At 38.1% G+C, this 288,358-nt stretch overlaps 4 protein-coding genes, 2 long non-coding RNA genes, 1 other non-coding gene and 2 pseudogenes across 18 annotated transcripts; 5 read left to right on the top strand and 4 right to left on the bottom strand.

Moving 5' to 3' along the window:
- Positions 1 to 3,607: 3,607 nt before the first annotated feature.
- On the top strand, positions 3,608 to 37,240 carry LOC143658021 (uncharacterized). The gene is made up of 3 exons (XR_013163073.1): positions 3,608 to 3,853; positions 34,776 to 34,980; positions 37,005 to 37,240. It is a non-coding gene; the product is annotated as an uncharacterized LOC143658021 (long non-coding RNA).
- LOC143658020 (small ribosomal subunit protein bS21m pseudogene) lies at positions 14,613 to 14,876 on the bottom strand (annotated as a pseudogene).
- Positions 37,241 to 48,653: 11,413 nt separating the features above from the next.
- Positions 48,654 to 137,099, top strand: UBE2E1 (ubiquitin conjugating enzyme E2 E1). Of its 6 annotated transcripts, none has more exons than XM_077130020.1 (7): positions 48,654 to 48,761; positions 48,921 to 49,004; positions 50,141 to 50,326; positions 54,297 to 54,347; positions 132,332 to 132,464; positions 135,092 to 135,239; positions 136,298 to 137,099. In XM_077130020.1, the coding sequence occupies exons 3-7, from the start codon at positions 50,175 to 50,177 to the stop codon at positions 136,393 to 136,395; spliced, it is 582 nt and encodes a 193-aa protein (XP_076986135.1). In that variant the 5' UTR covers positions 48,654 to 48,761; positions 48,921 to 49,004; positions 50,141 to 50,174; the 3' UTR covers positions 136,396 to 137,099. The 6 variants fall into 6 exon arrangements, with proteins under 6 accessions (XP_076986135.1, XP_076986133.1, XP_076986130.1 ...); XM_077130018.1 differs by lacking the exon at positions 48,654 to 48,761 and adding an exon at positions 49,989 to 50,102 and having other exon boundaries at positions 48,900 to 49,004; positions 50,235 to 50,326; XM_077130015.1 differs by lacking the exon at positions 48,654 to 48,761 and adding an exon at positions 49,989 to 50,107 and having other exon boundaries at positions 48,900 to 49,004; positions 50,235 to 50,326.
- On the bottom strand, positions 132,333 to 193,442 carry NKIRAS1 (NFKB inhibitor interacting Ras like 1). 5 transcript variants are annotated; one of them, XM_077130012.1, is made up of 5 exons: positions 193,303 to 193,442; positions 176,475 to 176,583; positions 148,247 to 148,488; positions 137,376 to 137,404; positions 132,333 to 136,128 (listed from the first exon to the last, which is right to left on the bottom strand). In XM_077130012.1, exons 2-5 carry the CDS (start codon positions 176,566 to 176,568, stop codon positions 136,122 to 136,124), a joined length of 372 nt encoding a protein of 123 aa, XP_076986127.1. In that variant the 5' UTR covers positions 176,569 to 176,583; positions 193,303 to 193,442; the 3' UTR covers positions 132,333 to 136,121. The 5 variants fall into 5 exon arrangements, with proteins under 5 accessions (XP_076986127.1, XP_076986124.1, XP_076986125.1 ...); XM_077130009.1 differs by lacking the exons at positions 132,333 to 136,128; positions 137,376 to 137,404 and adding an exon at positions 138,330 to 138,914; XM_077130010.1 differs by lacking the exons at positions 132,333 to 136,128; positions 137,376 to 137,404; positions 193,303 to 193,442 and adding exons at positions 138,330 to 138,914; positions 193,111 to 193,296.
- LOC143658214 (U6 spliceosomal RNA) lies at positions 169,318 to 169,424 on the top strand. The gene has a single exon (XR_013163215.1). It is a non-coding gene; the product is annotated as a U6 spliceosomal RNA (small nuclear RNA).
- Positions 193,416 to 196,154, top strand: RPL15 (ribosomal protein L15). Of its 2 annotated transcripts, none has more exons than XM_077130007.1 (4): positions 193,416 to 193,543; positions 194,165 to 194,346; positions 194,821 to 194,957; positions 195,798 to 196,154. In XM_077130007.1, exons 2-4 carry the CDS (start codon positions 194,175 to 194,177, stop codon positions 196,101 to 196,103), a joined length of 615 nt encoding a protein of 204 aa, XP_076986122.1. In that variant the 5' UTR covers positions 193,416 to 193,543; positions 194,165 to 194,174; the 3' UTR covers positions 196,104 to 196,154. The 2 variants fall into 2 exon arrangements, with proteins under 2 accessions (XP_076986122.1, XP_076986123.1); XM_077130008.1 differs by lacking the exon at positions 193,416 to 193,543 and adding an exon at positions 193,642 to 193,665.
- Positions 196,155 to 221,446: 25,292 nt separating this feature from the next.
- LOC143657515 (cytochrome b5 pseudogene) lies at positions 221,447 to 222,222 on the bottom strand (annotated as a pseudogene).
- Positions 222,223 to 227,523: 5,301 nt separating this feature from the next.
- On the bottom strand, positions 227,524 to 241,348 carry LOC143657518 (uncharacterized). Of its 2 annotated transcripts, none has more exons than XR_013162884.1 (3): positions 241,160 to 241,348; positions 240,306 to 240,400; positions 227,524 to 228,598 (listed from the first exon to the last, which is right to left on the bottom strand). It is a non-coding gene; the product is annotated as an uncharacterized LOC143657518 (long non-coding RNA). The 2 variants fall into 2 exon arrangements; XR_013162883.1 differs by having other exon boundaries at positions 241,204 to 241,343.
- Positions 241,349 to 242,049: 701 nt separating this feature from the next.
- NR1D2 (nuclear receptor subfamily 1 group D member 2) lies at positions 242,050 to 280,993 on the top strand. Its single transcript, XM_077130022.1, has 8 exons — positions 242,050 to 242,341; positions 249,778 to 250,044; positions 251,075 to 251,163; positions 253,105 to 253,249; positions 256,107 to 256,726; positions 258,528 to 258,713; positions 263,710 to 263,920; positions 271,623 to 280,993. The coding sequence occupies exons 1-8, from the start codon at positions 242,326 to 242,328 to the stop codon at positions 271,817 to 271,819; spliced, it is 1,731 nt and encodes a 576-aa protein (XP_076986137.1). The 5' UTR covers positions 242,050 to 242,325; the 3' UTR covers positions 271,820 to 280,993.
- Positions 280,994 to 288,358: the final 7,365 nt, after the last annotated feature.

Genomic DNA, 288,358 nt, shown 5'->3' with positions numbered 1-288,358 from the left:
ACATCCAGCCAACAGAGCTCAGCAGGCCCGTGGAGGCGCTCACAATGCCCCAGAGTTGGGCTGGTGGCATTCGTATCTGCTTCCAGAATAAAGGGGCATTTGAAGCATCCAAAGAAATGGCGCTGGCCCAAAGAGGCGATGATTCTGAGGCCAGGTTAAGTGGCCCTGATGCGTTTGTAGCCAACCAATGGAAATAGAATTTCATTTAATGATTACTTCATAATTTTCAAAATTAATTTTTCCCCTGAAAATGAAGAGCATGCGTGATGGATTAGGAAGAAAGGAAGCTCCCAGAAAGGCCGTTTCCTAAGGGTTCTAGTGAGTCACAGTGTTGGACCAAGTCTGGGAAATGGGAAGAAATGGAAGGCAGACTCCGCCAGGAGACCTCAAAGGGGCTCCTTCAGCCGCGGCCACCAGTTGAGTCACTTTGGCAATTCACAGCTCCCCTATTGCGAGGCTTCCTTCCCACTCTGCGGCTGAAGCTGCATTTCAGAAAACTGAAAGGGATCGCATGGTGTCAGCAACGTCCTCTGCACTCTATGCGGGGTCCCCCTATGATTAGTCCTTGATTGGGGGAAAATAAATAACTTTAATTAATTTCCCTCACGTACTTTATAGGCAGCAAGCCCTCAATGATCATACCAGAAGGGAGAAAAAATGATTGTGTGAAAGAAAGAATATGAGCTTTTAAATCCTTTTGCTGGAGTGGGCAACATTCCCCTGCACTTATCTTTCATCCATCCATCTGTGTGTGTGTGTGTGTGTGTGTGTGTGCATGCATCCATTCCAAACCACAGTTCCACAAAATTCAGGCCCTCCTTTTCTAATGTGGTGCACTTTGCTTTACATTAATTGCAACATGATTTCCAAGGGAATGACTAATATGTGGCATTAATGGGAACAGCCATTACAGAGAAATTGCAGTGGAGAAGGCTGTGGACTTGTTCTGGTACTGTATTTAGGAGCCAGGTGACCTTGGGCAAGTTGTTTAGTCTCTCTAAGCTTTGATTTGTCCTCCATGATAGATGCAGCAGCAGGGCTGAGGACTTCTTGCAGCATTGCTATAAAGATTAAGAGAGAAAAATAATGAATGGGACTGCTGCTATGAATATATCATAACCACAGCCTTCCTATAATGTGACTCCAGGATTCATGCTGTATGTCCACCCCAAAATGGGAATGACTTATAAGGAGGAGTTTGGCACTTCAGTAAGTGGGGCGCAGGCTCAGGTGTAACATAGAACCCAGGATGCCACACAATTTTCTCCGAGGATCTGTGCAAGAAGAGTCTCCTCAAATGTCCCCCTTTTAAGGGAGATGATTGTGACACCAGCCCCACTACAGGGAGGCCATGTCTTGAATCATGGACTCCTCTATACATGTGCTCCCCCACCCCCAAGGCCACTAATGACTAGCACCTGACCTAAGATTAGCCCACCCCCAGGCTGGGCAGCAACCTTCTTAGGATTTTGAATTGGAAAAGCTGGAAGGACCAAGGCAGTTGCGGTAGAATCTGAATTGATCACAGAATTGAGAGAAAAGGTAAATTGGGAAGCAGTAGCCGCTAGAGGAAGGAGAATGGAGCAGACCCATTCTTCATTTCCTATCTTCAGGTCTCCTCACAATCTTACTTTCCCCTGGGGTGAGGGAAATGAGAGGAAACTCATATATTTTGCAAACCAAAACTACCAAAACATACCTGAGTGTTAGTTTCCCTTTGAGAAATTTTTGCCTACTCTAGACAAGTAGGTACCACAAACTAACATCTGCTTACTTTTCATGTTTTTGTTTTGTTTTGTTTTACTGCCACACCTAAAATAAAATAACAGAAATAGCTACCATTTATGGACCACATATTACATACCAGGGACTTTAATACACATATTATGCTTATTTTTTCTTTAATATTCACAATGCCCTAATTCCAGTGATAATGTCATTCCCATTTTAGTAAAGGTATCTGAGGTTTAGAGAAGCGAGGTGACCGAACTGGAAGCCAGACTAAGCCCCGCCGGTGTAAAAGAACGGGAACGTTCATTGTTTCTGTATCCAATGTGGCAGAGGCAGAAGAGAGGAAAGGGCTGGGACGTCGAGGGTTTAGGGAGGGGCTCACGCTGCCCCATTAGATCAGGCATGTCTGCGTGATGGAGCCAGGCTGCTGGGCTTCAAGATGGGCAGAAAGAAAGAAAGATATTCTGAATCCAGGTCCCATCACTACTTACTGGCTGAGAGCTTTTGGGTCCCCTACTTACCTTCTCTGAATCTGTTTCCTCTTGCACTAAAGGATTTACAGTGCCGCTCCTTCTCTAGTATTAGGATTAAGGTAAACAAACATTGTGTGGGACAGAAATTCAGCAATGCTTTGTCTATAAATGAGGCATATCTTCAGACCCTGAGGCCGGCGGTTCCTCGTGCAGCCCCAGGACTTTTTGGGAGACTCTTGAATTAACACCCAACCTCCAAAAACAATTTCTCTCTCCAGAATGTAGATTTCCCCTTTGTCTTTTAATCAATGCATTTAAAGTATTTTACCAAATTTATCTGATCAGAAGACCCACCTGGAGGCTTGTTAAAAATCCACCTTCCAGGGCCTCACCCTAAACTCATTGAATTAATCTCTACTGTGGTGAGCCAGGGAACCTGAATTCTTGAATAAGCAGCCCAGATAATTATTACAATTAGAAAAAGTTAGGAATCTCTGCATTACAGCTGTGCTTCTCAAACTTTGATGTGCATTCCAGTAACCTTGAGAATCTTGTTGAAATGCAGATTCAGGTTCATGCTAGGGTGGGTCTGCACGTCTACATTTCTAGCAATTTCTCAGGGATCCCAGTGCCACTGGTTGGGGGGCTGGTTCTGAGTGAAACCAATGTGAAATGAATGTAGAGGTCTTCCTTATAATCCGAAGAGTCTACCAGTGCTTTGTGGTCTTTGCAGGACTTTCACATTCATATTCTCACTTAACCATCGATCCTATGAGGTGAGCATCGATCCTCCTTTTAAATGGGAGGATCCCTGCAAAGTGGCTTTCAGGCAGAGTTCTGTAAGAGAAATTGTAGTTTCCTGTGGATGCACATCTATAAAAACAGAGTTCTCTGTCCATGCTCACTCTGCATTCAGGCAATGAATGGGTTATGCACCAATAGAGCTGCTTATGATGCCCCCAAAGGAGAAGAGAAAGGCTGGACCATGGGCTCTCTGTTTGTCTAGGGCTGGGTTTCTGGTCATAGAAGTACTTTGACAGCACTTTCAAAATGTGTCATCCCTGACAGAAACTCCCACTGTGGAATCTCCCCTTAAGCTGCCCCTGCCTGTCATTCTAACCACCTCCATTCACGTGCTTGCCTCCCCTGTCGGATGAAGTTTGGTCATAACTTCCCCACTTGGGTTTTCTCTTCCTTTTTGTGCTGGTTTGAAGCTGTTATGTACCCCCAGAAAAGCCATGTTCTTCTAATTCGGTCTTGTAGGGGCAGACCTACTGTGGGTGGGACCCCATGATTAGGTTGTTTCCATGGAGATATTACGCCACCCATTCAAGATGGGTCATAATCCCTTTACTAGAGTCCTCTACAAAGAGAATAAAAGACAGAAAGCACACAGAGAGCTGAGAGCCAACAAAGAGAACAGAGATGAGACTAAGACACAGATGTTTGGAGATGCTAAACTAAGGGATGAAACCCAAAGTTTGCCCTGGACAAGCCAAGTGAGGACCCATGGATGCTAAGAGAGAAAGCCTCTGGAATCAGAAGTTGAAGACAACAGAACTGGGAGTAAAGACAAGCAGACACCAGCCACATACCTAGCCAGCTGATGGAGGTATCCAAAATGCCTGCAGCCTTTCTTCAGAAGCAAGGTATCTTTTTCTGGATGCCTTTGTTTGGACATTTTTATAACCTTTAGAACTATAAACTTGTAACTTAATAACACCCCTTTCTAAGAGTCAGTGTATTTCAGGTATATTGCATTCTGGTAGCTTTAGCAAACTGAAATACTTATGCTACTTTTTTTTCCCTTAACTTTTTACTGTGAAATAATTACAAACTTCAAGAGGAATTGCAAGAACAGTACAAGTAGTAAAATGACACAGCCACTTTGGCAAACAATTTGACAGTTTCTTAAAGAGTTAAACATAAATTTACCATATGACAAAGCATTTCCACTCCTTAGTATCATCTAAAAGAAATGAAAACACACATCCCCATGAATGTCCATAGCAGCATTATTCATAATAGACAAAAAGGTGGAAAAAAACAAATACCCGCCAACTGGTGAGTGGATAAACAAATGTGATATATCCATACAGTGAAATATTATTCAGCGATAAAAAGGAATGAAGTACTGATACATGTTACAACACAGGCGAACTTTGGAAAACAATATAGGAAGTAAAAGAAACTGGTCACAAAAGATATCATATTATATGATTCCATTTATATGCAATGTCCAGAAAAGGCACATATATAAAGACAGAAATTAAATTAGTGGTTGCTTCAGTGGGCTGAGGTTATATATGGATACCAGGATCTTTTTGGGGTGATAGAAAGTTCTAAAACTGGATTGTGGAGATGGGTATACAATTCTGTAAATATATAAAAATCATTGAATTGTATACTTAAAATGAGTGACTTTAATGGAATATAAATTTTACCTCCATATAACAGTTTTCAAAAATAGTACTGAAAAATACTATTCTTGTATACCTTCACCCAGATTCAACAAATTTAACATTTTTTCATAATCGATTTTTCTCTCCCTTTCCCTTGCTCTCTCTCTATTTTTTAATCTTAATTTTTTCACTCTCTGATTGAAAAGGGCAATCATGTTTTGGTATAAACTGCTATTTTTGTCACTCATTCACTCATTCATTCTCCCTCAATGCAGGGAGGATAGAAAGATGTATTTAAAATAGCCCCTGCTGAGTTTGTCACCACTAGACCTGCCCTAGAACCAATGTAAAATGGAGTTCTTCAGATTGAAATAGAAGACAAGACATGAGATAGTAGATCAAAGCTGCATAAACAAAGATCGCCATTAAAGGTAACTATATGAGTAATTGTAAGGCCAGGACTATTGTATTTTTTGGTTGATAGCTTCACTTTTTACTTCTTACAGTACCTAAAATGCAAATGCATAAAAATAACAGTCTATGGTATGACTTTTTAAATATATTTTTATTGAGAAATATCCACACACATACAGTCCAACCATATTATACAATCAGTGGCTCACAATATCATCACATAGTTTTGTACTCTTCACCATGATCATTTTTTATACCATGTGCATCACTCCAGAAAAAGAAAGAAAAAAAAAAACTCATACATCCCATATCCCTTACCCCTCCCTCTCATTGACCCACCGTATTTCAATCTACCCAATTTTTACCCTTTATCTCCCCCATTATTTATTTTACTTTTTACCCCCCCCCTTTTTTTTTTTACTCATCTGTCCATATACCTGGATAAAAGGAGCATCAGACATAAGGTTTCACACTCACGCAGTCACATTGTAAAAACTATATAGACATACAGTCTTCTTCAAGAATCAAAGCTACTGGAACACAGTTCAGCAATTGCAGGTACTTCCTTCTAACCACTCCTGTACACCATAAACTAAAAAGGGATATCTATATAATACATAAGAATAACCTCCCAACTCTATTTGAAATCTCTCCGCCACTGAGACTTTATTTTGTCTCCTTTCTCTCTCCCCCCTTTTGGTTAAGAAGGCTTTCTCATTCCCATGATGCTGGGTCCCAGCTCATCCCTGGGATTCAGGTCCCACATTGCCAGGGAGATTTACACTCTCTGGGAATCATCTCACATAGGGGGAGGGCAGTGAGTTCACCTGCCAAGAGGCGTAGAAAGAGAGCAACAAAAGAGGCTCTCTGGGTGACTCGCAGGCATACTTTTCAATAGGCTTAGCCCAATCTATGGTATTGGAATCTGGTATATAAAGATGTAATTTATGACAAGAAACACATAAAGGTGGGGGAATAGAAGGGTCAAGGAAAATAGTTTGTACATTGTATTGAAGGTAAATTGGTATCAAATCAAATGAGGTTTTTATAGATACAGGATGTTAAATTTAAGCTACAGGATAACCATGAAGAAAATATCAGAACAGTATGTACAACCTGCACTGGACAAAGGCAGTGACAGCCGTTGTTTCAACCCCACCCTGGACAAAGAGCAGCGGCCGCCATTGTTTCAGCCCTCCTTGGACAGGCATAGAGGCAGTGGAAATTTAAAGATACAGTGCTTTCTCAAGGCTGTGGAGGAAAGTTAGCTGAAGGGCTGGATTTGCTGGGCAGGCCAGGAAATCTCAGTTTTGGGGAGCTCTCGGAGGAGATTTTGGCATCCTTCCTGATCCCCTCCACAGTACTTTGGAGCTGGTCTGAGCCCCCTTCATTAGTCACTTGCCCTGTTTTGTCTGAGAAAGACTGAATTGGGAAAGCCCATGTTGGGGTGACCCTTCTCCCAGAATTGCCTTCTAGGCAAAAGCATCATGAGACAACCAAAGGAGTATTTAAAAAAAAAAAAAAAAACTATAGAAGCAAACAATATGGGACAAAGGCCTGCTGGTTTCAGATACTTGAAAGAGGGAGGTTTATCCCCTGGAAAACAGAAGGTACAACCAAATTCCTGTAAGCGGTGGAATTCCAAGACAACTAACAAGTAAAAGCTCAGAACAAGCCAGAAGTTCAGTAAGACAAGGAAAACCCTGCACTGAGCATTCCCCCTTTGCAGACCTTGATAGGAGGCTGAGACTCAAGAAAATTTCTGTCTTATTCCAGATAATTAAAAAACCAGGAAACTAAAATGAATAAAATAAAATTAAAAAACAGGAAACAGACATTCCCAGGAGTAAATCACAGTGTTAACATTTTAAAACATTAAAATATACAGGGGGCAAGAAAAGAGTACAAGAAAAACAAACAGGAAATGATGGCCCATTCAGAGGAAGAGAATAAAAATACAGAAAACATCCATAAAGGGGACAATAATTTGGAAATACAGAACAAAGCTTTAAAAAAATAATCCTAAAAATTCTTAAGGAGATGACAGAAAATACAGAGAAAGAACTACAGGATAACAGGAAAACAATGAATGAACGATATGAGAGTCTAAGAAAAGAGACAGAAATTTTTAAAAGGAGCCAAACACAACTACTGGAGTTAAAGACCACAAAACTAAAATGAATAATGCCTAGGAAGATTTCAAGAGAAGAATGGTGCTGGCAGAAGAAAGAATTAATGAACTTGATTGAATATAAGACACTTGAATCTTATATTCAAGTGTCTTATATCAGATATAAGATATCTTATGTCAGGCTGAGTAGCAGAAAAAAAAAGGGGGTATTAAAAGTGAAAATAGCCTATTATTTCTACTGATAGAAGAATAAGTAGAAGATTCTCAACAAACCAATTATTAGAAAAGAGATTGACTCAGTAATAAAAAACCTCCTAACAAAGAAAGCCTAGGACCAGATAATTTCACAGAGAAATTCTAAACTTTCCGAGAAGACAATTCCAATTCTGATCAAACTCTTCCAAAACATTGAAGAGGAGGGAACACTCCCTAACTCATTCTATGAGCCGACATCACTCTCAGACCAAAACTGATAAAGATAAAACAAGAAAAGAAAACTACAGACCAATATGTCTTATGAATATAGATGCAAAACTCCTCAACAAAATACTAGCAGATTAATTCAACAGCATATTAAAAGAATTATACACCACAAATAAGTGGGGTTTATCGCTGGTGTGCAAGATAGGTTCAACATAAGAAAATCAACTAATGTAATATACCACATCAACAGAATGAAGGGAATAAAACACATGATCATCACAATTGATGCAGAAAAGGCATTTGACAAAATACAGCACCCTTTCTTGATAAAAACGCTTAGAAAACTAGGATTAGAAGGAAACTTCCTCAACACAATAAAGGGCATATATGAAAAGCCCACAGTTAACATTCTACTTAATGGTGAACAACTGAAAGCTTTCCCTCTAAGATCAGGAACAAAATAAGGATGTCCATTGTCACCACTGTTATTCAACATTGTACTGGAAGTTCTTACCAGAGCAAATAAGCAAGAAAAAGAAATAAAAGTCATCCAAATTGGAAAGGACCTCATCAAAATAAAAAAAACTTTTGTGCCTCCAAAGACTTTATCAAGGAGGTTAAAAGACAACTGGTACAATGGGAGAATATTTGGAAACCACATATCCAATAAAGGTTTAATATATAGTATATATAAAAAATAATTCAACTTAAAAACAAAAAGACAAGCAACCCACTACACAAGCAGTGAACCCTAAGTTAAACCATGGACTTTAATTAACAGTACATTATAAAAATGTGCTGTCATCAGTTGTAACAAATGTTCTATACCAGTGCAAGATGTTGGTGGTGGACTGATATATGGAAATCCTGTATTTTATGCATGATTGTTCTGTAAATCCACAACCTCTCTAATAAAGGAAATATACATATAAATGGATTAAGATGTCCAGTCTGAAACCAGAGATTAGCAGAATGGATAAACCAGCATGGCCCAATTATATTTCATTTACAAGAGATTCATCTTAAATTCAAAGATACAAGCTAGGTTGAAAGTAAAAGGATAGAAACAAATATTCCATGCCAACAGTAACCAAAAGATAGCTGAAATGGCTATACTGATTGTCTTAGTTTAACAGGGATGCTAAGACAAATACCATGCAGGGGTTAGATTAAAAAATAAGTATTTATTGACTCATGGTTTTAGATGCCAAAAGTTCCAGATCAGGGTGTCAGTAAAACCATGCCTTCTCTTGGAATCAGTAGATTGTAGCGATGGTAGTCTTCTTTCATAGGTAATGTTCTTGGTCTCCTCTTGTCTTTCTCTGACTTCTCTTTATAAGGCCTCAGTTAATACAAATTAAGGTCCACACTGATTAACTTTAACTATACAAAATTAGGACCTTAGGAGACCCTATTAATAAACAAATTCACACCTTCATTAATAAATACATCTTCAAAGGCTTCTATTTAAAAATGGGTTCACACCCACATGAAAGCAGATTAAGATTAAAGAGCATGTCTTTTGTTGGGGTACAGAACTCAATTTACTGCACTAATATCGGATGAAAAAGAATTTAAATAGAAAACTATTACAAGGGAAAAAGAAGGTCACTATATACTGATAAAGGATCAATTCATCAAGAAGATATAACAATTATAAATATAATGCACCTAACAGCTGAGCCCCAAAATGTGAAGCAAATATTGACCATTTTGAAGAAAGAAAAGGACAGCTCTACATTAATAGTAGGAGATTTCAATACACCACTTTCAATAACGAATAAAACATCTGGACAGAAGATCAATAAGGAATTGAATGTCTTGAACAATACCAAGTAGCCATAACAAACGTATAAAATACTTCACCTAACAGCAGCAGAATACATGTAATTCTCAAGTGCACAAGGATCATTCTCTAGGATAGCCCGCATCTTGGGCCACAAAACAAGACTCAATAAATTTTAAAGATTGAAATCATAAAAAGTATCTTCTCTAATCACAGTGGAATGAATCATAAATCAGTAACAGGAAGAAATAGAAAACTCAGAAATGTATGGAGATTAAACGATGTACTACTAAACAACCAATGGGTCAAAGAGAAAATAATCACAAGGGGAATTAGGAAATATCTTCAGATAATTGAAAAGGAAAACACAACATACTGAAAACTTATGGGCCTCTTCCCATAAGCGGCCTGAGATGATCTCTGGAAATAATTCACTACTCACTTGCCCAGAAACCCTACAAAATCATGCAAATCAAGAGGTTCAAATTTTTGTGTTCACTTTAAGAACACCTGAGAAATTGCTCAGGCCATCAAGGGTATGCATATTTGAAAAGCCATCAAGTATCTGAAAGATGTCACTTCATAGAAGCAATGTGCTTGTTTCAATGGTGGTGTTGGTAGGTATGCCCAGGCCAAAACTCTGGGGCTAGATGCAGGATCGGTGACCCAAAAAGAGTTCTGAATTTTTTCTGCACGTGCTTAAAAATATAGAGAATAATGCTGACCTTAAGGGTTTAAATGAAGATTCTCTGGTCATTAAGCACATCCAGGTGAACAAAGTCCCTAAGATATGCCGCAGGATTTACAGAGATCATGGTTGGATTAACCCATGTGTGAGCTCCCCTTGTCACACTGAGATAATCCTTAATGAAAAGAACAAATTGTTCCTAAACCACAAGAGGAGTTTGCACAGAAGAAAAAGATATCCCAGAAGAAACAAAAACTTATAGCTTGGGAATAAATTCATCTTAAAATAAATGCAAATTAATGTTAAAGCTGAATGTTAGCTGTCTTATTAGTTAAACAGGTTAAACATTTACCTTGTCTTTGTGTTGGTTCATAAACGTGGTGTTAAAAAAAAAAAAAAACACTTATGGGATGCAGAAGAGGCCATGCATAGAGGAGAATTTATAGGTCTAAATTTATAGATTAAAAAAGAAGAAATCTTAAATCAGGGACATTACTTCTACAAAAGGATCTATGAAAAGAAGAGCAAACTAAACCAAAGTGAGTGGAAGGAAGGAAATAAAGATTAGAGTAGAGATAAATAAAAAAGAGAATAAAAAACTATAGAGAGTATCAACAAGACAAAAAACTGATTTTTCAAAAGATCAATAAAATTGACAAACCCTTAGCTAGACTGACAAAGAAAAAAAGAGAGAAGACAAAAATAACTAAAAATTAGAAATGAAAGAGGGACCATTACTACTGGTCCCACAGAAATAAAGATTATAAGAAGATATAAGAAAAACTTCAAGGCAACAAATAGACAACCTAAATGAAATGAACAAATTACCTAAACTGGCAAGTAAAATACAAGACATCAACAGACCAACAATAAATAAAGAGATTGGATCTGTAATCAAAAGCTTCCCAACAAAGAAAAGTCCAGGACCGTATAGTGTCACTGTGGAATTTTACCAAATGTTCCAAAAATAACTAACACAAAGCCTGCTCCAACCTTTCCAAAAAATTGAAGAGGAGGGCATACCCCCTAACATCACTCTGTTACAGGATTAAGATACCATAATGAAACAAAATTACAAACCAGTATCCCTTATAAACATAGATGCAAAAATCCTTAACAAAATACTGGAAACCAAATCCAGCAGCAATTAAATAGTTATACATCACAACCAAATGTGATTTATCCAAGTTATGCAAGGGTGATTCAACAGAAAAAAAATCAATTACTGTAATACCTTACATTACATTAATAGAACACAGGATAAAAACACACAGTCATCTCAATTGATGCAGAAAAGGCATTTGAGTAAATCCAGCATCCCTACTTGATAAAAACATGTAGAAAACTAGTAATAGAAGGAAACTCCCTCAACATGATAAAAGGTATATATGAAACATCCACAGCTTACATGATACTATGGCGAAAGACTGAATAATTTCCCTCTTAGATCTGTCACTACTGTTATTCAACATTGTCCTGGAAATTCTTGCCAGAGCAATTAGACAAGAAAAAAAAATGTAATGTATCCAAATAGGAAATGAAGATGTAAAACTTTCCCTGTTTGCATATAATATGATAAACACACAGAAATATGAAGAATCTACAACAAAGCTACTGGAGGTAAAAAAAAAAAAAAAAAACAGATTCAGTAAAGTGGTGGGGTACAAGATTAACACCTTGAAATCAGTAGTGTTTCTAAACATTAGAAATGAACAATCTGAAGAAGAAATCAAGAAAAAAAGAACATAACAGCAACTAAAAGAATGAAATATTTAGGAATAAATTTATCTTAACAAAGGTGTAAAAGAATATGTTTTAGTGTCCTAGGCTGCTTAAACATATACTACTGCAAAAAGATGAGTTTAACAATGGGAATTTATTAGCTCATAGTTTTGAGGTCAAGATAAAGACCAAAAAACATATGGATTAAAAATAAATAAATAATAGGGGAAACAAATGTTAAAATAAATTTAGTAGATTGAAATGCTAGTAATCAAAGAAAGGGAGAGGTATGGGGTATGGTATGTATGAATTTTTTTCTGTTTTCATTTCTTTTTCTGAATTGATGCAAATGTTCTAAGAAATGATCATGATGATGAATACACAACTGTGATGAAAAAAAGAATGTTTATATTGTATGTTGACTGGTTTTATTAATAAAAATTTTAAAAAAGAGAGAGAAAGACCAAATCAAAGTGTCACCAAGCATCAAGGTGATGCTTTCTCTCTGAAGACTGGCATTCTGGGGTTGTCTGCTGGCAAATCTTGGTCCTTAGTATGTCATATGGCAAGGCACATGGTGATATCTCCTAGTCTCTGCCTTCTCTTCTGGGTTCCATTGATGGTCAGCTTCTGGGTGCTTCCACTGTGGTTTTATCTCTTTTCTGTCTGAATTGTGTTCTGTTTGTAAAGGACTCCAGTGTTAGTCTTATGACCCATCCTGATTGAGTTTGATGAAGTAATCTCATAAAAAGTCCTGCTTACAATGGGTTCACACCCAAGGAATGGACTAAGTTTAAGAACATGTTTTTCTGGGGTACATACAACTCACAGAGTTGTATATGGAAAACTAAGAAATCAAAGAAGACCTAAATAAATGGAAGGACATTCTGTGTTCATTGATTGGAAAACTGAATGTTGTTAAGAAGTCAATTCTATCCAAAGTGATTTACAGAGTCAGTACCATCTCAATCAAAGTTCTAATTGTCTGCTTTGCAGAAATAGAAAAGCAATCATCAAATTAAATGGACCCTGAATAGACAAAACCATCTTTAAAAAAAAAAACAAGAATGAAGTTGGAGGACTCACAATTCCTGATATTAAAACTTACTAAAAACTACAGTAATCAAAAGTGTAGTTGCATGAGGACAGACATACAGACAAATGGAATCAAATTGAGAGTTCAGAAATAGACCCTCATATCTATGGCCAACTGATTTATATATATATATATATTTTTTTTAATTTATTTATTAAAAAAATAAAGAAACAAAATAAAACAACATACATAATCAGTAATTCACAATATCATCACTTAGTTGCATATTCATCATTTCTTAGAACATTTGCATTAATTCAGAAAAAGAAATAAAAAGACAATAGAAAAAGAAATAAAACGAACACAGGAAAGAAAAAATATATATTATACCTACCATACACCTTACCCCTTGCTTTCATTGATCACTAGCATTTAAACTAAATTTATTTTAGCATTTTTTCCCCCTATTATTTATTTTTATTCCATATGTTCTACTCCTTTGTTGACAAGGTAGATAAAAGGAGCATCAGACACAAGGTTTTCACAATCACACAGTCACGTTGTGACAGCTGTATCATTATTCAATCACCCTCAAGAAACATGGTTACTAGAACACAGCTCTACATTTTCAGGCACTTCCCTCCAGCCTCTCCATTACATCTTGAATAACAAGATGATATCTACTTGATGCATAAGAATAACCTCCAGGATAACCTCTGGACTCTGTTTGGAATCTCTCAGCCATTGCCACTTTGTCTCATTTCCCTCTTCCCCCTTTTGTTCGAGAAGGTTTTCTCAATCCCTTGATTGAATGAGTCTCAGCTCATTCTAGGGTTTTTCTCAATCCCTTGATGCTGAGTCTCTGTTCATTCCAAGATCTCTGTCCCACGTTGCCAGGAAGGTCCACACCCCTGGGAGTCATGTCCCATGTAGAGAGGGGTAGGGTAGTGAGACTGCTCGTTGTGTTGGCTGGAGAGAGGGGCCACATCTGAGCAACAAAAGAGGCTCTCTTGGGGGTGACTCTTATGGCCAACTGATTTTTGAGAAGGGAGCTGAGTCCACTCAATGGAGAAACAATAATATCTTCCACAAATAGTGCTGTGAAACCTGGATATCCTTTGCAAAAGAATGAAGGAGAACTCCTGCCTCACACCATATACAAAAATGACCTCAAAGTGGATCAAAGACCTGGATATAAGAACTAAAACCAGAAAAATGCTAGAGGAAAACATAGGGAGGAATCTTCAGGACTTTGTGTTAGGCAATGATTTATTACACTTTATACCAACTGCATGAGAAACAAAAGAAAAAATAGAGGTGGGACATCATCAAAATTGATAACCTTTATTACATATTTGAATGTGGTTAAAAGGGGGATAATTTAGATTGTATATATGGTACTAGAATAAAGTTTTGTTTTTGTTTTTTGTTTTGGAAGCGAAATTTATTGCAAGTACATACATACTTCTCTTTACCTAACAGTGTACGGTGGTTCGGTAAACAATAACAGATGCTTTTCCAATAATACAGTCTTGCTTTGGGGTTCATAATAATTGGGTAGGAAATGGGAGATACATTTTACTACATTTTAGAAATTTCTTTACCTCTCCTAGACTACTTTTTGACTCTATTTCTCTTTCACGTAATAATAGAGAGGGTCCAAATTGCTGATTACTGAGATTGCCTTATATAAATAGGCAAATTTTATAGTAGAGAAAGATAAGAGAAAATTGGGTTGGAAAAAGAAAAGAGTGGCAACACAAAACTGGATGAGGATTTGCATACTGGGCCTCCTATCCACAGGCCTCAGCAACGCTGCCACGGATCCGACTGATTCTTTCCCATCAAGAAATTGATCTTATGAGCCATTTCCATGTTGTAGGTTTGCATCAGGTTTCATAGCTTTCCCGCTGTTGCAGGAGGCATGGCTTCTCATAGTTCTGTCTTCACTTAATAACCTCAAAATGAGCCCATCCAAGGTAAGGATTCTGTTTAAGGTCCTATATGTACCTTCCACATTCCTTCCTGTACCATCACAATCCTGGCAGTGAACTTCAAATGTTTTGCCATGACCTTGAATTTAAGTCTTCACTCTTCCTTTCTCAACGTTGGGTCAAAGGTCCTCACCTTTGAGGTCCAAGGGGCTTGAGGCTAGCCCTCAAGCCTCTTGGACCGAGGCAGTCACCTAAAATAAAGTTTTTACAAAAAAAATCCATTGAACTGCACAACACAGTGAGCCCAAAGTTAAATCCTGGACTATAATAGTACAATTATTAAAAATGTGCTTTCATCAATTATAACAAATGTTCCACGCCAAGGCAAGTTAATAATAGGGTGTAATATGGGAACCCTAGATTTTATATATGATTGTTCTCTAATCTACAACTTTCTGACCAAAAAGTCCTTACCAGGAAAGCAAAATTAAAAAGTCTTGTGCATCAAAGGACTTCATAATGAAAATTAAAAGACAGCCTATAAAATGAGAGAAAATATTTGGAAACCACATATCGGATAAAGGTTTAATATCCAGAATAAGTAATGAAATCCTACAATTCAACAACAAAAAGACAAGCAACCCATTCAAAAATGGGCACAAGATCTGAATAGACATTTCTCCAAAGAAAATGTACAAATGACCAAAACATATATGAGAAGAGGCCCGATATTATTAGCCATTAGGTAAACGTAAGTGAAAACCACAGTGAGATACCATTTCACACCCACTAAAATGGCTATATTTTAAAAATGAAAAATTAAACATGTTGGAGAGGATGTGAAGAAACAGGAACACTCATTCAGTGTTGGTGGAACATAAAATGGTACAGCCACTGTGGAAATCAGTTTGGCAATTCCTCAGCAAGTTAAGTATAGGACACTGGAGTTCCACTTCTAGGTGTATAACCCCAAAAATGGAAAGCAGGACAGAGTGCACCAGTGGTCCAGTGGTAGAATGCTGGCCTTCCATGTAGGTCACCTGGGTTCAATTCCTGGACCGTGCACCCCACCTAAAAAAAAAAAAAATTGAAAGCAGGAACTTGAACAGATATTTGCACAGTGCTGTCCATATTGGCACTATGCACAGTAGATAAAAATTGTAAACAACTCAAGTATCCATCAACTACTGAATGGCTAAACAAATTGTGGTATACATGTACAATGGAATGTTACTCAGCTGAATAAATGAATGAAGTTCTGATACATGCTACAGTGTGGATTAACTTTAAAGACATCAAGTTGATTGAAATAAGCCAGACGCAAAAGGACAAATACTGCATGATTTATCTTATGAAATGCTTAGAATAGGAAAATTCATGGAGACAAGGAGTAGATTACAGAGTATAGGGGTAGGGGTGGGGATGGAGAGATTAATTTGTAATGGGTACTGGGTTTTTGTTTGGAGTGATAGAGAAGTTTCTAATGGTTAGTGTTTATGGTAGCATGACATTATGATTGTAATCAACACCATTGAATTATAAACTTGAAAGTGGTTAAAATGGTGACTTTTATGTTGGATGTAGGTTACCACAGTGAAAATAATTTTTAAAAACTACCCTTGCCCTCAAAGAACTCACTACTTTTAGGGGGAGACAGGTTCCAGAGTCCCTAAATATTGTAGTACTGATTCTGTTCATTGTTAGTTTTTCCTTTTATATACTCTGTAAGCTGAACAGAAGAGAGAGCTGTATGAGATCCAAGGACAGAATATAATCATTTTGGCCACAAAAATGCAAGTGGTTGTTAAGCTTTCCCACAAACACTAGGATTAATAAATCTAGTATATTCAGTTTGATCAAGAAAAAGGCTGAAATAACAATATATAGGTGAATGACAAAGTTTTGTTGTCAAACCTGTTTCAATATTTTGTGCTTTTAAAATGATAATTGCTTTTTCTTTTAATTTAATACTTTTAATGGACTGATTTTTTTTTTGTAATTGTTAGAGAAAAACTTGAATTACAAGGAATACTGAGAGTGTAATGACAAGTAAGTACCCAACCTGGAGGTGTAAACTGCTGTTATGTGAACTACAAATGTACTTGGTTTCACTTATTCATTTTCCCTTATGTGATTAATCTGTATTGTCCCCAGTGTGAATTGTCAAAAAGAGGCAGAAAAAAGCACTTTGACAAAAATATATTGCTGTGCAACTTCCAAGTATTTATCATACTGTGTTGCTTTATTAATTTTGAGTGCTAGAAAAAATGGTAAGAATATAATGTAGAATAAAGGAACAAAGTATATAAAAAAGACAAATATCTAAAAAATAGTTCTTGCTCTATTATTTGCTTGATTTGTATAATTTCAAATTGATTTTACTATTAAAGCTAACAATAAACCTTATGTAACACAAACCAAAAAAAAAATTTATTTATTTTAATCTATCTTGAACACATAAAGGAATAAATATTAGAGGCTCAGTGTATAACCGGTTCACTGTAGCCTATATTAAGTGCGCTGGTCCAGTCACATTTTCAGTGCCTTTTCTAGAAGAGATCATGCACACAAGTCACAGCATACCTGATAAAAGCACAGGTGTTGCCCAGAGGAGAGTGGTCAATAGGTATTTTAGGTCATTGCTTTTAAATTTTAAACAGTAATTCTTATTTGTTCTTAGGCCTTGTTATATATCTAACCCCACCAGTAGTGATGAGGTTTTTAAAGCATTCATTACTTTGTGTTATCTAAGTAATGTTTTCTCACCAAAGGAGATATAAAACACAGCATATAAAAAAATTGCTCACAAATCCTGTCAAGAAATAAATATATACAAATAATTGTATATAAAAATTTTAAGGCATGTTGGGTTCCTTTTCACATGTATGAACATGTACGTATGACACACAAACACACTCATGATGTTTCAGCCAAGGGCTTCACAAGCTGCGCTGTGACAAAACTAACAATACCCATTGCAAATGTAAATCCCACCTCCATCCCCCTGGCCAAAGCTCTGTGAAGATTCCCTAAAACCCTCTGTTGTTTGGCAGCAAAGACAGCCTTTTTTATGCTTTGATTTCCCATGCTTTGTTTCCACCTTCCCTAAGCAGGACCTTCGCTCAACCTGTCCCATGGGCAAGAGGAAGGGGTGCCAGAAAGAAGCATCCACTTGCTGTTTGCTAGTTTGTGTTTTTGCCTTGCTGCATCTCAGTTCAACATGGCCACAGGGATATCTTCAAAAGTTTTTGGACAACCAAAAATGAGGCACGGGTCTATTTTTTCAGACTGCATGTTTGTGCTGAGGTGCAAAGGCTCAGAGACTCCCAAGGAAATAAAAGAAACAGTGGAACTGCCAATAAATCCTAAGACAACAGCTTCTAAGGCAAGTGTCCCACTGTGAGTGGTCACCATGTAATAGGTGCTGCTAGAGTAGCATGCTGTGTTGAGGTCCTAGGGGGCCTCCTTTCATTCATCCTATCGACAAGATAAGCACTTTCACTTTTCAAGCTAGTATATAAAGCTTAGAGAGTGTGGCAGATACTGCCATGCTCCACCCATATCCTCTTATCATTTTGGTGGACCCAGCCTGACCCCCAATGGCCCATCCCTGCTTCTTTGCAAGAGTTGCCCTTAGGCTACAGGAGTGCACTTTGCCCATGAACATAACAGGACAAAAGTGCCTGATACCACTTCTCTCTGGATGTCCTTAACATATGCCTGGCAGGTGTTGGGGTATAAACACCCTAGTTCCCTCACCCCTGGACCTCAATGATTGTGAGGTGTGTGCTTACTGCATGTTTCCTGCAGGTTTAAGCCTCCTTTGCCTGCTCATGTAGCCAACTTAATAATGCACCTTTATTGGCTTCTTTCCCTCCCCTTTCTCTGGCTGGTGTCCCTGGGTGAACTTAATTTTCATCATAGGGTTGGCTTCTGTGGGGGGGCCCAGTAAAAGAAGTAGAGTAACTTGCTGCAGAAGTAGCAGATAAGAGAGCCAAGACTGGAACTGGGAAGTCTCTCTCCAGAGCCAGTTCTCAGAATTCCTCAGATGTGTCTCCTTCCCAATTTGGGAGCTTCTGGGGATCCTGAACTTTGTGCTGGCAAGGATTCTAGGAGGTGTGGGGTAGGGAGGTAGCTGTTATCTGGTGCTGTCACGAAGACCCTGCAGCTCAGCCCATAAAACACACCGCCACCTCCACAGCTACCCCAACAAAGGAGACATTCCTTGTCAGCCCTGCCACCCACTTGTCAGACCACACATACTGTGATTTTGCCTGTCAAAGTAGGTTACCTGTACTGGCCTTTTAAACCTCACTCCACTGTATATAAGAAGTGTCAAGGGTCAGGCAGCAAGTCTGGCATGTGCTGGCCTGAAGCTCGCACCTGGACAGCTTGCCTGCTGCCTGGGAGAGGAGCAATGGCTGTCTTTGTTCCCGAGAGAGACACTGTCCCGGCCTTGGTTGGCAGAAGCCAGGGCTTTGCCCTCCTTGTGGCAGATGGGCAGAAATTTTGGGCAGTCTGCAGGGCTGGCACCCAGCCCCAGAAGGACACACAAATGTCTTTGTGGTGGACGCCAGGGCTGAACCGTGCCCCAGAGAGTCTTGTTATATCCTTTAAAAAGGATGAGGCATCTTTCCTTTCAAAGGAAAACCCATGTTTCGGAACTGCTAGGGAGTAAGTAGCCAGACTACATGAAATCATTATCCTTTGTCCCTTTGGGAGTGAGTGTGAAGTTGCAAATTTCCCATGAAAAGCCTGTGATTCCTTTCTCTAAGGAATGGATTCATTCCAGAAAAGTCCACTTTGTTCTCCTGGGGACAGGGAATTAGACTCAGTATCTTGAACACAATAAACAGAAATGACATCCCTATCATCACATAACAAAAAGAACCCAATTCTATAAGACTCAGTAAAATAGGAGAGATAATGCTACTCAGAGTTTTCCACTACAGAATGGTTTAAATATTTTCCTGTTGCTTAACATAATGTCAACTTAATCATTAAAAATCAGATTTGCTCATTCTGAAATGACGATCTGTTGCTACTGTGTTTTACATTGCTAGCTCAGTTCCTTCCCACAATCTTCATTTTAGCTTCAAATCTCCTTTAGCCCTCATCCTGAACCGACAGGTTATTATCTAAAATCGGCTGTGGCAACCCTGAGCCTGAGGTGAGCAGGAGGCAGCCCCACCTCTTTCCCAGAGGTTCAGCTGGATTTACAGGAAGGAGCCTGGTCTGTGTGCAGTGGGACACAGCCTTTCACTTAAAGGAGCGAAGGCACCTGGGCAGTTCTGTGACCAGCTGTGTTCAGGATAACCTTAGCTGAAGGATACTCAGGCCTTCCTCTTAGGAAGAGGCCACCTCTCCTTTACTTTGCCCCCAGATCCCACCAACTAAGACCACTTTCCTTTCTTCTCTACCCCCACCCCAGCACCCTCCTCTCCAGCTCTTGAGGGATTCCCTTCTCCAAGCCTTGTTTCGTCTTCTCAGTTTCCCTTTCCTTTTAAAGCCCATGAGCTCTTTTCACTGAAGGCTTTTACCAATATTTGCAGGGAGACTGACCAAGAGAAAGAAAATCAACAAATACAGGGAAGAAAACTTTTTTAAACACTCATAAAAATGCTGAATGATTATCGTGAAGATTAAAGGAGGTCATACAGAAATATCCAACCTAAGGGAATAAAAGAAAGGGAGTTGCAAAGCAAAGTTCTAAGATGGGAGGACACATTAATCTGAGCTGTCCTAGTAATAATGATGTCTCTTAATGGTCAGACACTGAGCATCTAACCCAGCCCTGTCCAACAGAAATGTAACATAGACCACATGTGTAATTTTTAAGTTTTTCGTAGCCACATTTTAAAAAGCAAAAAGAAAGAGGTAAATTTAAAGAAGTCACATATCTCATTTAACCAGATATCATTTCAACATGCCATCAGTATAAAAACTTATTAATGAGATATTTTAAGTTCTTTTTTTTTTCACTAAGTAATGGAAATGGTATGAGACCACAGCCTCATGTGGCCATACTGGTCGACACAAGTCTAACATGTCTTATTATAGTTCATCCTCTCCACAAGATGGGAACTATTACTATTCCCAATTTACAAATGGGGAAACTGAGGCTAAGAAAAGTTAAATAACTTGCCAAAGTAATCAGTAGTGAATGGTAGATTTATTAGCAAACAGAATCCACTTTGAATCCTGGTTTTGCATTTCCTACTTCAGTGACCTCTAGCAGGTTGCTTAGAGTCTCCTTGCTTGAGTCTGAGTTTCCGAGAGAGAAGAAAGATAGAATAATACTATTAGAAGAGTGGTCGCAGGGATTTGAGATCATGTTGGCCATTTTGATAGGAAGGACTTGGCAGAACTTCTTACTCAGAGTAAGTGAATAGCTGGTTCCCTGAGTCCCTGAAGCTAGAATGGGAACCTCCCCGTGGTTTCAACAATCTTTTCCCTGTGCCCAGCACCCTCATGCCCTCCCTTGGCCACCCCCAGATCCATGGTGTCCAGCCTACCAGTTCCTGCCTCCCAGGGCAGCGCCTCCTTCCTCCAGTGAGACCCAGGAATCTCTCCTGCCTCCCTGCCTTCTTCTCTATGAGACCTGCTTTCTACTGGGTGACTGGTAAACTAATGGATCATTAGCTATCTATTACTGCATAAAATGACCCTAAAACTTAGTGGCTTAAAACAACACCATTTATTTTGTTCACAAATCTGCACTTTGGGCATAAATTCAACTCCCAAATGTGTAACTACTTGGTGCCAGGCACTGTGCAGTTTCTGTAGATGTGGGTATGAATCTGATTTAGAGTCCCTACTTCTCAGGCAGCCAAGAATCTGGTGACAATCCCTCCTTCCCCCGCATTAACCATTCTGCTCCTCAGGGAGGTCATGCCTAGGGAATTCCTTGTTGGCTGGTTGGGTGGAGTTTTTAAATCCAGGCAGCATCAGTGTCTGTACTTCCAGGGTCTTGAGAACCAGTGGTGAGGCAGGGGGACTATTAGGAAAATAAGGCTTCTGGTGTGATACCCATTTGGAAATGCCTTAAAGGAGGTTTCTATTGATTCCATGTTATTCCTAAAATCAGAATTATCCTAAGTTAAAAAAAAACTTCACCGTGGTTAGGCTTCTCCATAATTGTACTTTTAAATATTTCCCTATTCTAGTTTAAGTAAAAATGGTTCAGTTTTAAAAGTTCAACATCTTTCAGGGGCTTTTAGTTTAAGTCGACTGACTAAACATATGCCTTTATATCTTTTTGCTACCTTAATCTCACCGAAGTGGCAGAAGAAATGTATAAATCATATAAGCCTGCAGTAATGTTGGGAGTTGGCTGAAATTTGTCAAGAGACATAACAGTGATGAATTCTGAGGTGAGATAAATAGTAAACTCTCATGAAGCTGAAGGACTCACCCTATGTAACTCAGAGAAAATCTGTCCCCAAAAGTGAAATTTCCCAGCAGAGCTATGAAAGACTCCCAAGAATAGAGGCAGCAGAACCTGGGAAAGGTGGTCCACCTGGATAGTTAAAAGGGCAGAAAAACTAAGCTAACTCTGGAATTTGCCCCTGAGGGTGGAAACTGTGAGAACCTGGTTAACAAAACAAGTTTCTCCTCAGGAAACTCCCTGAATGAGTATTGGGTCAACTACTCCCTGGGTAGTTTCCCAGGTAACCTTCGCTGCCACGAGGAACAGGTAGCTACACATCTAGAAGACATCGGAATGGAAGGCCACCTGGTTGCAGGCACCACCTCCCTTGTCTCCCAGCTCCTGCAGCCAAGACTTGCATTGTCTGAACATGCACAGACTGGCAGGAGTACAGGGAGAGCACCTCCAGCCACCAGGATGGTGAGGTCTAGGCCACCATCTGCAAATATGGACAGACAACCAAGCATCATCAGATACTTGAGGAAAATCAACATCATGGAAGAAAGTCATCCAAATTAATAAGGAAACAGAAGAAAGCCTGAAAGTGTATGCCATAGCTTCCTCAGAGAAAGCAAAAGTTAGAAGACCAATAGCAGAGCAGGAGAGAATATTTGCAAATTATATGTATTTAAAAGAATTACCAAACGTATAGAGTTTCTACAAATCTGTAAATGAAAGACCAGCATTCCAATAGAAACACAGGCAAAGGATAAGAATAGGCAATTCAAAACAAAAACAAACAAAAAATCTCACAGAAGACTATGAATAGAAATGCTCAGTTTCATTGGTAATCAGGGAAAAGTTTATTAAAAGAGATATATTTTGCTCCTCAGATTAGTAAATTTAAAAGACTGATATAATACAGTATTGATGAAGATATGAATAAGCAGCAGTTATCATATATTGCTGATGGCCTAGGATAGTAAAGTCCTTTTGGGAAGGCAATTTGCCAATACCTATCAAATTTTTAAATGCTCATAGTCTCTGATCTAGCAATTCTACTTCATAACTCTAGTCTACAGAAATATTTGCATGTATGCACAAAGATACATGGAGAAGAAAGTTTGTGTCGGTTTTTTTTTTTTTTTGGCGTGGGCAGGCTCTGGAAATCGAACCCAGGTCTCCAGCATCGCAGGTGAGAATTCTGCCGCAGAGCCACCATTGCATTGCCCTGTGTCTGTCTTTTTTTAAAAACATTTTTTATTGTGAAATATAACATAGAAAAGTGATAAATTTCAAAGGACAGTTTAATAAGTAATTATAGAACAAATTTCAAAGTATCAAATGGGTTACAGTTCTACAATTTCAGGTATTTCCCTCTGGCTGTTCTAATACACTAGAAACTAAAAAGATATATCTCTATAATCATTCAGTAGTCACAATCCTTTGTTAAATCCTAATATCTCTGTTACAACTCCTCTCACTTGGCAGTTCTCTCAGTCTTCAGGGATATTTAGCCAATGACCATTCTAACTTCTTGATGTTGAAAAGGAATGTTAACATTATGGGGTAGGGGGATGCAACTAGCAATGTTCTGGAAGAGACTGGGTAAATCTAAGTTTCAGGGTCTATCTAGTATAGGAACAAAACAGAGGCCTTAAGCTTTTGAAAAATAAACTTAATAAATAAAACTTTTATAGAGTCTTAGATAGAGCCCTGGGTTTTCTTTAGGGTTTTCAGGAACACTGTTTTTGAGGCTTGGCATACAGTGGCAATTTGTAATATCTGTGTCAATCTTTTCAATAGTAAAAAAAAGCAAAAAGAATTGGAAACAACCCAGATGCCGCACATAACAAGCATGATTGAACACATGCAATAAATACAGTGTGCATGTACAATGTGGTCTTTTAAAAAAGTAGTTGAGCTATACATTCTTATATTAAAAGATCTCTAGATTATATTTAGTAAAAACAAATCGAAAAAGAAAACTATGTATGGTATGATCCCATTTCTCTACTCATTCAACAAATGTATGGACCAATCACTGTGTGGTTGGTATACCCCAGGAAAGGCTGAAGATTTAGCAGTGATACTAGTAGGAGAGAGAGACAATGAACAAGTCAAGGAATAAATAATATGACAGATTGTGATGCTAAGCATTATGAAAGAATAAACTGGATGATGAGAGAGAGAGTGTTTAGGGAAGTGACTTTAGGTAGGATGGGGAGGTTTCTCTGATGGAGTGACATTTTAAAGAGATACTGAAGTGAGGAGCTGGATGACTTTCCCAGGCAGGGCAGGATTTGAAATGCAAAGGCTTAGAAGAGGGAAAGGGCTTGATATGTCCAAGGAAGAGAAAGCAGCAACAGAGTGAAATGAAGTATCGTAGGAGAGAAGGCTGGAGAGGACAGGAGTTGTTGGTCCCAGAGTAGAATATTTTAAATTGATATTTTTGACATGGTACAAATAATGGTACTGCCAAATCAAAGTTGTAAGCAGGGGAATGGGTACAGGACAGGGAGTTGGGTAGGTGGGGGCAGGTTACTGACAGGCTGATAGACTAAGATATCCTTGATATGGTTGGTGACATGACCAAGTACAAGGTTAGGAGTCAAATGAAAAGGAAGTCAGAGAGCTGGAAGAGTAAATACTCAAGGAAAAAAGTGAAATGAGAAGACACTTTGTTGTTGACTGCATGGAAAGATGCTGGAGACAGAGTGAGCTGTCAAGGCCTTCCAAAGCCGTTTAGGTCTTTCAAAAAGGAAGGAGATGGAATGGTTTGGCAATAGCTCTGGAGTGCAAAGTGACATATATTCTCTTCCTGGCCCTTATGAACATGGGCTTGGGGACTTTTTTTTTAATTATAGAAAATGGTCTGGAATGATATGCCCTAAGCCAGTAATCAAGATAGTAACTTTGGGACTGGGACTAGAATTGGGAAGGGGATTGAAGTGGATGTTCTCTTTTGACTTTCGTTTTGTTAATGGTTTTTTTGTTTTGTTTTGTTTTATTTTTAAATAATGAGCATGTATTCATGATTTGTGCATTTTTAAATCAATAAAAATGGAGGATAAAGATCTCTGAGAGAGCAGAGAATGACATAACCACGAGAAGCAGAGTCCACCAGCTAGCGAACTTTGGAGATGAAGGAGGAAAATGCCTCCCGGGGAGCTTCATGAAATAGGAAGCCAGGAGAGGAAGCTAGCAGATGACACCGTGTTCACCATGTGCCTTTTCACTTGAGAGAGGAACCCTGAACTTCATCAGCCTTCTTGAACCAAGGTATCTTTCCCTGGATGCCTTTGATTGAACATTTCTATAGACGTGTTTTAACTGGGACATTTTCTTGGCCTTAGAACTGTAAACTAGCAATTTACTAAATTCCCCTTTTTAAAAGCTGTTCCCTCTCTGGTATATTGCATTTTGGCAGCTGGCAAAGTAGAACAGATTTGAATATCAGGAGTGGGGTACTGCTTCGGTTTTCCAGATACCAAAGATGTTGAAACAGCTTTTTAAATGGATAAGAGAAAGAATCTGGAAGAGTTGTGAGAAGCCTGATAGACAAGGCCTAGAATGCTTTGAAGAGACTGTTGGTAGAAACATGGACACTTAAGGTACCTCTGACCAGCCTCTAGACAGAAATGAGGCATGTGCTATTGCAGACTGGAAGGAAGGCAATCCTTGTTTTAAAATAGCAGATAATCTGGTAAAATTGGCTAGTGGCTTTGGCTGGAAGATAGATTTTAAAAGCCATGAACTTGGGTATTTAGCAGAAAAGATTTCCAAATTAAATGTGGAAAGTCTAGCCTGGTTTCTCCTCGCAGCTGATAGTGAAATGCGACAGGAAAGAGATAAGCTGAGAACTGAACTCTTGGATACAGAGAAACCAGCAATTGAAGTTATGGAAAACTCTGGCCTCCAGGAAGGCAGACCCCAGAGAATAGTGCCCCACATGAGGTCTTGGCCAAATGTGGAACCAGTCAGCCATTTCAGAGAAAGCCAGGATTGGACATGAAATTATCCAGGAAGGATTTGTGGAAACTCCTTATGTCTGATGGGCATGAGCCAAGGCTACTGCTTAGAAAGCCAATGAGAGTGCTGTAGGACCTGTATAAACAGAGCTGCTGCCAATCTGGACTGGGGGGTTCAGAGAAGGGACACATTGGAGGAAAAATAACTTCAGAGGCAGAACCATGGAGGCTGAGGTCTGAAGTCAAGAAGCCTCGGGCCAGGAGAGCGGACCCACCCAAGCCCGTGGAGAGGGTGAGTTTGCCCCAAAGACAGAGCATGGGTCCTTCGATGTCATTGCAGTGGAAGAGTCCTGCCGCCTCAGGCCCTGGAGAGGGTGAAGCACATTCCCTGGGGTTTGGGGAGAGCCTGGCTGCCACCACATGGAGGGGTTGAGCGTGTGCCCTGGAAATGGTAGAGAGCCCGGGTGCGGCCCCGATCCTTGAAGAGGATGGAGCCGAGAAAAAGGTGGTCTCCCCAATATCCCCCAAGGTTGCATTCAGAAACAGGCAGGCCTCCTTGGAAAGGGTGTTACTGCCGCTTTCAGAAGCCCCAAAGATAAATGACTTTCACTTTGAAGGCTTAGGGCCTTTACTCTGGATTTTCGAAACTGTATAGGTCTGGTGACCCCTGTGTTCCTTCCTCCCTATGGAAATGGGTATATGTATCCTGTGAATGTTCCTCCTTCGTATGTTGGCAGCAAATAACTTGTTTTGAGTTTTTATAGGTTCAAAGCCAGGGGAGAACTTTGCCTTAGAACAGACCATGCCTATAACTAATTTTGATAGAAGTTTGTATTATTTCTAACTTTGTATTTCACTTGTATTGCTACTGAAATGGTTTAAAGATTTCTGATATTGTTATGAAATTAATGTATTTTGTATATGAGGAAAACATATCTTTTTTAGGGTTCAGAGGGTGGAATGTGCTGTTTTGAAAGGATGTATGGACCCTAGAAAAGCCAAGTTTTAATCAAAATCCCATTTCATAAAGGCAGAATAATCCCTATTCAATACTGTATGTTTGAATCTGTAGCTAGATCATCTCCCTGGAGATGTAACCCAATCAAGAGTGGTTGTTAATGAGGAAGAATAAAGGAATGTCACTAATGGAGGGTGTTGAAAAGAGATGGTAATTCATATTTTAAAACTTTAACTTATGTGTGAAACTAAAGCAAAAAATATTTGATACAAAATTTATATTTTGACTAGTGCATTTCCTAATATAACATATGTGGACAGCTTAATTGAACATCATAAGTACGTGGAACCTTGAGTAGGGCATGAGATTTTGTAGGTTTGTCCAGAGTGATGCCTCAATAAATCCCAGGATTTGAACAGTGAATAAAAAAGTATTTGCAAAGTCCCCTTGGGGGAATGGTGAGAAAGGGGGAAAATTCGACTTCCCCAAATGGAGAATTCTTGGTATTCTTATAAGCGGCGGGGACAACCAGAGCGATAGGCTGAGCCTCCAATCTTGGGGTTTGTTCATATGAAACTTAACCCCACAAAGAAGAGGCTAAGCCTACTTAAAATTAGGCCTAAGAATCACCCCCCAAGAGAACCTCTTTTGTTGCTCAAATATGGCCTCTCTCTCTCAGCCAACACGACAAACAAACTCACTACCCTCCCTCTCTCTGCGTGGGACATGACTCCCAAGGGTGTGGACCTTCCTGGCAACGTGGGACAGAAATCCTAGAATGAGCTGAGACTCAGCACCAAGGGATTGAGAAAACCTTCTCGACCGAAAAGGGGAAGAGAGGAATGAGACAAAATAAAGTGTCAATGACTAACAGATTCCAGAGTCGAGGTTATCCTGGAGGTTATTCTTACGCATTAAATAGATATCACCTTTTTAGTTAAGGCGTAACAGAGAGGCTGGAAGGAACTGCCTGAAAATGTAGCGCTGTGTTCCAGTAGCCATGTTTCTTGAAGATGATTGTATAATGATAAAGCTTTCACAGTGTGACTGTGTGATTGTGAAAACCTTGTCTCTGATGCTCCTTTTATCTATCTTATGGACAGATGACTAAAACATATGGATTAAAAATAAATAAATAATAGGGAGAGCAAATGTTAAAATTTTAGTAGATTGAAATGCTAGTGATCAATGAAAGGGAGGGGTAAGGGGTATAGTATATATGATTTTTTTTTCTGGTTTCTTCTTATTTCTTTTTCTGAATTGAAACAAATGTTCTAAGAAATGAGCATGATGATGAATATATGACCATGAGATGGAAAAAACAAAGTGGTTGTTAAGGTGGATTAGGGGAGATGTGTCTCCACCCATTTGAGTGGGTCTTGATTGATTTACTGGAAAAAGAGGAAACATTTTGGAGAATGAGAGATCTCTGAGAGAGCAGAGAATGGCATAACCATGAAAAGCAGAGTCTACCAGCCAGCGACCTTTGGAAATGAAGAAGGAAAATGCTTCCCGGGGAGCTTCCTGAAACAGGAAACCAGGAGAGAAAGCTAGCAGATGACTCCATATTCACCATGTGCCCTTCCAGCTGAGAGAGAAACCCTGACTGTGTTCGCCATGTGCCTTCTCTCTTGAGGAAGAGGAATCCTGAACTTCATCAGCCTTCTTGAACCAAGGTATCTTTCCCTAGATGCCTTTGATTGGACATTTCTACAGACTTGTTTTAACTGGGACATTTTCTCGGCCTTAGAACTGTAAACTAGCAACTAATTAAATTCCCCTTTTTAAAAGCCAAAAAAAAAAAAAAAAAATGGAGGATAGAATTAATGCATACACAAAAAGTCCAAGACCACATTGCATCTCCCTCATCATTATTAACACTAATAATTCTCACAGGTAATAACAAGTCTTGGGGTACACAGATTGACATTGCTAGGATACCCCAAATCCTATAAAATCAGCAACTAGAAACTTCTTTGACAGAGGAGTTATGCTTATCTTCCTAATCATGTTAATAATACCAGATGTGAGCAGTAAGAAACCATAATGGGTCCAGAGGAGCCATTATAATTGATTGGGTAGCACAGGATTCTTTTAAAATTCTCAAATTTTAAAAGAAGCGTCATTATCAATCTATCATTCTAACACTCGCTTTGATAAGATTAAAAGGAATATCTTTCAAAGCTGATAATTAAAAAAGGAGCACTTGTGACACATCAGATGGTTCTGAGTCCAACTCTATTAAAGTACAATAACGTTGGGTGTCTGCTTCTCTCCAACCCCCTATCTGTCCTCCTTTCTGAAAGGAGAGATTTCTGTGTTGGGTCCCGATAGAACATTCCAGGAGAAAGAATAGTCTCAGCAGCAACAAATTATTAAGGAGCCATCTCTCTGGGCAGAGCCACCTCCCTGACAGGGCTTATGGTTCAGGTTGGGTTTGGTTCTTGCCTGTAGGTGGTTTGCATTCTAGTACTGTTTCTCAGGAGGGGACTTCACCACAGACTTTTAATGCAACTCTCCAGCCCCTCCCCAAATGTACTGAATCAGAGTGGGATTCAGGAATTTACAATTTTAAGACGATTCCCCAGGTGATTCTTCTGCACAATAAAGTTTGAGAAGTGACGGAGTAGGGGCTTGACTGAGGGTGGGTAAGACCATTTCAAAGGCATAGTATAAGGACGTGTGCAGTTTATGGAGCACACTCCCTCCTTGGGCAAAAGCTCGGCAAGTGCCATTCATTATATTGTTATATACCTAATAAATATAAAGATGTAAAGAAAATTGCCAGGTCAGAGTTGTTGCATTGTCATTAAAGTTGGACAAATTTAAAGAAAAATGTAAGCCAAGCTGAAATACTGTATCTCTATGTCAAGTTCTGCATTAAATTATGGATTTCCAAATATTTTAAAAAGTCATCCCTCAAATCCCTGAACCCCTCTGTGCTCTGGCATTTAACTCTTAGATCCTCGTACACTTTCCCAATGCCCAGTGTCTAGACCTGAAATGACAATGCAAGATATTCTCCAATACACACACTTAATGACATATTTTCTCTTTAAGATAAACTGGGAAAGGCAGGCACATGAGGCAGAATCAGATCCCAGCTATTACGTAGTCTTGTTTGTGGAGGAAATGAAAAAAGCAGTAAGTGTTTTATCATACTTCAGAATCTATTAACAACTGCGTAGCCATTCTGAGTTTAAATTTTCCTTTGAAATGAAAAGGCATGTAATAAAAAATAATAGATGGGGTACAAGGGTAGTTCAGTGGTAGAATTCTTGCCTGCCATGCAGAAGACCTGGGTTTGATTCATGGCCCATGCACTCCCACCCCTGCCCACCCCACCCCAAAATTCAACAAATGGTGCTGCAATAACGGGATAGTCACGTGGAAAAAGAATGAAATGTGACCCCCACCATACAGCATACAAAATAATAATAATAATAATAGGGAGAGATGTGGTGTTAGAAGAATGGTAATGGAGCTGTAAAAAAATCAAAATAAATTATATGACAGTTTTTCTTTAAGATTCATTCAAAATTCACTTTTTCAAAAAATACTAGGATCCAGGTAACTTTCTAGGCACTCAACAATAGCAATGAATAAAGCTAAACCCATATTCTGTTCTCATGGAGCTTTGATTCTAGTTGGGGAGGAGACAAATACATACATATAATGCCATGTGGTGAGAAGATGCTAAAAGAAAAATAAGGCAGGGTTAGGGGCTGGAGAGTGACTGCTATGAGGGAGGGGAGAGACTCACCGTTTTTAACGGGCCATTTGGGGGGTAGGGGGGGTGAGCCTGTCTGCTGAAGTGATGTTAAAGTGGCAACTGGAAGGAAGCAAGGAGTGGAGCAAGCAGATAGATAGATAGCAAGGAGGGGAGAGGGTGGCAGGCAGAGCAATTAGCAAGGGCAAAGGCCCTGGGGCAGGAGAGTTCTTGGTGCATTTGAAGAACAGCTTGGAAACCAGTGTGGCTGGAGTGGTGTGAGCAAGGGGAAAAGAGATGAACTTGGAAAGGCATTAGGGAATGCCAGATCCTGTAGGACCTCATAGATTTAGATTTTGATCTCATTCAGAATAAACTGGAAAACCACTAGAAAGTTTTGAGCAGAGCAGTGATATGATCTGATGTATGATTTGAAGATAATGTGCTGTAGGAAGCCATGGGTGAAAGACAAATTAGGAGACCACTGCAGGAATCCCAGTGAAGAACAAAGACAGTTTGGGCTAGGAGGGCAGCTGTGAAAGTGGTAAGAAGTTTTGGGCCCCTCTCTTGCTTCCTCTTGTTGTCAGCTAAAGAACTGCTTTGTAGATTTCTCTACCAAGAACTGGCCTGGAGCAAACCCAAGTTTACTGAGCCATCTTTCTGTTCAGGTGTGCTCTCTGTCTTGCCTCACTCTGTTCTTCACTAGCCCGTTCAAGAGCAAAGTCTCCAAGTTGTGGGAGTCACACTCATCCCCACCCCAGATTATTCCATCCTTGCTAGGGAGTTCAATATCACTCGGCCATGGTCAGGCTCATGTGTCAGCTTAGCCAGGTGGTGGTGTCCAGTTGTCTGTTCGGGTAAGAACTGGCTTATCTGTTGCTATGAGGACATTTCATGGACTTAAATCATGACCATGTTGGTGGCATCCACAGCTGATAAGGGAAGTATCTTCTGCAATGCATGAAGCTTAATCTAATCATCAGAAGGCTTTTAAGGAGGATTCAGAAGAGGCAATCACTCTTCCTGCTTCAGCCAGCCAGCCCCTCCTGCAAGTTCATTGAGGACCTTCATTGAGAAATGAAGGCCAGCTTGTGGCTTGCCCTACAGACCTTTTACTCTACATCCCCATGGTTACATGAGACATTTTTATAAACTTTATATTTGCAGATATCTCCTGCTGATTCTGTTTCTCTAGAGAACCCTAGCTAATATATACCCCCATAGAGCTTTCATTGGAAAGATTCCTTTGACTTCTCTACTCTCAATTCCTTTGAGTTTCAAGGGCAAAATTTCCTTTCTCCTGGGGAAAACACCTTTAATGGGTACATGCTTTGTAAATCTTGAAAGGGACAGAGAACTCAGCTCAGGAAGCTGATTAACCTAGAATATTATTATATTATGCTGACCTATAGGAAAACCTTTTCCTAAAATCCCAGCATTGACATTTTGCAAAAGCTATTAACTGAAACAGATACCCCTTCCAGGCATGCTTGCTTTCAGAAATAGGGTTCCTTGAGACTGATGCAAAAAAATGTTCATATGGTTGGAACTGAGGCAGAAAGAGATGTTTGGGACCACGGTGTGGTCAGGCAAGATGTGTAATTTATATCATTAGGTCGCTGTCCACCTTCTTCTATGCATTCATTCATTCATCATTCACTTACTCATATATTGATCCTTTCCTCCAATTCATTCAGCAAAAATTTATTGGATACCTATTATGTACCAGTCATAGTTCTGAGTCCTGGGGAATAGAGATTTCAAAACAAAAAAAACTAGACAATTCATAGTTTGCAGGTGCTTACGCAGTTGGAATGACACCATTCATTCTGTGTGCCTAAGATCAAAGCTGCCAGAAGAAAGGAGCTGCAATGCTCAGAACAAATGCAGGGTGTCTGTAGGGCTGAAGAACCCCCGTGGTCTCCTGGGCCTACCGTCAGTCCCACCTACTGCAGCTATTCCTTCAAATGCAGGAAAATACTTATGCACAATTCTGATCTTAATCCTTAAATTGTAGCTGCAGGAATTAAATCTAGATGGAAGGAAGAACTTTCTGACCCAGACTTTGAGCCCTGGAAAGTAGCTTATGTATCCACTGTTTCAAAATATTTCAAAAAAGCTCATTCTGTGAACATGAAGGGAAAAACTTCACGGTGCAAAAATATACATGCAGAATCATCCCAGTTTGGCAAAAAAATCATATATTTATAAATACATATGTATGTGTAGAGAAAACACTGGAAGAAATTGCAACAAAAAGTCTCTGAGTGTATGTCAGGGTGGTAGAATGGGGGAATTTTTTATTTTTAAATTCTTTTCTTTGTTTTCAAAATTTCCTACACTGAGTGTGTATTACTTTTATTACCATTACAAAGCTACTGTTTGAAAACAAATTCTTATTATTGCTATCATTTATGCAGTTCCCTTTACTCAAACCTTAAGAAAGCCTTACAGAGATATTTGGAAAGCTGCTGCTCAGTTTCAAGCCCCTTGCACATTTTAGTGCATTCAATTCGCAATAACAATCTTGAGGCTATCTTCATTTTATGGATGAGCAACTGAGCCTCAGAAAGGTAAAAAATAGAATTTCACAGTGTCAGAAAAAGAACAAAGGCTCAGGATGGCAGTATACTTAGTGATTTGGAGTAGTGCTAGATTGTATACACTGATCAATTAGGGTAAATGCAGATTCTGACTCAGTAGGCCTCTGGCGGGGCCTGAGAGTCTACATTTCTAAGAAGCTTCCTGGTGAGGCCAATGCCACTGGTGCATGGACCACAATTCAGTAGCAAGGGTCAGACCCTTGGAGTCAGGCTACCTGTGTTAGAATCTCATCTCTGAGACATATTAGCCATAAGACTTTATCCCCTTGTCTCTCCATGTCTGTTTCCTCAGCTGTAAACCAGGGATATTAGTTTCTATCTTATAGGGTGGTTATGAAGATTAAATGGGAAGGTGATACCTGTAGAGCATTTAGCACAGTGCCTGTTCCATCCTGAGTGCTCAGTAAATGTTCAACATTTTTCACAAACCCAGTGGCCCCTCCCTGTGTTATGCCATACTGACCCCTCAATATGCGCCAGCCTTACTGGAATCTATCAATGCCTCTCTTATTCCAACTGCCCCAAGCACAGTCCCAATTCACCCACATGTAGTTGTAAATATTGTCTGAAGGGCCTCTGTTTGCAAAAAGGCCCAGGAAAATACTAGGTCTTTGCTGGAGAAATTTACTTTACTCTTTTTTTAAAAAACCAAGGATATGTGGCAGAAATGTTTGCTTGGGGGCTTAGAATTAAAATTTATGTTCCTGAACCCACTGAAACAATATTCTGTGAAAATGTGAGTTTTAAAAGTTAGTGCAAAGAACCTAGAAGGAAGAAAAGAGGAAAGTTTTTTTTATTTCACAGATACTTCAAAGGGTTTCCTCTTACACAGATGGAAGGGGAGGGTGGTGACAGGAGGAAAGGGGAGGGGAGAAGTAGAGGAGACAGGCAGAGAGGCGAACTAGCTGGCTCACTGTGTTTCTCTAAGATTCAACTGTTGGAGGAATAGGATTTCCTGGAGTTAATTGTCTAAATTGCTGGGGTAAATCCCAACCAGGAAGAGGAAGTAAATTAGGATAGGGTGTGGATCGAAGAACATTCACCCCAAGTTTTGTTTTCCCCCTTTTTTGCCCCAGTGGAAGATGAGTGGGGAGGGGAAGGGGTTGCTGCCTCTTGATGGTTGCTGGAACGTGCCCACCTATGGCTTAAGCTCAGCATTTTTCTTTGTGAGGACTATCTCAAGGGCAATTGCATGGCTTAAGTACACAATCTGGTTGTGGGCTGTCAGTCTAAACAGAGCCCTGATTGAAAAGAAGCTATGACTGAGAATGAGACAAGGAAGGGCAAGGCTATTCCAAAGGCAACTGAGGTCTTTCTGCTCAAGGTTTAGTGGAGTTGCTGACCTTCCTTGCTTCATGGGTCCAACTATAACTGCCTGTCCTCATGAAAGTCCTTCTTTTCAAACTGTGGTTTGTTTTGTTCCAGTGAGTGGCATCTGGGACCCTGGAATTCTCCCCACCCAACATCATCCATCTTGAGCAATGCATTCAGGTCCCTCAACTAAATGCACAAAGGCTACAAATGGCAGGTGGCCAATAAATGAACAATGATGACAGCATCAGAAGGCACTGTATAGTTTACAGAGCACGGCCACCTGGGAACTTATTTGATCCTTCTGGCAACCTTTGAGGTATGACTTAATAGCATCATTTTATTATATATGAGAAAACAAGGATCAGAAAGATTAAGGGACTGGACCCAATCACACAGAAAGTGAAGTGTTGAATAATATTGAGGTAATCAAGCATGAAACGTGAAGTAAATAATATAATATCTAGTACGGAATAAATGTTCCCCAACCTAATATGAAGTTTAGTGGAATTTATATTCTGGTCAGGCTGAGGCTATTTTAGGCAAACGACCAAGTATTTATGCACCTCTGTGTACTTTTCCATCTGTGGCTGGTTTTACAGCTGTTTGTTCATTCACTCATTCATTCATTTATTCATTCAACAAATATTTATTGATTGACTGTGGGGTGAAACCAGAGGGAAGGTAAAGAAGACAAACTGCCCTCTGGAGCACTGAGAGGAGGCAAAAAGGAAAGGGATGTCAGGGCGGCTGCAGACACCCTGGTGGCTGTGAGGGGCTTCCTGATGGGGGTGGGGGGGCAGAAGGAACCCCAGGGGGCAGTGAGAATCCTCTTTTGCTGCTGATGCAGGAAATGTGCGTTTGCGTCCCATTTTATAAAACTTCATTTTGCAATTCAACTTCTTACATTGAATCATTCAAAAGTTCAGCACAAGGCCTCCTGCTAAGTTTTGAATTTGTACATTCTTAGGGTCTGATTCAGTTGATGAAAATTAGAGCCCATTATTTATTGTCCATCTATGGGCAGCCAGGGGGGATTGTGCTTTGGAGTCAGACAGTCCTGGCTTGAATTCTGCCTCTGCTATCTAATCAGTTGTGTGACTCTGTTCAAGTTCTTAACTTTTCTAAATCTCAGTTTTATCACCTATGAATTGGGGATAATAAAAGCACCTACCTTAAATGGCTGTTGTGAGATTAAATTAAATAATGCAAGCAAAGTGTTTAGGACATGTAAGCAAACAATACATGTCAGCTGGTTTTAATAGTACTGTATAATCTCCCAAAAGAAGAATTTTTAGGAGCTTTAGAGTGGAAATTGACTATGTGAAATTTTCATGAGACCAGTTTTTTCTTTTTATCACCATCCAGGCATGATCAAAGATAATTATAATTTTTCAATTTGGAGACCTAGTTATCTTTCCACAGATTGCCGAGATTTGGGTTCCCACCCCCTTACTTTGGGTTGATATTTTTATATACACACACCCATATACGCATATACATATATATATTGAATCTATTTCAAAGACCTTACTGGCCTTCAAATAAATATTTGGAATAATAAATATTTCCAGGGTTAGAATTATTATAGTTCCAAACTTAAACATATTTTATTTTTGATTTGTGAAGCAGAATGGAAAGGCAGGAGGAAAAATAGTGACTTGAGTAGCCAAGATCTTTTGAAGAATGCATGTAGTTTTCCCAGCTCTCTTTACTGTGTGTGGACATAAAATGTGATGGTGCTGACTGAGGGTTGTGGGCCTCAGATGCAGTTTGTCAAGTATGATTTCACACCTTGGAGAAGACAGATGCTCATCTGAGAGGTTTAATACAGAGGACTCACTAATAGCTGTACTCCTTAACCATGGCCTTTAAAGAAGGATTTATACGGTCACTGTGTTTGGGTATAATTGACAAACTCACTCCCCTGATGACAAGTCCTGGGGCGGTGTGGGGGAGTGGGGGAGTGGGGGATGGAGAGGAGAGCATTTTTAACGGAAATAATAGAACAGATCCTTCCAGAAACCACGTGGTCCAGTGATACTGTTTTTGGACCAAGTGAAGCTATTTGGAAAGCAATATTTAAACATTTTTATGAAGTGAGCCATATGTCAAATTAAACAGGACAAAACAACTAAAATTGTGAAGAAGAAACTATAAAGTGTCAGTTTATGGTGTCACTTCATATGTCTATCTCCCTCTAGGCAAAGTTTTTTATTGTTGATGTGATTTCTTTTAGTCTGTCATTTTCCTTAAAGCAGGCTCTTCTTAAATGTGTCTGACTGTTATTTTGTGTCCATATTGCATGTCTTACTCGCAAGCACCTATTTTATTCATTTGCAGAAACGCAAGAGAAAGTCTGAAAAGTAGAAAAACCAAAACCATGAGCCAACAATTGGTATTTCTGTGTCAATATTTTCCTTTTGTATAGAGCTGAGGATGGTTTCCTGTGGCATCTCTGCTGTCAGACTGGTTGGGCTTACATCCTACTGATCTCTCTCACCAGTTCTTCAACCTGGGCCAAGTTGCTCAAAGGCTCTGGGCCTCAGTTTCCCCACGTATACAACGCAGACAATACTAGTACCTATCTTTCATGACTGTATTAAGGATTAACTCAAATAATAAATGGAAAGCTCTTGTACAGTGCAGGAGATGGTAGTTACTGTTGCTGATATAATAATAATTATTATCATTTTCTCTAGCAGTCCTTAACACAGCCCTGTAAAGTTTGAGAGACTAATATTGATATTGTTTCTCACAAGAAAACTGAGGTTTGGAGAGTTTAAAGACAATACTCAAGTTCTGGCTTCAAGTCCAGTGGTGCTTTTTAAGACAAGCGAGGAATGGTTCATGTGTCTGCTTCTTAGGAGTCATCTTTTAAGGGGCAACCAGTCATTGAGCACCTCCTGATGTGATGCAATGGAAAGTACTAGCATCACCTATGACTTGACTGTTTGGCCAAACATCTTCCACTGGAATTGATTCACAACATTCTATGAAACCTCAAATTGATACGACCCAGAGAGGATAGAAAGGTCACATTAAATGGTAGCATGATGAGAAACAACCAAGCAGATCCAGAATGTGAGACCTTCTACAATACAAGCTGGCCAGGTCTTTTCAACAAGTCAATGCCACAATTCAAAGAGAGACAGGCTCTAAGGCAACTCTGCAGGTGAACCTACTGCCCTCCCTGCTACATGGGACATGGTGTAAATCACCCTGGCAATGTGGGACATGATTCCCAAGGATGAGCCTGGCCCTGGCAATGTGGGCATGAGAAAGCTTCTTGATGAAAAGGGGAAAGAGAAATGAAACAAAATAAAGTTTCAGTGGCTGAGATATTACAAATATAGTTGTGAGGTCACTTTGGAGGTTATTCCTATGCAATATATAGATATCCTTTTTCAGTCTTTGTTGTATTGGAGTAGCTAGAGGGGAATACCTGAAACTATTGAACTGTAATCCAATAGCCTTGATTCTTGAAGACAACTGAATAACTAGAGAGCTTTTAAGGCCTGTCCCTGTGATTGTGAAAACCTTGTGACTGACACTCCTTTTATCCAGTGTAAGGACAGATGAGGAAGAAAAAAAAGACAAAAAATAAATAAATAATAGGGGGAGTTAGGAAGGATGGATGTTTTGAGTATTCTTTTTACTTTTATTTTTATTTTCTTTAAAAACAATGTACAAAGCTCCTATTTGGAACAATGGAAATGTTTTGGTAATGGATGGTGGTGATTGATGGTAGGATGACATTGTGAACATAATTATTAGCACTGAAATATATATCTGAATGCGGTTAAAGGGGAAATATTATATTGTATATATGATAATAGGATAATTTTTTTTAATCTATGAAACTGCACCATACACACAGTGAACCCTATATTAAGCCATAGACTATAGTTAATAGTACAATTATAAAAATTTGCTTTCACCAAATGTAACAAATGTACCACACCAATACAAGGTGTTAATAATAGGGTGGCATATGGGAATCTTGTATTTTATGAATGATTTTTCTGTAAACACACAATCTCCCTAATAAAAGTAATAATAATAAAAAAGAGGCAGGATGGCAGGCAGGTAGGGGATTGTCTCCATTAAAAGAGACATAACAACGACAGAGTGCATGATCTTTAATGGGATACTGACTTGAACCTAAAAGAAAAGTAGTGGATTATATATGTACAGAATATTTAGACAATAGTAGGGAACTATGGCTAGTTTTGCCAGATGTCATAATGGTATGTAGTTATTTTTTTGGAGAAGCATACTGAGGAATTTAGAAGTAAATTATCTTGATTTGTGTAATTTACTATAAAGTGATTTAGCAAATTTAGACTAGACTACCTCTCCATCTAAAGAGAGAAAATTAATGCCAGGTAATGGACACAGATCCTCCACACACACACACATGAAAGCAAATATGATAAAAATATTACTAATTCTTGAATTTAGGTGGTGAGGTACGTATACGGGGATTCTTGTACATTCTTTCCACTTTTATGAATGTTTCAAAAATTTCATAATAAAACAAACAAAACAAAATCAAAAAATCAAAACCAAAAAAAAGGCCCTTTCTAGAAGTCAGAAGCTGTGTGTTTAAGTTATTCCAGACATGGCCTAGCACAGCACCAGGTCCAAATGTCCCTTCAGTAATGTTGACACACAGCACAGGTCTGCCTTCCACATCTTTTACAATTGGGAGTGTCACGTGTATTCATAAGGAAAGGACACAAAAGTCCTATATACAAAAAAGCAAAAACACCCTATGCTCCTAAGCAAAACCTCTCTAGCCATTCCTATGAAGGACCAAAGACTAAATGATCAAGTTTGGGTGCTATGCATTTAGATGTGCAATAAATAAATGATGAAATGGCATAAAAATAATATGTATTTATAATATAGACACATTGGAATTTTAAGCCCAGTTGCTTTTTGTTTTAATAAGAGAATGGTTAATGATTTTGATAAGTATTGATCCATAGCAGGAACAAAGTTAAGAAAAGTTCATAGAATTTGTATTTCCAACTCTGGGCTCTGCTCTAAGCCACTCATTTACAAATGAGAGAGTTGGAGGAGACCAAATGTATTCACCTCCAAGCTCACTAAATCTTTGTTTCACTTTCAAGTCAAGTTCTAGGAAAATCACGCTTTTATTTCATACTCTAGCAGTTTCTAAAAACAACATCTTAAACATACCTCTTAAACCAATCCACCCCCCCACCCCCCAAGGATTTATTTTAAGCTAAGATATAACTGGAACTGAAAAAATTCTAAATACTGGAATATAAATTTCAGTGTTAGGAAGGATTTTCCAATCTACCTGCCTGGGGCATTCAAGATACCGTGGTGCCAAGGAATCACCAAGAATTGTGGATAGCTGGGTTGTTCACTGTTTGAGGGTCTCAATATAAACCTTTACGTTTTTTTTAATAATCATAGGGAAAAAATCTCTTTCAAGAACAGCTATGTCCCTCAACCCATCTATAGAGAAAAACTTAGAATTCAAAGAAAAGACAATTATTATTCCCAATTATCCAGTTCTAAATCTCCCTCCTATATTGGACATAAGAACCTGGAATAGGTAATGGTGTTAACAGAAAATGACTTTTTCACGCAAAAAGTGCTGATATTGATCATTTTATTGCTTCCAGGAATCCAGTGTGCTAATCTTATAGGTGAGAATAAGCATGTTAAGGAGCCTAAAATTTTTCTCCTCCATTTTCACACTTGCTCATCTTGTGATTGAAAAATTTCCAGAAGTTCCTTATGTTTTAAACATCTTTGAAAGTCCCAATTTTCCCACAGCTTGTTTTCTCTTAAATCTCGTGATTTAAAGCTTTTAAGAGACTGGACTACCTCCCCATCTAAAGAGAGAGAATTAATGCCAGGTAATAGACACAAATCCTCCGAAATGATCCTTCACCTGACAGTTATCCGAACAATTTAAGTAGAAGTGTCACATACTTGGGCTATTCTGACTCACTCTTTTGGAAAGAAACATTTCTGGGCAAAGCCCAGCCGTTTTCTGACTTACCTGTTTGTTCATGCTCTTTCAGAGGCTCTCACTGCTGTAGCAATCAATCAGCAGGTGGTTACTCAGCTCCTAGCCTGAGCTTGGCATTGGGCTGGAGCTAGAATAGAGCAGGGACCCTTCCCCTTCCTTTGCTTGCAATTTTTCTGGCCGACAGGAAACATCACCAAGTTGTATGTTATGAGGTTTGGCTGCATGCGCTATTCTACTTTATTATTCTGGAACAGCTAAAGAAAGCCTAAGGACCCTGAATTGAGTCCTGAAAAATAACAGGTCAGAATGTGTGCTAAACTTAACTGATGATAACTACCATTTTGTGGGGACATAGGATATGCCAGGCACTGGGCCAAGAACTTTTTAGACATCATGAAGTGAGTTTTATTATCCTATATTTACAGAAGTAGAAAAAAGATTCAGCAGGTTTAAGAACTTTCACAAGATCACACAGTGAGGATGGAAGCGCAACTCTATTCATGCTCTTAACCTCTCTAAACTATACTCCTGCCCATGATGGAGGAAAGGGGGAGAAAGAGGCCGTGGGAAAAAGGAACAAGGACACTCCCCATTCTTAGCCCTTCTCAAACTGTGGGGAGCCCCATGGTGGTACAGCTAATGTTAGCAGGAAGCTGAAGTGATCACCTCACACCACTTTCATGCTTTCTACTTTACCAACATCTAAAAGACTTCTGAAGTGGCTGTAGTCAAGGATGTAGAAGGGGACCTGGGAATCTCCACTTTTGCCTTCACGGTCATTGGGCAAATATCTGTACCTGCCTCTCACCCCGCCTCACTATGAGATTTAGGATTACTTTCAAGTAATTGAATGCAATTCAGAGAACAAGGTGCGTGTGTGTTTGAGTAATGAATCTGGGCCCAGCTCAGTGCCCACTGCTGAGAGGATATCAAAGTCTGACATAGTCCAGGAAAACAGTGCTGGGTAGAACAAGAGCATGCTTGTCCCTTACGGAGGTTATTCCTTGCCCACCACTACAAGTCTGAAGTCGAGAGATATGGATTCCACAAGTCCCCATATAATCAACAATAATTCTTCCAAGGGAAATGTTTTGTTTCTGCAGCTAATTAGTTGCCTGATCTCAGAAAAGTTATCTCCCGTCTCTGGACTTCCGTGTACTCATCTGTTAATAGAATGGGGCACCCCTGATGATCACTAGATCATTTTCCAATTTGGAATTCCGTAATTCTGATGTCAAAACTGGGATTCTGGGTGGGCCACAGTGACTCAGCAGGCAGAGTTCTTGCCTGCTAGGCCAGAGACCTGGGTTCATTTCCCTGTGCCTGCCCATGCAAAGAAACAAACTAACTAACTAACAAAACTGTGGGATTCCTTTCTATGCTGTGGAGCTGGGGATCACTTGCGGCCTCCCCACGGGGTCACCCATGCTCCTTTAGGAACAAGAGCACATAGCCGTGTTCCTTGTCAGCGGCTTGATAGTGCAATCATGCATGTGTGAACAATGGCTCAGCAGAGGAGCCAGGAAAAGGGAAAATGGTACTGCTAAAGGCATTAATTATTTATTGAGTACCTATTAAGTGCCAATCATGTTCTAAAACAGTTCTAAACAGACAAATTCTCTGTGTGGTGGGCTTTAAATTTCCAGATCCTCAGCATTAGTAATTAATTAAAATAAGCATGGAGAATTAGGAGTTAGGAGCTGCTGCCCTAAGCCGAGACTCCTCCAGCAGCTTCCCCTGTGCTTTCCTGGAACCTTTTCTCTCCTTTCTTTTCTATCAGCTATCAACGCTATCAAACTGATCTTCTTAAAATACCCCTTAGGCTAAAATGCTTCTAATGTCATTCCCTTGTACCCTTTATCCTGTAATGAAATCCAGACTGCTTAACTCACCATTGATCCCCTCCACAAGCCCCTGCTCTCTACTTTTCATCCTTCTACCCAACCCTTCACTTCTCAGAGTCCTTCAACCAAATGAGTCTATTCATGGTCTCTCCAGTCACTTGCTGAGTTTTTCTGCTTCCATATCTTTTTTTGTTCTTTAAAGAGTTAATGGTTGGATTATTAAAATTTACTAAAGAATGCACACCATTTTTTTAAGAAATGAAACAATACAGAAATATATTAGCAATCTCTCCCCCATCTGCTCCCCACCGCCACACCATTTTATTCGCTTTGCGGTAACTAATTTTTTTTTTTTGGTTCAAATTTACAGGAAAGTTGCAAAAATAACACAGAGAATATCCATATACACTTTACCCAGATTCACCATTTTAAAAAACATTTTGTTACATTTGTTTTATCATTCTGTCTCGCCACATAAACACGCACACATTGTTATTTATTCTTCTGAATTATTTGAGAATAGGTTGCAGACATCATGCGCCTTTATCCCTTAATATTTCACTGTGTATTTCCTAAGTACAAGGATATCCTCAGTAAAATTGTCCAATTCAGGAAATTTCACATTGATAACAATAATTTTATCTAGTCTAGTTTCCATAGCCTTATTTTTTTCATTTGGCCCATTTATGTCCTTTATAATTTTCTTCCCTTCCATTATAGGATGTGGTCCAGGAACACATATTGCATTTAGTTCTCATGCCTCTTTAGTCTTCTTTAAACTGAAATTTCGATTTTGTTGTCTTTCATGCCAGTGACATTTTTCTAGAATAAAGGACAGTTCCTTTCTCCTTCCCTCCCTCCCTCTCTAAATAAAATACTCATCATTTTGGATCTGTCTGATGTTTCCCCATATCTTCCCCCCACCCCCCCATGCCTGGCAGGGACAGGCACTGGGAATCAAACCCGGGTCTCTGGCATGGCAGGAGAGAAACCTGCCTGCTGAGCCACCATGGCTCACCCTCCCCACACCTTTTTAAATGTCATTTCAGTACCCAGGAATGCCTTTCCTTCCACCTAAGTTCTATGTGTCCTTCCAGGCTGTTATAGTCCTTTCTCCCCTGGCCTTTGGTGGAGGCCAGAAAGTACCTCTTAGACTTCTTTATATCTGCCACAGCTCTAAGCGCTATCTTAGGACACACAGGGCAATTAATAAATATTTGTTGATTAATTGATTTGAGGTTCAGACATGAATACCATTTGCTGCAAAGACAGAAGTCATCAGCTATGATTAGCAAGACCAGATTGGTATCATTGCTTTTGATTGCTTTTTGGGTTTGCAATTATTGAGGTAAATTTTGGGGAAAGGAACTTACTTTTTTTTTTTTTTTAATTTTTATTGATAAAACAACATACATGCACATACATTCTTAACATACAAACATTCCATAAGGAAATTACTTTATACATTCAAAATTGGGTCTCTGACTATAGATTTGCCATACCATGGAACTATGTATGGATGAGAGTTAATATTTAAAAAAAAAATGTATCACAATAGCTAAGAGCATGGAAGGAAAGTAATTTTTTCCCAATTGTTTCATGCTTCGAAATTTCAGAAAGCTGAAAAAGTTTTCTGGAAAAGCTTTCAGTGGCTAATAAACCAAACTGCTCAAGCCGCAATCCAATATATTCCAATATAGTTTGTTATCAATGTATAGAAGGTTCAGGTTTAGTTTGTTTAGAGAATAGTCCTATGGAGGTAATGCTAAATTATAAATGGAGAATAATGCTTTCATACTAACCACTATCCATTTGTGGACATCAAACATCAAACGAGCCTTTTTGCCCTTGACTGTAAAAGCATTTGACTTTTATCAAGTCTTGGTAAATTTTGAAAATCACATGGTTGTTCAATGCCTCCATGTGGCAGAAAAAAATTTAGCTCTGTCCTAGCTTCTTGCGATACTAACATTAAGAACCGATAAAGTCTGACAACACTTAAGATCCTTCAAAGAGATCAGTGTTTTTTAAAAAAGACCCCAGAAAAAATGACCCAAATCGAAGATAAAAGCCCCAGATCTCATTAGGCCTCATGGAATTGACCCTTCCTTCCATATCTTTCTGTCTGAGGAATGGATTTTCCGGCCTAAGGGGTATTATAAGATGAAACGAGTGGACTGAAATCTGCCATGAATCTCTCTTTTCAGAAAGGCTTTATAGAAATTCTTTTTTTTAATTCCAAACACAACATGCTGACGATGCTGCTGCTGCTGCTGATTTTGACAGAGAAAGGACATTTTTCCACTCAGCTGTAAGGTAGATTAAAAACAACAAACAAAACAAAATATATTGACAAATGTTAATTTGCTTTGAGAATCTTTGAAATTGACCAAAAACAACGATTGCCTTTATGAAACACTTAGAGTTGAGTATAAGCAACAGGCCAAAAAATAGGAGTGTTCAAAAGTTAGATGGGACTTTGAAGACTTCAGGTTGACTGAAATAAGCCAGACACAGAAAAACGAATGTTGTATGATCTACTTTATAGGAAATAGCTAGAATATGCAGAATGATAGAGACAGAAAGTAGATTATAGTGTCTGGGGTGGGGCCAGGGGTGGGGAATGCTGAGTTCATGCATAAAGGGCTTGAAGTTTCTGCTTGGGAGATGGAAAAGTTTTGACAGTGGATGATGGCGATGGTAGCACAACACTGTGAATAATAAGCATTATTGAACTGTGTACCTGAAATTGATTAAAATGGGATATGTTATGTTCTATATATGTTATCGCAATAAACTTTAAAAAACATCAAAACCAAACAAAACCATTACCAAAAAAGTTATATTAGGTCTCTTTCTTTTGAATCAGTTGTAACCATTTCCTCCCAAAAATGGAAATTCCTATTGCTTTCCTCCTGAAGATCAGCTTAGGTCTGTAAGCACCTTGATCTTGAAGTGCTTCTACTTAAAGGTACCTGATACTCTAAAGATGACTTGGAGAGCTGGATCATTCTGAGAATGAGGAATAAGTCCTCGTAAAAACTAGAGCCTTCTTCCTCAAAGCCCATAGATATCGCAGGACTGCAGCACTTGGGGTTCTGTGGCTGGATGCATCTTTTAAACTTAAATTGAGAATTCCTATCAAAGAACTCGGTGTATGTATACGCATTTGCTTTCACAAGTATAGACTACATCAGGAAGTACCCACAGAAAACTGCTTTCAGGGCTGGGGAATTGGGAAAAGGGCAAAAGGATATTTTCTTTGTATATCCTTTAGTATCTTTTAATACAGCACAAAAATAAATTACCTATTTAAAATATGTCCATAAATGTAAAATAAATAATGAGGAATATTCTTGGGATGGGGGCAGGAAGCTTCAATAAAGGTCATTGATTGCTTCAAGTCAATATTATAAATTCAGAGATTATTTTAGCTTGCCTCCACCTTTCTCCTTCCCAAGTATGTCTTTATGGTTAATATATTCCTGAAATTATTACCAGAGGTTTTTTTTTTTATATTGAATACGTTTTTCTCCAATGTCACTGAGCTTCTCTCCTACCCCACTGCCATTCCCCCAATCTTGCCATGACTGACAAAATCATCTATGAGCAGCATGGGCCATTGCCACAATTTTGCCACCGACTTACTACATGACCTTGGACAAGACTTTGGCTTTCTTTGCCTTCATTTCTTCATCTCTGATTTGAGGAATTTAAACTAGATGAAATTGTAGGCCCCATCAAGTAATAAAATCCTAGGATTTCTTGACTCTTTCTCCTTAGGAGTTTTTTAGATACTAGTCATTAATTATAAGTCATAAAGACCCTGTGTCAACAACATTCCTGAGAAGAAGGACCAGAGTGGAATTATAAATAATTTGTTTTGTGTTACTGTTAATAAACCACCTTCACTTGGCTGATCCTTTTAACAATTTTGTTAGGCAGCACAGTGGTGCTGTTATGCTTGACCTTTATATTTGAGGAAACTGAGGTTCAGGGAAGGCAATTCAGTTTGTTAGGCCTTGTAGTTAATAAGTAGAAGAACTGGTTGCAAATGAATTTTTATGTTTATTTTTCTGACTAGTACAACTGCATATTTAAAATCTGACCTAAAGATTAGACTTTTGAGAGGAGTGGATTCTTTTCTAAACATTTGGAGGGTTTTATTCCCCCCTCAGAGGGTCCTTCCCCCAAGCCATGAAGCATTAACCAGGGCTAGTGCGAATTAGAGATAAGAAGGAGCAGTACACAAGAGACAGCGGGTATCTTCTGAGACACGTGGTTGAGAGAACACTTCCCCATTTAGGAGGAGCCTTTAGATTATGTTTTATATCCCCAGGGACCAGCACAACCCAGGTATCAACAATGAAACACAAAATGCCATGTTCATTTTTAAAAATATATATATTATTATAGTTAGCATCCAAGTATACAATTTATGCAAATCATAATTAAAGGAAAAAAAAAATCCATCCACCATCCAGGTCACTTCAGCAAATCAAACTTCTAATTTTCCTGTGATCTCTACTAGCTTTTATCTTTATGATACATTAATGATTTTTTTACTGGTAGAAATCATAGCACAGATATGTATTTTTAAATATTTGAAATCCAAATGTTCATAACAGGGAGTCTATATTTTAATAACTGCATTTATGTTATTTTCCTTACCCAAACTGAGTTTATTTAATCTGTTTGCTGATTGTTTTCTCTTGGTTTATATCGTTTTCATTAGAAGTACAAAAAGTATACAACTTATTTTCAAGATTTTTTTGTTTGCTTTCAAATCCAAACAGCATGAATGTCATTCTTTTTTATATGCTCTACCCGGACTCCTGAAACCAAACTCTGAGAAAGGTTATCTCTGGAAAACGTTTTCAAATCTAGTATATGCCTTAGGGTGGTTAAGGGATAGCTCTGTCTGGAGTAGGAGACTGAAATGATGACCTACAAAGTCTCTTTCAGTTTCTGGACTCCTAGATTCTATGACAATTCTTGGTAGATAAAGGTTTCCTGGTAAGGATTGAGCAAGAAGCATACCTTATTGCTTTATGAATCTTGATAAAGTTGGAGTTTCAGGTTGAAGGCTAGAAGAAGTAAATTAGCTGGGTAATGAGAATGCTTGTTTTCCTGATTCCTATGCCATGGGTTTCTACATTTTGTTGTGGTGTCCTGTGGTGAGTGAAGCCACTGTTGCCATGGAAAATGATGGCAATTTGAATGAAGTAATTCAGAGTGGCCCCTGGAAAACTGGACTGGGCTGTCTACTTCATGTATAAGACCTTGCACAGCACTGTTTGTTGTTATTTAGATGGAAGACATCTCTTCAGTTCCCTTCAATTGAAATGGCAAATAGGTGAGAAACTAAACAGTAATTTGATGGTTTAATACTAAAAAAATAGTCTTGGTAAAAACGCAAAGTAAGGATTAATGCAGAAAAATTACTAAGTGATTTTTCTAAAAATATTATTATTATTTGAATAACATTTAAAGTTGAGGCTGAGGAGGTACAAGGGACCCCAGAACTTTGCATCTAATTTCCCAAAATCAAACTTTCTATCTAATGTAGGTTAACACCAAAAATTATCAATCTAGTCTAAGTACCTGGCTTATTCTCAGTGATTTCTTGCATTTGCAAACCTGTCACACTTTGGTTTTACCTGTCATGAAATCCTTTGTATCATTAAAAAAAAGTCACATTGATTTCTATTAAAAAAAAAAAAAAACTGGAAGAATCCTCAATTTTAAATATCATGTTCCTCGTGCCCTGAACAGAAAACTCCCAGTTTGGGATTTTTTTCTCAAAGGCGTGCGTGCCTAAACTCTTAGCAAGTAATTTGCCACAGGGAGAAGCAAGTGTTAGCCCAAAGGAAAACCCCTTCTATGGGGTTTTCTTTTTTCCCTTTAAGCTGATCACTTTTTAGGAGGAGTTCCCGCTGCATTCTCTAGTCCAAAGTCCTTGCCACCAGATTACCATCTTTTCCACCAATCTGCCAAAGCCTTCATTGGAAAAAACTTCCTCTCTAGTGTCCCCATATGCATTCAGTTCCAGTAGCTCCCTGCGCCCCCATTTCGGACTGGCTTTCAGGATCCAGTTCCCCAAACCACTTCAGGGAAAATTCACACCCTTAGCCCCCTTCCCGGGTGTCCGGAGGAGGCGCCGGGGTGGGAGTCGTGTGGACCGAGGGGGCCGGGATTTTCCGGGGTCCCCGGTGTCCTCCTCGTGTCCCCCACCCCGAGGTGTGCAGGGGGGAGGGGAGCGCGGGTGGGTGGGACTGGGCCGTGTGGGGGAGGGGTGAGGGCGAGGAGGAGGAGGAGTGTGTGTGCGAGCGTGTGTGGCTGGGGGAAGCCATTGCCTGTTTAATAGTTGCTGTTGCTGCACTTCCGCTTCTCTCCCAGCGAGAGAGACACGAGTGGCCAGGCCCAGCCGCAGCCGCAGCAGCAGCCGCCGCGGCGGCACGGAGGAGCCAGACACAAAGAGAGGTACGGGGATCCCCCCGCCGCCTGCCGCCCCCTGGCCGCGCCGCGGGGCCTCGGGGACACCCCTTGCCGCCTCTCCCGACCCGCGCCGCCGGGACCGCCGGGCACGGGGTTGGAGGGGGACGGCGAGGGGCCCAGGAGCCCCAGGGGTCCGGGGCCCGCCCGCGGGGGATGGGTAGGGACCCCAGGCCGCGTGGGGTGCGGGGGCAGCCCGCGTCGGGGGCGGGGGGGGGCATCGTGGCTCGAACTGTCAGCGCTGCCCCGGGAGCCCCCCACTGGCCGCCGAGGGGGCCGGGAGCGGGGGGAGGGGAGTTGGGGGAGCCCAGTTTTCCCCTGGGGTGGGGGCCCGCGGGGATTAGCCCTCCTGGGAGGGCGGACTCATTGTTATTCCTTCGCTGCGGAGGCCGAGTTTCCCCCCACCCCCACCTCCCCAGGGGTGGCGGTCGGGCGTGGGCTCGGGACCCTCAGCCGCGGCCCTGGAGCCCGACTGGGGTGGCCCAGGGGCAGGCCAGCAGGGAGGGGCGTCGGGGCGCAGCGCGTGGCGGGGGGGGGGGGCTTGGGCCTCGTCGCCCCTGCCCCCGCCGGCCTCTCCCTTCCCCCACCCGGGCACCAGCTCCCCGCCTCCGTCCCCCCGTTTCGGCTTCCTCTCTTACTCCTCCCTGCCCCTCCTCTCTTCCCGACCTCGCTAAACTCCGCTCCTGGCCGCAGCACCTCGCTCCGGCCCCCGGCCCCCCGCGACCCTCGAAAAGCCGACAAAAACAGCCCCGAGGCCGAGCGGCCGTCGGGACCTTCCCCCCTGCCCGGCCGAAGCGCCCAGTGCCCCCGCCCTGTCCTGCTCCTCCGCCTACTCGGCCTCTCCCCACCCTGCCCCGAGGGGAGCCCCGGGGGGCGAGGGAGGGGCCGCTTGCTTTACTGCAGACCGTTTTCCCACCGCGTCTCCGACTGGAGCCAAAAATAAACAAACCCGCCGTATCGGATTTGCAAAAGCCTTAATGCGGCTGGAGACTTCGAAAAGCGAGTGGAGGCCGGTGGGCGCCCGGGGGTGCACTCCTTGGCCCGTGCTCTCCTGACAGCGCCCGAGTTCCTTTATTTACACCGGCTGTATGGTTTGTTTCTGTTTTGTTTCCCTCACCCTATAGGGGCTGTTTGTGGGGTGGGGTGGGGGGGTTCGCTATGTCGGATGACGATTCGAGGGCCAGCACCAGCTCCTCCTCATCTTCGTCCTCCAACCAGCAAACCGAGAAAGAAACAAACACCCCCAAGAAGAAGGAGAGTAAAGTCAGCATGAGCAAAAACTCCAAACTCCTCTCCACCAGCGCCAAGAGGTACGGTACTCTTCCCACGCCCCCATCCCACCCCCACCCCGGAGGCTTCCTATTTTCTGAACCTTCTCGGCTTGGTTTGGTCTGCCACCCAAGTGAAGGCAATTTAAGTGTCCTTCATGGTTGTTTTATGTGTTCTTAAAATTGAGAAAAGGGCCTTAGAAGCCCTCATTACTTTCTCTCTGGCTTCTTCTTTTTCTCTTTTAATTATTGTCCATATGTAGTTTCTGTGGTTTGCCTCTCCTATATCTTATTGAGGTTTGTAAGAATCCTCATTACCTTTAACAGTGACCCCCAAATCTGATTTCATATTACTTGTCCTCTTAATCACTGATCTGTCACCCTCCCTACAGCTGTCATCCCTCTTGTTAATTACTAATACCTGCCTGGACAACTCTGTATCACAGTGAGTTCTATTACCCTCTCACTTCCTCCTCACCTGTTGCATGTATGATCTTTTTTGAATAGAGCTTTTTCCGCAAATTGCATAAGGAACAAATAACTCATATCAGTAAGGTAGAACATTTAGGAGGTGAAAATATGTTTTTAAAAAGAGTTTTCTGTTTGGAGAGTTGAGGGAAATGAGTGAATAGATGATTGTAAGATGGTTATTGTAGGTTGTTTTGCTATTTTGTTCTTGTTAACCACATTTCGGGAAGACTAAACGTTTTTTTTCATGCTGTTTGCTCTTGTGCTGCTGTAAAAGATTGCATTTTTCCCCAAGTTGAGTCTCTCATGTCTCAACTTATGTCTCCTCTTATGTCTCTGGAACTAGCTACCTTTTACCTCTGTCATCCCTCAGTAATGTCCTCTGATTCTCATGACCCTTACAATAATCTGGGAACCGCCAGACACCCTTTCATAAGTCTTCTGTTCTCAGTCGTTAAAATATAAAGTGGTAAACCAGAAAGACTTTAAGGAATCCCAAGTGGTAAGTTATATAGGGGATTTCTTTCTTAAAGGAATTTAAAATAAAATGGAACATGAAGCTTTAGATCTTTCTGCTGAGTAGTCAGCCCAGAACTTGGAGTTTGAGAGTTTGTTGTCATTCTGCCTGACTTGAAATTTGAAAAGTTGGTAAAGCACTTTGGTAATCTAACCATGGGCTGATGAAGGAAAGACTAGCTTGTTTTAATGGTGTGTATGTCTTGAGTTAAATGGTAAAAAAGATGCCTATGCAAGATTGTTCCCATTTTCAGAGGGTTGGCTTGATTGCATCTCAGCCTCCTACAAGTCTTAATGGGCCTTTATTGATTAGCGCTGTTGCTGGTTCTCTCAGAACCCCGGACATCTACCGTGCCCAGTTTGGATGGGTCTTCCTTGACCCTGGACAGCTTCTGGGCTCCCTGATCCTCTCTCAGGCTGTCTTTGGCCTGATCTGCCTGAGGCAGGAATCTTGCTTTAGGTCATTAGGTGTTTTTATATTTTGCTGGATATTTCTGTGTACATGAATATATTTGGGGTAAAGGCACAGGTACCAAATGTAAAATAATTTCCTTTATGTCAGTAAATTACAGAAAGGGAGATTTTTCACTAGACACAGTTTGTCCATTTGTATTAAGGAAGTTAAAAGCTTATTTGGAAATGGCTGGAAAAGAGGTAGGTGTAGAAAATGAAAGGTGGGAAGCCTCAAATAGTAATTTTACCCGCAAAGATAGCATTAGTGTTTTTTTTTTAACAATGATTTTATTTCTCTGGATATCTTGCTGAAAGAGTGGCTAATAATGTTAAAACAGAACCAAGGTTAGTAGTAATGGTAAAAAAATGAGCTAGGGTGAAAACTGATGTTAGTGGGACCCTGTAGAGATTGCTCTGTGAATATATTGGTTTGGAAAGTATGTGTTGCCCATAGACTCAGAAGAGGCAAGTATGCCAGGAGATAGAGTGGAAAAGAAGCCTGAATTGGCAGACAGGAGGTTATTAACTGCACATTGGAAAGTGATTTCTAGTCTTTAGGTAGAGGAAAGTCCCCATTACTTTGTGAAACATAGGTATGAATTACTCTTGAAAATCTTTGCCCATTCTCTGGAAATGATGCAAATACTTGTTTTAAAGTTGAAGTGGATAAAGCTGTCTGGTATTACACTCTTCAGGCATTAAAAAAGCAACTACCTTTTCAGTGAATAGTGTACAGGAGAAGTTGAACTGACAAGTAGAAGTGAAGTCATTATGTACTTTAATGTGTGTTGTGCTCAGAGATTTTTGCCTGTGTACGTGTGTCTTAACAGTTAAGATGCAGGTAGAGAATCAGGAAGCGAAGTTTCCAAACTTTCAGTCTAACATGTAATATTGAGTCAAACAGCAGGCACGGCAATGAATGTCTTAGAACTCAAATACTTATTGGTAATAGTAGAATTTAGTATAAGGACACAGATAAAGAGATGTCAGCAGAGATGGTGAACAAACACTTCTCTTAAGTTGACCAGATTTGTAAGGGTCTGAAAATGTCCTCAAATACGAAGGCTTTAAAGAACTTACTCAATTGCCATTATTAATTTCTCTGTACTTATAAATAGGAAAAAAAAAGCCTTTTAAAAAACCTATTTCCCCAGAGCAGCCAGCCACCCTTTCTACCCTCAGGAAACCTTTGGAAAGAGAAAAGCACCCATTGTAATTCAAATTGTGTCATGTGCGTGTGTGTTTAGTTTTTTATTTTACTGCTGCCTCTGCGAGATTTCAAGTTGTAACATAGCCTTGTAGAGCTTTGTATATTAGGAGGAGGAAAGGTTATAAAAATAGAAGGCACTGTTTAGAAGCTGGAAGAAGCTTAAAGGCCCCAAACTTTGTCGTCTGATGCTCCCTGAGCGCCTAGGTAAGCGGAAGACAAAGGCCAGAGCTTGGTGTAAACTGCCTGGTGGCTTCGGCCTAAGAGTGGGGGATGGGACGCTTTGTGAAGTCGAGGGCCGGTACTGAGAGAAACTGAGGCTCCTGGGTTCTGTGTCGAGTGTGGGATGGCGAGGGAACCATGGAGAAGGAAGCGGGGAGACGCTGGGGGAAAAAGCAGGTCCGGAAAAGTGGTTTGAGAGTCCGAGCGAGTTTGCCGGGCGGAGGCCGGGTGCACCTGTGCGGCCGGGGGGCTGGGGGCGGGCCCTTCGGGAGGGGGCGGGCGGTGGAGTTCGCGGCCGGGGCCTCGCGCGGCGTGGGGGCCAGAGGTTCCGCGGCGCCGTGGGAGGCGGGTGGGGAGATCGCGGAGCGCTCAGCCGTTGGGCACCCCTTCCCTCCCTGGCCGCAGCCTCACCCGGGCTGCCCCGCGCTCGCGCCGAGGCTCAGGGAGGCCTGGGCGGCCGCGGCCAGGGCGCGGACTGCGAGGGTTCGCCTTGCTGCCTGGGCTATGCGGCCCCAGCCACGGCGGCCAGGTCAGTCAGGGCCAGAGGGGCCGCGAGGGGAGCGGCCATGTTGACTTCGTCCCCGAGGACTGGGGAGGCCGTGGGGGGCGGGTGTCGGCGCGTCCTGGGACCCTCAGCCAGGGGGCTCCCCGCCTGGGATGGGCGTGAGGCGCCTGGGAGCGCAGCCGCAGCCCGGGGCGGACTTCGAGGGGCAGGGGTCCGGAGTCCATCCCACTCGCCCCACGGCCCTGGTGTTGTTGGTCCAGTGGAGAGGAGGTGCAGGGGAAGAGAGAATGTACCCCGATACATTCTAATATAATTCAGGCAACTAGTCCTTTAAAGTGAGAAACCTTAAGGTGATTCGCTAGGTGGAAAACACCGAGAATAGAAGTGTCTTCGTGTGTGAGGCAAGATTCGAACTCAGACGTTGTAGAAGAGGCTCCGGAAGGCAACTCGTTACCTCCATGAAGCTCGTTTTCCTCCGCGGACCTGAAGCTTTTGATCTGTAGCTTCCCTATCCCTCAGTAGAATCCAGTTGTTGTGGCGGGTGGTTGGATTTGTGGGCCAGACCTATCTAGGTGTTTCATAGGTGGGAAGCTACTAAAGCCTAAATGTCTCTTGTGTTTCTGTCCTTTCTCTGGCTCTAGAATTCAGAAGGAATTGGCAGATATCACTTTAGACCCTCCACCCAACTGCAGGTGAGCTTTCTTAAATATTTTTTTTCTTAAGATTCTAGTAACCTCTATCGTGGCCTTTCTTATTACAGATTTTTCTTTTAGTTAATGCTTGTTTGGTGCTAACATGAAGTAACAGCTGAAATTTATTAGCCCAAGTGTCATGTTTTGAGGAGCTCTAACAAGCTTGGTACTTTGTTAAAACTAAAAGAGAAATAAATGGATTTATTTGTGTGGACACTTTTACTATAAAACAGAATTGCAAAATAAAGGTGTACCTTGCCTGATTGTGAGTCTTTGACATGTCATTGAGGACGATGGAAAGCCTTTTAGATTTTGGTTTAGAAAACTGCTTTGCTATGTTAATCTCTTATTAAAACTCTACTCAGCTAATAGAGCGTAGAGGTAAATCAAACACTGGGTCTTTAAACTTATTCCAATGTGTATAAATTTGTGTTGGATATTTGGCAGGCCAATTCAGGAAATAATTTATGGCCTTGATAAAAAGATTTGTTTTAAATTATTTTATAGATTTAAATCCTTCCACCAGCGTGTTTTTCCTCTAGATTGTTTTACTCAGACCATATGCATGTGTGTGTTTCAGTTTCAAAGCAATTTGAGCCTGCTTTCAAAAAGTTTGTTGATCAGTTAATTTTATTTAGAATAGCCATTTTGCTATTGCTGAGCCAAGGTGGAAGACTTGATGACTTTACTAAATCAATAATGAAGTAAGGAAGGAGTCATTTATTTAAGGGAGATTAATTGTTCAGCTCTATAACCCTGATAGTTTAATAATTAAGTATAACATTTACCCTAGTTCTCTTAAATGATTGGCATTGGAATGGAATGTGAGAATTCAGAAATGTTTTAAACTTACAAGTAGAGGTAAAAGAAGTTATGAATAAGAAAATATTCAGTGGCCATTTGCAGAACTTAAGATGAGTATATGGAAGTGTGAAGGTTAAAGAACTAAATGAAATATTTTGCTTAACACTGAACTTTCCAAGCTGATTAGTGGATAAAATGAAAACTTTAAAATCACCATTTTGGTTATATATGTTTTTAAAGTAAATGTGTTTTACTTTAAGGATGTGGGATGCTTTTTGGTGAATCTTGCCCTGTCTTGTAAGGGAAGTTATTTTGAGTTTGAAGTGCTCTTGAACTATAGTTTGTAACTGAACCACTTAATCATTCTTGAGAATTAATTATTCTTATTTATGGCTAATAAACATAATAAACATTGTTTCAGACTGTTGAGAAAGTGGATAATTGGGTTTGATTAGGCTTAGGGTTGTGATATTTTTCTCTTTTATTTTTATAGAACAGTTGAGACTGGAAGCCTTTAACTTATAGTTCCCCTTGGTTGTTTGTATTGAATCCATGAACATTCCCCATGACAGATTGGTGCTGTTTAGTTATTGCTCCTGTTTGGAATGGTGTCTCTGTGCATTTCTTGTGAGTTCATACAGCTTTCTCTGGTGAAATTATAGAGTTTTTTAAAGCACAGTTTCAAAACTTACAACATTTATTAAAACATTTAATGGCTTTCTTGTGACTGTCGATCAGTTTAAAATTGTAAACAATTTTGAAGATTTTAATGGGTTTAACCCCTTAAAAAATCGGTTGTGAGAACTCGATTTTATGCATGATTTTTATGTAAACCCACAACTTCTCTAATAAGAAAAAATTAAAAAGGTTGACTACTTGCTATTTCAGTTTCACACCATTTTAGCTGCTTTCACATGTTAGAGATTTCTGTTGCTGAGGCCATGTAGAACTTTTCATGTTTGGAACACCCTCCTTAGTTACCCCTTCAAGCTGTAACCCTTGAACATTCTGGGGAATTACCAAACTTGATGACTGTTGAGGGGAGTGGGATGTGATGAAACTTGAATATACATAAACATTTCGAGAAAAATCTCTTCAATTTAAACAAAACAAAACACGAGACATCTGTATGTTTCAGGAGAAGGTAATTATGTTGTCTTTAAAGATTGCTTTATTTTCTGAAGGCATTTCCCAGTGGTACCATTTATGTAATATGGATTATAGCTCCTAGTTTTGGTTGGTTTATTAGTGTTATTGTCTTAATCTTATACAGTAACCCCCAAGAGTCAGCTTACTTAAATAAGTAAATTTTGGGTTGGTATCTATGGGATATGTCTATGGGATGGAGTTATTCAGTAGCTTAATGTACTTTATTGCCAGAGATGGAAATAGATAACTTAGTTTGGAGATACTTTTTGAAGTTGGCTTCTCACTGAAATGTGTGAGTTAAATGCATGAATGTTAATATTTTTATGACCTTTTTCTCTGTTACCCATAGCTTGGTTCTTTTTGGCATTATAATTTATCAACTATAAATTAGTTATAGTTGTAATCAACTATAAATTATATTTTGAATGAGTTTAATAGTTTTCAATTAATATGTCATATGCATTAACCCTTTTTAGTACTTTCTTTCATCAGTCAATATCAATATGTGTCTTTTATTTAAATACATTATTAAAATATAGCACCTGGAAAATAGTAATCTCAATAAATGGTTGGTTATTGCAAATCAGTTGGGGTATTGCTTAAAGATGTACTTTTTTGTGTTCACTAATTTAACTCTTAGAAAAAAACATTCTAATTTGAGATTACTGAACAAAACTGGGAGAGGCAGTTACTATAAATATGTTATACTCTATGAAAACAGATATAAAGTTAAATCCTTGATGTTTATTATGTTGAGTAGAATTTTTTAGAACAGAATGCAGAATATATTCAGTGATCAAGCCAAAAGTATTTTAAGTACCTTAAAATTATATTACCATATAAATTAAATTCTTAGTTTTGGTATCTGAATTATTTGGGAGGGGGTTTACAAAAGAAAGTCTCCCGATTCATTGTGCATTTGGTTAGGGTTTTTTCCCCCCCTTTCTATTTTGGCTCTATTCTTTTATGAACAGAAATATTGTATTAACTAAAGTAATCGCTCCTTAAAGCATTCCCTATCTTGGATTGTAAAATTATGGCTTTTAGATAGCTGATGAACTCTGGGCCAGGAAAGTCATTTTGTGGCCGTTATTTATAGCTTAGGGTTCAAGCTTTTCTAAATTGACTAGTTATGGCAATATAACTAGCCTGTAGACATAAATGTGTGTAGACAATATGTCTATACATAATAAATGACATATTTTGCTCAAGCCCTTTAAACTTGAGATTTTACATATTGGATACATTTGTATTAGTAAACTACTTATATAGCAACTTGAATCCAGAAACCTTGAAACCTAAGGAAAAAATTCATTGTGGTTTTTTGTTTTTGTTTTGATATATCTAATTTAGGATAAAATATATCTGAGAAATCATTAAACATTACAAGCACAAGGGAGAATAATAATTTAAAAAAATGTTTTCTTTTTATTTAATTTTATTGCATTTTGACCATTATTTTCTGTTTCTTGAATATGAAAACTCAAATATCTAAATAAATGCTTAGGTTTAAAAAATTTTTTTCAAGCTTTTTTTTTTGGAGAACTGTATTGTGTAATTAGCTACAGTTTGTTTTGTAGTTTACGGGTGAGTTGCACTTTTACAGATTGATTTAAAGGTAAAAGTGAAGAACATTTAAAAATCTTTAATGCCATTTTCTGAGAAGTTAATTTTCTCCCATTTCTTTTCCTTGTCTATTTAAAGGGCCTGAACTGTCTACCTCATTAGTGTTGTGAAGTTCAAATGTGATTAGACTATACTGTTTGAATTAGATGTGATATTATTAGAATTTTCTCACCTATTTAGCCTCCTACTAAAAGCTCATCTTTCTAACTAATGTTGTCTTTTGTCACTTGTATTTATTTTTTTGGATGCATAGTCTGGGAATGTCACTTGTATTGTAAATGTAGTTTCAACCCATTGACAGTAGAACAGAAATGCATGTTTTAAAAACATTCAAATGCAGAAGTTTGTGGCTTTTTTTGATCCTGCTCCTTGCACTTTATATTAATTCTTCCAGATAGTTTCTGTGCACTTATACACTGTTGTATTTTTCTAGCTCAGCCTCCTGAGTTGGTGGCAGTAGTAATGAGATGTTAATGTAGAAGTGGTAGGCTGTTAGCCGGTTTAGAATGAGAAGAGACCCTTTTCCTTGCGATCATAGAGTTCAGTTTGTTATGATTGCTTGTTTGCATAAAAGAAATGGATTCAATGGAACTCACCCTTAACAAAATCCTGTATCATCTTATGTGCTGTAAAATGTTCTGCCTTTAAGTCTTTTATTTGTCTGATATTTTTAAATGCACTAAAGATGTAAGTATGACTTAAGCATCTCAGGGATTGTTTTGTGTGCCTTTCATCTGGAGTGTTACTGCAGTGTGTGTGCCTTTATGTGTGTAAAAGCGATGTTGAAAAATAGAATCAGAAGGCTGAAGTGATGATACAATCAAAATAGCACCCAAACCGTCAGGATCAAGTTCTTGGAAATGAGATCATTACTTGGGGCCTTATTGAATGGGGAGGAAGGAAACCTATCCAGAAGTGAATAGATTACCATATGAGTACGAACTCTTATGGCTGTTAGGTTTTCGAAAAGACTGTGCCCTGGGTTGTAACACTATACTGTTATTAAAATATTGTTATCAGTATTTTGAGAATAATGCTTATAGCTTAGCTAGCAAGCAGCACTTCACTTTAATGATTCTTGTACAGAATGCTGGTCTTAGAATCCTGATACAAGTCTTGAGTGCCTTTGGGCATAAAAAGGCACTGCATTAAAAGAAATGTATAATCTAGTAAGGGCAGTGAGAAATAGACAACAAATTTGAATACTACTTGGAAATATAAGTATTATTTGAAAAGTAATAAATGCAAGTACTATGTTATGAAGGTTCAGAGGGAGAGATTACTTTCTTCTGGATGTGAGGGGTCATAGTTGGAGCCACTTAGTGATCTGGGAAAGCTTCATGCAGGACATGAGGAAGTGGAGTGGGGAAGAGTAGGGGGAAGAGTTTCGTGGAGGAAACTGAGCAAACACAGCAGAGGAAAGGTAAGGGACACTATTCAGCAAAAGTGAATAAATCTTTGGCTGAAGGGTAAGACAAGAGGGAGGATAAGTAGGAAGTAAAACTTGTGTTTCTCAGTGTCAGGCTAGGGCTTTGAAGAATCATTGAAACCTTTTGAGCAGGAGTTGTTTTGTAATTAGAGTTGAGTTTCTGGATAGAGACGAATTGAGGATTGATTAGAGTATGGTGGAAACCAGGAAACTTTGAGATTGCTGCAGTAGCACAGGTGGGAGGCCACGAGGGCTTGGGTGTATAGATGGTGGCCATCAAGAGTGTAGAGGTGAGAGAAGTAGAAGAATGCAGAGAACTTGGCCAATGATTTTGATATGGAGAACTTAAAAAGGAGTCAAAAGTTATTTCAGATGTTGGGTAAAATGGTGGTGCCAATACCAAAGTAGATAAAGCAGGAAGGTGAACTGGCTTGAGGGAGTCAGGTTTAGACTGCCCCCCTCCCATTAAAAGCACATCAATTATTTACTTTGTTTGTAATATACAAATGCTGAGCATATTGCTACCACTTAGTAGGCACTCTGTGAATATTTGCAGTTTGACTATATATTTGAGTTTATTAATCATTGAACCCTCAGATTTACCTAGTTTAGATTAGATTAGAAAGTACAATATAAACTTCCTAAAAGGCAAGGGCCATGACTTCTGTCTTTAATCCTGACCATAAATGTCTTTTTCCCCCCCAATTTCTTTGAAAAATACCAAACCTACAGAAGAGTTGAGAGAATAGTATAGCAAATACCCATTCTTCACCTAGAGTAACCATCTGTTCAAATATATATATCTTTTATACATTTATTTTGTTGAATGATTTGAATGTAAACCACAGACGTCATGATATTTCAGTGTTCTTAGGTTTAAACACGTTGAATTTGAGGTGGGTTGATGGGAAATCCAGGTGCTGAGGCTGAAATTGGCTTTAGGAGTCCAAATTAGATTTGAAAGTTTGGGTGGTAGGTAAAGTGCATGAGATTGTCAAGGTGAAGAGGAGGATTAAGAAGCATGAGAAAATAAAGAGGAATGTTAGAAGAAAGAAGCAGAGAAGTAGGAGGAGAGCCACAAGGTCACAGAAGTCCTAGGGAGGCTAACAGAATTTTCTCCTTGGGCTTTAAAAGTGTAAGAACTTAGGGCGGGCCACGGTGGCTCAGCAGGCAAGAATGCTCGCCTGCCATGCCAGAGGACCCGGGTTCGATTCCTGGTGCCCGCCCATGTTAAAAAAAAGTGGAAGAACTTATAAATATGCTTTGTAGGCTGAGAGTTAGAAGCAAGTAGAGAGGAAGAGAATGGAAATGCAAGAGGGGAAGATGTAATGTTTTAAAACTCTACCTTAAAGAAGGGCGTAGAAGTAGGCTTGAGGTCTTAAGTGGAGAGTATATGCTTAGAAAGATTGGTAGCTTGGAACTTTGACATAATGATAATATCCGAGAGGATTGGAAAGATTTTTGATGCTTGAGTAGCACTCCAGGAGGCTTCTTATTTATCACTAAAGAAATAACATCTGCTCCCAGAGTTACTCTGTTCTTTCTTTCCCTGTAGACTTTAAATTCCTTGAGAGCAGAGATTATGTGTTTGCACACCCCCTGTCCAAGAATGAGTAGGTAAACAATACATATTTGTTTAATTATAACATAAGCAAGAAAATCTAATTTGTATCTGTTGGTTTAATAGGACATCTTCATTACCTCCATTAGAAGATAACAGAAAGTGTGGGGGAATTTCTGTAGCATTTTACAACTGTCTGTTTCCGGCAGTCTTTCTCAGTTGGCACCCAGTTTTGGCAATTTTCACCTTCCCAGACTCTCAGAGGAACTCTGGACTTCAGTGTGATAGACATCATCTATTCTGCAGGATAGACTGAAAAGATCTATAACATAAATATAAACGCCTCTAATTTGCATGTTTTGATTTTATAAGATCACTGTTTTGCCAGCAACTAGCATGGGTCTAGTGAGGGTGTTAAATTTGGTTTCCTGGACAAGTTCTCCAAAGTCCTAACGCTGTTTCAGATAGTTATGTTAGTGATGCTGGCACCCATCTGAGACATATGACCCATTCCCCAGTGGAGAAAAACAGCATTTCATAATAAGCCCATTCTCCTATGCTGCTATAAACAAATGACCTAGTAACTGGTGTCAGAATATGCTTCTAATCCTCTGGGAAACTTCCTACTCTGTAGGCTTTGTAAGAAGCTCATCAGAATTTCTTGCTTGAAAAGCATAATCCAGCAACTGTTGTGTGTTAATGGCTCTTCTGTTGGAACATATATGTGAGTGATTATGTATTGATTTGTAGAGTCCATGATACACTGCATAGGTGATAAACCTGTAGAGGGCCAAGGTGATGTAGTAGGAAAAGTACTACGCAAAGTCAAAGATTTTCATTAAGAACAGCATAATTTAAAGTTGTCTCTGGGTTTTACTATTTGGGGCAGCATGCTATCCACAAATACTTTAATAAAGTAGTCAAAATCTGAATTCTGTCTGCTTTCTCAAGAAGTGCTGACCTGAATGTTACAGAATAAAGTGAAATGCCAGGGCAAAGTAAAGGGACTGGTATTATCCAGCTCTTCACATAGCATTCAAAAGAGAATTTGCCACAGGTGTCCCGTCTGACTTGTCTGTGGTGACCTGTGTCAGAAATAAATTTTGAATAGTAATGATCAAGACATCCCAGTAGGGTCTATCACCATTGAAATGGTGATCATTATATTTAATACCTGGACATAAGGCGTTTGTATCAACTTAAATTCAGACTGTTGATGTGGGGTGACCACCACTAAGTTTCACACAAAAAGACACCAAAGCACATTTTCGAACAGGAATAGAGCAGCTTAATATGATCTTACTTGGGGAAAAGTTTTAGATATGATGCAACTCAGGAAGTCAGGATTATGATTAGGAAGCAGTGTTGTACAAGAATGACAGCACCGTTAATAAATCAGCTCAACATTAATTTATTTAAAATATTAGTGTCTGCTGTGCCAGGCATTGCTGTGTGGATGATAAAAAAAAAAAAAAACAGACCTGGCCTCTGAACTGTGGAATTTGAATTTTAGTAGTTAATACAGACAGCAACCAAGTAACTACAAGTTGTGTTGGCTAGAAAGAAAGAAATTAGGGTGCAGTAATGGAGAATAATTTTGGGGATATGTGGGTGGGGTGGGGTAGTGGTACTTAGAGACAGCTTCCCTAATAAGACATTAAAACAAAGACCCGAAAGATGAAAAGGAAAGTATTACCTTTGTGAAAACCTTGGAAAGCATATCCCAGGGGGAAACACGGAGAACCCCCACCCCAAATGGAGGGGAGTGGGGTGATGCAGGATCATGTAAACCATGTTTGGATTTCATTCTAAGAACAGCAGGAAAGCATTCAGGGTTTTGAAGCGAGGAAGTGACACTATCTTAGTAATGATTTAAGGATTTTTCCACCTTCCCTGCTTGTGTGGGAAATAGCTAGAGTGTTAGAACACGATATTTGAAAGAAAATAAGCGTTCACCCGATTGTGGAGAAGAAAAGAATTTATTCACAATCTTGCAAGAAGGGATGTCCACCTGAAAAATGGTGGTCTGCGCCAAATAGAATGCCACAGGTATTTATATCCTAAGCCTAGCAGGCAGGACCCTCCCCTGTTTCTTTGCTGATTGAATATTCCAGAAATTACAGCCTATCCAGATTGTCTAATTTGAACTTCCTGCCAAAGGTTCCCTCTTTGTTTACACCTTACATTTCAATGACCTTGACCTTTCTTATTTAAACTTTGTTTCTACCTTTTTCATGTGTCAATTCTAGGCCTAAGTCACAGGTGCTTTCCTTACCTGCTTGCAAAACAGTTTGAGTTATTTTGCAGCCCTTTCCTGAGCCATATTATGTGAAAGCTAAACTTAATTTTCTTACATAGAGGAAGGCAAGAGTGGAAGAAAGAAGACAAAAATGAGGTATTACTCTTTTCCAGGTAACTGGGATTATGGTGTTAGAACACGTGGACCTGTTGATAGATTGTGTGTGAGAGCTGAAGGAAAGGAACAAGGATGACTCCAAGTTTCTGTAAGATGATGGTGACATTTTGTTGATATGATGAAGACTGGAATAGGACCCAGGGTATGTGTGGATGTGTTGGGCTGCAGGAAAAGACTTTTGTATATAGGTTAAGCTTGAGATAAATGCCCATGAGACATGCAAATAAAGTGTCACAAGTTAGATATGCGTAGTTGGGACTCAGGAATGTTTTGAGATCAAGAAAAATGTATATTTGGGAGTCATCACCGTATAAGGGCTCATGAGTGTCTTGGGAATGCCTCTAGCTCACCTAAAGAGAAAAGATGTTAAGTGAGAAGAGGATCCATCCTGGGTTCTACAGACCAGGGCAAGCTTGCAAAGGAGACAAAGATATGTGAGGAAAAAAAATCAACAGAGTGCAGTGTCAGAAAGCAGTGAATGCAAAGTGTTTTGAGATGGTGATCATTAACCCTAAAGTGATTCTGTAAGGTGGAAAAAGATGAGGACCAGCAAGTAGCTATTGAATTTTACAATTTGAACTTTGCTTGTGGTCTTCACAGGAGCAGAATAAATCTAGAGGTGATACAAGAAAGGTAATGATTTTCAAGAGGGAATAGGTGTGTTTATGTTATTCTTCCTTGTTAGAATGTGTCATTCTATTTATCCAGGGAAGTGATTTGGTATTATCTAATTTTTCCACGTTAGGGCATGATTTCTTAACATTGTGTATATTATTTTTTTCTGGGGAGAAGGCAGAAAGGTTAGCTTCTGCTTTACTTGGTTAAAGTCCTTCGTGGTCTTTATGGCTGTTTTGCTAAAGCTGCCGAAATGTAGTATACCAGGAATGGGTTGACTTTTATAATGGACATTTATGAGTTTACGAGTTTACAGTTCTAAGGCCATGAAGATGTCCCAGTTAAGGCATCATCAGGACTATACCTTCTTTGTCATTGCTTTCAGCTCTTCTGGGTATATACCAAGTAGTGCTATTGCTGAGTCATAGGGCAACTTGGTATTTAGTTTCCTAAGGAAACACCAGTCTTCCATAGTGGCTGCACCATTATACATTCCACCTATACCTTCTATGAAGAAAGGCCTCTGGCATCCGGAGTTCCTCTGTCAGATAGGAAGGCATGTGATGGGCATCTGCTCGTCCTTAACATGGGTTTCGTTACTTTCAGCTCCTAGTTCCAGTGGCCTCCTCTCAGTGCGTCTGTGGGTCCTCTCAGCATCTCCGGGGATAGCAATAAAATTTCACAGTACATTGTAACAAGTACTTAGATTTCAGAGTATAGATTTCAGAGTGGTATGGGTTACAATTCCACAATTTTAGGTTTTTCCTTCTAGCTGCTCTTAAGACACTGGACATTAAGAGAAATATCGATTTAATGATTTAGCCATCATACTTACTTGCTCAATCCTATCTTCTCTTATAAATCTTCCTCATTGCGTGTTTACTTTTAACATTGCATAAGTTATTTGTCATATTCAATATTTTTTATCCTTTTAAGTTGGCTTAAAAGGATTTTAAGTATTGTGTTAATATTTTTTGATGTACCTGGAATTCTTAGAGTATCATCTTGCAATCATTTATCAATCACTTAATTTAATTCAGATTATACTAGATACTCTTGTTTCTACTTGAGTAATTGAGATTGTCCCTGTTGCTAAGATTTTTTTTTTTTTTGTCGAGACACAGACTTGTAAATTACATGCATTAAGCCAGGGGGCAGTAAGATACTTAGAGTTATTGCTGAGTGCATTTAACAGTTTTAATCTAGGAGAATGTCCCATGATACGAATGTTTATTTTAGTACTTCCCATCAGAGCAGTGTGTGCGCATAGCAGTTTATGCATCAAAACACAGATACTAGATCCCTGTTCAAATGTGTAGGAGGGATTGGAGGAAATGTTGAGCAAACATCCTAAGTGATGTAGCTGGTGTCTTTTTATTTACACCGCAAGAGTTAGCAAAGTGCTACATTTTTGGTAGTCTCAAAAATGTGTATATATTTTCAAATTTATTTTATTTATTAAATGTACCAACATAGAAACACAAACATTCTTATATAATCATTCCATTCTACATATATAATCAGTAATTCACAGTATCATCACATAGTGGTATATTCATCATCATGATAATTTCTTAGAACATTTGCATCAATTCAGAAAAAGAAATAAAAAGAAAACAAAAAAACTCATACATACCATACCCCTTATCCCTTCCTTTCATTGATCAATAATATTTCAATCTCCTAAATTTATTTTAACATTTGTTTCCCCTATTTATTTTTAATCCATATGTTTTACTCCTCTGTCCAAAGAAGCATCAGACACAAGGTTTTCACAGTCACATAGTCACATTGCGAAAGCTATATCATTATACAATCATCTTCAAGAAACATGGCTACTGGAACACAGCTCTACATTTTCAGGCAATTCCCTCCAGCCTCTCTGTTACACCTTAACTAAAAAGGGAATATCTATTTAATACATAAGAATAACCTCCAGGATAACCTCTTGACTCTATGTGGAATCTCTCAGCCATTGACACTTTGTCTCAAAAGATATGGTATATTTTGTTGAAATTAACTTTGTTTAGGAGTGATTTCTTTGGATTATGGTAATTTTTCATATTTTCAAACAATAAAGAGATTATATTCCAAAATGTATGAAAGTAAATGATTGTTTGGAGAAGAAATTATTTATGGTATTTCATTCTAAATAGCTTTTGCATAATGTCTAAATTAAAATTGATTAACAAATAAGAAATTGTTTTTATTTGTGTGACATGAAACTTCAGACTTAGAATTCTGGTGCTGGATATCACTGGGTGAGATAGAGGCAGCCAGTGGATCATTTTGCTCGACTGAGTCAGTGATGCCGAGCTGTCAGGGAAAGGGAGGGGTGGCAGAGTTCTGGGAGAACTGAGGGTAGAATTAAGGAATTTTCGGGGTTGGGAGACATTTTTTTAGTTAAGAATATTGGTTGGGATCACAAAAGTGTTAGCTACTGCCGTAAGGAAGTGAATGCTGACATGTGAAACCAAAGTTTTCTTGAGCATAGGGAACTTTGCTCCTCAAATGATTAAAATTTCTCCTAGCACTACCTATAACTTTTCCTCCTCTATGGGAGTACATCTTAGCTTTTAAAGGTAATTTATATGAATTGGCTTTATAAACATTTATTTCTCTGCAGACTGGTAGCCCCCCCCCCCAAAAAAAAAAACCAACACAATTTTTCTTCTTTAGAACTTAGTATTTTGAGATGTTGTCACATTCAAAGTCTATTATATAGTAACTATTGTCAAGTGTTACATAACAGTTCTGAAATTAATCACATATCTAGGACGCAATTCTTTTTCTTTTTAGAAATATTTTTAAGAAATATCCACACATATACAGTACAGCCATATTATACAGTCATTGGTTCACAACATTGTCACATAGTTGTGTATTCTTCACCATGATCATTTTTAGAACATTTGCATCACTCCAAAAAAAGAAATAAAAAGAAGGAAAAAGAACTCATACATCCCATACCGTTTACCCCTTCCTCTCATCGACTACTAGGATTTCAGTCTACCCAATTTTTACCCTTTAATCTCCCCCTATTATTTGTTTATTTTGTTATCCTTTTTTTTTTTTTAACTCATTTGTCCATACCCTGGATAAATGGAGCATCAGACACAAGGTTTTCACAACCACACAGTCACGTTGTAAAAGCTAGTTAGTTATGCAGTCTTCTTCAAGAATCAAGGCTGTTGGAGCATAGTCCAGCAATTGTAAGTACTTCTTACTAGCCTGCCAATACACCATAAACTAAAAAGGAAATATCTGTATAATGCCTAAAAATAACCTACAGACAACCCCTCTGAAAGTTTCAGCCACTGAAACTTATTTTATTTCTCTCTTCCCCTTTCTGGTCAAGAAGGCTTTTTCATTCCCATGATGCTGGGTTCCAGCTTATCCCCTGGAGTCAGGGCCCACTTTGCCAGGGAGGTTCACACCCCTGGGAGTCATGTCCCACATAGTGGGGAGGGCAGTGAGGTCACCTATCAAGTTGGTTTAGAGAGGACACATCTGAGTAACAAAAGGTTCTCTGGGAGTGACTCTTAGGTATAATTATCAGTAGACTTAGCTGCTGCTTTGTAGGGATAAGCTTCATAGGGGCGAGCCCCAAGATTGAGGGCTCAGCCTATTGAATTGCTTGGCCCTACTGCTTGTGAGAATATCAAGAATTCCCCAGATGGGGAAGTTTGATATTTTCTCCGTTCTCCCCAGTTCCCCAAGGGGACTTTGCAAATACTTTTTGATTCTCTGTCCAGATTACTCTGGGATACATCGGGGCATCACATTAACCTGTACAAACCAATGATCTCACGCCCTATTCAAGATTGCATGTAATTATGGGGTTCAAGTAAACTGACCATACAAGTTAAATTATTTTGCACCAAATAAATCGTCTCTCCCTTTGATCTTGCACAGGGATTGAAGTTTGAAAATAAGGGTCATATCATCCTTTACCCTTATTCTGAGTTACCTTAGTCCTATCCAGATCAGCTTCATTCGTATCTCTAGACGAAGTCTGATCACTTTTTCAGCTTTTTACACAGTTACTGAATAGGGTAATGCTGACTTTCTTAGCTTGAGAGCGCTAAACGCTTGAGTCTCAGATGTCACATAACCACCCAAAGTTTCAGGGAACAAGCACGTTATATACAAATAGCTCAGTATCTCAGAATTTAAAAATAAAAATGTGTGTTACAGCTTCTAAATATATGTGACTGCTGTAAGAGCTTACAATCTAGGAACCGTTATAATAGGTCCCAATCTGATAACCCATGCTCTTGACTTCCGTTCTTTGAGTTTGTATATTATAGTTGCTCCGTATGAGTGAGGCATGATAACATTTGTCTGTTTGTGACATTTTATTCAACATACTGTCCTTAAGGTTCATTGACCTTTTGCATGCCTCACAACGTCACTCTTTTTTTTTTATTAGCAGAAAAAAAAAAAGAAATTAACACAACATTTAGAAATCATACCATTCTACATATGCAATCAGTAATTCTTAACATCATCACATAGATGCATGATCATTGTTTCTTAGTACATTTGCATCAGTTTAGAAGAACTAGCAATATAACCGAAAAAGATATAGAATGTTAATATAGAGAAAAAAAATAAAAGTAATAATAGTAAGAACAAAACAAAACAAAACAAAAACCTATAGCTCGGATGCAGCTTCATTCAGTGTTTTAACATGATTACTTTACAATTAGGTATTATTGTGCTGTCCATTTTTGAGTTTCTGTATCTAGTCCTGTTGCACAGTCTGTATCCCTTCAGCTCCAGTTACCCATTATCTTACCCTGTTTCTAACTCCTGCTGGACTCTGTTACCAATGACATATTTCAAGTTTATTCTCGAATGTCCGTTCACATCAGTGGGACCATACAGTATTTGTCCTTTAGTTTTTGGCTGGACTCACTCAGCATAATATTCTCTAGGTCCATCCATGTTATTACATGGTTCATAAGTTTATTTTGTCTTAAAGCTGCATAATATTCCATCGTATGTATATACCACAGTTTGTTTAGCCACTCTTCTGTTGATGGACATTTTGGCTGTTTCCATCTCTTTGCAATTGTAAATAACGCTGCTATAAACATTGGTGTGCAAATGTCCGTTTGTGTCTTTGCCCTTAAGTCCTTTGAGTAGATACCTAGCAATGGTATTGCTGGGTCGTATGGCAATTCTATATTCAGCTTTTTGAGGAACCGCCAAACTGCCTTCCACAGTGGTTGCACCATTTGACATTCCCACCAACAGTGGATAAGTGTGTCTCTTTCTCCGCATCCTCTCCAGCACTTGTCATTTTCTGTTTTGTTGATAATGGCCATTCTGGTGTGTGTGAGATGATATCTCATTGTGGTTTTGATTTGCATTTCTCTAATTGCCAGGCACATTGAGCATCTCTTCATGTGCCTCTTGGCCATCCGTATTTCCTCTTCTGGTAGGTGTCTGTTCAAGTCTTTTTCCCATTTTGTAATTGGGTTGGCTGTCTTTTTGTTGTTGAGTTGAACAATCTCTTTATAAATTCTGGATACTAGACCTTTATCTGATATGTCATTTCCAAATATTGTCTCCCATTGTGTAGGCTGTCTTTCTACTTTCTTGATGAAGTTCTTTGATGCACAAAAGTGTTTAATTTTGAGGAGCTCCCATTTATTTATTTCTTTCTTCAGTGCTCTTGCTTTAGGTTTAAGGTCCATAAAACCGCCTCCAGTTGTAAGATTCATAAGATATCTCCCTACATTTTCCTCTAACTGTTTTATGGTCTTAGACCTAATGTTTAGATCTTTGATCCATTTTGAGTTAACTTTTGTATAAGGTGTGAGATACGGGTCTTCTTTCATTCTTTTACATATGGATATCCAGTTCTCTAGGCACCATTTATTGAAGAGACTGTTCTGTCCCAGGTGAGTTGTCTTGACTGCCTTATCAAAGATCAAATGTCCATAGATGAGAGGGTCTATATCTGAGCATTCTATTCGATTCCATTGGTCGATATATCTATCTTTATGCCAATACCATGCTGTTTTGACCACTGTGGCTTCATAATATGCCTTAAAGTCAGGCAGCGCGAGACCTCCAGCTTCCTTTTTTTCCCTCAAGATGTTTTTAGCAATTCGGGGCACCCTGCCCTTCCAGATAAATTTGCTTATTGGTTTTTCTAATTCTGAAAAATAAGTTGTTGGGATTTTGATTGGTATTGCAGTGAATCTGTAGATCAGTTTAGGTAGGATTGACATCTTAACTATATTTAGTCTTCCAATCCATGAACACGGTATGCCCTTCCATCTATTTAGGTCTTCTGTGATTTCTTTTAGCAGTTTTTTTTTTTTTAGTGTAAAATCTAAGTATATTGAAAAATATAAAGATATATAAAAGGTTCCCATAATGCAATCATGCAGAAGTAAACTGCTTTCATTCAATTACACAAAAGTGATTCTGTACAGTTATCTACATAGCTCCACGGGAATCTTGTTCAATGAAATTAATGAATATCCTTATTTTTAATTAAATTAATCAACATGTGGGAATTTAAGCATAGAACTGACTTACTAGATCTCACAGCAATTTTCAAAAAGCACAATGATCTTAATGAGAATCAAATTATCTTGGCTTCTGATTTTCCGATAGCATGTTCAATTTTGCTTTTAATTGAAAAGCAAGTAATAAAAAAAAAGAAGACAAACAAAATAAAGCTTAGGGTTCTGGTATGTGGTCCACATCTATTAATCAACCAAAGTTGTTAACAGCAAGTACCATCTCTTCAGACAATGTTTTTTGGGTTATAGAGGCAGAGAATTTTTCCTTGAAAAGAAAAAGGACCAAACTAATCTGGCAAAGTATGAATACCTTGAAAAGAAAAAGTACCAAACTAATCTGGCAAAGTACGAATAACCCACAGCTATTTGTTACTTTGAAGATTTTTGAAGATCTGAACTCCCCCTCACCCCAAAAAAGACAATTAAAAATGTGAAGTTATTAGGTCATAATTATGTTAAAAGACCTACCAAATGCACACTTTTCCTTTAAATACAACCTAGGTGTCCAACTGGTATGGATTAACACAGATAATTTACATTATGACAAATATGCTCACTATATTCTTTTTATTTTTCATGAAGACAAATGCAATGTATTTTCAAGAAAAAAAAGAATTTGCAGAATAGTCAATTTTGCATAAAAAGGTGAAAAATGAGCACGGTTGGATGGAACTAAAAAAAATAAGGGTGAGTTGAATCAAGAATATTTTGGACTTTATAATCAAGAGTCGTTACCAAGCATGAGTTCCAACTTCTCAAATGCCTCATGAAAATCCATGAGGAAATACTCAGAAATTAACTTTGTGAAAACTTTTTTATGGTTTCCATTATAAAAAGGATACTTGGGGTGAAGATTTAGGATGAGATTTAATCAGTCCTTATAAATTAACTTTAAACCATAAGTAATTTGGACATTTTTTTTAAAACAGGAAAAAATATTGTTCTAGTTTGCTAGTTGCTGGAATGCAATATACCAGAAACGGAATGACTTTTAAAAGGGGAAATTTAATGAGTTGCTAGTTTACAGATCTAAGGCTGAGAAAATGTCCCAATTAAAACAAGTCTATAGAAATGTCCAATCAAAGGCATCTGGGGAAAGATACCTTGGTTCAAGAAGGCCGATGAAGTTCAGGGTTTCTCTCTCATCTGGAAAGGCACATGGCGAACGCAGTCAGGGCTTCTCTCTCGGCTGGAAGGGCACATGGCAGACACGGCGTCATCTGCTAGCTTACTCTCCTGGCTTCTGGTTTCATGAAGCTCCCTGGGAGGCATTTCCCTTCTTCATCTCCAAAAGTCGCTGGCTGGTGGACTCTCTGCTTTGTAGTGTTGCAGCATTCTCTGCCCTCTCTGAGTCTCTCATTCTCCAAAATGTTTCCTCTTTTATAGGACTTCAGAAACTAATCAAGACCCACTCAGATGGGTGGAGACATGTCATCCCCTAATCCAGTTTAACAACCGTTCTTAACTAAATCTCATCAACCAGGGAGATGATCCCATCACAGTCCCAAATACACAGCATTGAATAGAGACTATTCTACCTTTAAGAAATGGGATCCATATTAAAACATGGCTTTTCTTAGGGGGCACACTTCCCTTCAAACCAGCACATTCCACCCTCTGGCCCCTAAAAAAGACATGTTTTTCCCAAATACAAAATACATTAATTTCATAACAATATCAGAAATCCTTAAACCTATCAGTAGCAATACAATGAAGTAAAAAGTTAGAGACAGTATAAAATCTCATCAAGTCAGTTACAGGCATGGTCTGTCCTAAGGCAAAATTCTCTCCATTTGCTCTGAACCTTTGAAAACTCACAAGTTATTTGCTGCCAACATACAAAGGAGGAACATTCATAAGATATGTATATGCATTTCCATAGGGAGGAAGGAACACAGGGGTCACCGGACCCATACGGTTTCGAAAACCTACAGGGCAAAGTCCATTAGATTTCAAAATCTGAGAGTCATTTATCCTCAGGGCTTTAGAAAGTGGCAGTCCCACCCTATCCAAATGCCTACGCCTGCCTCTCTCTGAATGCAACCTTGGGGGATATTGGGGAGACCACCTTTCTCTCGGCTACACCCTCTCCAAGCATTGGGGCCGCACCTGGGCTCTCTGCCAGCTCCAGGGCACACACTCAACCCCTCCATGTGGTGGCAGCCAGGCTCCCCCCAAACCCCAAGGAACGTGCTTCACCTTCTCCCAGGCCTGAGGCGGCATGACTCTTCCACTGCAACGAGGTGGAAGGCCCATCCTCTGCCTTTGGGGCAAACTCACCCTCTCCACGGGCTTGGGTGGGTCTGTTCTCCTGGCCTGAGGCTTCTTGACTTCAGACCTCAGCCTCCACGGTTTTGCCTCTGAAGTTATTTTTCCTCCAATGTGTCCCTTCTCTGAACCACTCAGTCCAGACTGGCAGTGGCTCTGTTTATACAGGTCCCACAGCACTCTCGTTGGCTTTCTGTGCAGTAGCCTTGGATCATGCCCATCAGACATAAGGAGTTTCCACAAATCTTTCCTGGATAACTCCATGTCCGATCCTGACTTTCTCTGAAATGGCTGGCTGGTTCCACATTTGGTTAAATCCACACTATACTCTGTAGTTTCCCTTTCTGTAGGCCCAGAATTTTCTGGGACCTCAATTTCTGGTTTCTTTTTACTCAAGAGTTCAGTTCTCAGCTTATCTCTTTCCCGTCGCATTTCACTATAAGCTGCAAGGAGAAACCAGACTGCACTTTCGACATTTAATTTGGAGATCTCTTCTGTTAAATATCCAAGTTCATGACTTCTAAAATCTGCCTTCCAGCCAAAGCCACTAGTCAATTTTGCCAGATTATCTGCCATTTTAAAACAAGGATCACCTTCCTTCCAGTTTGCAATAACACGTGCCTCATTTCTGTCTAAGGCCTCATCAGAGGTATCTTTAGAGTCCACATTTCTACCAACAGTCTCTCCAAAGCATTCTAGGCCTTCTCTATCAAGCTTCTCACAACTCTTCCAAAATATTCCCTTTATCCATTTAAAAAGCTGTTCCAACATATTTGGTATTTGCGAACTGCAGCAGCAGCACCCCACTCGCCGGTACCAAAATCTGTTCTAGTTTGCTAGCTGCTGGAATGCAATATACCAGAAACGGAATGGCTTTTTAAAAGGGAAATTTAATGAGTTGCTAGCTACAGTTCTAAGGCCGAGAAAATGTCCCCATTACAACAAGTCTATAGTAATGTCCAATCAAAGGCATCCAGGGAAAGATACCTTGGTTCAAGAAGGCCGATGAAGTTCAGGGTTTCTCTCTCATCTGGAAAGGCACATGGTGAACACGGTCAGGGTTCCTCTCTCATCTGGAAGGGCACATGGCAAATACAGCATCATCTGCTAGCTTTCTCTCCTGGCTTCCTATTTCATGAAGCTCCCCGGGAGGCACTTTCCTTCTTCAACTCCAAAGGTTGCTGGCTCGTGGACTCTGCATTGTGGTGCTGCAGCATTCTCTGCTCTCTCCGATTCTCTCATTCTCTTTTTATAGGACTTCAGAAACTAATCAAGACCCACTCAAATGGGTGGAGACATGTCATCCCCTAATCCAGTTTAACAACCATTCTTAACTAAATCACATCAACCAGGGAGATGATCTCATTACAGTTTCAAATATACAGTATTGAATAAGGATTATTCTACCTTTTAGAAATGGGATTTATATCAAAACATGGCTTTTCTTAGGGGGCATACTTCCCTTCAAACCAGCACAAATATAAAGTCTTCAACAATGTTAGACACACACTATTTCTCCTTGCTTTTAAGATTGTCTTGACTGCAAGTAAAGGAAAACATGGAAAAACTGCATAAATCTGACATTTAATAGACACTTCTTTCAATATTTATAATCCACAAATCATCAGTTATTACTCGAAAGGCAAGAAAAGTACTCTCCTTGTTGGTTTTGAAGAAGTAGGAATTTTTTTAAAAAGTATTCAGGTCAGTGGCCTTGGCAATTACTTCAATGTGTATAATTAGAAGAAAAAGCAAGCTACTACTATATGTAAAAAAGTATTTTATCGTCTGTTCAGAATTATTTTAAGTGGCTATCCTAAACCAGAAATCAACTCCAACGCCCAGAAAAATTAAAACCAAACTTAATTTTTAAATCATTTTCTTAATTCTGAATTTTTCAAGGTAATGAACACAGCATCATGGTTTTACAGATTCCCTAGACACAATCATCAATTTGGCTGTGAATGAACTTAGCTCATATTAGGAAACCAAGAGGCCTTGTTCCTTCCTAAAATGTCTAAATAACAAATGGTTATAAAGGGGGGAGAACATTTATGAATAATGTCAGACAAAGCACACACTCAGATACACTTCTGGACTTAGATGTACCCTTAGAGAACTGAAAAGATAAGATGCTAATTATAGTACATGTAAACATCTATTCTAATTGAAAAAGGGCAAACATAAAATGGTAAGATGATGTTATTGTAACAGTCATCTCCAGACAGGATCAAGGTCTTGCTGTTGTAGTCACAAGGCTAAATTCAGGCAATGATGATCTCTCTCTGCTGTTTGGTGTAAAGAGAAGAAACGTGAGCCTCTGCCAATTTGGCACCTTTCACGACTACAAACAGTGTTTTCCTAAAGTAGTATGTATAGTACATTTCTTTATTCATACATCTTCAAATGGTCAAGTGTTCTTTCATACATCCAAAATGTAATGTGATGTTTTCTTATTCATCAAATGTTAGCTCTACTTGATTTTAGCAGTTTTTTGTAGTTTTCTTTATATAGGTTTTTTGTCTCTTTAGTTAAATTTATTCCTAGGTATTTTATTCTTTTAGTTGCAATTGTAAATGGGATTCGTTTCTTGATTTCCCCCTCAGCTTGTTCATTACTAGTGTATAGAAATGCTACAGATTTTTGAATGTTGATCTTGTAACCTGCTACTTTGCTGTACTCATTTATTAGCTCTAGTAGTTTTGTTGTGGATTTTTCCGGGTTTTCGACGTATAGTATCATATCGTCTGCAAACAGTGATAGTTTTACTTCTTCCTTTCCAATTTTGATGCCTTGTATTTCTTTTTCTTGTCTAATTGCTTTGGCTAGAACTTCCAACACAATGTTGAATAATAGTGGTGATAGTGGACATCCTTGTCTTGTTCCTGATCTTAGGGGGAAAGTTTTCAATTTTTCCCCATTGAGGATGATATTAGCTGTGGGTTTTTCATATATTCCCTCTATCATTTTAAGGAAGTTCCCTTGTATTCCTATCTTTTGAAGTGTTTTCAACAGGAAAGGATGTTGAATCTTGTCAAATGCCTTCTCTGCATCAATTGAGATGATCATGTGATTTTTCTGCTTTGATTTGTTGATATGGTGTATTACATTAATTGATTTTCTTATGTTGAACCATCCTTGCATACCTGGGATGAATCTTACTTGGTCATGATGTATAATTCTTTTAATGTGTTGTTGGATACGATTTGCTATAATTTTATTGAGGATTTTTGCATCTATATTCATTAGAGAGATTGGTCTGTAGTTTTCTTTTTTTGTAATATCTTTGCCTGGTTTTGGTATGAGGGTGATGTTGGCTTCATAGAATGAATTAGGAAGTTTTCCCTCTACTTCGATTATTTTGAAGAGTGTGAGGAGAGTTGGTACTAATTCTTTCTGGAATGTTTGACAGAATTCAGATGTGAAGCCGTCTGGTCCTGGACTTTTCTTTTTAGGGAGCTTTTGAATGACTAATTCAATCTCTTTACTTGTGATTGGTTTGTTGAGGTCATCTATTTCTTCCTGAGTCAAAGTTGGTTGTTCATGTCTTTCCAGGATCCCGTCCATTTCATCTAAATTGTTGTATTTATTAGCGTAAAGTTGTTCATAGTATCCTGTTATTACCTCCTTTATTTCTGTGAGGTCAGTAGTTATGTTTCCTCTTCCATTTCTGATCTTATTTATTTGCATCCTCTCTCTTCTTCTTTTTGTCAATCTTGCTAAGAGCCCATCAATCTTATTGATTTTCTCATAGAACCAACTTCTGGTCTTATTGATTTTCTCTATTGTTTTCATGTTTTCAATTTCATTTATTTCTGCTCTAATCTTTGTTATTTCTTTCCTTTTGCTTGCTTTGGGATTAGTTTGCTGTTCTTTCTCCAGTTCTTCCAAGTGGACAGTTAATTCCTGCATTTTTGCCTTTTCTTCTTTTCTGATAAAGGCATTTAGGGCAATAAATTTCCCTCTTAGCACTGCCTTTGCTGCGTCCCATAGGTTTTGATATGTTGTGTTTTCATTTTCATTCTCCTCGAGGTATTTACTAATTTCTCTTGCAATTTCTTCTTTGACCCACTCGTTTAAGAGTGTGTTGTTGAGCCTCCATGTATTTGTGAATTTTCTGGCACTCCGCCTATTACTGATTTCCAACTTCATTCCTTTATGATCCGAGAAAGTGTTGTGTATGATTTTAGTCTTTTTAAATTTGTTAAGACTTGTTTTGTGACCCAGCATATGGTCTGTCTTTGAGAATGATCCATGAGCACTTGAAAAAAAGGTGTATCCTGCTGTTGTGGGATGTAATGTCCTATAAATGTCTGTTAGCTCATTTATAGTAATATTCAGATTCTCTATTTCTTTATTGATCCTCTGTCTAGATGTTCTGTCCATTGATGAGAGTGGTGAATTGAAGTCTCCAACTATTATGGTATATGTGTCTATTTCCCTTTTCAGTGTTTGCAGTGTATTCCTCACGTATTTTGGGGCATTCTGGTTCGGTGCGTAAATATTTATGATTGTTATGTCTTCTTGTTGAATTGTTCCTTTTATTAGTATATAGTGTCCTTCTTTGTCTCTTTTAACTGTTTTACATTTGAAGTCTAATTTGTTGGATATTAGTATAGCCACTCCTGCTCTTTCTTTTCTGGTTGTTATTTGCATGAAATATCTTTTCCCAACCTTTCATTTTCAACCTATATTTATCTTTGGGTCTAAGATGTGTTTCCTGTAGACAGCATATAGAAGGATCCTGTTTTTTAATCCATTTTGCCAGTCTATGTCTTTTGATTGGGGAATTCAGTCCATTAACATTTAGTGTTATTACTGTTTGGATAATATTTTCCTCTACCATTTTGCCTTTTGTATTATATATATCATATCCGACTTTCCTTCTTTCTACACTCTTTTCCATACCTCTCTCTTCTGTCTTTTCGTATCTGACTCTAGTGCTCCCTTTAGTATTTCTTGCAGAGCTGGTCTCTTGGTCACAAATTCTCTCAGTGACTTTTTGTCTGAGAATGTTTTAATTTCTCCCTCATTTTTGAAGGACAATTTTGCTGGATATAGGAGTCTTGGTTGGCAGTTTTTCTCTTTTAGTAACTTAAATATATCATCTCACTGTCTTCTAGCTTCCATGGTTTCTGCTGAGAAATCTACACATAGTCTTATTGGGTTTCCCTTGTATGTGATGGATTGCTTCTCTCTCGCTGCTTTCAAGATCCTCTCTTTCTCTTTGACCTCTGACATTCTAACTAGTAAGTGTCTTGGAGAACGCCTATTTGGGTCTATTCTCTTTGGGGTGCGCTGCACTTCTTGGATCTGTAATTTTAGGTCTTTCATAAGAGTTGGGAAATTTTCAGTGATAATTTCTTTCATTAGTTTTTCTCCTCCTTTTCCCTTCTCTTCTCCTTCTGGGACACCCATAACACGTATATTTGTGCGGTTCATATTGTCCTTGAGTTCCCTGATCCCCTGTTCAAATTTTTCCATTCTTTTCCCGATAGTTTCTGTTTCTTTTTGGAATTCAGATGTTCCATCCTCCAAATCACTAATTCTATCTTCTGTCTCCTTAAATCTATCATTGTAGGTATCCATTATTTTTTCCATCTTTTCTACTTTATCCTTCACTTCCATAAGCTCTGTGATTTGTTTTTTCAGTTTTTCTATTTCTTCTTTTTGTTCAGCCCATGTCTTCTTCATGTCCTCCCTCAATTTATCGATTTCGTTTTTGAAGAGGTTTTCCATTTCTGTTCGTATATTCAGCATTAGTTGTCTCAGCTCCTGTATCTCATTTGAACTATTGGTTTGTTCCTTTGACTGGGCCATATTTTCAATTTTCTGAGCGTGATCCGTTATCTTCTGCTGGCATCTGGACATTTAGTCAGATTTCCCTGGGTGTTGGACCCCACAGGTTGAAAGACTTTTCTGAGAAATCTCTGGGTTCTGTTTTTCTTATCCTGCCCAGTAGGTGGCGCTCGTGGCACACGTTTGTCTACGGGTTCCACCAGTGAAAGTTGCTGTGGGTCCTTTAACTTTGGAAAACTCTCGCCGTAGGGGAGTTTCGGCAGCCGAAGTGTCTTGGAAGAGTGCCAGCCGGCCCGGGGGTCCGAACGCGGGGAGGGTCGCTGGCCACCGCAACATGGGAAAGCACCCGACCGAATTTCCTAGTTGGCCCGGGGCGCCAAGCGTGGCGGGAGGGCGCCAGTTGCCGCAGACCGGGGAGTCACGTGTTTGGAAGGGACCCCCCGGTCACCGTTCTCCGCAGTCTGGGGATTTCCGACCCAACTCTCTCAGTTGGTCCGGGGGACCTCGCGTGGTGGGGGCGCCAACCGCCGTGGCCCGAGGGGACCGCCTGCCCAATTCTGCCAGCTGACCTGGGAAGGAGGAAGGGAGGGACTCCGGCTGCTTGCCACCCCGCCCGGGAAAGCCCACGCCCCTCGGCGATCTCACTGGAGCTGGTTCTCCCAGACAGTCAGCCGTTCCAGGATGGGGTACGCCGTCCCTTTGATCTCCGTCGTGGCTCCGGGAGCTGCTCTGTATTGTCTCCACTCCCCCAGTAGCTGTTCTGGAGGAGGAAAGGTGAGGGTGGCAAGGCTGTCTAGGCCGGTTGTGGAGGAGCCGGTGAAGGCGGAAGAGGGCACGGTAGTGGTTGTAGAGCCGCTGGAGCAGGAGGAGAAAGGGAAGGATAAGATGGCGGATGAAGCGCCGCCGGAGCAGAAGGGGGAAGAGGGAGAGGAGGGTGGGCTGGCTGGCTGGCTGGCTGGCGGGGTGTGGGTGCCGCGCGCCGGGCCGGTAGACAAAAAGGGAGAGGAGGGTGGGCGGGCTGGCTGGCTGGCGGGGCGTGGGCGCCGCGCGCTGGGCTGGCAGACAAAGAGGGACAGGAGGGCGGGCGGGCTGGCTGGCTGGCGGGGAGTGGGCGCCGTGCACCGGGTCGGCGGACAAAAAGGGAACGTATTCTTTCTTGCAGCTGCTTAGTAGTCTGTTGAATGCATACTCCACAGTTCCCCCTTCCATTCCTCAGTCATTGTACACTTAGGTCACCTCCATCCATTGCCAGTCAGGGAATACTGCTGCCATAAACACCAGTGTGCAAATACCCATTTGAGTCCCCACTCTCAGTTCCTCCAGGTATTTACCTAGCAACGGGGTTTCAGGATCATATGGCAACCCCCATCCCAGCCTCCTGTGGAACCACCATGTTGTCCTTCAGAGGGGCTGCACTGTTTTTGCGTGAGGGAGGACAAATGAATGTCAGCATTGCAAGGTGTTGAAAGTGTTTGGTATGTAGGTAAAAGTACAGTCAGTGCAAGCTAGGATCTATATGTCAACAGTAATGTTGTATTATGCTTCCACTGAGTGTAACAAAGGTGTTACTGCCAAAACTAAATGTTGTCAGCTGATGGTGGTGGCGGGGAGGGGAGTAGGAGGTGGTATGGGAGAGGTATAGGGATTCTTTGTGGAAGAAAAGGTAATGTGTTCCTATAGATTAGGTTGGTGAAGGCATGTCTGTTTATTTAGGTTGGATTGTATGATGTATGAATAAAACTGTTTAAAAATGGACAGAGAGAAACCATTACTAGAGAAAATGTAGAGAAAGAAATATACTTATTATTCACTGTTGGTAGGGAAGCTGAGAGGTGCCTGATTCTCTAGCTCCTCCCTACCGCTTTTCTTGCTGCTAAGAGGCAGATAAACAAAGCTTGATGCTTCATTATTGCCAGATTTCTTCAGCAGCTTTCACATCAGATGGACAGTTAGGAACATAGGCAAGAAAGCTACAGAGGCAGCTAAGTTGATTTTTTGGTTCATTTTGAATGCTGTATACGTATTACAGAACATGCACGCATACACACACACCCCACAGCTATTATATCAAAACAAGGTGTTACTCTACTTACATTTACAGGGTAAGATACAAATTTTGGGCAGCATGGCTTTAATTTTGTACAACTTTATTTGTAGATGTACTAGAACTGCTACATAAAGAAATGTCAGTGAACCCATCCATAATGCCAATAATGAAATTTTCAGAGTATCTCCATAATCTGCCTTTTTATTGGAAATTTTATGTGAGATAGTTTTCAAGTAAAGGCCAACTCTGGTAGCATATCATGCCTCTACTTAAAACTCTCGCATGGCTTTCTATGCAGTTTAAGAATAAAATCTGACCCCTACCTGCCTCGTCTACTCTCACCCTCAACTCGCTATGTACAAACGCACTGACCTCCTTCACTCAGTGCCTTTTTATTTGCTGTCTTTTGGCCTAAACTGCACTTCTTATGCCTGGGCCCTTGTCATTATTCAGAGCCATTTCCCCAAAGTGTCCTGACCAGTGCCCCAACCACCCCAGTCACTCTGTATGCTATTGCCTCATTTAGTTTTCTTAATATTTTTATCTGAAATTACTTTTGTATTTATTTTATCGTCCAGCTCCCTTCCATCATATGAATGTTAGCCCATAAGAGCAGGGACAAAGTCTGTATCACTGCTGTATCTTCATAAACCAGGCACAACAATAAATGATGAGTATGTTAGAATAGATGACTGAATGTGGTGAGGAGAAGGTTATAGTTACATCCTAAGTTGAAGGGCTACAGGACCAGAAAAATCAAGAGCAGGCACGGCCTAAAGTATTGGTTGTGGTTTGTATGGCTCAGTGTGGGTCACAGTGATTGAGAAGCACAGGTGGGGCAGGTTGGAAACTGCCCAACTAACCTCATCTGGTCACTGATAACTTGGCCACAGTTATAAAATTAGTAATAAAATTTAACTGGAACAAGCAAAAATTTTTTAATGCAGAGGATTCTCATGATGCAAGTTGATGTGTGTTCAGTATAATATATATATTAAAAACTCATTCAGGAAACCTAATTAGTAATCCTACCAGACTTGGTAAATAGCTGTGGGAATGAATCATAACTTCAAAGGTTAGGCCTGTAACAATTCATGTGTATAGTGAGGGTACGCACAATCACATTGCCTTTTTGAAAAGTCATGTGTCACAGACTATCCATTTTCTGTCTCGAGTATCCAGAAGAAATTTGTGAGAAAACTTCACCTGCCTAAATGGTGATCCCTTTTTTTGTTCTTGAGGGGTAGATTGGAAGGAGTATGTATGTGAAACTCCAGTTATATTAAAAGTCTTATATTTATATTTTCTTGAAGGGACTTATAAAATGAAGTATTAATTCCAGAATCTCTTAATAAGCTGTTGCAGGAGGTTTTTAGAAAGTATATAATTTCTTATTAAAAGGTTATTTTTCTTAGCGAAGGACCAGTTTCTCAGGTTTTTTTCCCCCGAGTTACTAAGCAGCAGAGGCTTTTTTTTTCCCCCCTCACTTATCCATTATAGAAAGTTTACATGCCATTCAAAATTCTTAAGGGGGCAGAATATCAATGCAAATATTGCTCAAGGGGAAAAGTAACCTCAATAATATAAATTAACTAAATTCAGAAAAAAACACAAATAATATATATTTGACTTTGAAGTGAATTTTGGTAGTTACATTTTTAAACGATATGAATGAATGTGTTCAGTAGTCTGGGTATTTAGTTTATACAAAATAATGAACAGAGAAAGCCTGGTTTATAATAGTCTGAACAGCTCTTCAGACTTACCATGTAAATCTCAGCTCAACTTCTTTTTTCTTCATTTTTTGTGCGGTGGAAATTTGAAAAATAGAATAAAAGTGATGATAGCAGCTAAACCTTATGTAGTATGTCAGTACATTTGTTGTTCTCATTTTCCAGATGAGGAAAGAGAAGCTTAAAATGGTAAGTACCTTGCTGAAGGCCATTCATTCAGCTCTTAAGTGGTGAAGCTAGTGTTTTGGTCCTGGCCTTTGAAGTCTGTATGCCTAAAAATTATGCTCTACCCCTTGTAGTAGCTCTATGAATTGTAGACTTCACTTTGAGATATTGACAGTTAAATCTTATTCATCTGCAAAACTGTATTTAAACTTAGCACAAGGTTATTTCACAGCTTAGACACTGGCATTGTTGTCCGTCATCACCTGTTCTCCAGTGCAGGTTTGCTTATTCTGGCATTCCTGTTTAAAGATTGCAGGCCTCTGATGCTCCTAGAATTAAATTCTCAAAATCTTTCATATGCTGTACAAATCCCTTTATAACCTGATTCCAGTCCACTGTATCTTCATCTAGTTATTCCTCCCCACTATAATTTACTATATTCAATCTATATCCTAGATTATTCCCTCTTCCAACTTCTATTCTTATGCTTGAGAGCACAGATAAAAATGAGACCCCCAGCTGGCCCTCTCATCTGTGTCCCTGTGGCACTTTATATATGCCTCTTTACGTTTATTATATTCATTTACAGTTGAATTTGAGGGACATTTATATCTGTCCCTCCAAAAAACTAAGATCTTTAAACTTTGTTTTACTTTTATTTCTTGTATATACCATACATAGATGCTCAAATAGTCTAATGAATTACTGAAACAAGTTAAAATGGAATATTTGATTAATAATGTAATTTGATGTAAGTGTTAAAAGTTTGTTTCTGTGGAAGTTAACAGCAGTCACTGGGAGATATGGTCAGGTTGAAGTGATGAAATTGCTAAGTCTCTTCAGTAAAAAATCCATTTCTGCCGTTTATTATTCTTCCCTAACACTTAGTTTTTTAAAAAGTAAGCATTATGTGCCATACTTAAAAATTGAGATCAGCTTTGAAATGAGAAAATGGGATTATTTAGATATTTGCCAATGCAATTGTTAGTCAAGGCATTTGAGTTGCTGCATTACGGGCAGATAAAAGTTACTTAGGCTATAAAATGTTAGGGTAAGAGCCACCATCAGAAAAAAAAGACTTGAAAATTTTTATATAACTGAAATTACAGGCTGAGCATTAAACATGTATCTGTGTTGTGTGCATAGCACTGAAATAGATCATGTGGAGATATAAAAGTATGGTGGATGCTCTTAATATAAAGTGAACATAAAACAGCCAGTGAATAAGACACTTTATTAAAGTTCATTAGCAACCTATGATACAAATTTGTTTGCAATTTTTATCATAGTTCCTTTCCATCTAAACTTTGTCATGTGATTGTAGTGGTTTCCTTAGATATGTCTCATTCTCCAATCATTTCCCTGTCTAGGCCCACCTGAGGAGTCCAAGAAATAATGTCCATCAATAACAGTCTTACTGTGCAGTGATGAGGGTGGCATGGGGGAAAGATCAGTTAGTTTGGGGGTGGAAATAAAAGTCCTGTGGTGATTCTGATAAGCTCTAGATAGCTGGAGGGTAAGTCCTTCCCTCTTTTCTTAGAGCAGAAATTAGGGAAAGAATGCTCAAGTGGAAGGGTTTACAGATTCAGGGAGTAGGAGGGAGAGGTGAAAGAAAAAAGGAACTAAGAAAAGAAGGGGATCTAGAAGAAAGATTACTTGTTTCTTGAGGTTAGAAATAGGGTCTTACTTGTTTTTTCCCACAGGCTTGGTTTCCTACTTTGTACAAATAAGAAATGTGTGAAAGAGAAAAAGGAAAAGGAGAAAGCCTTTGGAACACCGAGCTTGTGACCATTAAGGTGGATTGGTTGATTTTGTTGGTCCAGCTGGGTTCTTGGGAAGAAGATACCATTTATTTCATTTATTTTAGAATTTCTGTAGAGGAGCCCTGAAGTTGTCAGGATATGGGCTTTGTACATGTTTCCCTTCCTCTCCCCTCCCACCACCCCCATCTTTTTTTTTTTTTAATGCAAGTTTGAGATATATTCACATACGATGCAATCCAAAGTATATAATCAGTGACTCATGGTATCATCACATAGCTGTGCATTCATCACCACAATCAATCTTAGAACATTTTTACAACCCCCAAAATAAATAGGCCCTATTCCTCTCCCTCCCATTATTGACCCCTGGTATTGGTGTGGTACATTTGTTACTATTGATAAAAGAATATTAAGATGTACCCATTGCTAATTACAGGCTATACTTTTTCCCAGGACTATAGTTTTCCCCCATGTATCACTTTTATTAACTCCTTGTAATAGTGTCGTATGTTTGTTCTAATGCATGAAAGAACTATTTCTATTTGTTTCAGTCTTCATCCACCACAAGATTCACTGTGTTATATACTCCCCAGTCTTTTTTTTTTTTTTGCAGTTTGTATCCCCGCTGTTTATAACCTAGCTAACTAGACACCTGGTATTTTGGCTCCAGAATAATTTTTAAAGCTTTCTGATGAGGAAATATCTTTGGAGAAAATCATGTATGTGTTTTAAAACAAAACAACCCCCCCCCCCCCCACCCCCGCTTCCTGGCCCTTTAGAATCCTTCATTTCTTAAATTCACGTGCTTGATCTCTGGGTGAGGCTTACTCCTGGGTCTGTAAGTCTTTCAGGATGGTGTTCAAATTTTTGCTAAGCTCTTTACATGAAGTCTTCTTAAATCCTCCTGATAAGACTATAAAGTGATCAGGGAGTAGAGTCTCAGTCGTTAGATTTAGGTTTCACGAATGCCAGTAGCCTCCATTTCTTGCCCTACTTCCACCACTCATAAAAATAAAAATCACAAATATGAAGAATTATAAAGTTGAGAATACCAGTCAGGATCTAGAATGGTTATTGGCAAGCTGAAGTCACCTGTTTGAATCTAAAAGCTTGTAAAAATTTATAGGTTTAGAAAAACATCCCCCAAAGGAGAATAATGTGACTAAATATTGGGGTAGGGACATGCTTTGGGTTTTGGTTGTTTGGAGTTCTTTATGAGAGAACAATGTGGTACTGAAGCTATTTTTCTCCCCTTTATTACCCTGCTCCGTTCACCTTGATGTGGAACCTGTCTCTGCCTGGACCCTTGCCGATGCTCTGTTGCTCTTGGATGTCAGGCAGCAGAGAATGTGCTGAGCCAGATTAGTGGTCACAGTTGGAGCATCAGCAGTAGAATTACATCCCCATGAGGGTGGTAGGAGTAGAACGACAAAAAGAGTAATAGCTAATTCCTGTTGGTGTTTACTAAGTCAAACTATGTTTCAGGGGCTTTAAATGCAGAAACTCTTAAACCATCCCTGTTTGTTTGTACTGTCATCCCGATTTTACACATGATGCAGTCAAAGCATAACCTTATATAACTGTTAAATGGAGGAGCCAGCAGAGAAACTCAGGCAGTCTAGCTCTTGGGCCCATTATCTTAACCACTCTACTTTCCAGAGAAAAGAAGTTTAAGTTTCCACTGGTTTTTACATTGCAAATTATCAGAAAGCTAATATTAACACATTTAAACACAAAGGTGACTCTATTATAGGGATGTGAGAGTATGTATCTGATAAACCCAAGTACTGAATTTTCTGGATCACGGAAATAGCAGTAGCCAAGGATTCTTTGCAACCCTTATTTCTGCTTCTCTCTGTAAAGTGTGCTTTATTTTTTTCTCACATTGTAGATTGCTTCTGGCTTCCCCACAACCTTCCTTAGAGGAACATAACCACAGATACCAGAGAGAAACTGATTATCCTTTCTGTGCCAATTAAAAAACTTCTCGGTGAAGGACTAGTTGGGCCAACTTGGTTGGTGCTTGGGACCATTTAGCAGTTTTAGTAAATAAAAGTGAACGGGTCCAAATGATACTAATATTGATAATTTAACATAGTGGAAGCTATTTTCTAAAGGGAAAATGTTTATTTAGCTTTTTTCTAAAGTTTTATTGTGGTGACACATACAAGATAACATTCCCCCCTTTTAACCACTTTTAAGTATAGAATTCAGTTGTTAATGACATTCACAAAGTTGTACTACCATTACCATAATTACCAAAACTTTCCCATCACCCCAAATAGAAATGCTATACCCATTAAGCACTAACTCCCCCAGTCCCTACTCCTACTCATTAAATTTTTTTTTGCATTTAGTTTTGATATTTTATTTATTTTAGTAAATAAAGGAGGTTCCTTATATCAACATCACTCATTTCTTTTTACACTGGCATGCAACTGCTACATAAATCCTCCCTCCCCTAAAGAAGGTTTACCAACATCCACAAAAGTTGTTTATAATTTGTTGCCTCTGAATAATACCATTTTTAAACAAAAATATTGTTGAAGTATAAATTCCGTATAGAAAAATAAACACAAGTGAATTTCATACATGAACATATCAAGGAAACCAGCACCCAGATCAAGAAATAGAATATTATTGTGTCCTCAAAAGTCTTGCTTGTGGACCCCATCTACAAGGAACCCCTTGCTGTTCCTGATTATCCTAACATTATAGATCATGCTTGTCTTCTTTTATTTGTTTATTTATTGATAAATGTTATATATCACATATCATGTAATATTATGATATATTCATATATCACGGAATCATCCAAAGAGTGCAATCAGTGGTTCACAATATCATCCTATAGCTCTACATTTATCATCACAATCAGATTTTTTTTCTTTTTTGTGAAAAATAACGTATACAAAAAAGCAGTAAATTTCAAAGTATATCACAACATTTAGTTGTAGAACAGATTTCACAGTTTGATGTGGGTTCTAGTTCCACATATTTAGATTTTTACTACTAGCTGCTCCAAGACACTGGAGATTAAAAGAAATATCAATATAATAATATCAACAGTCATACTCATTTGTTAAACCCTACCTTCTCATTATATAACTCCATGATCACGTTTGATCTTTCTCCTACTCTTTAGGGGTATTTGGGCTGCCCATTCTAATTTTTTCATGTTGGAAGGGGCTGTCAATAATGTGTGATAGGGATAGAACTAGTTGATGTTCTGGATCATTTAGTTTTTAATAATTGACCATTTCAGTTTTCTTCAGCACTCTGAGCTCCATGAGAACAGTGACTGCATCCACCACCTAGTACCATATTTGGCAAATAATAAATGCTGAAATGTTTTCTGAATGAATGAAGAAATAATAAATGAATTACCTGGAAAGAGGAAACAGGAAAATAGAATTCAGTTTTCTGGTTATAGCTGTTAGTTAACCACTGGGTTTCAGGAGCAGTTGTGTAATGTTTTAACATTTTTAGATTTTAGCTGTTAACCTGACCACTTGAGGTAATCATTGAAAGCAGCCTAAGCATTAAGTGAAAGAAATCTAGCATTAAGTGTTCATTTAATACAGTGGTTCTGAATCCTGGATGCTATCTCAGTTACATGTAGTATTTAAAAAATATATATATAGATACCTGAGCCCCACCCCACTGAATCATTATTTCCAAGGAGCAGCCCAGCCATTTACATTAGAACAAAACTCAGAAGTCAGAGGTGAGAACCAAGAAATTAAGGCATATTTTGCATATACCTTAGTATGCGAATAATAGACACATTTTATATATTAATAAATACATATTTAGTATATATTATAAATATAACATAAACACATTAAGGCATATTTTGCATATATAATATGCAAATAATAAATATGTATTTTATATATTAATTGTATCTGTATTTTACTTCAGCCCTATTTTTTAATGCTTTTATGATCTATAATCATACTATTTAAACAGAACAAAATAAAAGTCATTCAATTTTATAAACTTTCTTTATTCATTTTTCATAATGTGTAAGTAAAACCTCAGGGTAGAGATGAGTGTAGCTACATCAATACGTAGATTATTGTTTGAAGAACCCTCATGAATTGAGACTGCATTAAATTTCAGTGTGTTAATCTGGATAATATACAGAAAATCCTCGAAATAAAAGATTCATTTAAATAGACAGTAGCTTTATACTTTTAAAGACTTAGGAGAAAAAGGTGACGTGGGAAGTCAAATGTATCTCTTTCCTTTGAGTGTCTAAAATGTTTTTAGTTGCTTTTATCATCACGTTATAGCACATACAAGATATATATGTTAGGAAAGTTTTATGTTAAATGGGACTTTTGAAGCAAGACCCTTTTGGTATATAGGTAAAATACATTGAAACAGCAATAGCAAGAAGTTAAAGCATTTTAAAGTCTTGTGAATAAATCCTTAAAGCAAAATTTTTATGACTAAAATGAATGTATCTAAAATGAATGCTCAGTTAATAAAATTATCCATCCATTCATGGAATTAAGGAAATAACTGATTTAATGTTACATAAGAAATATTTTTTCTTTTGGCTTACTGCACACAAGTTTTCACCTATAATGCAATTCACTCATTGAACATCGGATGTCTCCCACATGCCACGTGATCTATTGTTGATACAGGTAAACATGACAGATTCTCTTGGATCCCAGGGGAGCAAGGGATGTTAAACAAGAAGTAAGAGGGCTCTAAATACTACTGTGAAAAGCTGCAAAATGTTTCTGTTCCAGTGATCAGTGAGGTAGCTTTTTTGGCTCTTTCACTCAAAAGAGTGAATGGTATTGGCTTTTCTTAGAAAGTTTAGAGCTGAAAGGGAACTTGATCTGGTTCAATTCTTGATTTTACAAATGAGACCATTCAGATCCAAGGAAGTCATGTGACTTTCCTAAGATGGCACAGTTGAAAACTGGTATAGTTGGGGAATAGAATGTGGGTCTGTGAATTCCTAACCATGTACTCCTTCTACCCTGCCCATAGGACTTTGTAATAGTAAGTGACCTATGACAGTTAGGATCATGTCAAGAATCATTACTCAAAATGAAAACGATAGAGCCCTTATTGTTAAGTAATTCACAGTCTAGTGAAAAAAGACAGGCAATTTGGGAGGAAAAAACCTATAAATGAGTTATTTGTTTAGCATATTGATAAAGGAGGCAGGTCTGTAGCCAGACTGACTAGGTTAAAATCTTAGCTCCCACTTAATAGCTTTGTAAATTTGGGAGAAACATTAAGTCTGTGAACCTCAGTTTCCTCATCTGTGAGATGGATGTTACCTATCTCAGGGTTTTTAGGATTTAAAAATGTATGTATGTAAACCATTTGGAATGGTGCCTGTTAAGATAGTTAGCACTCACTACATAGTAGATATTACTACAGATATATATCTTTTTTTTTTTTAAGTTAGAGTATTCTGTCATACATAGTTCTACAAATGAGAAAATTGAAGAATAGAGAGGTTAAGTAATTTGCCTACATCAGCCCTTGTGCCCATTCTTTTAATTTCTTGTCTGCCCTTACACGAGCATTGCCTGTCTTCTTAGTTTGGCCAGGTGTTTACTTGAGTGCTCTCTTCAGAATTTGGGTCTGAGCCAGAGAGTATGTTCCGAACCTACCACCAATGCTAAAAATCTCTTAAAATCACAAGCATTCCACAGTATTGGTGTCTCAAAAAGATAGTAATTTGTTAACTGTAAAATCTTTAGTGACACATTTGTTTTTTCCTGAAGAGAGGACTGACTAAATTTGGGGAATGTTGCCTGCTTCATGCAGGTCCTAAGTCCATTTATTTTCATTTTTAGTCCTTGGCTGATCCCAACTTGAAATTCAAAGTATTTGTGATATGTTACAATTACAAGTTTCTTACTGCATTTTAAAAGTGGTTTTATTGAGATAAATTCACATACCATACAATCCATCTAAAGTGTAAATTCACAGATTCGTGCATTTACCATCACAGTCAATTTCTAGAACATTTTCACTCTCAAGAGGGTTAACTATGTTAAAACAGTACCATGTTTCATCCTCTGGCTTTCCCCAATGCCACCTAAAACTTTCCCTTTTAACTGTTATTGCATCCACATATCATTAATTATGCTCACTATAATGTGCCAACATTATCTCCATCCATTTCCAAACATTTACAATCAACTTTATTACATATTCTGCACAAATTAAGCATTAGCTCCCCATTCTGTATCTTCTGGTGACTCATGGTCTAGACATTAACACTTAGATAGTGTTAATGTCAGGTTCAGGTGTCACTTTGGCCTAGTGATGATGCCCCATTGTTTTCACATCATCAGCATGTGAAATTCCTCTGTGTCTGAATGCATTTGCGTTTGGCTAAGGGGGAGTGCCTTCCACAATGAGTGGGATTTAATTTGCTGGAGGTTTTTAAAAGGCAGTGGTCAGAAGAGAACTCAACAGCTCAGCACACCTCATCTCAGCATTTGCAGCTCAGCCTAGGCATTTGGATTTGCAGAAAGGAATTGCCCCAGGGAAAGCTGTTGGAATCCAGAAGCCAGGAGAGAAGGCCAGCAGACGTGGCTGTGTGCCTTCTCATGTGACAGAGAAACTCAGATGAAACCTAACTGCCTTTCCTCTGAAGAACTATACATTTCTAACTAAATCCTGTTATTAACAGCTGATCCAGGGTGGGCTGCGGTGGCTCAGTGGCAGAGTTCTCACCTGCCATGCTGCAGACCCGGGCTCATTTTCTGGTGCCTGCCTGCCCATGAGAAAAAAAAAGCCAATCCATCTGTGGTATGTTGCATTCTGGCAGCTTTAGCAAACTAAAGCAGATATTAACACCTAGCAAGTTATATTTAGCGTGTTAGTGAGGTCATACAATGTTTTTTTTTTTTTGTTTGACAGTTTCACTCAACAAAATGTAAGATTCATGCATGTAATCACATGTATTATGACTTCATTTTTTAATAGCTGCAGAGTATTCCATCATGTGTATATACTGTAATTTGTTTATCCATTCATTAGTTGATGGACACCTGGGTTGTTTCCATCTTCTGGTAATTGTGAATAATGCTGCTGTGAACATTGGTGTGCAAAAGTCTGTTCACATCCCTGCCTTTTGTTCTTCTGAAGTATATACCTAGTAGAAGGATTGCCAAGTCATTTAGCAGTTCTATGCTTAGCTTGTGTTGTTGTTTTTTGCATATTATCATCATGATCATTTCTTAGAACATTTGCATCAATTCAGAAAAAGAAACAAAAAGATTACAGAAAAAATTCATACATACCATACCTCTTATCCTTCCCTTTCACTGACCACGAGCATTTCAATCTACTAAATTTATTCTAACATTTGTTTCCCCTGTTTATTTTTATTCCGTATGTAGGAGCATCAGACACAAGGTTTTCACAATCACACAGTCACATTGTGAAAGCTATATCATACAGTCATCTTCAAGAAACATGGCTACTGGAACACAGCTGTACGTTTTCAGGCAGTTCCCTCCAGCCTCTTCATTACATCTTGACTAACAAGGTGATATCTGTTTAATGCGTAAGCGTAACCTCCAGGATAACCTCTTGACTCTGTTTGAAATCTCTCAGCCATTGACACTTTATTTTGTCTCATTTCACTCTTCCCCATTTTGGTCAAGTAGCCTTTCTCAATCTCTTGATGCTGAGTCCCAGCTTATTCTAGGATTTCTGTCCCATGTTACTAGGAAGGTCCACACTCCTTGGAGTCATGTCTCACGTAGAGAGGGGGAACTTTTGCCCATTTTTTACTTGGGTTTGCTTTTTTTTGTGTGTGTGTGTGTCATTGAGTTATAGAATCTCTTTATAGATCCTGGATATTACACCATTATCAGATACATGGTTTGCAAATATTTTCTCCCATTGTGTAGACTACCTTTGCATTCTCTTGAAAAAGTTCTCTGAATCACCAAAGTATTCGATTTTGAGGAGGTCCCATTTATCTGTTTTTTTTCTTAGGTTGCTTGTGGTTTGGGTGTAAGGTCTAAGAAATCACCTACTGCAAGATCCTGAAGATGCTTCCCCGTGTTTTCTTCTAGGAATTTTATGAGTTCTGGCTTTTATATTTAGGTCTTTGATCCAGAGGTGTGAGATAGGGGCCCTCTTTCATTCCGTTGAATATGGGTATCCATTTCTCCCAGAACCATTTGTTGAAGGTGCTGCTCTGTCCCAGTTGGGTGCATTTAGTAAAACCTTGTCAAAAATCAATCCACCATAGATGTGAGAGTCTATTTTATTTTTTTATAGTTTTAAAAAAAATTTATTTAAAAAATTAAGAACAAACAAAAACATTAACGTATCATTCCATTCTATATATATACTCAGTAATTTTCAATATCATCACATAGTTGCATATTCATCATTTCTTAGAACATCTGCATCAATTCAGAAAAAGAAATAAAAAGACAACCAAAAAAGAAATAAAATGATAACAGAAGAAAAAAAAAGATTATACATACCATACCCCTTACCCCTCCCTTTCATTGATCACTAGCATTTCAACACTAAATTTATTTTAACATTTGTTGCCCTTATTCCTTATTTTTATTCCATATGTTCTACTCGTCTGTTGACATGGTAGATTAAAGGAGCATCTGACACAAGGTTTTCACAGTCACACTGTGAAAGCTATATCATTATTCAATCATCATCAAGAAACATGGCTACTGGAACACAGCTCTACATTTTCAGGCAGTTCCCTCCAACCTTTCCATTACATCTTGGATAACAAGGTGATCTCTACTTAATGCATAAGAATAACCTCCAGGATAACCTCTTGACTCTGTTTGGAATCTCTCAGCCACTGACAGTTTATTTTGTCTCATTTCTCTCTTCCCCCTTTTGGTCAAGATTTTCTCAGTCCCTTGATGCTGAGTCTCAGCTCATTCTAGGATTTCTGTCCCACATTGCCAGGAAGGTCCACACCCCTGGGAGTTGTGTCCCACATAGAGAGGATTCCCCTCATTTTTTTTTAACATGGGCAGGCATTGGGAATCGAACCCGGGTCCTCTGGCATTGCAGGCAAGGATTCCTGCCTGCTGAGGCACCATGACCCACCCTCCCCTCATTTTTGAAGAACAATTTTGCTGGGTATAGAATTCTTGGTTGGCAGTTTTTCTCTTTTAGAATCTTAAAGGTATCATACCACTGTCTTCTTGCCTCCATGATTTCTGCTGAGAAATCTACACATAGTCTTTTTGGGCTTCCCTTGTATGTGATGGATTGCTTTTCTCTTGCTGCTTTCAAAATTCTGTCATTCTCTCTGACATCTGACATTCTGATTAGTAAATGCCTTGGAGTATGTCTATTTGGATCTGTTGTGTTTGGGATACACTGCACTTCTTGGATCTGTAATTTTAAGTCTTTCATAAAAGTTGGGAAATTTTCAGTGATTATTTCCTCCATTAGTTTTTCTCTTCCTTTTACCTTCTCTTCTCCTTCTGGGGACACCTACAACACATATATTTGTGTGCTTCATGTTGTCATTCAGTTCCCTGAGTCCCTGCTCATATTTTTCCATTCTTTTCCCTATATTTTGTTTTGCTTGTTGAATTTCTGATGTCCTGTCCTCCAGTTCACTAATCCTATCTTCTGCCTCTTGAAATCTTAACAATGTAGGTTTCTCTTGTTTTTTTCATCTCTTCTCCTCTGCCTTTCTTTCCCGTAAGTTCTGTCATTTGGTTTTTCAGACTTTCGAGTTCTTCTTTTTGGTCATCCTTTGCCTTCTTTATATCCTCCCTCAATTCATTTTTTTTAAATTTTTGATGAGATTTTTCCTTGTCTATTCGAACATCCTGAATTAATTGTTTCAAATCCTATATCTCATTCAAATTGTTGGTTTGTTCCTTTGACTCGGCCATATCTTCAATTTCCCTAGTATGATTTATTTTTTGCTGGTGTCTAGACATTTAATATCCATACTTTTTTTCTGGAGATTGTTTTCACTTAGGATTTTCTTGCTGGATGACTTTGTTGTCTTTCTGTTCTTTGGCATTCATTTCAGCTTATTCTAGACCTCTAGGTTAGGTTTTGTTTAACAGATCAGAATTTTTCAGTTCTTGTTTCTTGCCCTCCCTGTATGATGACTTTTTTCTTTATTTCTTTCTTTTTTACCGTAGTGGGGGTCGAGATTTTCCCAGGCCAGACTGGCCTCCTCTCAGGAGGAGTCACCTGCCTCAGTTTTCCCTGAGGGTGAGACCCAGCAGATTGAAAAACTTTCCTATGAAGCCTCTAGACACTGTTTTTCCTATCCTGTGCAGTATGTGGTGCTTGCCTGCCTGTGGGTACCACCAGCATAAAGTAATGGGGTACCTTTAACTTCAGCAGACTCTCCTTGCTGGGGCATGATTGAGACAGAGGGGAGGTTGTAGGCTGGCTTTAATGCTTCTGTTTTCAGATCCTGAGGTCTCAATTCCTTGAAGAGGAGGCATTCCACCTAAGATGGAATCACTTTCCTGGGGAATGCACAGCCTCCAGGGAATTACTTCTTTCACCTGACCAGCCTTTTTGTTTCTCAGACAAGCTTAATTCTGCCCTTGCCTGGGGCATTTGGAGCCTGAGAAGATTTACACTTTTATGCAAAGAGTAGTCAAGCCTTGGAAACACAGCCACAAAGAAGAAAAGAAAAAAAAAATCCTTTTCAGAGCAGTTCCCCCTCCTCCGGTTTGCCAGTCAAGAGCTTAAATTGGTACATTACTCTGTGTAACTCTAGGTCCTTTGTGCTCCCTCCTTTCCTTCAGGGCCCAGAACTTTTCAAGTATTTCGTGCTCTACAGTCAAAAAAAAAAAAAAAACCTGTTTTTTCTTTTTCCGTCATCCCTGCCCAGTCTGTGCCAGGGCAAAAACCAGCAACCTCACCTTTTTCTGAAGGTTCAGCTGAGCTGGGCATCTATTTTTAGTAGTCAGAATTTGTTAATTCCACAATTGTAGCTTGGTTGAGCTCAGCCTCTTGCTGTTAGGAAAGTCTGTTTTCCCCTCTGGGAAGCAGCCTGTGGGGGAGGGGCACTGGCCTCTGCAGCTTGGGGTATTCTGATGGGATTGCAGCTGGTCCAGCTTGTCCAGACTGGTCTATGCTGTATGTCCGATCACTAATGTAGCCCCAGCAGTTGTTATGTATTGTTCCTGGTTATTTACTAGCTGCTCTGGAGGATGAACTAAATTCCACACCTTACTAAGCTGCCATCTTGGCTCATCCAGATTTTATATTTTTTGAGGGAATGAAGATTCTTCATTGCAGAGTACTGCATGGGAATAGATAGAACCTAGCTGTACTCTTGTGGAATAGATGCTCAGAGGCTCTGTATTTCTTTACCAGATATCTAACTGTGGGCTGCTGAACACCAAGTCTACAGCAGTCTGGCTTTAATACTGTGAGGCTATGATCTAAGTCACGTGCCTCTAAGGAGGGTAATGGCTTGTTTTATTTGAATAAAGAGCCCTTTAATAGTATGATTATACTAGTTATGGTATAACTTTATACCACAATTTGGACCATAAACTGTTATGTATTATATTATATGTACTACATATACATATATATATAAATAGTACTAGATAGTATAATTATTTAATATAAGACTGCTTCTCCGTCCGGAACATAGTTTGAGAAAAACTCTCTTCAGAGTTCCCAGAATAGTGTGTGATCCCAGAGTAGATTTTGTTGTATGGAGGGAAAGGTTGACAGAGAGGAGGCTGTTATACCCTGACTTAGTCACTGTAATTTATGAGGTTAATACTAGTCTTGTTTACCATACACTCTGTAATTCCTAGAATATAGCAGGTGTTAAATATTTACTGATTGCATTATGAACTGGGTAGGGTACTTTGCTAGTAATAAAAATTGGGCTGGAGGTGACATGAATTGGCAAATGATTCAAGATGAAGTTAAGGGCATGACCTACATTTTCTGGAATCCCCCTCATCACATGTTTCTCAGTTAGTGTCTTCAGAGATGGAAGAAAAGGAAAAGCTCCAAAGTCAGCTGCTTCCAGAAACCCATAGCAAAGCGATGACAAAGTAATTTGGTAAAGGTGATCATCTTGAGAAGATAAATGGACTCTAAAAGTGTTGTCTGAAAATCAATTCACTTGTCTGTGGGCCTCATGGGAGGAAATCACCTACCTTTGCTGAGGAAAATATTATGTTGACTCCTGAAAGGATCAAACCAACAGCATGGAGAAAGGAAGCCTTTTTTGAAGTTATTCCCTCCAACTAAGAATGGAATTTTACAGATAAATAAGGTATAAATACTTAATTTTCTAAGCATTACATTGAAACATTGCCATCTTTTATTGCCCTCTCAGCTACAAGGCATTACTCACTTTGGTTTATACGTTAGAGAGGCAAAAGAAAATGGAACAAGACAAACTGTCTCCATGCTGTGTGGGCAAAAGACTGGTGTCCTGAAGAATAGGTAAAAAAGAATCTTTGAAGGTGAGAGAAGACTGGGAAGGAAACATGCAGAAAAACAAGGAATTTCTGGAGGAAGGGATTAGGTTTGGAAAGGTCAAAACTTAGTTCACCTGGTCCAGTAAATGAAAACAAATTGAGTCCTAAAATCAGCTGAATGTTTGATGGAGAAGGAGATTAACCCCTGTAAGCTCTCCTTTTTGCAAGTGCTATACTTTTCTCGTTTAATCTTAAGACTATCCATGTGACATAGGTATAGCCATTACCATGTTATAGATGAGGGAACAGATTCAGAGATGGCAAACCTTCTGCCTCTTGTCACACAGCTAGTAAGTAGCCCACCTTTATCTTTTCCAAGGCCTATGCTTTCTACCATGCCAGGGCATCTCTATCTTCTGGGTTAGCCCAACTTTACCATTTAGCATCTTTTCTCTTTAACATTTCAAGAATTCCTTTCCTCTTCTTCTGCCTCCATTCTCCATTAACCTGACTTCGGTTAGGTAGCTATCATTTCTCTCCATTTTTATAGAAAAGAAAAGAAGGTCAATTTAGTGGCAAGAAGTGTTGTTTGCATGTTGTGCTGGTTTGAAACTGTTGTGTACTCCAGAAAAGCCATGTTCTTTAATCTTCTATATTGCTGGGTGAGATATTTTTAATTAAGTTGTTTTCCATGGAGATGTGACCCACCTAATTGTGGGTGGGACCTTTTGATTAGGTGATTTCCATGGAGATGTGTCTCCACCCATTCAAGGTGTGTGGTTGCTTATTGGAGTCCTTTGAGAGGGAACCATTTTGGGAAAAGCTTTAGAGCCCTCACAGCCAGAGACCTTTGGAGATGCAGGAAGAAAACGCCCCAGGGAAGCCATTTGAACACTTTGGTAGAGAAAGCTAACAGATGTTGCCATGTGCCTTCCCAGCTGACAGAGGTGTCCAGAAGCCAAAGACCCCAGCAAATGCCAGCTGTATGCCTCCCCAGTTGACAGAGGTATTCCAAACCCTGTCGGCCTTTCTTGAATCAAAATATCCGTCTGGCTGGCTGCCTTAGTTTGGACATTTTAATGGCCATAGAACTGTAAAGTTGCAACTTAATAAATTCCCTTTTTAAAAACCTTTACATTTCTGGTATGTTGCATTCCAACAGCTTTAGCAGACTAAAACATGTCCACACAAAAACCTGCAAGTAAATATTTATAACAGCTTTATTCATAATAGCCCAATTATTAGTGATCAGGATGCCCTTCCATACAGGAGTAGATAAACTGGCACACAAATAAAATGGAATAGTATTCAGTGATAAAAAGAATTAGCTGTCAAGCCACAAAAAAGAAAAAAAAAACATGGGAGAAAACTTAAATACATATTGCTAAGTGAAAGAATCGAGTCTGAAAGAATCTAGTCTGAAAAGGTTATGTATTGTATGATTCCAATTATGTGACACTGTGGTAATGGAAAAACTATCAAGACAGTAAAAAAATTAAGTGGTTGCCAGAAGTTCAGGGCAGTACATAACCAGTTCAACAGTTTGTCACTTTCCTCCAGCCACTCTTATACGCCGTAAACTAAAAAGGGATATCTATGTAATGCATAAGAATAACCTCCAGAAAGATCTTTTGACTTTTTAAAATCTCTCAGCCACTAAAATTTCATTTTGTCTCATTTCTCTCTTCCTCCTTTTGGTCAAGTAGGCTTTCTTAATCCCATGATGCCAGGTCCTGGCTCATCCCAGGAGTTCTGTCCCACACTGCCAGGGAGATTTACTCCCGTGGGAGTCATGTCCCAAATAGCAGGGGAAGACTGTGAGTCCACCTGCTGAGTTGGCTTAGAGAGAGAGGCTACATCTGAGCAACAGAAGAGGTTCTCTGGGGTTGATTCCTAGGCATCATTATGAGTAGGCTTTACTTCTCTTTTACAGGAATTAGTTTCATAGGGGTGAAACGCAAGATCAAGGGTTCAGCTTATTGATTTTTTTGTCCCCTCTGCCTGTGAGAATATCAGGAATTCCTTAAATGGGGAAGTTGAATATTTCCTCCTTTCTCCCAGGTTGGCAAATACTTTTTTATTCTCTTCCCAGATTATTCTGGGAATATTGGGGCACCATGCTAACCCTTACAAATGAGCAAAATCTCACACCCTATTCAAGATTCCATGTACTTATGGTGTTCAAGTAAACTGACCATACAAGCTAAATAGGTAATGCACTACACAAAATATAAATTTTGCATCAAATAAACATCTCTCCCTTGGGCTCACACAGAAGTTGAAGTTTTTAAAATATAGATCTTATTCCTTGGATATTTTAGATATTGAATCTTCATTCCAGATTTTGCAAATATCTCCTCCCCCTCAACCACTGTCTATTAATTTTATAGGGTAAATATTCTCCCCATTATAAATTAAATATAATCCTAGTCTAAATTCCAGTTGAATTTTTTGATGGAGCCCTATAAATTTAATCTAACTTTCTTAAATGTGGAGAAATAGAAATCTGTGGATAGCTAAGCTAGGTTAGGCTTAGAAAAAGAAATGTAGGGGATGGAATGTTCTATCAGATATGGAGATGTGCCCTGATACCACACTTTTATTATCTAGACTTTGTAGTCAGATAGCCAGACCAGTGAACAGACTTAAGAAGGCTCAGAGATAAAAACATGTATACATAGGATTTTTTAAGTGATTAAGGTAGCACCAGAAAAACAGTGGGAGAGAATTGACTGTTATATTTGCCTCATCATATGGAGGCAAAAAATTAGGATCCTTTCCCTACCTAATACCATACATGAAAGTAGACTCTAGATCAATTAAAATAAAGACCTGTATGTGGAAAAGTAAAATGATAAATTTAAAAAGAAGATGTAACACGTAAGCTGGGAAGGACATCAGAAGCACAAATCTTGAGGCAAAAAATAAAATTAGTTTTATCACATGTGATTATAATTTTTTGCTTAATGAACGATCGTTTTCTTTTTTACTTTTTACCTCAGGAGCTAAATTTCTAGCATTATACATTCCATGCCATTTAGGAGAGGGGAGGCTGAATTGGCTGGGCACATTTGTCTTGTTGTTGGCAAAAGAGAGGAAGCCTCTTTTTACTAAATTGCCCTGATTTTACTCAACTATGAAACAAGAAGCCTCCACATAACAATTTCCCCTTTTCCTGACCATCTGTAAGGTAATAGAGTCTAAGTCAGTGTTTTCTGAATATATCGTCTACTTTGGAATTTCTTGAGTGCTTGTTAACAATGATGGTTCTTGTTTTCGCCGTTTCTCCTACCCTCACTGTATGAAGTAGGGAGAGAATCTGCATTTAAGAAAAAAAAAAATAACCGTAGTTCAGGGATCAGCAGACTTTATTTTTCCAGATCAAATGTGTCTATTTTGTAGTGTGAGTCGATTGGTCTTTTTATGGGCCAAGCAAACTAATTAAAGGTGAATGACAACAGTTATATAACTCAGGGATTCTCTCTTTTTAAGTTTATAACTTTTTAAATTGTAGTAACATAGACAACTGAGAATTTGCCATTTTAACCAATTTCAGATGTACAATTCTGTAGCATTAATTACATACACAAGATTGGAACTGATATTCGTTACCTCAGCCTTTTCATCTCCTCAAGCAGAAACTCTGTACCTATTAAGCAATAAACTCCCCCATTTCCTATTCTCCATAACCTGTAATTCACTATCCATCTCTATGAAATTTGCTTCTTCTAGGTATTCTAGGTATTTCTTGTAGGTGAAAGCATACAATATTTGTCGTTTTGTGTCTGATTTATTTCACTCAACATGATGCCTTCCAGGTTCATTCATGTAGCATGTGTTAGAACTTAATTCCTTTTTATTGCTGAATAATATTCCATTGTGTGCCTATACAACAAGTTGTATATATGTTCAACTGTTCGAAGGACAGTAGAATTGCTTCTACCTTTTGGCTATTGTAAATGATGCTGCTGTAAACGTTGTGCACAAATATCTTTTTGAGTCTCTGTTGTTAATTATTTGGGTAATGTAGAAATGGGATTGCCAAGTTATGGTAATTCTAAACTTTCTGAAGAATGCCAACCAATTTCTGCAGCGGTTGCACCATTTTACGGTGCTACCAGTACTGTGCAAAGGGTTCCTATTTCTCCAAATCCTTGGCATCACTTACTGTTTTCTGTTCCATTGTATTGTGTTGTTTTTTGCATGGGCAGGCACTGGGAATTGAACCTCCATCTCCAGCATGGCAGGTGAGACTTCTTCCACTGAGCCGCTGTTGCACTGCCTGTTTTTTTTTTTTAGTAGCCATTCTGTTGAGAATGAAGTGGTATCTCGTTGTGGTTTTGTTTGCTTTTTGCTTTTCATTGGCCATTTGTATATTTTCTTTAGAGAAAATCAACTTAAGGCCTTTGCCCATTATTTACTTGGGTTGTGTTTTTGTTGTTCATTTGTAGCAGTTCTTTATATATTCTGGATATTAAGCATTATGGGATGTATGGTTTCCAAATGTTTTCTCTCACTCTGTAGGTGGATGTTTCACTTTCTTGATAATGTCCTTTGACATACATAAGTATTAAATTTTGATGAAGTCTATTTTATCTGTTATTTTCTTTTGTTGCTCATGATTTATATTTTCATATCAAAGAAATCAGTATCAAATCCAAAGTTTCTCCTTATTCTAGGAGTTTTATGGTTTTAGCTCTTATATTTAGGTCTTTGCTCCATTTAGAGTAAATTTCTGTATACAGTGTGACGTAGGGACTCAATGTCATTCTTTGCAAGTGATAATTCAGTTTTCCCAGCACCAATTAGTGTCCTTGGTACCGTTGTCAAAAACCAGTTGGCCACAGGGGACCTGGATTCCATTCCTGGTGCCTGCCCACGTTAAAAAAAAAAAAAAAAATCAGTTGGGCACATGCATTGGTTTATTTCTGGACTCTGAATTCTATACCATTGTTTAGTATGTCCTTTAATGCCAGTATCACACTGTTTTCATTACTGTGATTTAGCAGACTTTTCAGTAAAGGTCCATATGGTAAATACTTTAGGCCTTATGGGCCATATGGCCTTTGTTGTAGCTATTCAGCTCTACTAAATAGTTGTAAGGAAAAATGAATGAGCATGGCTGTGTTCCAATAAAACTGTATTACAGTCACTGATATTTAAATTTCATGTAATTTTCGTATGTCACAATTAGTAATATTTAAATGTTTTTGAATGTAAAAAACCAGTTTTAGAAACTGGGATGCTTAAACTATATTTATGTCGTGAAGTGTGCCATTTGAGATGGAATTGTTAGAGGTGAGAAATAGAAAAGTCCTTGTTGTATATAAAGTTAATGTAGCTGGATGTGTAGCTCTTTTTTTTTTTTTTTTTTGCCTTAATTGATTTTCCAGGTTGAATAAATAATTGCTGTTTTGAAATAGTCTTAAGGGCAGGGACCAAGTGTATGAGTGAGATCAAAATACTAATCATGTTGTTAATCTTTTTAATAAGATAATGGCCAATTCTTGAAACCTCCAAATCAGAATTTCCTATACAGAATAATCATAGTTTATTACTTGTTTGTTGATGGAGTGGTCTTCCTGAATGATGCTACAAAAAGAATAAGCTTCTTTTCCCTTTGGTTCCTCAGTAGTATAACCATATAATTATCATTAATTATCACACTGGAGAAATAGGCAAAAATGAGGATTTGCTGGGCAAACCAGGACATGCAAGTGATCCTGTTCACTATACATGTACATACTTTCAGCTATATAATTCATTGGCACATACAGGATTTTAAAAATAAAGGATAGATCAGTCTTTCAGCTTCCTAGATGAGAAGACAACATCCATTAATGTCATGCTTCAGCAAAATAGGATGTCACAGTGAAGAATTTCAAAGAAAAATGGTGGTAATAAAAATTAGTAAAATGGATATAACTGAAATGAACTTTATTTTTATCCCCAAAGGTAGAAATACCAGTGGTATTAATATGTGTATATTTTAATTTTATTGACAAACCAAAACAACATACAAACATGAACATTCTTAACATATGAACATTCCATACATGATGTACAATCAGTGGCTCACAATATCATTACATAGTAGCATATTCATTGCCATGATCATTTTTTAGAACTCTTGCATCACTCCAGAAAAAGAAATAAAAAGAAAAACTCACACATACCATACCTCTTACCCCTCCCTCTCGTTGACCACTAGTATTTCCATCTACCCAATATATTTTAACCTTTGTTCCCCCTATTTTTTTCTATACCCCTTACCATTTCCCTTTCATTGATCCCTAGTATTTCAGTTTACTCAGTTTATCTTAACATTTGTTCCCGCTTTTATTTATTTTTAATCCATATTTTTTACTCATCTCTCCATACCGTAGATAAAAGGAGCATCAGACACAAGGTTTTCACAATCACATTAATACCGGTGGTATTAATATTTAAAAAAAAACATTTTTCATATCACTTTATGTGCACACATATCATTTTTAAAGTTATTTTGGAGGTAATGAAGGCACATGTACAATTCAAACAGTACAAAGGGGGATATATAGAAAAAATAAGTTTTCCATTTCCAGTCCCAAAGGCAATTGCCATTGCCAGTTCCCTGTGCATCCTGTCAGTTTCTTTAGGTATATAAATCCATAAGAATATATACACTTACCCTACTGTCATTTTTTTTTTTAATAAGCACAGGTGGTAATATGTCATAGATAATTTTCCATTTATTTATTCACCTCAGATATCTTAGACTTTTCCCATTTCAGTTCATACAAGTTGGTTGTTTTAAAATTTTTGCTCCTATAGTGCTACAGTGTCATTATGTATACTTGTGGAAGTGTATCCATAAGATATGACCCAGAAGTGGTATTTTTGGATCAAGCAGAATACGTATTTTCATATTAGTTATTACTAAATTATATACCAGAGGATGTACAGAAATACGCTTTCACCAAAAATGTACATGTGTCTACTTTCCCCCTTACCAAGAAAACATTAACAAATTTTTGGTCTATGTCATTCTGATAGTGTGTTAGTTTAGAGCCATTATGTACCCCAGATAAGGGCCATGCTCTTTTTTTTTAATGCAATTTTATTGATATATATTTGCATGCCATGTAATCATCCAAAGTGTACAATCAGTGGTTCACAGTATCATCATATAACTGTACGTTCATCATCACAATTGACGGGTTTTTTTTATTTTTGTGAAAAATAACATATATACAAAAAGCAATACGTTTCAAAGCACATTACAGCAGTTAGTTGTAGAACAGATTTCAGAGTTTGGTATGGGTTACAGTTCTACAATTTGAGGCTTTTACTATTAGCTGCTCCAAGATACACTGGAGACTAAAAGAAATGCCAGTACAATGATTCAGCAGTCTTACTCATTTGTTAAACCCTACCTTCTATGTATAACTCCACCATCTCCTTTGATCTTTCTTCTGCTCTTTAAGGTTATTTGGGCTATGCTGATTCTAACTTTCATGTTGGAAGGGGTTGTTATTAATATGGGTGGGGGGTGGAGCTAATTGGTGTTCTGGAGAGCTGGTCCTCTGTGTTTCAGAACTTATCTGGCCTAGGAACCCATCTGGAGGTTGTAGGTTTCTGGAAAGTAATCCTAGTTTATGGAACTTTTGTAGAATCTCAGATAGAGCCCTAGGTGCTCTTTTTTTTTTTAATTTTAATTTTTTTGACTTTTACAAAGGGGGATTTATTAAGTTGCAAGTTTACAGTTCTAAGGCCATGAAAATGTCCAAATTAAGGCACCATTAAGAAGTTAACCTTTATTCAAGAAAGGCTTATGCCATCTGGAACACGTCTGTCAACTGGGAAGGCGCGTGATGATATCTGCTAGCTTTCTCTGCTGGCTCCTGCAATGGCTTCCCCAGAACCTAGGTATTCTTTAGGGTTGACAGGAATGATTTTGGTTGTGATTTGGCAAAGTATGATAGTTAGCAATGTCTAGCTGAAGTTTGCCTAAGTTACGTAGCCTCCAGAGTAGCCTCTTGACTTTTTTTGAACTCTCTGAGCCACTGGTACCTTACTTGTTACACTTCTTTTCCCTGTTTTGGTTAGGGTGGCATTGTTGATTCCATGGTGCCAGGGCCAGGTTCATCCCTGGGAGTCATTTAACCCCTTCCTGTGGGTGTAGGACTATGGTGAGTGGAACCTTTCAGTTAGGTTATTTCAATTGAGATACTACCTAAGCTGATTCAAGGTAGGTCTTAATCCTTTTACTGTAATCCTTTATGTGAGGATAAAAGAGGGAAGAATCCCAGAGAATGCTTAGAGAAAAGCCCCAGAGAAGCTGAGAGAGGACCCACAGAGGCTCAGAGAAGAACCAGAAGCTGAAAGCAATGAAACCCAGTAGCGACAGTCCAGCAGATGCCAGCCATATGCCTTCTCATGTGACAGAGGTGCCCTGGATGCCAATAGCCTGTCCAAGTATCATCATGTTCATGTCTTGCGTTGGGTATTTTCTAAGAACTGTAACTTGTAAGGTAATAAATCCCCACTGTAAAAACCAACCCATTTCTGATACATTGAATTCTGACAGCTTTAGTAAGCCAAAACAGATTAAAAGGAAAGTGTCACATTTTAGTTATAATTTGCATTTCTTTTTGGTAGGATTGAGTTTGAGCATTGAGTTTAGAGGGTTTTAGCAAATACACAGTGATAACAAAAATTAAAATCACGTGTTGGTAGAAACATGTTTAGACACTGTTGTGTGCCTGGCTCTTGTCACTTAAGCTATTGTGGACTTCATTTACTATTTTCACAACAGATTTATGTTTTACTATCTCTGTTACAAGTGAAGAAATTCAGGCTTAAAGAGTTTAAGTGACTTGCTTTAAGGTAATGTATATTAAGTATTTAGCTAGTAGGTACTTAATAATGTTAGGTCTCATCCTATTCCTGTGCTCAAATATCCTTATATTAAAGTGGTTGGAGGGAAATAATTACAACACAGCTTCAGGAAAAAATAAGACAGTATAATTAAATGCCAAAATGTGATACAATCAGTAACTGCATTGGCAGGTTAGATACAGGAGAAATCAGTGTGTTTTGTTGGAGTCTTTTTCCTTTATTTGGTGTTAACTAAGAAGTGTCAATATTCAGCCTTCTATAAGATGTACTTCTTGCTGTATTCCAGTAGCCATGTTTCTTGATGATGATTGAACAATGATATAGCTTTCACAGTGAGACTCTGTGAATGTGAAAACCTTATGTCTGATGGTCCTTTTAGCTACTATATCAACAGAAGAGTAGAACATATGGAATAAAAATAAATAATAGGGGGAACAAATGTTAAAATAAATTCAGTTTGAAATAGTGATAAATGAAAGTGAGGGGTAAGGCGTATGGTATGTGTAGTCTTTTTTTTTCTCTATTATCGTTTTATTTCTTTTTCTGTTGCCTTTATTTCTTTTTCTAAATCAATGCAAATGTACTAAGAAATGATGAATATGCAACTATGTGATATTAAGAATTACTGATTGTATATGTAGAATGGAATGATACCTAAATGTTTTGTTTGTTAATTTTTTTAATTAATAAAAAAGTTTAAAAAAAGATGCACTTGTATTCTTCATTTATATTTTTAAATTTAAATTGCACTGAATTTACACATCTTTATAATTGATATGAGGCAAGTTAATTTTTGTGATAATTTGATTTCATTATTATACCTTCATTAATGATATGGAATTTTACTGTTTCAGTTTGTACCTTTAAAGTAAGAAGATTAACTGTTGATTATTGGAAAACCAAAATGTAGCTTTGGATTTTTATGACAGTGGTTATCAGTACTCAATTAAGCAGTTGTTATTTCTATGAAAGAGTTAACGCTTGTTGCTTTCAAAATGATTCTGTGCATTTATATAGTGGCTTAGGGTTCACAAGCACTTTATGTAGTATTTTCTTCAGGTCTTGTAACAATTCAGTGGTATATAGAATATCTAGCCAAACTTTCCAGATTAGAAAAATGAGGGCTGAACTGAAATTTGTACACTGTTGTGATCTTCAAGTTCACTGTGCTGTTCGTTATCTGTTACTATTAAGTGTACTTTTTAAAGTGTTAGAAAGCAGTGAAACCCTCTTAAAACAGATTTCAGGGAAATCACTTATTTAAAACATTAAAGCCTCTCTCCCCATGTGAAATATATTTTGAAAATTGTTCCTGGTAGCCAAGGCTCAACAACTGTTAAGACTGCAAAATAAGATTTCTTACTAAATTTGTGTCCAGAACTCCTTCCTTTCTCCTCCCTTTAATGTCCAGTAAAGCCACTCTGGCCCTCGTGTATATCCAGACTCCTTCCCTGAAATAAGTTTCTCTCTTTATACCTTTTCAGTAGGAGCTACTATCAGATCTGTCCCAAGGCAAGAAATGGGCTTTGGGGGGCGGAGGTTGGGGGCATCACAGGAGAGGTGAGAATCAGAAGTAAGGGGAGAATCAGAAAATTAATATTATGATTGTCAAAGGAAGAAAGTTTTGAGGAGGTGGGGCTGGTAAGTCCTTGACAAAGGCTGATGAAGAAACTAACTAGAAAATGCTATTTAATTTAGAGAATGGAAGATCTTTGCTGACCTTTAAGAGAGTGGTTTACTATAGAATGTTGAGATAAGCAGTATTGAGTGGAGGTAGAGGGGTGTGTGTAGGTAGACGCAGCAGAAAGTTGACATCAAAGAGCAATAGAAAACTGGAGCAGTTGCTTGAAGATGTTTAGGATTATATTTTAGGCTTCCACTGATTTTCTTTTTCCTTTTCTGTCTGCATGAAGTTTGCACTTTTTGTAACCAAATGTTAGATTCATTGATAGAAAAAGTAAGAAAAAGAATTAAAGACAACTTGTTTGTCTTGGAAAGGACATACACTTCTGAAATGAAAGAGAAAAGGAGTAAAGGTAGAAAGTTTTGTGTTGGGGGAGCAAAGAATACTAGGTTAAGTGAGAATGTTTGCCTTATAAATAACACGTTCAGTACTTTATGATATTATTTCTAAAATCCAATTTTTTGTGTGTGTGTGCCAGTATTAGGATTCTCTAGAGAAATAGAATCAGCAGGAAATATCTGTAGATATAAAATTTATAAAAGTGCAACTTTTGAGGAGCGTAGAGTCCAAAGTCCGTAGGGCAGGCTGTGAAGCTGAGGACTCCGATGAAGGGTCTAGATGAACTCCACAGCAGAGGCTCGCCAGCTGAAGCAGGAAGAGAGACTGTCTCTTCTGAATCCTCCTTAAAAGGCTCCCAGTGATTGGATTAAGCATCACTTATTGCAGGGGACACGCCCCTTGGCTGATTACAAATGCAATCAGCTGTGGATATGGCCAGTGTGATCGTGATTTAATTGTATGAAATGTCCTCACAGGAACAGACAGGCCAACACTTGCCCAACCAGACAGATGGGCACCACCACCTGGCCAAGTTAACACTTGAACCTGACCATGACAGCACTAATGAACTGGAGATATGTATCTTTCAAGTAAAAATTACACTGAATTTATCTGGGAAATAGTTTGGTACTCTAGTTTCTTTTACTGTACCCACCACTTGTCTCTGTGGATGTGATGTCATCCTGGTGAGAAAGGATTAGTTGGTGATTTGGAGGCTATCTGTAGGCTTCTGTTCTCTTTGGCCTCTTTGTGGACCTTCTGTTTTGTGCTCTGGAAACTGGTTCCATTGCACGGTCCTCTCCAGAATGGCCTGAGTGATAGAGGTTCTAGTGGGCTCTGAGAGGGCAGCAGTGGCCTGGCCTCAGCTCTGGAGCAGCTGGTAGCCTCTTCAGAGTTGGAGAGGTGCTGGGCCAGGTGAGTAGCTGGGAAAAGAGTTCAATCTCTGTTCCTACTGTAGTCCTTTCTTGATCCTGTATGGGAACTATTATGGCAGATACCTGGGCTACAGAAGCTCTTAACTACAGTAGGAAATGATGGATTTCAACATAGGGGGGCTGATAAAAGGCTGCTCATTTGATTTTATCTTGCAAGGACATTGAGAAAACAAAATCACCATCTACTATATCAGCATTTTATAAAAAGGGTATTATCACAAAATAGGAAAACTTTAGAATGAAGGACAGACTTTTATATTGAATGATTAAATTTTGTGAGAAATGTAATAGTTATCATTTTTCCCTTATTCTATACCATTTGGTGAAAACTATGTGCTTGATATATGTGTAAGAATCACTGACCTACAAAGCAATGAGGCTGTTCTTTTGGGGGAAACGTGTTCCTAAATACTTGTCCTCTTTCTCCCCTCCACTCTAAAAGGAATTTCTCTTTGCTTAGCTAACCCACTTCCCATAAGTGAAAGAAAGGGAACTATTCTTATGGTTGAAAACTGGTGAGTGTGCATGCACAAGAAAGGGGAGAGGGAGAGAGAAAATTTTTATACTTGAGTTCATATTCACTCAACTTTCCTTATACTGATCCTGACATTTTACCTTACATTTTAATACATTGTCATGCCCACCCCCACCTCAAGCTGAGAGTTTTATGAGAATAGGCACTTACTATCAATGTTTTTGTGTATCTTGTAAGACTTTTGCAGTAGAAGTTGAATGAAAGTGAAACGGATTCCTAGCCTAAACCTGTTGCCACAGTTACATTAGTAAACACTCCTGGCCGAAACAGTACCTCATGCTCCTATAGCTCAGACTCTTGCCTGTGGCCATACTTTTGTTCTTGTTGGTGTGGGGAATGATGTTTAATCCTTGACCTACTTTTCATCGTTCTAGCTGGGCTGTTCACAAATAGAACCGTTTCTGCAGCTAGCTGTCTTTTCACTTGTAAATTCTTCCTTTCCTTTAAGGAAGAATGAGGCATGGAAATTTTCCTCTATACCCAGTGCTACCATTTTCTCATTGAGCACATGCCTTATATAAGTTTCTCCATTTTTCCTACCCTTATCCTTGTGACTTAAATAGCTATGTTAATGGCTCGTATCTGTCTGTGCTTACCAGGTACTTCGCTCAGATACATTACCCCAAATGAAGCTTCACTCTCCTTTGAGGAAAATAGTCAGGCATTCTGTTTGAATCCAACATCTGCTGCTTAGTAGCCAAGTGACCTTAGGTTAGATTTAATTATGTTTCTGATCTCAGTTTCCTGTAATGCAAAATAGGTATAGTTATTCTCTCTCAAACTACTTTTAAAGAACTTGCTCTGGATTTACTTTACCCAATGCAGTGAATGCAAACTTTTCTCTCTGGATTTTCGGGCCCTTCGTCATTTGACCTTAGCCTACTCATCTAGCAAGGAAAACTTCTTTTATGCTTAGCACAATATTGAGGTCTAAATTTTTTTAAATTTAATTGTACTATTATAAAATACATTGGGATTTATTTTGTTTTATACTCTCACTACTTTATGCCTAGCACTCCCAACTACCAGAGCCACTGAAATTTTACTCTACTTTTTGAGGAGGTAGTTATCTAGAACCATGTACTGTGTTTAGGTTTTGCAAACAGCAAATATGTAAGGGTCTCTTGAACCGAGAGGATGATTCTAACATTATTACTGCTGAAGGATAAAGCCATTTCTCTCCCCCAGACTGAAACTCAGAGGCTCATCCCTTCACTGACCTGCTCACAAACTTCTCCTTGGCTTCTGAGTGCTTTCACCTTGGCTGAATGAAGATCAAAATTCTGTCCCCTGATGAGATTTCTGTGGGGTTGGGGCTAGTGCTGCAGTTGCTCCTTCTGTGGTGCTGTTGACTACACCTTAGTTGCTTTGCTAAACAAATCTTTATTTTATTCTATTTATTAAACATACCAACATACAAACACAAACATTCTTACCATATGATCATTCCACTCTACATATATAATCAGTAATTCACAATATTATCACATAGTTGTATATTCATCATCATGATCATTTCTTAGAAAATTTGCATCAATTCAGAAAAAGAAATAAAAAGAAGACAAAACAATGTGAAAAGTGATCCCTTTCATTGATCACTAGCATTTCAATCTACTAAATGTATTTTAACATTTGTTCCCCCTATTATTTATTTTTAATCCATATGTTTTACTCATTTGTCCATAAGGTAGATAAAAGAAGCATCAGACACAAGGTTTTCACAATCACAAAGTCACATTGCAAAAGCCTATATCATTATATAGTCATCTTCAAGAAACATGGCTACTGGAACACAGCTCTACATTTTCAGGCAGTTCCCTCCAGCCTCTCCATTACACCTTAACTAAAAAGGTGATATCTTTTTAATGCGTAAGAATAACCTCCAGGATAACCTCTTGACTCTGTTTGGAATCTCTCAGCCATTGACACTTTATTTTGTCTCATTTCACTCTTCCTTTTGGTCAAGAAGGTTTTCTCGATCCCTTGATGCTGAGTCCCAGCTCGTTCTAGAATTTCTGTCCCATGTTGCCAGGAAGGTCCACCCTTGAGAGTCATGTCCCATGTAGAGAGGGGGACGGCAGCGAGTTTGTTTGTGTTGGCTGAGAGAGAAAGGCCACATCTGAGCAACAAAAGAGGTACTCTTGGGGTGACTCTTAGGCCTAATTTTAAGTAGACTTACCTATCCTTTGCAGGGTTAAGTTTCGTATGAACAAACCCCAGTATTGGGGACGTAGCCTATTGCTTTGTTTGTCCCCACTGCTTGTGAGAATATCAAGAATTCTCCACTTGGGGAAGTTGAATTTTCCCCCTTTCTCAGCATTCCCCCAAGGGGACTTTGCAAATACTTTTTTATTCACTGTTCAAATCCCATTTGACTGGGGCATCACTCTGGACAAACCTACAAAATGGTTCAATAGACTATTTCATATAGAGTGTTTAGGAAACGTCTCTCTGATATGATGCTTCTGAGCAGAGAACTTTGCAAAGTAAATGGGTATCTGAGGGAAGAGGTCTACCCCACATAAAAAGACCTTGAGGCAGGAGTATATTGAGTGTGTTTGAGAAACTGCAAGAAACTTACACAGAGAGCCTCTCCAGCTTTCCAAATGGGGAAGTTGAATTTTCCCCCTTTCTTCCCCTTCCCCCAAGGGGACTTTGCAAATATTTCTTTATTCACTATTCAAATCAATCACCTATCTTCCCTTCTGGTTTCATCTGTGCCCCTAGCCCTCCTCCCTTTAACAACATACAAACATTCCTAACATACAAACATTCCATACATGGTGTACAGTCATTGGCTCTTAATATCATCACATAGTTGTATATTCATCACCATGATCATTTTTGGAACATTTGCATCACTCCAGAAAAAGAAATATATATATAAAAAAGAGAAAACTCATATACCATACCCCTCACCCCTCCCACTCATTGACCACCACTATTTCCATCTACCCAACTTATTTTAACCTGTTTCCTATCTCTCAGCCAACACGGCAAGCAAACTGACTGCCCTCCTCCCCTCTATGTGGGATATGACTCCCAGGGCTGTAAACCTCCCTGGCAACGTGAGACAGAAATCCTAGAATGAGCTGGGACTCAGCATCAGCGGACTGAGAAAACCTTCTCGACTGAAAGGGGGAAGAGAAATGAGACAAAATAAAGTGTCATGGGCTGTTTCCCCTATTTGTTTATTTTTAATCCATATTTTTATTCATCTGTCCATAGCCTAGATAAAAGGAGCATCCAACACATGGTTTTCACAATCACACAGTCACATTGTAAAAGCTATATCATTATACAATCATCTTCAAGAAACAGGGCTACTGAAACATAATTCTACAGTTTCAGGTACTTCCCTCTAGTCACTCCAATACACCATAAACTGAAAAGGGAATATCTGTGTAATGTGTAAGAATAACCTCCAGGATAACCTCTTAACTGTGTTAGAGATATCTCAGCCACTGACACTTTATTTTTTCACATTTCTCTCTTCACCAATTTGGTCAAGAAGGTTTTCTTAATCCCTTGATGCCAGGTCTCGTCTCATCCCGGGATTTCTGTTGCACGTTGCCAGGGAGATTTACACCCCTGGGAGTCGTGTCCCATGTTGAGGGGGAGGGCAGTGAGTTCACTTGCTGTATCGGCTTAGAGAGAGGGGCCACACCTGAGCAACAAAAGAGGCTCTCTGGGAGTGACTCTTAGGCCTAATTATAAGTAGGCTTAGCCTGTCCTTTGTAGGAATAAGTTTCACAGGGGCGAACCCCAAGATTGAGGGCTTGGCCTTTTGATTTGATTGTCCCCACTGCTTGTGAGAATATCAGGAATTTTCCAAATGGGGAAGTTGAATATTTCCCCTTTCTCCCCATTCCCCGGAGGGGACTTTGCAAATACTTCTTTATTCACTATCCAGACACTGAGATTTATTGGGATCACACTAACCTGGACAAACCAACAAAATCTCACGCCCTGTTCAACATTCCATGTACTTATGGTGTTAACTAAACTGACCATACAAATTAAATTAGGAAATGCACTACCCAAAATATAAATTTTGCACCAAATAAACATCTCTCTGTTTAGAAGTTTTAAAATATGGACAATATCATCCTTTACCCAGTCTTCTGTTTTACCTTGGTCCTAGTGTGGTAGTTAGATTCATTTGTCAACTTGGCCAGGTGAAGGTACCTAGTTCTTTTGCTGTGGACATGAGCCAATGGTGCATGGACCTCATCTGTTGCTCATTACAACTGCAGTCGGCTAGGAGGCGTGCCTGCTGCAAGAAATGATGTTTGATTTAACTGGCTGGTGCTTAAATGAGAGAGCGTAACATAGCACAGCCCAAGCAGCTTGGCATACCTCATCTCAGCACTGGCAGCTTAGCCCAGGCCTTTGGAAATGCAGAAAGGAATCACCCCAGGGAAAGTTATTGGAACCCAGAGCTCTGGAGAGAAGGCCAACAGAGATTACCCTGAGCCTTCCCACATAAGAAAGAACCTCAGATGAAAGTTAGCTGCCTTTCCTCTGAAGAACCAATGAAATAAATCCCCTTTTATTAAAAGCCAATCCATCTCTGGTGTGTTGCATTCCGGCAGCTAACAAACTAGAACACCTAGGATCGTTGTTTTTAAAAATTCCAATATTCCAGATCCATTTCAAGAAGAAAATTAAATCCCCTGCATTGTATCCTGCAGATGTAACCATTTTAATGGTTTCTTTATATTGTATGCCTTAAAAAACAGCATTGTTTTATACACAGTTATAGAACTTGCTTTTTTTTAATTAACAGTACATTATGGATTTCTTTCAGTGTTCAGAATATAGACCTCATCTCATTTAAGAGCTGCATAATATATTATTGTATATACTATGTGCCATGATTTATTTAACCTATCTCCTATAGGGTTTATTCCAAAAGTTTTTCATCATACATAAGAGTCTTATAAATAACCTTATACTACAGCCATGTGGACATGTCCAGTTACTTCCTTAGACTGAGTTCTGAGAAGCAGAATTTCTGGATCTAAGAGTGAGGTTTTGGGGGGTATATATTACCTCATTACAGTCTAGAAAGATTCCCACCAGCAATGGAAGAGTGCTTGTTTCCACATGTAATTAACACAGAGGATTCTGCCAGTTTTTAAGACCATTGCCAGTCTCATAGGTAAAAGGTAGTTCAATGTTTAATTTGCATTTCTTGGACTATAAGTTAGATTGATAATTTGCTTATTGACCATGTGAGCTTTTGAGAAATGACTGTACTTTATTCATTGTTAGAATGTTTAAAGTTTTTATTGTCAAGATATTGACAATATTACTTTTCAGAAATAGAAAAACCAATAAGCAAATTTATCTGGAAGGGCAGGGTGCCCCGAATTGCTAAAAGTATCTTTTTTTTTTTTTTTTTTAAAGGAAAGACAGAGAGAAGGAAGGAAGGATAGAAGGAAGGAAGGAAGGAAGAAAGGGAAACATTTTTAAACATTTTCTTGTTTTATTGTATTCTGTTTCTCCGTTTTTGTTACATGGGCTGGGGCCGGGAATCGAACCGAGGTCCTCCGGCATAGCAGGCAAGCACTTTGCCCGCTGAGCCACCGCGGCCCACCCGCTAAAAGTATCTTGAGGGAAAAAAAACGAAGCTGGAGGTCTCACGCTGCCTGACTTTAAGGCATATTATGAAGCCACAGTGGTCAAAACAGCATGGTACTGGCATAAAGATAGATATATTGACCAATGGAATCGAATAGAGTGCTCAGATATAGACCCGCTCATCTGTGGACATTTGATCTTTGATAAGGCAGTTAAGCCAACTCACCTGGGACAGAACAGTCTCTTCAGTAAATGGTGCCTAAGGAACTGGATATCCATATGCAAAAGAATGAAAGAGGACCCGTATCTCACACCCTATACAAAAGTTAACTCAAAGTGGATCAAAGATCTTAACATTAGGTCTAAGACCATAAAACAGTTACAGGAAAATGTATCTTATAAATCTTATAACTGGAGGTGGTTTTATAGACCTTACACCTAAAGCAGGAGCACTGAAGAAAGAAATAAATGGGAACTCCTCAAAATTAAACACTTTTGTGCATCAGAGAACTTCATCAAGAAAGTAAAAAGACAGCCTACACAATGGGAGACAATATTTGGAAACGACATATCAGATAAAGGTCTAGTATCCAGAATTTATGAAGAGATTGTTCAACTCAACAACAAAGAGACAGCCTATCCAATTACAGAATGGGAAAAAGACTTGAACAGACACCTATCAGAAGAGGAAATACAAATGGCCAAAAGGCACATGAAGAGATGCTCAACATCCCTGGCCATTAGAGAAATGCAAATCAAAACCACAATGAGATATCATCTCACACCACCAGAATGGCCATTATCAACAGAACAGAAAATGACAAGTGCTGGAGAGGATGTGGAGAAAGAGGCACACTTATCCACTGTTGGTGGGAATGTCAAATGGTGCAACCACTCTAGAAGGCAGTTTGGCGGTTCCTCAAAAAGCTGAATATAGAATTGCCATATGACCCAGCAATTCCACTGCTAGGTATCTACTCAGAGGACTTAAGGGCAAAGACACAAATGGACACTTGCACACCAATGTTTATAGCAGCATTATTTACAATTGCAAAGAGATGGAAACAGCCAAAATGTCCATCAACAGACGAGTGGCTAAACAAACTGTGGTATATACATACGATGGAATATTATGCAGCTTTAAGACAGGATAAATTTATGAAGTATGTAACAACATGGATGGACCTTGAGAACATTATGCTGGGTGAGACTAGCCAAAAACTAAAGGACAAATACTATATGGTCTCACTGATATGAACTGACATTAGTGAATAAACTTGGAATATGTCGTTGGTAACAGAGACCATCAGGAGATAGAAATAGGGTAAGATATTGGGTAATTGGAGCTGAAGGGATACAGACTGTGTACCAACCAGGACTGGGTACAAAAACTCAGAAATGGACAGCACAGTACTACCTAACTGTAATATAATTATGTTAAAAACACTGAATGAAGCTGCATGTGAGAATGATAGAGGGAGGAGGGCTGGGGACATAAATGAAATCAGAAGGAAAGATAGATGTTAAAGATTGAGATGATATAATCTAGGAATGCCTACAGTGTATAATAATAGTGAAATGTACAATGTACAAATTTTAAAAATGTTTTTTGCATGAGGAAGAACAAAGGAATGTCATTATTGCAGGGTGCTGAAAATAGATGGTAATTAATATTTTAAAATGTCACCTTATGTGTGAGACTAAAGCAAAAAATGTTTATTTGTTACAAAATTTATATTTTGACTAGAGCATTTCCTAATACAACTTATGTAGATAGTTTGATTGAACGCCATAAGTACTTGGAATCTCAGGTAGGACATGAGATTTTGTTGGTTTGTCCAGAGTGATGCCCCGATGAATCCCAGAGTGATTTGGTCAGTGAGTGGAAAGTATTTGCAAGCCCCCTTTGGGGAATGGTGAGAGCGGGGGAAAACTCAACTTCCCCAAGTTGAATTCTTGATATTCTCACAAGCATTGTGGACAACCAAAGCTATAGGCTGAGCCCCCAGTCTTGGGGTTTGTTCATATGAAACTTAACCCCACAAAGGATAGGTAAAAAAAATATATATATTAATCATGTAATCTTTATACACGCTTTTATAAACTTTGTTTATGGTGTCTTTCTTTTAAGATTTTCAGTTTTTATGTAGTCACATCTGTTCATCTTTTCCTCTGTGGGTTTGTTTTTGTTTTTAAACTTCAGTGTAGTCTCAGTTTTGGCTGCCCCAGAAACTTTCTTTTTTTATTTTTTATTTTTTATTTTTTATTACACATACTAACAAACATTCTTACCACATGATCATTCCATTCTACATGTATAATCTCACAATATCATCACATACGTGTATATTCATCATCATGATCATTTCTTAGAACATTTGCATCAATTCAGAAGATGAAAACAAAAAAATTCAAACGTACCATACCCCTTACCTTTCCCTTTCATTGATCACTAGCATTTCAATCTACTAAATTTATTTTAACATTTGTGCCCCTTATTATTTATTTATTTTTTATTCATATGTTTTACTCATCTGTCACTAAGGTAGACAAAAGGAGCATCAGACACAAGGTAGAAACTGATTTCTTTTTTTAAATTATTTTTTAATTTTTTAAAATGATATGACAAGAGGGTGGGCCGCGGTGGCTCAGCGGGCAAAGTGCTTGCCTGCTATGCCGGAGGACCTCGGTTCGATTCCCGGCCCCAGCCCATGTAACGAAAACGGAGAAACAAAATACAATAAAACAAGAAAATGTTTAAAAGATGTTTCCCTTTCTTCCTCTCTTCCTTCCTTCTATCCTTCCTTCTCTCTGTCTTTCCTTTAAAAAAAAAAAAAAAAAAAAAAAAAAATGATATGACAAGAAAGAAACATACTCTTAACATATGATCATTCCATTCTACATATATAATCAGTAATTCACAGTATCATCACATAGTTGCATATTCATCATGATCATTTCTTAGAACATTTGCATCAATTCAGAAAAAGAAATAAAAAGACAAAAGAAAAAAAACAACAAAAAAATATTGTACATACCATACCCCTTACCCCTCCGTTTTATTGATCACTAGCATTTCAAACTAAATTTATTTTAACATTTGTTCCCCCTGTTATTTATTTTTATTCCTTATGTTCTGCTCGTCTGTTGACAAGGTAGATAAAAGGAGCATCAGACACAAGGTTTTCACAATCACACAGTCACATTGTGAAAGCTATTATCATTATTCAGTCATCATCAAGAAACATGGCTACTGGAACACAGTTCTACATTTTCAGGCAGTTACCTCCAGCCTCTCCATTACATCTTGAATATTGTGATATCTACTTAATGCTCAAAAATAACCTCCAGGATAACTTCTCAACTGTTTGGAATCTCTCAGTTGTTGACACATTGTCTCATTTCACCCTTCCCCCTTTTGGTCGAGAAGGTTTTCTCAATCCCTTGATGTTGAGTCTCAGCTTATTCTAGGATTTCTGTCCCATGTTGCCAGGAAGGTCCACACCCCTGGACAGGGAGAGGGTGGTGAGTTTGCTTGTTGTGTTGGCTGGAGAGAGAGGCCACATCTGAGCAACAAAAGAGGTTCTGTTGGGGGTGATTCTTAGGCCAAATTTTAAGTAGGCTTGACCTATATCCTTTATGGGGTTAAGTTTCATGTGAACAAACCCCGAGACTGGGGGCTCAGCCTATAGAGTATCAAGAATTCAACTTGGGGAGGTTGAATTTTCTCCCATTCTCACCATTCCCGGAAGGGGGCTTTGCAAATACTTTTTAATTCACTGATCAAATCACTCTGCGATTTATCGGGGCATTACTCTGGACAAACCAACAAAATCTCATGTCCTGCTCAAGGTTCCATGTACTTATGGTGTTCAATTAAGCTATCTACGTAAGTTATATTAGGAAATGCACTAGTCAAAATATAAATTTTGTACCAAATAAATGTTTTTTGCTTTAGTCTCACACATAAGTTGAAAATTTTAAATATTAATTACCATCTATAGAAACTGATTCTTGAGATGAGGATTCAAATACAAGTAATTTATTTAGAGGTGCAAGGAATAGGTGTAGCAGGAAAGTGGGACAGGGAAGGAAAGACAAGACAGTCAGTAACTTATTAAACCAGCTCCCACAGTCAAGAGTGCTTAAGCAAGGAAACTCTGGGATATTGAGTAAAGCATTTACCGCAGAACTATCCCACTTGGGGATAAGTTACTGCTTGGTGGCTGCCCTTGGGGAGTGTTAACAAAACACCCTAAACTGAGTGGTATAATACAACAGCCAGTTATTATTATTATAACTTCTGGTTCTGGGGGTTGGTTGGGGCTGTGCTCTATTGGGTGGTTCTTACTCTTACTCAAGCCCTCTCTTAACTGCAGTCAAAAAACTGGGACTGGAGTTACCTAAAAGCTTCCTCATTCATTTATCTGGTGCCTGGGCTGAGAACACTCATATAGCTGGGGGCTGGGGCACCTAGGGCTTTTCAGGGTTCTCTCTGTCTCTGTCTTCCCTCACTCCATATGGCGTCTGCTTCGTGTAAGCTTCAGTAAAGCACGAGTTCATGGTGATGTCAGGATTTCCGAGGTGCATGGAAAGAAAGTGAGAGGCACACATGAACCAGGGGAAGACCATCTCACATTTAAAAAGGACCTGTCTTGGGAAGTCACATTGCATCGCTTAGAGGTTTTTAAAACTCATATTCAGAGGGAGAGAAATTAGACTCCACCTCCTGGAGGAATGTCAGAGAATCTGTGGACTATGTTGTAAAACCACCACAGGGAGTAATTTACCTGCACTTCCAATCTTTTGCCGCAGGCAGAGCAGCTGTCAGGCACAGAGATGTAAATGGGGCCGCTGGAAATTTCTCGGAGCTTGCCAGAAGTGTAAGACTTAAGGGAAATGGGTGTGTGTATCGGCAGCCTATCTGCTCCAGGTTGTCAAAATAAGAATGGCTTCCCCTACTCCCAGGAATATATAAAACTGTTCAATTATATTTTCTTTGAATAACTTTTTGAGGTTTTTAGTTTTTGTTTTGTTTTTGAGTGTCTGGTATAAGTGTGAGTCTAATACTATGGTTAGTCAATAGGTGCATATGCCATTTAAAAATTATCCTCCTAGCAATTCTCAAATATTTTGGTTTCAGGATCCCATTATACTATCAAAAATTGACCCAAACTTGTTTTCTTTTAGATGGTTTATAATATGAATTTTTACTGTATTCAGAACAAAACTGGGGCATTAAAATATTTATAATTTACTTAAAATTAATTAAAATAATAAAACCTATTAATGTTAATAACATTTAAAACGAAAGATAATTTTCCAAAACTAAAAAATTTAGTGAGTTGTACTGTTTACATATTTACAAATTGCTTCAATGTCTGAAATACTAAGAAGGCAGCTTGATTTTCATATCTGCTTCTACATTTAATCTGTTGCTATATCACAGCTCATGTACACTCAGAAAAACTTCACAATACAATTATGAGAAGATGAGAGCTAAAAAGGTAAATAACATTTTGGATTTATGAAAATACTTTTGACTTTGTGGGCTCCCTGATTAAGATCTCAGGAGAGATCAAGCCTTTCCCTGATGATTTGAAATGCCAGCGTTTGCTACAGGTATCTTTATCCTCTAAATCAAGTTCCATAATGAACGTGGTATAGGTAGCTGGACCTAGGATGAGAGATCCCTTCTTGGGGGATCTTTATCCAAAGCCCTGGAAGGGAGGATGCAGTTTGAGGATGAAGAACTAGCAACTTCGGCAGAGTAGTTCTAGGCTGATTGTGCAATGCGGGAAGATGTCCTAAGATCCCCCTATAAATGCCTTAACCATGTCATGTCCATTCAGAACACTTGAGAGTGAAAGGGCATGATAAAAAAAGTTTAAATTATTATTACAAAATAAAATTAAAAATTTACTAAAATTCTCAATAGATTCTTAACCATTTATAGTGACAAAAAAAAATTCACTGCAGCAAGAGTTCAGACAGGGTACTCTATAGCAAGATACCGAACCTCTATTTCTTATTATATACAACTTGTGTTACTTCCCCTGTTTTCCACCAACCACACAAATAGCCACCTTTGCCATCCCCAGTCTGACGTCAGCCGCAGTTGCAGTGTAGAAGCTGCTTAGGAGTGAGTGAGCAAATAGGACATCTTTAGTTATAATAAATTCAATAATCAAAGATGTGTTCCAGAATATTTTCTTAGAATTAAGTAAAAGCCATGGTCAATTTCTTTTTGAGAAATTTGGTATCATGTAAATAGCCTTCCTTGTTGTGTTGGGTTCTCTAGAAAAACAGAACAAAATCTGTATGGCAGGTTGTGAGCTGGCAGCTTTGATGAAGGGTTTCAATGAACTTCATAGGAGAGGCTTGCTGACTGAAGAAGCAGTGAAAGAGTCTCTGTCCCCCCTTAAAAGCCTTCAGCTGATTGGATTATCTCATTGCGGGAGCATAGGCCTTGGTTGATCGCAGATGTAATCAGCCATGGCTATAATCAGCTGGCTGGTAATTAATCAGAGACAGAGAGAACCCTGAAAAGCCCTAGGTGCCCCAGCCCCCAGCTATATGAGTGTTCTCAGCCCAGGCACCAGATAAATGAATGAGGAAGCTTTTAGGTAACTCCAGTCCCAGTTTTTTGACTGCAGTTAAGAGAGGGCTTGAGTAAGAGTAAGAGCCACCCAACAGAGCACAGCCCCAACCAACCCCCAGAACCAGAAGTTATAATAATAATAACTGGCTGTTGTATTATACCACTCAGTTTAGGGTGTTTTGTTAACACTCCCCAAGGGCAGCCACCAAGCAGTAACTTATCCCCAAGTGGGATAGTTCTGGGGTAAATGCTTTACTCAATATCCCAGAGTTTCCTTGCTTAAGCACTCTTGACTGTGGGAGCTGGTTTAATAAGGCACCCGTTACTGACTGTCTTGTCTTTCCTTCCCTGTCCCACTTTCCTGCTACACCTATTCCTTGCACCTCTAAATAAATTACTTGTATTTGAATCCTCATCTCAAGAATCAGTTTCTATAGATGGTAATTAATATTTTAAAATTTCAACTTATGTGTGAGACTAAAGCAAAAAATTTAATCAGCTGGCCACAAAACATCCTTGCAGCAATGGTCAGGCCAGTGCTTGCCTGACCAGACAATTGGGCATAAGCATTTGGTCAAGTGATGCAAGAACCTAACCATCACATTTGTGATACCATTGCTTTTGAAGGTCAGCACTGGATGTGTGAAAGGTACAACTGTTAACAGTATATTCTCCCAGCTAAAAGTCTGAACCAGGTGGTCTCTGCCCACCCTCCCACCCCCCCACCTCTCACTTCACACTTGTACTTTGGATAAAGTACAATTATCATATGTCCCAATAGAAGAGCTGGTCGTGTTTAGTTGACCCCATGAACTGATTACTGAGAGAACTATAGAGACTAATAATTTATTTCTATTTGCTTATTTTGATAGCTGTTTTCTGTATGCTAATATAAGTGTGCAATTTTAAAAATTAGGATTCATCCTGGTTCTTGATTGGGAGTAGAGGCTTAATTAATAGCAACCTTACAATTTGATTTTGCTCTGATCCTATTTTTCTAACTTCTTGGGGGAAAAGAGCAGGTTAGAATTATTCTAAGTCAGGTTTGTGTAGTTCATGCAAAGAAGAGTTGTCTTACCCACCCTTATCTTAATACCTGCCTGTTTGACCTTGTTTAGGAAAATGCCGTCCGCCACCCCCAAACAGTTTTATTCACGCATCATACAATCTATCCTACGCGTACAACCAATGGCTCTTGGTATAATCACATTGTGCGTTCACCACTATAATCAATTTGAGAGCATTCTCATTTCTTCTGAAGGAAAAAATCCCATACCCCTTAAACTCTTTGTTACTGACATTAAGCTTTGGTATGGTGCCTTTTTTTTTTTTTTTTACAATTAATGAAAGAATATTACAATGTTACTGTTAACTATAGACCTTATAATTTGTATTTTCTGCCCATATAACACCCTTTTGTTAATACCTTGTAATAATGGCATATGTTTATTCTAGTTCATGTAAGACTTCTCTTACATTTATACAATTAACCACCATTATTGTCCACTCTGGGTTTCACTTAAGCTATATAGCCCCACTTTTTATCCTCTAGCTTTCCTTTGATGACATAGGTGATTCTGGCCTTCCTCCTTCAATCATACTCATACTTACCTTTGTTAATTACACTTACAGTATTGTGCTATTCATTTCCAAACCATCATGATGTATCTTACTGAACATTCTGTACTCCTTAATCATCAATTGTCTAGTCTCTGCCTTCTTTCTATCTCCTCGTAACCTATGCTCTCAAATTTAATTCTTAGAGTTTGCTCATTATAGTTAGTCCATATTGGTGAGAGCATACAATATTTGTCTATTTGTTTCTGACTTATTTCGCTCAACAGTGTCCTCAACGTTCATTCACCTTGGTTGCATGTCTCACGACTTCATTTCTTTCTGAAGCAGCACATATTCCATTATGTGTACAGAACACAGTTCACCCTTCTGCTCATCAATTGATGGACCTTGGGCCACCTTCATCCACTGGCAATCGTGAATAATGTTGCCATAAACATCAGTGTGCAAATGTCCATTCGTATCCATACTTCCTGTTCTTTCAACGGAGTTCCAGGATCATATGACATTCCTATACTTAGCCTATAATTGTCCAGAGGGGCTGCACAATTCTGCTTCCCTGCTTCCCTAACCAGAAGTAAATAGTTATACCTCTTTCTCCAAATCTTCTCCAGTACTTATAGTTTTCTGTTTACCTTTAAATTTTATTTACACACCATACAGTCTATCCTAAGGGTACAATCAGTGGCTCCTGGTATAATCACCACCACAATCTACATGAGAAATAGGAAAATGTCTTTTGAGACATAGGGAAGCTGATCTTTTATTTTAATTCTCCTTAATGCTTCCTATATTTTCTCCACTTCCCACCCATTCTCAGGCCCTTGATATTGTTATTTTCATTTGTTTGCTACATACTTCTACCACTATACTGCTAGGCCAGCAGTTAAATCATGATTCCTTAGTGCTGTTTACTGAAAACTCTTCACACCATTCAGCCATCCTTAGTTGAGAGAGTAATGACCTCCTGCTCCCCATATTCCCTTCTATTATAGGTTGAGTACTGGTTTATGAAGGAATGCTGAGGGTAGAAAGGATTTTTTCTTTTTAAGTAAAATTCCTCTGGATGTGCTAAGTAAAGTTCATGGAGGTGACTTTTTACCCCCCTAGAGAGAATATATGAGGATTCCTCTAGTAGAGTACTACTTTCATACTTTAAAAAATCATATTCTTGTTGAATTTCTAGCAAAAGAATAAATTGAAGAATGGATTTTGAGTACTGTGAATTTTGTCATAGGGAATATAGATTTTATTGTGGATTTCTCTCTCGTAAGCATTTCCTAAATTCTGTGTTTGATACTGATTTTTTAGTCTTAACAGAGCCAGACATTACCAGGGTTGATTTGTTATTGCAAAGATTTGCAGATAGTGGAGAAGAGAGCTAGATAATACAAATAGTAATTTAAATTTAGAAGATCAGAAAATTGAGTTGGTATTCATTGTTACTTAATATCCTCCATAGAAGATTTCTCAAGCTTTAATGTGTATAGGAATCATTTGGGGATCTTGTTAAAATGCAAATTACGTGGCTTTAGGTCTGGGATGGATCTGAGATTCTGCATTTTTAACAGGTTCCCAGGGGATGCTATGCTGGTGTTGCTTGCCAGGAACCCTACTTGGACCAGCAATAGTTTATGCAACATTTACAGTATATGCAAATCTAATTTTTAATAACAATAGCCATGTATATTGAATAGTTTTTCTTTAATAGGCACAGAGCAATAAAACAAAGATAAAGAGAGTGGGCATTGGAGACTGATAAGAAGGGTTCAAATTGAAGCTTTTTTTTTTTTTAAGTTCAACCTTGAGCAAATTACTTAATTTCTCCAAGGCAGAGTTTTTCAGTACCAGTGACATTTTAGGACAGATAATTCTTTATTGTAGGGTCTGTCTGTCCTGTGCATTGTAGAATGTTTTGGAGCGTCCCTGGCTTCTACCCACTTTCCCCAGTTGTGATGACCAAACATTCTCCAAACATTGCGCATTGTCCCCTGAGGTGGGGGAGAACAAAGTCATCCCTAGTTCAGAACCACTGCTCTAAGGCTAGTTTGAAAGGTTAGATTTTTGTGGAGTTTTATGGGTATTGGGATAAGAGTGATATAATGCTTTATATAAATAACTAATTTGCTTTATCATGACTTACTCTCAGAGAACTTCTAAAATTGCTTGTGCCATCATTTGGAAAACTTTTGTATAGTTAAAAAGATTTTATTATGGCAACATAAAAATACAACATAAAATATCCCATATTAACCATTTTCAAATATTTCAAGTAGTGTAAATTATATTTATAGTGCTACCATCACCACCATCTATTACCAAAACATTTCCAGCACCCCAAACAGAAACCCTGTACTCAGTAAGCATTAACTCCCCATTCCCTACTCACACCTGGTACCCTATAATCTACTTACTGTCTCTATGAATTTGCATGTTGTAGTTATTTCATATAAGTGAGATCATGTAATATCTGTCAGTTTGTGTTTGATTTCACTCACCGTGATGTCTTTAAGGCTCATCCATTTGTAGCATATATTAGAACTTCATTTTTTTAATGGCTAAATAGTATTCCATTATATGTATACCACATTTTGTTTATCCATTCATCTGTTGAATAGACACATGGATTGCTTCCAGCTTTTGGCTGTTGTTACTAATGCTTCTCTGAACATTGGTGTACCGATATCTACCTGAGATTCTGCTTTCAATTCTTCTGTGTGTATACCTAGAAGTAGAATTGTCAGGTCATATAGTGTAATTCTGTACTTTCTGAGAAACTGCCAAACTGTTTCTCTGTATAATTCTTTATTTGAGCAATAATCATTCCTCTAGAGAACTAAGTACAACAAGATTCAAGTCAGCTGTGACTGAAAGCCCAAAATGATTACTTGAACATACGTTACACTTAAGTTTATTTCTTATATAAATTCAGTGTTCCTTGTAGTCATTAAGAGATAAAGGTCTCTTCTGGCTCATGACTGCCACCATAGGCTATGGCCTTTGTCCTCGATGCTCCAGTAGTTCCAGAAAGAGGTAAGAAGCAAAGGGCATACTTCACTTATCTTTAGGTCACTCAGAAGCTGTGACATAATTTATGCCTAGGTTACCCAAAACTTCAAACTCATCTGGCTGAAATGGAAGCTTAAGAAATGTAATCCTTATTTGGAATGGTCAAGTTCCAAAGATTGAAGTTTCTACTAAGGAAGAGAATAGACAATTGGTGGTCAGCTGTCTTTGCCACATTTGGCTTCTTGGGGGTCATGATAAGCTTACCCCAAGTGCCAATATTTATCAGACATTAGTCATTGTACTGTGGTACCAGAGGTTGCTTAGGTAGAATTCCAGTTCAGTTGATCCTAACCCTGCCTGGTGTTTGAAACAAGCTAGCCCACTGTTGCTCTTCTGCCCCTTTATTCCTACTCATGTTGATGTTTGTGTGCCTGTTTATTAGTCTTCCTATCGTCTCAGTCTCTCATCCACATTTTCTGGGGGGTAGGATAATTTTGCCTAAAATAATACCTGAGTTAGGTCCTACATATTCATGTGCATTGGTTATTTTTCCTAATAAAGTTTCTAAAAATTGATCAGAGAGAAATATAATTTCTTTAATGATGGTTATAATTTTTACTTTGCTTCCAGGATGTTCTTTGTAAGAAGCCATTGATACCATTTGCAAACTAAAGTGCAACTTTGATTTCTGCCTGTTAAAACGAAGAACAGTAGTATGTAATAAGCCAATATGGAGGATCAGAATTGGGGAGGACTCACAAAAGCATAATTTTAAGACAAAATGAAGTTTCAATATTACTTTGTGGAGTTATACTAAGTTAAAATTAGTTATACTAATTTTACTTAATAAAATTTAAAGTTAATCCAGAGAGCATATCAAATTCTGATAAGACTGCACGGATGATAGTTTTAAAAAAATTGCTTTTGTTGGTAATTTTTCAGGATTATATCTTAAATTGACTTGTGTTGATCATATTTCACATGGCTTTGAACACATGCATTAAGCAGAAGTTACTACCAATTGATAATTTTTTGATTTGTATAATCATCAATATAGTTTTAATGAGGCATAAGAACTATGACCTGGGGCTGCCCTGTCCAGTGAGCAAAGGAGAGAAGACAGAGTTTCTAGGATTATAGGATGAGACTGTCAGAGGTGAGAGCCCTAGTCATTGAGTTTACCTAATTGAAATGGTCCCTGACAGTCCGCAGATCCTTCTGTACAGACAGAAGAATGTGTAGCTCATGACAGACTCTACTCTTAATGTTTATGTACTTGTCTGAAGTCAGAAGTCATTATAGAATTAAAATACTGTGTGTCAAAGGAAGAAAATGACCATCATGTTTCTTAAATTGTTTATCGTAGCAGTATTTATTTTGATTAGAAGGGAGAAAAATCTGAATTAAGGGCACAATTCATTTTTTGGGTGGGCACCTTGTATAAGACTTATGTATTTTCATTACAAATAAAATGTAGACATCTGTTTAAGAAAATCTGAATGGCACAGGCATGTATGTTCTTTATTTGCCTTCTAAGTCACAGTCTCATGCAGATTCTTATCATTATCATCTTCAAACAGGGATATAAATGTTTAATAAAAGAAAGGTGTGATTTATACTAGTTTCTGTAACTCCAGTAATACTTTAAATAGTTGGCTATTTAAAAAATCCTATCATGCAAAACTGAAGTAACACGGTTTAGAACACCCTGATTAAAATAAGTGCTCCATCAGTATGATAGACATACAAACTTGTGAAGATATAGTTTTTGTTCTCAACCTAACACCTTAATTTCATCCTTTCACCCCCCAATTCAGGACTTTCCATATGTATTAATCATTTGGATTAATATTTTAACTAAATTACATGCAATTCTAAAGCATGTATTTCAAATCAGCTTTTGAAATTGAAGTTGTATTTCTTATTGTGGAACCTGAAAGTATCTTCTGTTAAGGGGGGAGAAGGGGGTTTGGTAGAAGGCTGGAGTTCTAGTTTGCTAGCTGCTGGAATGCAGTATGCCAGAAATGGAATGGCGTTTTAAGAGGGAAATTTAATAAGTTAACAATTTTTAGGCCATGGAAATGTCCCAATTAAAGCAAGTCTATAGAAATGTCCGATCCAAGGCATCCAAGGGAAAATACCTTGATTCAAGAAGGCCGATGAAGTTCAGGGTTTCTTTCTGTGCTGGAAGGGCACATAGCTCACACCATCACCTGCTAGCTTCCTCTCCAGCTCCCTGGGAGGCATTTTCCTTCTTCATCTCCAAAAGTCAGTGGCTGGTGAACTCTGCTTTGTGGTTCTGCAGCATTCTCAGTTGTGACTTTCTCATGGTGGTGGTTCTTCTCTGCTCTCTCTTTTTATAGGATTCCAGTAAAGTCATCCAGACCCACCTAGAATGGGTGGAGACACAGCTTCACCCAGTCAGCTTAACAACCACTCTTGATTGAGTCACATCACCAGGGAGATGATCTAATTAAAGTTTTAAGCATGCAGTGCTGAATAGGGATTAGAAGAAAAAGCTGCCTTTACAAAGTGGAATTAGGATTAAAACTAATGGTTTTTCTAGGGTACATACATCCTTTCAAATCACAGCTGGTAAAGACATACTCTCCTGACCCGAGGCTAAACTTGGTTAGTCATTTTATAAGAAATGGTAGAGGAGTGCTTGCTTGAACGGACCTTTCCTAGAACCAAGCCCTGTTTGCACACTGGCCTGCCCTGCTGAGAGTCATACACATTTGTCCTCCCAATCCCTCTAGAACAGGTCTGTCTGTCCACTTCCTAGATCAATAGATCCTAACTTCTCCAGTAAGAACTTAAAAGCAAAAATTTTGCAGGGCCCAATATCATAATTTTCTGTTTTATTATTCTCTGATTAAGAAAGCGCGTATGACAAAAGCCTGCATCAATTCATGCAGTGGCAATTATTTTTAAATGAGTATCTAAAGGCTTTTTACTCAGGCAAAAAAATGCTTGGTCTTTCCAGTGGATTCTCAGTTCCTCACAGTAATTCCCAAGTCCTCTGGTTAAGGGCCCACAGGTTAGGGATCCTTGCTTTTGAGTCTTCTCCAGGGCTTCTGTTTTGTATTTTATCATTTCAGCTACATTTAATGTTATTTCATTTAGTATTATTTTTCTCATAACCCACTCAGGTTATTTTCTGTAATTAAAGCTTTAAAAAAGGGTAAAACATCCTTTGTTTCTCATTACATAATTACGTTTATATTGTGTGCTTGATTCCTTAACACCCAACCCCACCCTACCCCACACTTTTTTCTGAACTTTCAGAAAAGTTTACACCTGAATTGAAAGCAGATTACAAAGTGACAACTTTAATTTGGATTTCTAATTAAAGGACAAGTGACAAGCTGAAAAATGTTAAAAGCTTATGTTCCTAAGTGGTTGTCCTACTTCCAAAAACAACCTGTGTGAGTAGTTCTTAAACTTCTACCTGGGGAGCTTTTTATATGCATGGATTCTTGGGTCCCCATCTTTGAGTCTTGCATATATATAGAAGGTCTGTGGAGTGACCCAGAATCATTTTAGTCCCATAGATTGTGTTGATGAGCAGTGAAATTTGGGAACTGATTTCTATGTAATACATAAAATCTACTTGTAGATGCATATTGTTAAAGAAGCTATGTTTTTCTGTTGTCCTTTCTCTATACTAAGGGGCCAGTAAAATTGGGGCCATGCAAGTGTGTCGCATCTAGGGTTAAACTGACCTCATCTTTTTCTTTTCTGGGGAGGTTTCTTAGACATGGTGTATGGACATTTTGCTCAAATACATATGTTTGATGCAAACATGTAGGCAAACTTCAGGTGTCTAAGGACTAGTTCTAACTTCTGGAAATGAAGATCAGGGTAATAATTCCTTTCACTAGAAAGGTTACTGTGTGTTCCTGTGCTGGTTTAAAAGGATGTATGCCCCCTAGAAAAGCCATGTTTTAATCAAATTCCCATTTCATAAAGGTAGAATAATCCCTATTCAATACTGTATGTTTGAAACTGTAATCAGGTCATCTCCCTGGATGATGTGATTTAGTCAAGAGTGGTTGTTAAACTGGATTAGGTGGCGACATGTCTCCACCCATTTGGGTGGGTCTTGATTGGTTTACTGGAGTCTTATAAAAGAGGAAACATTTTGAAGAATGAGAGATTCGGGGAGAGCAGAGAATAGTAGCACCATGAAGCAGAGAGTCCATGAGTCAGCGACCTTTGGAGATGAAGAAGGAAAATGCCTCCCGGGGAGCTTCATGAAACCAGAAGCCAGGAGAGAAAGCTAGCAGATGACACTGTCTTCACCATATGCCCTTTCAGTTTAGAAGGAAGCCCTGACTGTATTTGCCATGTGCCTTCTCACTTGAGAGAAACCTTGAACTTCATTGGCCTTCTTGAACCAAGGTATCTTTCCCCGGATGCCTTACATTGGACATTTCTATAGACTTGTTTTAATTGGGACATTTTCTCGGCCTTGAAACTGTAAACTAGCAACTTATTAAATTCCCCCTTTTAAAGGCCATTCTGTTTCTGGTAATATTGCATTCCAGCAGCTAGCAAACGAGAAGAGTTCCTTAGAGGGAGAGGGCTGATTAAGAGCTCTGTGTAAAAAAGCAGGAAATCTTTTCATTTTTTTTGTAATTCAAAGATGGTCTCTGCCTGTAAGGATGACTTTGTAGTGCACACAATGTTAAAACTTTTTTCTCCCCATATATATTTAGTATCTACTTTTTGGGGGGTGGGGGGGGGGAAATCAAACGAGGTCTCCCGCATGAAAGGCAGGTATTCTAACTACTGAACTACCAGTGCACCCTGTCATATCCACATGTTTTTAAACAAGTGTCTAAAGGACCATACTTTTGAACCAACAAGAATTAATAATGGTAATCACTACTGTTTAATGAACGGCTTCTGTAAGTCTGTTGTGCTGCAGAAGGTCTCCTATTTAAATTTTCAAAACATTCCTGTGAAGTAGGTAATTATGAAGTTGGGTTTATTAGGTTGTAGTCACGTGTTCAAGTTCACACAGCTGGTAAGAGCTGGAATCAGAGCCCCCTTTTTGGCCACTTTGGGCCATAGCTTTTACTATTGGCTCCCTCTTCTTTTGTCTGGACCTCCCCCCTGCTGCTTTTTTGGGGTCACATCATGTCCCACCCCCCAACTTTAGTTTCTCTATGGTATTCTTTTAATTTCATTTCCCACACCTGCTTCTGTTGTTCCACACAGACTGAAATCAGCCCATGGTGGAGATAAGGATAGGGCCACAGGTAGAATCCTCCTCCACACCTTTTCTTTCTTTATTCTCTCTTAAATGAAGGACTTTAACCAGTTAGCAGAGGACATCTTAAAAACAAAGATTTGTCTTGTTCAGGGTCGACATCCCTGATATTTTGCACTCCACCTAGTATATGAGCATTGAATAAGTGAATAAATCCAATTTACACCATCCATTTTTTTAAAAGAGCAAATGTTTGCCTGCTCTGTAGAAGTAATTCCAACCAAATTAAGACTTTTTGTTGTTTGGGTGACATACATTATTGTTCCTGAAGCAGGTATTAATATAAGTCTCAGGGATGAAAACTTTTAAGTTAACCACTCTACACCTTTACCCATGTAAAAACCATTCTCTGAGAAGGTATTTTAAAATTAATGACCAGAGGCTTTCTGTCTTTCTCTCTTCTTAATACCAGAGTGCCACAGTTACTATTTGGGTGGTTTATAGGTTTTGAATTGGGAGGGTAAATTATTTAGAAAGTTGCTTATTAGTGTATTTGAATAAAAAGTACTAGTTGTGAGGCCACCCCAACTAATAGAGCAAATGCTTTGGAAGGCATTGTGGCCAAGTTATAATTCAGTGTAAATAACAATGATTTAATAGAAAACAGATGGAGTAACACCCCAGTTGTAATAGTTAGACAACCTGATCACAGAGTTTAATACATATATTGAAATGAAAATTGAATAACTTGAATACTTGTCATCCTTCTCCTCCCACTTAACCTGGCTTATAATAAAAAGTACTGCCATCCATTAGATTCTTTTTGGGGTGAGATAGAAGTACATTGTGGGAAGGAAGAGCCATGGTCAGTGGAGCAGGTATGATACTTTTTGTGCTTGGAATAGGTTGCCAGAAATATAGCTCCAAGCATAAACTACTCTCATTGGCACTGATGTAGGTTTTCTGTTCTAAGAAATGTTTGTTTAATACTGTTTGTATGTTTCTTACCATGTAAGTGATGTATAAAGGAGAGCTTTGAGAATTGAAGTTTCTTGCTTATTCATTGCTAAAGTAGGTTTTGAATGCTTTAAAGTTCTTTTATCATCCAATTCATTTGATGGATTTTCTAGTAGTCCTGCATCAGATTGTCTGAAAGCTACTTCTCTGTTTTTGTGAAGAGATTCCACGCATTAAACCAACAAACAAAAATATGAGGAATGACCCTCCCTTTAATGCACTATAAAAATTGGGATGGCATCTTCTTATCTGTTATTTCACAGTGCTGGTCCCAAAGGTGATAACATCTATGAATGGAGATCAACCATTCTAGGGCCTCCGGGATCTGTGTATGAGGGTGGTGTATTCTTCCTTGATATCACTTTTACACCAGAATATCCCTTCAAACCTCCAAAGGTAAGAAATTTCCTTGATTTTTGCTAAAATTTACTAATTCCCATGAGAGACGGTTGTGATTTATTTAAAGTGAGTCTTAAATCACAAATACTAGCAGATTTCTATAATGCCTCAATGAATCTAATTACATTTGAACCTATGCAAAACACTCGATTGGATTGATTTTGTCTCATTTGACAGAGACCATTTCTAAGAGTGAGTGCTTTGTTTTTTAACATTTTTATTGTGAAATATAACATATACAAAAATGCAATAAATTTCAAAGTACATTGTAAAAAGTAGTATAGAACAGATTTCAGAGTTTGGTATGGGTTACAGTTCCACAATTGTAAGTTTTTCCTTCTAACTGTTCCAAGATACTGGAGACTGAAAGAAATATCAACATGATTCAGCAGTCATACTCATTTGTTAAATCCTATTGTCTGTCTTATGATTAGTCCTACTTTGATCATTATCCCAGTCTTTAGGGTTATTTGGGCTATGTCCATTCTAACTTTCTCATGTTGGAAATGGATGCCAGTAATATGGGACAGGACGGTAGAACTAGTAGATGTTCTTGGAGAGGCTGGCCCCTCTGGGTTTCAGGAAGTATCTGACCTAAGAACCCTTCCGGAGGGGGTAGGTTTCTGAAAGTAATCTTAATATGTGAAAATTCTGTAGAATCTCAGATAAAGCCCTAGGTGTTCTTTAAAGTTGACAGTAGTGGTTTTGATGGAGTTTGGCAAGCCCTGGAAATTAGCCATATCCAGCTAAAGCTAGCTAAGAGTAGCCCCCCAGAATAGTCTCTTGACTTCGATTTGAACTCTCTTAGCCACTGATACCTTATTTTGTTACATTTCTTTTCGGCTTTTTGATCAGGAAGGCGGTGCCAGGCCCAGGCTCAGGCTCATCCCCAGGCTCATCCCTGGGAGTCATGTCCTATGTTGCCAGGGAGATTTTCATTCCTGGATATCATTCATGTCCCACATAGCAGGGAGGATAATGATTTATTTGCAGGATTGGGCTTAGAGGGAGAGAGGCCACATCTGAGCAGCAAAAGAGGGTTTTTGGAAGCTACAAAAATAGGCTTCACAAGACCAAGTCTCAAGATCAAGAGCTTGGCCTATCGAGTTGGGAGTCCCTAATGTTCGAGAAAGTATGAGGGGTTTTCCCTGGTGGTAAAAGCTGAATAGTTATTTTTTTCTTCCAGATCTCAAGGGACTTTGCAATACTTTTTAATTATCTGCTCAACATACCCTGGGATATATCTACATACTACATTAAGCTATACAAAATAACAAGCCCTAATTCCCATTCTGGGCTCCATGTGTTTGGGTTGTTTAAATGAGCTATCTGGACAAGTTGAGTTAAGACTATGTGTTACAGAACATTTAGATTTTGGACAACATCAAAACCTTTCTTTCTTTGGTCTCAATACAGTAGTAGTTCTAAAATACAGTGTCATCCTTACTCCTGTATTCTGATTTACCTTAGTCCCGGTCTGATCAGCTTCATTCTTATCTCTAATTGAAGCCTGATCTCTTTTTTGGATTCTTTAAACAGTTGTATGTAGCAGTGCTGACTTTCAGAGCTGCAGAAGAACTCCAACAGTCCCAGAGAGAAGGTGCTTTGTTTTGATGATACCTAAAATGATGTTATTCAGAGGAACATAGTAACCTAGAATTAATTCTACCCTATAGGAAAAAAGTTTGACAGTTAAAAATAGTGACAAAATAATCCTTTTATTAGACCTATTGGAGTCAGAAGATCCTACCAAAAGCCTTGGGATTCTGCTGCCTGTCATCTTGTTCAAATTCTTAACTCCTGGTTTCAGTTTTATGATACAGGATAGGTAGAGACTGCCCAAATCACCCGTATCTCATAACTCTTAAACCATCTGTGATTCTCATTCACACCTTCAGAAGGAAAGCTTCTTCTCAGGGATGGGTAGACTACTGACTATAGGTACATCTGTAGAAGCAAGAAGTAATTGAAAGCCTTATTTTTTTTAAAAAAATGGTAGGGTTTTAGGTAATTTCTACTTTGTATATTTCACAAATAAAAATTAGCACAAGCTCATGTGGATTGTCTTCCATTTATCCTTACTTATTACTGAAGACCATTATAGCAGATTCTGTGACTTAGGTAGATAGGATGGATCTGAGGTATAAAAAGCCTTTCTACAGCTTTTTGGGTGTGTAGTCAGTGTTTTTTTTTAAATACCCAATATATTGTACTTCTGTTTGAATTTGATTGTGAAGCTTACTTTGATGCAGTGTAATACTATCAGCTAACACAAGAGGTCAGTAAACAATTAGCTATTCAAACTTGGATGTGTTAGGAAAACATTAAAACCTGCTGAAGATGAATGTGAGAAGTTACCTTGCTTTTTGTTCACAGATATTACTTAAAAATAAAATTGATAATCCTTGAGATGATGTCTGTGAATAATTTCTTTTCTCAAATCTGTTAGTCTTTTGTCAGTTTTATGGTCTAAAATAAGTTAAACCACAATGTTTAGCTTTTACTTTTAAAAGCTAAATATCAGGGTTTTTTTTTTGTTAATTTAGGGCCATGCAATTGAAAAGTTAGTAAAAAGTTTCATTGTTTGTTGATTAATATTGGTTAACATTACCTTACTTTTTTAGGTTACCTTTCGGACAAGAATTTATCACTGTAATATTAACAGTCAAGGAGTTATTTGCTTGGACATATTGAAAGATAATTGGAGTCCAGCACTAACCATTTCTAAAGTCCTTCTTTCTATCTGCTCACTTCTTACAGACTGTAATCCGGGTAAGTTAGTAGTCCTTGTTTTGTTCTTCCTCACCTTAAAAATATTTGTTTTTCTAGATGAACTAAGGTCTCATTTTTCTAAGTGTGTTCAAAGGAAAAAACCTAATTAGGTTTTCAGAAAGTTTTAATCAAGAGAAAGTTCAAGCTACTATAGTTTAAAATTCAACCACTTCACCATTCATTGATAGATTCTAGAAACAAGGTGTAGTAAACTAAAAACTTTGTCTTAGATTTTTACATTTTCAATGATCCTCCCCTCATCCCGCCCCCAACTCTTCTTAATATTTCCCATACGGTTCTCTTAAACCACATATTTCTAAATGTTGAGTCATCTGACTGACCTCATCTATGCCTGAGTGCTTGCCTCATAGTTTGCCAGTTACTTTGGTGGTGAGCAATTTTGAAAATGGCATTGTTTGCTAAATATTTAGCTATAATTGTCACTTTATTGGGACTCTGTTTCCTTGAATTTTTTTTTCCTAGAGGAACCAAATATAAATTTGGTTATTCAAGATTCTATTTAAGCTTCAGAGAAATACTACACTTAATTGGAGGGCCAGGTTTTGACCTGTTTTTTTCTAAGTGAACAGTGTGAAAGATAAATAGTGTTACATTGCAGCAGCCCTGAGGACTTCATAGTATTATCATTGTATCATAATATGGTGCCACTGAGTCAAAGGTCGTATGAACACTGCTCTGGAGTCTTGAATATTCCAGGTTTTGTTGAATATATATCCTAATCTATAAAAAGCAAAGAAACTCCAGCAGGATGGTATTTTTTAGGAGCAAATAAAATGAATTAAGGAGATGAAGGCAGACCAGTACTAAAACGCCTGAGAACTCTTCTGTGGCAACTGTTTCTCCCCCATCAGTGGCATGCGTTTACAGTCTAGACAGAAAAAATGGAGACAGAAGGGAGGGGCGGTGGTATGTCAGAGATGGGTTTGATCACAAAATATTTCATTGTACATTTCTCACACACCATTAGTAATTTATTTGCTAAGGCTTAAGGTCTTCTTTTCCTTTCTAGGTAATTAATCTACATTCTTTTCTTCCAGCTGATCCCTTGGTGGGAAGTATTGCCACTCAGTATATGACCAACAGAGCAGAACATGACAGAATGGCCAGACAGTGGACCAAGAGATACGCTACATAAATTGGGTTTTCACAATTCTTACGTTATTTGTCTGTCACAGAAGAGAGCTGCTTATGATTTTGTGGGGGAGGGTGGGAGTTGGTAAAGAGTAGGGTATTTCTATAACAGATATTATTCAGTCTTATTTCCTAAGATTTTGTTGTAACTTAAGGTATCTTGCTACAAGTAGACAGATATTGGTAATAGCATCTTTTAAAACTGTCATTAGTTCTGCAATATTAGCTGAAATGTAGTACAGAAAAGAACCTACATTTAGACATTTGGATTCAGTTTCTTATAGTACATAAATTAAAAACAGCCTAATTTTGTACAGGTTACCCACATGGCCATTTATGTAAAAGTCCTTCCAAGACTACACACTTTTTTTGCTTAAAAAAAATTGGAATTTGTTTTTCCTTCTTGGGAGGGAACATTGGTATTTAATAGAGGTTTTAAAAAACAGTCATCTCATATATATAAAACGGACACATGGCTGTAAGACACCATATAGGAAATGAGTAGTTGTGTATTATTTTATATGCCAGTCTACTTTATTGTGAAAAGATTAATAAAGGTTTGAATCAGGACTTGTGAAACCTGTAGTGAAATACCTTAAGCTGTTAACTTTAAGGTGTGGAATAGGAGTTGCTCAGTGGATTGGTTATATATTGTGGACTACTTAAGTCTGCATTTGTTACTGTGCTAATAAACAATATTAAAAACAACCACTCAGTACTGCTGTTCTTAGCCATCTTTACTACTAATAAAATAACCTTTAAATAATGCAGACTAAATAAAGGATTGGTACGTTGCCTAAATTTACACGCAAAAAACATAACTTACAGATGCTGTAGTGGCAAGTACATGGGGAAATTGGTTCTATATATCCAGCTGGTGGATATATAAACTGGTATAGCCAGACTAGAGGGCAATTTGGCAGAACGTAAGTGCACATACCCCCATATCCCAATAAGTTCTCTTTCTCTTCCAGAGAAACTCACCTGAGGTTGAAGGTCCATGCAGATTTATTCTGGAATTTAAAAGGAATGTGGTTACTCTATGTACACTAACATAGTTCTAAGGCACATTGAATAGGAAAAAAGCAAAATGCAGGATGATCTGGGTATATCATTTTTTAAAAGTAAATTTTAAAAATATCCATGAAGTAAAAAGAATAGAGGCAACAACCATACTGAGTGATGACTTTTTTGGCAAAAAGTATTTGTATATTGTAGGGACAACAGGTGATTTATAAATTCCTTACCTTTTATATGCAGTAGTTCTTGGCTTGAACTCACTGAACTCAACCACCCAAATTAGATGTTTTATAATATGTTTTTTGCTGAATAGCTTTTTCATATTTTATGTTTAAATTAGATAGTTAACCGCTTTCATGGTTAACCATTAAGTAGCTTGCGCCCCCTACTTTTAAAATTAGTTATCATGCTGTCAACTTTTTAAACAGTTAGCTCAAATCCTGGCAAACTCTTCAGCAACCACATAGCACAACCTCAAGGTATTTTAACTTTTTGATTACCTGTAGCCTAATACAAGTTGGGTGGGTACCTTTTATTTCAAATGACTAGGTATCCAGAAAACTATACTAGAAACTTTACTGTCCTTAAGTTTTAGCCATTTCCAAAAGAAGGCAGAAACAACTTTGCCCTCTAGTATTTGGCTTACCAGTAAGGGGTCCAGCAGAAGGAAGAAAAAAAAAGTTAATGAGTGATGAAATTAACTTACACTACAAGAGAAAGATTAGCTTACTTGGTACCCAGATTGTTTACTGTGGTTGATCCACTATGGACACTCAGAAAAGTTTAAATAGCCTTAGTTAGTAATTAACAAACTTAAAAAAACAACTTATGTTTGCACTAAGTTGTTTAATGTGCCACATAGAATTAGGATAGCTTCTGAAACAGCTCAAAGGGAAAAAAAATTTACACATACATGCATTTGCATACTACCCAAACTTTATTTTAGTATTTTAACAAGTGCAAAAAATATAAATAACAAAGGTTATTTGTTAGTTGACAGAAAGGGACAAGTTTCAAACAATGGGAATGAGACTATATCTCATTTCATATCAGGCAATGATAAATACAGCCCATATATTTTTTGTTGTTAATTACAAGTTTTAATTTTAACCTCAAGTGTTTGAAATTACATTCTCACAGATTTTCCTAAGGACCACAGATTAGATACAAACAGCCTATTTTAAACAGTAATCTTACTCCATGGTCATGGACACTTGAAGGCAATCATTATTCAATAAGCAATTATGGAAAATTTACTGACTTTTAGTTTTCGGAGCTATTCCCTTTGTTCTTCCTCCCAGGCAAAGGAAAACTCGATTTGCTCTGGGGTTGGGAAAGTTTGCTGGCTAATAAAGTGAACGGCTCAATCAAGGTTTTCCGATCTGTAACAGTTACCTCCCACAGTCTCACTTTCTCACTTTTTGCCCACTGTTGGGCCACTTCAGCATCCACTTGTCTCTGCTCAGAAAGGTCGATTTTGTTTCCTAATACAACAATTGCTACCTGAAAGAAAAATTGATTAAAAAGGTCATACTAATACTCTGTCAAAGGCAATCCTAGGGAAACTGGAAAAATAAGTAAAGCTGTCCCACTTAAAACACTTGTTTCATCAGGACTGGCTTTCAGATGTGAACCAAACGATAAGTCCTATGTAGGCTAGCACCTCACTTCTTAAGGCATTTTTCATCAAAATGCAGATGCTTCATGGGTTGCTAACTAGAAGGTTTTTTAAAAAATAACAATGAGTTCACTCTGGTATTAATGGAAGATAAACTTGGGACATTCATGTCTAATACATGAATAATGGTGTGACAGAAATGTATTCACATTTGAGTTTGACTATGATTTATGTTTGAGAGATTGGCAATACAATACTCAGAACAAGACAACAAGCTTAGCTAGGACTTTTCTACAGTGAGAGATCTGTACCCTTCTTATACCATAAAAACAGTTTCTTTTTTTTCCGTCATATTCCCAATTCCAGAAAAGTACCTACTGTAAGGTAAGCACTCAAATATTTGTTAAATGTTTAAATCAACTGGAACAGTTTATACTAAATGCAAGTCACTCATTCATTCATCTAAACTTGAAAGTTTACTATCTCACCAGACACTTGTGAGGTGATGAGAATCACAGCAAATACAACAGTCAAAAAACCTAGGAAGGTAGGGGTGCAAGGGTAGTTCAGTTGGTAGAATTCTTGCCTGCCATGCTGGAGACCTGGGTTCAATTTCCGATCTATGCACTTCCCCAAAAAAACAAACAAGCAAAACAGACATATTCAACAGAGGTGCTGTAATAATGGGACACATGAAAAAAGAATGAAATGTGACTCTGCCACTACAGCACACAAACAAAACAGGGAGGAGGTAGAGGGGAGAGATACCCAGAGTTTCAGAAAGTGACTTTAAAGGTGATACAACACAGGATGGTGTGACTGGAAGAAGGGCAGCAAAACCGCCAAGAGATGGCACCTCAGGAGCAGCACTGAGCTAAAGACTTCTGAACCATAGCTGTGTGCCTGCCTTTAAGTTAAATAACCTGTGCTCTAGGGGAAGGCCATGCCATTTGCCATTTCTCTTGGCAAGTTATACTTCACCATCCTTCAGCAGGTGCTATCCATTCAAGCTTTCCCATCATTTTTTTAATGCAATTTTATTAAGATATTTTCACATAGCCCATAATCATCCAAAGTGTACAGTGATTCACAGTATCATCATATAGTTGTGTACTCGTCACAATTTTTGAACATTCTCAGTACTCAAAAAATATATACATAATAGAAGTAGAAATGAAAAAGAACTCCCAAAACATTTCATAACAGTTATCCTCCCCCATCATTTATTTTTGTCCTTATTTTTTTACTCATTTGTCCACACTGGTTAAAGGGAGTGTCAGCCACAAGGTTTTCACAATCACACAGTCACACTGTAAAAGCTAGTTATACAATTGTCTCCAAGAAGGCTACTTGAATACAGTTTAACAGGTATTTCCTTCTAGTTATTCTAATACACTGGAAACTAAAAACGGTTATCTATATAATGTATAAGAATAACCTCCAGGATGACCTCTCGACTCTATTTGAAATCTCTCATCCACCAAAACTTCATTTTTCATTTCTCTTCCCCCTTTTGGTCAAGAAGGCTTTCTCAATCCCATGATGCCGGGGCTAGGTTCATCCCTGGGAGTCATGTCCCACACGTTGCCAGGGAGATTTCACCCCTCCGACTCATGTCCCATACAGGGAGGAAGGCCGTGGGTTTAACACCTGCCAAGCTGGCTTCAAGAGAGACTATTTCTGAGCAACGAAAGAAGTCCTCTGCAGGAATAAGTTTCATAAGGGCAAGCCCCAAGATCAAAGGCTTGGTCTATTAAGTTGGTAGTCTCCAATGCCTGCAAGAATATCTGGAATTCCTCAAGTGGGGAAGTTTAATATTTCCACCTTTGCCCCCAGTCCATCAAGGGGACTTGATAAATACTTTTTTTTTTAATTCTCTGCCCAAATATCTCTGGGATGTATTGGGGCATCACACTAACCTGTACAAACCAGCAAGATCTCACTCCCTATTCAATATTCCATTAGTTGTGGTGTTCAAATAAACTGACCATACAAGCTAAATTACATAGTACAGTACAGGAAATACAAATTTTGCACCAAATAAACATTTTTTCCTTAGGTCTCACACAGAAGTTGAAGTTTTAAAACACAGTCAATATCCTTTTCCCTTTAGTCTGATTAACCTTAGCCCTAACCAGATCTGCTTCACTCATATCTCTAACTGAAGTCTCTTTTTCAGCATTTTTTTTTTGCATGGGCAGGTACTGGGAAACGAACTCATCTTTTAAACAGTTGCTGTGTGGGGTAATACTGACTTTCAGAGTTGCAGAACTCTAGCTCTGCATCTCAGGTTTCACACAGATACCCAAAGTTTCAGGGAATGATCCGGTTATCCATAAAGCTCAACATTTCAGAATTTAAAAATAACCATTATAAACACAAGAATAGTTCCAGGGAATGATCAGGTTATTCACAAAACTCAGCATCTCAGACTTTTAAAAATAACCATTACAAACTCAGGAATAGATGTGATTGCTGTTAAGAGCTTACAGTCTAGGAACCTTTACAATAAGCCGTCCCCTGATAAGAACTGAACCCGAGAGCACAGCTTAAGAGTTTGCATATTATAGTTAGTCCATATTAGTGTCTGTCTTTTTGTTTCTGACTTACTTCATTAAACATCCTGTCCTGAAGGTCCATTCACCTAGTTGCATGACTCACAACTTCATTCCTTCTTCCAACTCAATATTCCATTATATGTATAGATGATGGTTCTGTCCTTCTGTTCATCAGTCAGTAGGGGAATTCCTACCAAACATTCCAAGAAGACTTAATTCCCATTCTGCCCAGACTCGTCCAAAAAAAACTGCAGAGGAAATAACACTCCCTAACTCATTCTATGAGGCCAACATCCCTCTCATACCAAAGCTGGATAAAGATAACACAAGAAAAGAAAACTACAGACCAGTATCTTTTATGAATATAAAGCAAAAATCTTCAACAAAAAATACTAGCAAACCAAATCAATCTATCAGCATATTAAAAGAATTATAAACCATGATCAAGTGAGATTTACCCCTGGTGTGTAAGGTTGGTTCAACATACGAAAAGCAATTAATGTAATACCCCATGTTGAATAAAGAAAAAAAAAAAACATGATCATCTCAATCATTGCAGAAAAGCATTTGACAAAATTAAGTATCTTTTCTTGATAAAAACACTTAGAACACTAGGAATAGAAGGAAATTTCCTGAACATGATAAAGGGCATATATGAAAAACCCACAGCTAACATCCTGCTTAATGGTAAATGGCTGAAAGCTTTTCCTCTAAGATCAGGAACAAGACAAGGATGCCCACTGTTATCACTGTTATTCAACATTGTATGGAAGTTCTTGCCAGAGCAATTAGGCAAGAAAAAGAAATAAAAGACATCCAAATTGGAAAGGAAGAAGTAAAATTTTCCCTATTTGCAGATGATATGATCCTGTATACAGAAAATCTTGAAAAATCCATAACAAAGCTCCTTAACTAATAAATGAATTCCACAAAGTAGCAGGGTACAAGATTGACACCCCCAAATCAGCAGTGTTTATGTGTACAAGCAATGAACAATTAGAATGAAAAATCAAGAAAAAAAATCCATTCACAATAGCAATTTAAAGAATCAAATATCTAGAGGTAGAATCTAGGATGTAAAGGACATGTACACAGAAAACTACAAAACACTAAAAGAAATGAAAGAAGACCTAAATAAATGGAAGGCTGTTCTGTGTTCATGAATTGGAAGACTAAATGTCATTAAGATGTCAATACTACCTACAGCAATTTATAAATTCTATGCAGTCCCAATCAAAATTCCAAGAATCTTCTTTACAGAAAATGGAAAAGCCAATCATTCAATTTATTAGGAAGGGTAAGCCATCTTGAAAAAGAATGAAATTGGAGGACTCACACTTCATGATCTTAAAACTTACTACAAAAGCCACACTAATCAAAGTAGCATATTATTGGCATGAGGACAGACATTTATACCAATAGAATAGAATTGAGAGCTCAGAAATCAATCCTCACATTTATGGCCAACAGATTTTTGACAAGGCAACAAAGACTACTCAGTGAGAAAGAACAGTCTGTTCAATATTTGGTGCTGGGAAAACTGGATCTCCACTTGCAAAAGAATGTAGAAGGAGGAGGACCCCTACCTCACACCAATTACAAAAATCAACTCAAAATGGATCAAAGACCTAAATATAAGGGCTAGAATATAAAATTCCTAGAAGTAAACATAAAGAAGCATCTTGAGGACCTTGTGGTAGACAATGATTTCTTAGACTTTACACCCAAAGCATAAACAACAACAAAAAATAATACATAAATGGGGCCTCATAAAAATAAAACTTATTCCTCGAAGAACTTTATCGTGAAAGTAAAAAGACAACTTACACAATGATGGTATGGCAGCCCCTGACAAACTCTGGGATCTGTCCTGTAACTACTTGTTGAAGAGTGCTTTGAAAACCATTGCTTTTTTCTTTCTTGCTTTGTATATATGTTATAGTATACAATAAAAAAGTTAAAAAAAAAAAAAAAAAGAAAGAAAAAGATGACCTACACAATGGGAGAAAAATATTTGGAAATCATATATCCAATAAAGGATTAACATCCAGTATATAGTTTGAAAAATCCTTCAATTTAACAATAAAAATCAATCCAATTAAAAACTGGGCAAAAGGGCGGGCCACGGTGGCTCAGCAGGTAAGAGTGCTTGCCTGCCATGCCCGAGGACCCGGGTTCGATTCCCAGTGCTTGCCCATGTAAAAAAAAAAAAAAAAAAAAACTGGGCAAAAGACTTGAACAGACATCTTTCCAAAGAAAATAGACAAATAGCCATAAAGCACATGAAAAGATGTTCAACATCATTAACCATCAGGGAAACGGCAAATTCATACACATCAGAATGGTTGCTATTAAAAAAACAGAAAAGTTTTCAAGAGGATGTGGAGAAATAGGAACAATCATTCACTGCTGGTGGCATTGCAAAATGGCGTAGCCACTGTGGAAGACAGTTTGGTTGTTCCTCAGAAAGCAAAGTACAGAACCACCATATGACTCAGCAATCCCACTACTATGTGTGCACCCAAAAGAACTGAAAGCAGAGACTCAAAAGATATTTGCACACTGATATTCACAACTGACAAAAGATGGAAGCACCCTAAGTATTCATCAACCAATGAAGGGATAAAAAAAATATGGTATATACATACAATGGAATATTATTCAGCAGTAAAAAGGCATGAAGTCCTGATACATGTGACAACTTGAATGAATCTTGAAGATACCATGTTGATTGAAATGAGCCAGACACAAAAGGACAAATATTGTATGATCTCATTGATTTGTAACAATTAGAATAAGCAAAATCATAGAGTCAAATCTAGAATACAGGTTACCAGGGAATAGGGTAGGAATAGGGAATGGGAAGCTAAGGCTTAAAATGTACAGGGTTCCTATGTGGAAAGATGGAAATGTTTTGGTTATGATGGTGGTGATGGTAGCCCAACATTGTGAATGAAATTAACAGCACTGAAATATATATCTGAGTATGATTGAAAGGGGAACTGTTAGTGTATATATGCTAACAGGATAAAAATTTAAAAAACAATCCAAGGAACTGCACTACACAGTAAACCCTAAGTTAAAACATGGACTTTAATTAACAGTACAATTATAAAAATGTGCTATCACCAGTAACAGCAAATGTTCCACACCAATGCAAAATGGTGGTGGTGGTGTGGTATACGGGAATCCTCTATTTTATGCATAATTGTTCTATAAACCTATGTCTTCTTTAATAAAGGAAAACAAAACTAACAAAAAGCAGGCTTGAGGTAGAGGAACTGGATAGTTCAGGATGAGGGGTGGGGAAAAATAGACTTCACTGTAGTCTTCATATATTTTTATTTTGAACCATGTGCACATGAGAATAAATAAATGCAAGTTAAGGCAGAACACAGCATTTCTTTTCTCACAACCTTTCAGTGGCTCCCCATATCAGAGTGAAAGCCAAAGTGTTGGCTTCATCTCCTACCACACTCCTCCCAGCCCATTATCTTTGGCCTCATTGCTGTTTCTTGAACATTCCAAGTAAACTCCTACCTCAGACTCACTATTCTCTCCACTTGGAACACTCTTTTTCCAGTTATCAGCTTGGCTCCCTCTCTCACTTCCTTCTAATCTGCTAAAAGTCATCAGAGATGCTTTCCCACATCACTTCACAGAAAAAAGTACCCTCACTCCCCACCCTGCTTTTCTACATAACGTCACTCTTTATAGTTGTATACTTATTTGTTTACTGAACTTATTGAACAGGGACTCTGTTTTGTTCTCTACTCCATTCTCTGCATCTAGAACAATTCCTGGCTCACAGCAGGTGCTCAGTAAACATCTATAGAATGAATATGCTCCTTAGACCCCTACAGTAACTGTGTGAGGAACGTACAGTTATTATTCCCCATTTTACACAGAAACAAGTGGTAAAGTTGAGAAGCAGACCCAAGTCAAGTATATGAGAGTTCACTAAACTACTCTTTCAACTTTTCTGAGTTTTCGTCTCCTTTTTTGGGGTGGGGAGGAGAGTCTGGAAAGATAACCAGGAAGTTATTACCAGCACTTACCTCTTTAAGTGGAAAAATGAAAGGTGGGAGGCGAGATTTTCATTATTTGCCTTTTTAATATCTTTTGAAGATTGAACCCTGTGAATATTGTACCTACTCATAAAGTATATAAGTATTCAATAAATAAATAAATGAAATAACAACCCAGATAGCCTTCAATAAGTGAATGGTTAAATAAAATGTGGGACATCCATAACTATTCAGCAATAAAAATGAATGGATTTTTGATAAAAACAAAAATTTGGATGAATCTCCAGAGAATTATGCTGAGTGAAAAAAGCTGATCACAAAAAGTTACATACTCTTAGAGCATTTAGAAGAAAAATCCATACCAAACTCTGAAATCTGGTCTATAACTAATTGTTGTGATGTGCTTTGAAATTCACTGCTTTTTTGTATATATGTTATTTTTCACAAAAAAGAAAAAAAAGGAATTGTCTTTTGTAAGAATGTTGGCTTGAAGACTGATTTCAAGACCTTCTTCGGAGATTTTAATATGTAAAGTATGCAGGAAGTGTTTTTATTAAGGAAAAAGAATCCTGTTTCCCCTAAAATAAAATAACTGATTGTTGAAGAATGAGAAACAGGAATGTGTAGGACAACAAGGATGGTTATACAAAGTTGTAGAAGTCTTGTTGGAAGTGAATTTTATTGGTTCTGGTTAAGGTTGGCTAAGATTTTATAGCTTTATATAAGATTTTTAATAGTTTTCTTATCAGATGTATCTTCATGCAAAACAAGAATTTGGTTTTCACTCTGTTAAAATGTCAATTTTTTCGTAGATTAATCTCTTAGTGAGAAGCTATAAAATGTTTTTAACCATCTGAGTAATCTGCCTAGATGACAAAAATTCTATGTCTTATCAGATCAATCTACTTTTTGATATATATATATATATTTTTTTTTTTTTACATGGGCAGGCACCAGGAATTGAACCCGGGTCCTCTGGCATGGCAGGCATGCATTCTTGCCTGCTGAGCCACCGTGGTCCGCCCGATATATATCTTGACCATCTCCTTCCTTATTGTTTTAGACAATGCTACCTCACTTTAAAAAAAATTATGTCTTTTCAAAATCATGTTAACTTCTCTATTTACTTTAATAAATAGAGACCCCCCCCCAAGAAAAGGTTACATACTATATGATTCTATTACAATGTTCTTATAATGACAAAACTAAAGAAATGGAGAGCAAATTAGTTGTTACCAGGCTACTTAAGGAGGGCATGGGGGTAGAAGGGAAGTGTGTGTGCTATCAAAGGGATCTTTGTGGTGCTAAAAATGTTCTATATCTTGACTGCATCAATGTCAATATCCTGATTATGATATTTTACTTGCGTTTTGTAAGATGTTAACATTGGAGAAAGCCTGGCCCTCAATCTCTCTGTATTATTTAATACTACTACATGTGAATCTAAAATTAGCTCAAAATAAAAAGTTTAATACAAAAGTAAAATATAAAAGCCTAGGTTAAGGCCATCTAGCCAACGCTTTCAACCAGTACATTACATAGTTGCCAAATGATGAGTCTATGTGAAGGTCTAGAGAAAGATCTGAGATAACTGTTCCAGGCAGAGAGTCCTAATGGAGGAATAAAATTATCATTCTGGAAAAACAGAAGTAGATCAATGGCATTAGAGTATAGTGAGAGAGAAGCAAAATGATAAAAAATGAAGGGAAAAGTATAGGCAGGGGTCAAGTGATATGGTACTTTATATGCCACTGTAAGGCATATAGATCTTATTTTGAAGCGGTAAATGATTAGGATACTATTACTATATATTGATTTTCTTTTTGTAAAGCTGAAAACAAAAAACCCTATCTAGTCAATTCAACATTAAAGAATCTTAGGATTCAAGATGTAGTGGAGAGGCTGAAGGGAACTGCCTGAAAATGTAGAGCTGTGTTCCAGTAGCCATGTTTCTTGATGATGATTGAACAATGATATAGCTTTCACAATGAGACTCTGTGAATGTGAAAACCTTGTGTCTGATGCTCCTTTTATCTACTGTATCAACAGAAGAGTAGAACATATGGAATAAAAATAAATAATAGGGGGAACAAATGTTAAAATAAATTTAGTTTGAAATGCTAGTGGTAAATGAAAGCGAGGGGTAAGGGGTATGGTATGTATAATGTTTTTTTTCTGTTATCGTTTTATTTCTTTTTCTAAATTGATGCAAATGTTCTAAGAAATGATGAATGTGCAACTATGTGATGATATTAAGAATTGCTGATTGTATATGTAGAATGGAATGATATCTTAATGTTTTGTTTGTTGTTAATTTTTTTTAATTAAAAAAAAAAGATTCTTAGGAAACAGTAACCCCAAACAACATGACATGAACCATGCAGTACTCAAGATATGGAGTTATTAAAATCCAACTTGTGCTCAGTAAAAAACAAAAGCGAAAAAGTCAAATGATCATCCCGACTGAACTGAGTTAGTCCTATATTTCCTACACTAAGAAAAAAAAAAATCAAGATCACACATGCTCTGAACACAATTTAGTGCTTTTAAATATTTAAACTACCCCAAAGCCCATTCTACAGTTTAAATCTTATTATAATTCATTTTGACATTTTTAACATAACCTCTTACCTCTTTTTTGTCCTTGAACTTATCGATTTCTTTCTTCAGAAGCTCCACTCTTTGAAAGGATTCAAGGTTATTCACACTATACACAAGAACAAACCCATCAGCAAATGAAAAATAATGCTTTGGTAGCTCCACACCTTCCTGTAAACCTCTGGTATCATAAAGATGTAACTGTTCCTTTACTCCTCGATCTGTTTCCACTGAAGCCATATACACATCTTCCACTGTCTCACAATCTTCCATCCCTAGGAATAAACAGAAATTAATATCTTTAGATAACTCAATATCAGTTGTTATTTTACTCACTTTCTTGTCCTTTAGCAGCTGGCTTTCTATGTTTCCTATTTACCATATATAGTAACCACATTCCTACTTTACCTTTTAAAAGGAAAGACAGTTATAAAATGAACAAAGTACTTTTTGAAAGAATTTCTTTGGCATAGAAATAAAGGTAGTAAAAATTTGGCAATGATATTTACTATTATATATATTTTTAAGTAACTATTATAACCATGGTGGCAAAGAGAGAGGCTTCAGGGCTCTGTTCTCCAAAAGAATCTTTAAACAGCAAGAAAAACTTGCAGATTTGTATTTTTCAAACTCTATAAAACAAAGAGTTGCAGAGATTGGACAAGTGCTGAATAAGAAAAAGGCAACCTAAAAAAGGCAGGAAAATCATGTAGTGCCCTTGCTGGCCCTCAACCCATCCTCTCACTGGCCTAACCCACAATGGGCCAGCACTTCAGTGCAGCATTCTGATACTGGTTCTGGAGGGAGTAGAATAACCTTCATGTACACACTGGGTGCATGCATGTGTGTACCAATTTCTATGATGGCATCCTTAAGAATTGAACCAGTACCCACATCACAGGCTTGCCAACCTAGAACTTGTGAAGGCTTGCCTGCTTTAAACACCTGGAAGAGGGAGGTCTGTTTCTTGGAAAATAGAGAAGAGTCACACTGCAGCTGCCTAGGACAAAGGGGTTTCCACTGTGGGACAGATTCTAGCTCCCAGAAACATGAGGAAATTGTTTCTGACAAGAATAAAGACAATCACATCTTTGTTAACTAGGGAATTTCTAGGGCCACAGATACAAACCAAGGATGAAATGGAAGCTCAGAAAAAACTAGGGAGAGTCCTACGTATTTCTAAACTCATTGTTAGGACAGTCAAGCCTTGAAGGAATGCACTAAACAGACACCAATCTGCAAAGACCAAGAAAGATGCGTATGTTTATGTAAATATATATATATATATAAATTTAAAAAAATATATATATATATTTATCAACTCCTGGCATCAAAGGAATTTTGTCACATTACCTGGATACAATCTTAAAAAACAAATGTTTCAGTGTCTAAATACCAGGATATGCCCTCCAGGCAAAACCAGCTTGAGGCAATGAAATGAGTTTTAGAAACTACAGAGGCAGACATTCTGGTGCGAAGGCTTGCCTGCTTTAAACACCTGGGAGAGGGAGGTCTGTTTCTTGGAAAATAGAGGGGACATTCAAACTCCTATAAATAGAGGAACTTCAAACAAACTAACAAGTGCATACTCAGAATGAGATACAGGCACAGAAAAGACCCTGCACACAACATTTGCCTTGAGCAGACGTTCCTGAGGGCTGAAGCTCAAGAAAATCTCTATCTCATCACCAGCTAGGTAGAAAATCAAGAAATGGATATTTAGGGGAATAAATACCAGGGTTAACATTTAAAAATTTTAAAATACAGCGGGCAACAAAAGAGCACAAGAGGAATGAAGAAACAGGACATAGTGGCTCATCCAACAGAACAGGATAAAAATCCCGGGAACATCAGGAAGATCAAAGTGTGGACATATCAAACATGTCTTTAAAAATAATTTTAAAAATTCTCAAGGGATGAAGGAAAAATACAGAGAAAAAAGTAAAGGATATCAGGAAAACAATGAATGAGCAATGAGAATCTCAGTAAAGTATGGTAAGGATCACATTTTATTCTTTTTCCATGTGACTACCCCATTATTACAGCATGCCTTTGTTGAATTTGGGGGGCAGGGGGGCAGGGAAGTGCATGGGCCAGGAGTCAAACCCAGGCATCCTGCATGGCAGATGAGAATTCTACCACTGAACTATCCTTGCACTCCCAAGAGATAGAAATTTTTTTAATGAATCAAATAGAACTTATGGAGTTGAAGACCACAATAACTGAAAAGAAAAATTCCCAGGAGCATTTCACCAGCAGACTGGAGTTTGCAGAAGAATCAGAAAACTTGAAGACAACTAAGATGTGTTAGGCTGAGGAACAGAAAGGAAAAATTATAAAAAGCAAAAATACCCTAAGACATCTCTGTGACAACAGGCATACCAATATATGCATCATGGGACTCACAGAAGGAAAAGAGAGAAAGGGGCAGAAAGAATATTTAAAGAAATAATGACAGAGAACTTCCCCAAATTAAAACAGATCCAGAAATGACAGCAAGGACCCTGTACTTTGCATTTGCTTTGGGTTGACCTTCTTGAGAGGAGGGCTGAGCTCCGGTGGAGAATGCCATCCAAATGCAAAGCCAATTTGCAAAGATGGTGAAAGGTGTTTTTTGCTCAGGTTTGCTTGGTTTTGCTAGCTCCCAACACTCATGAAAATCTCCATCATATCACCATCTAAATATAAATTCAAGAAACAGACACAGGAAATAATTCCCAGAGTTAATATTTTAAAATATTAAAATGTACAGTGGATATGCTGGTTTGAAACTACTATGTACCCCAGAAAAGCCATGCTCTTCTAATCCAATCTTGTGGGTGCAGACTTATTGTGGGTGGGACCTTTTGTTTCCATGGAAATGTGACCTATCCGATTCAAGGTGGGTCTTAATCCTTTTAGTGGAGCCCTGTATGAAGAGACTAAAAGGCAGAAAACAGAGAGAGCTCAGAGCCCACACAGAGAATCATTTTGAAACCAATCCAGGAGAGAAGGGCCAACAGATGTCACCATGTGCCTTCTCATGTGACAGAAAAACACCCTAGACATGATCAGCCTTTCTTGGGTGCAGATATCCTCTTACTGATGCCTGCATTTGGCCACTTCCATAGCCTTAGAAATGTAAATCTGTAACCTAATAAATCCCCCTTGTACAAGCCAATCCTTTTCTGGTAGACTGCATTCCAGCAGCTTTAGCAAACTGAAACAGTAGGCAACAAAAGAGTATAAGACAAAGAAATAAGAAAGGATGGCCCATCCAAAGGAAGAGGATAAAAATTCAGAAAACATCAACAAAGACCAGACTGCAGACATAACAAAGACTTTTTTTCATTGATAAACAATATACAAACACAAACATTCTTAACATACAAACATTCCATACATGGTGTACAATCAATGGCTCACAACATCATCACACAGTTGTATATTCATCATCATGATCACTTCTCAGGACATTGGCATCACTCCAGAAAAAGAAATAAAAAGAAAAAACTCATACACACCATATACTCCACTCCTCTCTTTCATTGACCACTAGACCTCCATCCACCCAATATATTACAACTTTTGTTTCCCTTATTATTTGATTACAGAGTTTCTTATCCATATTTTTTACTCATCTGTCCATACCCTAGATAAAGGGAGCATCAGACATAAGGTTTTCCCAATCACACAGTTACACTGTAAATGTTATATCTTCATACCATCATCTTTAAGAAACTAGTCTACTGGAACACTGCTCTACAGTTTCAGGTGCTTCTCTCTTAGCCATTCAAATACACCATAAACTGAAGGGATATCTATATAATACATAAGAATAACCTCCAGGATAACCTCTCGACTGTTTGAAATCTCTCAGCCACTGACACTTTATTTTTTTCTCATTTCTCTTTTCCCTTTTGGTCAAAGTTCTCTCAACCCCTTGATGTCGGGTCCCAGCTCATCCCTGGATTTCTGTCCCAGGTTCTCAGGGAGATTTACACCCCTGGGAGTCATGTCCCACATGGTGGGGAGGGCAGTGAGTTCACCTGTTGTGTCAGCTTAGAGAGAGAGGCCATATCTGAACCACAAAAGAGGCTCTCTGGGCGTGACCCTTAGGCTCCATTCTAAGTAGGGTTAGCCTGCCCTTTGCAGGAATAAATCTCACAGGAGTGAACCCCAGGATCGCGGGCTCAGTCTATTGATCTGGCCATCCCCACTGCTTGTGAGAGTATCAGAAATTCTTCAAATGGGGACATTGACTCTTTCCTCCTTTCTCCCCATTTCCCAAAGGGGATCCTGAAAGTACTTCTTTTACTCACTGTCCAAATCACTCTGGGACTTATTGGGGCATCACACTAACCTGGACAAACCAACAAAATCTCATGCCCTGTTCAAGATTCCCTGTACTTGTGGTGTTCAACTAAACGGACCATACAAGTTAAATTAGGAAATGCACTATCCGAAATATAAATTTTGCACCAAACAAACAACTTCCCCTTAAGTCTCACACACAAGTTGAAGTTTTAAGATATGGACAGTATCATCCTTTACCCAGTCTTCTGATATACCTTAGTTCTATCTGGATTAGTTTGACTCTTATGTCTACTCAACGTCTGATCACTTTTTCAACCTTTTTTTTTAAACAGTACTGTATAGGGCACTGCTGACTTTCATAGCTTCAGAGCTCTGACTCTGAGTCTCAGGGGTCACATAAATACCTGAAGTTTCTGGTAAAGACCAGGTTATATACAAACGGCTCAGTATCTCAGTATTTGAAATTAAGAATTATACTTCCTAAGTATATGTGACTACTGTAAGTGCTTACAATCTAAGACCCTTTACAATAAACCCTCACCTGAAAACCCACGCTCTTGGCTTTAGTTCACCTAATTTTTGATGCACGAAAATGTTTAATTTTGAGGAGTTCCCATTTATTTATTTCCTTCTTCAGTGCTCTTGCTTTAGGTTTAAGGTCCAAAAAACCGCCTCCAATTGTAAGATTCATAAGATATCTCCCTACATTTTCCTCTAACTGTTTTATGGTCTTAGACCTAATGTTTAGATCTTTGATCCATTTTGAGTTAACTTTTGTATAGAGTGTGAGATATGGGTCTTCTTTCATTCTTTTGCATATGGATATTCAGTTCTCTAGGCACCATTTATTGAAGAGACTGTTCTGTCCCAGGTGAGTTGGCTTGACTGCCTTATCAAAGATCAAATGTCCATAGATGAGAGGGTCTATATCTGAGCACTCTATTCTATTCCATTGGTCGATATATCTATCTTTATGCCAATACCATGCTGCTTTGACCACTGTGGCTTCATAATATGCCTTAAAGTCAGGCAGCGCGAGACCTCCAGCTTCGTTTTTTTTCCTCAAGATGTTTTTAGCAATTCGGGGCACCCTGCCGTTCCAGATAAATTTGCTTATTGGTTTTTCTATTTCTGAAAAATAAGTTGTTGGGATTTTGATTGGTATTGCATTGAATCTGTAAATCAATTTAGGTAGGATTGACATCTTAACTATATTTAGTCTTCCAATCCATGAACACGGTATGCCCTTCCATCTATTTAGGTCTTCTGTGATTTCTTTTAGCAGTTTTTTGTAGTTTTCTTTATATAGGTTTTTTGTCTCTTTAGTTAAATTTATTCCTAGGTATTTCATTCTTATAGTTGCAATTGTAAATGGGATTCGTTTCTTGATTTCCCCCTCAGCTTGTTCATTACTAGTGTATAGAAATGCTACAGATTTTTGAATGTTGATCTTGTAACCTGCTACTTTGCTGTACTCATTTATTAGCTCTAGTAGTTTTGTTGTGGATTTTTCCGGGTTTTCTACGTATAGTATCATATCGTCTGCAAACAGTGATAGTTTTACTTCTTCCTTTCCAATTTTGATGCCTTGTATTTCTTTTTCTTGTCTAATTGCTCTGGCTAGAACCTCCAACACAATGTTGAATAATAGTGGTGATAGTGGACATCCTTGTCTTTTTCCTGATCTTAGGGGGAAAGTTTTCAATTTTTCCCCATTGAGGATGATATTAGCTGTGGGTTTTTCATATATTCCCTCTATCATTTTAAGGAAGTTCCCTTGTATTCCTATCTTTTGAAGTGTTTTCAGCAGGAAAGGATGTTGAATCTTGTCGAATGCCTTCTCTGCATCAATTGAGATGATCATGTGATTTTTCTGCTTTGATTTGTTGATATGGTGTATTACATTAATTGATTTTCTTATGTTGAACCATCCTTGCATACCTGGGATGGATCCTACTTGGTCATGATGTATAATTCTTTTAATGTGTTGTTGGATTCGATTTGCTAGAATTTTATTGAGGATTTTTGCATCTATATTCATTAGAGAGATTGGCCTGAATTTTTTTTTTTTGTAATATCTTTGCCTGGTTTTGGTATGAGGGTGATGTTGACTTCATAGAATGAATTAGGTAGTTTTCCCTCCACTTCGATTTTTTTGAAGAGTTTGAGGAGAGTTGGTACTAATTCTTTCTGGAATGTTTGATAGAATTCAGATGTGAAGCCGTCTGGTCCTGGACTTTTCTTTTTAGAAAGCTTTTGAATGACTAATTCAATTTCTTTACTTGTGATTGGTTTGTTGAGGTCATCTATGTCTTCTTGAGTCAAAGTTGGTTGTTCATGTCTTTCCAGGAACCCGTCCATTTCATCTAAATTGTTGTATTTATTAGCGTAAAGTTGTTCATAGTATCCTGTTATTACCTCCTTTATTTCTGTGAGGTCAGTAGTTATGTCTCCTCTTCCATTTCTGATCTTATTTATTTGCATCCTCTCTCTTCTTCTTTTTGTCAATCTTGCTAAGGGCCCATCAATCTTATTGATTTTCTCATAGAACCAACTACTGGTCTTACTGATTTTTTCTATTGTTTCCATGTTTTCAATTTCATTTATTTCTGCTCTGATCTTTGTTATTTCTTTCCTTTTGCTTGCTTTGGGATTAGCTTGCTGTTATTTCTCCAGTTCTTCCAAGTGGACAGTTAATTCCTGCATTTTTGCCTTTTCTTCTTTTCTGATATAGGCATTTAGGGCAATAAATTTCCCTCTTAGCACTGCCTTTGCTGCATCCCATAAGTTTTGATATGTTGTCTTTTCGTTTTCATTCACCTCGAGGTATTTACTAATTTCTCTTGCAATTTCTTCTTTGACCCACTCATTGTTTAAGAGTGTGTTGTTGAGCCTCCACGTATTTGTGAATTTTCTGGCACTCGGCCTATTATTGATTTCCAACTTCATTCCTTTATGATCCGAGAAAGTGTTGCGTATGATTTCAATCTTTTTAAATTTGTTAAGACTTGCTTTGTGACCCAGCATATGGTCTAAATGATCCATGAGCACTTGAGAAAAAGGTGTATCCTGCTGTTGTGGGATGTAATGTCCTATAAATGTCTGTTAAGTCTAGCTCATTTATAGTAATATTCAGATTCTCTATTTCTTTATTGATCCTCTGTCTAGATGTTCTGTCCATTGATGAGAGTGGTGAATTGAAGTCTCCAACTATTATGGTATATGAGTCTATTTCCCTTTTCAGTGTTTGCAGTGTATTCCTCACGTATTTGGGGGCATTCTGGTTCGGTGCGTAAATATTTATGATTGTTATGTCTTCTTGTTTAATTGTTCCTTTTATTAGTATATAGTGTCCTTCTTTGTCTCTTTTAACTGTTTTACATTTGAAGTCTAATTTGTTGGATATTAGTATAGCTACTCCTGCTCTTTTCTGGTTGTTATTTGCATGAAATATCTTTTCCCAACCTTTCACTTTCAACCTATGTTTATCTTTGGGTCTAAGATGTGTTTCCTGTAGACAGCATATAGAAGGATCCTGTTTTTTAATCCATTCTGCCAATCTATGTCTTTTGATTGGGGAATTCAGTCCATTAACATTTAGTGTTATTACTGTTTGGATAATATTTTCCTCTACCATTTTGCCTTTTGTATTATATATATCATATCTGACTTTCCTTCTTTCTACACTCTTCTCCATACCTCTCTCTTCTGTCTTTTCGTATCTGACTCTAGTGCTCCCTTTAGTATTTCTTGCAGAGCTGGTCTCTTGGTCACAAATTCTCAGTAACTTTTTGTCTGAGAATGTTTTAATTTCTCCCTCATTTTTGAAGGACAATTTTGCTGGATATAGGAGTCTTGGTTGGCAGTTTTTCTCTTTTAGTAACTTAAATATATCATCCCACTGTCTTCTCGCTTCCATGGTTTCTGCTAAGAAATCTACACATAGTCTTATTGGGTTTCGCTTGTATGTGATGGATTGTTTTTCTCTTGCTGCTTTCAAGATCCTCTCTTTCTCTTTGACCTCTGACATTCTAACTAGTAAGTGTCTTGGAGAACGCCTTTTGGGTCTAATCTCTTTGGGGTGCGCTGCACTTCTTGGATCTGTAATTTTAGGTCTTTCATAAGAGTTGGGAAATTTTCAGTGATAATTTCTTCCATTAGTTTTTCTCCTCCTTTTCCCTTCTCTTCTCCTTCTGGGACACCCACAACACATATATTTGTGCTCTTCATATTGTCCTTGAGTTCCCTCATACCCTGTTCAAATTTTTCCATTCTTTTCCCGATAGTTTCTGTTTCTTTTTGGAATTCAGATGTTCCATCCTCCAAATCACTAATTCTATCTTCTGTCTCTTTAAATCTATCATTGTAGGTATCCATTGTTTTTTCCATCTTTTCTACTTTATCCTTCACTTCCATAAGTTCTGTGATTTGTTTTTTCAGTTTTTCTATTTCTTCTTTTTGTTCAGCCCATGTCTTCTTCATGTCCTCCCTCAATTTATCGATTTCGTTTTTGAAGAGGTTTTCCATTTCTGTTCGTATATTCAGCATTAGTTGTCTCAGCTCCTGTATTTCATTTGAACTATTGGTTTGTTGCTTTGACTGGGCCATATTCTCAATCTTCTGAGTGTGGACCGTTATCTTCTGCTGGCCTCTGGGCATTTAGTCAGATTTCCCTGGGTGTCGGACCCAACAGGTTGTAAGATTTTTCTGTGAAATCTCTGGGTTCTGTTTTTCTTATCCTGCCAAGTAGGGGGCGCTTGTGGCACACGTTTGTCTCACGTGTTTGGAAGGGATCCCCCCAGTCACCCTTCTCCGCAGCCTGGGGATTTCCGATCCAATTCTCTCAGTTTTTCCGGGGGGCCGCGCGTGGTGGGTGCGTCAGCCGCCGTGGCTTGAGGGGACCCTGTGGCTCCTATTATTAATGCCCCTATTGGTGTTTGGTTGGACCCAGTCCCTGCCACTGTCGGAAATTCCCTCCTCTCCCTGGAGGGGTGCCGGTCGCCGGCCGCTGCGGCCTGGGGAACTCGCCACCGGACCAGGAAGCCGCCCGCGGGGGAGGGGCGCCGGTTGCCAGCCACCGCGGCTTGGGTAGCCCTCTGATCCGAGACTTGTAGCCGGTCCAGGAAGCTGCCTGCAAAGATGGGCACCGGCCGCCGCGACTTCGGAAACTTGCCTCTCCAAGACTCCTAGCCGGCCCTGGAAGGAGGGAGGGAGGTGCCCCGGCCGCCAGCTGCCGCTGCTCGGGGAATTGCATGCCGCTCTGGATCTCACTGCAGCAGAGTCTCGCAGTCAGTCTAGCCAGTCCAGACTGGGGTACGCTGTGTGTCCATTCCCTGCCGTGGCCCCGGGAGCTGTTCTGCACTGTTTCTGTTCACCTAGTAGTTGCTCTGGAAGAGGAACTAAGACGCACGTATCTTACTAAGCCGCCATCTTGGCCCCGCCTCCCTAAACCTCACCTAATTTTTATATTATATTTAGTCCATATAATTGAGGCATGATAATATTTGTCTTTTTGTTTCTGATATTTCAGTCAACATACAGCTCTTAAGGTTCACTCATCTAGTTGCATGCCTCACAACTTCATTCCTTCTTGTGGAGGCTCGGAAGTCCATTGTACCCTTAGGCCACCTCCATTCATTGTGGATCACTGTGGATCACAATTACTGCCACCAAGAACACCAGTGTGCAAATGTCCTTTCATGTCCCCGCACTCAGTTCCTCCAAGTATATATATACTGAGCAACGGGGTTTCAGGGTCATATGCCAAACGCACCCCTAGCCTCCTGTGGAACCACCCCACTGCTCTCCAAGTATGAGGGAAATTCACCTCTCATTTCCCTACTAACAGTGAATAGATACATCTCTTTCTCTGCATTTTCTCTAGCACTTGTTTCTCTCTGACCATTTTTAAATAGTTTTATTCACACATCATACAATCCAGCCTAAGTGTATGGACATGCCTTCACCACCATGCCCTATCTGAAGACATTCCCTTTTCTTCCACAAAGAATTCATAACCATTTCCCAATCCCCCTGCCTGCTGACATTTAGTTTTGGCATAAAGTCTTTGTTACATTCAGTGGAGGCATATTACAATGTTACTGTTGAATGTAGACCCTAGCTAACATTGATTGTACTTTTTTCCATATATCATCTACTTTCAACACCCTGCAATACTGACATTCCTTTGTTCTTCCTCCTGCAAATAGATTTTTTAATTTGCACATTTAATCACCATCATTGTACACTCTAGGCATTCCTAAAGTATACCATCTCAGTTTTTATCCTCTATCCTACCTTCTGATTTCATATGAGCCCCCAGCCTTTCTCCCTCAATCATACTAATATTCAGCTTCATTTAGTGTACTTACATTACTGTGCTACAATCAGGTAGTACTGTGCTATCCATATTTGAATTTTTAAAATCAGTCTTGTTATACAATCTATATTCCTTCAGCACCAATTGCCCAATTTCTACCCTATTTCTATATCCTGATAACCTGTGTTCTAACTGAAATTACTCCAAGTTCACTCATTTTGTTAGTTAGTTCATATCAGTGAGACCATACAGTATCTGTTCTTTTGTTTCTGGCTACTTTCACTGAACCTAATGTCCTCAAGGCCCATCAATGTTGTTACATGCTTCATGACTTTATTCTGTCTTAACAGCTACATGATATTCTATCATATGTATATACCCACAGTCTGTTTAGCCATTCATCCATTGATGGAAATGTGGGTTGTTTCCATCTCTTTGCAATTGTAAGTAATGCTGCTATAAACACTGGTGTGCAAACGTCCGTTTGTGTCCTTGATCTCATGGCCTCTGAACAGATACCTAGCAATGGGACTGTTGGATCACATGGCAATTCTATACTTAGCTTCCTGAGGAACCGCCAAACTGCCTTCCAGAACCATTGTACCATTTTACATTCCCACCAACAGTGGATAAGTGTGCCACTTTCTCCACAAACTCTCCAACACTTGTCATCTTCTGTATTTTTGATAATGGCCATTCTAGTGGGTGTGAGATGATATCTCACTGTGGTTTTGATTTGCATTTCCCTAATAGCCAATGAAGTTGAGCATCTTTTCATGTGCCTTTTAGCTATCTGTATTTCTTCTTCTGAGAAGTGTCTGTTCATGTCTTTTGCCCATTTTGGAATTGGGTTCTTTGTCTTTTTGTACTTAAGTTGAAGAATCTTTTTATATATTCTGGATATTAGACCCTTATCTGATAGGTGGTTTCCAAATATTGACTCCCATTGCGTAGGCTGTCTTTTCACTTTCTTGACAAAGTTCTTTGATGCACAAAAGTGTTTAATTTTGAGGATTTCCCATTTATCTTTTTCTTTCATCAATGCTTATGCTTTGGGTATAAGGTTTAGGAAATCACCTCCTATTTCAAATTTTATAAGATATTTCCCTGCATTTTCTTCTAAAAGTTCTATGGCCTTAGCCCTAATGTTTAGGTCTTTGATCCATTTTGAGTTAATTTTTGTGAGATATGGATCCTCATTCATTCTTTTGCATATGGATATCCAGACACAAATAGACATACTCCAAGACATTTACTAATCAGGCTGTCAGATGTCATAGAGAAAGAATTTTGAAAGCAGCAAGAGAAAAGAAATACATCGCTACAAGGAAACCCAATAAGACTGTGTGGGTTTAGAATCTTTAAGATTCTAAAAGAGAAAAATTCCCAACCAAGAATTCTATATCCAACAAAATTGCCCTTCAAAAATGATGGGGAGATTAAAACATTTTCAGACAAACAAATCATTGAGAGAATTTGTGACTAAGAGACCAGCTCTGCAAGAAATACTAAAGGGAGCACTACAGGCAGATAGGAAAAGGCAGGAGAGAGAGGTGTGCAGAAGAGTGTAGAAATGAAGACTATCAGTAAAGGTAAAAAGAGAAAAAGACAAAAAAAAACCCAACAAACTAAATAGGACATATAAAATCTGCATGGCAAAATAGTAGAAGAAAGTACTACCTTTAAAGAAATAACACTAAATGTTAATGGATTAAACACCCCAATCAAAAAACATAAAAACATAGGCAGAATAGATTAAAAAACAGGACCCATCTATATGCTTTCTATGGGAGACTCATTTTAGACCCAAGGACAGAAACAGTCTGAAAGTGAAAGGTTGGGAAAAGATATTTCATGCAAACAACAATCAGAAAAGAAAAGGAATAGCTAATATCTGACAAATTAGACTTCTAATGTAAAACAAAAAAGGACAAAGAAGGACACTATGTATCAATAAAAGCAACAATTCAAAAAGGAGACATAACAACCATAAATATTTATGCACTGAGCTACAGTACTCCAAAATACATGAGGCAAACACTGAAGAGGAAAATAGACACCTCTACCATACTAGTTGGAGACTTCAATTCCCCACTCTCATCAATGGATACAACATCTAGACAGAGGATCAATAAGGAAACAGAGATTTGAATAATATGATAAATGAACTACATTTAATAGGCATTTACAGAACACTTTACCCCACAACAGCAGGATACACCTTTTTCTCAAGTGCTCATGGATCATTCTCAAGGATGGACCATATGCTAGGTCACAAAACAAGTCTCAATAAATTTAAAAAGACTGAAATCATACAACACACTTTCTCGGATCCTAAAGGGGTGAAATTGGGAATCAATAACAGGCAGAGGGCCAGAAAAATCACAAACATATGGAGTCTAAACCACACACTCTTAAACAGCTATTGGGTCAAGGAAGAAATTACATGAGAAATCAGTAAATATCTTGAGGCAAATGAAAATGAAAGCAAAACATATCAAAATTTATGGGATGCAGCGAAGGCAGTGCTAAGAGGGAAATTTATTGCCTTAAATATCTATATTAAAAAAGAAGAAAGAGCAAAAATAGAAGAATTTATTCACTTTGAGGAACTAAAGAACAGCAAACTAACACCAAAGCAAACAAAAGGAAAGAAATAACAAAGATCAGAGCAGAAATAAATGAAATTGAGAACATGAAAACAATCAAGAAAATCAACAAATCCAGAAATTGGTTCTTTGAGACAATCGATAAAATTGATGGATCCTTAGCTAGGTTAACAAAAAGAAAAAGAAACAGGATGCAAATAAAGTAAGGAATGGAAGCGGAGACATAACTACTGGCCCTTTAGAAATAAAGGAGATAATGAGAGGATACTATGAGCAACTTTATGGTAATAAACTAGACAATGTAGATGAAATGGACAACTTCCTACTAGGGTATAAACAACCAACACTGACTTGAGAAGAAATAGATGACCTTCAAGCCTACTTAAAATTAGGCATAGAAGTCACCCCCAAAAGAACCTCTTTTATTGCTCAGATGCGACCTCTCTCTCCAGCCAACACAACAAGCAAACTCACCATCCTCCCCCTGTCTATGTGGGACATGACTCCCAGGGGTGTGGAACTTCCTGGCAGCGTGAGACAGAAACCCTAGAATGAGCTGAGACTCAGCATCAAGGGATTGAGAGAACCTTCTCTACCAAAAGTGTCAATGGCTGAGAGATTCCAGAGTAGAGAGGTTATCCTGGAGGATGTTCTTACACATTAAGCAGATATCACCTTGTTATTCAAGATGTAATGGAGAGGCTGGAGGGAACTGCCTGAAAATGTAGAGCTATGTTCCAGTAGCCATGTTTCTTGAAGATGATTGTATAATGATATAGCTTTCACAGTGTGACTGTGTGATTGTGAAAACCTTGTGTTTTACGCTCCTTTTGTCTACCTTATCAACAGATGAGTAGAACATATGGAATAAAAATAAATAATAGGGGGAACAAATGTTAAATTTAGTTTGAAATGCTAGTGATCAATGAAAGGGAAGGGTAAGGAGTATGGTATGTATAACTTTTTTTTTCTGTTTTCACTTTATTTCTTTTTCTGAATAGATACAAATGTTCCAAGAAAAAAAAATGATCATGCTGATGAATATACAATGATGTGATGATATTGTGAGCCATTAATTGTACACCATGTATGGAATGTTCGTATGTCAAGAATATTTGCATGTTTTTACAATAAAAATATTTTTAAAAAAACACTTCAGAAGTTAGGAATCTAAGGTAACTTCTTCAATATGATAAAGGGTATATATAAAAAAAGAAATAGATGACCTCAACAAACCAATTACAAGTAATGAGATTGAATTAATCATTAAGAAGCTCCCCAAAAAGAAAAGTCCAAGACCAGATGGCTTCACATGTGAATTCTACCAAGCATTCAAGAAAGAATTAGTACCAATTCTGCTCAAATTCTTCAAAAAAATTGAGGGGAGGGAAGGCTACCTAACTCATTCTATGAAGCCAACATCACCCTCATACCAAAGCCAAAGATATCACAAGAAAAGAAAACTACAGACCAATCTCTCTAATGAAACAAATCCACAAATCCTCAACAAAATATTTGCATTGAATCCAGCAGATCATTAAAACAATTATACAGACTTCTGGGTCAAGATGGCGGCTTAACAACATGCACGTTTTAGTTCGTCCTCCAGAACAACTACTAAATAACCAGAAACAGTACAGAACAGCTCCTGGGGCCATGTCAGTAACCAGACACACAGCGTACCCCAGTCTGGACCAGCTGGACTGGCTGCGAGCACCCCCCCAGAACTGAGTTCCCAAAGCTGTGGCAGCCAGCGCCCCTCCCCCACAGGCCGCTTCTCAGAGGGGAAAGGAAAGGACTTTACCAGCAGCAGGGACTGGGCACAACCAAACACCAACTGTGGAACTAATTAACAAATTCTGACTACTAAAAATAGGCCCCCAGCTTAGGTGAACCTGATCAAAGCAGAGGTTGCTCATTTTTGCCCCGGCGCCAAGGGGGCAGGACTGACAGAAAAAGGGGGGAAAAAAAAGAAGGAAACAGAGGTTTTTGAGGCTGTGTATCTACAAAGGCTTGACTGCCTCTGGATACAGCGGCAGGACTTTTCAGGCTGCAACTGCCCCAGGCATAGGCAGAAGTGAGCTCTTTTGGGGGCTTGTCTGGAGCCTGTGCCTTCCCTAGGGGAGGGGTGAAGCCCAACTCAGGTGGAATCCCTCCATCAAGGAATTCAGACCTCAGGGCTTGGTAATTTGAAGCCATTAAAACCAGCCTACAACCTCTCCTCTGTCTCCACCACGCCCCCAGCAGGGAGAGTCTGCCAAAGTTAAAGGTACCGCATCATCTTATGCTGGTGGGACCTGCAGTCAGACGCGCCACACACAGGGCAGGATAAGAAAAACAGAGTCCAGAGACTTCACAGGAAAGTCTTTCAACCTGCTGGGTCTCACCCTCAGGGAAAACCGATGCAAGTAACTCTTTCCTCCTGATAGGAGGCCAGTTTGGTCTGGGAAAATTTGGCTGGGGTCTATAATATCTAAGTAGACCCTACTAAGTGTAGGGTGGCGGGGGAAGGCACCACACAAGCAGGGCAAGAAACAAGAAAACATGAACTGAAAAATTCTCCTCTGTTAAACAAAACTTAAGCTAAAGGTCCAGATAAAGCTGAACAGAATGTCAAAGAACAGATAGACAACAAATTCATCCAGCAAGAAAACCCTAGGTAAAAGAAGTGAAAGCAATCTCCAGAATAAACTAATTAAGGTAATTAAATACCTAGATGCCAGCAAAAAATAACGAATCACACTAGGAAAATTGAAGATATGGCCCAGTCAAAGGAACAAACCAACAATTCAAATGATGTACAGGAGTTGAAACAATTAATTCAGAATGTACAAACAGACATGGAAAACCTCATCAAAAACCAAATCAATGAACTGAGGGAGGATATAAAGAAGGCAAGGAAAGAACAAAAAGAAGAAACTGAAAGTCTGAAAAAACAAACCACAGAACTTATGGGAATGAAAGACACAGTAGGAGAGATGAAAAAAACAATGGAAACCTACAATGGTAGATTTCGAGAGACAGAACATAGGATTTCTGAACTGGAGGACAGAACATCTGAAATCCAACGCGAAACAGAAACTATAGGGAAAAAAAAGGAAAAATATGAGCAGGGACTCAGGGAATTGAAGGACAATATGAAGCACACGAATATACATGTTGTGGGTGTCCCAGAAGGAGAAGAGAAGGGAAAAGGAGGAGAAAAACTAATGGAGGAATTTATCACTGAAAATTTCCCAACTCTTATGAAAGACTTAAAATTACAGATCCAAGAAGTACAGCATACCCCAAAGAGAATAGATCCAAATAGACATACTCCAAGACATTTAATAATCAGTATGTCAGAGGTCAAAGAGAAAGAGAGGATCTTGAAAGCAGCAAGAGAAAAGCAATCCATCACATACAAGGGAAGCCCAATAAGACTATGCGCAGATCTCTCAGCAGAAACCATGGAGGCGAGAAGACAGTGGGATAATATATTTGAATTATTAAAAGAGAAGAACTGCCAACCAAGAATTCTATATCCAGCAAAATTGTCCTTCAAAAATGAGGGAGAAATTAAAACATTTTCAGACAAAAAATCACTGAGAGAATTTGTGACCAAGAGACCAGCTCTGCAAGAAATACTAAAGGGAACACTAGAGACAGATATGAAGACAGAAGAGAGAGGTGTGGAGAAGAGAGTAGAAAGGAAGACTATGAGTAAAGGTAAAAAGAAGGAAAATTAGATATGACATATAAAATCCAGAAGGCAAAATAGTAGAAGAAAATACTACCCATGCAGTAATAACACTGAATGTTAATGAATTAAACTTTCCAATTAAAAGACATAGTCTGGCAGAATGGATTAAAAAACAGGAACCATCTATATGCCGTCTCTACTCAAAGGACACGAGGCCAAGGACACAAATGGACATTTACATACCAATGTTTATAGCAGCATTATTAACAGTTACCAAGAGATGGAAACAGCCAAAATGTCCATCAACAGACAGCTGGCTAAACAAACTGTGACATTTACATAAGATGGAATATTATGCAGCTGTAAGACAGAATAAAGTTATGAAGTATGTAACAACATGAATGGACCTTAAGGACATTATGCTGAGTGTGATTAGCCAGAAACAAAAGGACAAATACTGTATGGTCTCACTGATATGAACTGACATTAGTGAATAAACTTGGAATATGTCGTTGGTAACAGAGACCATCAGGAGATAGAAATAGGGTAAGATATTGGGTAATTGGAGCTGAAGGGATACAGACCGTACAACAGGACTGGATACAAAAACTCAGAAACGGACAGCACAATACTACCTAACTGTAATGTAATTATGTTAAAACACTGAATGAAGCTGCATGTGAGAATGATAGAGGGAGGAGGGCTGGGGACATAAATGAAATCAGAAAGAAAGATAGATGTTAAAGATCGAGATGGTATAATCTAGGAATGCCTAAAGTGCATAATAATAGTGAAATGTACAATGTACAAATTTTAAAAATGTTTTTGCATGAGGAAGAACAAAGGAATGTCATTATTGCAGGGTGCTGAAAATAGATGATAATTAATACTTTAAAATGTCACCTTATGTGTGAGACTAAAGCAAAAAATGTTTGTTACAAAATTCAGATTTTGACTAGAGCATTTCCTAATATAACTCATGTAGATAGTTTGATTGAACGTCATTAGTACTTAGAATCTCAGGTAGGACATGAGATTTTGTTGGTTTGTCCAGAGTGATGCCCCGATGAATCCCAGAGTGATCTGATCAGTGACTGGAAAAGTATTTGCAAGCCCCCTTCGGGGAATGGTGAGAGCGTGGAGAAATTCAACTTCCCCAAGTTGAATTCTTGATATTCTCACAAGCATTGTGGACAACCAAAGCTATAGGCTGAGCCCCCAGTCTTGGGGTTTGTTCATATGAAACTTAACCCCAGAAAGGATAGGTCAAGTCTACTTAAAATTTAGGCCTAAGAGTCACCCCCAAGAGAGCCTCTTTTGTTGCTCAGATGTGGCCTCTCTCTCCAGCCAACACGACGAGCAGTCTCACCACCCTCCCCCCTCTCTGCATGGGACATGACTCCCAGGGGTGTGGACCTTCCTGGCAACATGGGACAGAGATCCTGGAATGAGCTGAGACTCAGCATCAAGGGACTGAGAAAAAACCTAGAATGAGCTGAGAATTAACATCAAGGGATTGAGAGAACCTTCTCAACCAAAGGGGGAAGAGTGAAATGAGACTAAGTGTCAACGGCTGAGAGATTCCAATCAGAGTTGAGAGGTTATCCTGGAGGTTATTCTTATGCATTAAGTAGATATCACCTTGTTGTTCAAGATGTAGCGGAGAGGCTGTAGGGAACTGCCTGAAAATGTAGAGCTGTGTTCCAGTAGCCATGTTTCTTGATGATGATTGAACAATGATATAGCTTTCACAATGAGACTCTGTGAATGTGAAAACCTTGTGTCTGATGCTCCTTTTAGCTACTATATCAAAGAAGAGTAGAACATATGGAATAAAAATAAATAATAGGGGGAACAAATGTTAAATTTAGTTTGAAATGCTAGTGGTAAATGAAAGCGAGGGGTAAGGGGTATGGTATGTATAATCTTTTTTTTCTCTATTACTGTTTTATTTCTTTTTCTGTTGTCTTTTTATTTCTTTTTCTAAATCGATGCAAATGTTCTAAGAAATGATGAATATGCAACTATTGATGATATTAAGAATTACTGACTGTATATGTAGAATGGAATGATACCTTAATGTTTTGTTTGTTAATTTTTTTAATTAATAAAAAAATAAAAAATTCCATTTCATAAAGATAGAATAATCCCTATTTAATACTGTATGCTTGAAACTGTAATCAGATCATCTCCCTGGAGATATGATTTAATCAAGAGTGGTTGTTAAGCTGGATTAGGTGATGACATTTCTCCACCCATTTGGGTGTGTCTTGATAAATTTCTGGAGTCCTAAAAAAGAGGAGACATTTTGGAGAATGAAAGAGATTCAGAGAGAGCAGAGCAGAATGACATAGCCACAAGAAGCAGAGTCCACCAGCCAGCGACCTTTGAAGATGAAGAAGGAAAATGCCTCCTGGGGAGCTTCATAAAACAGGAAACCAGAAGCTATCAGAAGACACTGTGCACGCCATGTGCCCTTTCAGATGAGAGAGGAACCCTGACTGTGTTCACCACGTGCCTTTCCAGATGAGAAACTGTGATTGTGTGCACCATGTACCTTCTCACTAGAGAGAAACCCTGAACTTCATCAGCCTTCTTGAACCACGGTTATCTTTCCCTAGATGCCTTTGATTGGACATTTCTATAGACTAGTTGTAATTGGGACATTTTCTTGGCCTTAGAACTGTAAATTGGCAACTGATTAAATTCTCCATTTTAAAAGCCATTCCATTTCTGGTATATTGCATTCCAGCAGCTAGCAAACTAGAACACCCTCCTTTCATGTGGGAAACCTGGGGTTCAAATCCCAAACCATGCACCCCCCCCAAAAAAAACAATGCAGGGCAACGGTAGCACAGTGGTAGAGTTCTCACATGCCATGCCAGAGACCCAGCTTTGATTCCCAGTGCCTGCCTATCCCCCCACCCCCAAAAAGCAATGCAGCACTCCATAGACTGATGTTAAATATTGTCTGAAGTACAAAATCCACGTTCTAACTTATGGAATAATTTACAGGAGTACAGTGCTCTTGTTGATCTTGTATTCAGTCAGGTTATAAGAACGGGCAATAAAAGAACACACACACAATAAACAAGTAAATAAACTTTAAGTAAAAAAAGATTGTAAGAGACAAAGAAGGACATTATATATTGATAAGTTTCAATCTAGCATGAAGATATACTGATTATAAACAAATACACACCAAACAACAGAGGCCCAAAATATATGAAAGAAATTTCACAGATTTGAAAGAGAAATATATAGTTATACAATAGCTGGAGAGTTCAATATACTACTTTCAATAATTGATAGAACCTCTAAACAGAACATTAATAAGGAAACAGAGAACTTGAACAATACAATGAACCCATCAGATCTAACAGACATAGAACACCGCAATCAACAAAAGCAGAATACACATTATTCTCAAATGCACATGGAATATTTTCTAGGACAGACCCCATATTAGGCCACAAATTAAATTTCCCACAAATTAAATTTTAAAATATTGAAATTATACAAAGTATATTCTTGAACAAACAATAAAATAAAGCCAAAAATCAGTAACAGAAAGAAAACTGGAAAATCTGCAAATATGTAGAAATTAAACAACACACTATGAAACAACCAATGGGTTAAAAATAATCACAAGGAAAATCAGGAAATATCTTGAGACAAATGAAAATAAAAATACAACATACCAAAATTTTTGAGATGCCGCAAATACAGTATTCAGCAGGAAATTTATAGCTCTAAATGTCTTATATTTAAAAAGAAAAATCACAAAGCAATAACCTACCTAACTTCACACCTAAAGAGAGTAAGAAAAGCAAACTAAACCTAAAGCTAGGACGAAGGAAATATTCAAGTTAAGAGCAGAGACAAATGAAATACAGATCAGAAAAACAATACAGAGCTTCAATAAAACCAAAAGTTGGTTTTATGAAAAGATCATTAGACCAACAAACCTTTAGCCAGAGTAACAAACAAAAAGAGAGGACACAAAAAATTAAGACTGTGAAGGAATAAAAGTGAAGGCATTACTACTGAACTTACAGAAATAAAAAGGATTATAAAAGGGTTCTAGAAACAATTACATGCCAACAAATTAGAAAACATAAACGAAATGTACAAATTCCTAAAAACATACAAATTACCTAACCTGATACACAAAAAATTTCTTTAAAAATTTTAAAAAGCGCTCACTTTGGTAGCACATATACTAAAATTGGAATGATACAGAGACAATTAGCATGGCCCCTGTGCAAGAATGACACGCAAATTTGTGAAGCATTACATATTTTTGTCAATATTGTAGGGTGTTGAAAACAGATGGTAATTTATATTTCAAAACTTTAATTTATGTGTGAGACTAAAGCAAAAAATGTTTTTTGGTACAAAATTTATATTTTGACTAGTGCATTTCCTACTATAACTTACATGGACAGTTTAATTGAACACCATTAAGTACCTGGAACCTTGAATAGGGCATGATATTTTGTAGGTTTGTCCAGAATTATGCCCTGATAAATCCCAGAGTGATTTAAACAATGAATAAAAAAGTATTTGCAAAGTCCTTCTAGAGGAATGGCAAGAAAGGGGGAAAATTCACTTTCCCCATTTGGAGAATTCCTGATATTCTTGCAAGTAGTGGGAACAACCAGATCAATAGGCCGAAACTCTCAGTCCTGGGGTTTGTTCATATGAAACTTATCCCCACACAGGATAGACTAAGCCTACTTAAATTTAGGTCTAAAAGTCACCCCCCAGAAAACCTCTTTTGTTGCTCAGATGTGGCCTATCTCTCTCTCAACCAACACAGCAAGCAAACTCCCTGTCCTTACCCTCTCTACATGGGAAATGACTCCCAGGGGTGTAAACCTCCCTGGCAATGTGGGACAGAAATCCTAGAATGAGCTGGGACTCATCATCAAGGGATTGAGAAAAACTTCTTGACCTAAAGGGGGAAGAGTAAAATGAGACAAAATAAACTGTCAAAGGCTGAGAGATTTCAAGCAGAGTCGAGAGATTATCCTGGAGGTTATTCTCATGCATTTTATAGATTCCCCTTTTTTCAGTTTAAGGTGTATTAGACAGGCTAGTGGGAAATGCCTGAAACTGTAGAGCTGTGTTCCAGTTGCCATGTTTCTTGAAGATGAATGTATAATGATATAGCTTTCACAGTATGTTGACTGTGTGATTGTGAAAACCTTGTGTCTGATGCTCCTTTTATCTACAGTATTGACAGATGAGTAAAAAATATGGATTAAAAATCAGTAAAAAATAAGGGGAACAAATGTTAAAATAAATTGAGTAGATTGAAATACTAGTGAACAATGAAAGGGAGGGGTAAGAGGTATAGAAAAAAAAATAGAGGGAACAAAGGTTAAAATCTATTGAGTAGATGGAAATACTAGTGGTCAATGAGAGGAGGGGTAAGGAGTATGGTATGTGTGAGCTTTTCCTTTTTTCCTCTTTATTTCTTTTTCTGGAGTGATGCAAATTTTCTAAAAAAAATGATCATGGTGATGAATATACTACTATGTGATGATGTGAGCTAATGATTTTACACCATACATGGAATGTTCGTATGTTAAGAATGTTCATGTTTATATGTTGCTTTGGTTTGATAATACAAAATAAATTAAATTTTAAAAAATCTTCAAAAATCTATAACAAGTAAAGAGATTGAATCAGTAATTAAAAACCTCCTAACAAAGAGAATTCCAGGACTGGACGGTTTCACTGCTGAATTCAACTAAATATTAAAAGACTTAATATCAATCCTGCTCAAACTCTTCAAAAAAAAAAAAAAAACTCTTTCTGTGAGGCCAATATTACCCTGATCACAAGAAAAGATAATTACAGATTAATATCCCATATGAATATAGAAGCTGTTTAGTTTCCTTGGCTGCTCAAACAAATACCATGCAATGGGTTGGCTTAAACAACAGGAATTTATTAGTTCAGTATTTGGAGGCTAAAAGAATGTCCAAATCAAGGCATCATGAAAGTGATGCTTGTTCCCTAAAGACTGGCATTCTGGGACTGGCTGCCAGTGAATCTTGGTCTTTAATGGTTCCTCAGTCACAAGGCACATGGTAGCCTCTCCCATTTTCTTCCAGGTTTTGTTGAATTTCAGCCTCCAGCTACTCCCTGTGGCTTTACTCTCTCTCTCTTTCTAAATTTCATTCTACTTATAAAAGACTCCAGTAATAGGATTAAGGCCCATCCTGACTGAGGTGGGCACACCTTTAACTGAAGTAACCTCATCAAAAAGTCCTACTTACAATGGATTCACAGCCACAGGAACAGAATTACATTCCAGAACATGTTTTTCTGGGGTACCTACAGCTCCAAACCACCACTAATCCAAAATTTCTCAAAAAAAAAACAGCAAAGAAAATCCAACAATATATTAAGAGGATTACACACCATGACAAAGTAGGGCTTATTCCAGGAATGCAAAAAATGATAAATCATCAGTTTAACATACCACATTGATAGAATGAAGAAAAATCACCTGAGCATCTCAACTGATGCAGAAAAGGCAGTTAAAAAAAATCCAACATACTTTCCTAATAAACCACTCATAAAACTAGGAATAGAAGAGATCTTTATCAACACAGTAAAGACCATTTATGAAAACCCACAGAAAGAATGGTGATGTTAACAAATGTGATTTGGAAGAACTGTTTATCTTAGTATAACCAATATATGATGTTAAAAAATTGTGCTAGTTCACTGATTGTTTCAGACTCTACATTGCAATAACCTTTAGGTAACCATTACTTGTCAAGATTTAGTGAAATACCAAAGTATATTCACAATTACACTGAAAGGCTATTAAAATACCCTTCTGATCTCTTTCAACTACATTTATATCTGTATGAGGCCAGCTTTCTTTCATATATTTCTACCAAAACAGACATAATGGACTCAACATAAAAGCAGGCAGACAGGATGACCCAGAAGCATTCTATTAAAGCCGACATTAAAAAGATTTTCAAAAATTTAAACAATGATAGTCTTCAAATTTTTATTATTTTGGAAATACAATTATTTTTCATAATGATATGTTATATAAGTTTATTACTGTTATTTTAAAATAACAGACATTTAGAAAAACTTTTCCATTCCTAATACAGTAAATAACAAAAGACATACCCAACTGTGTTCGCTTAAAACTGTTTTGTACCCCCAGAAAAGCCATGCTCTCTCTCTTTTCATTGTAATATTTATTTATTTAATTATTTTTAAAAATTTTATTAATAAAACCAATCAACATACAATATGAACATTCTTTTTTTCATCACATAGTTGTATATTCATCATCATGATCATTTCTTAGAACATTTGCATCAATTCAGAAAAAGAAATAAAAAGAAATCAGAAAAAAATTCATACATACCATACTCTTCACCCCTCCCTTTCAGTGTTCACTAGCATTTCAATCTACTAAATTTATTTTAACATTTGTTCCCCCTATTATTTATTTATTTTTAATCCATGTTTTACTCATCTGTCCATAAGGTAGATAAAAGAAGCATCAGTGTTCTAGTCTGCGAGCTGCCAGAATGAAATATACCAGAAACGGAATGGCTTTTAAAAAGGGGGGAATTTAATGAGTTGCTAGTTTAGAGTCCTAAGGCCGAGAAAATGTCTCAATTAAACAAGTCTATAGAAATGTCCAATCCAAGGCATCCAGGAAAAGATACCTTGGTTCAAGAAGGCCAACGACGCTCAGGGTCTCTCTCTCAAGTGAGACGGCACATGGCGAACACAGTCAGGGCTTCTCTCTCAGCTGGAAGGGCACATGGCAAACACGTCATCTGCTAGCTTACTCTCCTGGCTTCTGGTTTCATGATGCTCCCCAGGAGGCATTTTTCTTCTTCATCTCCAAAGACTGCTGGCTCATGGACTCTCTGCTTCGTGGTGCTGCAGCATTTTCTGCTCTCTCTGAATCTCTCATTCTCCAAAATATTTCCTCTTTTATAGGACTCCAATAAACCAATCAAGACCCACCCAAATGGGTGGAGACATGTCGCCCCCTAATCCAGTTTAACAACCATTCTTGACTAAATCACATCATCCAGGGAGATGATCTGATTACAGTTTCAAACATACAGTATTGAATAGGGATTATTCTACCTTTATGAAATGGGATTTATATCAAAACATGGCTTTTCTTAGGGGGCATACTTCCTTTCAAACCAGCACAATCAGACACAAGGTTTTCACAATCACACAGTCACACTGTGAAAGCTATATCATTATCATCTTCAAGAAACATGGCTACTGGAACCCAGCTCTACATTTTCAGGCAGTTTCCTCCAGCCTCTTTGTTATGCCTTAACTAAAAAAGTGATATCTATTTAATGCATAAGAATAACCTCCAGGAAAACCTCTCGACTCAGTTTGAAATCTGTCAGCCATTGACACTTTATTTTGTCTCATATCTCTCTTCCCCCTTTCTATCAAGAAGGTTTTCTCAGTCTCTTGGTGCTGAGTCTCAGCTTATCATAGGATTTCTGTCCCATGTTGCCAGGAAGGTTCACACCCCTGGAAGTCATGTCCCACATAGAGAGGGGGAGGGCGGTGAGTTTGTTTGTCATGTTGGCTAAGAGAGAGGCCACATCTGAGCAACAAAAGAGGTTCTCTTGGGGGTGACTCTTAGGCCTAATTTTAAGTAGGCTTAGCCTATCCTTTGCAGGGTTAAGTTTCATATGAACAAACTCTAAGACTGGGGGCTCAAAAGCCATGCTCTTTTAATCCAGTCTTGTGGGTGAAGAATTGTTGTGAGTAGGATCTTTTGATTAGTTTGTTTCTACAGAGATGTGACCCACCAAACTGTGAGTTGGACCTTCTGATTAGATTATTTTCATGGAGATTTGATCCCACCCATTCAAGATGTGTCTTAATTAATTTACTAGAGTATTTAAAAGAGCCCAAGGGGAGAGAGCTCAGAGCTGACAAAAGATGCAGAAGGATGACATCCTAATATCTCTATTTCATTTATCTCTGCTCTTAACTTTAATATTTCCAGAAAGACCCACAGGAGCTAAGAGAGTTGTCTGAAACCAGAAGCTGGGAGAGAAGGATAGCAGACATCGCCATGACAGAGAAACCCCAGATGCCACAGGCCTTTCTTCAGAGTCAAGGTATCTTTCTCTAGATGCCTTAGTTTGGACATTTTTATTTTGGAACTGTAGGCTTGTGACTTAATAAATCTCCTTTATAAAAACCAATCTATTTCTGGTACCTTGCATCTCAGCAACTTTAGCAAACCAAAGCACCAACATAAACAAAAGCTGTTTGAGGTCTCTTATAAGTTTTAAGAAAGTAAACGGACTCAAAGACTTTGAGAATTGCTGGCATGGGCATAAAAATAAACACTAAATAAAGATTTAACCAAAAGTGTTAAATAATATTTTGGGAAGGTGAAAGAGAAACAGAGCTCATCAAAATGACTAATAAAAGTAAGTACTCCAAGCTACTTGCCTGAGGTGACTGTTTGAAGACATGTGACTTTCTACCTACCTCACTAACATCAACCTCATTTCATCTAACCTGGCACATCTGTCTTTCTTACCAAACCATCACTTCTTAAAAGTTGAGATGCTTTCTTCTTTGCCTCTGTATCCTCACAAGGCCAAATTGCAGCCTGGATCATATAGTATTTAATAATTATTTGACTCAATGATCAAATAAATGAATGAGGTAATCCAATTGACAAAATTAGGTCATACAGCAGCAACCAGCTGTTTCTTCCATTTTTAATATCTACACAGCAGTACTAGAAAATCAACATTTGAAATGAGAATTCAAAGTCATTTGGTGTATTTTTTTTTTATTAACGGAAAAAAAAAAGAAATTAACACAACATTTAGAAATCATACCATTCTACATATGTACTCAGTAATTCTTAACATCATCACATAGATGCATGATCATCGTTTCTTAGTACATTTGCATCGGTTTAGAGGAACTAGCAACACAACAGAAAAAGATATAAAATGTTAATATAGAGAAAAGAAATAAAAGTAGTAATAATAGTAAAAAAAAAAAAAAAAACAACCCTATAGCTCAGATGCAGCTTCATTCAGTGTTTTAACATGATTACTTTACAATTAGGTATTATTGTGCTGTCCGTTTTTGAGTTTTTGTATCTAGTCCTGTTGCACAGTCTGTATCCCTTCAGCTCCAATTACCCATTATCTTACCCTGTTTCTAACTCCTGCTGGACTCTGTTACCAACGACATATTTCAAGTTTATTCTCGAATGTCCGTTCACATCAGTGGGACCATACAGTATTTGTCCTTTAGTTTTTGGCTAGACTCACTCAGCATAATGTTCTCTAGGTCCATCCATGTTATTACATGCTTCATAAGTTTATCTTGTCTTAAAGCTGCATAATATTCCATCGTATGTATATACCACAGTTTGTTTAGCCACTCGTCTGTTGATGGACATTTTGGCTGTTTCCATCTCTTTGCAATTATAAATAACGCTGCTATAAACATTGGTGTGCAAATGTCCGTTTGTGTCTTTGCCCTTAAGTCCTTTGAGTAGATACCTAGCAATGGTATTGCTGGGTCGTATGGCAATTCTATATTCAGCTTTTTGAGGAACCGCCAAACTGCCTTCCACAGTGGTTGCACCCTTTGACATTCCCACCAACAGTGGATAAGTGTGCCTCTTTCTCCGCATCCTCTCCAGCACTTGTCATTTTCTGTTTTGTTGATAATGGCCATTCTGGTGGGTGTGAGATGATATCTCATTGTGGTTTTGATTTGCATTTCTCTAATGGCCAGGGACATTGAGCATCTCTTCATGTGCCTCTTGGCCATCCGTATTTCCTCTTCTGGTAGGTGTCTGTTCAAGTCTTTTTCCCATTTTGTAATTGGGTTGGCTGTCTTTTTGTTGTTGAGTTGGAAAATCTCTTTATAAATTCTGGATACTAGCCCTTTATCTGATATGTCATTTCCAAATATTATCCATTTGGTGTATTTTTAAGTCAGTAATTCCATGACTTCTAGATAATTATTAATTATGTAAATACACAGGAAACCGCATATATGCGAAGGAATATATATATTAGTTAGCCATTTTTTTCTTATGTCCTATAACTTACAGTAAATGTTCTTGAATTTCAAATATAGCACGATGTTTTCCCCTCCCCTATTTTTCTTCCCCTATCAATCTCTGTTAATTTCTATGAACCTTTTGTTCCTTCTGGATTACATTTCACTTTTGTGTATCATCACCTACCTTTATGTTAAGCATGACCAAGAAAAGATCTCCCTCCAGTAGCTCAGAGATGCTATAGAGAAACTAGAGAAAAATAGGCTTACCAATAGTATGATTTCCATAAAGAAGCTGCTCCAAAATCGCAGTTTTACCCACAGATAACAATCCACAAACCACGACCTTGCAGCCCTTTCCCATCTTCTCTCAGGATCACTGTGAAGAGAATAGAAAGTCTTTAAAACCTTTTATTTTTCTTTCTTTCAGTTTTTAAATTAAATAAGTAATTCATACATAGGGGAAATTTTCAAATATTAAAAAGGTATATCCTGAAGATTTCTGGTTGACCAGAAATTTTTGTGGCAGCATAAGATGCTTGAGGTTGCAATTTCCCCACAGTCTTTGAAAAACTAGCAAACATGGCAGAGCTATTTTCCTCAAAACTTCAGAAAAACAGTTAAAGGGTTGCAGTAATTGCGCAAGTGTCAAATCAAGAAAATGTAGTTTTAAAGCCAGTTAAGAAAAGCTCAGGCGCACTTGCTGAATCCTCTCCTGGTATGGTGTGGAGCCAGTCTGTACACTCATTGTGGGGTCCTAACACTATTCTAGAGGAGCAGCATAACCCCTTTGCATGTACATGGGTGCCTGCATGTGTGCCTGTATGGTGTCTTTGCCAATCTTTGGGGTGGAAGCCTGAAAAAAACGAACCAGGAAACATCTCTGGATCACCCTCCCACAACCTGGGCAGCAGACAAAAACAGCTTGCTAACAACTAAAACAGTAAAGAAATAAGAAATCAAAATGGCCTGGGGCAAAGGATTAACTGCTTTAAGTCATACAATAGCGCACCCAGGAGAGTGAGAAACTATTTCACAAGGAGTATTCAAATTTCCATAAATAGAGGAACCATTTAGGACAGGAGAAAGCAAAATCCCAAAATAAGACACAGGCTAGGAAAATACACAGAGTACCCTATAACGTACACTTTCACCTGGGCTGATCTGTTTGCTAAGGAGGATTAAACTCTGAAGGAAAGTAGCAGCCAACACAGAGCCAATTTTCAAGACTGTGAGAGGAATTTTTGGCATTGATTTGTCTTTGTTAGTGTGCTGACTTCAAAGTGCTGTGTACCCCAGAAATGCCATGTCCTTTAATCCTAATACACAACTGCAGGGTGGAAACCCTTTTGATCAGACTATCTCCAGAGATGTAGCTTGCCTAATTGTGGGTGTGGCCTTTAGATGTGACTCTGCCCATTCAGGGTGGGTCTTGATTAGTTTACTGGAGTCCTTTAAAAGAGGGAACATTTTGGAGAAAGCTCAGAGCAGATGCAGACACGTGGAGAACAGATGCTTCAGAACTGATAGTGACAACTCAATACCCAAACGTTTGGAGATGCAGGGCCCAAAAGATGTTGCTATGTGCCTTTCTATGAGATGCTAAAGCAAGCCAGAACCCAGAATTGTGTCCTAGGGGAACTAAATGAAGGCCCACAGATGTCAACTAAGAAATCCCCACAGAAAACAGAGGCTGAAAGCAACAGAGCCCAGAAGCAAGGGACCAGCAGAAGCCAGCCACATGCCTTTCAATTATGGAATTTATTTGGAAAGGTAAGAGACCCTGAATAGCAAAAAAATAAATAAATAAATAACACCTTAAAAAAGAAAAATTGAAGTTAGAGGACTGTAACTTCCTAACTTTAAAGCCTATTACAAGCTACAGTAGTAAAAACAGCATGTTATTGACATAAAGATAGATATTGACAAATGGAATTGAACTAAGAATTCAGAAATAGACCTTAACATCTGCAATAAATTGATTTTTGACAAGGCTTCCAAGTTCATCCAACCGGGACAGAGCAGTGTCTTCAACAATGGTGCTAGGAGAACTGGATATCCATAGCCAAAGGAATGAAAGAGGATCCCTATCTCATACTGTGCTGGTCTGAATCTGTTGTGTGCCCCAGAAAAGCCATGTCCTTTAATTCTCATTCAATAGTGTTGAGCGGGAGCTTTTTTTTTTTTTTTTGCATGGGCAGGCACCAGGAATTGTACCCGAGTCTCTGACATGGCAGGTGAGAACTCTGCCACTGAGCCACTATGGCCCACCCGAGTGGGAGCTTTTTCATTATCCACGGAGATTTGGCACACCCAACTGTGTGTGGTAACATTTGATTAGATGATTTCCATGGAGACACTTCTCTACCCATTCTAGGTGGGGTTTGCTTACTGGAGCCCTTTAAGAGGGAACCATTTTGGAAAGAGCTTTAGAGCCCACACAGCCAGAGACCTTCGGAGATGAAGAAGGAAAATGCCCCTGGGGGAGCTTTATGAAACAAGAAGCCTGGAGAGAAGGCTTGCAGATGTTGCCATGTTCCTCATGTGCCTTTCCAGTTGAGAGAGAAACCCTGAATGTCATCAGCCATACTGAATGAAGGTATCTTTTCCTGGATACCTTAGATTGGACATTTTTATAGCCTTGCTTTAATATGGACATTTTCATAGCCTCAGAACATGTAAACTTGCAACTTAATAAATTTCCCTTTTAAAAAGCTATTCTGTTTCTGGTATTTTGCATTCTGGCAGCTTGCAAACTAGAATGCATACCTTATACAAAAATTAACTCAAAATGTATACAGAGATGATAGGATTTAACAAATGAATCTGAATGCTGAATCATTAAATTGATATCTCTTTTAGTCTCCAGTGTTTTAGAGCAGCTAGAAGTAAAAACCTAAAATCATGGAATTGTAACTCATGTCAAACTCTGAAATCTGTTCTACAACTAATTGTGGTGCTGTTCTTTGAAATTTATAGCTTTTGGGTATATATGTTATTTTTCTCAAAAAAAAAGAAGGAAAAAAGTTTATCATGATGATAAAAAAATATTTAAGCTCTCTAGCCTCCTATATTCTGGAGCTAGAAGGAAAAATATGAGAGGATCATACGGTAGCCCATGACAAACTCTGGGATCTGTCCTGTAACTACTTGTTGAAGAGTGCTTTGAAAACTATTGCTCTTTTATTTCTTTGCTTTGTATATATGTTATACTATATAATAAAAAAAGTAAAAACAAACAAACAAACAAAAAACTCAAAATAGATCAAAGACCTAAACATAAAAGTCAGAACCCAAAAAACTCATGGAAGAAAATGTAGAGAAGTATCTTCAGGATCTTGCAGCAGCAGGTGACTTCTTAAACCATATATCCAAAGGAAAAACCCAGGAAAAAAACAGATAAATGGGATTTCTTCAAATCTGAAGACTTATATGTTTCAACGAAGTTTTCAAGAGGGTGAAAGGCAGCCTATTCAATGGGAGAAAATATTTGGAAACCACATAGCCGATGTGATGGTAAGGTTCTGGGGTCAACCTGACCAAGTGATTATGCCCAGTTGCCTGGTCAGGCAAACACTGGCCTGACTGATGCTGCAAGAATATTTCATGGTTGGCTGATAAACCTAGAGGCTGGTTTATTCAACCATCAGTCAGCTGACTGCATCTCTGGCTGATTACATCTGCCATCCACGAAAGGGTATCTCCCACAATGAGATAATTCAATCAGCTGAAGGCTTTTAAAGAAGAAGAGAGATTCCACTGCTTCTTCAGCCAATGAGCCTATCCTGTGTTCACTGAGACCTTTCATCAAAGCTGCCAGCTTCACAGCATGCCCTATGGATTTTGAACTCTTCCGTTCCCACGGCTGCCTGAGACCACTTTACCAATCTCATATTTACAGATCTCTCCTGTTGGTTCTGTTTCTCTAGAAAACCCTGACTAACACATCTGGTAAGATTTTAATTCCAGAATATACAGAAAGATCCTACAATTCAAGGATAAAAGACAAAACAATCCAAGTAAAAAATGGGCAAAGATAAGAATAGACGTTTTCCCAAAGAAGATATACAAATGGCTAAAAGCACATGAAAAGATGTTCAACATCACAAGTTATTAGGGAAATGCAAATTAAAACTACAATGAGGTTTTATTTTACACTTCCTAGAATGGACACTATTTAAAAAACAGAAAATAGTTTTCTATTTTCCAAGTGTTGGAGAGGATGTGGAAAAACAGAACACTTATTCACTGTTGGTGAGACTGTAGAATGGTACAACCCCTGTAGAAGAGAGTTAGGTGTTTTCTTCAGCAAGCTAAGTATAGAACTGCCATTTGATCTGGTAATCCTGCTGCTAGCTATATACTCAGAAGAAATGAAAGCAGGGACACAAACAGACATTTACAAACTAATGTTCATAGCAGCATTATTTGAAATTGCCAAAAGTTGGAAACAATCTAGTTGTCCATCAATGATGAATGGATCAACAAATGTGGTATATTCTATGATGGAATATTACGCAGCTGTAAGAAGAAATGGACTCATGACACATGTGATGACATGGATGAACCTTGAGCACATTTATGTTGAGTGAAATACATCAGACACAAAAGGCCAAATACTATATGACCTCACTAATATGAACTGAATATAACTAGCAACCTCATGATGTTAATATCTAGGACATCAGAAGATAGAATGAGGGCAGAGAATGGGAAGTTGATGCTTAATTTATGCAGAATACATAATAAAACTGATTTTAAATATTTGAAAATGGATAGAGGTGATGGTGGTACATTACAGTGAGTGTAATTAACAGCAAAAATATGTGGGTGCGATTGTGGTTGAAAGGGAAAGTTTAGGGTTGTGTATGTCACTAGAAAGAAAGCAGAGAATGGAACTTGGAACTGTATAACACAGTGAACCCTCTTGAGGGTGAAAATGCTCTAGAATTTATCGTGGTGTTGAAGGCACAACTCTGAATATACTAGCAAAAAATGATTGCGCACTTTAGATGGATTGTATGGAATGTGAATTTATCTCAATAACACTGGTTTAAAAAATAAAAAAAGAGTGTGTGGCAAATTAAAAAGACATTATTTCCACAAAAAGATACTAGAGCTACTAAATCAATTCAGCAAAGTGGAGAGGCACAGATCAACACCCAAATTCCTAAGTGTTTATACACAAGCAATGAACACTGAAAAAGAAATCGAGAAAAATATTCCATTTACAATAGCAACTAAAAGAACCACATTTCTGGGAAGAAGTCTAACCAAGATGTAAAGGAATTGTACACACAAAAACTGTAAAACATTGCTAAGAAATATCAAACAGACCTAAATAAATGGAAAGACTTTCCATGCTCATGGATTGAAAGCTTTAGTCTTGTTAATTATACCCTAAACAATTTACAGATTCAACACAATTCCAAACAAAACTTCAACCACATTCTTTGCAGAAATGGAAAAACCAATCATCAAATTTATATGGAAGGGTAAGGGCTCCAAAGAGTCAAAGCCATCTTGAAAAAGAACAAGTTGGATGACTCATACTTCTCAATTTTAATACTTAATACAAAGCCACAATAATTAAAACTCCACAGTACTAGCAGAAGGATAGACAGACAGATCAACAGACTAGAATTAAGAGTTCAGAAATCACCCCTCACATTTACAGCCAACTGATTTTTTAACAGGGGATAAAGACCACTTAATTGGGAAAGAATAGTCCCCTCAACATATGGTGCAGGGAACACTGGATCTCTCTTTGCAAAAGAATGAAGGAGGACTCCTACCTCGCACTATATACAAAAATCAACTAAAAAATGAACCAAAGACCTAAAAATAAGAACCAGAACTATCAAATTTCCAGGAGAAAACCTAGAGAAGTATCTCAGGACCTTCTATTAGGTAATGGTTCTAAGACTTCACACCAAATGCACAAGCTACAACAACAAAAAAACTGATACATGGAACCTCATCATGGTTTAAAACTTTTGTGCCTCAAAGGACATTATCATGAAAATAAAATGAAAGCCTACACAACGCAAGAAAATATTTGGAAACCACACATCCAAGAAGGGTTTAAAATCCAGAGTATTCTTTTCCTTTTTATTCATATATCTATTTTTTTTTTGGAGTAATGAAAATGTTCAAAAATTGATAGTGATAAATGCACAACTCTATGATGCTACTGTGAACCACTGATTACACACTTTGGATGATTATATGGCATGTGAATATATCTCAGTAAAATTTCATTTAAAAAAGATATACAGCAAAGCGGCCAGTAAAAGGTAGAAAATGATATATCTTGTAAACATTTTAAAAATATTAAATCGTATTTCACTTTGCCAATATAAAATAAAAGAGATACTAAAGGAAAAAAACCTCCAGAATATATGGAGAAATCCTTTAACTCAACAATAAAAAGACAAACACCCCATTAAAAAAAAATGGGCTTAGACTTGAGTAGACATTTCTCCAAAGAAAATATACAAATGGCCAAAAAGCACATGAAAAGTTGCTCAACATAATTAGACATCAGGGAAATACACATCAAAACCACAATGAGATATCATTTCACAGCCACTTGAATGACTACTATTTAAAAAATGGAAAATTATAAGTGTTGGAAAGCATATGGAGAAATAGGAATACTCATTCATTCCTGATGGGAATGTAAAATATTGCAGCCTATGTGGTAGACAGTTTGGCAATACCTCAGAAAGTTCAGGACAAATACTGGAATCTCATTGATAAGAAATAATTAGAATAAGCAAACTCAGAGTGAGAATCTAGAATATAGGTTATCAGGGAATGGGATAGGAATAGGGAATAAGGAGTTAAGGCTTAAAATGTACAGAGCCTATTTAGAATGATGGAAATGTTTTGAGAATGGATGGCGGTAATGGTGGTACAACACTATGAACATAATTAACAGCACTGAAATATATATATCTAAATATGGTTAAAAGAGGAAATATTAGATTGTATATATGGTACTTGAACAAAAAAATTTTTTTAATCAAAGGAACTACATAACACAGTGAATCTTAAGTTAAACCATGGACTATAGTTAACAGTACAATAAAAATGTGCTTTCCTCAATTGTAGCAATTGTACCACACCAATACAAGGTATTAATAATAGGGAGATATATGGGATTCCTGCATTTTATGGATGATTGTCCTGTATGACTTCTCTAATGTAATCATATATATATATTATTATGTACTTGTGCACATTTGTGTATAAATAAATAAATATTAAACAAATGGGGGGGTCCATTTCAGTTCTATCAGATAGTTCTCTATGAAAAACAAACAGTAAAAGTAACTAAATAGAAATAGATCAAAATACTAGCTAAAAATTTGAATATTTTTAAGAAGAGTACAGAAGGGATTAAACAGAATAGACCTCATTCAATACACCATCAAAAAGAAAACAAAAATTAAAGGGAGTAATTAATCCAACATTAGGTATGGCTGAATCATTCTAGGTTTCTGGGTGTCCTTCAAGTGAGATACTCCACAAAGCAAAAGACTAGTGGCCTGCTACCATACAACAAAAAGTATTAATTCTTTAAAAAATTACTATCTCATGAGAAGTTTTATATGAATAACATTACAGTCTATACAAAAACACTTCCTATATATGATGATGAAGATAAGGTCTAACATTACATATAAATGGTGCAAACACTTAAATAAACCCAAATTTACAAACAGAAACTACTAAAAACTTAGTTCTGTAAGTATTACAATGTTTTACATTCTCAAACACAAGAAATATGTATCATTTCCTTCCAAATACAAAAAGAGGTCATCTGCAGTATCCTGAACAGACAACCAATTATGAGTTACACAAAGAGATCCTCGGCATGTTCAAGACTCTTAAAGTCTAGATTTCAAGGAGTTTAAAATGCTCGAAGTATATGGGTGACCTTTAAGGTTCCTTTCAACACTGAGATGCTATGATAGTAGAAACTACTTATCCAGAAAATGAATCAACACTGAGGATAATGCAAGAAGCAGTAATTATAGCTACCTGTTTACAGTCTGTACTCTAAGAAACTGCTATATGATAAAATTCAATATGAGACCTAATTATCCTCATCTAATGTATGTGTCTAAGGAAAACAGGGAAGAGCCAATGCAGTCTTAAATACATATTGCTTTGCTTACACAGCTAATCAATGCTGTTAGAGAATAAATACAATTTGGTTCATCCCTGTGGAAAACACTGAGCTTGGCCAATATTCTCTCTGAAGAGCAGTCAGAAACAGCTTCCAAAATTGTTAGTACTTCTGTCTATGTCTAAGAGGATCATTCTACTTTCATAAGAAAACATGACTTTTTTGAAATCAGAAAAACATTAATACCAACACACAAATATTATAGGAGAGACATTATAATAGATCTTATCAAAAAATGAGCATCACATATGTGGAAAACCACTGTATTTGTTAATGTAAGCATTTAAAGTTTGTAAGGTATGCAATACTTTTATTTATCCATATATGAATAAAATTTACATATATAAACATATATTAAAAGGATTTTTCAGGCCACCGTCCTCAACAGCCTTGCCATCCTCACCTTTCCTCTTCCAGACCTGCTACTAGGGGAGTAGAAACGATACAGAACAGCTCCCGGAGCCACGACAGAGATCAAAAAGACAGCGTACCCCATCCTGGAATGGCTGACTGGCTGAGAGAACCCGCTCCGGTGAGATCGCCGAGGGGCGCGGGTTTCCCCAGGCGGGGTGGCAAGTGGCCGGAGTCCCTCCCTTCCTCCTTCCCGGGCCAGCTGGCAGAATTGGGCAAGCGGTTCCCTCAAGCCGCGGCGGCTGGCGCCCCCACCACGCGCGGCCCCCCGGACCAACTGAGAGAATTGGATTGGAAATCCCCAGGCCGCGGAGAACGGTGACCGGGGGAGTGTCCCTTCCAAACACGTGACCCCCCGGTCCGGTTGGGAACGGTGCACTCTCCTGGGCCGCAGTGGCTGGCGCCCTCCCGCCATGCTTGGCGCCCCGGGCCGACTAGGAAATTCAGACAGGTGCTCTCACGGGCTGCAGAGGCCGACGACCCTCCCCACGTTCGGACCCCCGGGCCGGCTGGCACTCTTCCAAGCCGCTTCGGCTGGCGAATCTCCCCACCAGCGAGAGTTTTCCAAAGGTAAAGGACCCACAGCACCTTTTACTGGTGGGACCCGCAGACAAACGTGTGCCACGAGCGCCACCTACTGGGCAGGATAAGAAAAACAGAGCCCAGAGATTTCACAGAAAAATCTTACAACCTGTTGGGTCCAACACCCAGGGAAATCTGACTAAATGCCCAGACGCCAGCAGAAGATAACGGATCATGCTCAGAAAATTGAAAATATGGCCCAGTCAAAGCAACAAACCAATAGTTCAAATGAGATACAGGAGCTGAGACAACTAATGCTGAATATACGAACAGAAATGGAAAACCTCTTCAAAAACGAAATTGAGGGAGGACATGAAGAAGGCATGGGCTGAACAAAAAGAAGAAATAGAAAAACTGAAAAAACAAATCACAGAACTTATGGAAGTGAAGGATAAAGTAGAAAAGATGCAAAAAACAATGGATACCTACAATGATAGATTTAAAGAGACAGAAGATAGAATTAGTGATTTGGAGGATGGAACATCTGAATTCCAAAAAGAAACAGAAACTATTGGGAAAAGAATGGAAAAATTTGAACAGGGTATGAGGGAACTCAAGGACAATATGAACCACACAAATATACGTGTTGTGGGTGTCCCAGAAGGAGAAGAGAAGGGAAAAGGAGGAGAAAAACTAATGGAAGAAATTATCACTGAAAATTTCCCAACTCTTATGAAAGACCTAAAATTACAGATCCAAGAAGTGCAGCGCACCCCAAAGAGAATAGAACCAAATAGGCGTTCTCCAAGACACTTACTAGTTAGAATGTCAGAGGTCAAAGAGAAAGAGAGGATCTTGAAAGCAGCAAGAGAAAAACAATCCATCACATACAAGCGAGACCCAATAAGACTATGTGTAGATTTCTCAGCAGAAACCATGGAAGCGAGAAGACAGTGGGATGATATATTTAAGTTACTAAAAGAGAAAAACTGCCAACCAAGACTCCTATATCCAGCAAAATTGTCCTTCAAAAATGAGGGAGAAATTAAAACATTCTCAGACAAAAAGTTACTGAGAATTTGTGACCAAGAGACCAGCTCTGCAAGAAATACTAAAGGGAGCACTAGAGTCAGATACGAAAAGACAGAAGAGAGAGGTATGGAGAAGAGTGTAGAAAGAAGGAAAGTCAGATATGATATATATAATACAAAAGGCAAAATGGTAGAGGAAAATATTATCCAAACAGTAATAACACTAAATGTTAATGGACTGAATTCCCCAATCAAAAGACATAGATTGGCAGAATGGATTAAAAAACAGGATCCTTCTATATGCTGTCTACAGGAAACACATCTTAGACCCAAAGATAAACATAGGTTGAAAGTGAAAGGTTGGGAAAAGATATTTCATGCAAATAACAACCAGAAAAGAGCAGGAGTAGCTATACTAATATCCAACAAATTAGACTTCAAATGTAAAACAGTTAAAAGAGACAAAGAAGGACACTATATACTAATAAAAGGAACAATTCAACAAGAAGACATAACAATCATAAATATTTACGCACCGAACCAGAATGCCCCCAAATACGTGAGGAATACACTGCAAACACTGAAAAGGGAAATAGACTCATATACCATAATAGTTGGAGACTTCAATTCACCACTCTCATCAATGGACAGAACATCTAGACAGAGGATCAATAAAGAAATAGAGAATCTGAATATTACTATAAATGAGCTAGACTTAACAGACATTTATAGGACATTACATCCCACAACAGCAGGATACACCTTTTTCTCAAGTGCTCATGGATCATTTAGACCATATGCTGGGTCACAAAGCAAGTCTTAACAAATTTAAAAAGATTGAAATCATACGCAACACTTTCTCGGATCATAAAGGAATGAAGTTGGAAATCAATAATAGGCCGAGTGCCAAAAAATTCACAAATACGTGGAGGCTCAACAACACACTCTTAAACAATGAGTGGGTCAAAGAAGAAATTGCAAGAGAAATTAGTAAATACCTCGAGGTGAATGAAAATGAAAACACAACATATCAAAACTTATGGGACACAGCAAAGGCAGTGCTAAAAAGGGAAATTTATTGCCCTAAATGCCTTTATCAGAAAAGAAGAAAAGGCAAAAATGCAGGAATTAACTGTCCACTTGGAAGAACTGGAGAAATAACAGCAAACTAATCCCAAAGCAAGCAAAAGGAAAGAAATAACAAAGATCAGAGCAGAAATAAATGAAACTGAAAACATGAAAACAATAGAGAAAATCAATAAGACCAGAAGTTGGTTCTATGAGAAAATCAATAAGATTGATGGGCCCTTAGCAAGATTGACAAAAAGAAGAAGAGAGAGGATGCAAATAAATAAGATCAGAAATGGAAGAGGAGACATAACTACTGACCTCACAGAAATAAAGGAGGTAATAACAGGATACTATGAACAACTTTACGCTAATAAATACAACAATTTAGATGAAATGGACGGGTTCCTGGAAAGACATGAACAACCAACTTTGACTCAAGAAGACATAGATGACCTCAACAAACCAATCACAAGTAAAGAAATTGAATTAGTCATTCAAAAGCTTCCTAAAAAGAAAAGTCCAGGACCAGACGGCTTCACATCTGAATTCTATCAAACATTCCAGAAAGAATTAGTACCAACTCTCCTCAAACTCTTCAAAAAAATCGAAGTGGAGGGAAAACTACCTAATTCATTCTATGAAGCCAACATCACCCTCATACCAAAACCAGGCAAAGATATTACAAAAAAAGAAAACTACAGGCCAATCTCTCTAATGAATATAGATGCAAAAATCCTCAATAAAATTCTAGCAAATCGTATCCAACAACACATTAAAAGAATTATACATCATGACCAAGTAGGATTCATCCCAGGTATGCAAGGATGGTTCAACATAAGAAAATCAATTAATGTAATACACCATATCAACAAATCAAAGCAGAAAATTCACATGATCATCTCAATTGATGCAGAGAAGGCATTTGACAAGATTCAACATCCTTTCCTGCTGAAAACACTTCAAAAGATAGGAATACAAGGGAACTTCCTTAAAATGATAGAGGGAATATATGAAAAACCCACAGCTAATATCATCCTCAATGGGGAAAAATTGAAAACTTTCCCCCTAAGTTCAGGAACAAGACAAGGATGTCCACTATCACCACTATTATTCAAAATTGTGTTGGAAGTTCTAGCCAAAGCAATTAGACAAGAAAAAGAAATACAAGGCATCAAAATTGGGAAGGAAGAAGTAAAACTATCACTGTTTGCAGACGATATGATACTATACGTCGAAAACCTGGAAAAATCCACAACAAAACTACTAGAGCTAATAAATGAGTACAGCAAAGTAGCAGGTTACAAGATCAACATTCAAAAATCTGTAGCATTTCTATACACTAGCAATGAACAAACTGAGGAGGAAATCAAGAAATGAATCCCATTTACAATTGCAACTATAAGAATGAAATACCTGGCGGGCCGCGGTGGCTCAGCGGGCAAGAGTGCTTGCCTGCCGTGCCGGAGGACCCCGGTTCGATTCCCGGCCCCAGCCCATGTAAAAAAAAAACAAACAAACAAACAAAATATAATAAAAAAAAACAAGAAAATGTTTAAAAATGTTTCCCTTTCTTCCTCCCTTCCTTCCTTCCATCCTTCCTTCCTTCTCTGTCTTTCCTTCCCTTCCTCCCTCTCTCTAAAAAAAAAAAAAAAAAAAAAAGAATGAAATACCTAGGAATAAATTTAACTAAAGAGACAAAAAACCTATATAAAGAAAACTACAAAAAACTGCTAAAAGAAATCACAGAAGAACTAAATAGATGGAAGGGCATACCGTGTTCATGGATTGGAAGACTAAATATAGTTAAGATGTCAATCCTACCTAAATTGATTTACAGATTCAATGCAATACCAATCAAAATCCCAACAACTTATTTTTCAGAAATAGAAAAACCAATAAGCAAATTTATCTGGAACGGCAGGGTGCCCCAAATTGCTAAAAACATCTTGAGGAAAAAAAACGAAACTGGAGGTCTTGCGCTGCCTGACTTTAAGGCATATTATGAAGCCACAGTGGTCAAAACAGCATGGTATTGGCATAAAGATAGATATATCGACCAATGGAATCGAATAGAGTGCTCAGATATAGACCCTCTCATCTATGGACATTTGATCTTTGATAAGGCAGTCAAGCCAACTCACCTGGGACAGAACAGTCTCTTCAATAAATGGTGCCTAGAGAACTGGATATCCATATGTAAAAGAATGAAAGAGGACCCATATCTCACACCCTATACAAAAGTTAACTCAAAATGGATCAAAGATCTAAACATTAGGTCTAAGACCATAAAACAGTTAGAGGAAAATGTAGGGAGATATCTTATGAAACTTACAATTGGAGGCAGTTTTATGGACCTTACACCTAAAGCAAGAGCACTGAAGAAGGAAATAAATAAATGGGAGCTCCTCAAAATTAAACACTTTTGTGCATCAAAGAACTTCATCAAGAAAGTAGAAAGACAGCCTACACAATGGGAGACAATATTTGGAAATGACATATCAGATAAAGGTCTAGTATCCAGAATTTATAAAGAGATTGTTCAACTCAACAATAAAAAGACAGCCAACCCAGTTACAAAATGGGAAAAAGACTTGAACAGACACCTACCAGAAGAGGAAATACAAATGGCCAAAAGGCACATGAAGAGACGCTCAATGTCCCTGGCCATTAGAGAAATGCAAATCAAAACCACAATGAGATATCATCTCACACACACCAGAATGGCCATTATCAACAAAACAGAAAATGAAAAGTGCTGGAGAGGATGCGGAGAAAGAGGCACACTTATCCACTGTTGGTGGGAATGTCAAATGGTGCAATCACTGTGGAAGGCAGTTTGGCGGTTCCTCAAAAAGCTGAATATAGAATTGCCATACGACCCAGCAATACCATTGCTGGGTATCTACTCAAAGGACTTAAGGGCAAAGAAACAAACGGACATTTGCACACCAATGTTTATAGCAGCATTATTTACAATTGCAAAGAGATGGAAACAGCCAAAATGTCCATCAACAGAAGAGTGGCTAAACAAACTGTGGTATATACATATGATGGAATATTATGCAGCTTTAAGACAGGATAAACTTATGAAGCATGTAATAACATGGATGGACCTAGAGAACATTATGCTGAGTGAGTCTAGCCAAAAACTAAAGGACAAATACTGTATGGTCCCACTGATGTGAACCGACATTCGAGGATAAACGTGGAATATGTCATTGGTAACAGAATCCAGCAGGAGTTAGAAACAGGGTTATATAATGGGTAATTGGAGCTGAAGGGATACAGACTGTGCAACAGGACTAGATACAAAAACTCAAAAATGGACAGCACAATGATACCTAATTGTAAAGTAATCATGTTAAAACACTGAATGAAGCTGCACCTGAGGTATAGGTTTTTTTTTTACTATTATTATTACTTTTATTTTTTCTCTATATTACATTCTATATCTTTTTCTGTTTTGTTGCTAGTTCTTCTAAACCGATGCAAATGTACTAAGAAACGATGATCATGCATCTATGTGATGATGTTAAGAATTACTGATTGCATATGTGGAATGGTATGATTTCTAAATGTTGGGTTAATTTTTTTTCCGTTAATTAATAAAAATAAAAAAATAAAATAAAGAACATTAAAAAAAGGATTTTTCAAACAATGTTGCACGTAATAAAATACAATAAAGCAGATGCCACCTTACTAATCTTCTATTCATTCAGCAAATACACTTATTGAAGACCTACCATAATGTCAGACATTAGGAATAAATTAAGCAGCCAAAACAGACACGATTCCTGCCCTCAGGAATCTCAAAATCACTGGAAATAAAAACTTAAATCTCGCAAAACATAGAAATTAGCAGTAATTATTCACATTAGCAGAATCTTCCTTCTAAATGATTCATCCAACTTTGTAGTAAGCCATTCTTGACTCCTTTCTTTTATACCCTACATACACAAATCTTGTTAGCTCTACCTTCAAAACACATATACGGTTGCACCACTTAACTTTTATCATTAACTGAAGGCATCTGAGTACAATCTTCTCTCACCTGTTTCCCTTCCCAAAGATATGGAATCCTAATCCCCAAAACATGTTATTTTATGTGGTATAATGGACTTCGCAGATATGATTAAGTACCTTCTGTTGGGAAAATTATCTTGGATTATTCAGGTGGGCCCAAGGTAATCAGAAGGATCTTCATTCTTACAAAGATTTGAGGTTGCCAACCTGCCGACTTTGAAGATGAAGGGCAGGATTGGGACCCAAGGATTGCAGGTGGCCTCTAGAAACTGGAAAATGCAAGAAAACAGATTCTTTCCAAAAAGCTCCAGAAAGAATGCAGACCTACTGACACTGTGATTTCAGCTTTGTGAGACCTCTGACCTACATAACTGTTGGATAATAAATTTGTGTTTTTAACCAGTAAATTTATTACAGCGGCAATATGGAACTAACACAACCTCTTAACAGGTCTCCCTGTTTGAACTCTTTTCCCCTTCATTTTAGGGCCAAAGCAAAATACTTTTAAAACGTAAATCACATGAAGCCATTCTTCTGCTCAAAACCTTCCAAAGGTTTCCAATTTCATAAACACTCAAAATCCTTTTAAGAACCTTCACCTCTCTGAGGGAATTCTCTACTTTCTCCTACAGTTGAGAAAGCCAAATCACCTTCTTATTCCTCTGTTAATCCTGGCGTGCTCCAGCTTTGGCCCTTTCCCCCTGCTTGACATTATTCCCGCTCTGTCAAGGCTCACATCCTTGAAGTCTTCTCAAATGTCATCTTCTCAAAGAGACTCACTCCAAACTCTCTATCTAAACTTGCTAATCCTACTCAATACCCCTTATCCCTGCCCCACCTTAATTTTTTTTCCTTAGCACTTAACCACACACAAACACAACACATATCTAATTTATGATATTTATATTTAGTGCCCGTTTCCAAGGCTAGAATTTCTGTCTGCGATGTTCACTGCTGCATTCCCAGCAGTTAGGACAGATCCTAGTACACATTAAGCACTTAAAATACATTTGTTGAATGACTAAATGAACCAGGTGATAGCTCTTAGAATGAAAAAGCTGCGATTAAAATAAGATAAAATATGACCCACTAATGGAGAAAAAAAAACGAAAACTGTTAATGATTTCGAATATAAATATGACTCTCTTAAACACTGACCACATTTAAACCTATAATTTGATAGGGAATTAAAACCGCAAGCCTACAGCAAGAACGAAAATATTCCGGAAACGCAAAAAAGGCAATAAACTATTTTTCAGTTAGGAACGCAGCGGCGTTTGCCAGCATTTCAGGATTTTCTCGACGTTTTTTCCGAACACACTCGCACTTGCCTAACAGGTTTGGCAAATAAAACATTTTGCTCTTCTAAAAAACCGTAGTTGTGAGGTAGCAAATCTGGGACCAAGTCCGAAGGTGCCGAGTCGCCCTTCCCCGGCTCCCGGAATCTTTTTCGAATAAAATTCCCCCGAGCCGGGGCCTGCGGGGATTTCAGCCTTGGAAGACCGCAAGAGGCACAGCCCGCGGGCCTCAGTCCCACGAAGGCCTCGGTTAGGGGCTGGAGAGGCGTCGCGGGCGTCTGTCAGAACCCCGTGAGACCCCAAATTTCGGCGCCCGTCCTGACAGAGGAAAAATCACACCCGGGAGACCGGACCTACGTCTCAAGTGAGGAGTCCGCGATGCGTGAAACGGCTTCGCACACCTCTGCGGAACCTGATGACAGCGGCAGGCACCACCTCACGGTGCTCAAAGCCCGCGGGCTTTGGAGCACCGCCCCCAACTTGCCTCTTCCCAGCGGCGGGACTGTCCCGCACTCTAGCAAGCCGAGGCCTTACCACCAACACACCTTTCGCAAAGCCGCGACCTCTCAGGTTCGAATTCTGCGGAGCAGGGGGCGGGACGATAGGGGACGCTACGCCCAACCCGGCAGAGCTCCAACCATAAGCTGAAGCCAGAACTGCATTTCCCGTGAGGCTCTGGGCCGCCTCAGCCTTCCACCGGAAAGAGGTTCGCTGCTGTGGGGGGAGGAGCCTAAAGGGAATTGTGGGAGAAAGGCTACTTCCTTTCCGTCTGGCGGCAGCCATCAGGTAAGCTGTGGCCCGGAGGAACGCTTATCCATCCACCGCTAATCTCTTTTCGCCTCAGCCATCCAAACTCTCCTACCCTGCGTCCTCGTAGCTCCTCCTGCTTCCTGTGCGGCGCGAGTTCGGTCAGGATGCGGGGCAGTGCGGAAATGGAGAAGAATCCCCTGGGCAGGCTAGGGGTAGATGTGATGGCGGAGCGAGTTCGCGCTGGGCCCGGAGCCTGAGGGAAAGGGTGATGTCAAACTGGGGAGTGGGAAGCCGGGTCTGAGGCGCCGTGAGGCTAGAGCGATTGGTGGGGGTGGGGTAAGTGCTTTTTCTCGAGAGTTAGCGCGCGGCGGCGTCAGTATCTTCTTTGGTATCAAACCCTGGTTTACGCTGTAGCCTACCACTCCCGTTGTTACCCGCCCCTCAGTCTCCAAGCAAAGCTCCATTCATTCGTTTAGCAAAAACGTGCCTAGCGGCTCTTCTAGGACGCGGAGGTGGGGGTTGGCCTGACTCTCCCCTTCAGATCGTGAAGAGCCATTTAATTCCACTGACTTCCTTGTGCCTGGTGGGGAACTAAGATGGACGGGTGGGGGCTTCTAAATGGATGCATATTTTCTAATACCCAGTTTTATCTCAAAGGTAAGCCAAGATGGGTGCCTATAAGTACATACAGGAGCTATGGAGGAAGAAGCAGTCCGATGTCATGCGCTTTCTTCTGAGGGTCCGCTGCTGGCAGTACCGCCAGCTCTCTGCGCTCCACAGGGCCCCCCGTCCCACTCGGCCTGATAAAGCGCGCAGACTGGGCTACAAGGCCAAGCAAGGTGTGTGGTCTCTGTGCAGATGGTTGGGTGTAATTTCTTGAGAAAAGCTAGTAACTGGGGATTAGTACGAAGCACCGTCGCACAATGTCTTCACAAAAGGCTTTGGCAAAAGCCATCTTCTGGTTCAGCTAGATCCAGACTAGTAAATGACTGAACACAATTGTCTAAAATGGTGTGCCAGAGTTTATAAATCTGTATTAGACTGGTCTAAACCAACTAATGAGTGGGAGGGAGAAACTTATCTACTTCCCAAATGATTAGTAATATCCAACTCAATAATATATAGAGAACTTTGCAAGATACTGGGATGTGTGTTTTGTTTTTTATTTTTAAAGAAAACTTCATACCCTGGTTTTGAGTAGTTTTATTTCCGTAAAAGATGAAATCTATTTGGTGTTGAAGCTTTAGTGACAAGTCATTGAGTCTCCCACCCTTGAGACTTTCTTTAAAACCATAATGATCCTTTCTGTATAGGTTATGTCATCTATAGGATTCGAGTGCGCCGTGGTGGCCGCAAACGCCCGGTTCCTAAGGGTGCAACCTATGGCAAGCCTGTCCATCATGGTGTTAACCAGCTCAAGTTTGCTAGAAGCCTTCAGTCTGTTGCTGAGGTAAGTAGTTTTTATTTCAGGTAGTATTGTTAGATGGTGAGGGAGAAGGACTTGAGCAAGTTTTCTGATATTTATTTGTATAAAATAGGATTTTGGGAGCTTTACTAAGTAAAAAGCAGTTGCTGTCAGCATATGAAGACTCTGTCGCTTACCTTTCTGGTCTTAATATATAATGGGAATGTTGGGTTTTTCAATTAGTGTGAACCTGTGGAACCTTACCTTTTGAAAGATAGGAAACTGTCTTGAATAGATTCCGAAGGTCTATAGAGTCTGCATTTATTCATGTCTCTGGTCTTATTTTTCAATATTTTTTTCTGGCTTAGTCAGTTAAACTGCCCTGCTGTAGGGGTTGGCAAACCAGTGTGTGCCCCCGCCCCCCCCTTGAGCTCCCTTCTTGAAGGGTTGTGTTTTTGTTTTGTTTTTAAAAGGACAGGGGGCAATGAAGAATATGCAAGAGACCAAATATGACCTGCAAAGCCTAAAATATTTTCTGGCCCTAAAGATTTGCCAACCTCTCCCAAATTATATTAGAAAAAGATAAGGTTCCAGAATCCTGTTTTTTAGCCAGTTATTGGTACCTTTACATGCTTTAGTTAGGGAGGAGATTTTTAAATCTAAGGATGTTAGTCTGCCATACTACATTGTCACTGAACTTTTTTTTATTTCATTTTAAGTATGAAATAAAAAAGTGCTAGTCACTTGGGGGATACTTAGTAAATATTTGAGTAGCCTAGTGTACAATTGCAGTTTCTTGTATAATGGTAAACTAGTTAGAATTCTAGCTTTCTAATTGCCACTGTGAGATATGTGAGTAACCTTGTGCCTGTTTTCCTATTCTAGGAGCGAGCTGGACGCCACTGCGGGGCGCTGAGAGTCCTGAATTCTTACTGGGTTGGTGAAGATTCCACATACAAATTCTTTGAGGTTATCCTCATTGATCCATTCCATAAAGCTATCAGAAGGAATCCTGACACCCAGTGGATCACCAAGCCAGTCCACAAGCACAGGGAGATGCGTGGGCTGACATCTGCAGGCCGCAAGAGCCGTGGCCTTGGAAAGGGCCACAAGTTCCACCACACAATTGGTGGTTCTCGCCGTGCAGCTTGGAGAAGGCGCAATACTCTCCAGCTCCATCGTTATCGCTAATATAAGTAAAGTTTGTAAAATTCATACCTAATAAACAATTTAGGACAGTCATGTCTACTTAAAAGTGTTCTTTGTTAAACAGTAGTTGTCTGCAGATTGTTTCATGAATATATATATATTGTCAAATTATGAAAGTTAAAGTGCAATAATGTTTGAAGACTATAAGGTGATGGTGTATCTTGTTTCTAATAAGATAATCAATTTTGTTTTTGCGTTATCTTATTAGGGAGTTATATGTCAGTGTTTTAAGATGCCATGCTGTGTGGTATTGGTGTAAAATAAATACTTTGAAAGAAGAGCACTGAAACTAGCTCTTTATATAGATTTGTTTGGTGCATGAAAACCTACAGCTTTATTGGGGGGATAAAATACTCACCTGGTTTATTTTCAAGTGGCTATTTTTTGGAGTTTGGTTATAAGGAAAATTAGGAAAAGTTGTTTTTTTTTTTTTAATTGGAATTTGCTTGAACTCTGTAGGATGGGAGGATATCCTGACTATTCATATGCAATAAAGTAGATCTGGACTAAATTACACATTTTTAGATTGAATCCCGTATTCCATTCATGTAACAATGGCTGTTTAGAGGGAAAAAACTTGAAAAGAATGCCACCATTTCTAGAAAAATTGAAAAAATGAGTTCTCTTAACAATTGAAACAAACCTGGGTTGAAAAATCTTAATTTCTTGGTCTCTACTGTACCATTAAGTTCACACAGAAGGTGAAACTTGTTTCAATTCCATACCACTGTTTATGGTATCTGAAGAATCTTATTAGTCACCACTGGTCTTTAAACTTATATATTGGTACTGGTGCAAGTTGAGGGTTAGAAAGAAACAAGTGAGTTAACCTTCAGGTTTGTAAGCTAGTAGTACATGCTAGAGTGAGGAAGCCAGTGGCCATTAGTACTTTCAAATTTGTAAGGGTAGGACATTAAAACCTTTAATCAAGATTCTACTGTAAAAGTACATCATGTAGTCCAATCTAAATTTAGAAATAGGACTAAGTTTAGAAACTGTCTGGTCCCATAGGCTACTGAGAAAAATATTCTTGATTTCAGCAAGAGTTCATGGTTTCCAACCTAGCCTAAAATGTTTTCTCATCTAATCAAACTACCTTTAAAATACCAGTTACAAACTTGGGCCACTGCTAGTGTATCCACCTTAACTAAGCATATTACCACATTCTTTTGCATTCTGTATACATCATGTTTTCCGCTAGATGAGATGTATGTAAGAAATGATGGAGGAGGAATTAACCTTGATTGAAATCCTGAGTTTGGTAAGAATGGGTAGTTTCATTTCATGCTCTGCTGACTTCCCAAAGCCAATTTGTATTCTTTGGAAGTTTCAGAAGGCTTAGTTAAAAATGATTTCCAGAAAGCACTTTTAGCACAAGGTCATAAAACCTTGTGACCTAAAATCCTTTCTACTAAAAGTAAAATTATTTTTGGTAAACTATGCATAATGATGTGTGTAGGAGTGATTCAATGGAAGGAATAAATAATAAACATCTGATATCTTTTGGTGCTAATGTGCTTTAAAGCAAACCAAAAACCATAATGTGCAAAAAGGTGTCAAAATTTGATTACTAAAACTGGCTATATAATTTAAGGAAAAATAAAATGTATAGTATTGTCTTTAGAGCTTTTCACTCTTGGCTATTTGGGCAAAAGTTTATCTTACAAAGGGGTAAGGGTTCAGGCCAAAGGTTGGCATCACCTGTCTTCAAGGAGGCCTTGCTTGCTCCTGTCCTACATACTCTATTTAGTCTTTACCTCCACACAGCAACTAGAGGGATCCTGTTAAGTCCATCATGTCATTTCTATGCTGGAAACCAAAGTCAATAATTTTCCATGATCTTCCCATCCACCTAGTGATCTCATGCCTTACGGCTGTCTTCCCTCAATCTTATCCCAGTGTCCTTGCATTTACTGTCCTCTATGATGGAAAAATTCTCCAGAGTAGTGTCACCTTATTAGAGAGGCTTTCCCTGCCACTCCACAAGCCATTCCCATTCGCTTCAAGATTTCTATAGCAGCATGGAAGTCAAACACATCAAAATTGCATTTTCTTAAATACTGCAATTGGTTTCTCACAACCCCATGAGGTATAGATACTATTATTCTTTACCTCTTTTTGTCAATGAGGAGAATGAGGTAGAGAGAAGTAACTTACTCAAGGTTGCACAGATGATGAGTGGCTAGCTGAATCCCTCTCTCTACACTTAATTTGAAATCTTCCTAAGGTAATTAACATTGTTCAAAATTCAAAACATACAATAGATTCTACAGTAAAATGTCTCCCTGCCCCAGTTTGTCCCTGGGGCAAGATCAGTTTCTTGAATTTTCATTAGATGTTTTTATGAATGTACAAATAAGTATTTTTTCTTGTTATTTGTTACCCAAATATCAGTATGTTAAATACATTTTTTCACTTAATTATATATTAATTTTCCATATCTTAGAACTTGTTCATGAAGAGCTTCCTTATTCTTAATACTACATAGTATCCATTATATGGATATATACTAATTGGTTAAATATGGCCCCTATTGATAAATAATTATGATTTTTTCCTAATCTTAATTACAACAAAAAATGTTTTTGCATATGTCTTAGTTTGTAGGACAAATTCCCAGTAGAATGGCAGGGTTAAAGATTATGTGTATTTTAATTTTGGTAGATAGTGCCATATTGTCTTCTATAGAGATGGCAAAAATTTACATCCACCAGTAATGAGTGAGATGATCTGTTTACCCCACACCCTTGCCAACGCATTATCAAAATTGTTTTTATATCCACCAATGTGATAGAGGAAAATGGTATTGCTGGATAGTTTTATTTTGCCTCTGAGTATAGTCGAGGCAAAGCTATATACATATGTGCCGGTTTGAAAGGATTATGTACCCTAGGAAAGCCATGTTTTAATTCTGATCCATCTTGTGGAGACAGCATTTCTTTTGATCCTTATTCAGCACTGTAGGCTGGAAACTTGATTATATTATCTCCATGGAGATGCAACACACCCATTTGTGGGCATTAACCTTTAATTAGAAGGGGATGTGACTCCACCCATTCCAAGTGGGTCTTGATTAGTTTACTGGAACCCTTTAAAAGAGGAAACATTTTGGAGAAACCTTTACAGCCACGAGAATCACAGAGCCCAGGCAGCCAGAGACCTTTGGAGATGAAGAAGGAAAACACCCCCAGGGAGCTTCATGAAACAAGAAGCCTGGAGAGAAGGCTAGCAGATGGACATCGCTATGTTCGCCACGTGCCTTTCTTGTTGAGAGAGAAATCCTGAACACCACTGGCCTTCTTCAACCAAGGTATTTTTCCCTGGATGCCTTAGATTGGATATTTCTATAGTCTTGCTTTAATTGAGATATTTTCAGGGCCTTAGAACTATAAACTAACAACTTAATAAATTCCCCTTTTAAAAGCTGTTCTGTTTCTGGTACATCACATTCCGGCAGCTTGCAAACTAGAACATATACCATAGCTTTTTTTCCCCCTCTGGATGCACAGATAAACTAACCAGGGTAAATATGAGAGGGTAAATATGCTTAGGTTCCAAAGGTTAACTAAAATGGGATTTTTCATTTAGCAGCAAGGAAAATTTTTTAAATGTACCATCTATATAAAAAAAATCTGTCCATTGGCCCCCAGTTTGATTCTGTAGGTAGGACCTATGAGAAACACTGCTATCAACATTTAAACATATCCAGCGTTAATACTAAGATTAGAATGAAAATTTTAAAAATGTCCTCACCTCCAATTTAGTGGTTCTTTAGTTAAATCTTATTTATTTTTTTGTATAATGACTGCTCAGTAGACTTTCTCCTCTATATCCTCCTCTACCTGTGTCCTTTCACCCTTCTTATAGTAAGTGAGAAGAGAGTTGGAGGCCTGCCAACATAAGATCAACTCTAAAACCTAGCGATGAGATCAAGAAGTGCCAGCCCCAAAGATGGGAACTGCTACTCAAGATGTGAGCTGCCAACTGTAAAGTTTTCCTAATATATCCATTTTATAACATAATCTAGGAATTAAGATGTCTAAGGCCACCATGTAATTGATTGTTTTCATGTAAAATAGTTCTGAGGTTTTGAAAATGCTTTGAGCAATAGTATTACCATTGTTTCAAAACGGTATGTTTCATTAATGTCACCAAGTGTTAGAAAGGTGGTGCCTGTTTTTAAATAAAATGAAACTGTCATCTCAAGGTCTGTAGAGATAGGACAGTCTCCAGTGGGGTTGGGCAGCTGTACTATTCAAGACTCCCTTATCCCGTTAGGGCCTTCGTCATTACTGCCAGCACCACGACTTTCCCTTAATCCTCTGGAATGTAGCTAGGACCAGGAGAAATCATTTAAAGAGGACTTTACTCAAATTTAGAAGATAATAAGAGGACCTTCCCATTCATCCAAAGAGATAATCTGGCTTCACAATATAAGGATCCCCCTCTGAGATTTGCTCCAGATCATCAGGCAATCTTCTTACTCTCTCATACCTGTTTTCCATCTTAAAAATGAGAGATAATCTTGTGCATTATCTAGTAAGTAGTTGTCATGGTCAGGTTCATGTGTCAGCTTGGCCAAGTGGTGATACCTGTTTGTCTGGTTGGGCAAGTGTTGGCCTGTCTGTTGTGATGAGGACATGTCATAGAATTAGATAATGATCATGTCAGCTGTATCCGCAGCTGATTCCATTTGTAATCAGCCAAAGGGGAGTGTCTTCTGCAATGAGTGATGCTTAATCTAATCACTGGAAGCCTCTTAAGGAGGATTCAGAAGAGACAGACTCTCTTCCTGCTTCCGTTGGCGAGCCTTTCTTGTGGAGTTCACCCAGATCCTCTATCGGAATCATCGGCTTCACAGCCTGCCCTGCAGATTTTGGACTCTGTGTTCCTGCAGTCACGTGAGACACTTTTATAAATTTTATATTTGCAAGTGTTCCCTGTTGACTCTGTTTCTCTAGAGAACCCTGACTAATACAGTAGTGGAAGGTAGGGATGCTGGAATCCGATTGCCCGGGTTCAAACTCCTAAATTCCTACTTCTCTCGAAAGAACAGTCTTGGGCAAGTGTTCTAGTTTGCTAGCTGCTGGAATGCAATATACCAGAAACAGAAAAGCTTTTAAAAGGGGAATTTATTAAGTTGTAAGTCTTCAGGTCTCTGGCTACACAGGCTCTGTAGCTCTTTCCAAAATGGTTCCCTCTTAAAGGGCTCCAGTAAGCAACCCCACCTTGAATGGGTGTAGACACACCTCGGTGGAAACCATCTAATCAAAAGTTACCACCCACAATTGGGTGAGTCACATCTCCATGGATAATTTAAAAACTCCCACCCAGCAATACTGAATGAGGATTAAAGGACATAGCTTTTCTGGGGTCCACAAATTCAAACCAGCACAGCAAATGATCTCAAGTCTTTAAGTATAGATTTTCTCTTTTTTTAAAAATGGGCAAAATTTAAACCCTGCTTCCCAGGGTTTGTCAGTATTTTTTCAGTCCTATCGGGGGAAAGGGAGTGTTCTGAGAGCCCAGATCAGATTTTTTACAGAGAAATATCTCTCTAGTGGAACAAAGGAATCTACAGGCCATGAGACCTTGAATGAAATTTCTTTCAATAATCAATTCTCTTTCCTCTAATTCTACACTTATTATCCCCAAGCATCTACTTAATCAATACTTTGCTCTTCCAACCAGATCAGGAATACCGCTTTTTCCATAGACTCTAAGTCTGAATTATCAGATTATATATTACTGATGTAGAATGATCTCATTTAAAATCTGTTAGTGCTTATTAACCTACACTATGCCTAATAATATCTTAATGAACCAATATTGTAACATGTATTATGTAAAATGTATTTAGTTTCCATGTACATCATATCTGACTTGTACAAAAAAATCCTGTTGTACCTTGACCATGATTGTGCTGGTTTGAAACTGTTATATGTATCCCAGAAAAGCCATTTCTTCTAACTCAATCTTGTGAGTGCAGACCTATTGTTGGGTGGGACCTATTGATTAAATTGTTTCCATGGAGATGTGACCCACTCAATTCAAGGTGGATGTTCTAGTTCGCAAGCTGCCAGAATGTGATATAAATCACGACTTTTAAAAAGGGGAGTTTATTAAGTTGCAAATTTACATGTCCTAAGACTGTGAAAATGTCCAAATTAAAGCAAGGCTATAGAAATGTCAAATCTAAGGCATCCAGGTACAGATAACCTTGTTCAAGATGTTCAGGGTTTTTCTGTCAGCTGGAAGGGCACATAGTGAAGTCTACTAGCCCTCTCCTGGCTTCTTGTTTCAGGAAGCTTTCCCGGGGGCATATTCTTTCTTCATCTCCAAAGGTTTCTGGCTGTGTGGGCTCTAAAGCTTTTTTTCAAAATGGTTCCCTCTTAAAGGACTCCAGTAAGTAACCCCAACTTGAACAGGTGGAGACATATCGCCATGGAAACCATCTACTCAAAATTACCACCTGCAATTGGGTGAGTCATATCTCCATGGAAACAATAAAAAAGATACCACCAAGCAATACTAAATAAGGATTAAAGGACATGGTTTATCTGGGATCCACAACAGATTCAAACCAGTGCAGTGGATCTTGATCCTTTTGTAATATCTTTGTCTGGTTTGGGTATAAGGGTGATGTTGGCTTCATAGAATGGATTAGATAGCTTTCCCTCCTCTTCAATTTTTTTGAAGCGTTTGAGCAGGATTGGTAATAATTCTTTCTGGAATGTTTGGTAGAATTCACATGTGAAGCTGTCTGGTCCTGGATTTTTCTTTTTGGGAAGCTTCTTAATGACTGATACAATTTCTTTACTTGTGATTGGTTTGTTGAGGTCATCTCTTTCTTCTCAAGTCAAAGTTGATTGTTCATGCCTTTCTAGGAAGTTGTCCATTTCATCTGCAGTGTTGTATTTTTTAGCATAAAGTTGTTCATAGTATCCTGTTATTACTTCCTTTATTTCTGTGAGGTCAGTGGTTATGTCTCCTCTTCCATTTCTGAACTTATTTATTTGCATCCTCTCTCTTCTTCTTTTTGTCAATCTTGCTAAGGGCCCATCAATCTTATTGATTTTCTCATAGAACCAGCTTCTGGTTTTATTGATTTTCTCAATTGTTTTCATGTTCTCAATTTCATTTATTTCTTCTCTAATCTTTGTTTTTTCTTTCCTTTTGCTTGCTTTGGGGTTAATTTGCTGTTCTTTCTCTAGTTCTTCCAAGTGGACAGTTAATTCCTCAATTTTGCCCTTTCTTCTTTTTTGATATAGACATTTAGGGCAATAAATTTCCCTCTTAGCACTGCCTTTGCTGTGTCCCATAAGTTTTGTTTTTTTTTTTTTAATTTTTTTTATTAATCAAAAAAAAAGAAAAGAAATTAACACAACATTTAGAAATCATTCCATTCTACACATGCACTCAGTAATTCTTAGTATCATCACATAGATGTATGATCATCATTTCTTAGTACATTTGCATCGATTTAGGAAAAGAACTAGCAAAACAGCAGAAAAAGATATAGAATGTTAATATAGAGAAGAGAATTAAAATAATAATACTAATAAAATATATATATATATAAAAAGGAAAAAGAAAAAAACAAAAACAAAAGATGCAAACACACAAACAAACAAACAAAAAACCATATTTCAGGTGCAGCTTCATTCACTGTTCCAACCTAGTTACATTACACTTAGGTATTATTGTGCTGTCCATTTTTGAGTTTTTGTATCTAGTCCTGTTGCACAGTCTGTATCCCTTCAGCTCCAATTACCCATTATCTTACCCTGTTTCTAACTCCTGCTGGTCTCTGTTACCAATGATATATTCCAAGCTGATTCTCGAATGTCGGTTCACATCAGTGGGACCATACAGTATTTGTCCTTTAGTTTTGGGCTAGACTCACTCAGCATAATGTTCTCTAGGTCCATCCATGTTATTACATGCTTCATAAGTTTAGTCTGTCTTAAAGCTGCATAATATTGCATTGTAGGTATACGCCACAGTTTGTCTAGCCACTCGTCTGTTGATGGACATTTTGGCTGTTTCCATCTCTTTGCAATTGTAGATAATGCTGCTATAAACACTGGTGTGCAAATGTCCATCTGTGTCTTTGCCCTTAAGTCCTTTGAGTAGATACCTAGCAGTGGTATTGCTGGGTCGTAATCCATTCTGCCATTCTATGTCTTTTGATTGGGAAATTCAGTCCATTAACTTTTAGTGTTATTACTGTTTGGATAATATTTTCCTCTACCATTTTGCCTTTTGTATTATATATATCATATCTGATTTTCCTTCTTTCTACACTTTACTCCATACCTCTCTCTTCTGTCTTTTCGTATCTGACTCTAGTGCTCCCTTTAGTATTTCTTGCAGAGCTGGTCTCTTGGTCACAAATTCTCTCAGTGACTTTTTGTCTATAAATGTTTTAATTTCTCCCTCATTTTTGAAGGACAATTTTGCTGGATATAGGAGTTTTGGTTGGCAGTTTTTCTCTTTTAGTGATTTAAATATATCATCCCACTGTCTTCTCACTTCCATGGTTTCTGCTGAGAAATCTACACATAGTCTTATTGGGTTTCCCTTGTATGTGACAGATTGTTTTTCTCTTGCTGCTTTCAAGATCCTCTCTTTCTCTTTTACCTCTGACATTCTAACTAGTAAATGTCTTGGAGAATGCCTATTTGGGTCTATTCTCTTTGGGGTGCGCTGCACTTCTTGGATCTGTATATTTAGGTCTTTCATAAGAGTTGGGAAATTTTCAGTGATAATTTCTTCCATTAGTTTTTCTCCTCCTTTTCCCTTCTCTTCTCCTTCTGGGACACCCACAACACGTATATTTGTGCGCTTCATATTGTCATTCAGTTCCCTGATTCCCTGCTCAAGTTTTTCCATTCTTTTCCCAATAGTTTCTGTTTCTTTTTGGAATTCAGTTGTTCCATCCTCCAGTTCACTAATTGTAGCTTCTGTCTCTTTAGATCTACCATTGTAGGTATCCATTGTTTTTTCCATTTTTTCTTCTTTGTCCTTCACTCCCACAAGTTCTGTGATTTGTTTTTTCAGATTTTCTATTTCTTCTTTTTGTTCAGCCCATGTCTTCTTCATGTCCTCCCTCAATTTATTGATTTGGTTTTTGAAGAGTTTTTCCATTTCTGTTCGTATATTCAGCATTAGTTGTCTCAGCTCCTGTATCTCATTTGAACTATTGGTTTGTTCCTTTGATTGGGCCATATCTTCAATTTTCCGAGCGTCATCCATTATTTTCTGCTGGTGTCTGGGCATTTGATCAGATTTCTCTGGGTGTGGGACCCAGCTGGTTGAAAGGTTTTTCTGTGGAATCTCTGGGCTCTGTTTTTCTGTTCCTGCCCAGTAGGTGGCGCTTGTGGTGGTCGTTTGTCTGCGGGGCAGTCGGCCCGGGAAACCGCGCGTGGAGGCGGGGGTCGCTGGCCGCAGCTTGGGGGAGCGCCGGTCCAAATTGCCCAGCTGGCCCGAGACGCCAAGCGTGACGGGAGGGCCCCGCTATCCAATGTTCCCAGTCAGACCAGGGAGCCACGTGCGTGGAGGGGACCCCAGTCGCCAGCCGCCCCAGCCGGGAAAACGTGCGCCCCTCGGGTATCTCACCGCAGTGGATTCTCCCTACTCGTTCAGCCGTTCCAGAATGGGGTACGCTGTCTTTTTGGTCTCTGTCGTGACTCCGGGAGCTGTTTCGTATTGTTTCTGTTTCTTTAGTTGCTTTTCTGGAGGAGGAACTAAGACCCGCGCGTCTTACTAAGCCGCCATCTTCTCCGGAAGTCTGTCCCATAAGTTTTGATATGTTGTGTTTTCATTTTCATTTGCCTCGAGATATTTACTAATTTCTCTTGTAATTTCTTCCTTGACCCCTGGTTGTTTAGGAGTGTGTTGTTAAGCCTCCACATATTTGTGAATTTTCTGGCACTCTGCCTATTATTGATTTCCAACTTCATTCCTTTATGATCTGAGAAAGTGTTTTGTATGATTTCAATCTTTTTAAATTTGTTGAGACTTGCTTTGTGACCCCGCATATGGTCTATCCTTGAGAATGATCCATGAGCACTTGAGAAAAAGGTGTATCCTGCTGTTGTGGGGTATACTGTCCTATAAATGTCTGTTAAGTCTAGCTCATTTAGTGTAATATTCAAATTCTCTGTTTCTTTATTGATCCTCAGTCTAGATGTTCTGTCCATCGGTGAGAGTGGGGAATTGACGTCTCCACCTATTATGGTAGATGTGTCTATTTCTCTTTTCAGTGTTTGCCACATGTATTTTGGAGTATTCTGGTTCGGTGCATAAATATTCATGATTTTTATGCCTTCATGCTGAACTGTTCCTTTTATTAGTGCATAGTATCCTTCTTTGTCTCTCTTTTTTTTGGTTGTTATTTATTTATTTTTTTATTAATTAAAGTAAAAAAAGGAAATTAACCCAACATTTAGAAATCATTCCATTCTACATATGCAATCAGTAATTCTTAATATCATCACATAGATGCATGATCATCATTTCTTAGTACATTTGCATCGATTTAGAAGAAGAACTAGCACAACAACAGAAAAAGATATAGAATGTTAATATAGAGAAAAAAATAAAAATAATAATAATAGTACAAAAAAAAGACAAACAAACAAACAGACAGACAAAAAAAAAACCTATAGCTCAGATGCAGCTTCATTCAGTGTTTTAACATGATTACTTTACAATTAGGTATTATTGTGCTGTCCATTTTTGAGTTTTTGTATCTAGTCCTGTTGCACAGTCTGTATCCCTTCAGCTCCAATCACCCATTATCTTACCCTGTTTCTAACTCCTGCTGGACTCTGTTACCAATGACATATTCCACGTTTATTCTCGAATGTCGGTTCACATCAGTGGGACCATACAGTATTTGTCCTTTAGTTTTTGGCTAGACTCACTCAGCATAATGTTCTCTAGGTCCATCCATGTTATTACATGCTTCATAAGTTTATCCTGTCTTAAAGCTGCATAATATTCCATCGTATGTATATACCACAGTTTGTTTAGCCACTGGTCTGTTGATGGACATTTTGGCTGTTTCCATGTGTTTGCAATTGTAAATAACGCTGCTATAAACTTTGGTGTGCAAATGTCCATTTGTGTCTTTGCCCTTAAGTCCTTTGAGTAGATACCGAGCAATGGTATTGCTGGGTCATATGGCAATTCTATATTCAGCTTTTTGAGGAACCGCCAAACTGCCTTCCACAGTGGTTGCACCATTTGACATTCCCACCAACAGTGGATAAGTGTGCCTCTTTCTCCGCATCCTCTCCAGCACTTGTCATTTTCTGTTTTGTTGATAATGACCATTCTGGTGGGTGTGAGATGATATCTCATTGTGGTTTTGATTTGCATTTCTCTAATGGCCAGGGACATTGAGCATCTCTTCATGTGCCTTTTGGCCATTTGCATTTCCTCTTCTGGCAGGTGTCTGTTCAAGTCTTTTTCCCATTTTGTAATTGGGTTGGCTGTCTTTGTTGTTTAGTTGGACAATCTCTTTATGAATTCTGGATACTAGACCTTTATCTGAGATGTCATTTCCAAATATTGTCTCCCATTGTGTAGGCTGTCTTTCTACTTTCTTGATGAAGTTCTTTGATGCACAGAAGTGTTTAATTTTGAGGAGCTCCCATTTATTTATTTCCTTCTTCAGTGCTCTTGCTTTAGGTTTAAGGTCCATAAAACCGCCTCCAATTGTAAGTTTCATAAGATATCTCCCTACATTTTCCTGTAACTGTTTTATGATCTTAGACCTAATGTTTAGATCTTTGATCCATTTTGAGTTAACTTTTGTATAGGGTGTGAGATACGGGTCTTCTTTCATTCTTTTGCATATGGACCATTTATTGAAGAGACTGTTCTGTCCCAGGTGAGTTGGCTTGACTGCCTTATCAAAGATCAAATGTCCATAGATGAGAGGGTCTATATCTGAGCACTGTATTCAATTGCATTGGTCGATATATCTATCTTTATGCCAGTACCATGCTGTTTTGATCACTGTGGCTTCATAATATGCCTTAAAGTCAGGCAGCGCGAGGCCTCCAGTTTCGTTTTTTTTCCTCAAGATGTTTTTAGCAATTCGGAACACCCTGCCATTCCAGATAAATTTGCTTATTGGTTTTTCTATTTCTGAAAAATAAGTTGTTGGGATTTTGATTGGTATTGCATTGAATCTGTAAATCAATTTAGGTAAGATTGACATCGTAACTATATTTAGTCTTCCAATCCATGAACACGGTATGCCCTTCCATCTATTTAGGTCTTCTGTGATTTCTTTTAACAGTTTTTTGTAGTTTTCTTTATATATGTTTTTTGTCTCTTTAGTTAAATTTATTCCCAGGTATTTCATTCTTTTAGTTGCAATTGTAAATGGGATTCGTTTCTTGATTTCCCCCTCAGCTTGTTCATTACTAGTGTATAGAAATGCTACAGATTTTTGAATGTTGATCTTGTAACCTGCTACTTTGCTGTACTCATTTATTAGCTCTAGTAGTTTTGTTGTGGATTTTTCCAGGTTTTCGATGTATAGTATCATATTGTCTGCAAACAGTGATAGTTTTACTTCTTCCTTTCCAATTTTGATGCCTTGTATTTCTTTTTCTTGTCTAATTGCTCTGGCTAGAACCTCCAACACAATGTTGAATAATAGTGGTGATAGTGGACATCCTTGTCTTGTTCCTGATCTTAGGGGGAAAGTTTTCAATTTTTCCCCATTGAGGGTGATATTAGATGTGGGTTTTTCATATATTCCCTCTATCATTTTAAGGAAGTTCCCTTGTATTCCTATCTTTTGAAGTGTTTTCAACAGGAAAGGATGTTGAATCTTGTCAAATGCCTTCTCTGCATCAATTGAGATGATCATGTGATTTTTCTGCTTTGATTTGTTGATATGGTGTATTACATTAATTGATTTTCTTATGTTGAACCATCCTTGCATACCTGGGATGAATCCTACTTGGTCATGATGTATAATTCTTTTAATGTGTTGTTGGATTCGATTTGCTAGAATTTTATTGAGGATTTTTGCATCTATATTCATTAGAGAGATTGGCCTGAATTTTTTTTTTTTGTAATATCTTTGCCTGGTTTTGGTATGAGGGTGATGTTGACTTCATAGAATGAATTAGGTAGTTTTCCCTCCACTTCGATTTTTTTGAAGAGTTTGAGGAGAGTTGGTACTAATTCTTTCTGGAATGTTTGATAGAATTCAGATGTGAAGCCGTCTGGTCCTGGACTTTTCTTTTTAGAAAGCTTTTGAATGACTAATTCAATTTCTTTACTTGTGATTGGTTTGTTGAGGTCATCTATGTCTTCTTGAGTCAAAGTTGGTTGTTCATGTCTTTCCAGGAACCCGTCCATTTCATCTAAATTGTTGTATTTATTAGCGTAAAGTTGTTCATAGTATCCTGTTATTACCTCCTTTATTTCTGTGAGGTCAGTAGTTATGTCTCCTCTTCCATTTCTGATCTTATTTATTTGCATCCTCTCTCTTCTTCTTTTTGTCAATCTTGCTAAGGGCCCATCAATCTTATTGATTTTCTCATAGAACCAACTTCTGGTCTTATTGATTTTCTCTATTGTTTCCATGTTCTCAATTTCATTTATTTCTGCTCTGATCTTTGTTATTTCTTTCCTTTTGCTTGCTTTGGGATTAGCTTGCTGTTCTTTCTCCAGTTCTTCCAAGTGGACAGTTAATTCCTGCATTTTTGCCTTTTCTTCTTTTCTGATATAGGCATTTAGGGCAATAAATTTCCCTTTTTAGCACTGCCTTTGCTGTGTCCCATAAGTTTTGATATGTTGTGTTTTCATTTTCATTCACCTCGAGGTATTTACTAATTTCTCTTGCAATTTCTTTTTTGACCCACTCGTTGTTTAAGAGTGTGTTGTTGAGCCTCCACATATTTGTGAATTTTCTGGCACTCCACCTATTATTGATTTCCAACTTCATTCCTTTATGATCTGAGAAAGTGTTGTGTATGATTTCAATCTTTTTAAATTTGTTAAGACTTGCTTTGTGACCCAGCATATGGTCTATCTTTGAGAATGATCCATGAGCACTTGAGAGAAAGGTGTATCCTGCTGTTGTGGGATGTTATGTCCTATAAATGTCTGTTAAGTCTAGCTCATTTATAGTAATATTCAGATTCTCTATTTCTTTATTGATCCTCTGTCTAGATGTTCTGTCCATTGATGAGAGTGGTGAATTGAAGTCTCCAACTATTATGGTATATGTGTCTATTTCCCTTTTCAGTGTTTGCAGAGTACTCCTCACATATTTTGTGGCATTCTGGTTCGGTGCATAAATATTTATGATTGTTATGTCTTCTTGTTTAATTGTTCCTTTTATTAGTATATAGTGTCCTTCTTTGTCTCTTTTAACTGTTTTACATTTGAGGTCTAATTTGTTGGATATTAGTATAGCCACTCCTGCTCTTTTCTGGTTGTTATTTGCATGAAATATCTTTTCCCAACCTTTCACTTTCAACCTATGTTTATCTTTGGGTCTAAGATGTGTTTCCTGTAGACAGCATATAGAAGGATCCTGTTTTTTAATCCATTCTGCCAATCTATGTCTTTTGATTGGGGAATTCAGTCCATTAACATTTAGTGTTATTACTGTTTGGATAATATTTTCCTCTACCATTTTGCCTTTTGTATTATATATATCATATCTGACTTTCCTTCTTTCTACACTCTTCTCCATACCTCTCTCTTCTGTCTTTTCGTATCTGACTCTAGTGCTCCCTTTAGTATTTCTTGCAGAGCTGGTCTCTTGGTCACAAATTCTCTCAGTGATTTTTTGTCCGAAAATGTTTTAATTTCTCCCTCATTTTTGAAGGACAATTTTGCTGGATATAGGAGTCTTGGTTGGCAGTTTTTCTCTTTTAGTATTTTAAATATATCATCCCACTGTCTTCTCGCTTCCATGGTTTCTGCTGAGAAATCTGCACATAGTCTTATTGGGTTTCCCTTGTATGTGATGGATTATTTTTCTCTTGCTGCTTTCAAGATCCTCTCTTTGTCTTTGACCTCTGACATTCTAACTAGTAAGTGTCTTGGAGAATGCCTATTTGGGTCTATTCTCTTTGGGGTGCGCTGCACTTCTTGGATCTGTAATTTTAGGTCTTTCATAAGAGTTGGGAAATTTTCAGTGATAATTTCTTCCATTAGTTTTTCTCCTCCTTTTCCCTTCTCTTCTCCTTCTGGGACACCCACAACACATATATTTGTGCGCTTCATATTGTCATTCAGTTCCCTGATCCCCTGTTCAAATTTTTCCATTCTTTTCCCAATAGTTTCTGTTTCTTTTTGGAATTCAGATGTTCCATCCTCCAAATCACTAGTTCTATCTTCTGTCTCTTTAAATCTATCATTGTAGGTATCCATTGTTTTTTCCATCTTTTCTACTTTGTCCTTCACTTCCATAAGCTCTGTGATTAGTTTTTTCCGTTTTTCTATTTCTTCTTTTTGTTCAGCCCATGTCTTCTTCATGTCCTCCCTCAATTTATCGATTTCGTTTTTGAAGAGGTTTTCCATTTCTGTTCGTATATTCAGCATTAGTTGTCTCAGCTCCTGTATCTCATTTGAACTATTGGTTTGTTGCTTTGACTGGGCCATATTTTCAATTTTCTGAGCATGATCCGTTATCTTCTGCTGGCGTCTGGGCATTTAGTCAGATTTCCCTGGATGTTGGACCCAACAGGTTGAAAGATTTTTCTGTGAAATCTCTGGGTTCTGTTTTTCTTATCCTGCCCAGTAGGTGGCATTCTAGGGGAGTAGAAAGATACAGAACAGCTCCCAGATCTATCATTGTAGGTATCCATTGTTTTTTCCATCTTTTTTACTTTGTCCTTCACTTCCATAAGCTCTGTGATTTGTTTTTTCCGTTTTTCTATTTCTTTTCTCTTGCACTCGTTTGCCTGCGGGTCCCACCAGTAAAAGGTGCTGTGGGTCCTTTAACTTTGGAAAACTCTCGCCGTGGGGGAGGTTCACCAGCCGAAGTGGCTTGGAAGAGTGGCAATCCAAATCTCCCAGCTGGCCCGGGGATCTGAATGCGGGGAGGGTCGCCGGCCGCCGCAGCCCAGTATAGCGCCCGTCCAAATCTCCTATTTGGTCTGGGGCACCAAGCGTGGCGGGGGGGCGCCAAGCATGGTGGGAGGGCGCCAGCCTCCACGGCCCGGGAGAGTGCACCGTTCCCAGCCGGACCGGGAAGTCACGTGTTTGGAAGGGACCCCGGTCACCGTTCGCCGCAGCCTGGGGATCTCCGATCCAATTCTCCCAGTTGGTCCGGGGGGCCACGTGTGTGGGGGGGGGGGCGCCAGCCGCCGCGGCTTGAGGGGATCGCCTGTCCAATTGTCCCAGCTGGCCTGGGAAGGAGGAAGGGAGGGACTCCGGCCGCTTGCCGCCCCGGCCCTGGGAAGCCCGTGCCCCTTGGCGATCTCACCACAGCACGTTCTCTTAGCCAGTCAGCCATTCCAGGATGGGGTGCGCTGTCTTTTTGATCTCTGTTGTGGCTCTGGGAGCTGTTCTGTATCTTTCTACTCCCCTAGTAGCTGTTCTGGAGGAGGAAATAAGATCTGTGTGTCTTACTAAGCCGCCATCTTCCTCTAGTTCTTTGTCTCTTTTAACTGTTTTACATTTGAAGTCTAATTTGTTGGATGCTAGTATAGCTACTCATGCTCTTTTCTGGTTGTTATTTGCATGAAATATCTTTTCCCAACCTTTCACTTTCAACCTATGTTTATCTTTGAGTCTCAGGTGTGTTTCCTGTAGACAGCATATAGATGGCTCCTGTTTTTTAACATTCTGCCAGTCTATTTCTTTTGACTGGGGTGTTCAATCCATTAACATTTAGTGTTATTACTGAATGGGTAGTACTTTCTTCTAACATTTTGCCTTTTGGATTTTACATGTCATATCTAATTTTCCTTCTTTTCACCTTTACTCTTAGTCTTCCTTTCTACACTCTTCTCCACACCTCTCTCTTTTGTCATTTTGTATCTGTCTCTAGTGCTCCCTTTAGTATTTCTTGCAGAGCTGGTCTCTTGGTCACAAATTCTCTCAGTGATTTTTTGTCTAAAAATGTTTTAATTTCTCCCTCATTTTTGAAGGACAATTTTGCTGGGTATCGAATTCTTGGTTGGCAGTTTTTCTCTTTTAGTAATTTAAATATATCATCCCACTGTCTTCTCGCCTCCACGGTTTCTGCTGAGAAATCTACACATAGTCTGATTGGGTTACCCTTGTATGTGATGGATTGCTTTTTCTTGCTGCTTTCAAGATCCTCTCTTTCTCTTTGACTTCTGACATTCTGATTAGTAAGTGTCTTGGAGTACATCTATTTGGATCTCTTCTCTTTGGCTGCATTTCTTGGATCTGTAATTTTAAGTCTTTCATAAGAGTTGGGAAATTTTCAGTGATAAATTCCTCCATTAGTTTTTCTCCTCCTTTTCCCTTCTCTTCTTCTGGGACACCCACAACATGTATATTCATGCACTTCATATTGTCATTCAATTCCCTGAGTCCCTGCTCATATTTTTCCATTTTTTCCCTATATTTTCTTTATCTTGCCACATTTCAGATGTTCCATCCTCCAGTTCAGAAATCCTATGTTCTGTCTCTTGAAATCTACCATTGTAGGTTTTCATTGTTTTTTCATCTCTTCTACTGTGCCTATCATTCCCATAAGTTCTGTGATTTGTTTTTTCAGACTTTCCATTTCTTCTTTTTGTTCATTCCTTGCCTTCTTCATATCCTCCCTCAATTCATTGATTTGGTTTTTGATGAGGTTTTCCATGTCTGTTCATATATTCTGAATTAGTTGTTTCAGCTCCTGTGTCTAATTTGAATTGTTGGTTTGTTCCTTTGACTGGGCCATATCTTCAATTTTCCTGGTGTGATTTATTATTTTTTGCTGGCATCTAGACATTTAATTACCTTAATTAGTTTGTTCTGGAGATTGCTTTCACTTCTTTTTCCTAGGGTTTTCTTGCTGGATGAATTTGTTGTCTATCTGTTCTTTGACATTCAGTTCAACTTTTTCTGGACCTCTAGCGTAGGTTTTGTTTAACAGAGGAGAATTTTTCAGTTCTTGTTTTCTTGTTTCTTGCCCTGCTTGTATGGTGCCTTTTCCCCCCCACCCTTAGGAGGGTCTCTGTAGGTACTATACACCCCCACCAGTTTTCCCGGACTAAACTGGCCTTCTGTCAGAGGAAAGGGGTCACCTGCATCAGTTTTCCTTGAGGGTGAGACCCGGCAGGTTGAAAGACTTTCCTGTGAAGTCTCTGGACTCTGTTTTTCTTATGCTACCCAGTATGTGGCACTTGTCTGCCTGCGGGTCCCACCAGCATAAGATGATGCGGTACCTTTAACTTTGGCAGACTCTTCCTGCTGGGAGTGTGGTGGAGACAGAGGAGAGATCTAGGCTGGTTTTAATGGCTTCAAATTACCAAGCCCTGGTGTTTGAATTCCTTGATGGAGGGTTTCCACCTGGGTGGGGCTTCACCCCTCCCCTGGGGAAGGCACAGGCTAGAGACAAGCCCTGAAACGAGCTTGTTTCTGCCTATGCCTGGGGCAGTTGCAGCCTGAGAATTCCTGCTGCTGAATCCAGAGGCAGTCAAGCCTTTGTAGAAACACAGCCACAAAAACTCTCTGTTTCTTTTCTTTTTTCCTTTTTCCTTTAGCCCAATGAGCGATCTCTGCTTTGACCAGGTTCATCCGAGCTGGGAGCCTATTTTTAGTTGTCAGAATTTGTTAATTAATGCCACAATTGGTGTTTGGTTAGGCTCAGCCCCTGTTGCCTTAAAGTTTCTTTCCTTTCCCCTCTGGGAAGCAGCCTGTGGGGGTGGGGCGCTGGCCGCTGCACCTTAGGAAACTCACAGTTCTGAGGAGGCCCGCAGCTGCTCTGGCTGTTCCAGACTTGGGTATGCTATGTGTCCGGTCACTGAAGTGTCTCCAGGAATTGTTCTGTACTGTTTCTGGTTATTTAGTAGTTGTTCTGGAGGACGAACTAAAATGTGCACATTGCCAAGCCACCATCTTGGCCCCTCCCTTGATCTTAGTCCTTTTACTGGAGTCCTCTATGAAAGGATAAAAAGCAGAAAACATAGAGCTCAGAACCGAGACAGAGAGCAGAGAGATGACAGACAGACTTTTGCAGACAGAAAATGCCCCGAGAGAGAAATGCTAACCTAAGAGATAAAATCCAGAGTTTGCCCTGGAGAGGCTAAGAGAGGACCCACAAATGCTTAGAAAAGGAAAATGCCATAGGGGAATGCAGAAGGACCCACAGGAGCTGATGGAAACCAACCCAGGAGAGAAGGGCCAGCAGATGTCGCCATGTACCTTCCCATATGAAAGGGAAACTCCGGATGTGATCAGTCTTTCTTGAGTGAAGGTATCCTGTTATTGATGTCTTAATTTGGACATGTTCATGGCCTTAGAACACTAAATTTGTAACCTAATAAATCTCCATTGTAAGTTCCAATCCATTTATGGTATATTGCATTCCAGCAGTGTTAGCAAACTGAAACAATGATCTAGAAAAAAATTTTTATACTAATGTTTTCCCCTAGAAAATGTGTCATTTGAGGATAATGCCATATATAGAAGCAAACTCCAAGACAATGATTTGTATGCAAGTGATTTATTACAGAAATGGTCTCAAGGGAAACTGACATGGTGGGGTGGGGTGAGGTTAGGGGAATGGATAAGGTGAAGTGGGGGGTGGGGTGAAGGATTGGGCCTGCAGGAAAATTGGGAAGGAGCTGGGCAAGGAAAGAAGCCAATCTAGTGTGTGATTTCAGTTAAAGTACTACAGGGAGTTTTTTTGCTTGACCCCACAGGAGAACTCTGGAATGTAAGTTATGTCTCAGAGTTTGTACCAACTTGTGGTAAGAAAATTGGGCTTTCATACACTTGATCTAATTAGTCATGGGCTAAGCATCCTTGGGAGGATGTAAACTCCCAGCCATTTGTGGCTCTGAGCTAATAGGCAAAGTAGCTCCAGTGGCTCAAGGGTAGTCCTCTCTTAAAAGTCATGGTGTCAGCCAGCTGCCCACTAAAAACAAAAGCACACCTAAGCTGGAGGAGGAGATCATAGAAGCAGAAAAAGGATCTGAAGGGATCTAGGCTGAGCACCCACAGAGTCTGTCTCACAAAATCACAGCTACCCCATTATCGTCTCCCTAGCTGGTTTCTTTCTGAAAGCATTTTCATTATCAATAATTTCATTGGCCCACATTTTAAGTATAGTAAAACCAGTGAACAATTTTGCATTAATTACCTAGCTTTGGATGTTTTCAAACTATTCTTAAAACTTAACCAGCTTGAGAGCCTCCTTTCTTGTGTCTATCTGCTCAGCAGTGGAGGTGAAGTGAGGGCATGGGCTGTGGGGCTGGGGGTCCAAAGACAATTATCAACAAGTAGGTATTTTTTTCTACTGTGCAAGGTAAATAGACAAAAGCCCAGCTTAGGCAAAAAGGAAAATGTCTTATAGCCAGGGTCTACACTCCAGATAATGGAGCATGTTTTGAGTCCCTGTGAACTCACCACAGCCCTGCTAGTATGTTGCACTCTTAAAGAATACCAGTGCTTTACCAGAGCTATTCCAATTAATCCTCAGCACAACTTCCTGAGCTTGTGAGGAACTTCCAGGGAAGATGGCAGAGTAGGGAGCCCCAGGACTTATTCCTCCTCCAAAACAGATGGTGGACGTGCAGGAACTATCTGAAATAACTGTTCTGGGGCTTTGGAGATCAGAGGAACACTGTACAGCATCCAAACAGCAGGAAGAAGGGCTCAGAAATTGTGATATACAACTGTGAGTAGTTTGATCACAGCAGCAGCTGTCATCCATCCCCCACTCCCAAGGAGGGCTCCCTCAGTGCCTGGTCCCTGAGTGGCTACTGCAGACAGAGAGGAATGTGGAGGTCCTCTTCTCCAAGAATAGGGCAGGGAAGGGGCATGACCAAGTACTGATTATGGCTTTTGATCAAGGGCAGAGGTGGTAGAAGTTTATAGACACAGAGCCTCTTTAGGACTATGGGGAACAGTTTGCTGAAGGGCATTACCTTCTGGATTGGCTAGGAAAGCACAGCTTCAAGGAGTCATCATAAAGTTTTCTGGACTCTCTCCAAGACTCTTGGAGATTTCTTGTCCATATTTTAGCTGAGAATACTGACTTGGGAAAGTCCCCCTGGGGTGACCTCCACCCAAATTTGCTCTCCAGGCAAAAGAAGCTAGAAGCAACAAAGCATCTGTTAAAACAAAACAAAATAAAACAACACAAAAGGCTATAGAAACAAAATGAAAATAAATAGAACAGATCAAGATTCTCAGAGAAAGAATAGAGGAAAGGAAGCTTTCTCCTGAGAGTGAGACAAATAAACAAAAAAATGCAATCTTAAAAATTGTACCACATATCCAGGGCAAGAATCAGATGAAGAAGACATGAAAAAATCTGATCAAACACAGGCAATACTAAAGGGCTAGAATAAGTTGAACCAGTCAAAGAAGAGACTTAAAGTCAATCAACAAGAAAGCTCTAGGCAAAAAAGAGAAACTGACCTTCAGAGTAAACTCATCAAGATAATCAGTTGCCTAGACATCATCAAAAATTATAAGCCATGTTAAGAAACAGGAAGATATGGCCCAGTCAAAGGAAAAAATTTAAACTTCAGAGGAGATGCAGAATTTGGAACAACTAATCTAAGATGTTCAAACAAATCTTTTAAATCAATTCCAGGAGATGAAGGAAAATATGGCTAAAGATATAAGAACATTAAGAAGACATTAGGTGAGCATAAAGAAGAATTTGAGAATATAAAAAGAAACATAACAGAAATTATGGAGATGAAAGGCACAATAGAAGAGAAAGGCACTCTAGAGGCAGTGCAAGGGTAGTTCAGTGATAGAATTCTTGCTTGCCGTGCAGGAGACCTGGGTTTGATTCCCAGCCCATGCACTTCCCCAAACAAACAAATGTTAAACAAAGAAAAATTCAGCAAATGGTACTGCAATAATGGATATCACATGGAAAAAGAATGAAATATGACCTCTGCCATACAGCATACAAAAAAAACAAACAAACCAAAAAAACCCCACTAGAGACATACTACAGCAGTCTTGGACAGGCAGAAGAAAGAATCAGTAAACTGGAATTCAGGAGACTGAAATCTGACAGGCAGAAGAACAGATAGAGAAAAGAATGGGAAAAATTGAGTAGGGACTTAGGGATTTGAGTGAGCACAGCACTCAAACATATACATCATGGGTGTTTCTGAAGCAAAAGAAAAGGGAAAAGGGATTCTAATTTGAAAGCTGCCAGAATGTGATATACCAGAAATGAAACAGCTTTTAAAAAGAGGAATTTTTTAAGGTGGAAGTTTACAGCTCTAAGGCCATGAAAATGTCCAAATTAAGGCACCAATAAGAGATTATCTTTACTCAAGAAAGGCCAATGAAGTTCAGGGTTTCTCTCTCAGCTGGGAGGGCACATGGTGATGTCTGCTAGCTTTCTCTTCTGGCTTCTTGCTTACCTTCAGTGGTATTCACTCTTCTGCTTTGCTTGCTTTATATTTTTCTCCATAGCATCACCATCTGGAATTCTCTATATTTTACTTACATATTATTTATCTAGCCACTCTCCTCACTCAAGGTTTTAAGCTTGATATAGTCAGTTTTTTTTTTATGTCCTCACTATTATGCTCAATGAATATTAGTGGAAGGGAGGGAAGGGAGGTAAGCAGGAAGAAAGAAAGGCAAGGAGCAAGGATGGGTTTCAAGAAATAGTAAATGGTCATAAGACCCAGATTTATCTTCTTGTCCTCAACCAGTGAGTTCAGATCCCTGGAACTGGCTGTTAGTTCCTTGCCCCAAAGACTGTCCTTTTTCCTACTCCTAGGAATTGGACAGAGATGGGGTGTTTTATCAATCCCAGGACCAAGATGCTGATTATTAGACAGGAGGTCCTGCTGCTATTTTTCGATTTTATTTTTTTTGGAAGTCTGTGTGAATGGAGAGGTTGATTGTGATGGCTGAGTCAGTAAAAACCGCTATAAGTTATTTTATCTCCAAGTCAACTGACTGCAGATTGTTAGAAAGGAATGTGGCTTGAAGCCCTTAACTCTCCTTCTAATGAGATGCATTTATGGCCCTGAAATGGCACAGCTAAATGAAAGAGTCAGAAGAGACTAAGGATGTCGCAGAGTTTGCAAGGGGTGTTCTGAAATAGTCATATGAAGGCAATCTTTAAGCAATTGCTACTGTGAGACTGCCAAGAAAATAGAACTCAGTAAAAGTGTATTCAATAAACAAAGAAATGACACGATGAAATTCCAGTCATTTGCATAAATTGCTATACTAAATGATATCCAGGGGTCCCTGTTTTAACCTGTATTTCAAGAGCTGAAGTGTAGTTTGTTAACAAAACAATCCCACATAAAGATCTGCCACAAAATAACTTTTGTTGTTTTAGAAGGAGAACTGGCAGAGAACATTACTGGTACCTGTCATAGGAAACAGCAAGGACTACAGTTTTCCACTTTTACTTCTTTTGTTTGTTTGTTTTTGTTCCAGGCATATGTTTATTTTAATATTTGAATAGATTCTTCTGCAAGATAATTGTTTACTTGCCAATATAGCCACTCACCACCTCTCCTACCACTATGACATTCACTCTCTTTCAGTGATAAAGGCAGAGAAAAGGGTGATGCATGCCATTGACTATCAAAATCTATCCTCTGTAACTTCCTTTCCAATGTGCTTTAGATCTTTCTGAAGAATGCAATTGCTCACCATTTGGCTAACTTACCACTGGAAATATGCATAATCATAACTAACTACAAAGTACTTATAATCTGATAAGTTCATCCCTCAAGGTTCCAAAAAAAGAAAGTACAAGGCAGAGAATAATAAACAGAAGACTAGATCCCTGAATCAGTCCAGCCAGTGCCACCAATGAGAAAAGTCTACCAGAATTCCTTGTGACTCGCCCCCTCAGCTAAATTTCTTCGAAAATCAGAATCCAAATGTCCCATGACCTCCTTCAAATTTGCTTTTTTTCCTCCCACAAATCATAGTCAACATTTCCTTAGAAGAATACATAGCTTGTGCCTCTAAATGAGGACTCTCTAAAACTTTACAAGCAGCAAAACTAAGAACTTCTTTAGAATATTTTTTAAGCTGAGAGAAGGGATAGTTGTAATGTCCTCTTCTAGTTCACAGGTGTTTATCTTGCTGTTTCTTTAAAAGTAAACTTTCATTTTAGCTTTAGGCTTATAGAAAAATTGCTCAGAAAGTTCAGAGTTCCTTTATTATTCCCCCCCCCCCCAGTTTCCCCTATTATCAACATCTTGGATTAGTGTGGTAGATTTGTTACAATTGAATAAATATTGATAAATAACCATGGACTAAAGCCCACAGCTTACATTCGGGTTCACTCTCTGTGATGTTGACTCCTGTGGGTACTGAGAAATGTGCAGTGTCTTTTCTTCACCTTAATGTTATCTTCCAGAGTGGTCCTGCTGCTCTGAAACTCCACTGTGCTCCACCTATTCCTCCCCCTCTGCCCCTCTCCACTGGCAACCACTGATCTCTCCATTGTCTCTATAAATTTGCCTTTTCCAGAATGTCATATCACTGGAATCGTACAGCCTATTTAGCTAGTGTGTGTTTGTTTTGTTTTACTTTTTTATTGTATAAGGTAACATTTACACAATGCAAGGAAAGAAAAAAAGCAATAGTTTTCAAAGCACTCTTCAACAAATAGTTACAGGACAGATCCCAGAGTTTGTCATGGACTACCATACCATCATCTCAGATTTTTCCTTCTAGCTAATCCAGAATATAGGAGGCTAGAAGGAATATTTTTTTTATTATCACAATCAATTTTTTTTTCTTTTTTGTGAAAAATAACATATATACAAAAGCCACAAATTTCAAAGCACAGCACCACAATTAGTTGTAGAACAGATTTCAGAGTTTGGTATGCATCACTATTCCACAATTTTAGGTTTTTACTTCTAGCTCCTGCAAGATTTACTAGTATTTTTTTATTTGAAGAGAGGGTGCCTATTTTATGGGTTCTATAAACTAATTTATTTCAGGTAGAACAATGATTAGATGTCATTAAGATATGATTTCTGGGCCTTTCTTAATTTCCTTGAAAAAGGAACTACATTGGAAGCATGCAACACTTGCTTATTTAATTAGATATGAAGATGTTCAAGAAAAGATCAGAAGGCCGTTACCTTATGTCAAATCATATATACTGCTTGGATATGAATAATTAGCATATTAAATGATTGTGCTAAATAATCTGAGATTCTAAAAATTAAAGACAATTATATACCAAGTTGATAGGCAAATATGGTGGTATAATTTTAAAGTCAGATATATATTTTTGAAGATCATATCCAGTTCAATAAGTGAATTACATATTGATGTAACATCGAAATAAGGACAATGAATAAAAAGGCACACTCTAAAAGAAAAGTCCAAGAGTAGAAAGAATGGAAGAGTTTGCTTTGTTTTGTTTCTAAGCAGACATATTAATATGATCTTTCAGGTGTAGGTTTCTTTCTGTCAGTTGAAGGGGGCAGTTATGCTGGCTTCTTTCCACCCTCATCTAAAGCAGTCTCTTCTCTGGTCGGCATCTGAGAAAGCACTTAGTCTTCTATGGAGAGTTAATACATCAGGGTTACAACCAGTGCTGAGATGACTGGGATTACCCACTTGGTCCACCAGCTGGAATGAGAACCAACTGTTGTAATAAGAGTGTTCAAAGGTTTGATTATCTTTGAAGGGTCATCTGGATGAAGCTCCTCAGTGATAAATGTTTTAGATAGTTCTCAAACATCTAAAGAGTGCCCAGTAGTCTCAAAGTTTTCTGTGGCATCACCTCCAGCTTGTTTCCTTAAGACTTCTTCCCCACCGAGTTGCTCCTCCGGAGACTTGGTCAGGTTGCACCTTGCGGTAAAGATGAACCAGGTGCTCTTGCTGTGTGGTTGTGCTTCCAGATCTCCTCCCATGTGTAGTACTCTATGACCCTGTCTGATGGCTAGGCCATCTCCACTTGCAGTGAGCCTCAGGAACTGGGCGCACTCACACTTCTTCCTGTCTCTACAAAACAAGGATATTTTTTTCTTTGTTTGGAGTTAGTAATGTCAATAAACAATGGATCATTCCATAAGTATTTGTGGTAGGCAGAATAATGCCTCCTTCCCCCCAAAAAGATATCTAGCTCCTAATCCCAGAACCTGTGAATATATTGTCACATGGCAAAGGAGAATTAAGGTTGCAGATGGAATTAAGCTTGTAATAAACTGACCTTAATTGGGGAGATTATCCTGGATTACTCAGGTGAGCCCTATGTAATCAGGAGGATCCTTTAAATGTGGAATAAGGAGGCAAAAAGCATGAAAGTTAAAGGAGATGGCGACATGAGGACTTGGCCTGATGTTGCTGGCTTTGATGATGTAAGAGGGCCACAAGCCAAGGAGTGTAGCCAAACTTAAGAAGCTAGAAAGGGCAAGAAAATGGATTATCTCTAGAACCTCCAAGGGACACACCCTTGTTGGTATCTTGATTTTAGCCCAGTGAACCTCTTTCAACTTGTGACCTCTAAAACTGTAAGATAATTTTGTCTTAAAGCACTTAATGTGTGGTAGTTTGTTTTAGCAGCAATAGAAATGTCTTAAAGCACTAAATGTGTGGTAGTTTGTTTCAGCAGCAATAGAAACTAATACAGTATTGTTCTGCTGCCTGAATTGGTCATTTAATCTCACATATAGAAGTTGCTCTCCCACCCAGGACCTTGAGGCATCCAGTTCTCCTCCCCACTATTGCCAGTTTCTTCTGAATCCTCCTTTGCCAATGGCTCTTGCTGGTAGTGATTTTGCCCCCTAGGAGACATTTGGCAATGTCTGGAGACATTTTTGGTTGCTGCATCTGGGAGCGGGATGTGCTATTGGCATTTAGTGGGTAGAGGCCAGGAATGCTGGTAAAATTCTATAATATCCAGAACAGCCCCTACAATAAAGAAGAATTCAGCTCAAAATGTCAAAATCACTGCTATTTAGAAACCCAGCTCTATGCATTTATCAGCTCATATAACATATGGGGTTGAGGGATAAGTGCCTACATGGAAAGATTTCCTTTATCTTTGCCCCTCCTTTTCCACTTTTTTTGGTCCTTGACTTTCTTTACACCAAAGGAAAGAAAATTGGTTCTTAAAGGGCAAAGAAATGTTAGCTATTACAATAGTTTGTACCCCTCCAAAGCTATCTCCTAACTGATAGAATCTTACTCATAAGTATTTGATTAACATGAGAGGGAATTTCAATTATATTTACTTTTTTTCCTTTTGGGGGTAAGATGGTCAGGGTTCTCCAGAGAAATAGAACCAACAGGAAGTATCTATCTATCTCTATATATGGCTCACACAACCATGGGAATTGGTAAGTCTGAATTCCGTAGGGCAGGCTGCAAGTTGGGAACTCAATGAAAGTGATGATTTATTACCCAGGAGAAGCTGGTTGTCTGAAGTAGAAACAGAAATTCTTTCTTACTGCTCAACTCATCAGTTCTCCATTTAAGGCCTTCAGTGGACTGGATGAGGAGCCTTCTCTCATTGCTGAAAGCAATCTGCTTTGTTGATTGTAGATGTAATTAGTCATAGATGCAGTCAACTGACTAATGATTTAAATCCATGAAATACTCTCTCAGTAATAATTAGTCCAGTGTTTGCTTGACCAAACAACTGGACATCATAAACCTAGCCAAGTTAACACATGAAATTAACCGTCACAGGAATTGAGGATGAAAAAAGTTGCAAAAACAATACTTTTTTGTCAGACCTTTTTGTTGGGTTTAAGGAGAACTTACCTATAAGCTATTAGAGTATTTGTATTGTTTAGCCCAGTGATAGACAAAGAGAATTAATGGATGAATATATATTTTTTAATTAATTATTTTTATTTATTTTTTTAAAATACCAAAAAGCCCCCACCAAACAAACGCAAATATTCGTAACTTTTTTTTTAAGAGTAGCCTCCAGAGCTAACATGGATTTTTTTTTAATTTTTTATTAATTAAAAAAAAAAATTACAAGAAACAAACATTCCCAACACATACACTCAGCAATTCACAATATCATCACATAGTTGCATATTCATCATCATGATCATTTCGTGCAACATTTGCATCTATTCAGAAAAAAATAAAAAGGAAAAAAATTCATACATACCATAGCCCCCACCCTTCCCCCTCACTGATCACCAGCATTTCACTCTAAATTTATTTTAACGTTTGTTCCCCCATTATTCATCTTTATTCCATATGTTTTACCGTCTATTAAAATGGTAGATAAATGGAGCATCAGACACAAGGTTTTCAAAATCACACAGTTGCATTGTGAAAGCTATATCATTATACAATCATCTTCAAGAAACATGGCTACTGGAACACAGCTCCACATTTTCAGACAGTTCCCTCCAGCCTCTCCACTACATCTTGACTAACAAGGTGATATCTATTTAATGCGTAAGAATAACCTTCAGGATAACCTCTCAATTCTGTTTGGAATCTCTCAGCCATTGCCACTTATTTGGTCTCATTTCACTCTTCTCCCTTTTGGTCAAGAGGGTTTTCTTGATCCCCTGATGCTGAGTCTCAGCTCATTCTAGGGGTTTTCTCAATCCCTTGATGCTGAGTCTCAGCTCATTCCAGGATTTCTGTCCCATGTTGCCAGGAAGGTTCATACCCCTGGGAGTCATGTCCCATGTAGACAGGGGGAGGGTGGTGAGTTTTCTTGTTGTGTTGGTTGGAGAGAGAGGCCACATCTGAGCAACAAAAGAGGTTCTCTTGGGGGTGACTCTTAGGCCTAATTTTAAGGAGACTTGTCCTATCCTTTGTGGGTTTAAGTTTCATATGAACAACCCCCAAGATTAGGGGCTCAGTCTATAACTTTGATTGTCCGCAGTGCTTGTGAGAATATCAAGAATTCAACTTGGGGAAGTTGAATTTTCCTCTTTTCTCACCTTTCCCCAAAGAGGACTTTGCAAATACTTTTTTATTCACTATTCAAATCACTCTGGGAGAATAAATATCTATTTTAAGCTATTGAATTAATTTTTAAATTTACTTGCTTATAGAATTTTTAAAAATGTACATAAAGACATGTAAAATTACTATTCAACTGCTAACATCCAGTTTAGGTTGTTCTGTCCTGTCTTTACTCTTTTGTTTTTCTTAGGACAGGTCATCAGTTTGAAGAAGGAAACTCTATTAGTGTGCCACAGTCACAAACATATAACCATGCATTCTAGAAATTCCAAAATAGATTATTTTTAGTTTCCCATCACGTAATACTTTGCATTTCCTATTAAGCGATATTTCAGAATGGTTTATATGGTATATAAGAGCAGCTTAATAAATACTTTTAAAAGAATGAGATTCTTAGCCTTTCTTATATATTTATATTATAAATGTTAATAATGTCTAAAAGAAGAAGTTTTTAAATTTAGCTCATCAAAAAATGACAAAGTGATGAACTGAACTTTATGTCGCCTAAAAGAAATGGGCGACATAAATGGGTGCACATGTGTTTATCACTTGCTCCTTCCTTCTTTCCTTCTGTCCTTTTATCTTCCTTCCTTTCCTATCACATATGTACAGAAGATTCTTTTCACGAAGAAAAATTTAAATGTGTTCTCACCTTTCCTTAACTCCAAATAAACTATGCCGATAAACCAAACACCAAACTTAACTGTGTCCTTAAGTTTGTTTGCTTATTATTATTATTTTTTAGATTAAGCAGATAGAAAATTAGGTACATATGTGAGAGAACATGTGGGCACTCTCGCAAGGACAGAGGTGAGAAAGATGACAGCCAAGGCCTGATGTGGGGCCACTTGCTTTTTTTTTTTTTAACATTTATTTTTATCATGAAATATAACATATGCAAAAAAAGCAACAAATTTCAAAGTACCTTTTAACAAGTAATTTTAGAACAGATTTCGAAGTATGGCATGGGTTTCAGTTCTATCATTTCAGGTGCTTCCTTCTAGCTGCTTTAAGACACTGGAGACTAAAAAATACCAATATAATGATTCAGTAGTCATACTCATTTGTTAAATCCTATCTTCTCTGATACAACTCCTTCTCCTTTGACCATTCTCCTATTTAGGGACATCTGGACAATGGCCATTCTAACTTCATGTTGAAAAGGGGTGTGATATTATGGAGTAGGGGGATGCAACTAGTTGATATTCTTAGAGAGCCTGGTAGCTCTGGGTTTCAGGACTTATTTGGCCTAGGAACCATCTGGAGATTATAGATTTCTGAAAAATAAGCTTAGTGAGTGAAACTTTGTAAGTCTCAGATAGAGCTCTGGGTATTCTTTAGGGTTTATAGGAATATTGTTGGTTAGGGGCTTTGCTGTACCCTTAAGTTCTGTCATGATATAAAATAAGAAGGAAGCATGCATTTTAGGTAGCAGTGGGCAATGCTGTTATAATGATATGTCTCTGGTGATATTGGTTCTTGAATGATTAAAATGGTTATTCAGTTACTTGAATGATGTCATGCTGTTGCAGTTCCTCTGGATATTTTGCTTTCAGACTACAAATTGTTAAAAATGTAAATCCCAGCTTGAACTTTATGCTGAGATCAGCCCAGTGGATTGCCTCATTAAACAGTGCCTGCAGAGGTGGCACTTCTAGGCAGGCAGCCAGCACTCTCAGGTCAGCAGGAACTACTTCAGCTCAATTTATGAAGAAAAAGGACAGGATCAGGTTGACCTATAAGAACCAACTCTGCAAGAATAAACACTAGCCACAATGGTGATTATTTACAACTTGCCCATCTTTCTGAAAAATAAAACAATCTTCTGGGATTTCCCCACTCCCAACCCCTTCTTAAAAAGAAAAACTCTCCAGAGACTGTCAGACTTTTTAATAGATTTAGAAAAATCTATGAGATTGCCGAAGAGATCCATGTAATTAATGCTTCCCAAATCCTGAAAGAATGACAAGGTACAGCAGTGATGATTGCTCAGCAGGAACCACTCTCAATTAATTCACCCACTTTTCCTTTTGTACCTTGAAGGTGCTCTTAAAGATGTCCCAGGTCTTCAGGTTGTTTCTCCCATATTATGCAAATAAAGATAATATGTGTGAAGTTAGCGTTCCAACAGGGGTGGAATTCACTTTATCTACTGCTTACCAAATCTTTCCATACACTAGTCCATTAATTTAAACTAACTGTAAACTTTTTATTTTCTCATTTTATTTGAGTGGCTGGTGTGTGTGTGCATGTGTGTGTGTCTGTATTTTCTATTGCTGTTGTAACAAGTTACCACAAACAGTGATATAACAACTGAAATTTATTATTTTACAGCTTTGGAGGTCACTGATTTGAAATCGGTCTCACTGGGCTAAAATCAAGGTGTTAGCTGTTTTCTTGTCTTCTCCAGCTTCTAAAGGTTGCTGGAATTCCTTGGCTTGTGGCCCCCTCCATCTTCAAAGCCAGCAATGGCTGGTTGAGTCCTTCTGATTGCTACCTCACTCTGATACTGACCTTCTCCCTCCCACATTCACATTTAAAGGACCCTTGTGATTACACTGGACCTTTCAAGACAATCCAGGATAATCTACTCATCTTGAGGTCAATTGATTAGCAAACAATTTCATCTGCGTCCTTAATTCTTCCTTTCCTCGTTGCATAAAATAATCATGGGTTCCCTGGATTAGGACATGAATATCTTTAGGAAACCATTATTCTGCCTACCACAGTGTCTTTGACTGTCAGGTAGTGAGGAAATAATCAATGTAGGTTTCAACCACATTGATCTCACTGCTTAGTAAACCTGCTCCTTCCTTTCACATTTGTATACCTTTGAATAGATTTTATCTTCCAGGACCTCTTGTGCCTTCTCCATCCCCCACTTGGCTCCCTTTCAACTGCCTTGCCCTTACAATATGAATTTCTATGGATCACTCAGTTCCCTCTTTTGTGATGACATTTATGACTTGTCCCATTTTTACATCCCTCCATTTGTTACATTCCTCCAGTTGACATTTTTTATATTCCTCTAATATAGCTCTTGCTGCACAGCATTCATGTATTCATCCATGTCATAAATATTTATTGAGAAATAATCGCATTTCAGGCAAATGGAACATGCCAGTGAAGAAGATGGATGGGGTTCCTGCTCTCATGGATCCCACATTCTAGCAGAGGAGACAGACAATAAATAAATGAGTAAAACAATTTCAGATACTGACATGGATTGTGGAGTGAGGTGATCCACTCACCCACTATAAATAGAATCATGGAGGCCTTCAGAAGGTTAAATAGAGATAAGATGTGGCAGATAAGGAGAAGCCTGGTGATGATCTGTGGGAAACACATTCCAAGCAGAAGGAACAGCAAACGCAGAGGCCCTGAGTTGGAAATGAGAATTGTAAACCTTGGTAAAAGATTATATTCAATCAGTCATTAACAAACAGATTATAAATACTGTGTAATAATCTTTTCCCTCTTTAGAAGCCCTTGAGTGCTCTGAGAGTGGAGACTGGCATCTTTCATCCCCAGAACCTAATACAGTGCCTGGTACATATTTGGTACCTAAAAATGCCAAGTGACAAATATAATCTTGTCATCTCTAAAAAATGCTGAATGACAAATATGATCTTGTCATCTCTATTTGATTTTTATTAAGTAGGACATTTTTTAAATTAATTTTTAAATTTTTAAAAAATATAACAAACACAAACATACTTAACATATGATCATTCCATTCCACATATATAATTAGTAATTCACAATATCATCACATAGTTGCATATTCATCACCATGATAATTTCTTAGAACATTTGCATCAATTCAGAAAAAGAAAACAGAAAAAAATGCATACATACCATACCCCTTACCCCTCCCTTTCATTGACCACTAGCATTTCAATCTACTAAATTTATTTTAACATTTGTTCCCCCTATTATTTTTTTTATTCCTTATGTTTCACTCGTCCATTGATAAGGTAGATAAAAGGAGCATCAGACACAAGGTTTTCACAATCACACAGTCACATTGTGAAAGCTATATCATTAAACAATCATCTTCAAGAAACATGGCTACTGGAACACAGCTCTACATTTTCAGGCAGCTCCCTCCAGCCTCTCCACTACATCTTTTTTTTGTTTTAATATTTTTATTAAGAAATCTTCAAGCACATACAGTCCATCTACAGGATACAATCAGTGGCTCACAGTGCCATGACATAGTTATGTATTCATCACTGTGGTCATTTTTGAACATTTCCATCACTCCAGAAAAAGAAATAAAAAGAATACAGAAAAACTTATACATCTCATACCCCTTGCCTCTCAACACAAGATTATTTACAAAGCAGTTCTTCTGTGGTTCAGATGTTTTTAATATCCAATCCATGATGGATGACAAAGAAAGTGCTTTATAAAATGTTATCATTTAACATCAGCCACTGTAAGAAATTTTGCAGATCAGTTACTTTGTGTATACATAGAAAAAGTGGTACTTTTGATTGATCTGTTTTGATTGACAGTTTGTTTGGATCCAGTTATGAATTAATCTGTGTCAAAACCAATTCCAAGTACATTATTGCTACATGGGTTTCTTAATTTAGTTTGAATGTTATTTTTACCAAAATATGTACCTGCCTAAATTTGTACTATTATAATCAAGTCAAAAGCAATTTTTCCTTCAATGTTGAATTCTCCACTACATCTTGACTAACAAGGTGATATCTATTTAATGCGTAAGAATAACCTTCAGGATAACCTCTCGACTCTGTTCGGAATCTCTCAGCCATTGACACTTTATTTTGTCTCATTTCCTCTTCCCCCTTTTGGTCGAGAAAGTTTTCTTAATCCCTTGATGCTGAGTCCCAGTTCATTATAGAATTTCTGTTCCACATTGCCAGTAAGGTCCACACCCCTGGGAGTCGTGTCCCACGTAGACAGGGGGAGGGCAGTGAGTTTGCTTGTCATATTGGCTGAGAGAGAGAGGCCACATCTGAGCAACAAAAGAGGTTCTCTTGGGGGTGACTCTTAGGCCTAATTTTAAGTAGGCTTGACCTATCCTTTGTGGGGTTAAGTTTCATATGAACAAATCCTAAGACTGGGGACTCAGCCTATTGCTTTGGTTGTCCCCAGTGTTTGTGAGAATATCAAGAATGAGGGCATTTTGACATGGGCTTTGTCTCTTTGCTCCATCAGCATCTTGGATACTTGATATGAGGTAGGAAAAATCATTAGACTTGGCTCAATGAAGCAGTAGCCCAGCCATGGGCTCTGTATCAATCCTGAACCATCCAAAGGGAATTGATCATACTTTTTCATGTTTCAGATAAAAAGGAACAGGAATCATCAGGCTTTTTTTAAAAAAAAAAATTCATAATGAATATTACTAGTAAAAAGAAAACAATGGCTAAAAATGAATGAAGTAAGATGTGGCACTGACTGAAAAATAATAGAATTAAACGATGACAAAATTAAAATCTGCAAAATTTGGCAGATGGACTTGGAAGAAATAAGTCCATGAGAGAACGTTGTTAATGGCTGAAGCTCTAATTGTTCCCCCCCAAATAAAATCAAAGAATCCATTCCTTTTTATAGTATTTTCAGGGAGAAGTTTAATTTCTATGAAAAAAGTTTCAAAAATGAAAACGGGAACTTCTGAAATAGCTTAACTTGCTCACATACAAAACTGATTTATATATTGAGTCATTCAACAATGAGGTTTTCAAGTCAAATTGGCCACATAAATTTCTTCAGGTAATACTTTCTTGATGGAAATGTATCAATATAGAGATAATTTTGATTAAAATGTTTGTATTCACAAACTTGCCAAAAGTCAACTATCTTTGGGTTTGAAATGACAGCCATTAAAAAATCCACTGTATGAAAACATTACATTCAAATTGGCAGAATCAAAATGGTAGGATCAAAAAAGTTTTTAACATAAAAATTGATTTTACTTTATATTTTCAAGTATTTTTCACTATAAAAACTAACATTAAAATTAACATTAAATTTTGGGTTTTTGAAAATCCATAAATTAAAAGGAAGAAAAATAATCATCCATAGTATCACCTTTGAAACAAAACCATTATAAACCTTCTTGTTTAGTCTTCTAGTCTGTTTTTCCTTTCTTTTTATTGAGATATTTTATATATTCACATACCATATAAACATCCAAACTATATAATCAGTGTGATATTCATCATCACAACTTATTTTTTTTGAGATTGTACCTTAGTGTTTACTTTTTAAAATTGAGATATAATTTACATACAATAAAATTCACCTTTTTTATTTATTATTCTGATTAAAAAATATTTTTATTGACAAAACAACATACAAAAACAAATGTTCTCAACATACAAACATTCCATATTTGGTGTACAATCAATGGTTCACAATATCATCACATACTTGTATATATATCACCATGATCATTTCTTAGAACATTTGCATCACTCCAGAAAAAGAAATAAAAAGAAAAAAGAAAAAACTCATACATACCATATCCCTCCCTCTCATTGACCACTAGTACTTCCATCTACCCAATTTATTTTAACCTTTGTTTCCCCTATTGTTTATTTTTTATTCATATTTTTTACTCATCTGTTCATACCCTAGATAAAGGGAGCATAAGACACAAGGTTTTCACAATCACACAGTCACAGAGTAAATGTTATATCTTCATATAATCATCGTCAAGAAACAAGGCTGACGGAGCACAGCTCTACAGTTTCAGGTACTTTCCCCTAGCCACTCTAATACACCATAAACTGAAAAGGGATATCTATATAATACATAAGGATAACCTCTTGACTCTCTTTGAAATCTGTTAGCCACTGACAATTTTTTCTCATTTCTCTCTTCCCCCTTTTGGTCAAGAAGGCTATCTCATTTCCATGATGCCATATCTTGGCTCATCCCCAGGAGTCATGTTCCATGTTGCAAGGGAGATTTACACCCTTGGAAGTCATAGGGGAGAGGGCAGTGGGTTCCCTTGCTGTTTCGGCTGAGAGAGAAGCCACATCTGAGCAACAGAAGAGGTTCTCTGGGGGTGACTCTTAGGCCTAATTAGTAGGTTTGTCTTCTCCTTTGCAGGAATAAGCTTCATAGGTTTAGCCTCAAGATTGAGGACTCAGCCTATTGAATTGGTTGTCCCCTCTGCTTATGAAAATATCAGGAATTCCACAGATGGGGAAGTTGAATATTTCCTCCTTTCTCCCCAGTCTCCCAAGGGGACTTTGCAAATACTCTTTTCATTCTCTGCCCAAATGACTGTGTGTGCCAGTTTGAAAGGATATATGTACCCTAGAAAATCCATGTTTTAATCCTAACCCCATTTTGTAAAGGCAGCCATTTCTTCTAATCCCTATTCAGTATTGTATGTTTGAAACTGTAATTAGATCATCCCCCTGGAGATGTGATTTAATTAAGAGTGGTTGTTAAACTGGATTAAGTGGAGGCATGTCTCCACCCATTGAAGTGGGTCTTGATTAGTTTACTGGAATCCTATAAAAGAGAACAACAAGACAGAAAGCCAGGAGATTTTGAGAGAGCAGAACAATATAGCCATGAGAAGCAGAGAGTCTATCAGCCAGTCACCATTGGAAATGAAGAAGGAAAACACCTCCTGGGCATCTTCATGAAAGGAAGCCAGGAGAGAAAACTAGCAGATGATGCTGTGTTCACCACATGCCTTTCCAGATGAGAGAGAAATGCTGACCTTGTTCGCCATGTGCCTTCTCACTTGAGAGAGAGACCCTGAACTTCATCGGCCTTTTTGAACCAAGGTATGTTTCCCTGGATGCCTTAGACTGGACATGTCTATAGACTTGTTTTAATTGGGACATTTTCTCGGCCTTGGAACTGTAAACTAGCAACTTCTTAAATTCCCCTTTAAAAGCCATTCCATTTCTAGTATATTGCATTCCAGCAGCTAGCAAACTAGAATACTCTGGGATATATTGAGGCATCACACTAACCTTTACAAACCAACAAGATCTCAAGCCCTATTCAAGATTCCATGTAATTACAGTGTTCAAGTAAACTGACCATACAAGTTAAATTAGATAATGCACTACCCAAAATATAAGTTTTGCACCAAATAAACATCTCTCCCTTTGGACTTGCACAGAGATTGAAGATTGAACTATGGACCATATCATCCTTTAACTTATTCTAATTTACCTTAATCCTATACAAATCAGCTTCATTCATATCTCTAAACAATGTCCGATTACTTTTTCAGCTTTTTAAACAGTTGCTGAAATGAGGTAATGCTGACTTTTATAGCTTCAGTGCTCTAATTTGGAGTCTGAGGTGTCACATAAATGCCCGAAGTTTCAGGAAATGTAGAGGTTATATACAAATAGCTCAGCATCTCATAATTTAGAAATAACAGTTTGTGGTAGTTAGATTCAGTTGTCAACTTGGCCAGGTGAAGGCACCTAGTTTTGCTGCTGTGGACATGAGCCAATGGTATGTGAACCTCATCTGTTGCTAATTACATCTACAGTTGGCTAGGAGGCATGCCTGCTGCAATGAACGACATTTAACTTAATTGGCTGGTGCTTAAATGAGAGAGGCAATGTAGCACAGCCCAAACAGCTTGGCATACCTCATCTCAGCACTCGCAGCTCAGCTCAGCTCAGCCCAGGCCTTTGGAGATGCAGAAAGGAATCACCCCAGGGAAAGGTGTTGGAACCCAGAGGCCTTTAGAGAAGGCCAGCAGAGATTACCCTGAGCCTTCCCACATAAGAAAGAATCTCAAATGAAGGTTAGCTGCCTTTCCTCTGAAGAACTAACAAAATAAATCCTTTTTATTAAAAGCCAATCCGTCTCTGGTGTGTTGCGTTCTGGCAGCTAGCAAACTAGAACAGATTTGGTACCGGAGAGTGGGGTGCTGCTGTGGTTTGCAAATACTAGATATGTTGGAACGTTTTTTTGGATGGCTAAGGGGAAGATTTTCGAGGAACTGTGAAGAGAATGATGGAGAAGTCCTGGAGTGCTTGAAGAGACTGTTGGTGTAAATGGAACCACTGCCAACCTGGACAAAGGTGGATACAAATGGGAGAAATTGGAGTTTGCAGAATGAGAACCATGGAAGCTTGGGTCTGAAGCCAAGAAACCTTGGCCAGGAGAGTGGACCCACCCATTATATAAAGAGGGTGAGTTTACCCTGAAGGGTGAGGATGAATTTCCCACTTTACTGCAGTAGAAGAGTCGTGCAGCCTCAGGCCTTAGAGAAGGTACAGCATGCTCCTTGGGGGACTAGAGAGAGCCTGGCTGCCACCACATGGAGGGGTTGAGTGTGTGCCCCGGAAATGGCAGACAGCCCGGGGTGGCCCTGATGCCTGGAGAGAGTGAGCCGAGAAAAAGGTGGTCTCCTCAATGTTCCCTGTGGTTGATTTGGAAAGATGCAGGCCACTGCATAGGCCCTTGGAAAGGGTGGGACTGTCACGAAGGATAAATGACTTTCAGACTTTGAAATCCAGTGGTGTTTGCCCTGCAGGTTTTCCTTCCGATTTCTCCTTATGGATTCTGTGACTGTCCCTACTTTGCATATTGGCACCAGACAACTTGTTTTGAGATTCATAGGTCCACAGCCAGAAGAGAATTATTTTTTCACCTTAATATTGCTTAAGGCGATGCGTGTAGTTGCCAAGTTGACAAGGGGTGGACATGTGGTAGTTAGATTCAGTTGTCAACTTGGCCAGGTGAAAGCACCTAGTTTTGCTACTGCGACATGAGCCAATGGTACCTGAACCTCACCTGTTGCTAATTACATCTACAGTTGGCTAGGAGGCGTGCCTGCTGCAATGAACGGCATTTAACTTAATTGGCTGGCGCTTAAATGAGAGAGGCAACGTAGCACAGCCCAAGCAGCTTGGCATACCTCATCTCAGCACTCGCAGCTCAGCTCAGCCCAGGCCTTTGGAGATGCAGAAAGGAATCACCCCAGGGAAAGGTGTTGGAACCCAGAGGCCTTTAGAGAAGGCCAGCAGAGATTACCCTGAGCCTTCCCACGTAAGAAAGAATCTCAAATGAAGGTTAGCTGCCTTTCCTCTGAAGAACTAACAAGATAAATCCCCTTTTATTAAAAGCCAATCCATCTCTGGTGTGTTACATTCCGGCAACTAGCAAACTAGAACACAGTTACAGCTCCTAAATATATGTGGCTGCTGTAAGAGCTTACAATCTAGGAACCTTTACAATCATAAATATTCTTTTTAGAGGCTAAAGACAATTCACTTATCCTTTCAAAAAGACTGATTTTTGGCAGTTAAAAATTTCCCAATTTTTTTGTAATGTATAAATAATGCTAGACATCATTTCACATAAAGATTTTTTCCCCTATATTTAGGATTACTTTGCTAGGAGAGAGCCTCTGGAATGAAATCATAATGTCAAAGAGATTTTTTTTTTTGTCAGTAGAATACTACTGATATTCTCATCAGTAGTATTCTGACCAGAAATGGACCAGTGAAAAAGCAACTCAAACACCTACAAACAGCCCTCCTGTAATTCAACTTACATTTTCCCTACCAGTTATCTGGGAAGACTGAGGTGCTTAATGGGAGTTGGGCAGTATTTTTTTTAATGTTTATTTTAACCAAAGTAATAAATTCACATCATTTAAGAAATCAAATAAAACCACAATGCTTATGACGAGAGGCAGTGGTACTGTGCCCTATCCTTCCCCATCCACCCCAGCTTTAAACTCTTAATATTTCTTGCGGTGTTTGCTTTTTTTTTCCACCTGTTTAACTTTGGTTTTATTTTTCATAACTAGTTTCTGATGCTTCCATAGGAGTGAAAACCTCTTGCAAGCTTGACTGTGATTCTCTTGTGATCTCACCATGCAACAATCATAGGTGTCAAGTCATTGGCCACATCGACACCACCAGTGACTAGAAGCAAAAGAGCTGCTTTCAGAAGAAAGCTGCAAATTCCCTGATCTTCAAATTCAGGCATAGTATTTGCTTTTATATTATGAAATTATATCCTTAAATGCTATTATTTTATTCATAAGCTTTATGCATTATCCATTTCCTATTATTGAAGATGTGAATTTAGATGCCACTTCCCTGCCACGCACATCCCTTCCATTTGTATCCTTCTTGTGTAGCTGTATTGAACTGTCACACTCACATGAATAGGCGCATACATACACTTGCACTTCTCTCTATCCTCCTAATTTATGTTAATTTACTTTTTTTTCCAAGCACATCCTTCAGCAGTTTCATAAGAAAGGATGTAGAGAAAGTGAATGTTTTGAAATTTTGATTGTCTGAAAAATGTCTTTATCCTACACTTGATTGGTATGGCTAAGTTTTGAGATTTAGGGTACAATTTTTTTTTTCTCAGAAATTTGCAGACATTCCTTAGTTGTTCAGCGTGGCTGTTGAGAAATCTGTTGATATTCTGATTTCTGTTGTTTTCTATGTGACCTGATCTTTCTCTCTATATGTTGTTATGATCTCTTTATCCACGGTGTTTTGATTTCGTTATGATCTTTTCTTCATCTGTGGTGTTTTGAAATTTCACCATGACCTTGAAGATTTTTTTTTCATTCATTGTACAGGATAATCCATGGGCCTTTTAATCTAGAAACCATTTTCTTTAATTCCAGAATAATTTTCTTAAACTATTTCTTTGATCATTTTCTTTTGGAAATTCCCATACTACCTCTGAGAATGATTCTCAGGTTTCAAAAAAAAAATCTTCTAATGTCCATCTTTTTTCCTATTCACTTTGCTTTGTGGTGATTTGCTTGACTATCTTCCAATTCTTCTAATACATTTTTCATTTTGTGCAGTGTCTTTTTAATTTTCAAGAACATTTACTTGTTCTGTGTTCCATTTTTGTAGCATCCTGATTCTATGGATTCTCTATCTTTTCTTACCTCTCTGGTAATACTGAGCATGTGTTTCTTGCTCCTTGTATTGCTTGAGTTTTCTTTCTGTCATGGTGGAATCTTCTCTGAAAAATCAAATGAACATCACTACCTGTTTATATTTGGATAAAACATTAAAAAGCTGAGTTGTCACTGTCTATGAGGGCAAATGGAGAGCAAGGGGGAGCCATGATGAGTGAAGGGCTTTACAGTAGGGTGTTGGATGGGACCTGCTAGCCCACTGGGATTCTCAAATGCCAGTATTTGTCACCTCTATTCTGAAGAGAAAAATTCTCTCATCTTCTGCTTGAGGGAAAGTGGACTTGAAATCTCATTAAGTATGCAGAGGTTTTTTTCTTTTTTTAAAGATGCTGTATTAGCTTGATAAACTGCCAAATGCAAAATACCAGAAATAGAATGGCTTTCAAAGAGAGAATTTTTACAGGGATGCTTACAGTTCTAAGGCCCTGAAAATTTCCAAAGTAAGGTACCAACAAGAGGTTATCTTCACTCAAGAAAGGCTGATGCTGTCCACAATACCTCTGTCAACTGGGAAGACACGTGGCTGGGTTCTGCTGGTCCCTTGCTCCTGTGCTCATTGCTTTCACCCTTTGTTTCTCATGGTTTCCTCTCGCAGTGTCTGTGGGCCTTCACTTAGCTGCTCGGGGACACAACTCTGGGTTCTGGTTTGCTTAGCATCTTCTGGGAAGTCACGTGTGATGTCTGCTGGGCTCTGCCTGTGTCTAGGCATCTGGTCTCTGTTGGCACTCCAAGCATCTCTGAACATCTGTGTCTTTCTCAGCTCTGAAATAACTGTTCCTCAAACATCTGCATCAGCACTGAAGTTTCTCCAAAATGTTTCCTTTTTTAAAGGACTCTAGCTAACTAATCAAGACCCACTTTGAATGACAGAGTACATCTCCATTAAATCAAATGTTTATACCCACAAATGGGTGTGCCACATCTCTGTGGAGATAATCTAATAAAAAAGTTTCCACCCTTCAATATTGTATCAGGATTAAAAGAAACCATTGCCCCACAAGATTGAATCAGGATTAAAAAATGGCTTTTCTGGGGTACATAATAGATTCATACCAGCACAGATGCCTTTTTTTTTTTTTTTAGAATTTATTCTTTTTTAAAAATATTTTTATTGAGATATTGAGATATCTTTATAACACATAAAGTCCATCCAAAGTATATAATCAATGGCTCACAATATCATCACATAATTGTGTATTCATTACCATGATCATTTTTAGAACATTTACAACACTCTAGAAAAAGAAATAAAAAAGAAAAGAGAAAAAAACTTATATATACCATACCTCTTACCTCTCCCTCTCATTGACCACTGGTATTTCAATCTACCCAATTTTTTTTTTTACTCCTTACAACCCTCCTACCATTATTTATTTACTTTTATCCTTTAAAAAAAAACACTCATCTGTCCATACCCTGTATAAAAGGAGCATCAGACATAAGGTTTTCACAATCACACAGTCACATTGTAAAAGTTATATAATTAGACAATCATCTTAAAGAATCAAGGCTACTGGAATACAGCTCAACAGTTTCAGGTGCTTCCCTCTAGTCATTCCAATACACCATAAACTAAAAAGAGATATCTATATAATGTATAAGAATAACCTCCAGGGTAACCTCTCAACTCTGAAATCTTTCAGTCACTGAATCTTTATTTTGTCACATTTCTCACTTCTCCCTTTTGGTCAAGAAGGCTTTCTCATTCCCATAATGCTGGGTTCTGGCTCATTCTGGGAGTCATGTCCCATGTTACCAGGAAGATTTACATCCCTGGAAGTCATGTCCCATGTAGGGGGGAGGGCAGTGAGTTCACCTGCCAAGTTGGCTTAGAGAGGGAGGCCACATCTGAGTAACAAAAGAGGTTTGCTTGGGGTGACTCTTAGGCATAATTATAAGTAGGCTTATCTTCTCTTTTGTAGGAATGTTTCATAGGGGCAAACCCCAAGAGCGAGGGCTCAACCTATTGGTTTGTCCCCACTGCCTGTGAGAATATCAGGGATTCCCCAGATGTAGAAGTTGAATATTTCCTCCTTTCTCCCCAGTCTCCGAAGGGGACTTTGCAAATATTTTAAAAATTCTCTGTCCAAATTACTCTGGGATATATCGGGGCATCAGTATCCCAGAATTTAGAAATAACAGTTATAATTCCAGAATAGATGTGACTGCTGTAAGAGTTTACAATCTAGGAACCTTTACAATAGTTCCAAACCTGATAACCCATGCTCCCGACTTCAATTCTCTGATTTTGTATATTATAGTTACTCCATACATGTGAGGAACGATAATATATGCCTTTTCATTTCTGACATTTCATTCAACATACTGTCCTCAAGGTTCATTCATCTAGTTGCATGCTTCATGACTTCATTCCTTCCGTTCAGTAGTCCGTCGTATGTATACATCACAGTTCCCCCTTCCATTCCTCAGTCGATGTACCCTTAGGCTACCTCCATACATTGCAAATCATGAATACTGCCATCATAAACACTAGTGTACAAATGTTCATTCATGTTCCCATTCTCAGTTTCTCCAGGTATACACTTTCTAATCCCTCCATTTTCATGACACGTGACTACATAGATGAACTGTGAGCACATTATGTTGAGTGAAATAAGTCAGACACAAAAGGCCAAATATTGTATGACCTCATTAATATGAACTAAATATAACTAGCAATCTCATGGTGTTAATATCTAGAACATAGGTCATCAGAAGATAGAATGGAGGCAGAGAATGGGGAGCTGATGCTTAATTTCGGCAGAACATATAATAGGGTTGATCATAAATGTTTGGAAATGGACTCACTATAATGTGTGGTAGCACATTATTGTGAGTATGATTAACAGTGATGATATTTGGGTGTAATTGTGGTTGAAAGGGAAAATTTAGGGTTGTGTATGTAACTAGAGGATGAGACATGGGACTGTATAACAGTGAACCCTCTTGTGGGCAATAATGTTCTAGAATTGATTGTGGTGATGAATGCATAACTCTGTGGATATACCAGAAAACACTGTACACTTTATATGGATTGTAAGGTATGTGAATTTATTTCAATAAAACTACTTTAAAAACAGCAACAACAAACACCTGAGTTTCATAAGCACACATCTGATATTATAGGCATTATTATGGAATAGAAAGTCTACCTTGTAATGGCTTTTTGGCTCCATTCTTCCTAAAAGTATTCTCTTTTATGATTTCTTTTCTGCTTTCTAGATTACTCATTTTAGCCACGTTTTACCTGTGAAAAAGCAGATAATAGTTGATATATAAAATGAAAAAACAAGCTACAAAGTGTGACCTGGGATTCTTGCATCAGTATCACAAAGAGTGATAAAACCCTGAGGCGGGAAAGAAAAGACCACTGTGATTTGAATATTATGATTAGAGGGATTAGGATGTCAGGAGTGCTACGAGATAGAGAAGCAGGACTCATAAACTGTGCAGGGTTTTGCAGGCCAGGGTAAGTCGTGGGAGTTTTTTCAAAGTTTAATAGGAAGACATTGGAGGGTTTTGAGCAGAGTAATCAGATCCCATTTACATTTTTTCTTAAATAGCACTCTGACCTGAAAAAGTGACTATAGCTGGACCCAGTAGGGAACTATTGCAGTAGCTCAGGCTAGAGATATGGTGGTTTCGTCTAGAGTAATAACAGGGTCAATGGTGAGAAGCATAGGGATTGAGGGCATTTTGAAGGTAGAATATTGTTAATGAATCAAAGGGGGTGTAAGAAGTGTGTGTGTGTGTCTGTGTGTAGAAACCCAATTTGCTAGCTTCAGGAGCTGGCAGATTTATGGAAATAGTTAAGACTGAGATAGGTAAGGAACTTGCATGTCAGAAAGTAGGAGAGAAGAGGGAGCACTGCACATGTTAAAGTATCTTCCAGGTTGCATTTCCCCTCAAATATTTCATACTGAAAATTTTCAAAGAGCAAATTGCTGAGAATTTTACAATGAATACTCAATCATCCACCACCTAATTTCTACAATTAACATCTTACTATGCTTCTATCCATGCCTCTATCCATCCATCTATCCATCTTACTTTTGGAATACATTTTCGAAGTAAATTGCAGACATAAATGTATTTCCCTCTAAATACGTCTGGATGCATGCCATTTGTTTCCATTTTTTTCCTTTGATGAAAAATTTGCATACAAGGTGAAACGCACAAATGTATATTTGCTGAGTTTTGACACATACGTACACCTGTCTATATCTTAAATTTGAGATGCCTGCAGGTCATTCATGAAGCATAATCAAACGGGCCGTGGGACGGAGGAATCTGGAATTCCAAGGAGAAACCTCAGATGGAAATGGAAATGTGTATCACCAAAACACAGCTTAATTTAAAACTATGGTTCGATTAGGTTATCTAGGCCGCGTAGAGGCCAGAGAAAGGGGCTGTGCCTTCAAAGAGTCCAATCTACCGAGGTCAATTGGGTGGGAGAGCAGGACCTGAGAGTAGGTAAGGGGTTGGGCTGTCCAAACAAGCTAGCCCAACCCAGGGTCCTGGATATCACTTCTGTTTGGCTTGACGTAACTGGTGGCTCTCGGTAACCATCCTAAGTGACCTGAGGTGTCACTGGGGCACGTGGAGGGGGTTCCCAGCCTGAGGCGGAAAAGTCAGCCATGCAGGCGTAGGGGCAAGAGGAGAAAGGTAAAACGGGAGAGGGGAGGGTATGGAGAGAGGAGAGATGCGGAATAGCAGAAAGGATAGGGAGTGGAGGAGGAGGTAGAGGAGAGGTAAGGGAAGAAGGGGAGGAGGGAGAAGGGTAGGATGAGAAAGCGAGGAGGGGGCGGAGTCGTCGCTGCGGCCCGCCTAGGGGCGGGCAGAGGGAGGGGGGAGTGTGTGTGCGCGGGTCACATGGTCGCTGCTGCCCTCCCAGTCTGCCGCCCTCGCCGCCGCGGTGCGTTGGTTGCAGGAAGCCGCTGCGCCGCCGCTTTTGTTGTTAGGGTCTCCGCGAGGATCGCCACTCGCTGCCGCGCTCTCCGACTGCAGCTCGCTCTCCTACTGCGGGTCCCACCGGCGCCGCGCCCGCCCTGCCCATGAGGGGGCCCTGCGACCACCGCAGCCTCCAGCCCTGGGTGGCGCGGCGCTGAGGCGGCTACAGCGCTGCCCCTTCTGCGGGAAGCGGACAGGCTCGGCTCATTTCCCGAGGGCACTATGGAGGTGAATGCGGGTAAGAGCCGGATTGCGGCGGATGGTGGGACGGCGGAGGGGCGCTTGGAGCCCGTTGGGACACTTAGGGGAGTGGCGGCAGGCGTATCTCCAGGGCGGGTAGGGTGGGCTGCTGCGCCTTGTTTTTCCGCCTGGAGCTCGGTTCCCATAGCCCGGGTGGCCCCGCACCCTAGCTCCTGGCACTGCACTACGCCGCAGCGAGGCCCTACAGCGCCCGGCCCGGCCCCCCCTCACATGGCTGGGCCGCGCGAGCCACGTGCGCGCTGTGTTTACGTTCGGCGGCACGCGGGCGCCGGTTGGCTGGGTGGCGCGTGACGCGGCATTACATAATGGACGCTGAGGCGGTGGTGGCGGGTGGGGACACGTGAGGCCGCTCGGCTCCCTGACCCACATTCCGCGAGGCCGCAGGGACACGTGGGGGTGCGTGCGCGCGCGCACGCGCTGGCTGGGAGCTCCGCAACCCCCGGGAGGTCCCTCCCCTTTGGAACCCTCCGGGCTGTGACGTGGCAGCGATCCCCACGCCCCCGCGGGGTTGCACACTGCGGAGGAGCTCGCGCGTGCGCGTCGGGTGAGCCCAGCCGAGGGGACCCTGAGGCGCGCGCGGACGTCGCAGTGCACCGGTTGCTGCTCGCTGGGTTAGGAGGTGACCCGGCCGTGCGGCGATCTAGGACGCTGGCGGCCGCAGACCTTGCAGTCTGTAGAAGAAATACAGGGCGAGGGCGTGCCGCCGATGGAGGGCGGTGCCTCGAGAAAGGCGAGGGGCTTCCTGGATTCCGAGACTTCTCCACCGAGCTCTGAGGTGTTTACCTGTCGGAAGCAGCCTTTAGACTGAACGACACACGCCGTTTTGATGCAGTGTCACTATTTGCCAAAAAAAAAAAAAAACAATTTCATCCAGGATGCGACCTATCTTACACATCTTCAGTCATAAAAATAGTTTGAAAATCCCCTAGGGCTTGGAGCTTTACCGAAAACGGATCACTCCTGTAACTAATCGCTCAGCTCAGGTATGATCAGGATGACTCAGGTGATCATAGGTGACTCGGAGACGTTTATAAGGCTGGTCATTGTTCATTTAATTTTTTTTTATACATACGGTTCTCTGACCATTCCTGAAGCTGATTAAAAGAATTTTGGTTTTATAAATATTTGTTTCTTGTTATATTTCACAAGGATATTGCCAAAGAACAGTACTTTTAATTTTCCCTGCCCACAAACAAGTCATGACCCTCATATCTGAAGCAAGTGAAGTTGCAGAAGCCAGTTTTTATCTTTTAAGATTAGTATATTCTCCTCCAAAAACCATACCTTGCTAACAAGTTTTGAATTTTTTTTTTCTCCACATGGGCAGGCACCGGGAATCGAACCCGGGTCCTCGGGCATGGCAGGAAAGCATTCTTACCTGCTGAGCCACTGTGGCCAGCCCTTGATGTGAATTTTTGACTACCCTGCAAAAATCAAGTCATTTTTTCGCTTGTTTTAAGTGTGTTACCTATGAGGAGGACCTGCTTAGCCTTTGAAGATATTTTTAAAAAAATGGGATAACTGGGGTGCACTGGTGGTTCAGTGGTAGAATGCTCGCCCGCCATGGGGGAATCCGAGTTGGATTTCTGGATCACACCCCCACCCCCAAATAAATGAAATCAGAAACTTTTGCATAGTAGGAATTTACAGGTTATCTGGTTCAATCTCTTCTATTTCAGCTTTTAACATCAATCTTCCTGCTTTGACTCATCGGTGCACCGGCTTAGATAGTTAGAAAATTTTTCTCTGACTTAAGCCTTCCTGCTTTACAAATTTGTATTCTATTTTCTCCCAAACTTGGGGGAAAAAAAACTCAGAGGAAGGTAAGGGTAAAGCAATCTTCACTTGGCAAGAGACACTGCAAGATAATAGGAAGAATCAGATGTGAAGTAGAAAATTGGTTGGTCACTGGGTAGAGCGATTCAAAGGTAGGGTGAATATAAGAACTTATATAGAAATCTCTGGGTCCATATGACATTCAAAAATGAAAGAAAGAGGAATGCATAGGAAGGGTTGGTTTTGTATATTCTGATTGAACTATTCCAATATAATGATGGGAAAATAATCATCACCAGCGTTTGTTGAGCATTTTTATGTGCCAGTCCCTTTAGTTGTCTGACTACTTTACATGTGATTCCTCACAGTTATATGAAGAAAGGTACTATTGCCACTGTCTTACAGCTGAGGTTGAAGTTAAGCAACTTGCCTAACTAGTGCTTGAGCCAGAATTTTTTTTTTTTTTTTTACATTGGCAGGCACCGGGAATTGAACCCGGGTCTCCGGCATGGCAGGCGAGAATTCTGCCACTGAGCCACAGTCGCACCGCCCAAGAGCTAGAATTTTAATTCACAGAGTCCACTTGGGAAGCACAAGCTATTAACTACTATTAATGACTATGCTGTAATATACTTAAGAATATATAGCATTTGAGGGTTTACACAAAGCTTAGTGGTCCTGTATTCTTGGGTATGAAGGGAATAGTGTATGGATCTGCTCAGTTTGTGGTGGTGTAGGATTATAGCTGATAGAAAGGGACAGGTGTCTTCATAGAGTCCCAGTGTCATCATCCCTTTCCTTTTTAATCTTGTTTCTTGTCGATTTTGGTTTTTTGTTTTTACTGAACACTAATTTACCTTGGCTGTTCCTTACCAGCAGTCTGCATTAAGTTGGAACATTATTTTATAAAATGACATTTTTTTCTTGTCCACCCCCCCCTTTTTTTTTTAGTATTCTTATATATATCACCTACGTGGTACATCATTTAATAATTTACACATTCTTCAAGAGCTCATTCAGATATTATGACCTTGGTTATGTTTTTGCTCTTCTTAATCTCTGCCCTCTGTAGTACTTCTTGTAGATCCTTAGCAGTTTGCAGTCAGTTGTATGAAACATTGCTCACATTGCATTGAAATGAATGGTTAACATAGTTGTTTGGCATATAAGGCTTTTTAGGGAATGAATCATACTGTTTCCTAGAGCCCTGGCCCCAGGACACAAATGGAAGTTTAGTATTTCAATTAGAGGTACTCTACCATCCTGTGACTGGAAATTATTAATAACCTACATTTAAAATAAGAAATTTAAAGCTCCTTGATAATAAAGATGTTTAGTTCTAAGTAATGCAGCAAAAATGTTCAGTTATGACTTGAAATCGAGCATACTTTCCAGGGTGGTGAACAGTGAGAGGGGAAGGGTTTTGATGAGGTCAAGCCTGGAATTGGGGTAAGAAAACCCCCAAAACATGTAGAGACAGTGTTTCCCACCAGTACAAAATTGGATATTGACTACTACTGGCTTGGCTGTAGTTGACTGCTAGGTAAACCCTAGCCTCAGAACCTAGCCCAGATCCAGGGTCCTTTCAACTGAAAATAGAGAAGAGTGGTTTAGCTAATTTTAGCTTGAGGTGCCTAAGAAGTAGGTTCTGCCTCTTTTTTGGAAGTGTTGGGACTTGCTGGTTTGGGGATTTTACCTTTCCTGCTTTATTATTCAAAAGTAGTATTTGCAAAAAGTTATTTAATAGTCCCTTTTATGAGCACCATTTCAGTTCAATCTTGTAATAATTTGGGGCAGATATTCCAATTTTATACCAGATGACTCGAGTTTAGAGAGATTGAAAGTGACTTACTTACCCAGGTCTTCTCAGAAAGAAATAATAGACCATACACTAGAATTAGACAGCCTTGATTTTTAGTGCCGACTCTGACACTTAGTAGCTGGTTATTTATCCTCTTTTGAGCTCTGGGTTCTTCATCTATAAAATGAAATAATAGACGCAAAGTTGTTGTGAGGATGAAATGTATTGTGAAAGTTGTGTCATTATTGGCATTCTGTAGATACTGGTGACTTATAGTTTTCATCAATCTGGTTACATTTCATCAGGTGGAGGAACTACTAGATATATTCCTTAGCTTCTAGGAAATTAAAATTTAGCGTTATTGGGATTGCTAATTACCAGGTTGATAGATTACTCTGTGCTAGCAGCTAAAACAAGTGTATCACTGCAGAAGGTCTTGATAGAAGAATGCAGTTGCTTCTCTATTGGTCATCTTAGATTCCTTGGTGCCTGGCACAAACGGTTGTTGTAAATGGTTTTTGAACTTTATTAAGATAGAATTGAATCTCAGCAATTAACAAGATTGATAATAACCTTGTAATTTTTCTTAGGTTTGTTTTTAAAGCTTTTGCAAAGGAAGTTGTATGTGGTTACTTAAAATACCTTCCATTGCTTAGTCAATGATTTTAGCTAGTTCTTAAGTCACTTGGAGAGCTCAAATTTTTAAAAGTTTATTTCTGAGCTGAGGTAGTCTGAAGACCTTGTGAACATAAATGGCTGACTCTGAATATTGGCCTCAGGAAAGTTCTACTTCTAAGAAAAACTATCACTTTCTCATCTTTTATGCTGAGGTATTAGCGAGTGAATTTAATACCTAGGATAGTACTTTAGGAAAAGACAAGAAGCTGCAAGACCTTCATTTGGGAACTTATTGAGGTCTAAGAATAAGATAATATTTTTCTTTGTGTTCTTCTTCTTCTTTTTTTTTTTACATGGGCAGGCACCGGGAATCGAACCCGGGTCCTCTGGCATGGCAGGGAAGCATTCTTGCCCGCTGAGCCACTGTGGCCCTTTCTTTGCGTTCTAAGTGGTGAGTCTTGAAAAAAGTAGCTGTTTGCTATCACCTGGGTTTTTTTTATGTGAACCACAAATCTCCAAAAAAAAAAGGTAGAAGATGGCACAGTTGTTTTACCAAATGACATGATATTAAGTGGGCTACCAGGTTAAAATGATTTCTTTTGGATTCAGAGCATATTGGATTCAGAGCATTCAAGCAGTTTTGTCAATAAAAATACTAACCTTTTAAACTGTCGGCTAATTGGAGTTTGAATTCACTGATTGTAGTTATTTTTTAAACTGAAGTGTACAAACTTGTTAAACATGCACATTCTTGAGGATATCTTCTCTGAACTTGACAGGGCCTTGGAAACATGGACTCTGTTCTGAAGGTACTGAGTAGTTGATTTATATTTTACATTATCTCCCTGGGTGATAAAGTCAAAGTTAAGAAGCGTTTTTTTTTAATAATTAGAGTTTTAGGAGCTTTTAGCCTTTAAAATCAGTGATACATGAAAATTCCTATTGTAAAACTTACCTTGGTCACTTTTTCTTCTGTTGAGGACAGATGAAATAGTTGGCTTGTGATTCTTTGACTTTAGTGTGTTTTCGAATCACCAGGAGAACTTATTGAAGTTCCTGATACAGTTTATTTGGGGTGGAGCCTGAGAATTTGCATTTCTAACATTTCCAGGAGTTATGGGAGTTCTGGTTCAGGGACTACACTTTAAGAACAACTGGTCTGAGTTAGGGACTGCTTTGTAGAAAAGATAATCATCTTAAAGCACTAGCTTCACTCTGGGCAGGTGAGATAGCATTTCAGAAGTGAATTGACTCTGGGGAGGACGTCAAGACTAATGCCAGGCATACGCTTAATGAGTAGAATAGTGGGTGAAAGTGTTTGTATTAGTTACATTTTTTGTCTTTAAAAATTATATGCATATAGTTGATTTTATGCATTTTAAATTTGTGTATGATGAGTTTGTTCAGGCACCTGTTTTCTTTTCTGGGTTGTAAGGTAGCCCCTTTAGAGTTATGATTGCACTTTACTCCTCATGGTTTCTCCAGACTGGATATATATATGATTGATTTAAAAATACGTATCTGGTACCTAATTTCAACGTGATAGACTAAAACTGACTTAAAATTCCTCTGCCTGTTTTTTCTTATCTGTAAATAGAAATGTCTTTCTGTTCTTTGGATTTTTTTTTTTTTGGCTTTAGTATTTGGTTCTGTGGTTTGTTGGTGGCTCCTATCTAAAATAAGACTAGGGAGCCGTTTCCCTTTAGCAGATGAAATTTTCATATCAGAGTGAATGCGTAAATTGCAGTTGCTACTTTGGGAATGTACAAAATTCTCCACTCAGCTACTCCAGTGTAGTCACCTAGATTGTTGTCAGAAATATTGTCTCTGTTTTACTCGTGACTTCCTTGTAATGCTTTGTACTGCGTGGGGTCTGTCCATGTTATTAGATGTGGGCTTCGCGAAGGCAGAGGAATAGGTCTTAGAAAATTTTATGGCAGTCTTATTGCCTGTATAGCAGATGTACAGAGAATTAGGAGACACTGTGCTCCCAGGTGATCATGGTCTAGTTGAGAGATAAGATGGAAAAAGGTAAAAATTAGAAGGGTTTAAATAAGGTTTCAGGGCAGTGATGGAAGAGCTATAATTAACCTTTGGGTCTAATGCACACTGAAAAAATTCAATAAATATTTTTTCATGATGGAGGGATGAAGAAAAGAAACCACAGTAGACCTTGGCAGAGAGAATGAGAGTTACTTGCTTGGTCTGAGATTTGGAAAAATAATATAGTATATTTTACTGTGAGGTCACTATTGCAATGTTTATCTTTTTGAAGGAAGAGCTTGAAATCATACCCTGAAAATAATTTTAAATGCTGTTTCTTAAGCAGGGAGGTTTTATAGTTTGTGAGAGGTCGAGGTCAGTTTGTGAGTTATGAATTGTAATTTGGTAGTAATTCTGTGAAGAGAGAATTAGCTTCAGCTTTATCTTATTCTCTTCTAGCATGTGTTCGCCCTTCCAGCCTCTATTACATGTACTGTAAATAATGAGTCAGAAGAGCAAATAGTGAGTCTGAATTTCTGTTTAGAGACAAGTGTCTTCAAGTCCAATGGCAGAATTGACTAGAGAAGGGGTAGTGTGTAGCAGGGGATTAATGGATAGTCACAGAAGTCTTTGGAGAGCATCGAAATGGAAAGGGTACAGGAGCAACAGCTATGAATGCCTTCCCATTTTTTAGATAACTTACTTTATCTGCCGTACCATATGTTACATCTGTTCTTGATTAGCCTGCGTTTTTAGCCATGTGCTGTAGGAGGCAAACGATCAGCTCTCTGTTTCTAGGATTGTGTCATATAAAGGTATAACAGAGGAAGCAAAGAGAGGATTAGAATCAGATTTCTTCATGGCCACAAATTTGTTTAAACTATGCAGTCCTTTTAGGAGATTAGAATGAAAATTTTGTTGTGTTCCAAACAACTAAGCCAGGAAGTGCCTTCTTACCTTTTAAATCTGTGGGTGTTACGTGCACTTTTTTTTTTAACATGGGCAGACACCGGAAATCGAACCCGGGTCCTCTGGCATCACAGGCAAGCATTCCTACCTGCTGAGCCACCCACCGTGGTCCGCCCTGTTATGTGCACTTTGAGCTTTGTGGAAGCAGGAAGAATAACTTTTTACTTTTGGTTAATTTTGCTTAATATTGGTAGTCACTCAAATTTACAAAAACAGAAACTATATTATCTTGTTTCTAATTATCTGATTCCCCCCCTCTTTTCTAGGAGGTGTGATCGCCTATATCAGTTCTTCCAGCTCAGCGTCTAGCCCTGCCTCTTGTCACAGTGAGGGTTCTGAGAATAGTTTCCAGTCTTCCTCCTCTTCTGTTCCATCTTCTCCAAATAGCTCTAACTCTGACAACAATGGTAATCCCAAGAATAGTGATCTGTCCAATATTGAAAGCATCCTGAAGAATGATCGAATAGATTGTTCTATGAAAACAAGCAAATCAAGTGTACCTGGAATGACAAAGGGTCATACTGGAGTGACAAGTAAGTTACTTAGGTTTCTAAAAGTTTCTACCATTAATTTCAGGTGGAGCATAATTTGTTAACTTCATTTGTGACCATTATGTGTTTTCACTTCTGATAATCAGAGATCAGTAGTTAGTAAGAAATCAGTGATGATCTTAAAAGTACAGTCTAATGGCTGTCATAATTGATTGATATCCCAGAGCAAGATATGTGGTTATGTTCTCTGCCAGACCATATTTTCTACAAAGATTATTCCCTTTTACCACAGTTGCATAGTTACCTTTCTTTTGGACCCTTCAGTTTTGAATCCAGCAGAGAATACTTGCTTGTTTTGGTAAGAGTTTACTTTCGTGAAGTTGGAACTAGGGAAGCAAAGCAGGACTGGGATAACTGAATAAGTGGTAGAGGGGTTTGTATTTCTGATTGAGTATAGAGGTAAGAAGGCTTGGTATAGGGGAGGCCCTGGAAGGAATTGCCCCTATCTGAACTGAACTGAATTTTTTTTTCACTAATTAAGATTTAATACCATAAAACAAATTAAAAAAAATAAAAAAAAACAATTTTAAAAAACTATTCGCAGTTAAAGTAGAAGCAAAATTATAAGGCAGCCATTCATGGAATGACTTCATGCTTACAAAGCTGCTTGTAGGGACACCTCTTCGTACCTTTTATTAAATGACCTCTCTGCCTGACTTCTTAATACCTATCGGTGAGGTTTGCTTGCTTTGTTCTGATTGCATATCTGATTTAAATAAAGTAATTTCATATTTACAGAATTTCAGCGTATGTTTAAAATCATCAGGAAAGGAAAAAAATAGAAGACCTGTGAGATATTTTTGGCAGTTCCATGAGTTGTGTTTAAAAGAAAACAGTGATTTCCATGGATTTGATAATTTGGCATAAAGACTTTTCTTTTACTTTATAAAAGTAGATATGTATTTTTTAAATACTTGCAAGTTGAAAGAAATAAAATACTCATTCGGAAAGAAAACAAACAATTGAAGTGCTTCTTCCAGCTTTTCACTTCATATGTCTGTTTGTGCCCTAGAATTTAGTGGCATGGTTCTACTGTGTAAAGTCTGTGGGGATGTGGCGTCAGGATTCCACTATGGAGTTCATGCTTGTGAAGGCTGTAAGGTAAAGCATGCTTTTGTTTCTTTAAGCTTGAAGAAATTAAATATTGGGGAAATTGAGATTAGGTTTTCTAATTTCTTTATGTGTCTGTTTGAAAGGGAGAGAGAAATCAGCTGCTCTTTTTAGCATTTTATGCAATGCATGAACATAACTTGTTTTGGAAAACATTATTCTTATTTCAGTGAAATTATTCCTTTGTAAAGACTTTGATTAAAATAAATTTGTACTTTAGTCAAATGTACTCAGGGTATGAAACCAAGTGTACAAATACTCTTTCATTAATATGTCAGGCACTCTTCTAGGAGGTGGGGAAACAGCAAGGAGAAAAACAGACAGGGCACTGTTGCCTTGTTGGAACTTAGTTGAAATGAAACTTTGAATTAAGTTTCATCAGCTACTTTGACATTCTGACATGTCAGGTACTATGAGTTGGAAATAATTCCTAGAAATTTATAAAAATGTGGTATCTTCAGAGTAATACCAAGTGAGTAAAACAATCTTGAATATAAATTGAAAACTTGGGAAGCCACATTTTATTTATAAGTTTCTTAATTATCGCTATTAGAATGTTCAGATAATTCCAAATAAGATAATCTGTACCTCTCTATTTATACCTAGACCATCTCATTTTTATTTGGCATAATCCTTTCTTCTAAGTATTAAAACTCAACATGATCAAGGCACATGTTCTTGCTGTTTTTTGACATAAAACTAAAAGCAGGAATCCAGTTTGATAGAATATGGAGGTTGAACAAGATCACGAAAGAGGAAATCTTTCCAAGGGTGGCTCTGAATGAATTGTGAGTTTGGTAGTTCTTGATGGTTGGGTCACTTTGCAAGACTAGTCAGCATTTTAGATAAATGTGTAGCACTTTCCCACTGTTTCAAACATTATATAAATAGTTTTTTTTTTCCTCAAAACTGTGGGGAAATTGTGGGGCAGGCATTGTTCTTACTTTATACCTAGAGAAACAAAAGTACAAAGCAGACGGAGCCTAATTGTGCATCTGATAAACACAGATCTGTTCTGTACCCTTTAAAAATCTGTGTAGTACAGAATGTCTAGTGTTCAAATCAAATATAGTACCCTAGTAATAAAATATAAAATTGTTGTATCCCACAACTACTTTAATATAAATTCATGAAATATATGGTTAATTATGACATTTAAGGAAAATACAGTTTGATTCACAAAATGTATTCAAAAAATGATTTTGATAATTGTATTCTTGAGTTTACTCATATTTCTGGGACCATTAACTTAGAGATCTTTGAACACATATTGCAGAGCATGTATTTAAATTGTTTTATAGTAAAGGCAGCCATTTGTAGCCATCTACCTTCTGGGAACTCTTTCCTTAGATAATTAATAATTATCTAATTAGATAATTAATTGGTTTGTGGGTATATAATACGTTTACCTGTTTCTGCCTTGTAGCAAGGAACAGCTGGCCTAAATAAGTAGGACTTGCTGATGTCAGCAGGCAAAGATCCAGGAAAGACTGAACTCTATTAATGTAATTCTGAGTTCTACTGAGGGAATTATAGCTATCAAGCATATTTTATGATCAATTCTTTTAAGAACCAGTCATTCATATTTCAAGAGTTTTGGAATTTTTATGTGATTAAAAGTATGAGATGGAAAATACAGCTGCTGGCAGGGTCTAGTAACAGTAAAGTTTAGTATAAGGTGTGCTTAGGGCAAACACAAAGAATTTCCAAAGGGAGAGGAGTTTTGTTTGATTAGTAGGCATAAGATGTTTACCAATACCAGTAAGAATCCAGTTAAATTCTGTATTTCAGTGTAATATTTCCTTCTCTTCCGAGCTAAATTTATTTCCCAGGTAGCTGATAAAATACTGGATAGTTAGGCATGGGGCAGTGCTTATAAGGAGTTCATCTGGGAAATTTTGAATGGGTAAGTACCTTTTCCTTTGTTCGTAGGGTTTCTTTCGGAGAAGCATTCAGCAAAACATCCAGTACAAGAAGTGCTTGAAGAATGAAAACTGCTCTATAATGAGAATGAATAGGAACAGATGTCAGCAGTGTCGCTTCAAAAAGTGTCTGTCTGTTGGAATGTCAAGAGATGGTATGTTTCCAGTTTAACAATTGCTCTTCTTAAAGGATTTGGGGCTTGAATTTTATTCCTTAGCATAAACCAGAACTGTAAATCAGTTTCTAGTGATTGTCTTGTGCTTATTGTGAAGCAGAGTTCAACAAACACATCTTGGTGTTTCATAGGATGTCAGATTCATTAAAGTCAAATTTTAGCATCATCAACTCAAATAGGTTTTGGTTCGACTTCCTTTTTTGCTGCTGCTTGTAAAAAACCATTTTTTCTGTAAAATTTTATTCTTTTTTTTTTAAATTAAAATAAAAGATTTAGTTTTTCTTAATGTAGGAATTTTTGGCTATTTCTCCTTAATTTCTTAGCATTATGGTGGAACCCATTTTTCCTCACATGAATCATTTCCCACCTTCTCAGTCCTAAGATGATAATTTGTTTTTTGGGGTTCACCTTCTGAGAGTATGGAAAGGAAATGAAAAATTGAAGGAAACTTCAGGGTCTGGAGTGAAGATGGTTGTTCAATTCTGGCATGATCTATTCCCATGGAAAATAAAGGTTGTGGTAATTTGTAGGTCTGTTAATATCTGTGTATGACATCTTTGGAAGATTTAACTCTTCTGTTGTGCTTAGGGAGATCATTTTTGAATAGCCTTATTTTGTTGCAGGTGACATAACAGAAGAGTATGATGTTTCAGAGGAAGTAGTCTAATGCAGTTAGTTAAAAATAGTTAAGGATGGACCTGATAATTTTCTATGGAAAGGTCATTTAAGCAGTCCCTTATTTTTCTCTAATTCTAATATATAACTAATACACAAATAGTGTATTGCAGTAAGAGATTTCTTGAATAACAAATTTCGGTAAGTGATGTTTTGGATTTTCAGTTACCTGAAACTTTTTTTTTACAGCAGTAGAAATGCTAATCTAAAGTTGATGGGTGTAGTGCATACGTCACAAGAATAAAAACAGCACTCCTTTTGAAGGAGGGAGTAGAGGTGGAATGTGAAACATTAAATTGTTTGTCTTCGATAGTGATTATGTCAGAGGCTACAATTAGATTAGTAAGACTTTCTTGCTGGTAGTGTATATTGATTTTTTTTAAATCTCTGTGTAAACATTAGAATAGAAAGAGGCTCTCCTTTTCTTTCCCTCAGGGGTCAGGATTGTTAGAAACAATGCATTCTAAGAGTATCTTTTAAAAGAATGGAGGAGGGACAATTTCATTTCAATTTTATTTAAAATCTGGCATGCTAATGTCCCAATAACTGTATTTCTTTGATCATGGTTTGTTGTTTGTTTGTTTTAAAGATATCCTTCCTTAAGATCAGAAAAGAAGAGAGCAGCTCATTTAGTAGTTGTTGGATCTTGAGAGTAAGGCTAAGAAAATGAATTGCCATCGGTCAGCTGTTCAGGGAGTGATTATATCTGTTAGGTTCCTTTAGCAGTAATGGATGTGGGTAGCTGAATTTCACTTGTCTTTTTGGAAACAGAGCCCTCTGCTTTGTTAATAAGGTGCTATGTAATAATGCTGGTCTACTTCAAATTGCAGTTTTCATTAAGTAATTTTATATTTTTCTCTTAGGTTTAGCTTATAAAATATCCAAGATACAGATCGTCTCCTGAACTTTATTTTGGGAGACAAATGAAAAATTCTGTCTTCCCCACCCTTGTTGGTACATCAAAAACATAACTGGCAAGTTTAGAATAATTTGGGCCAGAGATATGTAGACATTCTTTACTTGTGTGACTAGAGGCCATAGCTATCAAAGATAATTTTACATTATTCATTTATACTAACAGGTCTTATTTAGAATATGCTTATTAAACTTTTTTTTTAATGGAGTCACTTAGCCATATGAATATTTTTTTAATTGTGTAAACATATATACAAAAAAGCAATAAATTTCAAAGCACAGCGCAACAATTAGTTGTAGAACAAATTTCAGAGTTTGGTATAGGTTACAATCCACAATTTTAGGTTTTTACTTGTATCTGCTCCAAGACACTGGAGACTAAAAGAAATATCAATATAATGATTCAGTAATCATACTCATTTGTTAAACCCTACCTTCCCTGTATAACTTGACCATCTCCTTTGATTGTTCTCCTAATCTTTAGGGTTTTTCTGGGCTACGCCCATTCTAACTTTTTTATGTTGGAAGGGGCTGCCAATAATATGGGATAGGAAATGGAACTAGTTGTTGTTCTGGAGAGACTGGTCCCTCCACATTTCAGAACTTATGTGGCCTGGGAACCCATCTGGAGGTTGTGGATTTCTGGAAAGTAATTGTAATACATGGAACCTTTGTAGAATCTCAGATAGAGCCCTAAGCGTTCTTTAGGGTTAGCAGAAATGGTTTTGGTTGGGGTTTGGCGGACTGATAGGTACAAATGTCTAGCTGAACCTTGTGTAAGAGTAGGCTCTAGACTCTATTTGAACTCTCAGCCACTGATACCTTATTTATTATACTTCTTTTCCCCCTTTTGGTCAGGATGACATTGTTGATCCCACAGTGCCAGGTCTAGGCTTATCCCTGGGAGTCATATTCCTTGTTGCCAGGGAGACTTTAATCCCTGGATGTCATGTTCCGTGTAGGAGGGAGGATAATGATTTCACTTGGAGAGTTGGACTTAGAGAGGCCACATCTGAACAACAAAAGAGGTCCTCTAGAAGTAACTCCTAAGCATAACTATAGATAGGCTAAGCTTCTCTGCCTCATAAATAAACTTCACAAGAGCTAGCCTCAAGATCAAGGGCTTGGCCTATTGATTTGGGAGTCTCTTATGTTTGACACAGTATCAGGGGGTTCCCTGGTGGTAAAGTTTAATATTTCCATTATTCTTTCTCCCATCTTAGTTAAATATCTTTTTCATCTTTAGCTGTTCGGTTTGGTCGTATTCCTAAGCGTGAAAAACAGAGGATGCTAATTGAAATGCAAAGTGCAATGAAGACGATGATGAATAGCCAGTTCAGTGGTCACTTGCAGAATGACACAATAGTAGAACATCATGAACAGATAGCTTTACCAGCCCAGGAGCAGCTGCGACCCAAGCCCCAGCTGGAGCAAGAAAACATCAAAAGCTCTTCTCCTCCCTCTTCTGATTTCGCAAAGGAAGAAGTGATTGGCATGGTGACCAGAGCACACAAAGATACCTTTATGTATAATCAAGAGCAGCGAGAAAACTCAACTGAGGCCATGCAGCCCCAGAGAGGAGAACGGATTTCCAAGAACATGGAACAATATAATTTAAACCGTGACCATTGTGGCAGTGGGCTTAGCCATTTTCCCTGTAATGAGCAGCATCTCAATGGACAGTACAAAGGGAGGAACGTAATGCATTACCCAAATGGTCATGCCATTTGTATTGCAAATGGACATTGTATGAACTTCTCCAATGCTTATACTCAAAGAGTATGTGATAGAGTTCCGACAGATGGATTTTCTCAGAATGAGAACAAGAATAGTTACCTGTGTAACAGTGGAGGGAGAATGCATCTGGTATAGTGAAATCAGTTTTTTGCTCACCTTGAATCAAAGAAAGCTTTGAAGGTTTTCTTTTATTTGGGGGATATACCAACTTGATAGTAGGGTGTCAGAAAACTTAAGAGATTTACAGAATCAATTTTGTGCAGAATTTTAGGTCAAATAATTTTAATAAATATCAGTTGTTGAATTACCTAAGAATCAGGTACAAGTGTATGATAAGATTGGGATTAGAATTTTATATAAAGTAGAAGTCATGTATAATTAGTCCTTTAATTCTTGGAAATCCCTTTCAGAATTTGAGCATTTTGATTAATCAGTGCCTTACTAGCTTTGGGATTTTCTCAAAGGGCTGATCTTTTAGTTTGCCACAGTCAGTAATTCTTTGATTCTATGGAAGGAGTTTTCTTTAACCATTATAATACAAAAAAGTCTTTGGACATAGAACATATATGTTGTATTGTTTAAGAATTTAGGAATATTTTAATTTAATAGGCTAGTTTATAAGGATTTTCTCAGACTTGGTCCTATGAGATGAGTTAATATTCATTTATTAAAGGTTTTTTTTTAATCAAATGCTTGCAACATTATACATGAAAGTATAATATTCATATTTAGCTACAATTTCACCAAAAACAGCAGTACTGTACCATTTTTAGTTTAAGCCACGAGTTTCCTTGATAATAGTGGTTACGATGTTCTACAGACAGGTAATTAAAATTTTTTTCTCTTCATTTTCAGAATAGTCTATTCTAGCCCAATCTTCATGTTAGATTTTTTTTCTCTTGTAAATATTTGATACCATGGATCTGAAAGGCAAGTTTGTATTTTATTAGATTTAGTTGTTGCCTTGGTATGGAAAATCTGTTAAGATTGAGGTTCTGATTTCATAATGTTCTTCACAGCTATAGAAGCATCCCATTCCTGGATTTTCTATGAATTTAGTGAAAATTTTAAGGCTGATTTTACTAATAGAGTATAGTGGTGCATGTTTCATGATCTTTTTATTTTTCTTCAACTTCTTTGACTTTCTATTTTTCCCTCACCCAATCCTTCATTTAGAAGGTAGACGTTGTATCTCCAGCTATTGTTTCCTAATTGAACAAATGGAGTTCATTGGTCATACCATTTTTTTTTTTTTTGCATGGGCGGGCATTGGGAATTGAACCCGGGTCTTTGGCATGGCATGTAAGAACTCTACCTGCTTAGCCACCGTGGCCCACCCAGGTTATGCCATTTTTATGAAATAAATGGGTAGTGGCCTTTTTTAAAAAAGTGAGACGCCTCATTCTCCTTTACTTCCTCTTGAAAATTACAATATGTAATTCTGCCTATTTAGAAAAAAGTAGTGGTTTTGAAATATTAACTAAATATGGGTTTGGGTCCTAGGCCTGTGACTTCTAGCTGTTTGGATAAATCACTAAACCTCTCATAGGAGCTATCATAACTTAGAGAGTTGAGAGTGAAATATGTGCAAATTTGTTTTGAAAACCATAAAACACTGTATACCAGCATAAAGTGGCAGAGTTATAAAATAAACTCTTAACCTATACAACAAGTTTTTCATGTAGCTTATTATGGATGTAATTTTTTTGCTGAGGCTACCTCTTTTACAATTAGTTAATTGCTATTTAACTTAGGTTACTTAAGGCTTTCTGTAGTAAGGGGAGTAGAACAGAGAAAGTGCTAATTCAGTAGATAGTGCTTGGATTTGGGAGTCATTTTCATTATGGAGTTTTAATGGTTGAGATACTGATTTTGAAATTTCTTTACCACTTCTCACAATTTAAGAATTTATGTGTTTTGTTTACACTAGGTTTGTCCAATGAGTAAGTCTCCATATGTGGATCCTCATAAATCAGGGCATGAAATCTGGGAAGAATTTTCTATGAGCTTTACCCCAGCAGTGAAAGAAGTGGTGGAATTTGCAAAGCGTATTCCTGGGTTCAGAGATCTCTCTCAGCATGACCAGGTCAACCTTTTAAAGGCTGGGACTTTTGAGGTAGGTTTTATTTATCCTGAATATTGATGCAGGGCCTCTAGTATTTTATTTTCATGAAACTTTTCGTTATTTTCTAAATAAATATTTATAGTCCAGAGGCTAGAACTACCAACACAAGAGTGACCATTTTGGGATCGTGGGAAGAGACAAGGTAAATCCAAAATTACTTATGTCTTGAAATACAGGTGTTCTGTATCCTAGGATCCCCGCAAGTTCTGGTATTGCTTTCAGCTATGGTCTGAGCAGTTTCTGTAGATTGTCAGACACCCACTGAAAACCTTGCCTGGCATTTATTATGCTCAGTATAGAAGTAAGAAGGATGAATAGAATGTGTTTTTTGTCTTTTAGGAGAGTATAGAATATTGGGGGGGAGATGTATCAGATATGTCTTATGTGCCACCACGGATCCTTTGAGCTACACCTTATTCTAGGATCCTTGGCTACTTTTTCTACTCTGGCTTTTTTTTTTTTTATTAATTAAAAAAAAATTAACACAACATTTAGAAATCATTCCATTCTACATATGCAATCAGTAATTCTTAATATCATCACATAGATGTATGATCATCATTTAGTACATTTGCATCGATTTAGAAAAAGAAATAGCAAGACAACAGAAAAAGAAAATGATAATATAGAGAAAAAAATAAAAATAAAAAATACAAAAAATATATATAAAAAAACAGAACAAACAAACAAACAAAAACTATAGCTCAGATGCAGCTTCATTCAATGTTTTAACATAATTACATTGCAATTAGGTAGTATTGTGCTGTCCATTTTTGAGTTTTTGTATCTAGTCCTGTTGCACAGTCTGTATCCCTTCAGCTCCAATTACCCATTATCTTACCCTGTTTCTAACTCCTGATGGTCTCTGTTACCAGCGACATATTCCAAGTTTATTCTCTAATGTCGGTTCACATCAGTGGGACCATACAGTATTTGTCCTTTAGTTTTTGACTAGTCTCACTCAGCATAATGTTCTCTAGGTCCATCCATGTTATTACATGCTTCATAAGTTTATTCTGTCTTAAAGCTGCATAATATTCCATCGTATGTATATACCACAGCTTGTTTAGCCACTGGTCTGTTGACGGACATTTTGGCTGTTTCCATCTCTTTGCAATTGTAAATAATGCTGCTATAAACATTGGTGTGCAAATGTCTGTTTGTGTCTTTGCCCTTAAGTCCTTTGAGTAGATACCTAGCAATGGTATTGCTGGGTCGTATGGCAATTCTATATTCAGCTTTTTGAGGAACCGCCAAACTGCCTTCCACAGTGGTTGCACCATTTGACATTCCCACCAACAGTGGATAAGTGTGCCTCTTTCTCCGCATCCTCTCCAGCACTTGTCATTTTCTGTTTTGTTGATAATGGCCATTCTGGTGGGTGAGAGATGATATCTCATTGTGGTTTTGATTTGCATTTCTCTAATGGCCAGGGACATTGAGCATCTCTTCATGTGCCTTTTGGCCATTTGTATTTCCTCTTCTGAGAGGTGTCTGTTCAAGTCTTTTTCCCATTTTGCAATTGGATAGGCTGTCTTTTTGTTGTTGAGTTGAACAATCTCTTTATAAATTCTGGATATCTGGCTTTTTTTGAAGTGGTGCATTCTACTTGGGCCTTGGGCAGCCATTTCTACCAATCAGACAGTACCTTTCTTTGGGCTTAGCTGCCTTTTACCTCCTGTCTGCCCTAGGGGCTTCCCTGTTCCTGCTGAGGTGTGGGAAACCTCAGAATCTGCTCACAGCTCACTTATGTACAACCCAGGAATAGATGATGGTGGTGGGAAGTTGATGCCCTGAGGGCCAACATTTAAACCTTTGATCAAAGATGGGAGGGAGCCAGGGACAGTTTCACTTTCTCTCTGGATAGTTCTGAAAGGTTGAGTGATCAGTTACTCTTTTTTTTTTTTTTAATTAAAAAAAAATTTTTATTAATCAATCAGCATACAATACGAACATTCTTAACATATGAACATTCCATGCTTGGTATGCAGTCAGTGGCGCACAATATCATCACATAGTTGTGTATTCATCACTATGATCATTTCTTAGAATATTTGCATCACTCCAGAAAAACAAATAAAAAGAAAAAAGAAAAAACTCATACATACCAGACCTCTTACCCCTCCCTCTCATTGACCACTAGCATTTCCTTCTACCCAATTTATTTTAACATTTGTTCCCCCTACTATTTATTTATTTTTAATTTATATTTTTTACTCATCTGTCCATACCGTAGATAAAAGGAGCATCAGAACAAGGTTTTCACAACCACACAGTCACTTATAAAAGCGGTATCATTATACAATCATCTTAAAGAAACATGGCTACTGGAACACAGCTCTACAGTTTCAGGCACTTCCCTCCAGCCTCTCTAATTCACCTTAAACTAAAAAAGGGAGGTCTATATAATGCGTAAGAAAAACCTCTAGGATGACCTCTTGACACGATTTGAAACTCTCAGCTACTGGCACTTTATTTTGTCTCATTCCTGTCTTCTCCCTTTCAGTCAAGAAGGTTTTCTCAGTCTCTGATGCTGAGTCCCAGCTCGTCCTAGGATTTCTGTCCCACTCTGCCAGGGAGATTTACACCCCTGGGGGTCCTGTCCCATGAACAGAGGGGAAGGGCAGTGAGTTTGCTTGTCTTGTTGACTGAGAAATAGGCCACATTGGAGTAACTAAAGAGGTCCTCCTGGGGTGACTCTTTAGCCTAATTTTAAGTAGGCTTAGCCTATCCTTTGCAGGGATATGGTTCATATGAACAAATCCCAAGATTGAGGGTTCAGCCTATTGATTTTGTTGTCCTCACTGCTTGCAAGAATATCAGGTCTTCTCAATATGGGAAAGTTGAATTTTCCCTCTTTCTCACCATTCCCCCAAGGGGACTTTGCAAATACTTTTTTATTCACTGTTCAGATCACTCTGGGATTTATCAGGGCATCATTCTAGACAAACCTACAAAGTCTCATACCCTACTCAAGATTCCATGTACCTATAGTGTTCAGTTATGTTAGGAGATGTACTAGTCAAAATATAAATTTTGTACCAAACAAACATTTTTTGCTTTAGTCTCACACATAAGTTAGTTTTTTTTTTATTAATTAAAAAAAGAATTAACAAAGCAATTAGAAATCATTCCATTCTACATGTACAATCAGTAATTCTTAATAACATCACATAGTTGCATATTCATCATTTCTTAGTACATTTGCATCGATTTAGAAAAAGAAATAAAAAGACAACAGAATAAGAATTAAAACAATAATAGAAAGAAAAAAACAAAAAACAAAAAACCTATACCTCACATGCAGCTTCATTCAGTGTTTTAACATAATTGCATTACAATTGGGTAGTATTGTGCTGTCCATTTCTGAGTTTTTATATCCAGTCCCGTTGTACAGTCTGTATCCCTTCAGCTCCAATTACCCCTTCTCTCTTTTTTTTTTTTTTTAATTAATGGAAAAAAAGAAATTAACCCAACATTTAGAAATCATACCATTCTACATATGCAATCAGTAATTCGTAACATCATCACATAGATGCATGATCATCATTTCTTAGTACATTTGCATCGGTTTAGAAGAACTAGCAACATAACCGAAAAAGATATAGAATGTTGATATAGAGAAAAAAATAAAAGTAATAATAGTAAAATCAAAACAAAACAAAAACCTATAGCTCAGATGCAGCTTCATTCAGTGTTTTAACATGATTACTTTACAATTAGGTATTATTGTGCTGTCCATTTTTGAGTTTTTGTATCTAGTCCTGTTACACCGTGATCAGTTACTCTTGATATCAAGTGTAGCCAGCTCAGTAAAGCACCCCCTAATATTAGCTCTTCCTCCATTCCTCCCTCGTTTCCTTTTTCTTCACGCCTGCTTTTACACATGTAGTTCATTTCTCTCAGAAGCTTCTCCCTAAGGCTCTGTTTTCTAGGGATTCTGTTTTCTAGGGATCCTGTTTTAAGACAGAGAGCAAGCCATATTTGTAAATAAAATAGCTATGGCATAATAAACAGATAACATCCAGCAATTAGAAATTTCAGTTTAAAGGAAAACATTAGATTTCAGATTTAAAGCCAAAAAGCATATTAGTGATCAAGATCAAGTCATTCATTTTGGAGGCTAGATAACTAAGGCTCAGAGAGGTATAGAGACTTTCTTGGGTTATCAGTAAATCATAACACGTGCAGGACTAGAACACAAGTCCCTGGTCTCCAGGGCTTTTATTCTTTCCACCTTGTGATTTGTCATGAGATTGCTGTTTTAGACTTAGCTCCATCTTTATAGAAAGCTCACTCACTTGGATCATCTTGAGTGAAACAAGTCTTTGCTTGGGAACCATTGCAAAGGGAAGGTGTTTGTTTAGTGTTCCTCTGGTTAAGAGAGGAATGTGTGACAGATGCCACCATTCAGTATAATGGAGTACTGTAGATAAGTAATATGTAATTGTTGACTGGTTTGGTTTGGATTTCAGTTATGACTTGTTGTTAACACTTTTATTGTAATAGTTCTCTTTGGGTTATGGGTTTCTTGAAATATTCTATTGGGGTTTATGTGGTAGTTTTGCCTTGGCTTTATTTGGTGTTTTGATGTTTCCATATGTTGTTGTATTGAAATGTTGCTGAAAGAGTTGGTAGCCTAAAGAGTTCCTTTAATGCCTTTGGAGCCAAGTTTTAAACTTTTTGCTATTATTGCCTGCTTTAGTTCTATATTTTCATTTCAGAATCTATTTTTATTAATAGAGTTTCAGAGTATGATAGGATTCAACCATTCTGTCATTGGTGGCTGAAATTTCTTTTGATGTTCTTCTTGAGATATTTATTTCTTTGGAAGAGAACTTGCCTTAAGAAAGTGGCTCTGGATAAAAATAGACTCGATTTTTTTTTTATATGTAGGATATTTCTTAACTGACTTGAATACTGAATTATTTCTTTAGTACTGTTATTGAAATTCTCCCAATACATTTAAGTCTTTTTCTTTTTCCAGGTTTTAATGGTACGGTTTGCATCATTATTTGATGCAAAGGAGCGTACAGTCACCTTTTTAAGTGGAAAGAAGTATAGTGTGGATGATTTACACTCAATGGGAGCAGGGGATCTGCTAAACTCTATGTTTGAATTTAGTGAGAAGCTAAATGCCCTCCAACTTAGTGATGAAGAGATGAGTTTGTTTACAGCAGTTGTCCTGGTATCTGCAGGTAAGAAAGCTGGTTCAAAACTATAGCACACCTAGAATATAATGACCAAGAGGGGAGAAGGAAGCAGTTAAGTATGTTGCAATAATCTGTACAGAGGGGAGAACGTCCTTAGGAAGCTACTACATTATATGAACCTATTGTTTTTGCAAAGTTAATTTTTTTTTCGTCATGACAGTAAAGTCGAAGTATTATAGTAAAATAGTGTTTAGACCTGGGCCTTGCATTTACCACTCCTGGTGTTTAGCATTTTTTTCATTGTTTTTGAAAAGTCCAAATCTTTATTTCATAAGTTTATTTTTTGGGCAACAGTGTAAATCCAGGTAAGCTATTCTAATATAAATCTAACTCTTAATTAAAATGATGCAGGTTACTTGAAATATTAAGAGTATCAAAATGGAGTAGTATGTTTTGTTACAAGGATTGGGGAACTGTGAATTGTGGTCGTTAGCCTCGCTCTGCCACTAAATTTTCTGTGTGACTTGGAAAAGTTATTTTATCCTTTTACGTCTTGGTTTTCTCATCCTGTCAAATGAAGGGGTTGTACCACATGAGGTCAGCATGCTGTCAGGCACAGAATACATATTGTGAATGAATGACGAAGACTTTTGAATCCTAACATTTAATGTTTCCCAATTTCCCTGCCACCTTGCATTTATGTTGCAGTTATTTCTTACCAAAGTATTTTAATTCACACATAACCATTGCAGTAGAGATCATTACTCTTAACAACACTGAGGCACAGTGACTTTCCTGGGACATCTGAGTAAGTGCCAGACATTTTTTAGGTATCACTAACTTTATTTTAAAACATTTGTTGAGAACTTTATAGTATTTTGACTTGCATTGTTCCCATTTGAATGCTTCTTACTGTATAAAGGGCATTGTAAGGGTTATAAAATATAATTTATGGTCCCTGCTTATGTGGCTAACCCATAAATAATAACTCTTAAGGAGTGCAAGTCCTTTGTATATCTTAAAGGATTTGTACACTAGTGGTATAAATAATAAATCATGCCACCTAAGAGCATAATGTGGCTATTTTTCTTGACCATTTCTATGTAGGACCTAAAAATTCATCTATGACATGGTAATAGTATGAAAGGAATATGTCAGTATGGGATACCTGTTTACCTGTTTTCTTAGTAAGCTTATAATGCCCCTTCCATTTTACCTGCAAGTTTTGCAGAATCGTTTCTTCTTCTTCTCTTTTTTTTTTTTTTTTCATGAGCAGGCACTGGGAAACGAACCCGGGTCTCTGGCATGGCAGGTGAGAATTCTGCCTGCTGAGCCACCATGGCCCACCCCAGAATCGTTTCTTGATAAGTATTTAGTATTGGTTTGAATTGAAATATTATTGTGAAATGAAAGATAATCAGTACTTGTCATATCCTTATTTCATAAATATGCATTATGTACTAGGTGCTCAGAAGGAGACAAAAATGAAACCTTAAGGCAAAGCTTACTCTCAAAGTATTTGCATTCTATTCGGAGATACAGAACTAATACAAAAAACCTTATGGGGCTAAACCTTGTGATTCAGACTGAAGTAAGTAGGAATTATGAGTCGTCTGAGAAAGCTTTGTGAAAAGTATGGGAGTGGAGTTGGGATTTCAAGTATGGATTGTTAGATTTTCCTGATGAAGAAAAGATGGAGAGGCACAAGTTAGAGTAAGGGAAGAAGCAGGTGGTCAGAGCTTCATGTTTATGTCAAGCAGCAGGGGAATTAAAGGCTTGGGAGTTAGGGAAGCACAAGGTTATGGACTGAAAGCACAAGCATAAGCAGAATTTTAACTGAAACACAAGGCAGCAAAATTTAGAAATAACTTCTGAAGTAAGGGAATGATTGGGCATTTAACATTGGTTCTGCCTTTTTGTCCTGGGTAGATTAGGCGACTATTCATTAGAGCTGGAGTCAGATTGAGAGGCTGTTGAAATAATGTTAGGTATGAGTCAGTGGAATAAACTCGGTTGTGGCAGGGGAGATGAAGAAGGGACTATGTCCCAGAGATCATTTAGAGGAAGAAATGAAGGAGAACAGAGTGAAGGGAAACTCTAGGCCAGCATCTATATTATACTCACTTCATTTATATTTTCCACTAGTATCATGATTTTTATTTTGTTTTAATCTTTTGAAAAAAACAGCTTTTCCCCTGATTTTAAGAATAATATGGATTCTTTAAAAAATTAGATATTAGGAAGATGAAAACAAAGATTATAATAATCACTGCCAGAAGAAAACCATTATTAACATTTGGGGTTGCTGTCAAGCCATATTTATATGATACATATGGTGTTTTAGTTAGCTAAGGCTGCCAGAATGAAATACACCAGAAATGGAATGGCTTTCCATTCATTTAGTTACAAATTTACTAATTTGGAGAGGCACACAGCAACTTCTGCTGGACTTCTCTCCCAGCTTCTGGGTTCAAATGGCTTTCCCCGGGGTGGTTCTTTTCTGCATCTCCAAATGTCTAGGTCTGAGCCAGCTCTGAGCTCTCTTCTGACTTTGCTTTGAAGCCTCCAGCTAATGAAATTTAAATGCCACTCATTGTGGAAGGCACTCTCCTTAGCCCACCGCAAATGTAATGAGCCATACATAGATTTCCCATGCTGATGTTTAAAGCTACAGCAGCATAACAACTGGGTACTGTTACCTAGCCAAATTGACACCTGAACCTAGCTACTGCATGTGGCATATGAAAAAATCTTTGAAATATTAAGTGGAAAGGACTAAGTATAAAGGAGTAAAATTCTCATTTTTATTGTGTCTATATATTAAGATATACAAGTGTATACACATGTACATGTACAATTTTATGCATTTTTAAAATGTTTTCACTTAAATATGCAGTTTTCATGTCAAATTAAAAAAATTTTTTTTACATGGGCAGGCACCGGGAATAGAACCCGGGTCTCTGGCATGGCAGGTGAGAATTTTGCCACTGAGCCACAGTTGCACTGCCCAAATTTGAATTTTTATCACTTAAAAAGGACTGTTATTTTTAAAGCAATATCTAGACACAAAAAAGAAATTCATTGAAGTACTCCCTGTCTTATTCTTCAGAGAACTAGATGTTTAACCATCTTTTTAATTGTTCTGATAGCTGCCTACCCAATTCTAAGTGATACGTTTATATCTCTTTTTCTTTAGTAGACACTTATCTATCATTTACCATCCCAGGTTTTATAACTTGTATTTTCTCAGGTATTTTATTGGTTATATTTATAATTTGAATATATTTACATTCTTTGATCTTTTAATTTTACATAATTTCTCTTGGAAATTATGTATTCTACAGGAACACAGTATCCTCCTTCCTCCATATCCTGGCTTCTTTAGCTATTCCATTTCATTTACATCCTCAAGAATGTAACATTTACATTCTGTTTTATATCTGTGATTGTATTCCATGCTTTGTTTTAATTCTAAAAATTGAAAAGTCAAAAATCAGCATTTACTATACTGATTATGTAAATAATGTTCACTGTAAAACCATGCAGTGGGATTGTATTGTAATGATTGAAAAGGCTATGTAAATCTCTGTGCTAAACTTGTGCCATCTGAAGGAAAGTGTTTGAAGCATCAGATAATAAATGGACTCATTCTCTGTCAGTTGCTTGGAATTCAGCTAAATTTTGGTTTACTTCTAATTTAAAGTAGCTTTTTTTCCTTATAGTCTCTAGTTCGCTTCTTTTTTAGCTTATTATAAGAAATGCTAGTTAATTTCAAGGTCTCATTATTTAATTTTACTCTCATAACAGACCTCTGATGTGAGCTAGGACATGTTAACCTGATTAAACAGGCAAGGCATTTGACGAACAGAAGGGTTAAATAATTTTCCCAAGGCCACATTATTTTTTATTATTTAAAAAAAATTTTTATTGACAAAAGTTGACATACATTCTTAACATATAAACATTCCATATATGGTGTACAATCAGTGGCTTATAATATCATCGCATAGTTGTATATCATCACCATAATCATTTTTTTGAACATTTGCATCATTCCAGAAAAAAAGAAAAAGAAAAAACTCATACATACCATACCCCCTACCCCCTACCCCTCCCTCTCATTGACCACTAGTATTTCCATCTACCCGATTTATTTTAACCTGTTTCCTCTGTAATTTGTTTATTTTTTTATCCATATTTTTTACTCATCTATCCATACCGTAGATAAAGGGAGCATCAGACACAAGGTTTTCACAATCACATAGTCACATTGTAAAAGCTGTATCATTATACAGTCATCTTCTAGAAACAAGGCTACTGGAACACAGTTCTACAGTTTCAGATACTTCCCTCTAGCCACTCTAATGCACCATAAACTAAAAAGGCGATTTCCATATAATGCATAAGAATAGCCTCCAGGATTAACCTCTCGGCTCTATTTGAAATCTCTCAGCCACTGACACTATTTTTTTTCTCATTTCTCTCTTCCCCCTTTTGGTCAAGAAGGTTTTCTCAATTTCTTGATGCTGAGTCCCAGCTCATCCCAAGATTTCTATCCCGTGTTGTCAAGGAGATTTACACCCCAGGGAGTCATGTCCCACATCGAAAGGGGAGGACAGTGACTTGTCATGTCAGCTTAGAGAGTCCATATCTGAGCAACAAAAGAGGTTCTCTGGGGGTGACTCTGAGGCCTAATTTTAGGTAGGTTTAGTCTATCCTTTGCAGGAATAAATTTCATAGTGGTGAACACCAAGAGTGAGGGCTCAGCTTATTGATTTAGCTGCTCCCGCTGCTTGCAAGAGTATCAGAAATTCTCCAAATGAGAAAGTTGAATATTTCCCCCTTTCTCCCCATTCCCCCAAGGGGACTTTGCAAATATTCTTTGTTCACTGTCCAGATCACTCTTGGATTTACTGGGGCATCACACTAACGCTTACAAACCAACAAAATCTCATGCCCTTTTTAAGATTCCACGTACTTATGGTGTTCAACTAAACTAAACTAACCATACAAATTCAGTTAGAAATGTACTACCCAAAATATAAATTTTGCACCAATAAACATCTCTCCCTTTAGTCTCACACAGAAGTTGAAGTTTTAAAATATGGACAATATCATTCTTTACCCAATCTGCTGATACACCTTATTCCTTTCCAGATAAGCTTCATTCATATCTCTACTCAATGTCTGATCAATTTTTCAACTTTTTAAACAGTTCTGTATGGAATACTACTGACTTTCATAGCTTCAGAGCTCTAACTCTCAGTCTCAGATGTACATAAACACCCGGTTTCTGGAAAAGGCAGGGTCACATTATTAGTAGTTGTTTGAGCAGTTATCTGAATACCCATTGGTGTAGCCGCTGTCTTTCCACTACACCATTACAGAATAGCTCGAGCTGCTAAGGGAGAGAGAAATCTCAAAGATGATGTTTGCCTGTGAGAGTGGAAGCATCCTGATACCATGGAGAAAAGGAGAATTATTCCAGGAAAGTAAATTATTTTCAGACAGCTTGTGTGAAGTGACATCAGCCACTTCCATTTAAAGATTAGGGATTGCTGTGTAGATGTGAGACTAAGACTCATCTAGATAGGGATTTTGGTTGTCCTTATAGAGGTTTTTTTGAAGAAATTTAATTTTCATCTTTTACAGGATGAATTTACATAGAGGAAAGATTTGGAGAAGAGTACAGGCTTGGGAATAGGATGGAGGACCAATTAAGGAAATAGAAGATATATGTGTCATAAATTAGGCTGTGCAAGTAGTGAAACATTTAATGCACCATGTAGAAAATGAGTTTCCACTTCATTCTGTGCATTTTAATTTTGCAGTGTCCAGAAGATTTATGATCCAGCTAAATTTGAAAGTATGTTCTTTGGACTTGAAATCATGAAGACCATGGCTTTAAAAGTGGAGATTTTAGAAACATTTATAGTGCTTTGCATTTTTAGTATGGGCATCCAAGTCCCTGAGGTCATGAGGAGCATATTATCCAAACACAAATATTCACCAAAGGACCAAGCATTTATAATACCAGTTCCCACTCAAATATCCTTTCCCATTTCTTTAAAGTTTCTTTCTTTGCCCATGTAGATGACTTTGTTGCTGGGATCACTGTTAACTTTCTTCCAGTTGTTATTATTAATAACTGATGTGGAACAAACCAGTTATTTTCTTCTGTCAAAATATAAGCTCCCCGAAGGAAGTAATTTTGGTTTGTTTTGTTCACTGCTGATTCCCAAGCACCTAGAACAGTAACCAGCACATATATCTAATAAGTATGTTTGGTGAATGATTAATGAATTGCAGGGATGTTTGAAAATATAATTACTTGAATTTCAAAGACTCTTGGAAGCTTTATTAAAAGCTAAATTTAAGTATTTTTGCAAAGGTGGCTCTGTGGTTGTGTGGTCAGAGTCAGATGTCAAATGAAGTCTTTTAAACAATTTTGTTTTAAAAATTATGACCCCCCCCCCCAAAACCAGTAGCCATGAATGGTCAGAAAGTTTTGCTTACTTGTAGAAATCTTTTTCTCATCAGTTATAGCCTCCCTGTAATGGGGACCATTGATTGTTTTTTGTCCACTATTGCCTTTTTTTGTAAAGGAAGAAATTGGCCCTGCTGATGAAAATGTACATGGGCAAACTGTATAGGTTTGGCTGATTATAAGATGCTTTCCTTTATTGTTGGTTTATGCTAAACCACTGATTTATTAACATTTTATGTGATGAATTTAATCAAGAATGCTAAGTGAAAGTGAATGCAGAGTAATATAAAGAGTGAAATAAACTTGTATATACTGTACATATATATGTATATATATGTACATATATATAGTACATAACAAATTATTCTAAGACTTAGCCAGTGGCTTAAAAATGCAAACATTTATTATCTCAGTTTCTGAAGATTAGGAATACAATTGTAGCTTAGCTGAAGATTTCTTAGGAAGTGGTAGTCATATTGTCGGGGAGGGCTGTTTTTTCATATGAAGCCTTCACTAAGGAAGATCTGCTTTCAGGCTAGTATCGTTGTTGGCAGAATTCACTTCCTTGTAAGCTGTTGAACTGAGGGTCTCAGTTCTTTGCTGGCTGTTGGCTGGAGGCCACCTCAGTTCCTTACCACATGAAGTTCACAAACATAGGGACTGGCTTTTGTCAGAGTAAATAAATGAGAGAGCACCTAAGAGGGAAGCCACAGCTTTTTTGTAACCTGCTGTCATTTCTGAGACATAATTTATTCATTAGAAACAAGTCAGTAAACAAGCCCACCAAAAGGGAAGGACCATGAATACCAGGATGAAGGGATCATTGGTGGCCATCCTAGAGGCTTTCTGCCAAACATATAACATAGAAATGTGGCTACATTCTGTATGCAGTAAAAAATATATGTTATTTTCGTATTTCTATTTTATTCATCTTATCTTGCCAATTAGAAGCAAGTGAAATCAGTGCATGGCATCCATTTAAAAAAACCCGAACCTCTAATTTTTGTAAACAAAAATGCCGAAGCACTAAAAAATACCAGGTGTTATTATGTGATGTATGTATTTTATCATATATTTTATAATATAAAATTTTGCCCATTGAGATTTTAAAAATTTTGTCGATTATCTTTTGCTTTTGTCCCAATTATAAACTCTTGTTTCGAATTCTTCAGTAAGATGGACATGCAGGAAATACATATTTATATTTAATGTTCATAATGTCCTCCCCTTCATATTTCTCTTTTTTTTACTCCCCATTAGATCGATCTGGAATAGAAAACGTCAACTCTGTGGAGGCTTTGCAGGAAACCCTCATCCGTGCACTAAGGACCTTAATAATGAAAAACCATCCAAATGAGGCCTCTATTTTTACAAAACTTCTTCTAAAGTTGCCAGATCTTCGATCTTTAAACAACATGCACTCTGAGGAGCTTTTGGCCTTTAAAGTTCACCCCTAAGGCCTTTGCTTGTCTAAATCTGAACTGGTCATGCTAACTGTACATTTTATGCTAAAATACTTATTTATATTATATAGCCTATGTGGAGATAGAAAAGACCTTTAAGACATTAACAAAACTGTAGGCTATCTCTGTTGTAACCATGCAATAGCTGTTTGGATTGAAAAATCTTCAGCCATGATTAGATGTGGACTGCATCTCCCCAATAGACCAATCAGCTGTGTCACACTTAAACTGGAGAAGTTATACTGAGTTATAATCACACTGAATGTTAGACTTTTTCATCTGCCAAAACCAAAAACATTTTGATCTCCCTGTGGTATAAATAGAATGCACAATCACAATTACATGAGGACCTAGAAACTAATTCTGTTGTAGAAGTTCTGGTGAATGAAAAATTAATCGGTTGTTACAGAAATTTTCTTGAATAAAGGGTACCTTTTCCTGCAACCAGTTATACTGAAGACCTTCACAAGACCATTTGATGTGGTAATTGGAGACTTCGGGATTTAGGAGAACTCTTTCTCTGCTCTGTTCATGATCTTGGGCAGGTTACTTGGTTCTGGAAAATGAGAATTGATACTATTGCCAATGCCACACCTCACACAGATACTAGAAAATGTCTATAAAGCATATTTACCTCTTGGGAGATAGGCACTATGTAAATAGGTAAAGTTTTTGTTATTATAATTATTTGTAATATTTTTTCTTATTTTTAAGCATTTTTTTGAAATCATTTCATAGTTCACACACCAAGGTGTTATTCAGGGTTTCCTGCATCTGTGTGGGATAGCCTGCTGAAACATGTATTAAATGTTTATGGGTATATCAAGTACAAAAAATGTATATATAACATGTATGTGAATATAGTTATACATAAATATATTTCTTCACAATATTTTAAACTGTGAAGGACTTTATCACACAATAAACTTAAGACAAGAGGTGTCAAAAGACCCAAATTAGGTGCATATTACCTGTTGATGACATAACCATTGCTTTAAAATGTTTAGAGAGTAGAATATTGAGTTTATGCTCTATTTTTGTTAATTTAAGCAACACAATGTAAAAGTACACCAGACAGTTTGAGTCCAAATTAATAACAAAAAGGTATTTTAGAGTTCATCTTGGTAAAAATATTGTTCAAGGTACTAGTTGTTTAAAAGTTCATTCTGATTGTTTAAAAAAAGGTTGCATTGCTGCCCCTTATATACATGCTATAGCTTGGTGGTAAAGAATTTTGAGTCTTTCTGGAGAATTAATATTTAAGGACACTTAAATATGTTAGTGTGTGTATACATGTATGTTTGTTCTGAGTCATCTTTTCCCCCTAAATAACACTACAGGGATTTTGTCATGTTAGATTTTTATCTATAATTTGAAAATCATTTAGTGTGTAACCTATAGGCTTAGGAATGGTATAATCAAAGACATTCCATTCACATTTCTAATATTGGGCTTTATTAAATAGATAAGATCAACCTCTGTTTGTGACAGTAGGAAAAGTAGCAAAGTTGAAGATTTTATGTATGCTTTTCTGTTTCCCTGAAGAACAGCAATTAATTGGATTTTTGGTAATGATTGTCTTTTTGAATTATATAAAATTGTGAAAAGATATAGACCCCATGTTACTATACCAAGCTTGTTTCTTTGATGACTTGTGAGCAGAATGCCTTATTTTGTAAATCTTGTTTAACTTGTTGCTATTGGGATTTGAATTTCTATGGCACTAGTTAAGTAAGTTAAAAAAAAAAAGTTAAACCCTTTCATTATTAAAGAGGAAAGATGATGGTGATGTCTGTAATACACTATAAACCATAATTGTGATTTACCTTAAGTAGGTATGACTTTTATGGGACATACAGCATAGTTTTGGTGAATTCGTTACATGATAGCATTATCTTTTTACAATTTTTTTCCTAAGATAAACAATTATGTAGTTTTCTTCTACAGGGGATAGAAAAGCTTTTTGAAGTAATGTTGAAAACCTCAAAGATAATGTTGATTCTTAATTTCGCCTTTTGCCTGTCTCTTTATAACATGTATCTAAAACAATTGCTAAGTCTTTGAGAATGTGTAATCAGAACTATGTTAGTATTGCTTATAATACTTTGGTTAGGTTCAATATATACATGTGTACATCTATATATAGATATATAGATTCGCATTTTGTCTTGTCAAATTTATTTGAATGAATTCTTCCTGTAGGTAATGGGAAACAAAATTAATAGTTCATATATCACTCATAGAATTTCTATATTTGAAAATAGCCCAATATTGAAAATTTAATTCTAAAACTAAACCAGCAGCCTACTTATAAGCACATTCTTTGAGTCGTTGGTTATAAACTTACTCAATTCAGAGAAGACACAACCAGTTTAGGAAACTTCTGAGTTGGTGGGACACTGTTGATTATTTAATAATGTACTGTATGGATTAAGTGATAGCTTAACTCTGATTTTATATTTTTGAAGTTAAAATGTGGGCATTATATGTCAGCAAACTTAAGGGCATTATGTCAGCAAACTAAAAAAAAAATTATATACTTTTAGTATATCTCTTTACATAATCTGAGAGAGAAGTCAGGCTTTTAGAGAAAATAGCTGAGAGAAAGAGGAAACATCTTGAAATGACACTTTTCCTTATGGTGATGGTTTAATTACAGATTTAAAAAGTAGATGGAAATTTCAATGGATTAAGTGTATAGCTTTCCTATCTACACTTCAAGAAATTACCATTGTAACTTGATAAGATGATTTACTTTATATAAACGGCATTGCAAAGCAAGGTGTAGATGCTCAGCTAGATGTACTACTGTGTTCAAAAGTAAGGAAAATACCTATCTCAATTCTTTGTCTTTTCCAATGTAAAGTTTGCTGAATGTACAAGAAGAGTTTATCACTTAGGATATAGAGCTTTTTTTAGGGGTTGTGGGAGGGGCCTCTGTCAGGAAATTGATACCTATAAACAAAGATTGTCTTGAATTGATCCAAAACATAAAACTTGAAGCTATTCTTGAGCTAACATGGAAAAATAAAATGGCTATTTTTAAAAAATGGTAGAAATACATATCATTGACAGGATAGGAGTTAAATTTATTTTCTACAAACTGTAATTAATGAAGACATGGTTAATAGCCCCATGTTTCTGAAAAGTAATCTGTACATGGGGGGAGGGTATAATAAATAATATTTCTAACCAGGTGTGGATTTTTGGTGGCTTTCTACTTCAACGTTGTTCAAAAACCATTTATAATTTAACTTACTGTGAATTATTTTTTCCCTTGGGTGTAGCAGGATCTCTTACACAAATCTCTGATTCAGCATAGAGGAATATATACATCCAGATTTTTTTATACAAAGGAAGATTTTAGATAAAGGTTGTTTAGTAGTTCCAGCAAGGACTGTTGTTCTTTTTATACTCTCAAGTGAATAATGATTCACTGTAACTGTCCTTTTGGAAAGGAAGTGGCAAGAGAGGAAAGGGGTACTTCATCTAGCCAAGAATTGGCTTTGACAGTGAATGGGATAAGGCACCTCACCAGAACCACCTCCTCGGTTTCCTAGTGATTGAATGTATGCTGTTAGGCCATTAATTAAATTAGCATTACCTGTGGTGGTTCTCAGACCAGTAATATCTACTATTTTTCTGTAGATGTGTTAGGTGGGAGAAATGGGTTCCTTGACTAAATAAATTTGGAAATTCTGTGAAACAAGGTTACTGAAATGTCTATGTCAGGCCTGTTCTCTAATGAGCTAATGTGCATTGTGAATCATTTAAGGATGGGTTTTCAGTTTAGTTTCCCCAGACTTCCTCTACCAAGTAGCACTTTTATTTCCCCCTGAACTGAGTACTTTGTGGAGCTCATGGGAAAGTGCTGTGTAAGGAGACGACCATGTTAACCTAGTATACACTTGGATTAGGATGTTGATCAAATACAGTGGTTTATTAACAAATTTACTTATTATTTTGCTCCCCCCCCCCCCTTTTTGCACTGGAAGTCTAATAAGAAACTCAGTTTGAAATAAATGGGTGATTGCTGACAGAAGAAATGGATTAAATTCCTTTTAAATTTTGGAAATGCCGCTTGTGAGTAAAACAAAGCCAATACATATATCTGGTTTTATTTTTTACACTCAGCTGGGCCTATGTTAAAATATGTCACATTTGTTTTTCTTAATTCTAGTCTAATAGTTTAGGAACTGCTATGGCCTGTGTTTAATCATTTCAGAATTGCACTCCACTATATGAGCATTGTTTGCTGTGGGGTTATTTTTAGGTACCAGAGAAATCAGATTCATTGATAACAACACTTTGATCTAATGGGTATAGGGAGTCACAAGGCTAGTCTTAGAGGAAGCTTAGATCTTCTCCCGACTGCTCTATATGGGGGACAAAATAATGAAGAAAGTCTCCAGAATGTAAGCATGCTCTCAAAGTTAGCATTTCCCATGCATTTTAATGTTACTTCTATTAAAGAGAGTGGGATCAGTATTTTTTTTAAAAGATTCAAATACAAACATTCAAGATGAATATGAGGTTCCTAAGCTTTTTTTTTTCTGTGTTTTTTCCTACTGAAGTCCATGGTGTTGAACATGATCTTCTAAAGTCTCTGAGGTAGGTTCTGCACTTACTTTTCTATTGTCTCTGTTTTCTCCAAATTGCTTATCCTTAACCCAAGCAGATTCTTTCTCTAATACTTTGTTGCTTTCCTTGTAAATTTCTAATTTTTCTGCCTACAAGATCAATTTCATTTCCTGTTCAAGATCTGCTTTTAACAGATGCAAGCAAGGTCTCCAAAATGGAAATCACCTATTTTCATTTTCTCTTGATGATTTTGCTCTCTACAATGGCTGCTTTTTTTTAAAACTATTTTATTTGATGAGATGTTTGAGAACTACCGATGGTTTAGTCATTAATTGCAACCGTATTACTGGACATCTGTGTGTCAAGATTTTTTCTTTAATCCAGATACAGAATGACTGGTTCCACAAAACTCCAGAGAACTAATCCAGATAGTGTGTGGAAATTGTGCATACATGGAGCACAAGGGCCACCAATTATAGTATCTTTAAAAATAATTGCCAGGGATTGCTTTTCTAGCCATGGAGTGCTGGAGCTTTGGAAGAGCTTATAAGAGCCAGTTGTAAACAACCATTATTGGTAATTGAATTATATAAACTTACAATTAAGTATATTTTATATTAAAGAGCTAATACTCAAAATATCAGTTCCTAGTTCTTTTACTGTATGTGTGCTTTTGAGGTAAATTACCTTCATTTTTATCTGTATGGTGTAAATACTTCATAATGGTATGCTACTCTACATCTCAACTTCCCCAGGAGTGGCAGCACGTTGGTAGCTCAATAATGGTTAAGTTGGGAATATTTATATCATGGAAGTATGCAATTGCTATGAATCAGGGCTTGGTTTATTGTTTTGTTGATTGTCTAGATTTAAAGTGATGGAGAAAATGTTAATAATGCAGATTAAACTTAAAAGTGTCGTGTCTATAGCTGTTACATTGTGAATAGCACAGAAAATTGCAGAAATATTCCAGTATTTAAAACCTATTAACTGATTCAGCAACCAAATCACATCATTGATGAATAAAGTTCTGACATGGTCTTAATTGTTTTATTTTTATTAACATAAAATATCAACCAGAATTAATGTCAGAACTTCACATGTTCATCAATTGCAATTTGGGCAAAAATCAAGGAAAGTGTTTTCTGAGAATTAATTAGTCATGTAGAATTTGCAGTAAATGATAATATGTATTTTATGAATTGTGCACTGCACGTCCTTAGAGTAAAATTAGTAAACACACATGCTTTTCCTACCCAGGTTGCTGGTTGTTAAATATTTACTAGCACACTGCTATTTTCATCTATGAATTCAATTGATCTTAACCCAATGAGATAACTTTGTTTTCTAGATAAGGACACCAAGGCTCTGAAAGTTTAGTAGCATACTCAAGGTCACACAACTACTAGGTGAAGGGTTGAATTTCAGACCCAAATGTTTGGGCTTCAGAGTGTGCTCTAAAGTGCTTTGCTGTAATGGAAGAGCATTGAGCTTGGAGTCTCTCCTTTTTAGCAGAGTGGTTTTGAGCAAGTATGCTTTCTCTGATCTGTATATACATGGAGGTAATAATATCCATTTCATGGGGTTGTTGAAGAATGGGACAAAGGGGAAGCTCCTGGTCAAGGATTCAGTTCATAATAGGAACATTATGTTGTCCCCCAGTCCCTAAATAATTTTTTCTCATCTGTAAGAAGGATCTGAGATGTATTCAAAGACCTTTTGCAAACAGTAAAGCCTTATACAGACATTATGTAATTGTTTTTCCTTAGAAAATGCTATAAATAGAAGAAGAGGGAGGAGTTAGGCAGAGGCCCTAGGTGAGAAGTAAGGTGGAAAACTGAATGTAAAGCTTTTTTGGGAGGTGGGTCTCTTTACCTGTGTTCAGTCTGTGTGGCTTGGTCTCTCACAGCACCACTGGATGAAGTGACGGGACCAGTAACTGCTAGGTGAGGTGGCAGTTCCGAGTATCGTCCCTTCTCAGCTGGGTACTCCACTGACAGCTTTGACTTACTCTGTTAATGACATTTAATAATCTTTAGATGCCACTGATTTCCATTAAGGCCTTGAAAATCTGAACAAGTGGCAAAAAATGAACAAGTTCATGCCCCAATATCAATAGCTCAGACAAGTATATATGGAGGAAACAACATAAGCAAAATGGAAGAATAGGTAGTGCCAAACTTCAGTCTCTCTACATCAACACTGAAGAATTAACAGAAACTGTTAGAATCAATTTTAGGAGCTCTGAAAACAGTCAAAGGTTTATGCTAATTGGAGGAATGAGTAATCAAGAAAAAGTCAACTTAAAAATGGTACCAGGGTGGTGCAATGGTGGCTCAGTGGCAGAATTCTTGCCTGGCATGCTGGAGATCCGGGTTCAATTCCTGGAGCCTGCCCACGTCAAAAAAAAAAAAAAAAAAAAGGTACCATAGTGGCCAAGATGACAGCATAAGATACTCCATAATGCTGTCCCCCCACAGACCCTTTGAACAATTAACAAATACAGGCATAGTTATCTTCCTTAAACCTCTGGAAAAAGTTAAAGGGTTGCAGAAACTGGGCAAGTGCCAAATTAAGAAAACATAACTTTAAAAGTGGTAGGAGAAGATTTTGGGGGCCAATGCTGGCCCTTCCCCCACCCTATCTTTGGTGTGGAACCAGCCTGGCCCTATTCTCTGGGAGCAGAGTAACCCCTATGCACATACTGGGGTGCCTGAATTTCAGTGCCAATCAATTAGGTGGCAACATGAAGGACTAAACTAGGAAACTCCTCTCAGGTATGTCCTTCCAGAGACTTCCCTGCAGGCAGAAGCAGCCTATTGGCAGTAAAAAATACTGTAAGAAACAATTAAATAATTTGCCCTAGGTATGCCTTTAAAATGCTGGAAAAAAAATTGCCAATCAAAAATTGTATATCTTTGGTTTTTATATCTTTGGAGACTGTCTTTCAAAATTGAGGGTGAGATTAGGACATTTCCAGATGTACAAAAGCTGAGGGAGTTCATCACCACTAGGCCTGTACTGAAAGCAATGCACTAGACAGTGGATCAAAGTGGCATAAAAAATAAATATCTCTGATAAAATTAACCATGTGTATAAATATAAATGGCAGTAATATTGTATGTTTTGGTATATAACTCCACTTTTTACTTTTTTATTGGTTTTCAAATGCAAATGCATAAAAGGAAATGATAAATCTATGGCTTTGGACATAAAATGTGTAAAGATAGGATTTGTAACAAGTGCAACAAAAGTTGAGGAATGGAGGGTATAGGGACAGTGTGTGTATGCTTTTGAAGTTGTTGGTATCAAATCATATGTGATTGTTATAGATTTAGGATATTACATTTTAGCTTTATGGTAACCATAAAGAAAATACAAGAGAAAAAATACATAGAAAGAAATAAGAAGGGACTCAAAGGGTGCAATACAAAAATCAAATGATTATGAAAGCAGTTATTAATGGAAGAATTGAGGGATAAAAAAGGTATAAAACTTACAAAGAACAAATAGCAGAATGGCAGCAGAAAGTTCTGCAATTTCAGTAGTTACTTTAAATGTAAATGGTTTAAAATCTCCTGTTAAAAGGCAGAGCTTAGCAGAATGGGTAAAAAAAACATGACCCAACTATATAATGTTTAGAAAAGACTGATCTTAAATTCAAAGACAGAAGTAGCCTGAAAATGAAAGGATGGAAAAATATATACCATGCAAATAGTAAACAAAAGAGAGGTGGGGTAGCTGTACTATTCTTGGGTAAAATAGACATCGTTAAAAACTGTTCAAAAAGTAGGGTGCATAAGTGGTTCAGTGGTAGAATACTCACCTTGCATGTGGGAGTCCCGGGATCAATTCCTGGGCTATGCACCTCAAAACAAACAAACAAATGAACAAAAACTTGTTCAAAAACTGTTATGAAGGGCAAAGAATGTCCCTATATACTGATAAAGGGATCAATTCAACAAAAACAAGTGACAATTATAAAAATTATACATCTAATGGCAGAACCCAACATATATGAAGCAATTGTTGACGGATTTGAAGGCAGAAGATGATTCTACATTAATAGTTGGAGACTTCAATATACCACTTTCAAAATATTTAAAACATCTAATCAGAAGATCAATAAGGAAATAGAAGACTTGAATATATTGTAAACTTAAAGAACTTAACTGATGTATGAAGAACACAACCTAATAGTGGTAGAAAACATTCTTCTCTAGTGCTTATGGATTATTCTCTAGAATAGACAATATGTAAATTCATAAAAAAAATCTCAATAAGTTCAGAAATACTGAAATCATATAATGTATCTTCTCCAACCACATGGAAAAAGTTAGAAAGCAATAATCAAGGAAAAATTGGAAAATGCACAAATATGTGGAAATTAAACAATGCACTTATATTAAATGACCAATGAGTTAGAGAAGAAATCATAGGATAATTAAGAAATATCTTGAGTGAGAATGAAAACACAACATATTAAAATTTATGGATGCACAAAGACAGTGCTGAGAGGAAAATGTATAACTACACACTTACATTTGCTTTTTTTAAAAATTTTTATTAATAAAACCAATCAACATACAATATGAACGTTCTTTTTTCATCACATAGTTGTATATTCATCATGATCTTTCCTAGAACATTTGCATCAGTTCAGAAAAAGAAATAAAAAGGAAACAGAAAAAAAAATTATACATACTATATCCCTTACCCCTTCCTTTCATTGATCACTGGCATTTCAATCTACTAAATTTATTTTAACATTTGTTTCCCCTATTATTTATTTATTTTTAATCCATATTTTTTACTCATCTGTCCATAAGGTAGATAAAAGAGGTATCAGACACAAGGTTTTCACAATCACAGTCACATTGCACAAGTTATATCATGCAATCATCTTCAAGAAACACGATTCCTGGAACACAACTCTACATTTTCAGGCAGTTCCCTCCAGGCTCTCTGTTATGCCTTCACTAAAAACGTGCTGTCTATTTAATGCGTAAGAATAACCTCCAGGAAAACCTCTGACTCTGTTTGGAATCTCTCAGCCATTGACACTCTATTTTGTCTCATTTCTCTTTTCCCCCTTTCGATTGAGAAGGTTTCCTCAATCCCTTGGTGCTGAGTCCCAGCTCATTCTAGGATTTCTGTCCCACGTTGCCAGGAAGGTACACAACCCTGGGAGTCATGTCCAACATAGAGAGGGGGAGGGCGGTGAGTTTGCTTGCTGTGCTGGCTGAGAGAGAGAGGCCACATCTGAGCAACAAAAGAAGTTCTCTTGGGGGTGACTCTTAAGTCTAATTTTAAGTAGGCTTAGCCTATCCTTTGAGGATTAAGTTTCATATGAACAAACCCCAACAACATTGGGAGCTCAGCCTACTGCTTTGGTTGTCCACACTGCTTGTGAGAATATCAAGAATACTCCACTTGGGGAAGTTAAATTTTCCCCCTTTCTCACCATTCCCCCAAGGGGACTTTGCAAATACTTTTTATTCACTGTTCAAATCCTTCTGGTATTTATCAGGGCATCACTCTGGATAAACCTACAAAATCTCATGCCCTACTCAAGGTTCCATGTACTTATGGTGTTCAATTAAGCTGTCCGCATAAGTTATATTAGGAAATGCACTAGTCAAAATATAAATTCTGTACCAAATAAATATTTTTTTGCTTTAGTCTCACACATAAGTTAAAGTTTTAAAATATGAATTACCAGCTATTTTCAACACCCTGCATTACCAACATAGCTTTTTTCTTCCTCATGCAAAACATTTTTAAATTTGTACATTTAGTCACTAACATTACACACTCTAGGCATTCCTAAATTACATCATCTCAGTCTTTATTGTCTATCTTTCCTTCTGATTTCATTTGTGCCCCCAGTCCTCCTCCCTCTATCATTCTCACATTCAGCTTCATTCAGTGTTCTAACATTATTGTATTACAGCTAGGTAGTATTGTGCTACCAATTTCTGATTTTTTACAATCAGTCCCGTTGCATGATCTGTATCCTTTCAGTTCCAATTACCTACTATCTACCCTATTTCTATCTCTTGAGGACCTCTATTCGTAACTGAAATTATCCAAGTTCATTCATTAATGCTAGTTCATATCAGTGAGACCATATAGTATTTGTCCTTTTGTTTCTGGCTAATCTCACTCAGCATAACGTCCTTAAGGTCCATCCATCTTGTTACATACTTCATAACTTTATTTTGTCTTACAGCTGCATGATATTCCATCTTATGTATATACCACAGCTTGTTTAGCCACTCGTCTGCTGATGGACATTTGGGCTGTTTCTATCTCTTGGTAATTGTAAAAAAGCTCCTATAAACACTGGTGTGCAAATGTCCATTTGTGTATTTGCCCTCATGTCCTCTGAGTGGATACCTAGCAATGGTATTGCCGGGTCATATGGCAATTCTATACTTAGTTTCCTGAGGAACGGTCGAACTGCCTTCCACAGCAGTTGTACCATTTGACATTCCCACCAACAGTGGATAAGTGTGCCTCTTTCTCCACATCCTCTCCAGCACTTGTTGTTTTCTGTTTTATTGATAATGGCCATTCTGGTGGGTGTGAGATAATATCTCATTGTGCTTTTGATTTGCATTTCCCTAATAGCCAGGGGAGCTGAGCATCTTTTCATGTGCTTTTTGGCCATTTATATTTCCTCTTCTGAGAAGTGTCTGTTTAAGTCTTTTGCCCATTTTGTAATTGGGTTGTCTGACTTTTTGTTGTTGAGTTGAACAATCTCTTTATATATACTGGATACTCGACCTTTATCTGATATATTGTTTCCAAATATTGTCTTCCATTATGTAGGCTTTTCACTTTCTTGATGAAGCTCTTTGATGCATAAAAGCGTTTAATTTTGAGGAGTTCCCATTTCTTTCTTTCTTTTTTCAATGCTTGTGCTTTGGGTGTAAGGTCTAGGAAACTGCCTCCTATTATAAGATTGATAAGATATTTCCCTACATTTTCTTCTAACAGTTTTATGGTCTTAGATCTAATGTTTAGGTCTTTGATCCATTTTGAGTTAATTTTTGTATAGGGTGTGAAGATATGGCTCCTCTTTCATTCTTTTCCATGTGGATATCCAGTTCTCTAGGCTCCATTTATTTAAGAAACTGCTCTGTCCCAGGTGAATTGGCTTGATTGCCTTATCAAAGATCAACTGTCCATAGATGAGAGGGTCTATATCTGAACACTCTATTCAATTCCATTGGTCAGTTTGTCTATCTTTATGCCGGTACCATGCTGTTTTGATCACTGTAGCTTTGTAATACACCTTAAAGTCAGGTAGCCTGAGACCTCCGACTTCATTTTTCTTTCTCAGGATACTTTTACCTATTCAGGGCACCCTGCCCTTCTAGATCAATTTGGTTATTGGTTTTTCTATTTCTGAAAAGTAAGTTTTTGGGATTTTAATTGGTATTGCATTGAATCTGTAAGTCAATTTAGGTAGAATTGACATCTTAACTGTATTTAGTCTTCCAATCCATGAAAACGGTATGTCCTTCCATTTATTTAGGTATTCTGTGATTTCTTTTAACAATTTCTTATTGTTTTCTCTGTATAGGTCTTTTGTCTCTTTAGTTAAATTTATTCCTAAATATTTTATTCTTTTGGTTGCAATTATAAATGGAATTTTTTTCATGATTTCCCTCAGATTGTTCATTACTAGTGTACAGAAACACTACAGATTTTTCAGTGCTGATCTTGTAACCTGCCACTTTGCTGTACTCATTTATTAGCTCTAGTAGTTTTGTGTGGATTTTTCAGGGTTTTCAACATATAGTATCATATCATCTGCGAACAGTGAGAGTTTTATTTCTTCCTTTCCAATTCTGGTGCCTTGTATTTCTTTTTCTTGTCTAATTGCTTGGGCTAGAACCAACACAATGTTGCATAACGATAGTGATAGTGGACATCCTGGTCTTGTTCCTGATCTTAGGGGAAAAGTTTACAGTTTTTCTCCATTGAGGATGATGTTAGCTGTGGGTTTTTCATATATTCCCTTTATCATGTTGAGGAAGTTCCCTCTATTCCTATCCTTTGAAGTGTTTTCAACAGGAAAGGATGCTGAATTTTGTCAAATGCCTTTCTGCATCAATTGAGATGATCATGTCTTTTTTCTGCTTTGATTTATTGATATAGTGTATTACATTAATTGATTTTCTTATGTTGAACCATCCTTACATACCTGGGATGAATCCTACCTGGTTGGTGCATGATTTTTTAAATATGCTGCTGGATTCGATTTTCTAGAATTTTGTTGAGGATTTTTGTATCTATATTCATTAGAGAGACTGAGCTGTAGTTTCCTTTTTTTGTAATATCTTCGTCTGGCTTTGGTATGAGGGTGATGTTGGCTTTGTAGAATGAGTTAGGTAGCCTTCCATCCTCTTCAATTTGTTTGAAAAGTTTGAGCAGAATTGGTACTAATTCTTTCTTGAATGTTTGGAAGAATTCACACGTGAAGCCATCTGGTTCTGGACTTTTCTTTTGGGGAAGTTTCTTAATAACTGATTCAATTTCTTTACTTGTGATTGGTTTGTTAAGGTCATCTATTTCTTCTCAAGTCAGTGTTGGCTGTTCATGTCTTTCTAGGAAGTTGTCCATCTCATCTACATTGTCGAGTTTATTAGCATGAAGTTATTCATAGTATCCTCTCATTACTTCCTTTATTTCTGTGGGGTCAGTGGTTATGTCTCCTCTTCTATTTCCGATTTTATTTATTTGCATCCTCTCTCTTCTTCTTTTGTCAACCTCAATAACGGTCCATCAATCTTACTGATTTTCTCATTCTTCTGAAATTTTGAGCATTATAGCCCCTCCTCACAGACTTCACGGACTGCTGCCACACTCGGCTCCTCCTCAGGTTCCATGCCTCCTCCAGGGACAATCCATCGGTCTGGATGGCGACTACCGCTCAAGAGTAGTACCTCCTCCTTGCTCTCGCTGCGGAAACACAGGCACGCGGCACGCTTCTTGTAGCCGTCACCGTCATAGGTGCAAGTCTGGTTCGACTTGAGCGTCATCATCCTCCGGGCCCGGATGGGGGTGCTGGGCGGGTCGCGGGAGTCGAGGGGTGGGGAGCCGGCTCCGGACCTGCTTTTTTTTTTTTGAGTAGGGGGTGCATGGTCTGGAAATCGACCCCGGGTCTCCCACATGAAAGGTGAGTTTTCTACCACTGAACCACCCATACACCCCCTCATGCTTACATTTAAAAAGGAGAAATATCTTAAACCAGAGACCCAACCTCACAACTGAAGGAGCCAGAAAAAAAGAACAAACTAATCTCAGAGTGAAAGGAAGGAAACAACAAAGATTAGGTTGAAGGTAAATGAAATAGAGAATTAAAAACTGGAGTCAATGAAGCCAAAAGTTGGTTTTTTGAAAAGATAAATAAAATTGACCAACCTTTAGCTTGACTGAGAAAAAAAAGAGAATGCAAATAACTAAAATCAGAAATAAAAGAAAGTCATTACTACTGACCCCAGAAATAAAAAGTATTATAAGAGGGCACTATGAGCAAATGTACACCTATAAATAAGATAACCTGGATAAAATGGGCAAATTCCTCGCGACAAAAGCTACGTACTGACTCAAGAAGTAGATTTTTAAATTATTATTAAAAAAATTTTTATTAATAAAACCAATCAACATACAATATGAACATTCTTTTTTATTACATAGTTGTATATTCATCATCATGATAATTTCTTAGAACACTTGCATCAATTCAGAAAAAGAAATAAAAAGAAAACAAAAAATTCATACATACCATTACCCCTTACCCCTCCCTTTCATTGGTCACTAGCATTTCAATCTACTAAATTTATTTTAACATTTGTTCCCCCATTATTTATTTTTAATCCATATGTTTTACTCATCTGTCCATAAGGTAGCTAAAAGAAGCATCAGACACGCGAGGTTTTCACAATCATACAGTCATATTGCAAAAGCTATATCATTATACAATCATCTTCAAGAAACATGGCTACTGGAACACAGCTCTACATTTTTAGGCGGTTCCCTCCAGCCTCTCCATTACACCTTAACTGAAAAGGTGATATCTATTTAATGTGTAAGAATAACCTCCAGGATAACCTCTTGACTCTGTTTGGAATCTCTCAGCCATTGACACTTAATTTTGTCTCATTTCTCTCTTCCTCCTTTTGGTTGATAAGGTTTTCTCAATCCCTTGGTGCTGAGTCCCAGCTCATTCTAGGATTTCTGTCCCATGTTTCCAGGAAGGTTCACACCCCTGGGAGTCATGACCCACATCAAGAAGGGGAGGGCAGTGAGTTTGCTTGTCATGTTAGCTAAGAGAGAGAGGCCACATCTGAGCAACAAAAGAGGTTCTCTTGGGGGTGACTCTTAGGCCTAATTTTAAGTAGGCTTAGCCTAACCTTTGTTGGGTTAAGTTTCATATGAAAAAACCCCAAGACTGGGGGCTCAGCTTATTGCTTTGGTTGTCCCCACTGCTTGTGAGAATATCAAGAATCCTCCACTTGTGGAAGTTGAATTTTCCCCCTTTCTCACCATTCCCCTGAGGACTTTGCAAATATTTTTTATTCACTGGAAGAAGTAGATCTTAACAAATCAGTAGTAAAATATAGATCCTGAATAAGTCATCAAATACTTCCCAACAAAGAAAAACCCAGAACCTGATGGCCTCACTGGGGAATATTACCGAATATTCAAAGAAGAAGTAACTAACCGGTCAAACTCTTTCAAAAAAATTGAAGAGAAGGGAACATTCCCTAACTCACTATATGAGGCTAAAATCACCTGAATGCCAAAGCCAGATAAAGATACTGCAAGAGAAAAAAGTTACAGACCAATATCACTTAAGAATACAGATGCAAAAATCCTCAAGAAAATACTAGCAAACTGAATGCAACAGTATTAAAATAATTAAAACAAAACACTCAAGATGAATTTATTGCAGGTATGCAAGGGTGGTTCATCTCTATACACTATACCATATTATTAGAATGAAGGGGAAAATGTATAATAATCTCAATCAACGCAGAAAAGGCATTTGAAAAAATTTAGCGCTACTTCTTGATAAAAATACTTAGAAAAAGAGGAATAGAAGGAAATATCCTCAACACAATAAAGGACATATATGAAAAAACCCACAGCTAGCACCATACTCAGTGGTGAAGATTGAACAGTCTCCCTCTAATATAAGAAACAAGACAAGGATGCCCACTGTCACCAGTGTTGTGCAACATTATACTGGAAATCTAGCCAGAGCCATTAGGGAAGAAAAAGAAATAAAGAAAATTCAAATTGGAAAGCAAGAAATAAAACTGTCAGTATTTGCAGATGATGTGAGCCTATATATATAGAAAATCCTGAAAAATCTACAACAAAGCTGTTAAAGCTAATAAATGAATTCAGCAAGGTGGGGAGGTGGAGGTGGTGGTGGTGGTACAATATCATTACACAAAATTTGGTAGTGTTTTTATATGCTACCAACGATCAATCTGAAGAGAAAATGAAGGAAAAAAATCCATTATCAATGGCAACTGAAAGAATCAAATGCCCAGGAATAAGTTTCATCCATTGTAGTAGTTAGGTTTAGGTGTCAAATTGGCCAGGTGATGTTACCCAGTCCTGTTGCTTTGCACTTAAATAATCAGCATGTGAATTCATCTAAGGCTTATTACATCTGCAGTTAACTAATGGGAGTTCTTTCCACAATAAGTTCTTTGGCATTCAGTTAAACTTGTTCTAGACCTTTAGCATAGGGTCTGTTTAACTGATCAGAATTTTTCAGCTCTTGTTTTTCTGTTTCCTGCCCTGCCCATATGGAACCTTTTTTTGAGGAGGGTCTTCTCAGATATGATTTGACCCTAATCAGATGTTCTCAGATCAGACAGACCAATGTCTCAGTAGGAGAGACTATCCAGTGTCACATTTCCC

This window comes from Tamandua tetradactyla, chromosome 15 (genome assembly GCF_023851605.1).
Source record: "Tamandua tetradactyla isolate mTamTet1 chromosome 15, mTamTet1.pri, whole genome shotgun sequence".
NCBI lineage: Eukaryota > Metazoa > Chordata > Mammalia > Pilosa > Myrmecophagidae > Tamandua > Tamandua tetradactyla.
The sequence above is the reverse complement of the archived record's forward strand: the minus strand, read 5'-3'. Positions and strand labels throughout refer to the sequence as shown.

What these genes read in the sequence shown, in the direction of transcription:
- UBE2E1 (XM_077130020.1), top strand. Translation starts at nt 50,175, where the DNA reads ATGTCGGATGACGATTCGAGGGCCAGCACCAGCTCCTCCTCATCTTCG. An exon ending in CTCTCCACCAGCGCCAAGAG is followed by an intron (nt 50,327 to 54,296) that starts GTACGGTACTCT and finishes CTCTGGCTCTAG; the next exon opens with AATTCAGAAGGAATTGGCAG. An exon ending in TCTTACAGACTGTAATCCGG is followed by an intron (nt 135,240 to 136,297) that starts GTAAGTTAGTAG and finishes CTTTTCTTCCAG; the next exon opens with CTGATCCCTTGGTGGGAAGT.
- NKIRAS1 (XM_077130009.1), bottom strand. Translation starts at nt 176,568, where the DNA reads ATGGGAAAGGGCTGCAAGGTCGTGGTTTGTGGATTGTTATCTGTGGGT. An exon ending in TTATGGAAATCATACTATTG is followed by an intron (nt 148,489 to 176,474) that starts GTAAGCCTATTT and finishes GTTTATTCCTAG; the next exon opens with GGATGGAAGATTGTGAGACA. An exon ending in AGTTCAAGGACAAAAAAGAG is followed by an intron (nt 138,915 to 148,246) that starts GTAAGAGGTTAT and finishes TTTTTCTTTCAG; the next exon opens with GTAGCAATTGTTGTATTAGG.
- RPL15 (XM_077130007.1), top strand. Translation starts at nt 194,175, where the DNA reads ATGGGTGCCTATAAGTACATACAGGAGCTATGGAGGAAGAAGCAGTCC. An exon ending in GGGCTACAAGGCCAAGCAAG is followed by an intron (nt 194,347 to 194,820) that starts GTGTGTGGTCTC and finishes CTTTCTGTATAG; the next exon opens with GTTATGTCATCTATAGGATT. An exon ending in GCCTTCAGTCTGTTGCTGAG is followed by an intron (nt 194,958 to 195,797) that starts GTAAGTAGTTTT and finishes TTCCTATTCTAG; the next exon opens with GAGCGAGCTGGACGCCACTG.
- NR1D2 (XM_077130022.1), top strand. An exon ending in TGTTGGAATGTCAAGAGATG is followed by an intron (nt 253,250 to 256,106) that starts GTATGTTTCCAG and finishes TTTCATCTTTAG; the next exon opens with CTGTTCGGTTTGGTCGTATT. An exon ending in AGTTGTCCTGGTATCTGCAG is followed by an intron (nt 263,921 to 271,622) that starts GTAAGAAAGCTG and finishes ACTCCCCATTAG; the next exon opens with ATCGATCTGGAATAGAAAAC.